Source organism: Salvia splendens, chromosome 8, assembly GCF_004379255.2.
Source record: "Salvia splendens isolate huo1 chromosome 8, SspV2, whole genome shotgun sequence".
Taxonomy (NCBI): domain Eukaryota; kingdom Viridiplantae; phylum Streptophyta; class Magnoliopsida; order Lamiales; family Lamiaceae; genus Salvia; species Salvia splendens.
In genome coordinates this window covers 5,357,700-5,602,075 of record NC_056039.1, presented here as the reverse complement: position 1 = coordinate 5,602,075, position 244,376 = coordinate 5,357,700, and the positions used below count along the sequence as shown (strand labels likewise).

The 244,376-nt window shown below is 37.2% G+C and overlaps 24 protein-coding genes, 2 long non-coding RNA genes, 3 other non-coding genes and 2 pseudogenes across 39 annotated transcripts in view; 13 read left to right on the top strand and 18 right to left on the bottom strand.

Moving 5' to 3' along the window:
* The first annotated feature begins 16,127 nt into the window (after positions 1 to 16,127).
* On the top strand, positions 16,128 to 16,808 carry LOC121743148 (stress-response A/B barrel domain-containing protein At5g22580-like). Its single transcript, XM_042136365.1, has 2 exons — positions 16,128 to 16,338; positions 16,419 to 16,808. Exons 1-2 carry the CDS (start codon positions 16,220 to 16,222, stop codon positions 16,615 to 16,617), a joined length of 318 nt encoding a protein of 105 aa, XP_041992299.1. The 5' UTR covers positions 16,128 to 16,219; the 3' UTR covers positions 16,618 to 16,808.
* Positions 16,809 to 24,439: 7,631 nt separating this feature from the next.
* LOC121745643 lies at positions 24,440 to 25,198 on the bottom strand. The gene has a single exon (XM_042139627.1). The coding sequence runs from the start codon at positions 25,196 to 25,198 to the stop codon at positions 24,440 to 24,442; it is 759 nt and encodes a 252-aa protein (XP_041995561.1).
* An 8,742-nt stretch (positions 25,199 to 33,940) lies between these two features.
* Positions 33,941 to 42,792, top strand: LOC121744015 (arogenate dehydratase 3-like). Its single transcript, XM_042137449.1, has 3 exons — positions 33,941 to 34,771; positions 34,889 to 34,962; positions 42,441 to 42,792. Exons 1-3 carry the CDS (start codon positions 33,941 to 33,943, stop codon positions 42,790 to 42,792), a joined length of 1,257 nt encoding a protein of 418 aa, XP_041993383.1.
* Positions 42,793 to 51,816: 9,024 nt separating this feature from the next.
* Positions 51,817 to 53,153, top strand: LOC121743573. 2 transcript variants are annotated; one of them, XR_006038302.1, is made up of 2 exons: positions 51,817 to 52,405; positions 52,474 to 53,153. It is a non-coding gene; the product is annotated as an uncharacterized LOC121743573 (long non-coding RNA). The 2 variants fall into 2 exon arrangements; XR_006038301.1 differs by having other exon boundaries at positions 52,471 to 53,153.
* Positions 51,985 to 52,179, top strand: LOC121746260. Its single transcript, XR_006038963.1, has one exon. It is a non-coding gene; the product is annotated as a U2 spliceosomal RNA (small nuclear RNA).
* On the bottom strand, positions 53,006 to 53,077 carry TRNAR-CCG. The gene has a single exon. It is a non-coding gene; the product is annotated as a tRNA-Arg (tRNA).
* An 8,284-nt stretch (positions 53,154 to 61,437) lies between the features above and the next one.
* On the top strand, positions 61,438 to 62,847 carry LOC121745615 (uncharacterized protein At4g22758-like). Its single transcript, XM_042139589.1, has 2 exons — positions 61,438 to 62,199; positions 62,394 to 62,847. Exons 1-2 carry the CDS (start codon positions 61,806 to 61,808, stop codon positions 62,564 to 62,566), a joined length of 567 nt encoding a protein of 188 aa, XP_041995523.1. The 5' UTR covers positions 61,438 to 61,805; the 3' UTR covers positions 62,567 to 62,847.
* A 3,559-nt stretch (positions 62,848 to 66,406) lies between these two features.
* LOC121745297 (splicing factor U2af small subunit B-like) lies at positions 66,407 to 69,539 on the bottom strand. 3 transcript variants are annotated; one of them, XM_042139144.1, is made up of 6 exons: positions 69,136 to 69,539; positions 68,469 to 68,555; positions 68,303 to 68,384; positions 68,029 to 68,155; positions 67,514 to 67,951; positions 66,407 to 67,394 (listed from the first exon to the last, which is right to left on the bottom strand). In XM_042139144.1, exons 1-5 carry the CDS (start codon positions 69,370 to 69,372, stop codon positions 67,546 to 67,548), a joined length of 939 nt encoding a protein of 312 aa, XP_041995078.1. In that variant the 5' UTR covers positions 69,373 to 69,539; the 3' UTR covers positions 66,407 to 67,394; positions 67,514 to 67,545. The 3 variants fall into 3 exon arrangements, with proteins under 3 accessions (XP_041995078.1, XP_041995077.1, XP_041995076.1); XM_042139143.1 differs by having other exon boundaries at positions 66,407 to 66,693; XM_042139142.1 differs by having other exon boundaries at positions 66,407 to 67,951.
* Positions 69,540 to 74,267: 4,728 nt separating this feature from the next.
* Positions 74,268 to 78,322, bottom strand: LOC121743540 (glucomannan 4-beta-mannosyltransferase 2-like). The gene is made up of 7 exons (XM_042136868.1): positions 77,809 to 78,322; positions 77,635 to 77,733; positions 76,823 to 77,075; positions 75,618 to 75,728; positions 75,400 to 75,536; positions 75,203 to 75,316; positions 74,268 to 75,124 (listed from the first exon to the last, which is right to left on the bottom strand). The coding sequence occupies exons 1-7, from the start codon at positions 78,124 to 78,126 to the stop codon at positions 74,561 to 74,563; spliced, it is 1,596 nt and encodes a 531-aa protein (XP_041992802.1). The 5' UTR covers positions 78,127 to 78,322; the 3' UTR covers positions 74,268 to 74,560.
* A 4,054-nt stretch (positions 78,323 to 82,376) lies between these two features.
* On the bottom strand, positions 82,377 to 85,051 carry LOC121742915 (glucomannan 4-beta-mannosyltransferase 2-like). Of its 2 annotated transcripts, none has more exons than XM_042136046.1 (9): positions 84,438 to 85,051; positions 84,259 to 84,357; positions 83,876 to 84,128; positions 83,672 to 83,782; positions 83,457 to 83,593; positions 83,269 to 83,382; positions 82,987 to 83,189; positions 82,704 to 82,916; positions 82,377 to 82,617 (listed from the first exon to the last, which is right to left on the bottom strand). In XM_042136046.1, the coding sequence occupies exons 1-9, from the start codon at positions 84,753 to 84,755 to the stop codon at positions 82,458 to 82,460; spliced, it is 1,608 nt and encodes a 535-aa protein (XP_041991980.1). In that variant the 5' UTR covers positions 84,756 to 85,051; the 3' UTR covers positions 82,377 to 82,457. The 2 variants fall into 2 exon arrangements, 1 of the variants encoding a protein (XP_041991980.1); XR_006038163.1 differs by having other exon boundaries at positions 82,478 to 82,617; positions 82,704 to 82,902.
* A 918-nt stretch (positions 85,052 to 85,969) lies between these two features.
* Positions 85,970 to 88,888, bottom strand: LOC121744078. Its single transcript, XR_006038471.1, has 8 exons — positions 88,042 to 88,888; positions 87,906 to 87,967; positions 87,690 to 87,818; positions 87,448 to 87,501; positions 87,229 to 87,379; positions 86,993 to 87,144; positions 86,691 to 86,789; positions 85,970 to 86,554 (listed from the first exon to the last, which is right to left on the bottom strand). It is a non-coding gene; the product is annotated as an uncharacterized LOC121744078 (long non-coding RNA).
* A 665-nt stretch (positions 88,889 to 89,553) lies between these two features.
* On the top strand, positions 89,554 to 97,478 carry LOC121743071 (DDT domain-containing protein PTM-like). Of its 2 annotated transcripts, XM_042136255.1 has the most exons (11): positions 89,555 to 89,722; positions 89,999 to 90,852; positions 91,268 to 91,948; positions 92,121 to 92,422; positions 92,528 to 93,318; positions 93,490 to 93,772; positions 93,919 to 94,043; positions 94,150 to 94,598; positions 94,685 to 94,713; positions 95,536 to 96,048; positions 96,161 to 97,478. In XM_042136255.1, exons 2-11 carry the CDS (start codon positions 90,035 to 90,037, stop codon positions 97,102 to 97,104), a joined length of 4,935 nt encoding a protein of 1,644 aa, XP_041992189.1. In that variant the 5' UTR covers positions 89,555 to 89,722; positions 89,999 to 90,034; the 3' UTR covers positions 97,105 to 97,478. The 2 variants fall into 2 exon arrangements, with proteins under 2 accessions (XP_041992188.1, XP_041992189.1); XM_042136254.1 differs by having other exon boundaries at positions 89,554 to 89,722; positions 92,121 to 93,318.
* Positions 97,479 to 99,286: 1,808 nt separating this feature from the next.
* LOC121744801 (BTB/POZ domain-containing protein At3g44820-like) lies at positions 99,287 to 112,133 on the bottom strand. 5 transcript variants are annotated; one of them, XM_042138452.1, is made up of 6 exons: positions 110,757 to 112,132; positions 110,399 to 110,550; positions 101,952 to 102,021; positions 101,564 to 101,748; positions 100,455 to 101,467; positions 99,287 to 100,307 (listed from the first exon to the last, which is right to left on the bottom strand). In XM_042138452.1, exons 5-6 carry the CDS (start codon positions 101,454 to 101,456, stop codon positions 99,735 to 99,737), a joined length of 1,575 nt encoding a protein of 524 aa, XP_041994386.1. In that variant the 5' UTR covers positions 101,457 to 101,467; positions 101,564 to 101,748; positions 101,952 to 102,021; positions 110,399 to 110,550; positions 110,757 to 112,132; the 3' UTR covers positions 99,287 to 99,734. The 5 variants fall into 5 exon arrangements, with proteins under 5 accessions (XP_041994386.1, XP_041994388.1, XP_041994385.1 ...); XM_042138454.1 differs by having other exon boundaries at positions 101,564 to 101,663; XM_042138451.1 differs by lacking the exon at positions 110,399 to 110,550 and having other exon boundaries at positions 101,564 to 101,663; positions 110,757 to 112,133.
* Positions 111,940 to 112,135, bottom strand: LOC121746292. The gene has a single exon (XR_006038992.1). It is a non-coding gene; the product is annotated as a U2 spliceosomal RNA (small nuclear RNA).
* Positions 112,136 to 113,109: 974 nt separating this feature from the next.
* Positions 113,110 to 113,981, top strand: LOC121744802 (protein PYRICULARIA ORYZAE RESISTANCE 21-like). The gene is made up of 3 exons (XM_042138455.1): positions 113,110 to 113,271; positions 113,382 to 113,463; positions 113,562 to 113,981. The coding sequence occupies exons 1-3, from the start codon at positions 113,257 to 113,259 to the stop codon at positions 113,690 to 113,692; spliced, it is 228 nt and encodes a 75-aa protein (XP_041994389.1). The 5' UTR covers positions 113,110 to 113,256; the 3' UTR covers positions 113,693 to 113,981.
* A 929-nt stretch (positions 113,982 to 114,910) lies between these two features.
* Positions 114,911 to 122,177, bottom strand: LOC121744392 (annotated as a pseudogene).
* A 1,997-nt stretch (positions 122,178 to 124,174) lies between these two features.
* LOC121744531 (GDSL esterase/lipase At5g22810) lies at positions 124,175 to 125,884 on the top strand. Its single transcript, XM_042138098.1, has 5 exons — positions 124,175 to 124,551; positions 124,632 to 124,762; positions 124,848 to 125,081; positions 125,163 to 125,418; positions 125,529 to 125,884. Exons 1-5 carry the CDS (start codon positions 124,314 to 124,316, stop codon positions 125,720 to 125,722), a joined length of 1,053 nt encoding a protein of 350 aa, XP_041994032.1. The 5' UTR covers positions 124,175 to 124,313; the 3' UTR covers positions 125,723 to 125,884.
* Positions 125,885 to 125,902: 18 nt separating this feature from the next.
* Positions 125,903 to 130,046, bottom strand: LOC121745642 (annotated as a pseudogene).
* Positions 130,047 to 130,107: 61 nt separating this feature from the next.
* On the top strand, positions 130,108 to 135,866 carry LOC121744530 (magnesium transporter MRS2-11, chloroplastic-like). The gene is made up of 13 exons (XM_042138097.1): positions 130,108 to 130,867; positions 131,151 to 131,223; positions 131,379 to 131,449; positions 131,831 to 131,916; positions 132,014 to 132,104; positions 132,901 to 132,969; positions 133,409 to 133,489; positions 133,578 to 133,740; positions 133,858 to 133,903; positions 134,404 to 134,484; positions 134,582 to 134,664; positions 135,195 to 135,238; positions 135,345 to 135,866. The coding sequence occupies exons 1-13, from the start codon at positions 130,469 to 130,471 to the stop codon at positions 135,438 to 135,440; spliced, it is 1,383 nt and encodes a 460-aa protein (XP_041994031.1). The 5' UTR covers positions 130,108 to 130,468; the 3' UTR covers positions 135,441 to 135,866.
* A 171-nt stretch (positions 135,867 to 136,037) lies between these two features.
* Positions 136,038 to 139,779, bottom strand: LOC121744529 (SRSF protein kinase 1-like). Its single transcript, XM_042138096.1, has 4 exons — positions 139,372 to 139,779; positions 137,807 to 138,775; positions 137,134 to 137,181; positions 136,038 to 136,983 (listed from the first exon to the last, which is right to left on the bottom strand). Exons 1-4 carry the CDS (start codon positions 139,585 to 139,587, stop codon positions 136,582 to 136,584), a joined length of 1,635 nt encoding a protein of 544 aa, XP_041994030.1. The 5' UTR covers positions 139,588 to 139,779; the 3' UTR covers positions 136,038 to 136,581.
* A 3,759-nt stretch (positions 139,780 to 143,538) lies between these two features.
* LOC121743899 (agmatine coumaroyltransferase-2-like) lies at positions 143,539 to 144,843 on the bottom strand. The gene has a single exon (XM_042137284.1). The coding sequence runs from the start codon at positions 144,841 to 144,843 to the stop codon at positions 143,539 to 143,541; it is 1,305 nt and encodes a 434-aa protein (XP_041993218.1).
* A 2,044-nt stretch (positions 144,844 to 146,887) lies between these two features.
* LOC121743898 (aspartic proteinase 36-like) lies at positions 146,888 to 151,630 on the bottom strand. The gene is made up of 10 exons (XM_042137282.1): positions 151,168 to 151,630; positions 150,750 to 150,879; positions 150,404 to 150,651; positions 150,087 to 150,314; positions 148,608 to 148,770; positions 148,431 to 148,504; positions 148,243 to 148,339; positions 148,038 to 148,104; positions 147,464 to 147,535; positions 146,888 to 147,250 (listed from the first exon to the last, which is right to left on the bottom strand). Exons 1-10 carry the CDS (start codon positions 151,395 to 151,397, stop codon positions 147,072 to 147,074), a joined length of 1,488 nt encoding a protein of 495 aa, XP_041993216.1. The 5' UTR covers positions 151,398 to 151,630; the 3' UTR covers positions 146,888 to 147,071.
* A 10,707-nt stretch (positions 151,631 to 162,337) lies between these two features.
* On the bottom strand, positions 162,338 to 171,109 carry LOC121744826 (vacuolar protein sorting-associated protein 41 homolog). The gene is made up of 19 exons (XM_042138485.1): positions 170,624 to 171,109; positions 169,565 to 169,834; positions 169,284 to 169,463; positions 168,923 to 169,180; positions 168,067 to 168,199; positions 167,837 to 167,927; positions 166,635 to 166,737; positions 166,056 to 166,156; positions 165,881 to 165,974; positions 165,626 to 165,781; positions 165,487 to 165,549; positions 165,262 to 165,327; positions 164,768 to 164,968; positions 163,855 to 163,932; positions 163,670 to 163,789; positions 163,512 to 163,592; positions 163,336 to 163,421; positions 163,075 to 163,156; positions 162,338 to 162,998 (listed from the first exon to the last, which is right to left on the bottom strand). The coding sequence occupies exons 1-19, from the start codon at positions 170,858 to 170,860 to the stop codon at positions 162,564 to 162,566; spliced, it is 2,835 nt and encodes a 944-aa protein (XP_041994419.1). The 5' UTR covers positions 170,861 to 171,109; the 3' UTR covers positions 162,338 to 162,563.
* Positions 171,110 to 178,486: 7,377 nt separating this feature from the next.
* Positions 178,487 to 179,672, top strand: LOC121743131 (histone H2B). Its single transcript, XM_042136325.1, has one exon. It carries the CDS (start codon positions 178,882 to 178,884, stop codon positions 179,527 to 179,529), a length of 648 nt encoding a protein of 215 aa, XP_041992259.1. The 5' UTR covers positions 178,487 to 178,881; the 3' UTR covers positions 179,530 to 179,672.
* Positions 179,673 to 181,314: 1,642 nt separating this feature from the next.
* Positions 181,315 to 185,570, bottom strand: LOC121743792. 2 transcript variants are annotated; one of them, XM_042137162.1, is made up of 9 exons: positions 185,433 to 185,570; positions 184,460 to 185,102; positions 184,169 to 184,351; positions 183,680 to 183,798; positions 182,733 to 183,533; positions 182,369 to 182,645; positions 181,937 to 182,102; positions 181,751 to 181,856; positions 181,315 to 181,672 (listed from the first exon to the last, which is right to left on the bottom strand). In XM_042137162.1, exons 2-9 carry the CDS (start codon positions 184,961 to 184,963, stop codon positions 181,555 to 181,557), a joined length of 2,274 nt encoding a protein of 757 aa, XP_041993096.1. In that variant the 5' UTR covers positions 184,964 to 185,102; positions 185,433 to 185,570; the 3' UTR covers positions 181,315 to 181,554. The 2 variants fall into 2 exon arrangements, with proteins under 2 accessions (XP_041993096.1, XP_041993095.1); XM_042137161.1 differs by having other exon boundaries at positions 184,169 to 185,102.
* A 17,241-nt stretch (positions 185,571 to 202,811) lies between these two features.
* On the top strand, positions 202,812 to 211,092 carry LOC121745062. The gene is made up of 19 exons (XM_042138826.1): positions 202,812 to 203,018; positions 204,971 to 205,948; positions 206,029 to 206,115; positions 206,187 to 206,388; positions 206,519 to 206,627; positions 206,706 to 206,828; positions 206,976 to 207,057; positions 207,223 to 207,282; positions 207,384 to 207,436; positions 207,769 to 207,935; positions 208,268 to 208,481; positions 208,918 to 208,975; positions 209,084 to 209,140; positions 209,232 to 209,477; positions 209,997 to 210,064; positions 210,159 to 210,215; positions 210,299 to 210,392; positions 210,486 to 210,626; positions 210,731 to 211,092. The coding sequence occupies exons 2-19, from the start codon at positions 204,974 to 204,976 to the stop codon at positions 210,824 to 210,826; spliced, it is 2,889 nt and encodes a 962-aa protein (XP_041994760.1). The 5' UTR covers positions 202,812 to 203,018; positions 204,971 to 204,973; the 3' UTR covers positions 210,827 to 211,092.
* Positions 211,093 to 214,651: 3,559 nt separating this feature from the next.
* On the top strand, positions 214,652 to 216,094 carry LOC121743428 (cyclin-dependent kinases regulatory subunit 1-like). Its single transcript, XM_042136739.1, has 4 exons — positions 214,652 to 214,739; positions 214,861 to 214,958; positions 215,034 to 215,094; positions 215,734 to 216,094. Exons 2-4 carry the CDS (start codon positions 214,906 to 214,908, stop codon positions 215,854 to 215,856), a joined length of 237 nt encoding a protein of 78 aa, XP_041992673.1. The 5' UTR covers positions 214,652 to 214,739; positions 214,861 to 214,905; the 3' UTR covers positions 215,857 to 216,094.
* Positions 216,095 to 218,547: 2,453 nt separating this feature from the next.
* LOC121744122 (protein SENSITIVE TO PROTON RHIZOTOXICITY 2-like) lies at positions 218,548 to 220,067 on the bottom strand. The gene is made up of 2 exons (XM_042137562.1): positions 219,610 to 220,067; positions 218,548 to 219,289 (listed from the first exon to the last, which is right to left on the bottom strand). The coding sequence occupies exons 1-2, from the start codon at positions 219,990 to 219,992 to the stop codon at positions 218,701 to 218,703; spliced, it is 972 nt and encodes a 323-aa protein (XP_041993496.1). The 5' UTR covers positions 219,993 to 220,067; the 3' UTR covers positions 218,548 to 218,700.
* Positions 220,068 to 226,178: 6,111 nt separating this feature from the next.
* Positions 226,179 to 227,347, bottom strand: LOC121743550 (zinc finger protein ZAT5-like). Its single transcript, XM_042136876.1, has one exon. The coding sequence runs from the start codon at positions 227,121 to 227,123 to the stop codon at positions 226,335 to 226,337; it is 789 nt and encodes a 262-aa protein (XP_041992810.1). The 5' UTR covers positions 227,124 to 227,347; the 3' UTR covers positions 226,179 to 226,334.
* A 6,515-nt stretch (positions 227,348 to 233,862) lies between these two features.
* On the top strand, positions 233,863 to 242,461 carry LOC121746080 (DNA ligase 1-like). The gene is made up of 18 exons (XM_042140003.1): positions 233,863 to 234,751; positions 235,388 to 235,504; positions 236,114 to 236,215; positions 236,287 to 236,400; positions 236,781 to 237,011; positions 237,099 to 237,193; positions 238,378 to 238,465; positions 238,998 to 239,129; positions 239,607 to 239,719; positions 239,911 to 240,012; positions 240,096 to 240,157; positions 240,249 to 240,320; positions 240,448 to 240,521; positions 240,615 to 240,671; positions 240,772 to 240,849; positions 241,375 to 241,452; positions 241,565 to 241,712; positions 242,157 to 242,461. The coding sequence occupies exons 1-17, from the start codon at positions 234,092 to 234,094 to the stop codon at positions 241,631 to 241,633; spliced, it is 2,244 nt and encodes a 747-aa protein (XP_041995937.1). The 5' UTR covers positions 233,863 to 234,091; the 3' UTR covers positions 241,634 to 241,712; positions 242,157 to 242,461.
* A 1,473-nt stretch (positions 242,462 to 243,934) lies between these two features.
* The window catches only part of LOC121743463, a 1,017-nt gene continuing 575 nt past the window's right edge, over positions 243,935 to 244,376 (bottom strand). Inside the window, exon 2 of the mRNA XM_042136769.1 lies at positions 243,935 to 244,376. This exon is cut by the window's right edge and continues 339 nt beyond it. Within this exon, the coding sequence (XP_041992703.1) occupies positions 244,170 to 244,376 (207 nt within the window). The 3' untranslated portion in view covers positions 243,935 to 244,169.

The following is a 244,376-nucleotide window of genomic DNA, read 5'->3' as shown; positions in this document are numbered from 1 at the left end:
AGATTATTTAGTGCAACAAGCACGTGAATAGTGTAAGTGTTTTTTCAAGTGCACTAACCTACCCTTAGAAATGTCTGAATTTCACGCAAAAGCCTCAACAAATAGAATTCCGATACTATATATCATTGAAATTGGCATTGCTAATAAAAGACTACCACTTGGAATTAAATAAGAGTATAAGATAGATTTTCATTTACTTAATTGAAGTGTCTCCTCAGCAACAAACATAATGTCATCATGTGCATATGTGGGAACTGAATTTACACATTAGTTTAATTTGAAGTAGAGAAGAGAAGTAGAAGTAGTCTGTCCAGAGAGTGAAGTCGAAGTCGATATGAGGATTGTCATGAGTCCAATTGTTGAGAGCTGGGGGAGTGAGAAGCATCCCTTGTGCCATGCTATCCACCAGCAGCGGCATGTTATACAACGCCTCCTCATCCACAAACTCCACCTCCAACGAAGCCGGCCTCCAGGGGCTTTGCTTCGCGCCTCTTTTCTTCTCTCCTTTCATCTTACAAGGCGGCTCGCTTGATGGAGTTGGAGTTTTTGAATCCATAAATTAAAGATGATTAGATGTGTGTCTATGGAGCTTTTGTAGTATTGTTTTCAATTTCTTGTGGTGTATTTATAGTAATAAATCTTAGTATGATGGAAGTCTCCATTTTGTTGTGATACGGCGTTGACCATATAGAGTCGCGTGTTTGTGGAAACATTTCGAGGTCTGTGGCTCGCAAATTTTGGGCGGAACCGCAATAATATGGACTGTTAACAACTAACATCCTTTTATCCTTATAAAAAATGGTCATATATTCTGGAATTATACTAATTCCTAATAAAAAATCATACTACAAACTATTATATACTCCATCTATCACATTATATATGAAATATTTATTTTTCAGTATGAGATTTTAATGTAGTACTTACTCAATTATTTTGTAAGTTAATGAAAAGATAATAAAATAAGAGAGAATGAATAAATAAGGAAGACGTTGTTTTTTTATGAAACATTTTATTTTTAAGTGGACAATCTAAAAAAATCATTTTTAATAGGACAAAAATGGTATAAAAGTAACTGAGAATAAATTTGTGACTGGGGATTCAATTTCCATTCCATTACCCTATACCAATTATGCAATTACCAACCACCATTAACGATTTAGTTTCTCTTAATGAGATTATAGATTGATATGACAAAGAAGGTGACACTTCTCTTGTTAGATTGCGATTAATCAAGTATTCAAATAAATAATTTGGAATGGATGAGAAAGGTATGAACGTTTATGCAGTGCAAAAATCATAGTTGTGATATACTCCCTCCGTCCCCGATTAAGAGTCACTCTTTTCCATTTCGGTCCGTCCCCGATTAAGAGTCACTCTTCCTACTTACTATATTTGGACATAAAAAATACCCTAAAAGTCAAAGAGGTACCACATTCCACTGTCTAACTCCATTTATTACACCACACATTCAAACACTTCCTTAAAACTTGTGTCCGGTCTGACTCCTAATTGGGGACGAAAGGAGTAAAATTTTACTGCACAAATTTTTAGGTGATTTAGATTTCTAATATAATTTTCACATAGCAATTTAGATAAAAGAAGAAGAATTAATGTATGAAGATGGTAGAGACTTAAGCACCTATACCCACCACGGGAAATCACATTAAAACTTAAAATGTAAGAGCATCCACAATGGGGCGATCTATCCTCCGCCACATCAGCATTTTATCCTCCACCCCATCCACCTGCAGTGGGACGCCCTATAGTCCTATAGTTTTAACTCCTGTTTTGTAGTATTTGTTTTTTATTTTTTATGTTTGCAAATATATCAATTAGAAAAAATAAATATAAAAACACCACAAATTAAAGCCAAGTCCTATTGTCAGAGTTTGTTTTTTATTTTTTATATTTTATGTTTGCAAATATGGAAAATCGTCGGATTCATTATTGAATTGAGAGAGAAATTGAGATGGGGAAGAGAGTGGAGTGAAAGAAGTGAAATGAAGTAAAAGAATTGGTGATATATATATAAGAAAATATAAAAAAAAACAAAAAAAGGAAATTGTGTTGCATCGCCCGGACCCCCGCAATGGGGCGGAGGATAGTCCGGAGGAAGCAAAAATTACATGATCGTCCGCGGACGATGCATAGGGCACGGAGGAAGGAGGGCGCATCGTCCGCCCACCTACAGTGGCGGACGATAGGGCGGAGGATGCATCGGGCAGGCTATCCTCCGCCCCACTGTGGATGCTCTAACGTCTAAACTCAATTAACTAACAATAGATAATTCATACTAACTCTTTAGTAAGTATACTACTAGTATACACGTGTGTGTGCAGTGGCAGATCTAGGGGCAAGAGGGGGCGGTCGCCCCCTCCGGGCGACTATTTTCCCCTTATTAGTGTTGAGAATTGAGAAAAGATTGATTGTATTATTTCTGCCGTTTTGTAGATACATTCTTTACCTCTATTTATATGGCTATAGAGATGGGTAAATTAAATGTGCTTAGGAACTATACATTTTGAGACCCCATCTAATAAATATTCTCTCCTTGAAACTCTATACTTCTTCTTCTAATATTCTTGAAACTCTTCAAAGTTCCCTTTCCAATAATTGGGACGTAAAATTAACATGTCCGCCCCCTCCGTTTGCCTTCGGCGTTGCCCCGAACAATGAAAAAAATAGTCATGTCTGCACTAAATCAAGTTAATATTATATATTCTGCCCTCTCCATTTTCGGATTCTGGATCCGCCACTGCGTGTGTGTGGGCGTGTTATTATATATACTATCAAAAGAGTGAATATTAACCTCTAATTAGTCGAGCACTTAATAACTACTCATATGGTAATGTTATGTGTGGCCAGTGTTATAACTTTGAAGAGTCAATATAAGTAGGGACGCCTTCGACGTTCTAGTTTCCTAGGATGTCTTACTATACACGTGTATATATCCTTAGGTTATAGGATATAAAGGTTTGTCATCTCAATAAGACTGTATTTGTCTAATTACGAAAAGTAGTACGTATATCAATGTAATCATTTCTCAATTCTTTCAAGAAACAATTAAATTTCATATATACATTTTACAATATAGTTCTATACCTATGACTTTTAAATTAATTCAGTGTAAAATATAATCTTATGTTCAATCAATATCTTAAACCGGTAAAATACTTGAAATTAAATTTATGAGTTTGCAAATTATTATTAAAATGTTCAATCTAGCTATATTTCAGAGTGAATCTTCTAATTAGAGGTGAGATATATATACTAATCTTAAGTTTGAAAAACATTCTTGTCCACTGCTCTTATATTTTTAAATAAATAAATGGTTTTCAGCCGTGACATCGTAAATTGATAACATCCCAATCAAACATTCTTGTTTTGCTATTGACCAGAATAATCCGGTTTTTATAACGAAAAGGACAATTATACATGATCATTATTTTACAATAAGTTAGGATTCTTAAAAGAGTTAAGAACAATGGTTTTGACTCACAACGCCGCAAATTTAAATCAAACACTTAAATGACAAGGCTTTGACTCAGGGCAAAAAATCTGTGTTGGACTTGGTGCTTACTTTGACAATAAATTTGTCTTTATTTAAAATGGGCGGTAACGATTTATAGGCCCAATATACTTTTACCGGCCCAATCTGTTAAAGAAAATTTATAATGTACAATGGTCTTGTGGTTTGAAAATGATAATTCTATTCAGTCTTTTTGTTATTTACTATAGACGTTGGTAGGGATGTCAATCAGGCCAACCCGTTCGGGTTCGGGCCATTCGGGTACGGGCTATTCGGGTTATGATTTTTTCGGGTTATAAAAGTTCGACCCTAACCCTTCGGGTTTCGGGCTAACCCATCGGGTTATTAGGGCCAATACATATTTTTAATTCTTTTAATATTTTCAAAAAAATAACATGTATTTTAAATTTTCTTTAATTATATACATATTTTAAATTAATCATTCTACAGTGAAATACGTATTTTTAATTTTCTTTAATATTTTTAAAAAAGATTAAGTTATTTAAATTTAAATAACTTATTCATTACATAATTATTTACAAAATATCTATCAATAGTATGTTTATGTATTTAAAACATAAATTAACACTTTGTTTCAAAATTCAAACATAAATCAATTAAATAAAATTTTCATAACGTGAGAGGTGCATCGTAGATGTAACAAAAATATTTTGAATTGTTAAAGAGTGAATTATCAAGATGCTAGCTAATTGGAGTAACTCTAAATTTTCTTGAATTATGATTGGTCAAATTTAATTTATTCCAGCTGTAAATAAGTCAAATAATAATTTATCTTTGTTTTAAGAATCATCAAAGTACGCATAATTCAATGACGAAGCGGCGTCAAAACACTTTGCACTATTATATTGGAAATATACTAAAAGAAAGCTTTTATATACGAGTATTTATGAATCCATGAACCACATAGTGATTTTTTTCGTGATCTTATATAGCCGGTTGACGTATTTGGATTTTGCATGGTTTTAGAGGGTTGTCTTGGATGATTTTGATTATATTTCTATATTTTGGTATGTTTACATGTTTGTTGAGAAATGATAGAAAATGGATTAGAAAATGTACACAAAATATGTGGATGTGCAGCAGACTTGTTTGAGTCAATGTTTCTCGCGATTTTGAAGTCTGATAAACCTCTAATACATATCATTCTCTTCGTCTTCGAAAGAGCTTCGTGTGGATATATTGCACGCCTCAATCGGAGCTTTGTAGAGAAAGTTCTGACAGTTACAAAAACTGCTCGTTGTGCAGAAGTCTTCAACCTGACGGGCCGACCCGTAACCCGAACGGGTCAGCCCCCTAACCCGACAACCCGAACGGGTCAGCCCGAATGGCCCGATTTTAAATTCGGGCAGCAAAATAACAACCCTAACCCTGTATTTTTATCGGGTTATTCGGGCCGGCCCGCGGGTTCGGGTTACATTGACATCTGTAGACGTTGGTATATAAATTTACTCTTTTATTATACTCCCTCCGTCCCGTGCTACTCGCACGTTTGCTTTTCGGCTCGTCACAAAGTCCTTACACTATTTATAATTTAAGTTAGAATTAATGCATTTAATTAATATGTTAGTTTAAGTTAAGAGCTCTTTTATTAAGTGATGTCTCATTACACCTAAAATTCTTTTTTAATCACACAAAAAAATCAATCCCAAATTTACGGCCTAAAATGAAAAGTGCGAGTAGCATGGGACGGAGGGAGTATAACTTAATAGTCCGTAATTAAAAGTGATTGTTTCATGGTCAAATTAAACTTAAAGTTACGCAACTCAAATTAAACTTAAATACATCTTCTAGCTGCATTTGACTACAAAAAATTAATCATCTTACATTCGAACTTTTCCGAGCTCCACATTCCAAGTCGTTGCTTATGTAGATCTTTCGAAATTCAAAAGATGGTAATTATTTTGATCCCTATTAAAAAAATATGAATTAAAAGAAATTACAATGAGAATTGGAATTAAAACATCCATACATACTTTTCAATGAAATAGACGTAAAGTAATGTGCCCATCCATAATCGAGAAAGAAGGAAAAAGAAAAAGAAAAAGTGAATAAAATCAATAGCGACAGCCAACGGAATCATACTATATTCATTAATTCATTTATTTTTCTTTTTGCAATTAAAATGACGTTGATATGTTCTAACTAATTTCATGTTACAAACCATCTAACTATCATCTAATTAATTTACGATTCATTCTGATTAATTAATTTTAAACGGGTAAGTAACTTAATTAGTTCATACTAGCTCCATAATTAATAAATTATTACAATAAAGATTGGTTGGGTATATATATGAATAATTGAAAGCTGAAACAATGTCTCTATAGTTGTTCGTGCAATAGATTCCATACATCATTTTGCGTTTGTCTGAGAACTGACTATAGTCTTTATAGAGATGGTATGATAGTCTTCAACTTTATGGAAATCTTGCATTATTATTCCTCTTTTGCAGAGTCCTTTTGGACACACCCTGATTTTATTAGGAATTCCACGTTCTTGTGCACAAGCCATCTCCCTTTCTTGTCGGCTATTTCTTCTTGCCACACTTTTCTACTTATTTCATCATAAAATTGGGAGATTACACTTGCCATCCAAGAGATCGTATAAAGATGTACATATACTTACTTTATTGCCTGAACCGGGAGATATCCATGATCTCGACTCTAGAGTATACGAGGTAAGAATTCGGGTGCACATCGGGTTCGAATAAAAGGACAAAGGTCCAATCCTACACATGGTCGGATCGTCAAAAACAGCTCACGACATTTTCCTACATAGGAAGACCTCGATCGAATTATAATTTATAAACATGAACTTATAATTTTGCGAGATCTAGTTAAGCTCGATAGCTACATTGTTGTATTCCCTAAATTAACATCTTTGCAAGCAATTGAAGAAACAAGAAGAAATAATTAATATCTCCCTTAAGATCGACCATATGCTTATCGCTAGGCTATATATAACCTTCATATTAAATTGACAATAAGCATGAATACTTTACTACGAATCAAAAAAATGATGTTATTGTAGAATTTATTACAAGAATTAGGTCAAAGTTCCTAAATTGTTTAGGAATTAGGCGTTGTCACACGCGCTCTCCATCTCCAAATGTGTGTTTTATTTACATTAATATTGTCACCTAAGTAGCGCCATATTTTAGAATTTTATATATACAAAATACCTGCATTCATATGTAAATTCTTCAGTAATTTGTAATTTTTCATGTAACCAGTTGATGATTGTAGAATTAAAATCCTATATTTATGAGTCGAAATAATGTTTTCGCGACATCGCCTTTTGTAATAGCAACAGGCAGTGGAGCGAGCAGACAAGTGATGTCGTATCATCGATTTCGTTCACGTATACAATTAATCACATCACATTTGCTGGAAATGGGACATATACGTGATATGACTTGCACATTGCAATAGTCTTTCTATCCATTTTTATACAGATATTTTATTTCAAAGTATGCTCTACTTTTATTGCTAGTAAAATTATGCGCCACACAAAAAATTATGTTGAAAGTGCATTATTAGAGTGTAACAGGTATATATATACCATTCAAGAAATAAACAATCACTAGATTCACTAGTAAAATTGGGAAAAAATTCCGAGAAAAGTTTATCATATTCTTTTAGAAAAAAATAGTGGAGTATAAGATATGAATTATACATTCTCATAGCTAGGGGCGGACGCAGAAAATTTTTCTTGTAAGGGCTTCGTTGCACACATATTTTATATAGTCAATATATATAATTTTCTCTACTTGAGTGTCATTTTTCTCTAATCGTACTTCAACTACATTTTTTCTTTATTTTTTTGTCACTTTACTATTTTTAAAAAGTAGGAATGTATTTTACGAACGGAAAATACAATCAGCAAAATTATAGATGTACATAAATATTTTATAGTACATTAAACTAGTATAACATATATCTAACCTAAAGAATGAAACAAATAATCAGCATGCTTCTAATTTGGAGGTTTTTAACTTGAAGAAGAATGAGTTTAATTTAAAGTAGTCATGTAATTATCTTTAATTTATAGTAATAAAAAAAGGGTTAGTTTTCAAAAAGATACTCATCTCTATAAAAAATTTGAAAACCCTAAACACTTATAGTCTATATTCTACACTTATATAGCCTTAAAGAGTGCCAGTAGCCTACTATGTATAGTAAATAGGACTAGTAATATTATATTACTAATATTCAATACTCTTCTTCTTAGTTTCAAGTTTCCAACATACAATTGCCATTATTGTTTCTTTAAGCATTTTCAGATACTCAAACTCAGCCTTTTTCTTTTATTTATACTCGACGATTTAGTCTTTAGTGGGTTATTTTAGTAAGGGCTATAGATGGCTTCTGGAAATTTCAAAAATTGTACCAGTGGAAAAAAACGAAAAATAACATTTGGGTAAGGGCTTAAGCCCCACCCTTTGCCTTAGTGTGTCCGCCCCTGCTCATAGCACTCTCAGTAGTCAGTAAGTATGCTAGGAAATTTGGTCCGCACCTAAGACTCGAGGTCAGTATAAACTAATACTGGATTATAGTTATTGTAAATTATACATACACATTCTATTATACTACTAGTTTTTACTAAAATATTCTTAATAATTATTAAAATTGTTGGTTTCTGGATTACAAGAGATAACAAAACCGGGCGTAATACAACCCAAAAGAAAAGAAAAGGAGGAACTGAACTTAAAAATTACAACGTAGAATCGAAACTACTAAACCAGTATGATTAGCCGAGTCGAGGAGGCCTCTTCCCGCAAGACGAGATACGCCCCGGTAGTGCTCTTCGGTTTGGCGTGTCGTCCCCAAAGGTAAAACGGCTACGTCTCTATTGATGCAGCACCGCAATCAGTAGAGCTCCGGCGAACGGGATGGAGGAGAGAGCAGAGCTTCGACAGAAGGACAATGCAGAGAGAGGGAGAGAGCTTATGCAGAGAATGCTTGTATGTGTGTCCTAATGCAGTGGTATGGCTAGCCTATTTATAGGCCAAGCCACCATGCAGGGTCAACCGAGCCATGAAGGCTCATCATGGCAGATTCGTAACCGACGTCGGTTACGAGCGTGTGCCTTTCGCATGTGGAGCGTGTGGATTTCTCACGTGGCAGCCGTGACTGTGCCTCGCTTGACGACGTGTCAAGCCACTTGGATTGCTGACTCGGCGGTGGTCCAAAAAGAATAGTTTGGGCCAAGCCCCAAGCCCAAAGACCACCCAAAGACCAATTGCCAAGACCAATTACCAAGATCCAAGTCCAAGTCCAAGATCGAGATCGAGATCGGGATCGGGATCGGGCCCGGGCCCGAGGCCCGTGAGCGCGAGCGCGAGCACGAGCACGGGCTCGGGCTCGGGCAGGCGGGCGGCGGCGGCGGCGCGCGCGTGTGGGCTCTTTCACCCATCTTGGTCCACTATAATTATTAAGTAACATAAAGTCACTTAATTTATACACATTAAAAGATGTGTTAATCCTCCAATGTGGGATAATTAACACTAGTTAATTATTCCCTAAGCTCCAACTCCAAGCTTTAATTAAAAGCTAATTATGCCCAACTTTAATCCACTATTTCTCACTCACCGGAAATCGGATTTGAGAAAGTGAATATACTACATTTATCTACGTAAAATGTAGATCGACGCCATGTCATTTAATTTCACAAAATTAAATGTCTCGTCACATTTATTATTTGGTCAAAATCCATTGACCGGGCATATTTAATACCATGATTTCTACAATCCCCCACATGAGTGGAAATAGCCGAATGCATATGCATGCAGACACAAGCTCAACCCTCGAGAGGTATATAAGCATAAGGATAGGTAGTTGTTGACTTTGAACCCTCCATAGTCGACACCATCGGATACACAGGCGGCTTAGTAGCGCGATGCTTTGAACTAATCCCCCACGGCGTGCACCGAGACAATGGTGTTAACGCTTAAACACCTCAACCTCATCCGTTCTCACGTTTTGTGTCCATTGCGGTCTTGGACACCACTTTGGATTCATAAGTGCATTTTTTATGAAGCGACCACACTTCGCACTTACATAGGTGATTCTTAGTCAAGTACCTTGCCATACTTGGTCTCTTTGAGAATTCCATCTCTTTGAGATCTTTAAGAACCATTAAAAGTCATAGACTTAGCCTTTACCACTAGGCAAGTTCTCCAACACTCTATTGCTCTTAGGGAATAGATATAGTTTGAGTGTTTTCCATGAACTCTCATAGCTTAGTTGTCCCTTTGAACCAAGTTCTTGGGATCTCCAGTCATCATGGTTGGGTTACCACTGTGATAGTTCTTTAGTTTGTGGATTTCAAACTCATTCCATCTAGCAACTTATTCATTTGATCACGGTTTAACCCTTTGGTTAGCGGATCCGCTAAATTATCTATTGACTTCACATAGTCAATTGTAATCACCCCTGTTGTGATCAAATGTCTCACGGTGTTATGTCGTCGACGTATATGTCGAGACTTACCGTTATAGAAGCCATTGTTTGCCCTTCCAATAGCTGCTTGGCTATCGCAGTGGATCAGCACTGGTGGCACTGGCTTAGACCAACATGGAATGTCTTCAAGGAAGTTCTTAAGCCACTCGGCTTCCTCACCAGCCTTATCCAAGGCAATGAACTCCGATTCCATTGTTGATCGGGCTATACATGTCTGTTTTGTGGATTTCCACGATACATCACCACCCCCAATAGTAAAGTTGTATCCACTTGTCGAAAGTGAGTCTCTATTATCAGATATCCAATTGGCATCACAGTACCCTTCAAGTACCGGGGGTATCTCGAGAAGCGTAGCCCATAATTTTGAGTATGTTTTAAATATCTCAAAACCCTTACAAGAGCTCTCCAATGCTCTTTGCTTGGATTGCTCGTGTAACGACTCAACTTGTTCACGGCACAAGCGATGTCAGGTCGAGTGCAATTAGTCAAGTACATAATGCACCCGATGACCCGTGCATACTCTTCTTGAGCAACGGGCTCGCCTTTGTTCTTGCTCAAGTGAACGTCGAGTTCAATTGGAGTCTTAACCGGCGCGCCATCATAGGCTTTGAATTTATTCAATATCTTCTCAACATAATGTGATTGTGTTAAGATGATTCCATCATTCGTTCTTAGAATCTTCATTCCAAGAATTACATCGGCTAGACCCATGTCTTTCATGTCAAAGTTTCTCTTTAACATGGCCTTTATATCGTTAATTACTTGAGTGTTGCTACCCAAGATTAACATATCATCAACGTAGAGACACACTATAACATGACCGTTATTAGTGCTCTTGATGTAGACACATTTGTCGCACTCGTTGATTTTAAACCCATTTGATAACATCACATTATCAAACTTCAAGTGCCATTGCAATGGCGCTTGTTTCAATCCATATAGGGACTTTACGAGCTTGCATACCTTTTTCTCTTGTCCAGGTACTACAAACCCTTCGGGTTGTTCCATATAGATTTCATCTTCTAGTTCACCATTTAGAAACGCGGTCTTTACATCCATTTGATGAATCTCAAGATTGTGCAATGCAGCAATAGCGAGAAGCACTCGTATAGATGTAATCCTTGATACAGGTGAATAGGTATCGAAGAAGTCATGTCCTTCCTTTTGTTTAAAACCCTTTACTACTAATCGGGCTTTATACTTATCAACTGTTCCATCGGCCTTAAACTTTCTTTTAAGAACCCATTTGCATCCTAAAGGTTTAGCACCTTCGGGCAAATCAACCAACACCCATGTGTGGTTTAGCAAAATTGAATCAATTTCGCTTTGAACAGCTTCTCTCCAATGCAGCCCGTCTGGGCCAGCAAAGGCTACTTTTATCGATGTTGGTTCTTCATCCAACATGAAAGCAATGTAGTCAGGACCAAAAGTTTTTGGTGTTCTGACTCTATTACCACGTCTTAGTACTATATCTTTTGGATCGGGCCTTGCACGCTTGCGCGATTCAGGTTCCGCATCTGCTGATTTAGAACTAGTGGCTTCTTCTTCCACTTGTTTAGAACTAGTGGCTTCTTCAATTCTTGTCTCAGAATTGGTTGAGACTTTTTTCCTTGTCTTTGCAAGGAAATGTATTTTCGAGAAATACAGCATTCCTCGACTCAATTGTTGTTCCTACTGTGATAGTCGATATTTCAGACTTGTGAACAACAAATCGATATGCACTACTGTTAAGTGCATATCCAATGAAGATGCAATCAACCGTCTTAGGTCCGATTGTAACTTCTTTGGGCGGATGAACCATCACCTTTGCCAAACACCCCCACACTTTGAGGTATTTGTAGGATGGCTTCCTTCCCTTCCACAACTCATAAAGAGTGACATCTTTTCCTTTGAGAGGGATCTTATTCAAGATATAGTTGGCTGTCAAAACAGCTTCCCCCCACATGTTATGTGGTAATCCTGAAGTTAGAAGCAGTGCATTCATCATCTCTTTTAGAGTTCGATTTTTGCGTTCTGCAACACCATTAGATTGTGGTGAATATGGAGCAGTTGTTTGATGAATTATACCACTTGCGTTGCATAACTCCTCAAACGGGGCTACATATTCGCCTCCTCTATAGCTTCGAATCATTTTGATTTTACAACCAAGTTGATTCTCAACTTCGTTCTTATAATTTTTGAACGCTTCTATTGCTTCATCTTTACTTCTTAAAAGATAAATGTAGCAATACCTTGTGCAATCATCTATGAAAGTGATAAAGTACTTTTTACCACCTCTTGTTTGCACCATCTTTAAATCACATACGTCCGTGTGAATTAATTCAAGGGGTTTTGTGCTCCGTTCAACCGAGTGAAACGGCAACTTAGTCATTTTTGCTTCAAGACAAATTTCACATTTATCTTGGATATCCAATTCATTAGCCTTTAGTAAATCCAAATTTACTAATCTTTTAATGGCTTTTGAATTTACATGTCTCAATCTACAATGCCACAAATTTGAAGACTCGGTCAAATAAGAGGAAGTAGATGCTTTATTATTATTCGCCAATGGCTTTGCAACACTGCGAGTTGCTACACTAAGCTTGAAAAGCCCATCGGTTACATAACCTTTTCCGAGGGATTTTCCAAACTTATACAAGACAAACCTATCGGACTCAAATACAAGTTTAAACCCCTTATTAACTAGTATTGATCCTGACACTAGGTTCTTGCGGATGTCCGGGACATGCAGCACATCCTTCAAGGTGATAGTTAGGCCAGACGTCATCATGAGAATCACGTTGCCAACGCCGAGGACTTCGGACGATGCTTGATTCCCCATGTTGATTTTCCTCCCTTCAACAGCAGTGTAGGAGGCAAACTTGCTCCTGTCGGAGCAAACATGAGCAGTAGCGCCGGTGTCGATGTACCAGCCTCCCTTGTTATCAACAAGGTTAACCTCTTCAGTGACCACTGCAATGAGGTCGTTCTCATCCCAGTCCTTGAACTCCTTCTCAACGACGTGGGCTGCCGGCTTCTTCTTCTTGCTGCGGCAGTCTTTAGCAAAGTGGTCTGGTTTGCCACACTTGTAGCAGTCGCCTTCAAACTTCTTTGAAGGCTGCTTTCCCTTCCCTTTGTCATTTGGACGGTTTGGGCGAGGGCGTTTGTTGGAGGGTCCGCCCCGCTCCAACAGATTGGCTTTGGCCTCATTTGGGGTGAAGCCCTTAGCCTTTTGATCACTTTTGCGCACGTCGGCCTCGATGCGCAACTTCATGATCAAGTCTTCAAGGGTCATCTGCTTTCGCTTGTGCTTGAGATAACTCTTGAAGTCCTTCCAACTTGGAGGGAGCTTGTCAATGATCGTGCACCTTAGGAATTTGTCGGGCAAGGTCATCCCTTCAGCCACTAATGAGTGGATGATCATTTGGAGCTCTTGGACTTGCTCCATGACGGGTCGAGAGTCGACCATTTTGTAGTCCATAAACTTGGATGCTACAACTTGTTCCGTCCCTGCAGCATTATCTATGCTATACTTCTTTTCTAGGTTTTCCCACATTTGTTTAGATGTGGTTACATTGGAGTATACATTATAGAGGCTATCATCTAATGCACTTAAAATAAAATTTTTACATAGATAATCCCCTTTTCTCCAAGCTTCATAGTCCGCCATGACTTCGAGCCTAGTCTCTTGGTCGCTTGGCGCGGGCGGCTCGTTCTCCGTGAGGAAGTTGGCGACGCCCAATGTTGTCAAGTAGAACAACATCTTTTGGTACCACCGCTTGAAGTCAGATCCTCCAAACTTTGGTGGCTTCTCGGCGGGTGGCATCATTCTTGGTGCCATAGGTGCCGCACTTGGTCCATTGAAGGAACCAATTCCGTTGCCCCCGAAGGAGCCAACAACTTGGTTGGGCATAGAGCCCCCCATGTTCGTGTTGGGCATAGTGCCCCCCACATTCGTGTTGGGCATAGTGCCCCCCACATTCGTGTTGATCCCGGAAGATCCAACACCAGTATTGAGCCCAAAGGCACCAACACTCGATCCATTAAAGGATCCGAAGGAACCACTAAAAGTGGAACCAACCGAACCACCAAAGGTGGAACCAGTGGACGCCCCGAAGGGGTTGTCCCAAACCCAAGGGACGGTGGATGAGGCAGCTGGGAAGCCGGGGGTTGGCATCATCGAGGGAATCGATGAGGTGTTGACCGGTCCAGTGGTCGCCATGGTGGAGAGAATGGCGGCGGTGGTGGTGGTGGCAGCAGCGTTGTTGGATTCAGTCGACATCTCTAGCAAAGGTGTATTAAGTTTCGAAATTTTAAGTTCAGTTTAGAGGTCAAAAACCCTTCAAAAGCAAGTTATCTCGTCTTGCGATTGTTGGTTTCTGGATTACAAGAGATAACAAAACCGGGCGTAATACAACCCAAAAGAAAAGAAAAGGAGGAACTGAACTTAAAAATTACAACGTAGAATCGAAACTACTAAACCAGTATGATTAGCCGAGTCGAGGAGGCCTCTTCCCGCAAGACGAGATACGCCCCGGTAGTCCTCTTCGGTTTGGCGTGTCGTCCCCAAAGGTAAAACGGCTACGTCTCTATTAATGCAGCACCGCAATCAGTAGAGCTCCGGCGAACGGGATGGAGGAGAGAGCAGAGATTCGACAGAAGGACAATGCAGAGAGAGGGAGAGAGCTTATGCAGAGAATGCTTGTATGTGTGTCCTAATGCAGTGGTATGGCTAGCCTATTTATAGGCCAAGCCACCAGGCAGGGTCAACCGAGCCATGAAGGCTCATCATGGCAGATTCGTAACCGACGTCGGTTACGAGCGTGTGGCATGCGTGTGCCTTTCGCATGTGGAGCGTGTGGATTTCTCACGTGGTAGCCGTGACTGTGCCTCGCTTGACGACGTGTCAAGCCATTTGGATTGCTGACTCGGCGATGGTCCAAAAAGAATAGTTTGGCCAAGCCCCAAGCCCAAAGACCACCCAAAGACCAAGATCGGGATCGGGATCGGGATCGGGCCCGCGACCGCGACCGCGAGCACGTGCACGGGCGGGCGGCGGCGGCGCGCGCGTGTGGGCTCTTTCACCCATCTTGGTCCACTATAATTATTAAGTAACATAAAGTCACTTAATTTATACACATTAAAAGATGTGTTAATCCTCCAATGTGGGATAATTAACACTAGTTAATTATTCCCTAAGCTCCAACTCCAAGCTTTAATTAAAAGCTAATTATGCCCAACTTTAATCCACTATTTCTCACTCACCGGAAATCGGATTTGAGAAAGTGAATATACTACATTTATCTACGTAAAATGTAGATCGACGCTATGTCATTTAATTTCACAAAATTAAATGTCTCGTCACATTTATTATTTGGTCAAAATCCATTGACCGGGCATATTTAATACCATGATTTCTAAAAAAATACTAGTAGTATTATAGATCAAAATCTATATTGCATCCATATAAACTTTTCTGATAGTAAAAGATACTATAGGATTTCGTGTATGATAAAATGATACAGGAGAGTATTATAACCTATTGAGATATGGAACACAATACTGTTCTAATAACTAGAATCCAATGTGTACAATTCCGAGTTATATGTCTGTTTTTTTTTCTCTACTTGTACAAGGAATTAGAATTCCATTGATGACAGCTAAGGCACTACACTACCACAGTAGCCATTCAGTAAACAACTTGTTACATAAACAGTGAAGAGGAGGAGACCACTTTTATTTTTATTTATTTGGATTCTTGCTCCCCCCACACTAATTTTGATATATGATATGATATTTAACGCATATGACATGCATTAGTAGTAGTAAATACAAAATATATGATTCAAAAAATATAACAAAAGATCTTACTTCCGATTATAAATGTTCTTGCACAACCATTTTTGGAGGTGTGACCTTATATACTCAAAATTTGATTTTTACTAACAAAAAAAAATACATGTAGAGGAATATAGATAATGAAGATCTAGCTGGAATAACTCAGAGGACCCAATTAAATTGAAAATCCAAAGTGGAAAAATTGGGTGAGAAAATGTGAAAACACAGAGAGGCTAGTGGGAATTGGCCCCACCCCACTAGAACAGACCACCCTTTAAAAATCTTACATTGTCCAAGTTTTAAATGTGTGGCACTCTTGACTGTCCAATTCACACTCAAATTGTGTGCATCTATAGTAAGGGTGTGGTGAGTTTATTTTGGGTCAGCAATGGCTGAATTCAATCATCTGGTGCTGGTGAAGTTCAAAGACGACGTCGTTGTGGACGACGTTTTGCAAGGATTGGAGAAGCTCGTCTCCGAAATGGATACTGTCAAGTCCTTTGTCTGGTTAGTAGTGGAGTAGTAGTTAGTTAACCATTTCCATATGATCAATGTAATAAAATTGTTTATGATATTGATTTGGGCAGGGGACAAGATAAGGAGAGCCCTGATGTTCTGAGGCAAGGATTTACGCACTCGTTCTTGATGACATTCGGAAGCAAGGAGGATTTCGCTGCGTTTGCTGCTCATCCGAATCACCTCGAGTTTTCGACCACATTCTCTGCTGTGATTGACAAGGCTATTCTCCTTGACTTCCCAGCTAAAACTGTCAAACCTGCTGCTTGATATTCACCTAATTACTATATGTCTAGTGTGTGTGTGTGTTTGTGTTTGAGGTTTACTTGCTTGGATGATTGGATTCTGTTCTGTAGCCTAATAATGGAGTTGCTTTTGTTTAACTTCTACTACTCTTGATGTATCAGAATATACATGTTCTGGATCAGTTTAATTAATGAGTTATGGGATCTTAAATTTTAGATTTCTTTTTTGCCTCAACATATATACTTTTTTATTACTTGAGCACTGCCAAATCTGGACTGCATTCTGCTTTCATACTTTTAGTTCAACTTTTCTGATTACAAAAAAGAGGAAATCCCTTTTCTTGATGTCAAAGAAGCAAGAATATCACAAAAGAAAGTGCTAATAGATTCTCTGTGAACCTCTGATATATTCAACTTTTCATCTCACAATATATATATATATATATAAATGAAAATGTTGTTCAAGAAAGTGAGCATCAAAATTCAACAACCTTTCATCAAGCCAAATCATCCTCTGCAAATCCGAGAAGCTCTATTGGTGGACTCATTCATAATTCATCTTCTCCTACTCTGTCTCTCGTCTCCTCTCCTCCCCCCGAATTCAAACTCCTTGATTCGATTCTCTTCAACTGCTCTAATTGGAGCTCAGACGCGCCACATTAGTTATGTATGCATCAGAAATGCAGTCTGTTATCTATGTGTTCTTGCACTACTTGAAGCTCATATGGTGTTTATCTGGTTTTCTTTAAGCTTGTGGGCGTTTTGGATTGCCTTTTTATTAAATGTAATTGAATTAGTTCAACTGAAATTCCTACTTGGTCAGTTTTGTTTCTTGCTTTCATGATTCCATTCCTGTTTTTGGTTATATATTTAGTAATTTAGATCCTTAATCTTGCAATCGAGTTTGTTTGTTGGATTAGGAAGCTGTTTGTTGGATTAGGAAGCTACTTCGTTTAGTCAAACATGATACTTAATATTTTGCATGTGTAACACTATAGATTATACAGTCTTCTATATACTAGTGTACTAGTAGTATTTTGCAAGGGCAAAGGGGTCATATATGTGCAGTATATTTCACATTATGTTGATGTACCTGTCATGTTCAATATATTATCCACATTTTGGTAATATAGTTGTCACGTGAAATATAATTATGAGATTATGGTGATACCATACCACGTGTGGTCTGATATATGCAATGGGCTCTAATGGATTCGAATTTTCTGGTTCAGTGGATAAGTGGTTTTGGACTCATTTCGCTTTCATCAGTGCTGAGTGATCAAATACGAGTATTCTTTAACATAACCCACATTTCACAATATGTTACACAAATGTGAAGAAAGGTTTTCAGTTTTGTGGGATTTGGACATAGCAATCGCAAAATCCAGTTTCTTCATGTAAACTACATCGACCATCATCATGTGAAGAAGCAATATTAAAAAATTTACTACAAAATAAGCCATTTGTCCACCCTTTCTTCTCCAAACTAAACTCTTTTTGCACCGGTTGCTTCTGCAACGTCTCCACCTCATCTCCTGATTCGACGTCGTTTTCCACCAATTTATTTTCGTGATTTTGCTTCAAAACAAGATGAAGAAATAAGACAAATTTTGTGAGTATTGTGCCATAAAGGAAGTAGTAACACATGGACAACAAAACCATGGCTGGGTTAGTTTATTTTCTTTTTCTTCTTTCAGTAATGCCCATTCTCATTTTAAAGCGTCTATTAATATATTTGAGACGATTCAAGATATTACCAACATAAAAATTCATTGAATCCATTTTCCTACTTAATTTTGTCAACAAGGAAAATCTCATTCAAGTTGACCGGAACGATGGATTAACAAACATGAAAAGAAGAATACTATGATAAGTTTTGCAATCTACCACTATTTATGAATGAAATATGACTGCATTATATTCAAAGTTACAATATTACAAGAAAAAAGTACATTTCATATGTATTTGGGTAAATATAATTAGATTAGATAAATTACGTGTTTCATTCATATTTGGGGAGAAAATCATAAATACGATAAGTTTACAGTTTTTTATTGTCTAAATGGTCGATTTTGTCCCATCATTTAGAGTGTTTACCAAAAAATATCTCACTGTTTTAGGTAATTACCATTTAATATTCATTGTAATTTTTGGGAATAAAATGTCATGCAAAGGAATTTATGCAATAAGAGTATTGACGTGACTACCACAATTACATGTAGATTACCCAATTTACACATTGTTATTCAAAATTTTCACATCGATTACTCAGTTCAGTGTAATTCTGGTTGTTATGTTGGTACTCCAATTGTCAAAAATTTTTTGAATGACATTTTATTCCAAAAAATAAAACAATGCATAGTGAATGGTTATAATTATCTAAATGATTAGACATTGAATAAAGGTCTCAAATGATATGATGCATTGGTCTAATATGATACATCCATTCATGTTATTACTGGTAAAAGGCATCCAATTAATCCCAATTTTTATTCGGATAGGACTTCAAATTATTATGCGTCCGTTTCCTACAATGGCGCATGAATTTTAGATTAGGAGTAAAACCTTCGCATCATTTACATATATACATGTTGTTTTTAACGATTAATAGTAGTATATTATTTTGGTATTTTAACTCTGATTTTTTCCGCTTTAATGATAAGTAGAGGGATCAATATTGTTGTTAGCCTTAATGATGCAAACCTGTCATGAATTTGAAAATTTATAAAAAGTTGATTGTAAAACAATGAAAGCCACTATTTGTCTCATTGTTTGGAATCATAACTCAAAAGGAATAAAACTGAATTACAGAAATTATAAAATACCAAAAGAATATAAAATGACGATTTTGGCCTTAAACAATGTAACTGACCAAAATCCATCGTACGCCATGACAAATTTTGAGTCATCCGGATAAAGTTGACCTTTTTTACGTTTTCGGCGTCTTCAGCGTTGACTGATGGAACAACATAACTCAACTCATTTCGAGCTATTTCGTTACAATTGACGCCTGTGGGTGTTGCGATTGTTGCCTTCCAGAACCCGTTCGCTCGCCTCTTGTTAGATTTGCAGTTTTTGTTTATGGAAACATAATACTCCAATGAATAGGTAGGCTTTTATCAATAAAGAGGTAGGAACAAAGTGCAGCTCAGAAGATGCACAAATTTGTGGGTTTTATATCTGTTGATGCACACTGAGAACCACCAGTTGCATAGCCCGAAATAAGGGGCTTTTCTGTTCAAATTCTGATAACGTGGTCCAAAAATTGAGGCACAAACTGCCATTTTAATGGGGTCTCTCTTTCTCATCTAATCAAATTCAATTCTCACTTCCCCACCATATATATCTTCTGCTTTCCTCAATGTAATTCTTGTGACACCTTTTCTGCTGTCTTTCTTTATTGGATGTTGATTTCTTGTTGGTTTCTAGGGCTGATAATTCGGTCATCGGTTAGTCGGTTAACCGATGACCGAACCGAACACCTCGGTTCTCGGTTAACCGAGAACCGCCCCATCTCGGTTATCGGTTAATTTCGGTTCCCATCTTCAAGTGTTGATCGGTTATCGGTTAGAACCGATAACCGATCGGTGTGACCGAATTTAGGACCGAAAAACCGATTAAATACCAAAAACGCAATATAGCGCAAGTGGTGGCTAGGCTGGGAATTTTTCGTATGAAATGTCCAGGGATCGATCCCCATGAACTGCAAAAACTTTTTTTTTTAAATTCGGTTCCGGTTCGGTTAATTGGAACCGAACCGACCCTATTCGGTTAGGAACCGAACCGAACCGAGGCCAATTCGGTTTCGGTTCCGGTGCTGCAATTTCGGTTTCTTTTGATTTCGGTTAACCGGGTATTCGGTTCGGTTAGAACCGAACCGACCGAATACCCTGCGCAATTGGTTTCTCAGCGTTCAAATGAGTAGGTTAGTGTTTCTTTGTTGTTAGTTGTTACATATAAAGGTGAAATTTTGCAGGCTAATCAAGTGCTACTACTAACATTGATATGTCTATTGCTATAAAAAAAAAAAGATTAGTAGCACTACTACTATATTAAAGGGGTGATTGGCTCATTGCATATAGTAGCACTTCTTTTACTCATTTTCTAGTTTAGAGTTCTGATACGAACCTCTATTATTATTATTTAGTTTAGATATTATAGGGATTTAGCATATCTTTTTCTATATCTTTGTTTTCTTGTTCATTAAGTCAGTAGCATTATAAATAGGATAGACTGTTATCTTTTTTATTCATTCAATCAATTAATGAAATATTTTCTCTCCCAAATATAACGTGTGTTTTCCAATTCTAATTTTGGATTCCCTCCGCCGATCCTAATTGGACGCCGGAGTATTCTATCAATCGCCGAGTTATCTGCCCGACGGGAGCGACTCCCGCGCACAGAAACTCTGCAATCGTCCGCCGAGCCTATTGGCCGCCGGAAATTTATCTCCACCGCCGAGCGAAACTCGCCGCCGGTGCTTGTTAAGGGAAACGCCCTTAACAACTGGTGCTTTCATTGAGAGCTGACCCTCCCACCATCTCGAACCGAAGCTACACCGCTGCCCGACGGAAACCATTCCGCGCACAGCAACTGCTTTGGTTGTCGAGTCCCGCCTGTCCGCCGGACAACTCTACTTCTGCAACGCCCGACGGGAAGGATTCCCGCGTGCCGCATTGAAGTCTGACGATATCATCCACCACAGCCACGCCTCAATCCATCAACATGTCATACGCATACACCGACCCCCACCATTTGTCACGCAACTACACCGAAGTTGGGCGCCGTGCAAAATACCACCGGGATACGCAACCGCCTCACCAAATGGAGTCGGTCCAGATCCGCCACCCTACCTGTTGGGATCCTCCCGGTAACCGATCACTCAAGGATTTCGATCCCTATGACCCTCCACCGACGCGACAACCCTCTTGTTGGGAACCACCGCCTCACCGGACATCGCAGGGGTACTCGGATTATGATCAACCACCGCCGCGTCCACTTAGTTGCTGGGATCCGCCCAGACATCGAACCAATCGCCGTTGTCCACTACTGCCCGTGCGTCGTTCTACCTGCGAGGAACAACCATCCTGTTTGGAACCGGACAAGTCACATCCCTATCAGCCTGATAGAAGCCCGTACGTGAGCCGCCAGCCTCGGCGCCACCATCTGCCATCATACCAGCCACCACCCAATCAACCTACCGACCCCCTGGATTGGCAACAGCCGAACCAACCCCGCCGCAGCTACCACCCGTCTGGAGATCCACAGCAGTTCAACCAATCTCCGAGTCACCACACAACGATGCTGCCTGCAGCTGCCCGGACCCGATCCGGCTCTGTGAACCTGCCTCAAAAGTCCAGACAGTTTAGGGATTCGAGGCAACAGCGTGGTCTCCCCAATAATCCCGAACTCATGGTTCGATCACTCACACCTGTCCAACAAGCGGCCTTAGACGATTACAACGAGAAATTACGGATTTATAGAATGGAGCAAGCCGCTCTTCTCGCCTACGTGAATGCATTGTTTGAGGAGAATATTGATGACAATAATCTAGTTGAGGATGTTCCCAACAATGCCGCTAACAATGGGGGCGCTAATCTTGATGTTCCAAACGACGAGGCCATGGAAGAGATCGTCAAGACCGACAATACGCCGCTGCAAGTGCTTGTCGGGGCATATGATGAGAAGATTGGTGAAGAAGAGGAGCTTGGTGATTTCGAGGACTCCACATTAGAGACAGCAGCAAATAAGACCGGGGATCGTGTTGCTGTCAGTTCGGATATAGGATCTGTATCAAACGTTGCCATTAGATTGCCTAGTGAGAAACGAGTAAGGAAAAAGAAGGAAGAGGAATCGTTAGACAAAGATGAGGGGGACGATTCTACTGACGAAGGGAAGAATGTCGTCGACTCATCCAATGTTGTTCGAGGGCCATCCAAAAATGATGTTTGGAATTCTTGGGGTGAAAATGAAGGTGCGATGTTGAGAAAACTTTCCAAAGATTCACTGGCTGTTGATGAAAGGAAATTTACATTTGATTCGGTGTTTGATGACAAGAGTGGTGATCTTCTTGATCCAACACAATGGGAGTTCGAGATAAAGGGTGGGGTACGAAATGGATCTGTATTGGCTCGAATACAGCGATCGTGCATATTTACATTTGATCCCGGAGGAGATAAATCGCCGAAGCTTCTGCTTTCAACTCTCCTTTTTGCTTCGGGGTTCCCACCTTGAGGACAAGGTGGATTTTAACCGTGGGGGAGTTGATACGAACCTCTATTATTATTATTTAGTTTAGATATTATAGGGATTTAGCATATCTTTTTCTATATCTTTGTTTTCTTGTTCATTAAGTCAGTAGCATTATAAATAGGATAGACTGTTATCTTTTTTATTCATTCAATCAATTAATGAAATATTTTCTCTCCCAAATATAACGTGTGTTTTCCAATTCTAATTTTGGATTCCCTCCGCCGATCCTAATTGGACGCCGGAGTATTCTATCAATCGCCGAGTTATCTGCCCGACGGGAGCGACTCCCGCGCACAGAAACTCTGCAATCGTCCGCCGAGCCTATTGGCCGCCGGAAATTTATCTCCACCGCCGAGCGAAACTCACCGCCGGTGCTTGTTAAGGGAAACGCCCTTAACAAGTTCATTTTTTAAACCGAGGATAACATCACCTTTCTAATTTGCGATTTTTATAATTTCGGTTTATTTTCGATATAAAAAAATTTGGGCCGAATGTCGTTGCGATTTTTATAATTTCAGTAGCCACGCCAACTTTGATTTCATCAAATTTCGGCAGACTAATCAAATCACTGTGTTTTATACATGAAATTTTAAAAGGCATGCTGTAAACAAGAAATTAGTAAAAGTTGTATAATTGCGTGCAATTAATTAACCTGTAAAACGTCGCCTGAAAAAGAAATAATTAATACACTTAATAAAATATGGTTAAAGTACACCCCCATTTTTACTATATTTGCTCCTAAAACAATTCAAGAAATTGTGAATTAATTGAAAACGAGGTTTTCTAATATTGAACAGACCACTATATCACTCCATTGTCCTTCACGATAAAAATCATGTCATTTTCTGAATATTCTCTAATTATTTACTTTTTCGTGCTTAAGGCAATCTTTATAGAGATATATAGAAAAGCAGAAAATATCTTCATAACAATCGTTCAATAACCAAATGAGTAGTTTGGTGCCTTTTGTTTTCTACTACAAGGATTCTTGTACAATCCACATGGGTGCCAAATTGAGAACAATTTCAACCATCAATTATGAGTGAGTTTATGTATCGTATTGGACTATCAATAGCATTTAAGAGAGATTGAAATTTGAATTCCAAACTTTTGACCAAATTACAAGTATAGGCACTCATACTCTGCAAAATTTATAATTGATTGAGAACTTTTGAAGCCTTTAGATTGTCGTTCTTACTGTCAATTTCGCTGTTAAAACGTTTGGCGGCCGTGTAGTCAAGTTAGGAATTAGTGCGGTAAATTTTTAGATTGTCAATTTAGTCGTCAAGATGTTTGTTGCTTGTGTAGTCGAGAGTTAGGAATTAGTTTTTAGCTTTTCAAGTTGGAATACATCCTAGTTCCAAAATATTAGTGGTATCCAACGGAACACACGAACAACCAACACATTGAAAACTCTAATATACCATCCAAACTTATATGCAAATTATATAGCAAGAAAGTGATTCCGACGTACCAATAATGAATGGCTGAATACGTCATAATTAAAAATTAAAAGTACCAAAAGATACAAAATTCAAATTGGTGAATCAATTGAATTAATTAGAAAAAGAGGAAGCAGCAAAATGAGAGATGAATTAATTCTTGCAAGCACAAATCATGAAAGAGAAATCAAGGTGACGATGATGAGGAGGAGAGTTGTTGTGGTCGTGCATCCAGAATGTGGTGCTATCCAATCCGGTGGTCCTCGTTTTGAACATGAAGACCGCGCATCCCGAATCCGGATTGTCATTGTAGAACCAGTCATGAACATCCCACAGCAAATCCACCAGCATTCCCTCCACAAATATCGTCTGATTCCCCCTGAAATTCCACTGCACCTTCCTCACCTTCATCACCGTCTTCTTATCCACGCACACCCACACACTCGGATTCTGCTTCCCCCCTTCACTCTCTGCTCCGCCGCCTCCGCCACAGCGGATCCAGATATCGTGCGCGCCTCCTCCCTCGCTGAATCTCGCCTTTGTCGAGTACACCGCGCTCCCGGAGAAATGCTCCTGCCGCGACACCAGCGAGAATTTATTTTTATTAAATAAATTCGCGCTGGTGCCGAATTGGCGAGGCGACGCCTTGTCGCCGAGGAGTAGGCCGAGGGCGGAGTCGACGACGACGGCGAGGTAGAAGCCGTCGAGGGGCTCCGGGCCGGGGTGGTAGCGGGCGGTGGAGAGGTCCCACAAGAGGTCGATTTTGGAGGAGCGGAGATGCACAGATTTGGAGCCTTTGGATTTGCGGAATAGGCGGGAATTGGTGGTGATTTGGAAAGTGGAGGAGGGGTCGTCGTCGAAGGAGATGGTGAGGGCGTGGGAGGAGGCGGTGCGGCTCCACGTCAGCGTCATCGTGATCTGCTTGAGGATGCTTCGGTATAGACACGTGACGCTGTTTTGGATGGAAGGGGCGGAAATGATGCAGGGGTTTGTGATTTTGTAGCTTGAGCACGATGTGTCCGAGACCTGCACTGCGTGATCGCTCAGACATGATGCTAAGTCTCTCATTTTGTTGTGTATAGTCTATAGAGAGAGAGAGAGAGGAAGGAAGGAAGGAAGGAAGGAGGAGAAGGGGAAAGACAACTTAATCCAGTTCCCGGGATTGTGTAGTGTCTTAAAACAAATGTGTTCTCTTGATAATTTAATTAAATTAGTGTGTGCAACTAATTATATTGGAAAGAATGGATATTTGCGACAGAGACTATCTTAATGTCTTGACAGTTCATTTGAGATCTGTCGCATTTGTAAATATCAAAATCAGTTTAAAATTAATACTTGTAATGACTATAATGATTTTGATTTATTTTATATACGGTGATGTTGTTTAATTTAATGTATGATCAATGGTTGACTAGAATGTAGTATTTCGTTTAGTCCCCATTAACTATTGTATTTTTTATCGATTCAAATTTTAAAAAGTTATTTAACTAGAAAGTGAGTGAAAAAAATAGCCAAATGTGAATATGTTTTTATATAAAGGTAATTAGTTCATGGAATGTGATCTCTGTTTACTAAAAATAATAAAAGTAAAATGTTTAATAGAAATCGAACAAAAGTAGCAAAAATTGAGATAATTAATGGGGTTAGGAGGGAGAAAGTATTGGTTAAGGTCTTCGGTCAAAAGTTGTGTTAACAAAAATATTATTAGTAACTTAGAAATCATAGGAAATTAGTGTAGGAATTGGTCATTAGTCAATTGTGGGGAAGAAGAGTGAAAGCGTCCAGAATGGTGGTAATACAGACTACAGTAATAACATATGGATATGTATAAAGGTGAGTGCCCACAAAAGTAAAGATAAAAACTGATGTTTATTCGAAGTGGGAATATTTACTATGAACGAGAACGACTGACATTTTGTGTACCAAGATGAAGAATGATGGACCCACTGTTTATTTGCTGCCAATTACTCCCTCCGTTCCACTCAATCGTTTTTATTTTGGCTCATCTTACAATAATTATCGCACTTCATTTTTAACATAAATGATAAATAGGTCACGCATTTCATTAACTCACATGACTTACATTTTATTATAAAATTAATATAAAAAAGTGGGTAACATATTTCACTAACCTTTCCAATCAACTTTTTTTTTATTTTTTAAAAATCCATGCTCTTACAATTATTGTGAGAATGAGAGAGTATAATACTAGTATTTATTAATTGAAAATAAAATAAATATACCATTTTGCATAGTGGAGGACTTGATTGTCAGAGTTTTGAGTCGTGCCAGCACTTCTATATGGTGTTATATAGGTTATGAAATTGGCATCTAGAATCCATTATTTTTTTTTATATCTTTAATTGTCCACAATCTAACCAAAGAAGTATTTAATCTACTTATAACTTAGGCAGTTAGGCCCAAGAAAATATCATTCTGTTCTGCGCATTCTAGAATCGAACTAACAGTGAATTGTTTAGTTATTTGACCAAACAAAACTTAAAAAGGGGCCTAACTGAACCAATATTTGGTACTAGTATAATTCAATTAATCTTGCAAATATGTTAATGGGTTATCGTTATGCATCAATTCATGGGAAAGCGTTATTAATGTGGAAGCTGAAATTGCATTTTTTTCAATTTATATGGTTTGCATTAATATAGGACTCGAACTCGGCACATCTTACAATAATGTCTAAACTCATTGCCGCTAAGACAATTGCGGTAGACTCAATGTGTTAGTTCGAGAGGAAGTACGTCGCTAGTTGAACTGAATGATGAATTGTTGGTAGGGATGATAAGACAAGATGGGGTGTGATAGTGAGTGTTTTTGGGGCCCCACAAATTAATGCCGGAGCCACCAACTTCTAATGAATACAGCCTCTATGATTGAAATCATACGAATAATGTGAAATCAGCAATTGCTTCTTTATTGGATGGATCTATACCATTATAAATCAATTCCAAAGCATATATATACTTCAATTTTATCCTTTTAAATTTAATAATTAAAAACCTCATAATAAGAGTTGGATCTGTTGCACACTTATTCTGTATATCATGACTTAGTTCATTAATTGCCGCTTTTTGCATTTTATAAGGAGAAGTAACATCAATAATCCATGGCATGATACTTGGAGAAAATAAAAAAAAGGGTAGTGTAGTGATTTAGAGAAATAATGTCTCCATGCCATATTACCCTTATATTTTTTTGCCCTAATGATATTTCTTATTTTGACCAATATTCCCTAATATTAATTTTATACGCTTCTTTGGAAAGAGATGTCAAATTAAGGCTATTCCATGATTTTAGTTGTTTGCTTTGTGATTTAAGTCTTTATATTTAGTGTTTGTTTGTGGATTATACAATATTAAGTCAATTAATAGTTATTCCATAATTTCGTATCATTTCTATTTTTTCTTTATAAATTTATTTGTATGCTCCAAAAATTCGTACATGCTTTCACCTTAAGTTCTAAAATTTTAAAAATATAATAAAATAAAATTTTAAAGAGTAAATAATTAAAATAAAAATTTATACTATTAAAATTATAATCATAAATTCAATTATTATTAATATATCTTATATCAAATTTTAATTTGCTGTATGTTAATAGTGAATTGAGCTAAGAACTCTAATATTTAAATAAAAAGAAAAAACATTATTTTTGAATTAAGAATAGTGAATTAAGAATTCTAATAGTTAATTTGTGGTATGTTAATAGTGAATTAAGAATATGTGATTATTTTTTTTATCAAGGTTCGACCGTAACTTTCTAAACATTATGAATTTAAAGAAATAAAAATTTTGAAACATAAAGAACGAAAAAAAATCATGGAATTTTTAAAATCAAAATTTGTAAACTCAGTTAGTTTGACATGATACGATAATGACCTAAAAGACTAAAATGATATTACAAGATAATGACCTGAAAATGATATTACACGATAATGACATAATCATGTTCTAATATGATTAAAACTTTATCGCTATTTAAATTTAAATAATAAAAATAAAATATACTCATATTGCAAATAATAAATATAGAAGTAGAGTTCTTTTTTGCAACTTTCTTCCAAATAACTTATAAAATATTATTTCAACTTTCTACGTAATATTTTAAATATTAAGAATTTAAACAAATTAGTACTTTGAAAAGCAAAGATAAAATCAAAATTATGAAATACTTAAAATTAAAATAATAAACTCAATTAATATTAATATATCATACACTGTATCAAATTTTAATTTGTTGCATGTTATAGCAAACTAAGCTAATAACTCTAACATTTTAGAATGAAAAAGAAAATATCTTATCTATATAGTTTTAAAATATTATATTGATGAGTGAAAATATGTGTTTAGTTTTTTATTGGGATTCAACTTAACGTTATAGTATACAATTTAAAAATTTGAAGAAATTAATATTTTTAAAGTAAGTAATTAAAATCAAAAGCCTAAACATGATTAGTATTAATATATCTTATAGTATCAAATTATAATTTATTGCATGTTATTGTCAAGTAAGCTAAGAACACTAATATTTAGTTTATAAGGAAGCAAAGGAAATATTAAATAAATAATTTAAGAATATGCAAATATTTTTTTTATCGAGGTTGGTATGTAACATTACAAAAAAAATGAATTTACAGAAATTAATATTTAGAAAAGTAAAAAATTAAAGCTATGAAATCTTAAAATTAAAATCATAAACTTAGATAGTATTAGTATATATTACATATCAAATTTAATTTATTGCATGTTACAGTGAATTGAGCTAAAGACTCTAATATTATAGAAAAAAAAATATTAACTATTGTGACATCTCTGTCCCGATACATGAATTATTTGCGTATTTTATTGGCATTATAGATATATGTTAAATTGCTATTATAAAAGGTAAAAATTAGTATTATGATGAACTCAATATAATAGAATATTATTTTAATTATTGAAAGGTTTTGATAATAAGTATAATATTAAGCAGTTCATCGAAGCGTGTGCATGTGTAATAATGCGTATGTGCATGGAATTATTTTGTGCATGAAAAGTATATTTACAATAGTAGGATCCTAAATTAAGATTATAAAAATAAAAGTAAGTATAGTCTGAGTATAATATTGTTGCATGCACGTGTTCACTATTTCATAGTGTCACCAATCTCATGCGACAAGTGTCGATTAGACAAACTAAGTAGCATGCATTTGTGCTACATATTTAAATAATTTTATAATATATAGTGTGCAATAGTTTTAACTCTAAAAGTATAATCACCTCAAATTTATATATATACGTAGAGTCTGTGGACAATGAAAAAGGGAGGGGGTTATGAAGGGAAAAAAAGTGAAGGAAATAAACGAAAAATAGTTTCGACCCCTCCGGCTATACCAGGAGTTGTAGATCGAAAAAAGAAATTTGTGTGTTTGATTATATGTTGTCATCAGGTGTATCGAAAAAGGAAATTTGTGTGTTTGATTATATGTTTTCATTATGTGTGTATAAATTACCTTTTTAATATTACATGTGTTATGCGATTCTTTTTCTATATGTACGATTGAAGTGATTTATAGGAGTATATAGTGGATTATATGGTGTGAACTTAGTTGGTGAGGTGTTATTTGATATCGATGGTAGAATATGATAGAGATAATGTTATTGATGCAATTGATATGTTTTACATAGCATTGGAATTATTTGAATCATTGTATTAAAGAGGATCTGTGACAGTCTTGCTCTGAATCTGAAATCACAGTGGACATATTGAGACATTCGGGTCAATCATATTGGAACCTACGGGTCAAAACACAGTGGGACCTACGGGTCAAATCACAGTGGGACCTACGGGTCAATCATATTGGCATATTGAAAATCCCGAGCAGATACCAGGCTTGATTTGTCACAGAATAATAAATTTTGAATAGAGTGGCATATGCATATGGATTTGGAAATGTTTATGAGGGCATATGCATATGGATTTGGAAATGTTTATGATATTTATTGCTTATGGTTTATTAAGTTATTATGATATAGGTGTTTTATGTTTTTAATATGTTGATTAATTGTTCCAAATTTGGGAAATTATAATCAAATGAAAATACCCCAGAGGTTGAGAGGTTGAGGTGTGACAGTTTAGATAAGGTGTGACAGTTTAGATAGGGTGTGACATTTAGTGGTATCAGAGCAGGGATAAGATCTCATTGGGATAGTCTATCTTGCGTCTTGAATTAAGATATACTATTGTTACGTTAAGGGTAAATAATTAGTGATAAATGATAGCATAAGTTGTGAGTGAATTTCAAAATATTGTGAATACTAGTATATATATATATATATATATTGTAGAATTATTGATAAGAATTTTGATAATGTCTAAACCAGAAATAATTGAAGTTTATAGATTGAAGTTCAAATTTAACCTCAAATTTATTTTAACACTTTGTGTTTATGCAAGAAGGATTTAGTGTATAGACTTATTACATCGGTGACAAGAAACTGATGTATCCTCTTGCATTTAGATATTAACACGAGCCAGCCAGACGACAACTTTAATATTAAGATATTACTTAGTATATTTTAATTCGTTTACAATTTATATTATCATTATATTTGTTTGGTGGAAATCAAACATTTTGTAGACAAATCAAATCTCAGGGCATGCCGGCCGTTAAGATGGTGGTATGAGCGTATGACGCGAAACAAAAGTTTATTAATTTTATGTGATAACCCACAATTATTTATAATAGTTTAGTAAATAAATAGTGCAAATTATTCCCTAAAACCTAATACTCAGGACTCTTTCCAATTTTTTCCGTACACTTTAAAAAAAATAGTCACATGTATCATTAATGATTACTAATTGTTTTGATTTCCCAACCCGACCCGATTCTGTTTTTTCCAACGAAATTTAACATACTCCGCCCGCTATTACTGAAAAGTGTATTAAGTTGGTAATCAAGCATATATGCATTGATTTTCTTTCAAGTTTCAACTAAAATATATACTCCGATTATAACTTACTCCAAATTAATTGTTAAATAAATGAAACATGATCATCTGCATCTGCATCTGCGAGGCCCAAGATGCTCTTGGTGTTCTGTTTTGTTTGACCCCATCAAACAAAAACTAGTACTTTAATTTGGTCTTCTGCCAGCTGCCTTCATTTGTTAATTAATCCAATATAAAAATGTTCGACTTAGATTATGTACTATGTATTCATCTCTTTACTCATAAGAATTCAATTATTGGTTGCTTCGTATTTTTGTCTACGCTTCTATTTTGTCCTATTTTCCCTGCTACTTTGGCTGTATCACTTCTGTCGATTGAAATCTTTTTGCACCAGACTCCTAATTTGGAGCATTAAACAGAAAGATTATAACACAGATGACTCAAATTATATATTTTTAAGGCTCTATTTGATGGGATATGCTTAATTGCTAACTTGTCAATTTTATATTTAAAATTTTAAAAAGACTATAAGTATATCAATTAAATTTGTGTAGACATTTTTTAATAAGTAGAGTTGACAAGTTAACAAATTTAGAAAATAAAGGTAGTTAGCAATTTAATAAGAATTACGATAACTATATTTTGATTGGATAAATAATTTTATCCTAGCTTAACTTATTGTTTGGTTTGCCAAAAAAAATAATTTAGATAGCTCGTGTTAAGCCCAGCCCGTAATGGCCCGTATTGAATTTTTAAGTTTCTAAAAATTACTACTCCAACATGGATTATTGATTTATTAAATTGGGCATTATTCCACGCTTATAGTTTAATTAAAAATTAGTTTTGCTCGACGATGAAGAATTTTGATCCACCAAGAGTTGGGCCACAAAATTAAATCACAGTTTGGCCCAACCTTTCATTTAGGCCCATTTTGTTATGTTCTCCCAGTGCTAAAACAACTGTATTGATAAAGGCATTTTTTATGTTGTTTTCGTCCCTAATCCATAATCATATTCTATATTTCAAATTACTTAGAAAAATCAATCATCTATTATTGTGGTTAATTTCTCTCTAATAAAACAAGACATCGTAGCGCGCAGTTGGCCGTGCAGAACTGTGGTAACCCTAATCTCGTTTAAGCTACCAATCATATGTCCATAGAGAAGGGAAAGTCCTCACACCAACCATGCACCCAAGTATTAAGCCGTCACAAGAGTCAATTTCCTTGTCAAAATTTTACTAGTTACTAGTTAGTATTGGAGCCTTATAACACCATTTTATTATAAATATCTGAATTTACTGCGTATATAAATATAACAAAGAGAAGCCTCAATATCCATCTCAAGCCCCGTGTATAATTTTTAAAGGTATACTAATAAATAATTTGAATGTATGTGGAAGGACCTAACGAGGATGATAAATTTTGATTCATGTATATAAGTAAGATCTAAAATGAGTATAATAATTATTCATTACATAGCCATTATTTTTTATTGCTGTTGTACAAAAGTAAAAACGAAATAGAGAGGTGATATTGAAATTTAGAGAGAGAGTGTGAGAGCATCCACAAAGGTGGCGTCCGTTGCCACGGCCGTCAGCGCCGCTGGCACGGACGCTACCCGCCGCCGTGCCAGCGAACAGCTGACGTGGCGCGCTGGGATTCGTCAACGGCATAGCCATTGTGTTTAATTTTTTTAATTAAAAAATCGATTTTTAATTAAAAAAACTGATAAAAAATAAAAAAAAATCACTTCCTAAAAAAAATATATTCGTTTATAACCGTTTTTTTTCCACTTTTTAATTTTTTTTTCATTTTTTTACCCCAAAAATACACACTTTCATCTATAAATACCCCCAATTTCACTAACAAAAATTCACATCAAACTACACAATTCTCATCTTCATTCCTCATATCCATTTTCATCTTCAATCTCTCATATCCATTTTTAGGATTTTAATTATGTCTTTTTTATTTTATTTGTAAATCCAGAAACATGATCGGGCGTTATTCCGATTCGTCTCCATTTTCGTGAAACTATTCCCCATGTATTGTAAGTGATCCGAACCTGCCCGGAGCGCGATACGAAAGCAAGAAAATAAGTATAATATCGGAAAGGTCAACCCTTGATCCTGCTGACTCCGGGTGAGTGAGACTAGCACCTGTCTCAGAATCCGCTCTCGCTCGCCGCTACTAACGGGGTCTCGGTTGATTTCCCTTCCTTTCTTTCTATCCATAGGTCGGCTTCGTGCAGATAGATCTTTGCCGGGGGCGACTGTTTACCAAAAACACAGGTCTCCGCAAAGTCGTAAGATATAGGATTTTAATTATGTCTTTTTTATTTTATTTGTAATTTGTAATATTTATTGTGGGTTTTTAATGAATTTTAGTATTATGGAAATGTTTTTGTGTAATTGAATTTTAAATTAATTGTGCTCGTCCTTGCGGAAGAGCACAGCTGTGGGTGTTGTGCTCTTGCCAGAGAGCAGACAGAAAAAGTGGGGTCGGGCCCACAACCGTGCCGCTGGCAAGAGCACGGTTGTGGATGCTCTGAAAGGAGGTAGGTGCCTACTTGAACCACGCACTACATCTTCAGCCACACTATATATAATCTTCTCGATCATCGTTTCTTATTATTCCCACGGCTTCCACGTTCCCTTCTTAACATTTCGTCCCTCCACTTCTTCCAAATTGCACTTTCACCCCAAACCATGCAATCCCTCGCCCCTTTCTCATCTCTAGATCTCAAATCCATTACCCGGTTGACCCGCCCCGGGGTCAACCCCGCCCGATCCCTCATTCAATGCTCCTCCGTCAGCCACGACGCATCCAATCCCACCGCGGCTCAGCTCCCCACCGCCCATTCCAGCCGCCGCTACGAGTGGCAGAGCGCCTGCGCCATCCTCGCCAGCAAGGTCGTTTCCCAGCAGCAGGACACCGAGAAACCCAACGCCGTCGCCGCCGTCAACGGCCACCCCTCCCTCCACCTCGTCCCCCTCAATTACTCGGCGCTGCCGAAGCCGCTCACCATTGCCGACCTCTCCCCCGCGCCGATGCACGGCTCGCAGCTCCGCGTCGCCTACCAAGGCGTCCCCGGCGCGTACAGCGAGGCCGCCGCTGGGAAGGCCTACCCGAAGTGCGAGGCCATCCCCTGCGACCAGTTCGAGGTGGCCTTCCAAGCGGTGGAGCTGTGGGTAGCCGACCGCGCCGTGCTCCCCGTGGAGAACTCGCTGGGCGGCTCGATCCACCGCAACTACGACCTCCTCCTCCGCCACCGCCTCCACATCGTCGGGGAGGTCCAGCTCCCAGTCCACCACTGCCTCCTGGCCCTCCCCGGCGTGCGGAGGGAGCACCTGCGACGCGTCATCAGCCACCCGCAGGCGCTCTCCCAGTGCGAGCACACGCTGACGCGGATGGGCCTTAGCGTGGCTCGCGAGGCCGTCGACGACACGGCCGGCGCGGCCGAGTACATCGCCGCGAACGCGCTGCCCGACACGGCGGCGATCGCATCGGCACGGGCGGCGGAGCTGTATGGGCTTAAGGTGGGTGTCATCCTAAAACCAATTATTGGCATGGCCCATTATATTTATATACTGTTTTCAGTTGTTTCTTGGATTTTAAATGGTTTACTTATTTTTGTTTCACTTGCCAAACAATAGGTGGTGGCGGACGGGATCCAGAACGACTCGAGCAACGTGACGCGGTTCGTGATGCTGGCGAGGGAGCCGATCATCCCGCGTGATGGAGTACGTACTAAACAAGCCCAACAGCAGTAAAGCCCATCAGCCTAAAGCCCAAGAAAGAGTATCAGTTCGGCATGACTAAAGAGTATCAGAGTTCAGTTCGGCACGACCAAAGAGTTCGGCCCCAGCCTACAGCTCGGTAAAAGCCAACCAATCAAACTCTGCTCTCAGGTCGGCATCAAGCTCTACTCTCAGATCGGCAAAAGCTGCTCGGCAATAATTCAGCAGTTCGGTCTCAGTATTCGACCGAACTAGGAGATAGTGGACTCATGCAGGATTTCCACCTCCACTACACCCACGATCTATTTAGTGGTGTCAAGCAGTCTTTAACTCATGCAGGATAGTGGACCCATGCAAGATCGCCACGATCTCCACGACATCCACTGCCTAGTAAATAGTGCTGCATGCCACGATCTTGGTTCAATGTATAAATAGAACCTAGATCAGATAGATAAGGTTAAGTTCTAAGAAGCTCTCTAGAGATAAAAGATCAAATAGCAAGTCTGTATTGTAAGCTGTAAGAAAACAGATCAAGCAATACAACTCTGCCCTCTTTTCTTCCCGTGGACGTAGATTTACCTCAGTAAATCGAACCACGTAAAATCTCTGTGTCGTGATCTGCATTTTCCTGCATTCATCACCATCAAAAATTCGCGGAACCATCACTGGCGCCGTCTGTGGGAAACAGAGAACCAAATTTGTGATAAAGCGAATTTTTGACCCTTTTTCCACCCCAAAAAAAAATGCATACCAGATCACATACTACCCGTAATACCGTTCGTGATAACCGTGAGGAAGCTAGTCCAGCTCGCAGGTCTGAAAAACGGCCTCGGGAGACATCTACCTCCGGTTCTCACGAAGAAGGAACAAGCCACTCCAGGAGAGATCGCACCGAGTCTTCCCAGCAGCCCGATTTAAATGAAGCTGTCAAGCTGTTCTTGGCCGAGAAGCAGGAGGAGTTCTTAACCTTCCTGCAGAAGAGCCAACAGCCGGAGAAGACAACGGCGGATTCTCCCTCCTCATCCAGACATGAAAGTCACTACCGCAGTAGTGACGTGTCTTCCAGGAGAAAGAATCCTCAACCCCGACATGTTCCTGTTCCTCCTCGGTACCGGAACCACAGGAGAACTCCATCTCCTCCGTACCGAAGAAATATCGGGTTCGCCATGTACGGAGCATTAAAGACTCCGTTCTCGGACGATATCACCCGAACTCCTTTGCCGCGGAACTACCGGACACCGTCAATGACTTATGACGGGCTAGTGGATCCTCATGACTTCTTGGGACGCTATCAATATAATATGGCGAACCAGGGTCTCAATGAGGTCCATATGTGCAAGCTGTTCCCCGAGCTGCTCATCGGGAACGCCAGAAGGTGGTTCGACAGCCTTCCTCAAGGCAGCATTAGATCATACCGAGATCTAATGGATGCTTTCCACGGGAGGTTCTTTCAGAAAGCGGAAGCCCGGATCACTTCGGCTCAGCTGCTTTCTATACGTCAAGGTCGCGACGAAAAGATCAGCGACTTCATGACGAGATTCCACAAGGAATGCCTACAAGTAGATGATCTCAACGATCTACTTGTCATTTCGGCATTCCAAAATGGAATCCTGCCCGGAGCTCTCTACAGAAAGCTCGTGGAGTGCGGTCCGCAAACAGCTCAAGAAATGTGGGACATTGCGGACCAGTTTTCCCGTGCGGATGAGGCAGACCGTCGAAAACGGTCTTTAGACAGCTCATCCCGAGAAGAGAAAAAGAAGCCCGATCAAAGCGGCCAGGTGCTTCCTCGCCGAACTCCTTTTGAAAGAATTCAAAGGGCACCGGTACAAGGCAGATTGGGACCACGTCTCAATCCTGAGAAGCCGCCCGCTCAGTTCGTACCCTTAAACAAGTCAAGAGCGGAAATTTTCGAACTACATTCCGATATGTTCGAAAAACCAAGGCGGATGACGAAATCGGCCGCGCGCCGACCTCAGGATCAATATTGCTCCTTCCATCAAGCCCACGGTCACGATACCGAGGAGTGCCGAAATTTGGCTGCAGGTATTGATGTTCTTGTGAAAACAGGAACGTTAAAAGAATACCAAAGCAAGCAGCCGAAAAAGAACAAAAGGCAGAGAGGTGCGAACTGCAATCCTCAGGATCCGAAAAGGCATGAGGATCCCGAAGACGACAACGAGCCGCAATATGATGGAGTAATCCAGACTATTGATGCTCTCCCTGCCGGGAAGACTAAGTCGTCCCTAAAAGCAGAACGCAGAGGTTCCAATCAAGAGGAGCCAACACATAAAAGGCTGAAGAAAGACGAAGTGATTACATTTTCAGATGCCGATCCCGTCCCAGCCATCTCTCCTCACCAAGACGCTATTGTCATTCAAGCCGGAGTGGCAAACAAACTGATCCACAGAGTATTTGTGGATACAGGAGCGTCAGTCAGCATTCTTTTTAAAGAATGTTTCGATAAAATGGAAGTGGATCCAGCTCGGCTCAGTCCGGCTCCACTTCCTCTGAAAAGTTTCGCCCAGGAGGACACCCGCCCTGAAGGTATTATCAGCCTTCCGATCACGGTGGGAAAAGCGCCTACAAGCTCCAATACGATGATCGAGTTCTTTGTGGTGAAAGCTCGGTCCCCGTACAACATCATCCTGGGGAGAGACTGGCTCAACACAGTTCGGGCCGTTTGCTCTACTTATCACCTCACCATCAAGATCCCCACTAAAGGTGGGATAGCGGTCATCCGAGGTGATCAAAAGAGAGCAAAAGAATGTCTGCAGATTGCGCTTAAAAGTGCCGAGCAATCAGTTCGGCACCATCAAGCATAGCAATCACAGCAACCGGAGTCAGAGGCAAGCGAGATGACCGAAGTCACTTCAGAGCCGAACTCAATGACCGTTCAGTTATACGAAGATGATCCATCCAGAACGGTCAAGATCGGTTTCGCAGGAACGCCTCTACTCCGGGAAAAGACCATTCAGCTCCTCAAGGAGTACAAAGATGTCTTTGCATGGTCTCCGTTGGACATGACCGGAGTGCCCCCCGAGGTAATCACTCATCGGTTAAATATTGATCCTTCAATCCGGCCAGTAAAACAGAAGCAAAGACTCTTTGCGGCAGAAAGAAGCCAAGTCATCCATGACGAAGTCCGCCAATTACTAAAAGCGGATGTACTATTCGAGGTGAAATATCCTTCTTGGGTGGCCAATCCTGTGATGATCAAGAAAAAAGAAGGAGGATGGCGGATGTGCATAGATTTTACCGATCTAAACAAGCACTGTCCTAAAGATTGCTATCCCCTTCCGAATATAGATAAAAAAGTAGAAGCTTTGATCGGCTTCGAAATTTTCTGTTTTCTTGATTTATACAAAGGATATCACCAAGTGTTGATGGATGAGAGTGACGCTCCGAAAACAGCTTTCATTACCGATTTCGGCATTTTCGCTTATAAAAAGATGCCATTCGGTTTAAAGAATGCCGGAGCCACTTATCAAAGGATGGTAGACAAGCTTTTTCGGCACCTAATCGGAAAACAGGTTGAAGTGTATGTCGACGACATAGTTGTCAAAAGCAAAAGCACTTCGGAGTACGAAGACAACCTCAAATCCACTCTCGACGTGCTCCGAAAAGCCAACCTCAAACTCAACCCCCAAAAATGTACCTTTTTGGTAGATTCGGGAAAATTTCTGGGTTGTTGGGTTTCAAAGGACGGACTCAAGGCAAATCCCTCAAAAGTTCAAGTTATTCAGAACATGGCGATGCCGAAGTCCATACACGATGTGCAAAGACTAACTGGATGTCTAGCCGCATTGAATAGATTCCTTTCCCAAGCAGCCGAAAAGCAACTACCGTTCTTCAAAGTGTTAAAAAAGGCACCAAAGTTTGAGTGGGGAGCCGAGCAGAAAAAGGCTTTTGACGAGCTCAAAAGTTATTTAGCCGAGCTTCCAATTCTCTCTGCTCCAACAGATGCCGAAGTGATCTTCTTATACTTAGCGGCATCCGATCAAACCATTAGCGCGGTGCTTGTACGAGAAGAAGGCCTAAAGCAGTTTCCCATCTACTTTACAAGCCGAGCATTAAGGGGTCCAGAAACAAGGTATCAACCTCTGGAAAAAATTGCTCTGGCGTTAGTAAATGCAGCAAGGAGACTGCGGCCATACTTCTATGCTCACAAGGTATGCGTCTTAACCGATCTGCCTCTTCGGCAAGTTTTGACCAAGCCAGAAGCATCAGGCAGAATCGCCAAATGGGCCATAGAGCTGGGAGAACACTCAATCGAGTACCTACCTCGAAAAGCCATCAAGGGACAAGCCTTGGCAGATTTTCTTGCAGAGGCCAAATTCGATCAAGCAATTCCTGTTATTGCCGAACAGAAGAATTCTGCCAATGCCGAACTAGCACAGCCCTTGGAATCCGAAGTAGAGCCGCCGGACTGCTGGAGCGGATTCGTAGATGGAGCTTCAAACAAGATGGGGAGTGGAGCTGGTATTTTACTCGTCGCTCCCGACGGACACGAGGTAACCTACTCACTTCGGTTCCTATTCCCCACTACTAATAATGAAGCCGAGTACGAAGCCCTCCTGGCCGGATTCCAGTTAGCGCAAAGTCTGCTCGTCAAATCTCTCAAAGTCCATTGTGATTCACAAGTCATAGTAAATCACATGTTGGGTACAAGTGAAGCTCGTGACGAGAGAATGAAGAAGTATTTGGACAAAGCGCAAAGCATCAGCCGAAGTTTCTCCTATTTTCGGATAATCCGCATTCCCAGAGCGGAAAATAGCCGAGCAGATACCTTAAGTAAGTTGGCCTCAGATCCAAGCTCAAAGGCGGAAGAATTAATGCATCGAAGCATTGATGAAGCCGAGGTACATTCAGTATCCAGCTCGCCAAACTGGATGACGCCGATCTTGCAGTATCTGGATCAAGGACAATTGCCCGAGGATAAGAGAGAAGCTCGGAAGATCACGTGCCGAGCACTTCGGTACGAACTTCATGAAGGAGTCCTCTTTAGAAAGTCTTACCTCCAGCCGTTATTGCGGTGCGTAGGACCAGAAGAGACGGACTACATCCTCAGAGAAGTTCATGAAGGATCGTGCGGTAGCCACATCGGAGCCAGAGCTTTAGCTAAAAAAGTTCTGAGATGGGGATATTATTGGCCAACCATGGTACAAGAGGCAGTGCAGCTCGTCAAGACATGCCCGAAGTGCCAAATCCATGCAAATATCCCAAGGATGCCGCAGACCGATCTATCCACTATGCAAAGCCCTTGGCCTTTTATGCAATGGGGTATAGACATAGTAGGACCACTACCACAAGCTCTTCGGCAAATAAAATTCCTAATCGTTGCCGTGGACTACTTTACGAAGTGGGTGGAAGCTGAACCATTAGCTACGATAACGAGCTCGAAGGCATTGGATTTCGTCTGGAAGAACATAGTGTGCCGATTTGGCATACCCCACATCCTCATCTCGGATAACGGGACTCAGTTCACCGACAAGACGTTCAAGAATTGGTGCCAAGAGCTGAATATTCAACAGCGGTTCACTTCGGTCTCTCATCCACAAGCAAACGGACAAACGGAGGTAACAAATCGTATCCTGGTGAAAGGGTTAAAAGCTCGGTTAGAACAAGCCAAAGGACAATGGGTAGAAAATCTCCCTCAAGTCCTATGGTCCTACCGAACTACACCCACAACCTCCAGCGGTGAAACTCCGTACAGTCTTGTGTACGGCACTGAAGCCGTGATTCCGGTGGAGATCGGCATACCCAGTCCCCGAACTCTAAACTTCTCAGCAGAAATGAATGACGACGGACTGAGGGCCGAGCTAGATCTTGCCGAAGAAAGAAGAGAATTGGCATGCATAAAAGCAGCCAAGTACAAGGAGCAAGTAGCCCGGTATTATAACCAAAGGGTGAAGAAGCTGCAATTTCAAGTGGGAGATCTCGTCTTGAGAAACAACGAAGTAAGCCGAGCAGAAAAGCTGGGCAAGCTCGAACCCACATGGGAAGGTCCGTATCGGGTGTCAGAAGTCCTCGGCAAAGGGTCTTACAAATTGGCTCACATGTCAGGAGAACAGGTACCCCGAACATGGCACATTTCCAACCTCAAGAAGTTCCATTTGTAAGAGACAGTCCGGTCAGTCAGTCTTGAGTCCTGTTCGGTCAATGTGCTTTCTTTGGTTTGCTTGGTCTTTGTTTGTCTCTGTGCGTTTTTGTCTCTATGTGCTTTTTGTTTGTCTCTGTGCGTTTTGTCTGTGTGTTTTGTCTGTCTCTGTGCGTGTCGTCTCTTACAAATGTTACTGAGGTATCTTGTTCTTCGAAGGCTGATCCCCTTCTTAGAACATATACAAGCCAACGATTGTGAGTCAAAGCTTCTAAAGAGGATACAAGACCACAATTCAGCTTAAACAAGCAGTTCGTCTGAAACGAACTGCAATAAGCCAACGATTGTGAAGTCCAAGCTTCTAAAGAGGATACAAGACCACAATTCGGCTTAAAAATCAAGCACTTCGTCTGAAACGAACTGCAACAAAAGTCCGATTCACGCGATAAAACTTGCCTGAATTAGGACAAGGGAAAGTCCGATCCACGCGATAAAACTCGCCGAATTAGGACAAGGGAAAGTCCGATCCCCAAATTAGGACAACGGAAAGTCCGATCCGAGCGATAAAACTCGCCAAATTAGGACACAAACCAAGTCCGGTCAAAGAAGAGTTCACTTCATCAGACCGAGGACAAACATCAACTTACCCCGTACCTTTATCCAGAATGCCGAAGTGATTCACTTCGCTTTTCGGGGGGGGTAGTGATGGAGTACGTACTAAACAAGCCCAACAGCAGTAAAGCCCATCAGCCTAAAGCCCAAGAAAGAGTATCAGTTCGGCATGACTAAAGAGTATCAGAGTTCAGTTCGGCACGACCAAAGAGTTCGGCCCCAGCCTACAGCTCGGTAAAAGCCAACCAATCAAACTCTGCTCTCAGGTCGGCATCAAGCTCTACTCTCAGATCGGCAAAAGCTGCTCGGCAATAATTCAGCAGTTCGGTCTCAGTATTCGACCGAACTAGGAGATAGTGGACTCATGCAGGATTTCCACCTCCACTACACCCACGATCTATTTAGTGGTGTCAAGCAGTCTTTAACTCATGCAGGATAGTGGACCCATGCAAGATCGCCACGATCTCCACGACATCCACTGCCTAGTAAATAGTGCTGCATGCCACGATCTTGGTTCAATGTATAAATAGAACCTAGATCAGATAGATAAGGTTAAGTTCTAAGAAGCTCTCTAGAGATAAAAGATCAAATAGCAAGTCTGTATTGTAAGCTGTAAGAAAACAGATCAAGCAATACAACTCTGCCCTCTTTTCTTCCCGTGGACGTAGATTTACCTCAGTAAATCGAACCACGTAAAATCTCTGTGTCGTGATCTGCATTTTCCTGCATTCATCACCATCAAAAATTCGCGGAACCATCACCGCGCACGGACAGGCCGTTCAAGACGAGCATCGTGTTCGCGCACGAGAAGCAGGGCACGAGCGTGCTCTTCAAGGTGCTGTCGGCGTTCGCCTTCCGGGACATCAGCCTCACGAAGATCGAGTCACGGCCGCACCGCAGCTGCCCCATACGCATCGTCGGGGACGCGGACACCGGCGCCACGGCGAAACACTTCGAGTACCTATACTACATAGACTTCGAGGCATCTATGGCGGAGGCGCGTGCGCAGAACGCGCTCTCCGAGGTGCAGGAGTTCACCTCTTTCTTGAGGGTGCTCGGCAGCTACCCCATGGATATGACGCCATGGGCGCCTTCCTCTCCTCAGGATTGATTCATCCCAACATTAATTTTTCCCCTTTTTTTGTTTCTTTTTCATGCCTAGGTTAATTGCCATTTTGATCTCTTTTTATAAATCGGATTGTAGATTAGTTGTATTGTGTTACTATTTGATACCATAAATATTGGATCTTGGTAGTTTAAACATCAATCAGGTTAACAATTATCAAAATCACTGGCTCCCCCACTAGGCAGTTAGTGGGATATTTTCTTGATATTCCATTTTAGTAATAAAAATGTTTTTTTTTGTTTTAGATGAGTATTATGCTAGTTTGATGTGAAATATATGTATAGCGTATGGTGCTCTGTCTAAGGTTTTAGCTAACTTAGCTTGAATATATTGGAAATGGGCGTAACATCATAAATTGTGACAATCACAATCATAGAAGGGTCCAACTGCATTACTTAATCAGTATTTTACACATGCTTATGCAGGTATAGCTATAGCACGATGCCACGATTCAATTCATTATGTATTCCATAAAATGGATATGATATCATTTTCTTATCTACTGTTCTAAAAAAATTTATACATGTTTATTAGTAAAGCACCTGCATTTTGCTCACATTAAAAGTTTAGTCAACTGTTAAATGGCCATTTGGAAATAAAAAAGATTTAATAATAAAAATACGACCTTATAAATAATACTAATAATAGTTTATAATGTAATTTTATTAGTTGTCACGTGGTGAATCATGGAGCTGGCGTTAATAATTTGTATTATTAGTGAAGTAAATGTCTCAACTTTAATATTGTTTATGTTGTGGACGGAGAAAAGAGTTTCATTTATGAATATTGTTGTATAAAGTGATTGTAAATAAATTATACTCCATCCATCCACGAAAAATATGACACATTGTGAATGACACGAGTTTTAATGTGAAATTAGTAAAGTAAGAGAGAAGTAGTGTTAGTGGAATGTGAGGTCTATATTATTAGTAAGATAGAAGGGGAAAAAGTAAGAGAGAAGAGAAAAAAAAGTAAGAGAGAAGTAGTGTTAGTGGAAAGTGTGGTCCATATTATTAGTAAGAGAGAATGAAAAAAATAAATGAAAAGGTGTTGAAAACTTTCATTTTTTAAATATACTCTATTTTTTTTGGATAATAAAAAATGACAAATATACTCTGGACATGGAGTATTAATAAAAGTATTATCATAACAATTTATAGTACTATTAGGACAGCATGAAAAAAAAGTAAGAATAAAGAATGTAGCATGAACCATCTATGGTACGACAAAAAAAAAGTAAATGTCTCAACTTTAATATTTGTATTATCATAACAATTTATAGTACTATTTGGATAGCATGAAAAATGTCTCAACTTCTCCTTTTACCATTTCACTTCTTAGTCTTAAAACATACGAAAAATCTAGGGCTGGCAATTTTTGATCCGACACGATAATCCGACACGAATCCGCACGAAATTAACCCAACACGAACACGCACGTTTAGGATTTGGGTCCTTATAGGGTCGACCCAATAAGAACCCGGAAATTTTGGGTTGGGTTGGATTTGGGTCGGGTTGGGTTATCCGTTAAGAAAAAAAATTATTTTGATTATTTTGATTAATAAAAATAATATATTAAATCTTAATTTTTAATTATTTTTATTAATTAAAAAAATATTATAATTTTAATTTTATTAGTAAAAATATGATTAATACGGTTATCAATTATTTTTTATGATAAAAAAATATTACTGCATACTTAAATTTTATTAAAAAATAATTATTTTAATTATTTTAACTTTATTAGTTAGATTTATTATTTGGATTTAAAAATTATTTAAATTAATTATTTTAATTTTGTAATATCTTATTTTATCGTGTAATGTCAAATTTTAATTATATAATATCATATGTCGGTCGTTATCGTATAACGTATATATTGTGTAGTAACTTACTATTAGGGATGTCAATCGGGCCGGCCTATCGTATAGCATATATATTGTGTAGTAACTTATTATTTACTATCATTAAAAGATGACCAATATTTTTTGGATGACACGAAATCCGCACGAATCCGACACGACCTATATTTTTTTGGATGACACGAAATCCGCACGAATTCGACACGAATCTGTTTGGGTTGAACTCGATAAGAACACGATGATTTGGGTTGGGTTGGGTTGGGACCCGATAAGGTTGGGTCGATATTGGGTTGACCCGATAGCGACCCAATCCGCTCGATTTGCCAGCCCTAGAAAAATCAGATTAAAGAATAAACAGTTACACAACAAAGAGTGTACGCACAAAAAACAAAACTTAAAAGGTACTACGTGTGTGGTGGAATACCTGTACGGGCTCAGTTTTTGGCCCTTATTCAAGAATTTGCCAGCAGGAGCAGCACAATTGATTTTGGAATGACAGAATTGCAAGAACATCAAGGATCTATTCCATCAATTGCCCAGGTTAGGATTTCAACAATTTTTGCATGGAAAAAAAACAAAATTTAAAAGGTACTCTATCCGTCCCACTAAAGATGATCCACTTTTCTTTTTGGTTTGTCCCAACTAAGATGACTCATTACTATATATAGAAACACTTTTATCTCTATTTTATTCTCTTTTACTTTCTTCTCTCCACTCCACACACAAAATAAAATTGCATAAATTCTCGTGTTGCCCAAGGAAAGAGTATCTTCTTTGGGACGGAGGGAGTACCACGTGCAGTGGCGGATCCAGGACCCGAAAATGGCGGGGCGGAACTTATATTTAAATATTAAATATTTAATTTAATATTATTTTTAATAATAAAATAAATAAATAAATATTATATTAATATTTAAGTAGCACTAGCTTCATTAATAAAATATAAACATGCTTCAGCTTGCAAATATGTATTATTCATTTTAAAATAAAAAATTATATAAATATAAACATGCAGCTTGCAAATATGTATTATTCATTTTAAAATATAAAATTATTGTAAATATATGTACAGTTAAAATCACTGTAAATATTATATACAAAAGTGATATAAGTAGAGCACTAAATATTTACATTTCAAAAATATTTAAAATGTTTATTTTGTTACATAGAGAATAATTAAGATGCATGGATCAAATTATAAGTACTTTAGGATAAAAAAGACTTTAACACAAGATTAAAAATGATTTTAACTAAAGAATAAATATAACAAAATAATATATGCAACTTAGTAGTATTTAAAGGTATTATTTTGATAACAAGAAGAAATATGAATTGATAAAATAAAAAATGAAAATAAATATGTTTTTGTTGAGGATTGAACCCTGGACATCTTAGTTAAAAATTCAACTACCAAACCATTGAACTACTACATTTTATAGGACATTTATTGAAAACAAAAATATTTCTAAACTCTACGGGGGCAGAATATGCTATTTTCGGCTTGATTCAATGAAAAATTTAGGCTCTCCGGACGGTCGGGTAGGGGAGACCGCCCCCTCCTCCCCCCGGTTCCGCCACTGACCACGTGAGTGGTGGAATATCTATTTCACGGTTGCACTAGGATCCAACTTAGTTCGAAGTCCATTTTTTGTTATAAAATATATTTATGATTTACTTATGCTAATTCAGAATATCTGAGTGATTTGGTAAAAAAACATTGTAGTAGACTCGATTATTGGTGAAGTTTATGTGGTTTGAGTTTATTGGTAGGTAGAAATTGAAATGGGCTGCTGTGACAGAGTGTTAATCACGTTAAATAATGCACACTTGTGTTTTATTTGACTACACACTTGTATTTTGACTAGGAAATTCAATAAAAACATCTCTCACTAGTCAGTCACTTGTGCATCAAAAGTTCAAATATTAAATAATATATTTAAAAACACAATGTAATATCTTTAATAGTAGTATAATATATAAATGATCTTAATCGGTATATTTTAATGTTGATTACAACTTGAGGGTAATGGAGGAAATAAGTAAACGGTAACGACCGTTTCGTTGATTAAGTTGCCTTTTTTATTTTTAAATTTGTGAAACAATTCATTTCATGCCTCACCACATGGCTTATTATTTATTCAATCTATTTGCTCCTTTGTTAGATTGTGTCATTAAAGTTTAGCCACCAATTACAAGGGTGGGCAACAGACATGCCCACGGTTCGTAAACTGGCGGTTCCGAACGAAACCGTAATCGGAACCGAACTGTGAAGCTATTTCACAGTTCCGGTTTCCGTTCGAAAACCGGCAGTTCCGGTTCCGGTTCCGGTTCCGGTTCCGAACCACTGGTTTCCCGACGGTTTTTTACTATTTTTCACGGTTTCGAACCGCCGGTTTCCGGACGTTTTTTTACGGTTTTTCACGGTTCCGAACCGCCGGTTTCAGGCGGTTTTTCGCGGTCCCGGCTAAATTTCACGGTTTTCCGACGGTTTTTCACGGTTCTAATTTGGAACCGTCCAGAACCGGCGGTTCCGGCACGATTTCTGTTCGTAAAATTTGGAACCGAACCGGCCCGCGGTTCAAAATATGGCGGTTCCGGTTAAAAAAGAAAGTCACGGTTCCGATTCGGAATCGGAACCGGCGGTTACGGTTCGCGGTTAACCGCTGGAACCGAAAACCTTGGGCATCTCTAGGCAACATGTTATAAGGTGAAATTAATATTAATTTATCAAAATGATGATCCTACTATATGTCCTACCCCAATGACATATGATTATATGTGAGCAAAGTTATTCTAGACAACATTATAAATTGGATTAAAATCAAGAAAATTTTAATGCAAGTTGGAAATGATCTCATCTTAAAGATATTAATAATAATGATTAAAAATATACATTACAAGTAAAGACTGTGACAAATTAGATGATAGAAATAGTCAAAAATATAATAGTCCATATAAATGATAATATATTATATATAAAAGATAATATGGTTGTAATAGACTAAGTTTATACTATTAACTATCCAAAATGACAAAAAAAAGGTATATTCATTTAAGAATGTCGGAAGCATATTCCATGTTAGTATTTTCGAAAATGGCTAGGAAACTTTGGTTCCACCGCTACACTCACCGTCATAGCAATACCCTACAACTTCCAAAATTTACTATTAGATCCTTTCAAACTCAAAGAAGACTTAGAGCATCCTTAACCTCATCCCCACCATTTCAGGCCCCAAGTCACCTCCACATCATCATTTCCTTAAATTTGAATCTCAGACTACAACTGCTCTAATCCTGCATGCCTCATCTCAGGCCACACCTATTAAATTGTATTATTCACAATTTACAATTTATTTTACGCGTAAAATAAAAAACGATGAAAATTTAAAACACGGAAAAGTGTTCTTCATTTAGAAATTGAAAATTACAACATAGAAATTTAAAAATCCAAAAAATATTAAAACATAACGTCAATGCTGGAAAAACGTTGGTTCGTGTCCAAATCTCTTCAATTAGATCGGCTTGGAGGCGAGTGTGTAGTTCGTCTTGGCGCATCGCAGCTGAACGGGCCATGACATTGCGGATGTCGGGAGGAAGCCCTGCATGGGTGGGGCGGTGACAATGTAGGTACTCCCGGTGCTGGAGAGCGGATCGTCGCTCCACAAAGTGACATTTTCTTCCTCGTCCTCAACGATCATGTTATGCATTATGATACATGCATACATGATGTCGGCGATTAGTGGACGCTGCCAACCACGAGCCGCTCCCTTCACAATAGCCCACCGTGCTTGGAGGACTCCGAATGCACGTTCCACATCTTTTTGAGCCGCCTCTTGCCTTTCGGCAAACAATGCCCTCCGATCCGTTGTCGGACATGTGATAGTCTTTACGAACACGAGCCATCGAGGGTAGATCCCGTCTGCCAGATAGTACCCCATACTATACCGACGATGGATGGCCGTGAACTCTACGTTCGGCGCTCGCTCGGCACACAAGTCGTTGAACAATGGAGACTCGTTCAACACATTGAGGTCGTTTTTCGACCCCGCGACACCAAAGTAGACATGACAGATCCATAATCGTTGGTCGGCAATGGCCTCCAACACAATCGTGGGATGTGTGCCCTTGTGCCCGCTTGTGTATTGTCCTCTCCAAGCCGTTGGACAATTCTTCCACTGCCAGTGCATACAGTCGATGCTACCAAGCATCCCCGGGAAGTCGTGGGTCCGCTCATGCATGTTCACCAACTTCCTAACGTCGTCGGTCGTTACCTTTCTCAAGTATGTATCCTTAAATGCTTCGATGACTGCCCGACAGAATTTAGCTAGGCAATCCCGTCCAGTATGCTCGCTTACATGGAGATACTCATCGAACATATCTGTTATAGTTCCGTAAGCGAGTTGACGTATGGCAGATGTGCATTTCTGCAAAGTCGATATACTTGCCGACCCACAACATCAGTGGTTTGGCAGAAATACGAGTCACAAGCTACAACTGCATTGACAATGCGCAAGAACAAAGGCCTCCGCATCCGGAACCGGCGACGGAATATCTGATCACTCCATCGCGGATCTCTAGAGAAATAATCTGTGAAAAGCCGCAAACCAGCTTGTTCACGGTCTCGGTGAATATACATCCGAGTACGTGGTACCCGGACTTGTTGTTCGTTCCAAGCTTGAATATCAGCTTGGTAGCGCCACTTCGTTGTTGATTTCTTCCTAGATTGCCAGTATCGCCGCCTCTAACATTCGGGCCATTTGAACGCCGATTGGTCTTTGACGAGGAGGCATTTTTTCAAATTTTAGGGAGAGAAATGAAGTTGAATAGATATGAAAATGGATGGAATGATATTTTATAGATAAATTTTCGGTTTTATAAATAAAATTGAAATTGCGACCCGGGCCGCCGGACACTAATTAACGTTGGGCCGTACCCCGTCGCGGCACGTCCCAATGTTCATAACCCTGAGCCGGGCCGGACCCCGGGCGCGTCCCTAGGCCGCGACTGCGTCCCCGGGACCGGCCAAGGCCGGAAAATCCTCCCCTCCATGGCTGCGTGACGAGGGCCGGGACCCAACTGAGGCCCGGCCCCATGCGTTAATGATGCTCTTAGGTGCAAGTTATATTCAAAGTTTAACGTACACGTGCTTTGATTATGATGATATTAAATACATTTTCGGAGGCACCTTGGTCGTCGATTGGGTATGGACGGTAGCCACTCGGAACGGCCGAATCTTGGGTTTGAGGAGGGGCCGAATATTCAGTTTCCGGACTAGGAAACGGTTGTGAACCGAACCATTCGGGGTTCCAACCGTGGGAGCCCGTAGGGTTATCGCCTTGGCCGGACATAGTGATGTTGTAGGGTATGAGAGAATGAATATGAAAATGGATATGAGAGATTGAAGATGAGAATGGAGATGAGAGAATGATGATGAGAATTGTGTAGTTTGATGTGAATTTTTGGGAGTGAAATTGAGGGTATTTATAGATGAAAGTGTGTATTTTTGGGGTAAAAAAAATAAAAAAAAATTAAAAAGTAGGAAAAAACGGTTATAAACGGATATAATTTTTTTGGGAAGTGAATTTTTTTTTATTTTTATCGGTTTTTTTAATTAAAAACCGATTTTTTTTAAAAAAATATTTAAACCCAACGGCTATGCCGTTGACGAATGAGAGCGCGCCACGTCAGCTGCTCGCTGGCACGGCGGCGGGTGGCGTCCGTGCCAGCGGCGCGGAAGGCGGTGGCGAGCAGCGCCACCGTTGCGGATGCTCTAAGAGTATATATTTTTTATTTTGAAAACTTTTTTATCATTAATAAGATGAGACTCATTCTTTATTAACAATATTTTAAATACTTTTTCTTTCTATTTCCCTCTTATTTTACCAATTGTACATAAAATCTCTGTCCAATCAAAAGTACAAACTTTTATGGATCGAAGGAATTATGATTTTGCAACTAATCAAAATTCCGCCGACATGACTTGATCACAACGAAACAGAATTATATAATTTCAATTGTTGTATTTTCTTCCATCTCGTATTATTTTCGTTTCTCATTTTCTCCATTCCGTCACATTCTTTCTTAATATAGATTGTAACTCGACAAATGAAAATGATTTGAATTTATTAATACGACAGCACATTGCCTAAAATATGATGTTGTTTAATTGACATTTAATAGTGCTCACGTAAATAAATCATCACGTCGAAATCTTGTTGATTGTAAAATTAGAACAAGTCAATAGATTGGTTACAAATTTAAATCAAAATAATTGTTCAGTAATTTACAAACAGATTTTAATATTGAAATGTAAAATTAAAATTTAGCCTAAGCTTAGAAATTTATAGATAAATTACCATTTTTAGAGTATGCTAGATACATGTAGACCAAACTCACGAGCAATTATGATTGGGCTTTTTTGTGGGCCTACTCTCTACGCATTGAGCAGCCCAACAAAATAGGTAAAGAAGTTGGTATGAAATTCTGAAGCGTGATTGAATAATAGGAGTACTCCACTAATATAAAACCAATTTTTAATATTATAAAAGATCCTTCAGAATATAATGCATTACATATAACAAATAGCATACATGCAAAACCAATTTTTAGATATGGTTGAATGTTGATGTTGAGGATTAGTAATAATAAATTGAATTGATATAGGTATGCAATTTGGGGATAAAATTTATTTCAATTCTTTGCAGTTTTTGGCGATCCTAGTGAATTGTCATAGATGCATGCACAAACAAATACTGAATCGACATGAAGAAGAAGAAGAATTTAAGAAGGAGAAGAAGAATATCAAATTTAACAATTGGAAAGGAGAAGAATGAAGAATACGATTTTAACACTAATTCTGTAAGAAGGGATGTTTTTGTAAATAACTTTTAGCCCTAATTCTGAAAGTGGGGTGGCGTCGTTCAATATGCCAGGCGTTTATTTCACGCAGGCACTTTTTTCGGCTTCCACACAATTTTGCCCAAATCGTCAAAATTATGGAATTTACTTGTTTTTTGTTACACTCGATCTCTAACTTCTATAGTGCCAAAAATGAATATTTGTGTTAGAAATATCATACAGCCCATTTCCCTATAGTGTTTATGTTGTGGTTATATAGATGTTGAATACTCCATATGTGATGGAAATTGATGGCATTTATATAATTGTATGTGGTGTGCAAGCAAAGCTTGAGTTGAATTTTATGGTGAGTTCAGGTTATTGGAATTTTATATCAGTGAGTTATACCACATCGAATGCATACTGGAGGAAGTGCATATGACATAGTATAAAAGCATGGGCCATTCAATGGAAAGCTCATACCTTTCTCGGCCTTTTGGCTATGATCAAGTGTAGTATCTGTTCTTATCAGTTTAATATCTGATATGTGGACCATTGGTTCACACGATATTAAATTTATTTTTTGAGGGGAAGACTAGACAAAGTAGCTTGCTGCTTGGGTCTTCATGCGTCGCCTTTGTGTTGCACTATTGCATTGGCTAGGCGTACCCTACCAGTTATAGTTTAAATATATTTCAGCTGGAGGTGGAACTCTAAAGGGGTGTTAGTGGCGAAGATGTGGAGCCGGTTTAGCGGCAGTATTGACGGCTAGTGTTTGGTTAGAGTTGGGGAAATGATTCTAGTTTGGTTTCGAACCATGAACTCTAGTTTTTCATTAAACTCAATACTCGTTTTCCTTGTTTCTCAATTCACCTGCAAGAAAAATGGCTTCAACGAAAGGTACCTCCTTGATTTCCCCAGCTATTTTGTAATGATACTATCAGTCAACACTAATCATTGTGCAGCAGCAGGAGAAGTGGATCAATGAATCTATGCAGGTGTTTTAATAGCTCGATTAATAAGGATATCAATTTATTGAACAAGTTGATGGGGGAGGAGAATGTGGAAATGGAGAGGAAGAGAGTGAATGTTTCATGCGTTTGTAGTTTTCACCATACAGTGTTTATTTTTGTAGTTTTATGTCTAGTAGATATTCTCAACGAATAATGTTCCATTTTCAATTGTCACGTGCATCAAATCTAGTTGTTTACAAGTGCCGTCCAATTCTTGAATGGAGGTTTCTATTTATTCTTCTCTCATTGTAGTTTTGTTGGAGAACTTCAAATGATTGTATAAATTGATAATATAATTTACCAAAAATGCAACTTTTTGTTACTTTACTCTTACCTGCTAACCACATACACACCAGGATAAGTACTTCCTAGATTTTATTAGAGAGATAGATATATATATATATATATAAAACTTTTAATCAGTCTCCCTAAATTTAGAAATCTTGAAGATAGAAGTTAAAAAAGAAATTAAAATCCAGAAAAATGACGATCACAGTGGGAACGAACCCACGACCTTTAGATTCGGAGTCTAACGCGATATCCACTCCGCTATGTGATCTTTTTTGCTCAAATAAAACGGCGAAATGCACAAAACAAGGAACAGCAACGGCGATTTCTGTCATTTTCCAGATGATGAACAGAGGAAAGAGACGACGATCAACAAAATCTCCCAGATAAAAAAGACAAAACAAATAAAGGGAAAAACACGAAAGAAGAATAAAAACAAGAAAAATAGAATCGACGTCAAAATCAAACGCAAAAAAAAAGTATAAATCAAATAGAAAAAAATCACCTTCTTTTACTACAGGCAAGATCGGATGGGAAAATGGTCGGTGCAAAAAAAAAGGGATTCTTGGACATCGAATAAGTTATTTTGGTTGCCTAGCGAGATCGAGAAAGGCAGATAGGAAGAGTTAATTCGCGACAGAGTTAGGGTTTCGTCACGGCCGTTAGCAATTCATTTCCCCCATCCCAATTTCCATAATTCCAATTTAACCCTTGTGATTATTAATAATGGCATAATGTAGGGTATTGATAGAAAGCCCATGTCCAGCAACCTTTAGTTTGGGCCGACTATTTACCAATTAATTTGGGTCGGCGCCGAACTTTAGTCTGTCCGAACCAAAATTTTATAAGTATGATGCCACTATTTTAACTTATTCTTGCAAAATTGCACATTATAAAAATGTGAATTATTGAATGCATTCAAACCTAAGAATCCTAAGATTGCAAGTGAACTAATGGGCCTTATTTCTATCCACTAATATCTGAGTAATTTTCTTAGATCTTACAAAACACCTCATCTTTTTTTTTTTCTCAGTTTCATATAGTTGGTTTTATAGGATGCATCTTTATTACATTTATAAAGTTTGTATTATAAGTGTGGGGATCTTGAAAATATAGATCAAATGACAATCGAAAAGATTTTGGTGGCCACATATCTGTGTCGCTCATTTGTGCACCTATGGTCTGAAAACCGTCACTAAATTAATTGTTTCTACAACTTGTAGAGCACATGATTTCTTCTAATTATTAAAATTACTGTTTTTGGATCATTGTGCATCTTCCTGGAAACTTCCTCAACACAAATTTGCAGTAGCATTGAATTGAATGATAGGGAACATTCATGCCATCACAATTCATATGCTTAATTTTAAAATTAATATGAGTATTACAATACTGGTGCAGTGGTGCTAGAAAATCATGTAATTTTCAAAAATATTGGTAGTAACTTTTTCCACTAACTTTGAAGTTGGTATAGAATATCATGAATTTGTATTAAGGTGTCAATAATCCACTGATAACTGATCACGGCTAAATTTAAATGATGTGGTAGATTAGCTGACATTTAATTGATGATATGGATGCTAACATAACATTTAACTCCAACCATATACACCATTTTAAAGTATGTCTCACAAAATTTTTACGGTAGCTACAGTACGCACTTATATTTGGTGTTGTTAGTAGAAAAACCTAAAAATGAATTTGGATTTGCAGTATGATTACCGAAGTTTTCTACAACAAAAATGAGATATATATACAAGTATATGGTTGGAGCGGCCTTAGTTGCATCCCCCATCCGAGTATATCTACAACAAAATGGACCTTTTGGAGAAGGCAAAGAACAACCGTCTCCGACGTGATCGTGAACGTGCAATGTTGGAGGTGATGCGTTGCTAACATCGATCTCTCAAAGGCTTTGGCATGCGGCATCAACATTGTTTTGAACTCAAATGATCTTCGCTCGATAGTTACATAGCTTTTTTATAGGTTCCAATTCTCTCTTTACATGATTTCCCTTAATTTGTCTTTGATTTTTGCCCTCATTCATGCATTTGATTGAGATATTTCTTTCAATAGTTTTTTCTTAGGTATCCTTTAATAGAAATTTGATTAGAAGACAAGAAAATATTAGTAGCTACAATTAGGCAGAAAAATATTAGCAGAATTGTTGGAGTGCACGTCTCCTCCACACGAACCATTGCTCAAATCAGCAAAATACAAATAATATTGAGTTCAAATCAATAAGAAAATTTAAGATTGGCCAATTTTATATTCAATTATTATAAATAATTGATTTAGTTAGACATGGCGGCTACGGAATTAATACTAACTCATCACATTTTAGTTTTCCACGGAAACTTAACTATAAAGCCATAGGCATCATACCATATATTATTATGCACTGATTAAGTGACAATATAAATCATTATAAGCCCATCAATAAGGATATGCAATCAAATTAAGCAACTATTACATTAGTATCTACTCCAATTCCATATACCCATCCAAGATTCCAAGATATTAACTGATCGATTATAAGTCCACCGTCCACGTACATTGAATATTTAAGGACATATATATAGAAATAATTGGTGTTCATGACAAGAAATTACGTCTCCCTTTTAATTAATAGAGAGGAACAGCTTTTGTGGAATTCGGAAATTTAAGACATTAAAAGAAACTAGTATCAAACCGACTCGATTTAATTTCATCACAATGAATTCACATTTTGAATCAATTACTTGAAATCATATACAATTACATTATTTAAGAATTAAAAATCGCAAATATGTAAAACAATTTAAATGTACAATCCAAAAACACAAATAAAGCAACTTTAGGATTCGACAATCGCATACACATATTTAAAATGTCGAAAAAGATCCATGCTATATGTACAAATTTATGTACATTTATCACTACACATTGATTAAAACCCAAATTACTAAATTAATAAAATTAAAATTATAAAACTCCAACCCCGTTCTCTAACCTCACGTTTTTTTCTTCCTTGTTTTATTTAAATCTAATTTTGTGTATATACTAAAATGTGACTTGAAAGGCTCCTTTAAGATAATGTAGTATTGTGTCAATGTTGTGTATAAAACATTCTAGAATCAATTTTGCAAGGCTCCTTTTAAGATAATGTAGTATTGTGTCAATCTCGTCTATAAAACATTCTATAATCAATTTTCAAACTTTAAATGAATCCATGAATATGATTTTATAATTCAATTGTGACCATTTTTTAAGAATCGTTTTTGTTTCCCTATAATCTATCCCTATTATTATTTATTAATCCATGCATATTATTTTATAATTCAATTGTGATCATTTTTTAAGAATCGTTTTTTTGTTTCGACAAACACGATTTAATTATAGTTTGTGACCAAATTTTAAAGAATGCGTATTTTGTTTGTAAATAAAAATAAGAAGAATTTATTCAAAACCCTTTTACTTCCCCACTAAATGATAATAATCCTATAAAACTTTTCACTTCTCCAAATTTATAACATCAAATATCGATGGTAACATATATACATTTACTCAATTTATTAAAATTAGATTGTCCAGCTTTCTTTCTAGTCTTCTTATTTTGCAATATTTATTACATTCAATGAGAGCTGTGAAATTGTCGTTGCGATATACAGATTCATATAAAAAAGAGTTTAAATTAAATTACCATTTTTACTTTACAAATGCAATCTTGTAAATATCCTCAAAACTCCCCTTTTACTCAATTTTTTCATAAAAACGGTTGTTTTTAGTTTAAGTTTTAATATGGCCCGCATAGTAAAAACAAATGAAGGAAGTTATGATTCAACTAACATATAAATAAGTGGAAAATAATATTGTGCATTATTTTTATAAAATGGAAAAATTACTCTAATCGTGAGACTAAAAAATAAAGCAAATTTACATCACACAAAACAAAAAAAAACCTAAAGAATGTATAATTACCACTTCTCCTAATGAGATTTAAGATATTGTTTATCAAAAGCTTTAATTTAAGATTGCACTGGTGAGACACTTCCTAGTCGAGCTTTATTTCATTGCAATATAATAGTGACCCTATACACTAAAAACTCAAACCTTGAAACCTAAATCCTAAATCCTTAACTTTAAAATATACTCATCATGACCAACAAATGAGCCAAACATCAATAAAATTCTCCCTCCATCCCAATTCGATTTTACTTTGTTGATCACTTATTCTATTTTTTTTTGGGGGGGGGGATAATTTAATGTGAGATGGGATATGGTGAAATGTAGTGGAAGGCAGTTAACGGTATAGGAAGAGTCTATAGATCCCACCGATTCAGAGGCCAGAAAAACAGCTGATTACTATTTACGACAATTTAGCCAACAAAAAACAGTTTTATTCAAATAATAATATCTAATTTAAAATGACATTTCCATAAATACCCACAAAACTAAACCCTAAACTTAAAATAATTTTGACTTCCCTTCACTCGTGACGTGATTTTATTGCAATTATATGACATTTATGATAATTTCACTCAAAACTCCCACTCTATTTATGTATATAATATCAAATTATTATCCGTAAAAACATAAAATAAAAAATTATTTATTAAAATTAACACATAAATATTGATCAAAATATTTTGAAATACAAAATATGTAATCACATTACACGAATAATTAGGCATATGCAAGTTCAAAAGTGATACACCATCAACAAAAAAATGAAAAAAAACGTAAATAAAATTCCGTATGAAAATTACTACAAAACATTAATTTATAAGTTTTGGAGGATATTCCACTTCTTTGAGTCCCTCCATACGACGACGACGAATGCGATGTAGACGCTGAGCAGGATGACTCATCGCCTCTCTCTCCCATTCAGCGGCGGCGTGCTGAAGCCTCTCCACCCGTAGTCTCCGCTGGCATCATGAATGTCACAATCAGATTGAAATTTATAGATGATTTTGTAGCTTTTGGTATTCTCAAATTACTTTTAGTGTTCCAAATCCTAATATCCACTATTATAAATTAAATGCCTCGTAATTATTTGGATCTTTCAAATAGGATTGATTGATTAAAAAAAGATTAGTAACCGTCTAACCGATAAAACACCACTTCATAAAAAACAAAAATCAAGACTGATACATAATTACAATTTCATTAACAAAAGTCAAGTTTAATGAAATTATAATTTAAAATGGCAGTTTTATAAATAACTCCAAAACTCCCCAATTAAGAAATCTTTAAAATAATAAGCAATTCAAATAAGAATAAAAAATCACTTATGACAAATTATTGATGAATGAAAAATTAAAATAAAAATGTAACATGATTTTAATTAGAGAATTATTGATTGATTGGCAATTAATGAGATCAATGAATCTCAAATTGCCAAATTCATTTTTTATTTATGAGATTGATGAGATTAATGGTCATTTAGAAAAATGAGACCAATTAACGGTTAAATTGTTAATTGATTGACAATTACTGAGATTAATGGGTATAAATTGGCAATTCATTCTTAATTTATGGGATTGGTAAATTAATGAGCCATTTAATAGTCTAAACTATTCAATAAACTAATTAAACCAACAAAATGTACACCAAGAATTTAAAATTCATAAAGTTAAAAACAATTTGCCGTAATAGTCCGCCTCATTTTATATCTCTCCCAAACCTCCACCTCTATTTTTATCTCTCTCCCAACTCCTGATTCCGTCTATCACTTTGTTCTGCAGTGATCACACCGCCGTTGAAGAGCTCCTCCGACAGCAAATGTAAAATCGAGATCATCATCTCCAGCATTCACAACTAATTTAGGCGTACCCGACTTTTCCTCCCATTTAAATGGCACCACCGCATGTGTTGGTCAGAGGAATTTTGATTGAAAGAATTATTTTGTGAAGAGTATTTATAGATATTTTACTTTGTGGAGTACATACCAAGAGTCTTTTTGAGTAATGACTAATCTTGTAGATTACATGTAGAGCCAGGTCTTGAGGAGGGAGTAGCTTTTTAATCCCAAATAAAATTGTAGTAGTATTAATAATTCTGTTGGAATTTTATTAAAAGTTTTAATTAGAATTTAGTTAAGAGTAAAGGTCAAAATTGATCTTGAACATATCGTCATTTTACAATTTTGGTCATAGATATTATGTTTTGAATTTTTGCATCCCAAACATTTTTATGAGGCGGACGGCATCGTCGGAGAAACCTGCCGCGAGGTGGTGGTCGGAGGGGGCGAGGCGGCGGCAGCTTAAATATTATTTAGGGTATTAGTTTATTTTGTTTTAATATATTACTTTTTATTTTAGAATAATAAAAAATATAATTAAAATGCTTAATTGGGTCAAAATTGCAGTTAAAGACGTTGACCGTTACAATTTAACGAAACTGTTAGTTTTAGACCGATTGTGATCCGAATTGAAATGTTTGGTATGCAAAAATTCGAAACATAATATCTAGGACTAAAATCTCGTAAAATGTCAATTTTGATTTTTACTCTTAAGTTAAAATGGATTGCAGAATATATATGCATTATTAAACACAACTCCAACTTCACTCCACTATTCCACGTGTCTTGTCTTTAATAAATTAATTATAATAGCATATGTCGGATACAGCAGAATATGCATTTTGTGTCGTTTTGTAGCCCAATTCTAACTGGGAAATATTCATCTTAGGCCATCATTATTTGCCTGACCAATTTTGATGTTCATAATTTATTTTTTGTAGCAAACGTTTTTCACTCTTATCTTATTTTATGTCCGCACAAGTTTAGTTGTTGTCTAGTTGTCTCGAACGTAATGGTTGTGGACCATTGTGTCCCACCTGCGAATCTCAACTTGCCCGACAACATTGAATGCCTAACTTCCTCAAATTTAAGGGAGAGCTAATTATTGATACCCACTATTTCATAAATACAAAAATTTTAGAATAGTCAATTTGTAACGCTACACATGGTTTATCCAGGCTTTATATCTAGCTACAACAAAGAGCTAATACAATTTTAAAATGGGAGAATGAAATTACATACTCCGCATTTGTAGTATTTAAGAACAATTTGTGCGGACAAAGTTATATTTTATATTTATAAATTAAATATAAAAAAATTCAACATAAATTATAATCAATAAGTAATACTACCATAGGAGTATTTAAGTTGGCGAAATAATAGTAAAAATTAATTAAAATTAAACAATTTCTGGCATCTGGATTTGCTTTCAGCTAATTTGCGACATTTCAGCACCACCGATTAATATTTTGGACACACTACATGTGCACTGATTATTAATAGCACATTAAACCTTTTCAAAAAAAAGAAAAGGAAAAGGGGCAAATGCTCAAAATTCCTTTCCTGCGTTGACTGGATAGTAGTATCCAAATAGTAATAGTAATATTTCTAGCCGCCATTGACGCTTGTGATTTTGCATTTTACTATGATTCATATTTCAAAATTATTATATTTTGAATACTCCTATATTGGATGTATCCAAGACCAAAGTCCACAAAAGGTCAGCTTTGATCAAATTATTTATAAAAAGTTTGAGCGTTTAATCTTGTAATAAACCCAATCGCTTCGGCGCTTTAATTTTGAGTAAAAATACTACTACTATTCAAGCAATTAGTAAAAGTTAATTTGGACTAATATTTTGAAACTATTTTTAATATTAGTCTATAAATTAATGTTTTATGGAGTATATCGTAGTGTTGTTTAGTTTCATGATTAATTAATTTCCTGTTAATTAACAGATACTCTCTCCGTCCCGCATTACTCGCACTTATTTCCTTTTTGGGCGTCCCAAGTTACTTGCACTCTTTCCATTTTTAGTAAAAAATTTTATCTACAGCCGTCATTTTTGACTTTCCTATACACTCATTCCTTAATCTCCGAGCCGAAAAGGAAATGAGCGAGTAGCCCGGGACGGAGGGAGTACTATTTAGGTAGAATAAAACATCATACATGGGTCCCACTTGTGGCTCTCTCGCCACGTGTCAATGGCGGCCGAGAATAGCCCACCTAAAAGTTTGTGGCAATATTTATAAATCAACCCACAATCAAACGATTATTATTGGTCACATTCATCTCCTCCTACATTTCCAATTTCTCTAATTATGGATATAGGCCATGTTCAATCAATTTCAAAATTATTCTTTCATATAATTGCAAGAAAATGTTTAATGCAGCTACTACTCCTATTTTTTTTTATCAAGGGTGCAATTCTTTTTTTATGACGTGTTTTACGTAATATTATTTGAATTCTTAATATTTCCAACTATCAATACCAAAAAATCACTCTCTATAGTCTGAGTATATCATGCTTCGACATACTATCAATTAATTTATTTTTATTCAAATATAACTAATACTAGTACTTGTTGTAGCGGTCATTAGAAACAATCGATCTATCCTAGTTTGTAGCCCAAAATTTCTTGTTAAATATGCTAGTCATAAGGCCATCTAGTGGCTTATAGATGAGTTAGATCTTCAATTAATTTTCCTTTTGTCGCATATATGGAACTAAGCTCTCACTCTTATAGTCTACATAGACACTTCTCCACTTGCCATAATACCCTTACCAATAATATTATCATCTTTTCATAAAAAATAAAAATAAAAACTCAACGAATTTATGTGGTGTTTGTTTAATCTAAGAATCTAAGACTATCACTCAACAATACCGATTATACATTAATATAAAAAAAACGTGGGATCTGAATAACTTAGTAATAGTGATGACATAATCCTATAAACTATTATCATTATTGATCAATTCAAGAATACGACAGATGTTGGAACAGTCTTCACATCCCAATAATGCAACGAAATATCCATTGAGCTTCACATTCCTTGATCCCCTATTTAAAATCCCCTCGATTATCCCCGTTTCTTTAATACTCCCCTCACCTATAACTCTATATTTTTCCCCTCCGCCGTGGAATTCTGGTTAGCCGCCATAGGTAATCAAGCCGCCGCAAAATACTACTAAACGCTTAAATATAGTATTATAATGCCGTCGCCGAAGAGTCACCGGAAGGGAGGCCATGAGAAGAACAAGAAGGGGCGCTTGTCGGAGAAGGCGTCGTCATTTCACGGGAGGGACGCCGGAGGTATGGCCGACATGCTTCCGAGGCCGAGGACGGTGCCGGACTTGCTGGCCGGCAGAAGAGGCGGCGGGAGTCCGGCTGCTCCGCCGCCGCCGGCGAAGCTGACGAAGTTGCTGGTGAACGTGACGATACAGAGGAGCCCTGGCCCGGTCCACGTCTTGGTGGCGCCGGTGGCCACCGTGCAGGACCTGATCACGGCGGCGCTCCGCCAGTATGTCAGTGAGGCGCGGCGGCCGGTGCTTCCGTCCACCGCCTGCTCCGCCTTCGATCTCCATTACTCTCAGTTCAGTTTAGAAAGTAAGGCCCCATTACTGATCTCCATTACTCTCAGTTCAGTTTAGAAAGTAATGCCCCATTACTGAAATTATATATTGCTTACACAATTTTTTAATTAGCCGATGTGGGATGGTTTGAACCACAATAGAGCTTGTGCTTCTCATCCAATTTTCTTTCACAGATAATTAATTTGTTTGGATGAAAATGATAAACAGGTTTGGATAGGGAGGTGAAGATAGTGGAGTTGGGTTCAAGAAACTTCTTTCTCTGTCCGAGGCAGATTGCGGCGGAAAGCGGCGGCGGCGCATCAAGCTGCTCAAAGGAAGCTGAGGAAAGCAACACAAGGAAAGGGTTGCCGTGGCTTAAATTCATGGATTTTTTACTGTAATTCAAGGCTGCTTGATTACAGCCACGATTACTTTTGCGGCTAATTTTTTTAAAATGTGGAGAGTATTTGGTTTGCAAAAGGTGTAAATATTGTGAAATCATAGAATATGCGTTTTTAGGTATCTATAGAGTTTAGTTTTAGCAATGTAAGATTCAAGGATGGCTCTTTCTGTTTTACAGATTATGTTTTAGTTGTCCAAAAAAGCAGAAAGTGTATCTGTTGTAGTAGTAGTAATATGTTCAAGTTTGATTTTAAATTATTTTACATCATGTCTTGTGGTATGTCTTTGGATTTTGGATTGGATTCAGAAGAAACGAATTAGTAGTCATCCAAGATTGAAGTTTGCTTTTTTATCAAAATAATGAATTATGTAAACACCAAATTTTGGGAGTATAGTACTACAGTATGTGTTTACAAGCAATTAAATTTATTTACTACATCAAGAGATGAATTTTTAAATTATTAAATTATTCAGTAATAATATATTCCAAATTTAAAATAAAAATTACTAATACACCTTAAAATATTTAAAATTAGACTAAGTCCTGAGGAATAGTATAAAATTTGAGATTGTTTACCAATTCGTGTGTTGATAACATAAAATATAGTACTACCATGTTCCATGTATCTACATTGATTCCATCATCATCTAAAATTCACTGTGGAATGAATGCACTATTTGTTCTACCATCACAGTTCCTAACAGAATCCATACCATCAATCACACATTCACACGTAAGAATGTATCTATATTTTTTATTCACATATAAAAATGCATAATTGAGTTTTAATTATAAATTATTAACATGTATATACCGATGATGATGGAGACTTTATACCTGCAACTTTTAATTCGAGAAACTTGTTTTACATATCACGAAGGGGCACATTTTTTTATGGGAAATGACCCAATAATTTGGTCCAGAGACTAGTCTAGAATTTTCATGTTCACGCATCACAGAACTATTATTGGTGTAATTCAGAAGGTCAGATATGTGGGCACCAATTTAATTAGTTTTTTGTTGAATAATTTTTTTAGTACTAGTATCATTTAATTGGAAGAAGTCAATGATATGATAAATATAAAATTTGTAAAATGCAGTGAACCTCGCTCGAAACAAGCACATAGAGACTTAGGGCCTGTTCAAGTTGGCCGACATGAAATATGCTCAATTATATCTGATCCGGTTTTGATACTGTGCAATCACGTTTTTAAGCCTTGACTTCAATGTGTTCAAGATGCTTGGGTGCTTCCGGAAATAGGGGTTCTAAATTTGGGCAATCAATTTTTTTTAGTTCCCAATATATGCATTACCTACTCTGCCCTTTCCATTTGACTTTGCCCGCCACCCAAATTACTTTGGCGGCAAGCTCTACACTTGCAAGCCTTATTTGGTGAAAGTAAGGAGACGAGCTTCGTCAGACCCAGGAAGCCAAACAGCAAGATGCAGGCTGGTCACCCGCACGGGCAAGGTATGTACGATGCTCTCCAATGTTTTGCCCCACAACGCGTGGTGTTCATACATAATTTTCCGATTCAATTGGTTGACGGTGTGGGTAAATTGACGCAGAGGAGTTATATTTGTTGGAGTTCTGTACTAACATTGCCGATTTGTAACTGTGGTTACGTTATTGTGTGAATTGATAATTACATATGTGCTTCTACTTAAGGTACGTCTCTCTTATCTGGTACACCGAATGTATGTATCCCCAACTCCGGAAAACGTCCATGGGGTGGTAGCCCTAGCAGCAGGGCCGATTGCGACGGTATGTAAACCCATCTGCTTCAGTTAACGACATATAGTTTTGACGGTGCGTTTATGCTTCAACTTTACGCACAGGAAGAATCCACTGGCCGATTAGTATAAGCAAATTGCCATGAAAATCAACAAGCGAATACCTGGGGTTAATAGGGGAATTGTCGGAGCTGGAAAACTTCACCACGCCACCTCCAAAGCACCGACGATATATGAGACCGTGTAGTGAAGATCTAGGGTTGCATATGATTTTTGTACACGGGGGGAGAAGGGCATCACGCCTGTGTTTGTTTGAAACATTTCATGGGCAAAGGAGTCAATTACACTCATAACTTGATCCGAATTTCGAGACCGGAAATGATTTACCATCTCCTGCTTCTGAAATGGTTTCAAAAGATAACAGCACTGAACAATGTCGGCCCGATAAATAGCACCGGGCTTTAGTAGGCTTCAACAAGAACCTTGAACACCCCCAAAGTCCATTAATTAGCCCAATATCTGGGCATTTCAGGGAACATGAACAGGCCCTTACAGTACTCATAGTTTAAGATTTCAATATAAAATTTGTTTTCGCTCTCCATTACTCTATAAACAATTCATTATTTACTAATATATCTGCAACATTTATGTCAAAGAATTCTCTCTTATACGTCATTCCGTTTATAGGCTATATGTTTCCGAGAGGATCTCCTACTCCTACTCCTACTCCTACTCCACCTCCACCTCCACCTACTCACAACAAAAAAAATAATATTATAATTATGACCAATTTTAATAAGTGATGGTGGTTTATTTTATTTTATTATGAGTGTGGAGTATGAGATCCGTTCCGGTATGTTTCTTCTAGTCGACTTACTCGTTTTTTGTCAGTCGACTAAAATAACAAATCATATCATGGTTAAATATTCTCTCTATTTTCTTTTATTTATTCTCGTTTAGCACCCCTATTTACAAAAAAACAATATGCAATTATCTACACATTATCATAAAATGTAACAAAGTGAGATTTAATAACAAGAGGGAACATCTTTTTAGGTCCACGAACTTTGCCAAAGTATCATTTTAGGTTCGTGAACTTTGAAAATATCATTTTAGGTCTGTCAACTACAAGTTAATATCATTTGCGGTATTTTAAACTTTTTCTGGACGAAAATGCTCTTAAGGCCTTCAAAGGGCAATTTGGAATATTCTTTCGCCACTCATCTTGTGTCAAAGACCTAGAGTCCAACAATTTCTTTTACTACTATTTAATTTAATTACCATCCAAATTGAATTTAAATATAATTACAATTTGACGTAAAAAATATGTCAATTTTTCAATTATTAGATGACCAATTATTTAAGGATAGTGTATCGAGACTTGATACTTTATTTTATTTTTTCAATCTAAACTGCAGTTTAAGAACTTACTGTAGGTGATTTGTGAATTATATTTAGTTTATTTGTTTTGAAATTAGATAGCTATTTATTTGGATTGTCATTCAGAGTATTATTTATATGAATTTCAGTATGGAGAACAATTAACATCCAAATTGAATTTAAATATAAAAATTTGTCGTTAAAAATTGTTGGACTCTAGGTCTCTTATGCAAGATGAGTGGCGAAAGAATTGTCCAAATTGACCTTTGAATGTCTTAAGGGCATTTTCATCCGGAAAAAAGTTTAAAATACCTCAAATGATATTAACTTGTAGTTGACGGACCTAAAATGATATTTTCAAAGTTCACGGACCTAAAATGATACTTTGGCAAAGTTCGTAAACCTAAAAAGATGTTCCCTCTAATAACAAAACACACCAAAGTGAGCACTTTTTTACCACTGTACTTTCTTGAGTATTATTTTCATATAACAATCAGATTAAAAATTGTAATTCAAAAATGAGAATATTTTATCAATCAAACAATGTACTACTATCTTCTACATAGCCGACTACGTGATTAGTAAACATGGTGGTCAATAATACCCATTTTACATGTGAAAAATAAGTTTCAGCCATTTCATGAAAGGAATGGAAATTTGCAGTGAAACAATGATTAGTCAATCAAACCTTTAAAAAATGACTGAAACAGGAATGATCAATCACTAGAGCATAATAATCAGGTTGTAAATTCCTTGTACTGTCATAGAAAAACATTCATAGGCTGTCAGTTATAATTCTGGGAAGCATTACATAAATGTGAAAAGAAAGAGGAAGTTTAGATTTAAAATTAAAACATTGGTCCTCTACCAAAATGGATCAAACCAGCAGCATCCCTATAAAGAGGAAAAATGAAGCTTAATAATTGTTGAATCTACAACTCGACCTCCACGGGCTTCTCGATCCAACATCACCCTGCAATCACAACTCTTCCCTCACTGCAACCAAAATACCTGTACAATTTGCATGGTAACCTATAATTAAAATCTGTGCTCAATATCTTTCTAAGCAGGGTACCTGGACCTGCAAAACTAGTAAATCAGTGTGAGATCTGCAACTACATATACTTTAGAAATAAATTGGAACAATATGCGAAAACTCACTAGCCTTGTTGTTTTGTGGCTACAGGATACCTGACTGCACACACAAACACAATGTTTTTTTTACAGGGAACAACCAAGACGGACAAAGGCCAAATTAGCAAGGTAGCTAGTAGGAAGTCATGAGAGGCAACTTTAAAAAATCAAGAACCTTCCAATTGAAAATATCAACAAGCACACTAACCACTAAACTATGTCTATGTCTATGCAAATTGCAAAGCATTTTATCCAAAAAAACAAAGGTAATGAAAAGTAGAGCATAATTTTTTTGGAGAAATACAAGACATCGATGTTGTGTGCACACGACACCTTGAGAATAGCTAGGGGATTATAACATCAATTTAGGAAAATTATCAGACCTAGCACAGAACAATAGGTTTAGGGCTGAAGACTACATATACGGGGAAATCAAACTCAAGCAATACTTCAGCTAAAAAACAGAAAAAGCAAAGAAAAGCATGATGGACATAATGAAGAAAATGGTACTAAGAAACATAACGTGAGCAAAATATTTATCATGTTGCATATGACAGAATTGAAAACCTGCACACCACCTGCAAAGTGGAAAATGTGCAGTAAGCTACTCCATATTTTAAGACAGGTCATTCATAATGATAACTATTGCCAGTGAACAAATCCAGAATACCGAGGTGGAAAGGGAGTGAGAACAAACCGGTGCTAATATCGTCAATACCCATATCTGTCCTACTGTGTCGGTTCATTGTGTCCTCCGTTGTCTATATTGCCAGAGTGGTCATTTTTAGCCCTACGATCCTCATCACCAGCATTTGCCTTGTTGCCAGAACGTTCTGTTTCTTCCTTCTCCCTATTCCACTGTGCAATTTTAGCACGTCTCTCTTCACTACCTTCCCTAACAGGACTACGATTCCTCCTGCCACCTGGACTTCGGCTTCTACCCCTTCTACTTCTTGGACTTGTGCTCTTGCGCCTCCTGCTTCGACTTTCATGGCGATCGTGGTCATCATACCTTCTGCTGTGACTCCGACTCTCATGTGAGCGGTCATCATAGCTACGGTGCCGATAGGGACTCCTGCTCCTACTACGGCTGTGTCTACTCCTACGCCTCCCAAATAATTGGTGCCTCAACTCCCTAGTGAGAAGTTGTATTAGTTACAATAATGCTCAAACCTGCATAAAAGTTTGCATTAATACAAACACTAAAATCACCTGTTGATCCTTTTCAGATGCATGAAGTTACAGTAGCCACCACGGTTACATGCGTCCTCCTCATACTGCCTACAGGTGGCTTCACGAAAATCAGTCACTGGGGAGAAATCAACAATGATGGGGCGTCCTGCAGAATCACAAAATAACTCAGAAGAATGTTCTACATGTGAAATATAATAGAGGAATTTACTTCACTTGAAAAGAATCCAGCAAATATGAAAGAAAGCTATACCTAAAAGGGCTGGTGTACATAAAATAAGTTAACACTTATTACCTGCATAGAACCGCCCAGTCAGGTTTTGAAGAGCATTAGCAGCATGCTCTTCCTCCCTAAATTGGACATAAACATTGCCAACCTGCAACAAAAACAAATCTAATGTCATATTTGAAAAGCCAGCTCCAAAAGTTACAAAATCCAGTGATGTGTTGGAAAAGCATACCATATGATCAGCTAAATTGTCACAAACATTCAAGCTTTCAATCTCTCCATATTTGTTTAACTCCTCAAATAAATCTTCATAAAAGTCCTGCAACACCAAATTAAAAGGAAATATGGAATACACTTATGGTCAGCAAAACAAAGACATTTATCCATCTCTTTCTTTTTAATCTAAGTACACAACTACCCATAGGATAAATTTATTGATTTATCATATCAACATTCTATTCATTAGAACATCTATTCACAAAATCAATTAACCCCAGTATTGAGAGTATGCAGCCTTAGTACCTTACATATAAGTCATAAGGAAACAAAGTAAGTAATAAATAAGTATCTAACAAGGACACTAAAACCACATAAATAATCAAAAGGTCCAATTATCATGTGTACACTCACAAACATTGAAAAGACAAATATCATCCAGTAATGGCTAAAGATACAATTTCAAGGAAACTAGCAACAAAATCCAAATATTAGTGAATCACTGATTATCATCGCCAATTCAATACGATAAGTACACAATCGCCCAAAAATAAATAATACTCCAGTAAATCAAAGACTATACATTTACAAATTCACAAGCACGCACACAAAAAAAAAGTTAAAGAAAACAAACAGCGTTAAATTTAACAATGAGGGAGAGATAGAAGGGGGTAAAAGGCAACCTCGAAGTGTTCCTGCATTTTTTTGGGGTCGATCGGCTGGCCCTGAGCGTCGACGCCAGGAGTAATCATGTCGGGGCGCTGGTACATGTTGGAAAGAAGGATGGTGGGGCTGATGCTCGGCTTGGTGTGGAGGCGGGAGCAGCGGTCGCCGTGCCTGCACGCGCCGATCTTGAAGTAGAATGGGCAGTTAACTCTGTCCTTCTCTGTACCGAAAATTGACGCCAAGTGCTCCGCCATCGCAAAATTTCAAGCAGAACGAGGAGCCTTATTCAATTGCTTATTGGATTCAGAGATCCTTGCGATTAGGGTTTCAAAATGGGGAATTGAGCTGATTACAGAGTGAAATTTTATATGATGACGAGGAGAGGAGAGGAGAGGAGAGGAGAGAGAACACCGTTAGAGCACACGCCACTTGTTTATCTTTTAATTTTAACAAAAAATAGTTGTATTATGACGTTATTTTTGTGTTGGGCCGAAACATTTATCACTTTTTAATTTGTAGCTATTATTTGCTTTAATTCTAGGGGCCCAAATTTGTTTATTTTATACTCCTACTTAAGGCAGCGGAACTGATGTATGTAGAGATTATAGATGATAAACATAGATGGAGTTTGTTTCCTAGATAAAATCATAAAATAGTACAGCTATCAAGATACAATTTAGAATTGTGAGATTATTTGAATTATAGGGGGTTAACTATGATTAAATAATCCATGATTATCCATCTAGGATTAAGTTGTGGTATTGAATCTCATAAACTAAACACACTATATTTAATCCCGGGATACAATCTTGCAAATCGAACACCCCATTACAGTCTTATTTACTGGTAGTATAACCGTTTCGTGGTTAAAAATGTTACAAATTCCAATAAACTGTTAACTTTTTATTAATGTGATCTTATAATAAATTCAGTAAAATGATCTCTAGGTCCTTGTATTTTTTTATTTCACTCTAGATTCCTAAATCCTATACAATGCTTTCGTTTGAAAGAAAGAACGCTTTGATTCATCAAATGCAATGACATATTGGAGCATCCGCATCGGTGTCTCGATGTGGGCTCGGTCTCGTCCCGGCGAGACGAGACCGCATCGAGACAGTGATGTGGATGCTCCGTCTCGTCGCGTAGCCCGGGGGAAGGGGGTGGCGGGCTGTCTCACCACGCGGCGAGTTCTGGCGCGCGGCGTGACGCCACTCGCCAGCACGCAAGTGGGTATCGTCATGCTGACGCAATAAATATTTTTTTTTAAAACAAAAATCGATTTTCCAAAAAAAAGAAATTAAAAATTAAAAAATTTAACGGTAATATTACCGTTTGAAACGGTAAATATGGTCGACATCATGTATACGTGCATAATCTTGCACAACATGATTGTCGCCGACGAATGACCTGAGGCGGGAAATTGGTTCGACCCTAAAACCCCGGGAAGCTCTTCCCAAGTAGTCCGCCTCGCAGTGGAGTGCATCCTTCTTTGCAAGAGCGGCTGTGTGTTAGGGCTAGGACACGTGATTCTATGGCCCACGCCCAACTCCAGGAGGATCTAATGGAGCACATTTGGGAAAAATTTGGCAACCGTTAGACGATCACCGCATCAATTTACATGATTATGCGGGTTTCAATCAATTGTAATATTAGGATTTCAATTATGTATTTTTTGTACTTTCGGATGTGGTAATTTTCGTGATTTTTAATGATTTTATGAATTATTAGTATTAATTTAATATTTCAATGAGATATTAATTGAATTTGTTGGAAATAAAAATAAAAAATGAAATTGAATGAATAGTTAAGGGATGAGATGGTTAAGAGGTGGATGGATGCAGGTGTGTTGTCTCTTAGTTAAGAGATGGGGTAAAAAGTGCAGTGAGGCCCATGAATAGTTAAGGGATGAGACAATTAAGAGACGGTATTGAGACATGGATGTGGATGACCTTAGTAAAAAATATTACTCCATCCGTTCTTTTGTAGATGCGTTTTTTTTTCAGCACAGAAACTAAGAAATTGTGTTAAAAGTGAGTTAAGTGAAGTAAGATTAAAGTAAGAAAGGAAAAAAGTGGAGAGACAGAGAGAATAAAGTAATAGACTATAAAATAAGAAAAAAAATATATTGTTTTTTTCAATAAAAAAAAGAAAGAAAAAAAATATATTGTTTTTTCAATAAAAAAAAGAAAGAAACGACTGATCCAAAAAAATCACGACGGAGCTACATAGAGATGGAAAGAGTATAAACTTAGTTGCTGTGATATTCATATATTTAGTTTGTGGCTAGAAGCCATTTTGCAATAGTCCTATGAATTTTCATTTCATTTCATTTATAGAAAATTTAAATAACACACAAAATTGGGAAAAAGCTTCATTTCATTTATAGAAATTAATACATTACAATACGAATTAAAAAAATACGCAAACTCAGCAACGGCGGTTACGGGCCCACACTTCTTCAATCATATCGTTCATGAGCTGAACATGGTCTTGTTGGTTGCGCATTGAGAACTGGCTAGCTAGAATCTCATTGAAGCCCGGCGGTAATCCTCTAGTGGGGGGCTCGGTCGCCGTGCTGGACGAGCTAGATGCACCGTCATCATCGTTCCAGTCGGTGATGCTCCCACCCTCATGCTCGACTATCATGTTGTGCATGATTATGCACGCGTACATGACATCGGCGATGACTTTCTTGAACCAGAGACGAGCCGGCCCTTTCACAATTGCCCACCGTGCTTGGAGCACACCAAATGCCCGCTCGACATCCTTCCGCGCCGACTCCTGCTTTAGGGAAAATAAAGTCTTCTTCTCACCAATTGGGCATCTGATCGTCTTAAGAAAAACAGGCCACCGTGGGTATATGCCATCGGCCAAGTAGTACCCTATGTGGTGTTGGCGCATGTTGGCAGTGAACTCGATGGCCGGGCCGTTGCCATTGCATTGCTCGGTGAAGAGGGTGGATGAGTTGAGGACGCTAATGTCGTTGTTCGACCCGGCTACGCCGAAGTAAGCATGCCAGATCCAGAGCCGATGGTCAGCGACGGCTTCGAGGATCATTATCGGGTGGCTGCCCTTGTATCTACTTGTAAATTGGCCTCTCCACGCCGTCGGACAATTCTTCCACTGCCAGTGCATACAGTCGATGCTCCCTAGCATCCCAGGAAAGCCGTGCGCCGTCTCGTTCATCTTCATCAGGCCCTGGCAATCAACGGCAGTCGGCTTGCGCAAATATGTGTCGTCGTAGGCCTCCACAACTCCCCTACAAAATCTCTTCAGGCACTCCCGGCCTGTTGTCTCCCCGACGTGGAGGTACTCGTCGAAAATGTCCGCCGTGGTGCCGTAGGCCAACTGACGGAGTGCAGACGTACACTTTTGCAACGGTGAAAGGTCGGGTCTGCCGATGCCGTCTTCCCGATACGTGAAGTATTCATCACGTGATGACAACGTCCGGACAATGCTGAGAAAAAGGTAACGCTGCATTCTAAACCTACGGCGAAAAAAGTCTCTCCCCACCGTAGTTGATCGGCAAAATAGTCTGCAATCAGAAGCTCGTGAGCTGCAGCGCGGTCGCGTCGGACAGAATTCCGACGTCGAATAGGCCTGTGGATCTGCTCCGCCGCCGCCGCTGCCGCATCGCGCTGCATTTGGGCTAAGCATTCCGCTATGGCCTCTTCAACGGCTGCATCTAAGGCTTCCGAGGTGGACGAGGTCGAACTACCCGACTCCGAGGAGCTAGAACTAGTGGCGTCATCGTCGTTGTTCATTTTGATATTTGAGAGAGGTAGAAATGTGAGAGATGAGCGAAATGAGAGAGGTGAGATGTTCGTACGAATAAGTGAATGAGAAACGAGGTTTAAATAGCCATAAAAAACGTGTGCCATCGTCCGCCGATCCCTCAATGGGTCGCCCGATGGCGCGGACGATGGCCTATCGTCCGCGCCATCGTCCGCCGATCCCACAATGGCGCGGACGATGGCGCAGACGATAGGCCATCGTCCGCGCCATAGGGCGCGCCCTATGGATCGGCCGCGGACGAAGGGGACGGACGATGGCGGGCACCCACAATGGGGGCATCGTCCGCGCCCGAGGACGATGGACGCCATAGGGCGTGCCATCGGGCGCCCCATTGCGGGTGCCCTAATAGGAGTAATTGAAGTGGGACTAAGAATTTGAAAGAAAATTGTAGAGAATATTTGATGGGGGCAAATGCCAGATGATGCATTAAATGAGGACCCTCAACTTAATTAGAAACGTGGTAGGAATTAATATTTAATGGAACATTAGCTTCTTTATTTTATTTTTGTATTTTATAATTATAAAATTTAAATTTAAATACCATGCTACTGTGAATTCCAAAGCTGATCTTTGGTGACTTTGCTCAGAACTCTGATCATTTTACTGGCTAGCAAACACACACATTCGGTACTTTCCTCGTGTGTCATGGTGCCACTTAATTAGCTATTGTTTTCAATAGTAGAATAAAAATAGTAAAATTGAAGGACATACTATATGTTATCTCAATTATACAGCACAGTTGAGGGAGACTCTCATCAACTATTATTTGATAGGAGGGACCTTTTTGTCACACCTTTAAGGTTGATGTTGCTCTACCCTATCGAAAATATGAATCACATTATTTATAAACATACCTACGTGAAAAACAACAGTGTTTATTTTTTCCAAATAAGCTGATGCAATAAACATAATTTTGTTTTCCAAATCTGACATGGGTACCGAGGAAGCATCAATTTATTGGGTTATCTTTTCATAATTAGCTATTCATTTGATTAAATTTTTAAATATGAGCTTATATACCACCAAACTTGTGGTCATATACATAATCAAAACTCAAAATAATAAAAGATTATATTTCTACTAAAAATCCAAAATGCCGACAGAAGAGTAGGCCATCTGTTTACTTCATACACATGGATTGCTCAATTAATACAATTTGGGTACTTTCTTCTCCTCATGAGTTAGCTATACTACTTGTCCTTATTATTGTCCATATAACCATACCATCTATTATAAAATTCAAAGATAAAATAATTTTTTTATTTCATCATATATATTCATTTTCTAATGGAGACGGGTGTGCAAATTCTACCATTTTAATACATAATCAATTGTAAAATATTAGAACAGACTATTGAAGATGGCCAAACAAAATTTATAAGTATATACATCTCTTGTCTTAGCAATACAAAGCAAGAACGGACTATGACTCAGTTCATAAACTGCAATGAAAATCAGACCATTATAACTCTAACAACAAGAGAATTTAAAAAAAAAAGGAAAGTCTAATCAAGACTTGGATATATTTCCGTATAACTAAATGAATGTAGTTTTCCTTTTCCACAACTGCAAATCAAATAAACCAAACAGAGCAATCTTGTGTACATTTCACCCTTCTTTGTGTGGACTACAAATGCAGTAATTTAGCTAAGAAGTCGGGACGATGGTGCCAACGTAACCCAATCCGACAATGGTGAAGGTGAAGACTTGAAGAAACAGGTATATGAAGTAGTTGTTCTTCCCATAGGCAAAATCATAGCATCCACACACGAACAAAAACACCGCGAATCCCAGCTCGTGCACCTGTATCCTGTCTCCCAGCAGCTTCCTCAGAGACTTTTTATTCGAACCACTCTTGTTGCCTTTGATGGTGAGCTTATCCCCGAGCTTCTCAGTCACCACCCACTCGTTCACTCTCTTTGCCTCCAGCAGCCCGATAAATGCTGCTTTGGTGCGGTGGAAGGACATCACGTTCTCAAACAGCACCCAATAGAAGAGCAGATGGAACGACCTTGGCGTTCCAACTGAGTTGAGGGCAGTGATGATGCAAGGAAGGTAAATGGCTCCCCATTTCGGGACATATACTTCAGGCACCAAAATGGAGAGAGGCAGAACCACGCAGTAGAAGAAGAAGGTGAAGAAGTGAGCGATGATCTTCCTCACGAAGAAGAAGCTGTAGATCACGTAGAATTTCTTGTACAACGTTACTTTCTGCAATCCAAAAGTATATTCACAAATTAATTTCACATTGCATATGACAATTAGCAAAGTGATTAATAAGAAATGAACCTTGTTTGTTGCTATTCCCATCATCATTTTCCTAAAGAGATTAGCCGGTCCACACGACCATCTGTGCTGCTGGAAACGGAAGGCTTTGAAAGTACTCGGGAGTTCGCTATACACCTACAAAAACCAAAAACACGCATCAGCTTCGTGTAACACAAATCTTCGAAAAACTGCATTGGACATGATGATTGGAATTAGACCTGGAGATCACCAAGGTAAAGAAATTTCCAGCCTTTGAGACCAGCACGAACAGCAAGATCCATGTCTTCAACCGTTGTTCTGTCGTTCCACCCACCGGCCTCGTTGATTGCTGCAATCCTCCATATTCCACCAGTTCCTATAACATAGTGTTTAATTTTTTTAGCACAAAAGATTAATGTTAAGTGAAATAACAAAAAAAAACATGGGTTGTTCTTACCGTTGAAGCCAAAAAAGGCATGAGTGGCAGAACCTACTTCTTGCTCAACTGTGAAATGATAATCTAATGACATTTCTTGCATTCTTGTCAGCAAGCACTCATTTGAATTCACTGCAAGTAAAATATCCATGATCATTTTATTTATCTTTTATTTCTACAGAAAAATTAGTATATCAAGATCTTCACGTGTATATTCACAATACACGTCGCTATATAGATTAATGTGAAATAATGATAGACAAAACAAATTGTCCAAAGACACCAAAACAACAAAGAAGCATTTGATTAGGACCATCAACCATGTGAGCAGCAAAAAGAGTTGTCACTTTTTCTGACACTCGTGATAACAACATGTTTATGAGTTTAAAATCGATTGCCACGTCCCACAGTCAGAAGCTGGAATTACCACCTGGATTTTTTGTTGACATTTTTTTATACCTAAATTTATAGTAATTGTGATCGTCGGTGGGAAGTTGAGACTGTTGTGCTAGATAATTAGTTGGTTATTATACTACACAGCACATGGATAAAATGACATTCTACCCTTATGAGCAAAGATTTTACTATGTTGATCAAATTTCGGTATTGTTTGTCAGCATACACAGAAAAAGACAAACTTGCCCCGCATATCTAGCACTTCCATGCCGTTACATCCGTGACTTGAGGAACAGAAAGATCAGGACAGCTTCGTCATTTGGTTATTTGATTGCCGAAAGATGATGCGTTGATTAAATCTTGCATTATCTTTCATAACTATTAAAACTTACTCAAATTAATAATTAATAAAATATAAAAGGTGAACTTAATACGGTGGTGGTTTAGTTTTGCTAACTACCCATGTCAAAAAAAGACGATCACCTAAAAGGAGGAAAATAATTGTAATAATCAAGATTTAATGGGTCCTAACTCCTAACACTAGACTAGTAGCATATATTAGTAAAATAAATAATAATTGCAAAACAGTCCCAATCCCTACGTGTCGCCCCGCAAAGCATGCAACAAATCACTCAATTGAGTAAAGAGAAAAAGTGCAAACAAACTGCGTATTTACGTTTACACCCCCACCTCCAAAATTAGCAATACTATAGACTAAATATGAGGACCACCAACACTTTCATATGGAGCGAATATATGAATAAGATTATTAGTATAATATTATGCGACCTAAATTTAGTACAATTTCAAAAAAAAACATTGAGACTTACCGAATCTCCACCGGGCTTGTACAAGTGCAATGTCCGGATTGTGAATGAGAAAAGGGACCGCCCTTCGGAGAAATTCGGGTTCGGGCCGGAAATCAGCGTCGAAAATGACGACGTAGTCGCATTCTTTAACGTAGACGTGTTTCAGTCCTTCCTTAAGCGCTCCGGCCTTGTACCCTCCTCTTGTCTCCCTAATTTGGTATCGAATGTTAACCCCTTTGCTTGCCCACCTTAAGCATTCCCTCTCAATCATGTCCTAACCATCCATATAAATCATTAGTACTCCATCAAATACTAAAAGCCTATCATAATAATGTAATTACAAATAAATGACCCTAATTGCAAAATTAAGTGAATTGAATAATGGTGTCGGTTTTGAATTTTGATTACTAAATGTAGGAAAATTAGATTAATGCATTGGGAATGAAACAACAGCCCAATGATGAAACGACGAGAAATGCCACAAAAAATCATGTGATTACTAAATATGAAGTGAATTTCATCACTTTCATTCTTGGGAATTCCTCATTTTATGGCTTTGACCAAAACAAATATTCCCCCGTCCCACATAATTTGACCCAGTTTTCCATTTCGGGAAGTCCTACATAATTTGACCCATTTCACTTTTACCATTTTTGGTAGTGGACCCCACATTCCACTAACTCATTCTTACTCACATTTAATTATAAAACTAATATATAAAAGTAGGACTCACATTCCACTAACTTTTTCAACTCACTTTTCATTACATTTCTTAAAACCCGTGCCCGGTTAAAGTGTTCCAAATTATGTGGGACGGAGGGAGTAAGTACTACCTTGATTGTAAAGTCGGTGGAGTCGTCGAGAACTTGAATGACAAGCCTATCAGCAGGCCACGACAGATTACAAGCTGCGCCAATTGATATCTTGTAAACCTGCGATTAAATACATTTCATCATATACCAGATAAAAATAGGTAATTCAATTTTGATAGTAAAAAACAAACAAACCTCTTTCTCGTTAAACATGGGGATCTGAACAAGAACCATAGGGAAAGCAGCATTCCCATCTTCCAAATCATCATCTCTCATCGCCTCCCATTTGTATCTCTTCTCAGGCTTCTTCCAAAACAGCTTCACCAAAACGATGACAACGCCCATGTAGAGGCGCTCCATGAACACCATGATTGACATGGCCAGGCATATATACACGCAAATCGTCAGCAAAGGCACAATCAACGGCGCCTTGATGAACTCCCACAGCATCGAAATTTCGCCTCCAATGTCGGGAGAATAGAACGATTCTGATGTGAAGCTATTTGCGGCCATTTTTTAAACAGGGGAATGCTCTGTTTTTTTACAGATCTGCTCCGTTTTAAGAGATCTTGGAGGAGAGAGTGGAATTCAGAGAGCAATGTTTCTAGTTTGTTGTGTGGCCTGAGAATGAATAGGAGAGAGAGAAGGATTGCTGCATTGCAAGGAGAGTGTAGAGAGAGAGAGAGAAGGGGGAGAGGGTGGAGCAAGTTATGGGGGATTTGGTGTTGTGATTGAGGAAAAATGAACATTATTTTATAGTGAAGATGTGGTCTCGTTCACTTGGACTTCGGCTGCTGATAAGTGTGGCCTATTTTTAGTATTCATAATTAGAAAATGACTACCATAATTACACAACAAAATATATTGGGATTGGTGGAATTTGAACTTAATCTGAATCTAATATTGTACAATTACTTTACATTATTGGGCACTTCTATATGTGAGTTACTAAAAAGTAGGGTGAGTAAGGGAGTACTATATGAGTAATAAAAGTATTTTACAAAAGAAATATAAGTGCTACTATGTTAGTATTAAATGAGATAGTCTTAAAATATATATGTATCGTGAATAATGGAAAGAATGGAGTATTATTCCTTTTCTTTATGCAAAATAGTCAAATTGCTATTCATCTTTTATGGGATATTGGTCTTAATAATATAAATTTTTGTATGAATTCTTGTATGTTTCATTAACTTTGAACATGGTATTTAGAATCACAAACTTTAATATTGATATTATTGTTTTATGGTAGATCATTCTGTAAACACAACGGATTCACAAGATATATTTAAGCACATATTTAATATTAAATTTAAATTTAGGGCGTCGAAATTACGTTATTTCATGTATTTTTAGACTAAAGAACGTAGATTTCACGGACAGTCACGTTAGATCAAAATGTGCCGATTCTTTTTATTTAGGTCAAGTTAAAATAATTGTACACTTTGAAAATTTAGAATTTTTAAAACCGATATATCTTCTTTTATTTACTCCAACCTATAAGAATTAATGACAGTTTAGAATAAATTTGACTATTTAGTTTATTTTGTAATAAATCTAATAGAAAAGCATATAGAAATTGAAATTATAAAGCAAATAGAAAAGGATTTTTGACATCACACTATCCACGAGATATTTTAGTTCAAAACGCGATGGTTTTGTTTCCCTTTTCATATTGTTTACATTCTCCTTCTTTCTTATTTTAATTTTTTGCCCTTTTATTCTAGAGGAATATTCGAATAAAATGGATATAAATAGACAGTAAAAATTGTTTGGTTGACCCACCAACCTTCTGGAAAAGGAAAATTACTAAAACTGTCCCCAATAATTTTTGTGATAACAAAGGGCCAACCTGCAAGACCAAACGTCCGGTGATCGGAAAATTATTCCGGCGACGGAGTTTCCCCTAATAGATATTATGCCAATGTAGTATGTTCCCATGATTGTAGAGCGATGATTGTAATTATATAGTACCACATAAGTTAAAAAGTTAGTAGAGTGCTCTTTTAGTATAGTATAAGAATTATTTTATTTTATTATATTTTTTATGAAATGATTGTTAAATTAGGATATATCTTAGTGGGATAGTGATAAAATGCAAACTCATATAGTCATATATTGTACGTACAAACTCTAAACTTTTCAACACAGTGTAAAATTTCAAGATTTTTATGTCAACACAATGTCAACACGATGTCAACCGTTGACATTGTGTTGATATTTTCTGTTGCTATTATTTTATAATCTGTTGACATTTTTAACGGTCCAAATCATAGTTTGGAATTTGTACAATATTTAGACTTTGTATTTAATTACAATCTTATATCTTAGAGTGTTAGTACCTATTAAAGGCCGAGATGAGACCCATGCATGTGTAGGATATATTGAATCAAAAATTTAAAATATGGTGTTACTTAGTAGTAGTCCTACTTATTTTGAAGTGAAATGATGATTCAATATTGTATAGTATTAGAATAGTTAAACGATTTAGTAACTGTATTAAATTATATAATCGTTATCATTCACTTATAAAAAGTTTATGGTAAGTAAGATAAAATCCAATACACAACCATAAATGTGAAATCTGTAGAATAAAAAGCTTGAAATCGTCAAGATTCATGTGATGAGGTACACTTGCACTCAATAAAGCTCTATTTTTAGGAGAAAACAAGCAAGTCTCCAAGCCTAATTTCCAAAACAGTTAGTATTTCTAATATTCTAACAATGGTAAGCGAATATTATTGTTATTCGTTTCTCATTTCTCTTAACAAAATTACTTGTTTTTTTAGATTAACAAATTACTATCAGTCTATTAGAGCATCTTCAAGGGAAATGATAAATGAAAAGCTAAAGAGATATAACTATCATATTTACCTTTTTCATAAAATTTCATGCTCTAATAGAAAATGTATTTGAGGAGGTACTATATCTTCTTTCATTTTGAGAATGTGTCTTTACCTCTTCTTGTATAGAGGTAAAAAATTAATTATTTTGGGTTGTCTTTCTAATTTACCTTCTTTTTTTAAGTCTATTAGTATAATTACCATTTCCCTTTAGAAATAATCTTATCATATCACCTCTAAATTAACAATATTTGTTTATTGTAATGTGTAAAATCATTTGATAAAACGTACTAGTAAATTAGAATGGATGATTTTTACGGATTGATTTATTAACTTTATTCAATTTGATTTTATAGAAATTTATTTATCTGAATTTAGTACGTTCAAATTTGAAAAGGCAATCTTGATATATAATAAATGATGCCATTAACACAATCCCTATTTTCTAGTGTAAACGTTTCGGCAAAGTGCAAACATCCAATTATTTTACTATATTTATTTTGAAAATTTGAAGTTTTGAGGCGATGAATGTGGTACGTGACTTTTACTTCCGTGATTGAGTTGCGATTCTTCAACATCCGCCGTTATAACCTTACTGACATAAAAATTAAATTAGAAATAATTGGGTTTGGATTTTTATAATGAGAATTGGATTTTTGAAAACCCAGAAAGATGAGTAATTATTTTTGAAGTTAGGGTTGATATGGAGAATTACTATAGTTAAATATATTATTCACATCATGCTATAATAAATTCTTCCTTAAATATCGCCGAAATATATATAATACAAGAAATGAATTTTCATATAGTTTGATTGTGTGGAGTATGAACCTAGAATTTCCCAATTTAATTGGTTGATCTCCTAAACTCTATTTTAAATCAATAGCGAGCTTTTCCCCTTTATTTTCTTCCAATATTCTTATTTGGGAAATGATCTTTTGAGTTTTGATCTATGTCATTATTTTTTCATAATGATATTTTATTTTTTTGATTAATATATGTATCCTCATATTATTTTATGTAGAGACAAATTAAATAATGCAAATAAATTGCAAAAATAAAAAAATTTACTCAATATGTTAACCAAAAATACATACTGCTAGTATTTTTCAAACATAATTATATGATAATCATGCACTAAATTTATAGTTGACATGGACTAAATTTATATAATCATGATCCATATTTATAAATATTAACATGGGCTCATTTAAATTTCAAATTGAATTATATGGCAGTCATAAATACTACTCCCTCTGTCCCCTAAAATTTTGTCATAGTTTTCTATTTCCGTCTGTCCCACAAAATTTATCACATTTCACATTTTACCATTTTTTATATTGGATCTCACATTCCACTAACTTATTCTTACTCACGTTTTATTATAAAACTAATATTTTAAATGTATGACTCACATCCTACCAACATTTTCAACTCACTTTCCATTACATTTGTTAAAATCCGTGCTCGATCAAACTGTGACAAAATTTGGGGGCGAATGGAGTAATAGTATATTTAACTTTTATATATTGCTTTGAATTTCTTTTAATAAGATGACAAATCATTGCTCTTTTGTTAATAAATACTACTACTCCTTGCACTTTTTCTTTTTTAGTCCGTCTTATAAGAATATGCACTCTTTTCTTTTTAGTCCGTCATACGAGAATATGCACTTTGTAATTTTAGAACTCTTTTCTTTCTAATGAGATGATACTCATTCTCTACTAATAATACTTTATTTACTTTTTCTCTCTACCTCTTTCTTACTTTACCAATTTTGCATTAAAATCTGTGCCAAATCCAAAGTGCATTTTCTTGTGACAGAGTGAGTATAATCTTGTGAGACAGAGGAAATACAATTTTTAAAAGCTCGTAAGATCCCTCGTATCTTTATAAGCTCATGAGAATGGAGTACTTTTTTTCCCCTAGTCCTAGAAAAATTGAATTCAGATTGAATAGATCAACAAATGGTTCACAGCTGTAGTATTAAAGAATGTGATGCTAACTCGGAATTATTTTGCCAAGGAACCCAAATCCCACAACTGTAAACATGAAGGCTTGAATGAATAGGTATATGAAGTAGTAATCATTTCTAAATAGGAATCCATATATTCCACTCAAGAAAAGAAACATCCCAAATCCCACCTCGCTCAACAAAATTCTGCAAAAAAAAATAGCTGTCTCACTATTCAAACTGCATCATCACATCACATCATATATTAACAGATAACATAAGGAAAAAGTTACCTGCTTCTGATAAGCTGATAGAGTGATCTCTTAGGTGCATTAGCACTTTCTTCACTCTGAATCTTCTTCCTCATTGCACTGTCTCCGAGTTTCTGAGTGACGAGCCACTCATTAGCGCTCTTCGCTCCCAGCAAGCCCGTGAATATGGCTTTGGTGAGGTGGAACGACATCACACACTCGAAAAGCACCCAAACCACAACTAGATGGAGTGACCTGACATATTACCATTTCAACATTTGCAAATACTCTCTAATCTATAAATAATAGAAGTATTAAGGAACACCTTGGAGTCGACAAGGCTACGTTGATGGCAGTGATGATGCACGGCACAAAAACTGCGCCCCCTTTTGGAACATCGACCCCGGATACCAGAATCGTCAACGGAAGCACTATGCAGTAGGAAAAGAATATGCATGTAAGCCCAATTATCTTTCTGACCACAAAGAAGTTGTATATCATATATATCTTCTTCCACACTGAGATTTTCTGCCAACATCAAATCAACTTCTTCATCACACAAATCAAAACAAATTCAATACAGTACTACATTTCTGTCAAAACAAACCTTGCTCCTAGCAATATCCATCGCTGTTTTCCTAAACAAGTTATTCGGGCCACAGAACCAACGATACTGCTGTGAACGAAACGCTTTGAGAGTAGAGGGAAGCTCACTCTTCACCTATTCAAACCACAAAATGTCATTCTACATTAGAGTGTGGGTTAAAACTATAAAATATGTCACTCCATACATACCTCAAGATTTCCTACATATAGAAGTTTCCAGCCTTGCAGGGCAGCTCGAATAGCAAGATCCATGTCTTCTGCAGTGGTTCTGTCATCCCACCCACCAGCCTCTTTCATTGCTGCCACTCTCCATATTCCACCACTTCCTGACCAAATTCTCACATCTCATCACAGTATTCCAATTTTACAGCAAAGTATAGATATTTTTATAGACTTAATGCTACCATTGAATCCGAAGAATTCATGGACAGATGATCCGACTTCTTGCTCAGCTATGAAGTGATAGTCCAGAGACATCTCTTGCAGTCTAGTCAGTAAGCATTCATCTGAATTCACTGTATCCAAAAGTTTCATAGTATATCACAAAATGGTAGTGTCATTATAAAGTTGGTGCAGAAATTGCTGATTGATTAGTGAGGCAATCTTACCAAACCTCCACCGGGCTTGAACGAGAGCAAGATCAGGGTTGTGAAGGAGAAAAGGGACGGCACGTTGGAGAAAGTCAGGGTCGGGCTGAAAATCAGAGTCGAAAATGGCAACGTGCTGATATTCTTTAACATACCCATACTCCAAGCCTTCTTTGAGTGCCCCAGCTTTGAAGCCTTCCCTTGTGTTTCTACTTTGATATCTAATGTTAATGCCCTCACTTGCCCACCTCACACATTCCTTCTCCGCCATTTCCTACAATTTTAACTGATAACTTGAAATAACTATATAACTTGGCACCTTGTCAATTGAAGAAGAGCTTATACTGTTTTGAAACAGAACAAAAGTAGAAAATACAACACAAACTCAGTGAAATCTTGGCTACCTTGACGAGAGTGTCGGTAGAGCCATCAATGACTTGAATAAGCAGCCTATCAGCAGGCCATGTCAGTTTACATGCTGCTCCAATCGAAAGCTTGAAAACCTACAAATCCACCACAGCAATATCATAAAGGATCGACAAACCTTTAGTCTCTCTATCTCTCTACAAATAATGAAACTGACCTCTTTTTCATTGAAGATGGGAATTTGAACAAGAACCATAGGAAAAGCAGCATTTCCAGATTCTGGGTCGGCCCGAATGGGCTCCCATTTGTACCTCTTTTCGGGCTTCTTCTTGCATAGCTTGACGTATGCAACAACAAACCCAATGTAAAGCCACTCCACGAACAGCATCGTCGACATTATCAGGCAAATAAAAAGACCCAATCTCACGACCCGAGCCAAGAATGTAGCTTTGACTGTGCCCCACAACCGCCCCATGCTCTCCGCCGTCGTCGATCCCACCAACCATTCCATCACAAAATCCGTCATCTCTGCCATTGTAAGATACAGAAACAGGGGATGCTCTGTTTTCCCTTGGTTTCTAAGTTGAGAGAGTACAGTTGTTTGTTTCTGTGGTGAGTTCACAATCAATCGGCATGGGATAATTGTTTGAGTTCCATTATTGCATTCTCAAGAAGCTGGGGACACTTACAGGTAGCCAAAATGAAAAGGAATAATAGTGTATGGTTATGGATAATTTATTGAAGAAGATCAACGAGAAAGCATTTACTACAATCGATGTAGGGTTGTTAACTTGTAGCGACAAAATATATTTGGCGTTTTCAGATCATGTGGGAGAGATGGATCATGGAAGAAGCATCAGAGCTACGAATATTCGTTAATCTAAACTTCTTTATAACAACAGCACCAGATTGTGGTCCTCTCTTTTTTAATATCTAGGTTCCTTTAATTTTAAATTTAGATATTGTAATTGAGACTAAACAGTCTAAACACGACCATCAACTTTTTTTTTACCAAATTTAGAAATAGGCCAAGATTGGCACAACAATTGCAGTGGTGGTGAATGGAAATAATTTAACAATGCCAACGTGACAGAAGCAGTTAACAAGTGGGCCATGTTATAGGATATGGCAGTATTTCCAATAATTAAACAAGTACTCCTACTAGCAAAAATATTTTTTAACTGTTAGGACCCAACGAATCTTTATCTTTGCCAAATAAATGGTAAATTTTGTCACATTATTTGAAGCGATTATTCAATTGTGTTCCATTGTTTAACTACACCCTCTGTCCCAACTAAGTTCAGTTACTTTTTTTTCACTCATTTTAAAAAAATCGTAATAAATAGTTAAAGTGGGTATATGGTAAAATATATACCCACTTTAACTATTTATTACGATTTTTTCAAAATGACAAGGGCGTGTAAGGTGTAATATGTTGATTAAGTTGATTTTTTTCATCGCTTTGCGGTTTTTACTCAATTTAATCCCGGCATTTCTTGATTTTTTTCATATATAAGGACAAGTATCATGCAACAATAATGTCAGAGTCCATAAAGATTATTAAATAAATCTTAGTAACATCCTAAAATTTTGACAGTCTTCATTAGTCTTATGTAATTGGGCTTACCATTTTATATTTTTCATAAGAAAGAATGTTGCAAGAAAATAACAGATATCAAAAACATGTTTTCACTTTTAGTGATGTTTCTTGCATAGAACAAAAATATGAAGATTTATACAATCCACAAACTCAACTAAGCACACGCTGGTGCACATATTCATACAACTCATTAACTTACAAGGAGTACTCTACCATCTCCGTTCAAGACAAATAATATGTGGGGGAAATTACTCCACCATATAACACTATTAAAAACGAATGTTATAACAACATATTTTTACGTCTCCTGCTCCATCGGATAATGGAAAGTCACCTGTTCTGTGCTGATGAATCTTCACTATGGGAGCTCCTTGTTGAAAGCAGTGATTGTTCATCAGAAAGCATTCGCCATTTTTGTAATAACTCCTCCTAAACCTAACTCTACATGCTTCAACTTCCCATTAACTTCCAATGAATCCCCAATATCGTTTAAGGGAACTTGATATCGCTTGGAGTAATATTCCTCAACGAACCAGAATTCAGTCGGGAAATCTGCAGGAGAGGCTCCTTGGTATTTTGATACTGTTAGATGCACCAGTCAAAAGCCTCATCTAAGTTAAGAGAATTTTTAGTTCCTCTATTTGTGCAGTTCGCACTTCTTGGTCAGTTAGAGCACCAGATATCATTATCTGCTTCCTAGCCTGTACTGCTTCAATTCTCTCCTCAACGGTATCCTGCCACATGATGATCGTTATATTAGCATAACTTGGCCGGCAACAAAAACCAGCTTCAAGACTTTCAGATATCATGATTATGTCTGAAACGCATACTTAGAGATCCCCATCAATAACAAATTGCGCAGTAAAATACCTTCACAATAAACCTTTTGATTACAACTTTATTAGTTTGTCCAATGCGATGAATCCGCATGACTGCTTGTTCTTCAACTGCTGGATTCCACCATGGATCCTATATAAAGTTAAATATAGGCAAGCAAATATATAATATCCTTATCTCAATAATAACTAAGTAGATTCCTCACCTAGCTTTAAATGCAAATAAACACAATATTGCAACAGATCTTACAGCTTATACCATAAATAAAACCAACTGGAAATTAAAATCCAACTACGTAACTGGTAGTATACTGAACACATTGCAACTAAACATACCTGTCAGCAAGCTGATAAGCATCCCAACATGGGTGCATGGTTGTTGTAGCCTCATCCACACAGTGCCCCATCCCAAGGTGGATCATCCAACTGAGAGCTTGCTTCTGGTAAGGGCGAACTTCACATAGTAGGGTACTGGGAGGCTCCATTTCCTAAAATATAGTATTAAACTAAATTATGCAAAGCTTAAGGAGAGCACGATAAAGAAATTACAAAGATAATTCACAATGCCTTACCTCTAACTCAGATCTGTCAGTCACACCTACAATATTGTCAAGGTCATTCTCAGAAACTGATTCTTCATTTTCACCATTATTTTCATATCCAGAAAGAAGCACTCTTGAACTTATTTATATGTGAAAAACTTAGAGGCAAAAAAGAGCTGTCCTGTTCAATTGAAACTAACACTATAAATACTTACTTCGTCATATATAAGTATCCAGTAGAGTTAGTACCTCAGAGTTCAAAGGCCTCTTCCTTGTATACAGATCTCCAGGAGTAAATTCTGCCTAAAACAAAGATACTGCTAAGATTCCAGCAGGAGCAGACAAATACACATTCGTAGGAAAAATACAAAGTCACAAACCACTTGTTCGGTCCTTCCTAGGGAAAACTTCATAGATTTCATTAGATTATTCAAATTTATAAACAAAAAAGTAAATAAAACTGTCATTCATACGAGGGTGAGAAAGTTCACCTTCTTGAAAGGAATAAGCCCCAACAATTTAAACAGAGTCGGAAGGGGGTGAAGAATTGACTCCTCAGCAAAATTACTGGCTGCCTTGAGTGACATCTGTTGGCACTTTTGGAACATCCGAACATGGAACTGTTTGCATAAATGCTAGGCCACAATTAAAGAAAGTTGAGTAATTACTTCTCAGTGTAATTGAATAGCAGTGAGCAATAAGCTTACAGTTTCGATAGTTCATAGAAATTGTGATTTGGATTCAAATTCCTTTTACAACACCAGCGTACCTAATGGATAAAACAACAGATTCCATGATTCCCAGCAAAGGAGGAGAAGACTTGCAACACCCCTTAACACATACCTTCTTATCTCTTACAAGGGGTAAAAGATATCGGCCCCGTTCATTTGGAATACGACCAATCTGCACCATTTAATCAATATATTGTGTCGAGCAACAAGCAAAATGGCTGCGTATCAATGTTATCATCAAGATAGCTATTGAACCTTCCATTTATTAATGCTAGATAGACATAAGATATTTCCAAATTTTAGCAAATCTACTGTCAAGCATATCTTAGTCACCAGATAAAGATGAAGCTTTACAATACCTCTCCATAGGCGCTGATAGAAAACCTATTAATCTCAGAGCACGTAGCCACCTGGCTGAGTTGCCCACCACCAATCTTCCCAGGTGAGGATGTTATCCATTTTTTCTAAGTAGGGAAAGTAAAATTCACCTCATTGCCAGGCTTCAAGGTTCTCCCTTTACAAGTGGACAGCCCATTAACCTCACCGCTTCCAACAAACCACCACTCACTCCCCGTTTCTTCTGAATTTCCACTATCAGTACAACCATTCCCGGAAAACTGATTACTCCAAGCTCTTTAAATTCAGTTCGATCTCGTAGCAGAATCAGGATCCTATAGCCGACTAACTCTGCTTTACGGTAGACTCGTCAACAATCGGAGGCTCCGCATTAAGCCTGCTATTGGAGGGATCGGGCTTATTGGGAAATTCAGGCTTCCTAAAGCTCCTTGGCGTGTCGAAGATGATATTGATCGAGGCAGTTGGGTCATTTTTGCGAAGTGGAGAGCTCAAATTATGTCATGTTGGAAAATTTGCCGCAGACGATCGACCACAATGGAGATGATTTCTTCGGTGGCCTTGTTTCCCATTACTACCGCCAGCAATTGAACAGAAAATGAAGATATTAAACATGTAATTGGATCTCAGGTGGTTGTGCAAGTGATTAGAAGTAGGGATTGAACCGCGCAAAGAAAGATCTGTGGTTTAAATTCAAGAAATTTATAAACCCTAGAATATCATTGCATTGGCGCGAAACATAACGGAAACATGTTCCCGCCAGAATATTCTTAAGTAACCGCCCCAGTTGATAATTCCATCCATGAGTCAACTCGTTAACTCGCTATATAGTAAACTTTTTGTTGTTATTTCCAAAGTATAATCTTGCATTGAGTAACATTTATTAAAGAAAAAATTGAACCGTTTTGTCCACTCACAAATTTGCACCAAATTTTTTGTCAATTATAATATTTTTTTATATTAATACTTGATGCACTAATTTTATTTAATTAGGTGGAGAAAGAGTTAAAACTTTTAAGGACACGGCTAACTAACGAGAAATAACAATTATTTTTATTTAAACTGAATAACTCAAATATTTATATGATAAATCTGATGACCCCACCGATCCACATTAGATTTTGATTAAGCATATCATAAGCGTAATAATAATATTATTATCCTATCTTTAAATCAACTTATGAGAAATTCCTACTTTTTAAATCATTATTATTAGATGAAAAAATGCATAGGAAGAAAACAATTGTAGGCCAATATTGACCCGGAGTGCAGCCCGAGTTAATGTCACACGCGACTCACAAAGAGGAGTGTGGCGGCGAACTCTTGGTTTAGGGCTTTACTCTCTCTCTCTCGGAATATCTGTTGAGGCTATTTTACCATTGCAATCCCCCACGATTTCATCACGCCGCAAACTTCATCACTTGTATCTCTGAGAAAAGGTAATTACAATATAATTCATTGTTTATGGCGGATGACGGAAACCTGTGTCAACTCCTCGGCCATAGTTTATACTTATTGAATGCTTATTTAGTGCATTGCTTCTTTTTTTCTAGAGGAAAACCTAAAACAGTTAAAACAAAGGTGCAGTAGTTTTTTTGCTTGAACTGCCAATGCGATCAGATGTATTGAGATTTACTGTCGTTTCGGATTTGAAAAGATGTGTTCAGGAGAATGCCTGGCATATAGATTTCATTGATGAGCTTTTTCTATTTTAGGTTTTGATCCAGGGGTTGAGTTACCATTAGTGTATAATGGAGACGGTGGTGGTTGAGCCGGAGAGTCACCGAGGGAGAAAACGGAAGGTAAATAACGTGCAAACTGCGGCGCAAGGCATCGGTAGCAGAAAGAAGGTGATGCATACTAGGTCATTCGAATTGGTTGGAAGATATGTGCTGAATGAGTTCAAGGGGAGTGGGGTTCTTCTAGGAAGGATTATGGATTATGATTCAGGTTTGTACAGGATAAACTACGAGGGTGATCTTTGTGAGGATTTGAACAGCAGAAAAGTCAAATCACTTCTGGTGGAAGAAGGCGATTTAACTGATGAATGGCCTAAGAGAAAGGAAATGCTGAACCAACTTTTGTCAAGTAAAGATGTGAACTCGAACACAGCAACTGCTACCTATGCACGAGAGCTGGAAAAAGCAAATCCCATTGATTCATCATCATTGAGTGGAATGACCAATTCTTGTAGTGCTGATGACGGGATTGTCAATGTTCAGAGTGATGAGGTTGGTGCTGATTCTTCGAGTGGTTCATGTGGGGGTGCTCTAGGGGAGGAGACTAAACGGCCACTTTTTCTACCACCAGATCTGCCTCCTTCGTCTGGTCATATTGGCGTTCCGGAAGAGTGCGTCTCATGTCTTCTTTCTGTCTATAGTTTCTTGCGTTCATTCAGTGTGCGGCTGTTTCTGTACCCTTTTGCATTGGATGATTTTGTGGGGGCACTCAATTGCTCTGTTGCAAACACTTTGTTGGACTCAGTTCATGTTGCTCTTATGTGTTTCCTAAAGCGCCAACTTGAGAAGATCCACGCAGATGGTTCTGGGTTTGCATCAAAAGTTCTAAGGTACTTATTGAACATTTGCTATTTAGCTCTATTCCTGAGAGCTCGAAATTTTGATTTTTAATTCTAGTTAAGTTCAAACTCTATTTTTGGAAGAATTTATACTCTTTTGACATTTGTACTGAATTAATCATGCTGCCTAGTGGTTTTCTTCGGCTGGTTTATTATTTTTGGAGTATTTTTCTTATTATGTGACTAACAATTCAGCTTCTTTTATCTTGAATTAGTTATGCATTATTGACACCACCTGTTAGGCTGGTTACACCTTCTATGTTGATGTTCATGCGATTATTGTTTCACTTTATTAAACTGAAGATGGTCATGTCTATGTATTCTCTGTGCAAGCCCCTTCACGTTGTTGCTGCAACATTCAATTCACTTTGTGATCAATCTAGTTTTGTTGTTGTTGTACATTTAGGTCCCTGGATTGGAGCTTGCTTGATACATTAACTTGGCCAATTTACTTGGTCAATTATCTGATTGCAATGGGCCATAAAAATGGAGATGACTGGAAAGAGTTATATGCACATTGCCTGGAGAGAGATTATTATACTTTATCTGCCGGTAAGAAGTTGATCACTTTGCAGATTTTATGCGATGATGTTCTGGATACTGAAGAGCTCAGAGCGGAAATGGACATGCGTGAGGTATCAGAAATTGGAAAGGAAATAGATACAAGCACAGTGTTGGGCGCATGTGAACCTGCAAGAATTCTTTCTGGAGACTCCAAAACTTCCAACTGCATGGACATAGAAGCTGCACAAAGAGTTGAAAACCATCAGACAAAAAAATCTCATGACAATCTCCATACAGAGTCTCTAGTTGGTGGAGCAGTTGAGGACGGTAATGGTGATGAATGCCGCCTTTGTGGTATGGATGGAGTATTAGTTTGTTGCGATGGGTGCCCAATGGCTTACCATTCAAGATGCTTAGGATTGAACAAGATGCCTGTTTCCAATGTATCATGGTACTGTCCTGAGTGTAAAGTCAGTGAAAAGGACCCCAAAATTCTGAGGAGGACAACATTGAGGGGAGGGGAAGTTTTTGGTGTTGATCCAACCGGACTAGTCTTTGTCGCTTCTTGTGACCATTTACTTGTGTATGCATCTAATTTCATGCTGTGTTATTGCTTACATTTCAAGCTCTCTATTATTTCCTTTTGCAGTAGATATCCATTTGAGTTCTCTATTATTACCTTTATTTGTGTTCTCTCTTTTTTCTGTTTAATAGTATTAATATTACTTAAATTTTCCTTTCTGTAAAATTTTCAGAATGAAGACCTCAGTTGATTCTGGAACTAGTCCAAGATACTATATTAGACACCATATTCCTGGAGTCCTTAATGTTCTTAATGCGAATCCAGATTTTGCTACTGCCTATTCAGAAATATGCCAAGGGATAATGCAATATTGGGATTTATCTGCAGATACCATACCATCATCCAACAGGAAATCTGGAATTGGTTTAGAATTACAGAATGAGGGAAGTGGCCCATGCATTGCACAATTAGTTGATATGCTGGACAAAGTCCCTGAAACGACTGAGGTTCAAAATCATGCAACTTGTGTCACTGGTAATTCTGCTGAAATGGCTGGTTCTTGTCTTAGAAACTGTGTTCAACAACCTGTTTCAAGTGAGAGTTCTTTTGATAATGTGACTAAATCCGGCTGTCATGCAGGTCCTGTAAGACAACAGTGTGAAATCTTGAAAACAATGGTGGACGAACCTGCTTCGTCTAGTAGTTTAATTGGTAGGCCTGCCAGTCCTCATGAATCAAGCCAACAAAGCAACTCTAATACGACAGAGGCTGTTTCCACAAGAAGTAGCAATATTAGTGCTCTAAGTGATGCTCCCTCAGAAGCCAACCGATCGCTTGTTAGCCAGAAACTTGATAATAAAATAGGATCTACTTGTGGTAGTCCAGCCCGTTGGTGCTTATACAAGGGCTCTTCCTTCAAAAAAACTGGTTACATAAATCACTATTTGCATGGAGATTTCTCTGCATCTGCAGCTGCTAACTTGGCCATTCTTTCACATGAAGAAAGTCAAGTTTCAGAGTCTCAACAAGCTGTTAGCATCAGCTATGCAGATCAGGTAAAGGCTTTCTCTATAGCAGCTATGGGATTTTCCTGGCCCAATGTGGACAACAAACTTGCAGAAGTCCCTCGGGAAAGATGTAGCTGGTGCTTTTCTTGTAAGGCTTCTGTAACAAGCAAGAGAGAGTGCTTGCTGAATGCAGCTGCTTCAAATGCCACCAGAGGGGTGATGAAGGTACTTGCTGGCGTTCGGCCTGTAAAGAATGGTCGGGACGAGAGACTTGCTGGCATCGCAGCATATATTATGTTTATGGAGGAGAGCTTAAGTGGACTACTTGTCGGTCCCTTCCTTAATGACACTTTCAGGAAACAATGGCGCAGACAACTTGAACAGGCCGCCAATTGTTCCGAAATGAAGATCCTTTTGCTTGAAGTAAGCATTTATCCATTTTGTATATGTCTGTGTACCGTACCTTAGGATATTTTAAATTTCATTGCACACCCTTCCTGCACTATTTGATTGCCATTTTTTTTATTTTCCATGTTTTTTTGTTTGTTTCAAACCTTTATGCTTCTAGTTGAATAATCATGTATATCATCACAGCTTGAGGAGAATATGCGCTCCATTGCCTTTTCTGGAGATTGGATGAAACTTGTCGATTGTTTTTCTACTCAATCCTCCACTTCTGAGATTGCAACTGGATCAACTCAGAAATGTAGGCCAGGCAGGCGGGGCAAGAAACGACCTGATATGGTTGAAGCTGTAGCGGACGGTTTCATGAATAAACCAACTAAGTTCACCTGGTGGCGAGGAGGTATAATGTCGAAGCTTATGTTCCAAAGAGGGGTTCTTCCAAGCTCATTTATCAAAAAGCCAGCCCGTCAAGGTAACATTTGTAGGCCACCTCTACATAGTTAATGAAGAGTCTAATGCTTATAGTCCTCTTTGTTTGATGAATGCTGGGATGTTTTTTCTCTATCCGATAATATTTCAGATCCAAAATAGGTCACTAATATATTACAAGTAAAGCAGGTGGTAAAAAGAAGATACCCGGTGTACGATATGTTGAAGGAAATGAAATCCCCAGAATTAGCAGGCAGCTCTTCTGGCGTTCCGCAGTAGAAATAAGTAGGAGTGTGGCACATCTTGCACTTCAGGTACCGTTAGATTCTTATAGTGGAATTTGTATGCTTGTCGTACTTTGGTACTTTATGATAATGTTTTCTCTCAGTAGTTAACTACTTTGTGATACACTTGTCTCAGGTGAGATACTTTAATCTATATGTGAGATGGGGTGATCTTGGTCGTCCAGAGCAAATGCCTGGTGATGGAAAAGGCTCAGAGGCAGAATCATCCGCTTTTAGAAATGCTGTTATCCATGCTAAGAAGATAGTGGGACATGAAGTTAGGTACTGTGTTGGATTTGGTTGTAGGAAACACCTGCCGGTGCGTGTTATGAAAAATATAGTGCAAACAGAGAAAATCCTGGAAAGTGGGAAGGAAAGATACTGGTTCTCTGAGACCTTCATCCCCTTGTATTTAATTAGAGAATATGAACGAAAAGCAGAGAAAGCCAAGTCTGTGAATGTGCTGTCCAAACTGCAGAAAAGACAGTTGAAGGTTTCCCGTGAAAATATATTCTCTGCTCTCTTATTGGAGATGGGTAACACAGGGAAGAATTGTTGTTCGTGTCATCAAGATGTCTCCTATAGGTACTTTGATTTTTTCATGTTTTCTCGTCTTATATCTTTTCTCTGTCCTTATGTTAACTAGTCTGGTTTCGATGTTTGACATTCAGGAGTGCTGTGAAGTGCCATGCATGTCAAGGTATTTTTCAATAACTGATGTTCTCTTTTATAAATTTCCTTCTTTGTGGGTTGTTATTTATGATGATACAACATATAACTTTTACTACCTGAAGAAACGAATATTGGTGCACTTAAAGGTTGAAAAAAGAGAGATGATTACCAATTTACCACAAAGCAAAGCTATTTTACTACCTATCTGTTAAATCTGACGTACTAATAACAAATTGCTCCATAGCGATTCAGATTCGGAATGAAGTTCTTTATTAGTTGATAGTTTCTTCCTCTTTCTTCATTATCTACACTTAAAACACATATCCCAATGTGTAAATATTTCTTTATAATAATAATAATAATTATTATTATTATTTACTCTCTCCGTATTAAAAAAATAGAAGCATTTGAAACAACACCGGTTTTAATGCACAATTGGTAAAGTGAGTGAGAAAATTGGTAAAGTAAGAGAGATGAAAAGAAAAATGAGTAAAGTAAGATAGAGGAAAAGAAAAAGTAGTGAAAGTAGAGTTAGTGGATTGTGGGTCCATGTCCTAAAATAGAAAGATTCTAACGTTAATATTTTTAAGGAACGGCCTAAAATGGAAATAGTTGCTATTTTTGAAAAACTGAGGGAGTATTATTATTACTATTACTTTTACAGTTGTGAATGAGAACTCTTCTGATACACAAATTATGTGAGCTTCAATGATACTGATACAAATGGTATCATAATCATATAATTAGATCATTTTCTCTATGCCCTCCAGAAGTTTCTTGTTACAAAAATGTGGTCTTATTGTTTGTGGTCACTCATGAAAACCTCAATTACCCCTCCTTCGTTTGCCAGGATTATGTCATCAGCAATGTGCCACCACTCGGACAGTAAATAAAAGTGAGGATACTGACTTTGTAGTTATCTGCAAGCAATGCTGTGAAACTCAGGCGGCTACTCCAGCTGATAGTAGCTGTGGATCTGCCACAAGTCCTTTGCTCCCTCAAGTACCAGACGTCTCTAAGCCAGCTATTCCTAAGGATGTAAACTCAGTCTGCGATAAAGAATCATTGATAAATAATCCTACAGTTACAACGACAAATGCTATTCCTAAGGTTGTAAACTCAGTATCCCATAAAGGATCATTGATAAATCGTCCTGCAGTAACAAAGACAAAGACAAATGCAAGATCAAATTGGGGTCTCATATGGAGGAAGAAGTTTTCTGAAGATACTGGCTTCGACTTCAGATCAAGAAACATTCTTCTGAGTGGTAACACAGATAGGGAACTGATGAAACCTGTTTGCCGTCTTTGTGATCAGCCATATGCTGGTGATGCAATGTATATTTGCTGTGAATCATGCAAAAGTAAGAGAATATTTAAAATCTTCATTTCAGATCAGTGTTATCAGTCCTTTTTGAAATTTTCTTTTATTGCTCCTAAATTATTATTAATGTTTTGGCGTTGTGCCCATGGCAGATTGGTTACACGCTGATGCTTTAGAGCTTGACGAGTCAAAGATTTTTTCTGTTGTGGGATATAAGTGCTGCAAATGCCGAAGGATCAAATCTCCTGTGTGTCCTTACTCAAATCTACCAAAAAAGACTGTATTGAAGGGGAAAATAGAGAACCAACAAGGTTCCAAGCTGAAGATTCCTGCAATGGCCTTTAACCGTGATATGATCCTAGCGCATCTTGAAGATGTTCCAACAGCTTCCAAATTACTCCAAAAGCCAAAAGCCATCATTGCACCAGCACTAGCAACAAATAATCCTCTTCTCGCTTCTCTTGATAAAGTCAAGCAATGCACTGAGGGGGAGTCAGAACTGAATAGTGGATGGAAAAATGCAAATGCATCTGATCCTGAGCCTAGAAAGTTGTCAGTCAGGAGACATGATAATCGAGAAATGGATGTCCAATGTCAGGAAGGTGCCTGCCCGTTTGAAGCATCTTTGCCTTTAGAAGAAAATGGTGTTAATTCCACACTGGAGATGCTCATAAGGAGAAGTACAAGACAAGAGACCAAATTAGCAACCAAATCTTTCAGGGATGAAGAAGTAACAAAATCTACAGAGGCAAATCCTTTAACCCCAGTGCAGGATTCGTTATCCCTGCAGCAGTTTGCTTCTCAAGATTTCTTTGATCTTGAAACCAATGTTGGTGGCCATGTGAATAGCAAGGAGCCCTCTACAGTTCCCAAAAATGGAATAACTGAAGCATTCCATGACCAGGAAAAGCTATTTGCGTCTGCAGAAACATCTAAACAGATGGTGCCTTGTAAGCTGTGTTCAAGAAACGAACCACATATAGATCTTTCTTGCGAGATTTGTGGTATAAATATTCATAAAACTTGCTCACCCTGGTATGAATCATCCTCCGATGAGGATGACTGGAGGTGTGGCAGTTGTCGTGACTGGAGCTAGCAGCAGTTTGGATGATGAAACCGTATTCTTGATCAATGTTGCCAATTTATTGGGAGAAAATGACAATGGAGACTGCACTACGCCACTGATTTTTCTTCAAAATTGATGGATAAAGCAGGGTTTTTAACCTTTTACAGGTAACTAATGCAATTGTACATTGTAGTTGCCCATTTTTGTCATCAAATATACACATACAACCATCTCTTGATTTAGATTGATAATTGAGAAGGCCTCGTCGGCTGCATTTTTGCGTCTTCTTTATTGTTTTCACTATACTTGTAATCTAACATTTGGAATGTTATATTCAGTACTATGCAAATCTTGAAAATTTTTCTTTAACTCTTGTATTTCAAGTTTGTGCTATTTTCAGTTTATTATGATGCAATGAATAGCTATCACACTCAGTTGTAGACTTATGGTGTTCAAATCATACAGAAATTTCCGCTGACTCCGTTTGGTACATATAATTGAAATTGTACTGGAATTCAAATTCACTGAAATTGAATTGGAAGGAATTGAATTCTAATTCAATTTCAAATCCTATGTTTGGTAAAATGAAGTAATTGATATGGAATTGAATTTGAAGAATTTGTGCACACACACTATACACAAAATACACACTCACACACACTTTACACAAAATACACATACTATACACTAGGGCTGGCAAATCGTGCGGATTGGGTCGTTATCGGGTCAACCTGATAATGACCCAACCCAATAAGGTCTAACCTGAACCCGACCTGTTAAGGAAACTGTAAATCCGAACACGAACCCGACCTGCTACCTTCAAATCCGAACACGACCCGCACCCGACACGAACCCGTTATCGACACGATATAATATGGGTTGACACGACACAATAACAACCCAAACCTGATATTACACGATTAAAACCTAATATTACACGATTAAACCTTAATTTTTAACCTAATTTACACAATTAAAATTCATTTTATACTATTTAAACCTAATTTATAAGAAATTAAAAAATTAAAGTAATATATATTTTTTAAAATAATAATAAAAATAATAATATTATTTCTTAATGGGTTACCCGTATCCGACCCGCATCCGACCCGAACCCAACCCGAAATTATCAGGTTCTTAATGGGTCAACCCGATAAGGACACGGATCCAATAAGACTTGACCTCAACCCAATAATTTCGTGCGGATTCGTGTCAGATTATCGTGTCGTGTCGAAAATTGTCAGCCCTACTATACACAGACACATAGGACACTCACTTCACACTCTACCCACGCTATACACCAAACGAGCACGATACATACATTACAAACACAATATACGCACAATACACACACTGCACACACCATACACACTATATGCACTATACACACACAGTATACACACACACTGCACACACTACACACATTATACACAAATTACACACACTGCACACAATATACACACGCTATACACAAAATACACATTGTGCACACACTATAAAAAAATACACTCCACACATTGCACACACTACATATGACATACACAAAATAAACACTACGTACACTATACACAAAACACACAAACTACACACACTACACACAAACTACACACACTACACAAATTTGACACAATACACATATTGCACACACTATTCACAAACTGAAATTTCAAATTTGGTTCAGTTTAAACATTTTGAAAATTAAACTTTTCGATGAGGTTCAATTCGGATCGAAAAAAAATCTAAAAACTGAAATTTTTTTTCCAAAAATCTGGTACTTGAAATGTGTGTAGTGTGTGTGAAGTGCGTGTAGTGTGTGTGAAATGTGTGTAGTGTGTGAAATGCGTGAAATTTGTGTAGTGCGTGTAGTGGGTGAAATTCGTGAAATTTGTGTAGTGTGCGAAGTGTATATAGTGTGTGAAATTTGTTTAGTGTGTAGTGTGTGAAATGCATGAAATTTGTGTAGTGTGTGTGAAATGTACGTAGTGTGTGAAATGTGTGCGGTGTGTGTAATTTAATAAATATTTGGAATTCCACTACTTTTGATATGAAATTCAAATTGTGCCAAATCCAAGAATTTTTATGATACCATACCAAACACTGGATTTGGAATTGAAGACCCCAATTCCAATTCCATACCCCCAGTTCTGAGTACCAAACAAAGCCTAATTATATTCAACAAAATTAAGGTTCTACCAATAATACCAGAAGCAAAAAAACGAACCAAGATTCTTGAAAAATCTATGCTTTCAAACTGTACATTCAAGATTCAACCTGTAAGCGTATCAATATCACATACATAAGATTCAAACTATACATTCTTGTGAATGCTGTGAAAACCAAACCGGAGAAAAAACTCTAGTAGGTAGTTTTATACTCGATATCATCGACTGTATTATTGCATAAAAAACTGAGGCAAAACTCATCTGCTAGAAATTTTTCCCCAGCCCAGTTCACCATCTAAAGCTATGCCTTGCTATGTTTAGAAGCTTTTGTACCTTCTCCAAGATATGGACAAACACCGCCTTATCTATGTTGGCTTGACGCACTGCAAGAGAAAGAACCCAAGCTTACCACCTTGAGATTGACAAGCCCCTACTCCCAAGGTTGCGCGCTCGGGGCAAGAACAGCAGTCGAATCAAGAGATACGGACTTCTAAATACTCAAAACTGGGAGAAACTCTTTCTGTGTCTAGGGTTCTTGATGGACGGTCGTGCCTGCTCGACTGATGCTCTTGGAGTTGGTGTCCCACTCTCAATGACATCTTGTTGGGCATCTAAAGCCTGAGGAAGTAGTTTGCCTCCATTCCCTCTAGGAACAAGGCGTGGAGAGCTAAGGTAACTGTTTGACTTGGTTGCCTTTTTCATCTCTTCCTTAATTTTACTGAACTCTTCTTCCAGTTCACCAACTCTAGACCTCATCCGCTCCATATCTACTTTCAGCACCTGGTTCTCACGAACGACTGTTACCCATCCATCTCGATGGGCCCTTTGCCCAGCAGCTTCGTTAGGAATGGCCAGAGAAGCTGTGGGGGCACTTTCAGCATCGAGAACATTTAGGCAGCCAGCTAAGGCCGTCCGCAGCTGCATCTGCTCGAAGAACAAGACTTGAAGTACGATTCTGAGTGGAAGCCTCTCGTTTTGAGATGCGTGTGCGCAAGCATCGATCGAGAGTTTCTGAAAATCAATAATGTTGCAGAGCTGCTCCCGCTCTTTATCTGAAAGCCAGGGATGTGCCTGCAGAATTTCACGAACATTTTTTCAAGAAAAGAGAACTTACTGGAAAGGGGCATAATTCCTTACTGCAGAAACAAGAACAGACGAGATTTCTAACCTAAATGAACACAAAGAAACATATAACTATGCCAAGGAGGTCATTCAAACCTTAATGTATATATCCAGTGCTCGGTATAGCCCATCATGCAAAGATCTCGAAGATTCTGGCAATGCTTCTGCCAGTGCACGTAATTTTCCAGGTTTCAAGTTTACATCAGAAGCAACCTCCGCTACATAATTATCCACCAATTTAGCAACTCTCTTGAAACGCCCTGATGATGGAGATGTGTCAAGGTCGGCTGATAATGGAGATATAGAAGCTATACTCGGCTCAGAAGATACAAAATGACGAATCATCCTTTCAACACAATCTGTGTTGTATAAAGTATCAGAATCGGAATAATTAGGTATAAGTAGACCATCTAGGGTTGCCAAATCCAGCTGTATGCCTATTCTCCTTTCCAGAGAATCCTGGCATGTATTGTTAACCCCCAAGATCAACGCAACACGTAAAAGCCCCAGCAGAAAACGGCAAAAAGATTTTCCCTTCTTCTCTGGCAGTAATTTGATAACACTTCGCAAAAGAGCATCTTGATTGACATTAGCAGGCGTCATGCTGAAACTAGCAACTGTCCTCGAAAGACCACTCTGTCCTCCTTGCCATCGTCCCAATCCTGGAAGATACTTTTTACAATAGTACATTATGGAGCGTGCTAAATTCTCTGGACTTATTCCTTTGGCTTCCATTGTCTGAATCAGCCTCTCAAACAACTCGACACAGAGATACGATACGTCCTCAAACCACCAGTTGGATTCATTACTCTGGATCTTTGCACCGGTATTTATCCCATTCCACAGAATGCTCCCTCCAGGACTCTGTAGGCTACCATACATCATCATAGGCCATCCGAATAGTGAGGGGTCCGTACAGATCATTACAGACAATGCATTGATACATCTACTTATAATTTGAAGTTTGTCTGCTCTCAGAATAACTAGTTCACAGCTTTGGAGCGCCAAAATGCAATCCTTCCAGTCTTTTAGGATATGCTTATGGAAATAACTTTCTGATTTGGACAGTAAATTGTCTTCACCATAATCATCGGTCATCGAAAGATAATCTGCAGCACAGTACAAAATTACTATGTTCTTGGGTGTGAAATCTACCCTTCCACTATAGCAGAATTTGACTACAATGGAAAACGTTTCGGCACCACCTGGAAACTCTTCGAGAGGTACTGTTGATGTCTTGTCAGTAGAACTTTCACAATCTTCAAAGATGGTTGCTATCTTCCCACATCTTGAAATAAGAGGGAACTGGAGCGTATACACTTCTATTAGAGTCCAGATATAATTGGCACAGAAGAGAATTGTGAATCGAAGTCTAGGCTGCCAAAAGATGCTACGCAAATGATAATGGTTAAGTAAATCAATCCACAAAATATGACTCGAGAGATATACACACATGTTTCCTGATATTCTTAGTACAAGAAACTAGTATATAAACAGATTGGAAAAGAAAAACTAGTTTTTATTGCTCATCTAATGCCAACCTATAAGCTAGATACTTGTCAATGGCTCTCCAAAATAAATAAATAAAGATACCTTGTGAAGATGGAACTTTACTTCATCCACCACTACTGTTATATCACTTTGCAAACTTGAACTGTAGTACCTGACAAAAAAAATTCTTTGTGAAAACATTTCATATCAATCGCATGTTCTTAGTGAATAAAAATGATACAAGCTAATACAAGACATTTTTGATACAGATGAAAATGGCAGGCTAAGAACAATATATTTTGTTATGCTTGCCACAGCCTTCAGCGTTTCACAAAAGTTATGATACACAGGATAAAGTAGTCAATTTATGAAAGAAACTGAAGTATGATATAATGGTATAGAGAGGAAGATCTGATTTGACGATTACCTCATTCAATACTACACAATGTACATTTTCGCCATAAAACTCACTCAAATTGCCTATCGACTAGCCTACCCCCTCCATATCACATGTGATGGAGTACGTACTAAACAAGCCCAACAGCAGTAAAGCCCATCAGCCTAAAGCCCAAGAAAGAGTATCAGTCCGGCATGACTAAAGAAGTTCAGTTCGGCACAACCAAAGAGTTCGGCCCCAGCCTACAGCTCGGTAAAAGCCAACCAATCAAACTCTGCTCTCAGGTAGGCATCAAGCTCTACAAAGCTGCTCGGCAATAGTTCAGCAGTTCGGTCTCAGCATCGGCAAAAGCTGCTCGGCAATACCGAACTGGGAGCCACGACCTCCACTACACGATCTATCTAGTGGTGGACCCATGCAGGCTCTCATGACCTCCACGACATCCACGACATAATTACTGATGATGTAAGCCACTGCCTAGTTAGTGGCCATGCAGGATCTCATGACCTCCATGACCTCCACGACTTAGGGTGGTGATGCAAGCCACGATCTCAGTTCAATATATAAATAGAACTTAGATCTGATAGACCAGATTGAGACTAACTCTAGAGATAAAAGATCAGATAGCAAGTCTGTGTTGTAAGCTGTAATCCCAGATCAAGCAATACAATCTTGCCCTCCCTTCTTCCCGTGGACGTAGATTTACTTCAGTAAATCGAACCACGTAAATTCTTTGTGTCGTAGTCTTTATCTTCTACCAGCATTTACAAACATCAGAAATTCGCGGATTCATCACTGGCGCCGTCTGTGGGAAACAGAGAACCAAATTTGTGATAAAGCGAATTTTTGACCCTTTTTCCACCCCAAAAAAAAAAATGCATACCAGATCACATAACACCCGTGCCTCCGTCCGTGATAACCATGAGGAAGCTAATCCAGCAGCCCATAGGCCTGGAAAGCAGCCTCGTGAGAAATCTGTCTCCAGTTCTCACGAAGAAGGAACAAGCCACTCCAGGAGAGATCGCACCGAGTCTTCCCAGCAGCCCGATTTAAATGAAGCTGTCAAGCTGTTCTTGGCCGAGAAGCAGGAGGAGTTCTTAACCTTCCTGCAGAAGAGCCAACAGCCGGAGAAGACAACGGCGGATTCTCCCTCCTCATCCAGACATGAAAGTCACTACCGCAGTAGTGACGTGTCTTCCAGGAGAAAGAATCCTCAACCCCGACATGTTCCTGTTCCTCCTCGGTACCGGAACCACAGGAGAACTCCATCTCCTCCGTACCGAAGAGATGTCGGGTTCGCCATGTACGGAGCATTGAAGACTCCGTTCTCGGACGATATCACCCGAACTCCTTTGCCGCGGAACTACCGGACACCGTCAATGACTTATGACGGGCTAGTGGATCCTCATGACTTCTTGGGATGCTATCAATATAATATGGCGAACCAGGGTCTCAATGAGGTCCATATGTGCAAGCTGTTCCCCGAGCTGCTCATCGGGAACGCCAGAAGGTGGTTCGACAGCCTTCCTCAAGGCAGCATTAGATCCTACCGAGATCTAATGGATGCTTTCCATAGGAGGTTCTTTCAGAAAGCGGAAGCCCGAATTACTTCGGCTCAGCTGCTTTCTATACGTCAAGGTCGCGACGAAAAGATCAGCGACTTCCTGACGAGATTCCATAAGGAATGCCTACAAGTAGATAATCTCAATGATCTACTTGTCATTTCGGCATTCCAAAATGGAATCCTGCCCGGAGCTCTCTACAGAAAGCTCGTGGAGTGCGGTCCGCAAACAGCTCAAGAAATGTGGGACATTGCGGACCAGTTTTCCCGTGCGGATGAGGCAGACCGTCGAAAACGGTCTTTAGACAGCTCATCCCGAGAAGAGAAAAAGAAGCCCGATCAAAGCGGCCAGGTGCTTCCTCGCCGAACTCCTTTTGAAAGAATTCAAAGGGCACCGGTACAAGGCAGATTGGGGCCACGTCTCAATCCTGAGAAGCCGCCCGCTCAGTTCGTACCATTAAACAAGTCAAGAACGGAAATTTTCGAACTACATTCCGATATGTTCGAAAAACCAAAGCGGATGACGAAATCAGCCGCGCGGCGACCTCAGGATCAATATTGCTCCTTCCATCAAGCCCACGGTCACGATACCGAGGAGTGCCGAAATTTGGCTGCAGGTATTGATGTTCTTGTGAAAACAGGAACGTTAAAAAAATACCAAAGCAAGCAGCCGAAAAAGAACAAAAAGCAGAGAGGTGCGAACTGCAATCCTCAGGATCCGAAAAGGCATGAAGATCCCGAAGACGACGACGAGCCGCAATATGATGGAGTAATCCAGACTATTGATGCTCTCCCTGCCGGGAAGACTAAGTCGTCCCTAAAAGCAGAACGCAGAGGTTCCAATCAAGAGGAGCCGACACATAAAAGACTGAAGAAAGACGAAGTGATTACATTTTCAGATGCCGATCCCGTCCCAGCCATCTCTCCTCACCAAGACGCTATTGTCATTCAAGCCGGAGTGGCAAACAAACTGATCCACAGAGTATTTGTGGATACAGGAGCGTCAGTCAGCGTTCTTTTTAAAGAATGTTTCGATAAAATGGAAGTGGATCCAGCTCGGCTCAGTCCGGCTCCACTTCCTCTGAAAAGTTTCGCCCAGGAGGACACCCGCCCTGAAGGTATTATCAGCCTTCCGATCACGGTGGGAAGAGCGCCTACAAGCTCCAATACGATGATCGAGTTCTTTGTGGTGAAAGCTCGGTCCCCGTACAACATCATCCTGGGGAGAGACTGGCTCAACACAGTTCGGGCCGTTTGCTCTACTTATCACCTCACCATCAAGATCCCCACTAAAGGTGGGATAGCGGTCATCCGAGGTGATCAAAAGAGAGCAAAAGAATGTCTGCAGATTGCGCTTAAAAGTGCCGAGCAATCAGTTCGGCACCATCAAGCATAGCAATCACAGCAACCGGAGTCAGAGGCAAGCGAGATGACCGAAGTCACTTCAGAGCCGAACTCAATGACCGTTCAGTTATACGAAGATGATCCATCCAGAACGGTCAAGATCGGCTTCACAGGAACGCCTCTACTCCGGGAAAAGACCATTCAGCTCCTCAAGGAGTACAAAGATGTCTTTGCATGGTCTTCGTTGGACATGACCGGAGTGCCCCCCGAGGTAATCACTCATCGGTTAAATATTGATCCTTCAATCCGGCCAGTAAAACAGAAGCAAAGACTCTTTGCGGCAGAAAGAAGCCAAGTCATCCATGACGAAGTCCGCCAATTACTAAAAGCGGATGTACTATTCGAGGTGAAATATCCTTCTTGGGTGGCCAATCCTGTGATGATCAAGAAAAAAGGAGGAGGATGGCGGATGTGCATAGATTTTACCGATCTAAACAAGCACTGTCCTAAAGATTGCTATCCCCTTCCGAATATAGATAAAAAAGTAGAAGCTTTGATCGGCTTCGAAATTTTCTGTTTTCTTGATTTATACAAAGGATATCACCAAGTGTTGATGGATGAGAGTGACGCTCCGAAAACAGCTTTCATTACCGATTTCGGCATTTTCGCTTATAAAAAGATGCCATTCGGTTTAAAGAATGCCGGAGCCACTTATCAAAGGATGGTAGACAAGCTTTTTCGGCACCTAATCGGAAAACAGGTTGAAGTGTATGTCGACGACATAGTTGTCAAAAGCAAAAGCACTTCGGAGTACGAATACAACCTCAAATCCACTCTCGACGTGCTCCGAAAAGCCAACCTCAAACTCAACCCCCAAAAATGTACCTTTTTGGTAGATTCGGGAAAATTTCTGGGTTGTTGGGTTTCAAAGGACGGACTCAAGACAAATCCCTCAAAAGTTCAGGTTATTCAGAACATGGCGATGCCGAAGTCCATACACGATGTGCAAAGACTAACTGGATGTCTAGCCGCATTGAATAGATTCCTTTCCCAAGCAGCCGAAAAGCAACTGCCGTTCTTCAAAGTGTTAAAAAAGGCACCAAAGTTTGAGTGGGGAGCCGAGCAGAAAAAGGCTTTTGACGAGCTCAAAAGTTATTTAGCCGAGCTTCCAATTCTCTCTGCTCCAACAGATGCCGAAGTGATTTTCTTATACTTAGCGGCATCCGATCAAACCATTAGCGCGGTGCTTGTACGAGAAGAAGGCCTAAAGCAGTTTCCCATCTACTTTACAAGCCGAGCATTAAGAGGTCCAGAAACAAGGTATCAACCTCTGGAAAAAATTGCTCTGGCGTTAGTAAATGCAGCAAGGAGACTGCGGCCATACTTCTATGCTCACAAGGTATGCGTCTTAACCGATCTGCCTCTTCGGCAAGTTTTGACCAAGCCAGAAGCATCAGGCAGAATCGCCAAATGGGCCATAGAGCTGGGAGAACACTCAATCGAGTACCTACCTCGGAAAGCCATCAAGGGACAAGCCTTGGCAGATTTTCTTGCAGAGGCCAAGTTCGATCAAGCAATTCCTGTTATTGCCGAACAGAAGAATTCTGCCAATGCCGAACTAGCACAGCCCTTGGAATCCGAAGTAGAGCCGCCGGACTGCTGGAGCGGATTCGTAGATGGAGCTTCGAATAAAACGGGAAGTGGAGCTGGTATTCTGCTTATCGCTCCCGATGGACACGAGGTAACCTATTCACTTCGGTTCTCATTCCCAACCACTAATAACGAAGCCGAATACGAAGCCCTCCTTGCCGGACTCCAGTTAGCGCAAAGTCTGCTCGTCAAATCTCTCAAAGTCCATTGTGATTCACAAGTCATAGTAAATCACATGTTGGGTACAAGTGAAGCTCGTGACGAGAGAATGAAGAAGTATTTGGACAAAGCGCAAAGCATCAGCCGAAGTTTCTCCTATTTTCGGATAATCCGCATTCCCAGAGCGGAAAATAGCCGAGCAGATACCTTAAGTAAGTTGGCCTCAGATCCGAGCTCAAAGGCGGAAGAATTAATGCATCGAAGCATTGATGAAGCCGAGATACATTCAGTATCCAGCTCGCCGAACTGGATGACGCCGATCTTGCAGTATCTGGATCAAGGACAATTACCCGAGGATAAGAGAGAAGCTCGGAAGATCACGTGCCGAGCACTTCGGTACGAACTTCATGAAGGAGTCCTCTTTAGAAAGTCTTACCTCCAGCCGTTATTGCGGTGCGTAGGACCAGAAGAGACGGACTACATCCTCAGAGAAGTTCATGAAGGATCGTGCGGTAGCCACATCGGAGCCAGAGCTTTAGCTAAAAAAGTTCTGAGATGGGGATATTATTGGCCAACCATGGTACAAGAGGCAGTGCAGCTCGTCAAGACATGCCCGAAGTGCCAAATCCATGCAAATATCCCAAGGATGCCGCAGACCGATCTATCCACTATGCAAAGCCCTTGGCCTTTTATGCAATGGGGTATAGACATAGTAGGACCACTACCACAAGCTCCTCGGCAAATAAAATTCCTAATCGTTGCCGTGGACTACTTTACGAAGTGGGTGGAAGCTGAACCATTAGCTACGATAACGAGCTCGAAGGCATTGGATTTCGTCTGGAAGAACATAGTGTGCCGATTTGGCATACCCCACATCCTCATCTCGGATAACGGGACTCAGTTCACCGACAAGACGTTCAAAAATTGGTGCCAAGAGCTGAATATTCAACAGCGGTTCACTTCGATCTCTCATCCACAAGCAAACGGACAAACGGAGGTAACAAATCGTATCCTGGTGAAAGGGTTAAAAGCTCGGTTAGAACAAGCCAAAGGACAATGGGTAGAAAATCTCCCTCAAGTCCTATGGTCCTACCGAACTACACCCACAACCTCCAACGGTGAAACTCCGTACAGTCTTGTGTACGGCACTGAAGCCGTGATTCCGGTGGAGATCGGCATACCCAGTCCCCGAACTCTAAATTTCTCAGCAGAAATGAATGACGACGGACTGAGAGCCGAGCTAGATCTTGCCGAAGAAAGAAGAGAATTGGCATGCATAAAAGCAGCCAAGTACAAGGAGCAAGTAGCCCGGTATTATAACCAAAGGGTGAAAAAGCTGCAATTTCAAGTGGGAGATCTCGTCTTGAGAAACAACGAAGTAAGCCGAGCAGAAAAGCTAGGCAAACTCGAACCCACATGGGAAGGTCCGTATCGGGTGTCAGACGTCCTCGGCAAAGGGTCTTACAAATTGGCTCACATGTCAGGAGAACAGGTACCCCGAACATGGCACATTTCCAACCTCAAGAAGTTCCATTTGTAAGAGACAGTCCGGTCAGTCAGTCAGTCTTGAGTCCTGTTCGGTCAATGTGCTTTCTTTGGTTTGCTTGGTCTTTGTTTGTCTCTGTGTGTTTTATCTGTGCGTTTTGTCTGTCTATGTGCGTGTCGTCTCTTACAAATGTTACTGAGGTATCTTGTTCTTCGAAGGCTGATCCCCTTCTTAGAACATATACAAGCCAACGATTGTGAAGTCAAAGCTTCTAAAGAGGATACAAGACCACAATTCAGCTTAAACAAGCAGTTCGTCTGAAACGAACTGCAATAAGCCAACGATTGTGAAGTCCAAGCTTCTAAAGAGGATACAAGACCACAATTCAGCTTAAGAATCAAGCACTTCGTCTGAAACGAGCTGCAACAAAAGTCCGATTCACGCGATAAAACTTGCCTGAATTAGGACAAGGGAAAGTCCGATCCACGCGATAAAACTCGCCGAATTAGGACAAGGGAAAGTCCGATCCCCAAATTAGGACAACGGAAAGTCCGATCCGAGCGATAAAACTCGCCAAATTAGGACACAAGACGAGTCCGGTCAAAGATGTTTATTTCATCAGACCAAAGACGAGTCCGGTCAAAGAAGAGTTCACTTCATAAGACCGAGGACAAACATCAACTTACCCCGTACCTTTATCCAGAATGCCGAAGTAATTCACTTCGCTTTCCGGGGGGGGTAGTGATGGAGTACGTACTAAACAAGCCCAACAGCAGTAAAGCCCATCAGCCTAAAGCCCAAGAAAGAGTATCAGTCCGGCATGACTAAAGAAGTTCAGTTCGGCACAACTAAAGAGTTCGGCCCCAGCCTACAGCTCGGTAAAAGCCAACCAATCAAACTCTGCTCTCAGGTCGGCATCAAGCTCTACAAAGCTGCTCGGCAATAGTTCAGCAGTTCGGTCTCAGCATCGGCAAAAGCTGCTCGGCAATACCGAACTGGGAGCCACGACCTCCACTACACGATCTATCTAGTGGTGGACCCATGCAGGCTCTCATGACCTCCACGACATCCACGACATAATTACTGATGATGTAAGCCACTGCCTAGTTAGTGGCCATGCAGGATCTCATGACCTCCATGACCTCCACGACTTAGGGTGGTGATGCAAGCCACGATCTCAGTTCAATATATAAATAGAACTTAGATCTGATAGACCAGATTGGGACTAACTCTAGAGATAAAAGATCAGATAGCAAGTCTGTGTTGTAAGCTGTAATCCCAGATCAAGCAATACAATCTTGCCCTCCCTTCTTCCCGTGGACGTAGATTTACTTCCGTAAATCGAACCACGTAAATTCTTTGTGTCGTAGTCTTTATCTTCTACCAGCATTTACAAACATCAGAAATTCGCGGATTCATCAACATGCTAGACGAATCATTATTCAGCATACCTTTCTGCCACTAGGATCATAATATCATCCAAATGGCAGCAAGAAAGGGCAGCATTTTCATATAATTATACACAATCCAATAGACTGAAAGAAAAGTATAAGCTGAGTAATAGCATATACACGCTCCTAGTGAAGAATGTTCATGATTATGCTCAACCAGAATAAACTGAAAACCGTAAGAGTTCACAAAGGGTGAAACTGATGTAATGCCTACAATCTCTTAGTTAGACAATTTATGATTTCGCCGCTTTCAGAAATAATAGGTTAACCACAAGAACATTGCCAAAATGCCAATGAATCCGTTGTAACTAGTCCACTTAGCTTTATTGCCTAAAATCTCAACAAAGTTAACAATTACCACAAAAGATGATACTTCCTTAGAGACACAGAAACACTGACTGCATGATGCTTAATTCAAATGCAATGAACTCGACTTATGCATTCCGCTAGTTCAAACTCGATTATATCTATTACAGTGCAATTTGTTCTCGAGCTTGTTACCTCTATCATTCATCCAACCATACTTCTGTTTCCTTTTTGCTTGTTTAGAGCATAATTATCGCTAACCGTACTTTCGAAACTAACCGTACTTTCGAAACTCTGATTTTGTTAATATTTGGTAATTATAACATACCCCAGAAAAAAAATGTCACCTGCATATGATGAAGTATAGTGGAGTAGTAAATAACAAGACTTCAAGGTTATCTCACACATTAGTAGTATATCTTTAAATTGCTCGAGTAATTACAGAAAGAGTCTGCCTGGGAGGTTTGGAGCTCTCAGTGATCAAGAATGAACACATGGGGGGGGGGGGGGGAGAGAGAGAGAGAGAGAGAGAGAGAGAGAGAGAGAGAGTTACCAGTGATCTCCTTCACGATGGAATCCAGAAGTTTTCCCAGGAGGAGCCATCAGTCGGTAAAAGGCTTTTCTTGAAGAAAACACCTCCCTTTTCTTCAATAAAGGCCTCAATTCAATTCAAATTCATTCTCCCCCTCTAAACAATAGAGCCAGAGGGCTCCCATGATGTCAATTTTGAGTTCACCGCAGAAACATCAGAGACCCTGATATTATCATTATTCTCACAGCTCAGCAATCCATTAATTTAAGCATCCATCAATAAACAATAAACCCCACCAAATGTAACCAAAATAAAACCCACCAAAAGCAGGCCACCAACCATCACAACTCACAGCCACAGATGGATTAATCCCAAGTTTTTAACAGAGCGAAAAAAGAAAAACTGAAAAATAAAAGACCAAGATTTACTCGGTCAAATTAGAGTCATTATTTGATTAGCGAAAACAAACAGCAATTATGGAAAGCCCAACCTACTGTTCCTAAATATGCGGCCACTGTATGGGACACATACTTTAACTCTATTATAAGACAGGATCCAAGACAAGAAACCGGCTTGAATAGAATATGAGAGAACCAAAGAGGAAAAAGGTATCGACTTATCTCAATATTCGTATATACTCGGCTAATATTTTCTATTATTTCCTTTTCAGCACAAGATGTGTTTAATGACAATGTTTTTATTTAAAAAAATGTGTTAGCAACGTGAATAAAGGCGCTAAGATAGTAAAAAAACATGGGCAATCATATTGACTGACAGCAGTGGGAGAATTGTGGTGTGTAGCATGTGCAAGTGAAGTGGTCATTTGGTCGAACAGGTAGCGTGCAAGGGACGAAACACAATGGTTCAAGATCCCAGGTGATTGTTCTAGTGCGCATGCCTCCACAATTAAGAGACACGTTACTTGGATAATATTCCAATCCAATTGTAGAATCTCCCCTGTCAAAATAACAACCTCTTTACATTCAATTCAAACTCTTCGGTTTATACTAGCTTGATCATTGAGCTAGCTAACCATTTATCATAATTTTGTGATATATTATAAGAGTAGTAGTAGTATAACTCATTGGGCGGGCCCATTTGTTCTTAATGGAACTGAATCCACTTGTACACACGAAGAAAAATAACACATAGTAAAACATAAAGCCCATTAAATTATTTAAAAGTATTCTTTAAACTATAATTGGTGGGGTGCGCCAGGCCTGTGCAGTAGTGCAACGCATAGGCGACGCTTGAAAGCCCAGATAGCAAGCTACCCTGACGAGCTTTCCCCCTCAAAAAATAAATTTAATATCGTGTGAACCAATGGTCCACATATCAGATATTAAACTGATAAGAACAGATACTACACTTGATCTTAGCCAAAAGGCCGAGAAAGGTATGAGCTTACCATTGAATGGCCCATGCTTTTATACTATGTAATATGCACTTCCTCCTTGATGCATTCGATGTGGGATAACCCACTGATATAAAATTCCAATAACCTCAAACACTACATCTTATCTAAAGCTTCTTCAAAACTTCACTGAAATATACTACTCCGTAATTACAATAAATTATAGTACAACAATTCTAACAAAACCCATCTATGAAATCTGGCATCAAATTTAGCTTTGTGAGACATGATCAATTGCAGCAGCTCGTCGCGGTTGGTCTTGGAGAGCAAAGAGACCATGGTTACGGCCTGAAGATGCAATCCGAGACTATTATGTTACGCGATTCACGATTGCAACCACGTCTATTGTCTTCTCCGTCATACCTCTTTCCAAGTACTCAGAACTAACTTCAGGAAAAGAAAGAGTTCTCTCATTATTTTCTAGTCACATCATTACTAATTTTTAATCCAAGTTTGTATCACAAATGAAAGTTATGTTATCGCTGAAAACAGTTGAGGATGTTTTAATCGCAAACTTTTAAAAGGTGGTGTTAAAATTGCGATCATATTTACAATCATGTATAAATTTGGATTAACATTATGTAATTTTCCAACAATTAATGGTGCAGTTGATGAATCTAGCTGGTTGCGGCCTAAAAATACAACAATTTTAATTTTTAACAATTAAACAACATTGTCTTCATGTCTTGTGTGATTCACTGATTTCGAATTCTCCAATATTCGTTACTATCTTCAAGCAATTTAAAACTCAAATTCAATACAGGAATACATAGACTAAAAGAATGTAAGTAGGTCATTCCAATTTATATTCTAGTCGTTGCAAAAATTAATAATGGTTGTTGCATAAATTAATTCATGGTCACCCACTCACGAATGAGTTAAACTACTTAGTACATACTAAGAAACAATATTGAAAGGTGAGTCCTAATCAACGCCAGCACATACAAACACATACTCATTGATAAAAACAAGAGTCTCTCTCTGCATATTTCATGAACTACTAATTAGGAGTCCAATTTTCAATTCTAAGAGATTCATAAATTCTAAAAGCCTTATCTATCTATCTATTTCTCTTTCTATTAATCAGGAGGATCAGCAGCAGGATTCATGGCAACTGAGAATGTATGCTCCAACTTCTTAATTCCCTTTTCAACTCAAGCATGATTAATTATATATGCTTCTGCTCTGATGATGAATAACATTATGGTTACTGATTTGGTGAATGTTTGCAGCTAACAATAATGACATTGAATGTTGATCTCCAGTGCCCACGCTGCTACAACAAGCTCAGGAAAATTCTTTGCAATATTCCCCGTAAGTCTCTCTCATCACAAGCACCATGATCAACTCAAGTTTGCTTGCACACCAATTTTTCATCACATATATTCAAATATTCATTTTTGGCATTATAGAAGTTAGAGATCGAGTGTATGATATGAACAAAAATCAAGTGATGATCACGGTGGATGGCTGCAACCCTGAGAAAATTCGCGACAAATTATGTAGCAAGGGTCGCAACGTTATAAAAAGCATAATTATATAGTACTCCTTCCTAAAAGAGGAAGCGTATTGATGTTCTAGCTAGTCCTTCCCAGAATGCATTGCATCTTAGTTACAAAATTTCATAGACTTTGTATAATTGAATATTGGTATGTATCTGGCAATAGTATTCTACCTTTGCCATTGATTTAAAATGAACATGCAACTTAGTGGCCATGATGCCAAACTCATCAAGCAGCTGAATTTCTGTCATGTGATAGTTTAATTAAAGTGGCCATGTTCCTTTATAAAACCAAGCAGCTGTTGCCTTTCTCATTCTGGAAAAGCAGAAATTTGTAATTTGAAGTGAGTTACAGAAACTGGAGGTGGATGTCAAAATTTAACAATGTAATTGTCCTTCTAAAATTTATTGTACTCAACATTTACCCTTGAGAATTATTCTCAACAAAATTGAGAAGCGGGAAAATCATTTCGTGGTTGTTACACCAGTGATTGCACACATTTTCTTCACAATTATTGATTTTTCGTTTTCTTTTACCCGAACTCTTGAAATACTATCATTGTGCGGATGTTGTAGTGAAAAAAGGCCAATTTGTAATTGAGAGAAAGGAAGGAAATATTGGCCACAGTTGTCGAAAACAATTAAGTATGTTTTCGAATTACCCTAACTTCAATATATATTAATTGCCCCAAGTTCAATATGTATAATGCAAAAAAATTATACTAGGAGTAATATTTAAGTATTTTTCGAATTTGCAAGCAGTTGTAGTTTAACGAAGTATGTTGCACAGTTTAACGGCCTAAGTGCAACGTATGCAATGCTTATAAAATGTGTAGTTTCCGAATTATATGTATATGTAATACAATTGTCAATCGCACATTTTACCCTTCAATGCTCTATTTGTGTGTAAATAATACTCCTTCCGTCCCACAATAATTGTCACTCTTATTATGGGCACGAGTTTTAAGAATTATAAACAAAAGTTAGTTGGAAAAGATAGTCGAATGTGAGATCATTCTTTTATATTAGTTTTATAATAAAATGTGAGTAGAGTGAATTAGTGGAATGTGAGATCTACCTACTATTTATGGTAAAAATGAAATATGACAATTATTATGGGACGGACAAAAATGTAAAAAAGTGACCATTATTGGGGAATGAAGGAAGTAAACACACATTAATTAAATCTCCACTATCCATTTTTTTATTTGATGAACTACTCAACTACGGAGTATAACAGAAAAAAATGGTAGTCTCAGATTCGCCTAAAAATAACGCTTCAGCTTTCAATAAAAAAAAGAATTGGAAGTCCGATATGTGCATGTCATTCAAAATCTTTAACTGTGTTCACTTTCTAATGCTCAAGCATGATCGGAAGAGAAAATTTGGTTGGAGGGCAAAGAGACCAGCTGTTCGTGTAATAGACCCTGCGATATCTAATCGTGCATATCAAAAGTCGGTTAAACACTGCATAGATATGTCAAGAAAGGTAAATAAAAAGCTTACTTTATATCCCCTTTTTGTTCACTCTTCTTAAAATATCAATGCAATCTTTAATCGATTTTTCTATATGCACCATCAGAAATCACAGCTGGTCTCCTTTGAGCAACTTTTTTCCTCTTTTGATCCTGCTTGAGAATATTAATGAGAGCCTTTACAGTGAACACAGTTGAGATTTATGGTGTATACAACTCAGATGAAACCATACAATGATCAATCGAAAACAAGATACAAACAGGCAGCACATCTCAGTTTCATACTTCTTAACTCGTTGCCGGTTTTGAGGTGGCCTTCTTTACAGCTTCTGCGTACGTCCGGTGTTGGTAAGTAAGAGTCGACTCGAGCAAGTCCCACAGTGATGTCTTTGGGTTCCAACCTGAGAAACACAGATACAAATTTAGGAGAAGAGCATCTCTAACATGAACCAGTTCTGGTAAAACAACAGTACTCTACCAAGTTGTCTGTTGATTATGGTCATGTCAGGAATTCTCTTGTCACTGTCATCGTATCCTTCACCATAGAATTCTTTCGAGCTTATATCAATCGTAGGTGCATTCAGTGGAGGTTCTCCACTAACCTTTGAGTAAACCTGTGTGCGCATTAAACAGGAGAGAGAGATTTCAAGAAAATTATCCAAAGTCACCTGAAAGAAAAGACAAGTGCATGAAAGGAAAGGCTTGACGGTAAAAAACGAGTTTGAACTTACCTGAGTCATCATCTCAGCAAGCTGCCTGACCGTAACTTCATTGTTAGGGTTGCCAACGTTAAATATCTGACCATTAGCCCTGGATGGATTTTCCTGAGAAATTCACTTGATTTAACAACACTCGCACAGAAAATGTAATACACATCATTCAGAAGGCATAACTAAGACATACAATCATCAAATGGACAGCTTCGATGGCATCTTTGATGTAAACAAAAGTTCTCTGAGATTCACCTCCATCCACAAGCTTCAGTGGTTCACGCCTTAAAAGATTCTGGGCAGACAAAAAACCAGCAAAATGAAAAATGACACAAGTTCATACCAGTATATAATAGGAAGAATGTTCATGACAAAAAAAACCAGTATTACATTGCTAAAGCAGGCAAGAACTCTTGGAACACCTTCACTTGGACCATCGATTCCAGGTATAAAGTCCATCCTGGGCCCAATCCAGTTGAAAGGCCTCACAATTGTAAATTCAAGACCATTTTCCGCACCCTCAGCTGTAGAACAAGAATATAAGAATACAATTAACACGAAACTTCAAATTTACTAATGTCCCACAAAAATATAGACACAGCTCACCATATATCAGTCTCTCAACCAACTGCTTTGCACATGCATATGACCATCTCTGTTTCTCAATGGGGCCAAAGATGCAAGGGGAGGAATCTTCCGATAGAACATAGTAAGCAGGATCTTGATGCAAGTAGATGGTGAATGTTCAGAAAATCCATCCAAGCAAAACAGAACAGCCCCATTGGTTATAACTTGGTAAAGCACAAGAAAAAAGTGAACAGAAATAATTGGACGTAATAGTAAACAATCAAATGAGAAGAGCTTACATTTAGCATCTGGCTAAACTTATCTAGAAGAGCAACAGTGGATGTTTTATCTATTAACTTTATAATGTTTCTACTTTGATCACAATTACTTGGGCATACAACATTAAAATGATCCCACGTTAAAATTAGCATTACACAGATTTTCAATAAACCTTTTCCATGAGTTGACTAACACGACAGATGGTAGATGTTAGGACAACATTTCCGGGTTTTTTCTATTTTTGTACTAGAATAGAGTTAGCATTCCTCGTTTGTTCTAGACTTTTTTTTTGTTTCGGGTTTGGGAGAGACGCATGAGCCTCATGCGTCTCCTTTTAATGGGGAGACGCATGAGGGTCATGCGTCTCTCTTTTTTTTTCGTTTTTTTTTAACGACGCATGAGGGACATGCGTATTAGGGAGAGACGCATCTCCCTCATGCGTCTTAGCCCATATATATTTAATGGGCTTTCGAATTTATGAAACCATTCTTGGTTGTTTCTCTTTTATAGAAACATCCTTGAATGTTTTATGTTTCACTTTCGATGTGGGACAAAATCATTCTTGGTTGTCTATCTTTTATAGAGACATCCTTGAATGTTTATGTTCCACTTTCGATGTGGGACAAAATAATTCTTGGTTTCTCTCTTTTATAGAGACATCCTTGAATGCTTATGTTCCACTTTCGATGTGGGACAAAATAATTCTTGGTTGTCTCTCTTTTATAGAGACATCCTTGAATGTTTTATGTTTCACTTTCGATGTGGGACAAATTACACTATTTCATAATTGACATGGTCCACGCTTACAGCATTTAGTCCTAATGTATGAGGACATACTTCAAACATCCAAAATAATATAGTCAAGACAACAATCTGAAGGTATTCCCATATTGTATAGATGAAGCAACTATTGATATGACAACAATCTGAATCAACTATTAAAGTATGCAGCTGTATTTTCATTTTCAATATGGAGACTCATTTGGGAGAGGTAGTTGAAATGCTCCCACGAAAAAATACCCACACACACAATTTGCATTATAGAACAACTTGACTCCAGATTTGAAGGTGGAATATCAAGCAAGCCATTGTTGAATTATCTGCAATACACCAAAAACATTAGTGTGAAAACACAATATTTTTATGCAAAGGCATATAAGATATCACTTACAGACCCCAATGGAGATGTAAAGAAGACGGAGCCAGAATGAGAGAAGGCCATGCTTCAGGGATGCAAGAGGTTACTGCAATGGCCTGTGATTATAATCAAATTGCTTCAATTTCCTCAGTTAACTGAGTTGATTCAAGAATAAAGTGTTACTAATTTACAATCATATGGGGTGGTACTATATAGGCCATGTTTAAGTCAGTCTAATCCCTGAAGTCATTTAATCTTCAAACTAATGTTTTAATCTTGAAAACAGCAGTTGCCGACAAGTCTCAAATTGTCCTTATTGACAATTGAGTATAGAGCAAAGAAAAATATATTTTCCAGAAATATTTTGTAACGAAAAGACAAAAATATATTGAGAGCAGAGCACTATACAATCTATACTGCACGGAAAGCCAAAGTGAGAATAGTTCCACAGCTCTACAAAAGCAGAAAGACAGTGAAAGACAGTGAAATTTGTCCCACATCGAAAGTGGAACATAAACATTCAAGGATGTCTCTATAAAAGAGAGACAACCAAGAATTATTTTGTCCCACATCGAAAGTGGAACATAAACATTCAAGGATGTCTCTATAAAAGAGAGACAACCAAGAATTATTTTGTCCCACATCGAAAGTGGAACATAAACATTCAAGGATGTCTCTATAAAAGATAGACAACCAAGAATGATTTTGTCCCACATCGAAAGTGAAACATAAAACATTCAAGGATGTTTCTATAAAAGAGAAACAACCAAGAATGGTTTCATAAATTCGAAAGCCCATTAAATATATATGGGCTAAGACGCATGAGGGAGATGCGTCTCTCCCTAAGACGCATGTCCCTCATGCGTCGTTAAAAAAAAACGAAAAAAAAAGAGAGACGCATGACCCTCATGTGTCTCTATGAAAGACGCATAATCGTCATGCGTCTCATTAAAAGGAGACGCATGAGGCTCATGCGTCTCTCCCAAACCCGGAACAAAAAAAAAGTTTAGAACAAACGAGGAATGCTAACTCTATTCTAGTACAAAAATAGAAAAAACCCCAACATTTCCCATCACCTACAACTGACTCAAAGTTGCAAAAACAAAGCTCAGATTTCCAGGAAAATGTTTTACTCCTCATAATAATTTAAATATTTTCATGATGGTAAAACAAAGAATCGCATTTTAGTGGCGATGTTAAATATTCAAATTGCACAAAGTCATACTTAAAATATGAGACACGAGATTTCTTGATCTAAACTGGTGGAGAAAAGGCACTTCAGTATTCGGAGGATATGAAAGAAAACTCTCACCTGTCGCAATGGGCTATCATTGGGTAAAAAGCAACCAATTGTTTTCCCATAAACTTCACAAGTGGAGAAATGAATGAGGCGTTTTCTATTTTCCGAGCAGTATTTAATCTAAACCAGAACAAACACAGGCCAATTATTTTATGTATCAGGCGATGGGAAGGGCGGATTATGCAGGGGATGTCCTAGTGATGTGGCAATGGGGTGGGATGTCCGAGTGGGACATCCGCCCACCGGAGATGCTCTTACCACGGGAGAGCATCAATGAAGTTGCTGTAGATTGTATCAAGCGGGCGCGTATTATAGTCTGCTGGAGTGCATATAGCAGCGAGATTTATGATCTGTCACATCAGAATATATAGAATCGGTTTAGGGTTAATAATTAGAATTAAAGCATGGATTATACGTATTTAAACAAACATAGACAAATACGAGGATTGAAGAGAATCGTAATTTTCGAATACTCTCCGGCCTCCGCGAAGCTGAAAAATGAAAATGAAAATGAAAATGAAAATGAAAATGAAAATGAAAATGAAAATGAAAATGAAAATAAAAATAAAAATAAAAATAAAATAAAAATAAAAATAAAAATGTATGTATCATAGAGATCTTAGTAGTACACCGCTCTAGATTTACTAAGAGCATGCGCAGCGGTGGCGTCCGTCGCCACCGCCGTCCGCGCCCCTGGCACGGACGCCATCCGCTGCTGCTACGCTCGCGCCGCTGGTACGGCGCTGCTCGATGTATCGAGCACGTCCGTGCCAGCGGAAGCACACGTGGCGCGCTCCCATTCGTCAACGGCTTGACCGTTGCATTTAAACATTTTTTTATTTTTATTTTAAAAAAATCGGTTTTTTATTAAAAAAACCGATAAAAAATAAAAAAAAAATTTCACTTCCCCAAAAAAATATATCCGTTTATAACCGTTTTTTACACCTTTTTAATTTTTTTTTCATTTTTTTTTACCCAAAAAATACACACTTTCATCTATAAATACCCCAAATTTCACCCCAAAAATTCACATCAAACTACACAACTCCTATCATCATTCTCCAATATCCATTCTCATCTCCATTCTCTCATATCCATTTTCATCTTCATTCTCTCATACCCTACAACATCACTATGTCCGGCAAGACGATAACCATTCGGGCTCCCACGGTTGGAACCCCGAATGGTTCGGTTCACAACCGTTTCCTAGTCCGGAAACGGAATATTAGGTCCCTCCTCAAACCCAAGATTCGGCCGTTCCGGGTGGCTACCGTCCATACCCAATCGACGACCAAGGTGCCTCCGAAGGGCGCTACGGGTGGACACCGGAGCCTAGGCCTCGCGCCCCTTCCCAAATGCCGATTCCTCCATCTCGCGCCGGTGTCCGCACACTGTACTCACCGGCGGAGATGGAAAGATTGTTCAAGGCGTACTTGGAAATCTCCGAAGATGCGGTGGTTGGAACGAACCAATCCGGCGATCACTTTTGGTGGCGCGTCTCTAGCCGGTACAATGCAAACCGGCCGCCCGGAACGATCGAGCGCAACGAGAGTATGGAGCGCAACTGCATCGGCCGAGCCAACGAAGAAATTGGCAAGTTCAACGGCTATTTCATCCAGGAGTCCCGGAATGCCGGGAGCGGCCGAAGCGAGGTCGACATCATCACCGCCGCGCTGAGCACCTACCAATCCATGAACGGTAAGTCGTTCAAATATCTTAACGTTTGGCAGGAGACGCGGACGCACCCGAAGTATAAGGGAGGCATAACATCCTCCTCTAGCGGCTCCTCCAAACGATCAAGGTCGAGGTCGGTAGCCCTATCCGACTCCGGCTTGGAAGAAGTGGCTAGCCAACTCGCCGGAGCTAACTTGGGTAGCCCCGACGCCGGACCGAGCGGTTCCCAACGCCGCCCCCAAGGAAGGAAGAAGGCGGCCGCCAACCGTCGTCGCGGCTCGACTCCCGAAGCCACTCCCGAGCCGCTCCCGCTCCCTATGTGCCACCTCCACCCCCGAACAACTCGCTGTGGATGCTCTTAAAGCCAACTCAATATGGCCGATAGGTCATCTATGACCCCCACGCAACTTGAAACACACGAGACCATGATAAAAGGTCTCCAAAAACAATTGGGGTTGATCCCGCCGGATGCGTAGTCTTATTAGGAGTTTAATTATGTAATTTTTAATTTTTAGAATTTTAATTATGTAATTTTTAATTTTAAGGAGTTTAATTATGTAATTTTTAATTTTTAGGATTTTAATTATGTATTTTTTAATTTTATTTGTAATTTGTAATATTTATTATGGTTTTTAAATGGATTTTAATATTATGGAAATGTTATTGTTTAATTGAATTTTATATTAATTGTGCTCGTCCTTGCGGAAGAGCACAGTTGTGGGTGTTGTGCTCTTGCCAGAGAGCAGGCATGAGTAGTACCGTTCGGGCCCACAACCGTGCCGCTGGCAAGAGCACGGTTATGGATGCTCTAAGTAGCAGCATATAATTTCACTTCAATTACTTGCTATCATCAGATATCTTCCTACATTGAAATTAAAACGGGAGAATTCCAGTGCAATGTCAGGATCTTAAGCAAAACCTACTTGAGCAAAGATCTACTAAAGCACAAGCTAAAACCAAACCTCACCAACAGTTAAAAATAAAGAGAAACAAACGACGAGAAATTACAAGATCCGCCATCCGAATGAGGCTTTCGAGGCGAGAATCGTTCTTAATGTTGAGGCGGTGGAACTGAATGCGATCCGCCCAGGGCAGCGACGACGGCTCGAGGAGGTGCTTGATCTTGTCGTTATAGACATCGACCGCCAGAACCTTGTGCTGCGTCTCGGCCATGAGCTTCTCGCAGAGGTGCGAGCCGATGAAGCCGCCGGCGCCGATCATGCATATGGTGAGCGGCTTGATCGGATTCCCGTCGAGATCTACTCTAGCGCTCGCCATTGCTTGCACCGACAGTTTGTTCGGCGGTGATTGCAGAAAATGCGCGTGAGAATGTTGGGGATTTACGGTTTATGGATTTGAGAGAATTTCGTTGCTGCATATACTAACATTATACATTAATGTATTCATCTTGTATGCTCTACTTCAGGAAGTGGGACCTACTAAACTTAACTTCTAGGTTGGTCGATTCTTTAGTCGAATTTCTTCCGATTAATATGTTAGGCTTCAACTTATAACGGCTAATGGCTAATGATAATTTTTACTACTAATACAAAATTAATCTTCGTACAATTTAATGCCACAAAATAATTTCAAACTAATTTCAATTTTAAATAATTAAACACTACTATTACTATTGTCGGACAGAGTTCCCTGATGTGATGGGTGATGATGAGATTTAAAATATGATGAAATTGTCATTATGTGTCTTGCATATGTAGTACACTGATATTGATCATAATTTGAATTTGTCTAATAGTACATCCTAATTATTCGCACTAAATGAACTCTATACTTGTTATATAAGAGCATCCGTAAGAGCATCCGAAATAGTTAGCGGACAAGCAATAGCTCAGTCATAGCCTAGCCACAAACTCCTCTGCCACATCATCAGCACTAAAAAACTCTTATTAAGCAGCTGGACAAGCAATAGTCCAGCCATAGCCTAGCCACATCATCAGCACTAAAAACAAATAATTAACAATCACACAAAATACGGAATTAAATTTACGACACATATACGGAGAAATGCAATAATTTTATTTAAATTAAAAAAAAAGTAAATTATAAAAAAATTATATAATTAAAAAAAACCTTTTTTCCACACACGAATTACGGAATTACAAAATTAAAAATTACAATCACGCAAATACAGAATTAAATTTACGACACAGATACGAGAAAATGTAATAATTTTATTTAAATTTTTAAAAAGTAAATTATAAAAATAAAATAATAAAAAAAACTAAATCGGCTAGCCTATTCCGGGCCTACAATGGCGGCTAGCGAATCGACTAGAGCTCGCCGATCGGCTAGCCGTTTTGCCGCTCGCCGCCTACAATAGTTCGGCTAGCGACCGGCCAGCGCCGGAATCGGCTAGCCGGTCCGCTAGCCTATTATTGGAGATGCTCTAAATGAACCATACTAAGAAACAATTAGAGTGATTATAGAAGAAAATTAATCTTTTTTTAATATTTGGGTTTGTCAAAATCGATATTGGATCGAACTAGCCATGCAAATTCAAATTAGACCAGAGATGGGCTTTACATATCAATTTACTTTGAAAGTTATGTCAAGAAAATAATTTTATATGAATTTTATATATGTTCATTTTCAAGTTACAATTCAGGATGGACCATCGAAACAACCTTACCCGTACTTTTTTTTCATGTAATAATTAAACCGCAGACCAAACCAAACCATCTATCAAAAAAAAAATTATATATGCTCCATAAGTAGTTATAAAATCTAACCCTATCTTGACTTGTCATATCTATCACCCAAAGTAAATAGGTGCGTAACAAACGTCAAACTAACCCTATCAAGCCACCCCCTTGATTGTGGTTTGCAAATAGGATGGATCCTAAATATACGTTCATCGAGTGCAATATCCATCCATCATTACAAACGACGAACAGTTAATTTTTTATGAACAATCTGGAGTATACAAAGAGGTGCAAAGATAGATAGAAAAGAAGATGATGTTTTAGTCTTGTGATCTCTCCAAGAAGGGTGTTTCTAAGCTCTCTCTATATGTAATATGTGGGTGCCTACCATCTCATTAAAGAATCAAGAAACTCCCACACACCACCTAACAGCCCTTACTTATTTAATGAGTAATCAAATGAAGCTTGCCCTGTATAACTAATCACTCCAATTTCTTCAACCTTCCCCTAAGAAATAGTAAAAATTTGTAGTACTACAAGTATTTGTTTTATTCAAGCTGGCAGCTTGAAATGGCTAGGTTATCTTACCCAAGTAGAAATAGTGGTAAAGCATGTCCAGCTCATTGCACAGCACAGCAAGACACGCCACTTAACTTAGTTACCTTCCCTCCTTAAATTAATAATCACCTTTTGACTAACAATGCCATCTTCATTCACAAGCCTTTTAATTTTATTTTGCTCAGTTAAGATATGCATGGATTTTGAAGTGGCACAAGATCTTAGATGTAGCCATCTCAACCAATTAGGCCTCTTTAAATACCACCCAGAAATTCCTTATCAAACATCTGCAAGGAAACATGAGTGTCAAAAACATCTCAAGTTTTACTATCATCTACTTTTTCCTCGTTACCGTTGCAAATGCACAGCCTTTGGTTCCTGCACTCCTCATATTTGGGGACTCAGTTGTTGATGTAGGCAACAACAACAATCTTGAAACCATTGTCAAAGCCAATTTCCCGCCTTACGGAAGAGACTTCATCAAACACAAACCAACCGGTAGATTCTGCAACGGAAAGCTTGCTTCGGACTACACTGGTAAACAATTCCCATAACCACCTAAATCAATTACTTCTGTCACCAGACTAAAACAGCTGCTTTTCCTACTAACAATGCAGCTGAGAACCTCGGGTTTACCTCGTATCCTATGGCCTACCTCAGCAAGCAAGCCAATGGGAAGCATCTCCTGATTGGGGCTAACTTTGCCTCCGGCTCATCAGGCTACTACGACACCACTGCAAAAATCTATGTAAGCATAGCGAATAATTTGCATTGTTATTGATGTAAAATAAAAAAACAATCTGACTTCGTCGAGTTTTTGATCTCCTACATAGGAAACGATCCCATTGAGCAAACAGGTGGAGCTATACAAAGAATACCAGAATAAGCTTGCAACACTCGTGGGACAATCCAATGCTACATCCATCATAAACGGATCGATACATTTCCTTAGCAGTGGAAGCAGTGATTTTGTTCAGAACTACTACATTAATCCTCTTTTATACGAAAAGTACACTCCACTTCAATTCATAGACATTCTCTTGCAGTCTTACACCAAATTTGTGCAGGTTTTCTATTTCTGATGCTTGAAACACACAGATCTAGTCATACACATGGAGATAATAAATAAACTGTGCTTATGAATTTAGGAGTTGTACGATTTGGGAGCAAGAAAGATTGGAGTGACAACATTGCCACCACTTGGATGTGTGCCTGCAGTTATCACCATATTTGGCGAGGACAGTAACGAATGTGTCGAAAAGTTCAATAAAGTGGCAGTTTCATTCAACAAAAAGCTAAACTCCACTTCCCAGAAACTGCAGACCAAGCTATCTGGTCTTAATCTTGTAGTTTTGGATATCTACCAGCCTCTTCATGACCTAGTCACGCGCCCTACTGATTACGGTGAGCACTCGTAGGGGCTAGTCGCGTTTATAATACTGAAACACGAGATCTAATTCTATTCTTTGAACATGTGGAGAAAAGAAAATTAGTGTTTTATAATATATTTTCAGGTTTCTTTGAAGCAAGAAAGGCATGTTGTGGGACAGGATTGGTTGAGACATCTATTCTGTGCAATGCAGAGTCAGTTGGGACATGTAGGAATGCAAGTGAATATGTTTTCTGGGATGGCTTTCACCCCACTGATGCTGCTAACAAGATTTTGTCTGATGATTTGCTGACTGCTGGCCTCTCTCTCATCTCCTAATTTGAGATATATTTTTTCTATTTCAAGACTGTTTTTCTAAGTTGGCAGCTTCAATCCGGTCTGTTGTATTGGTTGTAAGTATTGTGTGATGTTCATGTATAAATAATACTACTGGGAGTGTAATCTGTTTTAATCTACATGTATTTGGTGTTTGATGCGGTATTTCTTCTTAACCACAAGTAAGAGTAATGTGTTTTTTTAGAGAACTAGTAATGTATCATAGTAACTTGTATTCATTTGCATATAATTGGATAAAATCCTTGTTCGTGCAGCTACCAGTTTATGCATAATAAAATTGTACCATTATGCATTCCACATGATACTGGTCTTCAAATATGTGTACTGTGAAGTAACCTCCACGCTTTATTGATGTGTGAGAAAATGTGAACATCCCGTAGCAGCAATGGTGGCCAACAAGCCATTGTAGCGAAGAAATGCATGAGGTGTTGGTTCACGACCTCGAAACTCCAGGAAGACCTGATATATTTATGTATTAGGACTTAGAAGAGATGAATGGTCCAATTATGTGGAGGCAGCATACATAAGTAGAGAGTTTCCCAGTAAAAACTAATGAAACCGTTTGTTCAAATACCTCATTAGGGGCCTTCCCACCTCCAAGGGCAAGAATGGTTTCACGAAATTTACGGCCCATTTCTCTAAGAGACTGTCACAACACACATTATGGAGCTTATCAGACATGGTGTCCTTATGTATTCATGCAGCATATGATAAATACCTTTCAGAACTCAAAGACAGAAGATTGCCAGAAATTAAGCACCTGGCATATTTAGCTACTACTATATATGTAAGGAATACTTCACCTGATCATTGTCCAACCCAGCCTCCTCAAATGCGGAGAAAGCATCTGCGGACAATACCTCTGCCCACTGGACACAAAAACATTTGATTGGGAGAGAGTGAGAGATGTTTCAATTTGATTTTATTATTTAAGTGCCAAGCACTTATCCTGTAATTGTTAATAGGGCCGGATTATTGCCAAAATACCACTTCAAACATCCACAAATGAATCCAATTACCTGATAACTGTAATATCCTGCTGTGTATTTATCTGGAAATTGAACGTTCAATGAGAACAAATTTCTGTAAAAAACAATAAGATGTTGAGGCCGTATCAGACACAAGCAAAAACAAGCATACTAACCTGCAAGGATATGACTGAAACTACAAAGAAATCTGTCTTCTGGCAGCAATGGAATAGGATGAGTCCTCTTACCAATTTCTTGATCCACGTCATATATAGATTCAAGTCCACCTGGAACATAGGTTGAGTGTAGTTCCAAATCCACAGAAGCATAACGCAGCTGCAGATCGCATACCATGTCAAGTTATTGATTAAAATGCAAAGGTGCAACAACACAAACACGCTCTTTACCTGACGAAGCAGTAGGGTACCTGCCCTAAATGCCCTTGCCCGAAGAATTCTTAAGCATGTATTTTCTGGTAGAGGTTCTCCACTTTCATAATGCTTGGCGATGCCCAATATGATTTCCCTGCAAAACCAATGTTGTTACTGCCTTCATGAATTAGTAAGGCTAACAACTCACTGGAAAAAGCATTAGCCATTTGAATCTATGAACTACCAAGACGAACTGATAAAAAAAGCATTATCTTTGTATTTAACTTTGCATTGATAGGTCATAGATATAGACGAACTAATTAGAAGTGTCCATGATGGAACGTCTGCTGCTCATAGATAAGGAAAGAAAGGGAGAAGTGTTTCACCTCTGGTAACACCAGTTCTCCATGAATAGAGAAGGGATCTCCAAAGCATCCCATTCTATCCCTTGATTGCCGGACACTAAGCCTTCATCTTGTTTGGTCAGCAAATGCTGAAGTGCATGGCCAAACTCATGGAATACTGCCACAACCTAAATGACTGGGTGGTTAATCAACATGTCAAGAGAAAATGTGACCATCTAAATGGAATCTAAACTACAAGAGGCCTAGCAGTCATTGTACCTCGCGTATGGTCAGGAGACTTGGTTTATCCTTTGTTGGTGGAGTGAGATTGCAAACAATATTTGTGATTGGTAACCGGGGATGGGTATTGTCACTTGAACACACACTACTCCTACCAACAACCAAATTAGCCCGTGCACCGCCACGTTTCTCTGAGGGACGAGAGTATGGATCAAAGTAAAAGTACGCAATGGGAGCATTTGAAGAATCTTTAATTTGGTAGAAGCTGGCATCTTTATTCCAGACCTATCAAATTGTAATGCATAAAATGCTCTGCCGCCATAAGTAAAAAGCAAGTTTCAAGAGTTTTAAGAAGTTTTACTGGAGCTGTTCCATCAGCCGGTTCAATGTCTACCCAAAATAGCTTCTTTGTAAGGTTGAATAGTCCTTCCATTACCTTTGGCAATGGGAAATAAAGGCGCAGCTCTTCCTGCACAAGTTGAGAGATTTAAGGAAATAGAATAAACATCTAACCACTTGATCTATTACCATTTAGAAACATTGTACGTGAAACTTATCCCACCTCGGAAGTTAAGTAGGTTTTAATTCTTAAGGTAAATTTGACAGAAATGTGTAGGAGAAGGCAACCTCATCGAAGTCATATCTTGATTCTCGAAGTCTTTCACTCCAGAAGTTAATATCCCATTAATTCAAATCATTTGCCTCTTGAGCACCCTTCTCTCTAGCATAATCTCGTAGCTCTTCCAAGTCTAAAGACTTGTATCAAACCAATCAGAAAAAGCGCTCGTTGCAAAACATGACAAGCTGAGCTGAATCTACTCACCACGAATGGCAGAACCCCAAGAAGCCTCATGAAGCTTGTATATAAGATCCTTTGCTTTATCAACAGTGGCCATTTTCATCTCTGAACTCACCTAATATTTGAATTATGTTTCAGTTTTTTCTCGAGAAAATATTAACAAAATTGCTCAAGTAAGCATTCTAGCTACATCAGTACCTCAGCACAGTTCTTGAACCCAAGAAGTTTTGCTTTCTCCAATCTGAGTTCTAGAACACGTTCAATAATAGGCGTGTTATTCAGAGGTCCATCCGATCCACGAGTCACGTATGCGCGGAAAATTTCCTCTCTCAAGGATCTGTTGCAAGCATGTTGCAGCACAGATCGATAAATTGGGCCATCCAACGTGATTATCCAAGGACCATCTTCAGTTGTGGCATTCTCATATCCCTAACATATAAAGAAGCACATGTATGAAATGCTATCAAATTAAGAGCAGAATCTGCTAAAACTTGAAAGTTTTCTGATACCTTCTCAATGGCTGTCTTTGCAGTTATACTAAGGGTGGTCAAAGGCAAGCCTTCTAATTCATTTTTATCTGTAATAACTTTCTCAAAACTTTTTGTTGCATCTAGAATGTTTTCTTCAAACTGTTGAGCAAGTTTTTCCAGCTCCTGAAGGTCACAGTGCAATGAGTTAGATGAGTATAACCTCAATTAACAGAAATTTGTGTAGCATTTTCTCTGATAAACATAACCAAATAAACGGATGAAATCCTATTTTCTCTTTATTAGCACCTGCTCTATTTCATTGAAACGTTCTTTACTGGTATCTTCAAGAGAAACTCCATACAAAACTGCTTCTTTCAACTTCACTGCATAAAATAGAGGTAATAATGAATGAAGGTAGGTCAAATGAAAAACAGCACTAGCTAGGTTCAAATGAAAACCAGCACTAGCTAGGTTCATGACTCATCATTCAAAGAACGCCCCAAACAAGCTCACAGTCGACTACTCGTTTGCGTGCATCACTCAGATTTTCCCAATCTGGAGAGTCTCTGATGGCCTTGAAGGCCTTGTACATGAGCTTGCTCTGTCTTAGTTTCAGCTGGAACCCAACCTTCTTTGGCTGCAAAAGATATGAACATAAGGAAAAAAGAAGGAAAAAATCACCAAAATAAACCAAGAATCACATACTTGAAGTAGTTGAATTGCAGCCCTGAGCTGAGGGCAATCCTTGACAGAGTTGAGATGATTCACAAGGCCCCAAACAACTGACAACCTATCTATAATCTTCTCGAGAGGCACAACCAGTCCTGGCCATGTCGGCTCCACTGTTTTCTCCAATTCATCCAAATCCTTCTCCTAACATTTTAGATCAACGTACAATCCAAAAAATGTGAATCGTGTACTGGGTAACATATGAGAGTTGACCAAAATATGAGAGGAAATTGCAACTCACGAGTTCGATCAGCAAGGTTTCAATTGCGGGGCAGATGTGATTTGGCTCTATCACATCGTACGGCGGGAAAATGAAGTCTTGCAGCAACGGATTCTCAACTGCTGCCATCGAAGATAGTTTGATTAAGCAAAATTTGAAGGTGAGTCAGTGAAATTGAGGATAGATATATGATTTCTCTATATTGATCAACCTGGATTCCAAAATAGTACTCCCACTACTATAGTTTAAGTTGATTAAATTTGAAAGAGGCGCCGGCTTTGACTCTTGTTTCATCGTTCAGTTGGATATTGGATATACTGTGTTTTTATCGTTATTGACAAGTGGAAACCTTTTTTGCCACAGCCACAACAAAACCATTTCCAACCACCAGTTACAGTATCTCTCTCTCTCTCTCTCTCTCTCTCTCTCTCTCTCACTAAAACATCTCTCCACCAATATACACACAGCTACAGACTTCTCGTGAATCTAGAGTTTGATTGGATTTTTGCGAGGATATATAGCTATAGCTATATACACGGATGTAGCGTCACAGTCTCAATTTTCCTTGTATTCACCTCTCTACAACAATGGCGTCTCCGACTCCGCTCTCGTCGCCGCATTCTCCAAATCCCTTGCAATTGCCGCTACACTCCCCTCACTTCCGCCTTATCTTGGCTGGAATTTCGCTATCGCAGTCGAAGCAAAAAATTTCGCGCCAATTATTGTTGTGGCAGCATCACCACCAGCAGCCGCGGAGGATCTGGGATCCCCTGCTCCACGTCGGAGCTAAGGAAGTTGCGATAAAGTGTTTCGCGGAATCGGCGGAGGAAATTGAAAGTTCAGGTGAATCTGTGTTGGATAAGGATGGGGAAGATGGGGTCTCTGACGAGGAGGTCGGTATAGTTCAGGATTTCCCCAACGGTGCTGCTGTTTCGCAGAGGACCTCGGATTCTCTTTCCCTTGGGATTCGAGAGCCAGTGTATGAGGTCAAATAATAGAGCCGCTTTGTCTTCTGATTTTCTGGTTGTTGATTTTGATATGGTAAATAGTGAATATTGGAAGATAAGACTTCGACATGGGAAGATGAAAAAAATTGATTGAAGCGTGAATTCCTAAAAATAGATAATGAAGAAAAACGAAGGAAGTTTTGTGCAGCTTGTCTTCAAATTTGCTGTCGAATACTAAGTAGTAGTGGAAAACCAAACCTGAATTTGATTCAATGGAAGGACTTGTTTTTTTGCTCTATGCTCACTCATTCACCCTCAACAGGTTGTGGAAGTAAAGTCTAATGGGATCGTATCCAAACGGAAAATTAGTAGGAGACACTTGTTAAAATCAAGTGGTGAGTACAAGTGTTTTTCATGGCAACCTGGATTTCTCAATAAACTATAAGAGACATGTTTATTCAATATTTAGTAATCAGTAGTAGTAAAATTTCCACTTGTAGTCTCTTTTCTGATGAACTCTGTTTCTCTTCTGTGGAAATATCTTTTTCAGGTCTCCGACCTCGAGATGTTAGGAGCGTTGATCCATCGCTGTGGTTAACCAATACAATGCCTGTAATATTGGTAAGAAACTACTACCTGCCATTGTTCACATTGTGTAATTAATCATATTACCTTGTAATCAGATTTGCATTCAACTTATTTTGTGTGCAGTGTTCTTGCCTAGGCAAGAGCGCTTAAATGGAAACCATTATTTGGCATTAGATTTTGGAGGATGGAATATGTTATCAAACCAGTCTGTCTGAACTTGAATTTACATATTTTGCATTGTTTATTTCTGCCCGTCTCACTGATATAAAGGATTGTTTATTTCTGTTTGTTAGTATCAATGAAAGAGATTACTAGTAGTATTTGGTTTTTGTTTTCTGTACTTTTCAACCTTTTTTTAAATTCTCTAACCAATTGGTTCATAGTGATTGTAAACCTTATTTCTAACTCAATCAGGTGCGGGAATATGCAATTTTGCTGAACTTGGGATCTTTACGAGCAATTGCAATGCAAGAATGTGTTTACATATTCAATTATAACCGGTATTCCCCTCCCCCCTACTATGAACTATTCTTGTCAATTCTGTAAAAGTTTGCACACAATCTCAGCTAAGCAATATGTTATTGTTGGAACTTACAGGAGAGCAGGAAAAGCATTTATTGATGCGTTGTTACCCCGCCTAAACCCGAAAAACATGAATGGAGGGCCCTCAATGCCATTTGTGCTTGAGGTAGATTTCCTCATGAATTACCTTTCTGAATCAGAGCACTTTGCTCTTTGCAAATAAAAATTCTCCACGAGTACTTGGTCCTGTGGATTACAGAGCCATTCTAATTCCCATTGCCTGTCCTATAAATATTAACCCACCATTTGATTTGTCATTTACACTAGTTAGGCCAGTTCCTACCGAGCTCAATCTGAATCTGCACATAGACTTATTGCCTTCTACAAAAAAAACTTCTGGATACTTATCCCATGATAAAGAAAAGTTAAAAGGATGAGTGGTAATTTCTTTTATGACCGATGCTAGTTATATTCTTTGACTGGTTTAACCAAGCGTTGCTCATTGCCTGTCTTTTCTAACAAAGCTTTCTAAAAGGATGAGTGCACATGTTTTTCACATGATGTTTTCCAACTTGATTGAATATTTACGTGCAATGGTTCAGAGGTTAGAGTTGATTCAATACAATCAACTGTAGATACTACCACAGTCCCAGGTCTCCTTGAAGCGTCATCTGTGTAAGGGGGTTATTGGCTTTTTTTTATGCATGGTAGGAAATTGTTCACCTGACAATAGTCTTCTCTCTTGGAGGGGCTTTAATTGAATCATGGCACTGAAGCAACTTTTGACAACTTGAAATCTTGCTTGAACGTAAAAAGCCATAAAGATTCTTTAGCACATCTATAGGCACCAAGTCCTACATGCAGCCTGGTCTGGGTCATCCTTTCATTACATAACAATGTGCTTTAATGGTAGTTTATATTTTTGAATATCCTGACAGGTTTTCATTGTGATATTCTTTCAGGTAGTTGAGGCGGCACTACATTCTCGAATACAACGCCTCGAACAGAGATTAATGGATTTAGAACCACGTGTAAGTAAGAAAAATAGTAACTGAATATTTTCGGATTATTTCTTCTCTGTCATGCTTTTAGTGTCAAAATATGTATGAAATCTTGAATAGTTTCACTGCAAAGAACATCCAAAAATTTACAAGATGCCTGATTCCTGTTACCGACTTCCTGGATAACGAATACCTAAACCTTTATCAATGTCTTGGTGCTTGAAACCCCTTTCTCATCGTACTAGTTTTGTGAATTGTACTACAGCTGCTCTGATTCATAGTTGAATTACAGAAGGAGCCAGAAAGCACTGCTTTCTACTGCCAGCTCCAACATAAATATTTACCGGAATTGTTTAACGAAAGAAAAATGTACTTATCTTGCTCTTATATGGGAATATTCCAAGCTCACTTTTATATACAGCTACGATGTGATTGTCTGTAATTTCCTTTACTATTACTCTTCTTGCAGGTCCAAAATTTGCTTGAGGTTCTTCCTAATCGATTGACTGCCAACATATTGGAGGAACTTCGAATTAGCAAACAAACACTAGTATAATTTATTCTGGCTATCTTGGTATTGCCTAAAATGTACTGATCAACTCATAACTAACTACTCACACACTTTTTGGTGACTAAAGGTAGAATTGGGCTCAAAGGCTGGGGCTTTGAAGCAAATGTTACTTGATATCCTTGAGGATACCCATGAAATACGGAGAATATGTATTATGGGAAGAAACTGCACTCTATCAAAAACTGATGATATGGAATGCTCTGTTCCCTTGGAGAAAGAGATAGCTGAGGGTAAGTTTTGTACAGTTAGAGACATGCAAAGATGAATTAAATCTATAATTACAGTTTACAGACGTCACTTCAGTTTGTACAAACTGCTGTCTGAGTATTGGTTCTTGTGTTTCTCAGAAGAGGAAGAAGAGATTGAAATGCTTTTGGAAAATTATCTCCAAAGGTAATTCCGTGACACCCTATAATGAAAGTGTAGGGGACTTCTCATAATGGAAGGGTAAATAGATAAAGGAGGAGACAATGCAAATACCAAAGTATAGATCGCTCTACTGGCACTTCTTTGAAGCTTCTTAATCTGTTTTCTTAGTGCTACACCTTATGTTTAAAAATTGGTATATAACCCAGGGGTCGGGGGTATCTTTGAGAAAGTTTGTTCAAGAATGTCCTTTTATTGTGCTCAGGATAGGCTGTACTCCCTTGTTGTTGTCATAGCTAAAGCTTTTAGGGGAAAAAAGACACTGTTTTCTTTGGCCAAGTACTTCCCTTTCTCCTGACCGCATTTATTCTGCTGAGAAACCTTAGACATGATATGCTAAGTTTCTGTGATTCTGTGATTCTGTGATTTGTTAATTAATGAGTGGGTCTCTGTAGAAGTTGAGGTTACAGTTGGTGGTTCTGTTATACTTTGGTAGTTAGCAGACTGATTATTTCATGCAATGGCAGATGCGAATCTTGTCATGGTCAAGCAGAGAGGCTTCTTGATTCAGCAAAGGAAATGGAGGATTCAATTGCCGTTAACCTGAGGTTTGTTATTTGCTATTGCTTCTTTTTCTTTGTTGTTTATCTATGCCAACACCAAAGATTCCTGTAATTGTATTTGTTAATCATTTTATGAAATCAGCTCTCGGAGACTTGAAGTTAGCAGAGTGGAACTGCTCCTTCAGGTTGGGGCATTATGCGTCGGAGTTGGTGCCCTAGTTGCAGGTATGCTGGTAACGAGTTATTTTAGTCATGCATCATCTTGGCCTGTTTTTTATTTATTTTTATTTTTATTTTTACGGGTAAATGAATATAAATTTAAAGACTACGTCACGGAGGACTCAAACCCGAGACATTTAGCCTCAGGCATTAACCTCTCTACCGCTTGGCCACTGGGCATTTAATAAATAAATTGATGGAACTGGTTTTCTCCTAGTTTGCAGAATGATGTCAAACACTGGATGCCTATGATCAATTCGAATTGCTCCTTGAAATCCTCATTAAGTTTTGTTACATAAGCACATGATATATAAATGTTGGTATAGTCCATGAACAAGTGCGCAATCTGCATTCAGTTTCAGAGCTGTTTAGAAGGTGAAAACTGACCAAGTAGCCTAAAACAAACAAAATCTCAGTTCAAGATACATTTGTTGGTTGCTACTCCACATTTTTTGTTATTGTCATAACATGTGATAATTCTGCATGTTACAGCATTCACTTAAAATTTCATGTTAACATCATGGTAAACTTGACAGGTATATTTGGCATGAACTTGAGATCTTATCTCGAGGAACGTGTGGTATGATCAACTTGTTCTCCCTTGTTTAACAGTACTATCATCCTCTCTCGGGCACATACCCGCTCGTTAATCATATAATTTTATCTGGTGTATACTTGTTTTGCAGTTTGCCTTTTGGCTGACAACAGCAGGGATTTTAGTGGGTGCTCTGCTGGGATTCTTTCTCATGTATGCATACCTCAGGCAAAAGAAGATTTTGTGAACATTAGAGAAGCCCACGTCTTCAACTTCTAACACAGTCAGCTCCAAACACAATTTTGGTTGATATGATTGGAGACACATACAAGGTTATATGATGGTGTTGGTATTTATACTGTCAAAGAACCCCTACAATCCTCAGATGCTTAAGCAATGCGATGTTGCATCCTCCGAGGGTAACTCGACTAGAGGCATGTGAAGCATGAGATAAATGAACAAGAGGATTCAGACTAATTCATTGTTGTGGGTGGTGGTGGTGTATGACCACCTAGTTGAAGGCAAGGTCGCAGGCTTGGTCTATTGTCTTTTCATGTTCGAGGGCCGATATTTACATCGTAGCTAAATAATATTCATAACGATTGTGCACATTATGTTTGTATGAAGCTTAAGATGAGTGATGATGCTGGAAAAAGATAAGCTCATTCGTATATTTTGGCGACTTAAGGAACCTGTAGGCTGTAGGTGTGTTGTTGCTATATTTTGTTGCGGGGTCAAGCAGCTTACAAATCACATAAAAGAGATTCATCATAACAGGCTGGCTTTGACAACAAACTTAACAAAAGTTTCATTTGTATAGAGCTCACTATTTGTACAATTTAAGTTGAAAAATCACCTCTGAAAATGAGAGCTCAATTGCTTATAATGAATAATAAGATACAATGACAGTCAGGTTACAACTCTTCTCAGATGGCTTGAGGTACTATTATTTTCTCTAGCTACAATACCGCCACATCCTCCGTCATGCATGGACAAACCTAGCATACAAGCGCACATGCGCGCACACACACCACCGTACACAGTTTTAGACTCAGGAACAGGCAGACACCAACGATGGTTAGCCAAAGAGTAAAAGTGCACCAGTAAAATGTACAGATAAGACCAGCCGTATGCCAGACCTAGTTATGAAAGTAATTAAATAATCATACCAAGGACAACCAGCAATAACACATGCTCCTGGCCGGTGTATCAATTATTGAACTGTGTTAAAATTGCTTTCCCGATATTTTTCTCACTTGAACTCAACAATTGGTGCACACCATCCACATAATTAGAGAGGCCATGGGATTACAGCTGTCCAAGCAAGCTTCATACAAGATCAACGTGTAAGTGACTGAATACGATACCAGATCATGATCAATGGTTCTTTATGGGTGTGATAAAGATATAGAATCTTTGGTACGCCTTGATGCTCCATCAATAGCAATATTTCCCACTCTAACCTCCATCGCCTCCCTCTCATCCTTGTCCCTCTTCTTATCAGAACTACTATTTTCTAGTTCCTTGGGTTGAGAGGTCGAAGGGGCTAATTGGCGAGGGCCTCCACTTATCCATGGATGATTAAGACATTGAGCGGCTGTCAGCCTTTTCTCAGGCACAAAATCTAGTATCTGAATAAGGAAATCAGCCATCTCACTAGCATCTTGTTCACGGAACTCATATTTCTCCGAAAGTACCTTCACGAGAGGCCAAACTCTCAATCTTCTAATATGTCTCAAGTCTCCAAATCTATTAAAGAAGTCTCGAGAGTAACGTCCGCCTAAAGCAACCTATTTTTAAAGTCATGTAGAAAAACATGAATTTGAAGTAAATACACGGCCAATATTCAAAAAATTGACTGAATATATAGATTTAACAGTTTTTAGTTTCGGGCCAGTGGTCGGTGGGATAAGCAACTCAACAGCCAGAATTCTCCTCACCTTGCGTGGCAACATTCCAAGAAGCTCCATCATCAGGGCCAAATGGTCCTACAAATAGGAAACAATATATAATCTATCTATTTCACCAATAACAACACATGTAATTAAGATCATGAAAATCGATGGTCATGAAATGATTTCTGAGATTCAGTGGATAAACAGAAGACAAAGGTCAGGACAAAAAGAAGAAAAGTAAGCACCATCTTATTACAGCAGGAGATATTTCATTAAGGCACCAACTTACATATACACAGAAGCTACATTCCTGCAACTTCACGAATAGTATACTTTCATAGATCGCATGACACGACTCAAACAAAACTAGTTCAGATAGCAACGAGCCAAATATAACCTGTAAAATAAGCACCTTAAAGGATCTACACCAGTCATACTCGAATCGAGAACAACCATATAGAAACCAAGGAGTTGAAAGCAACTTTACAGCAGAGTTTGTCCAATTGAAAGCAAACCATGCTAACTAGTAATGAACAAATGAAATAGTATCACAAATCAATCTGAACCAATGCAGAAAGTTTCAGAGAAGTTAACAGAGTTCCATAACTAATCATGGTATGAAACATAATAGGATCAAGGAGACACCAGTCAGAAACCTAAAAGCAACGGGACATGCTATTGCTGAAAAAAGGGAAATAAAAATAATATGAAAGCATACCTCATCACGATCAAAGTTTTCACCACTATGTGGGTCAAAAAGGACATCGCCGGTGGCCAGCTCAAAGCAAATGCAAGCAAATGACCACATATCAGCTGATGTTGAGTACTTAGATCCCAAAATAACCTCCGGGCATCTGTACTGCCTTGTCTGAATATCACTGGTGAATTGTTTGTGTGTCCAACATGCACTTCCAAAATCAACCAATTTGCACTTTAGATCAACCTCAGCCAAGAGCTTCTTCCTTGCAGACTGGGTACCCCTCTTGTTATCCTTAGTCCCAATATACCCATCACTACTTTCATCATTGTTTGCTGATCCAAGAATTGAAGCATCAAATTTTCCCTCTCCATTGGATTTGTCACCTTCGTGAGAATCTTGATTTCCACTTGCCTCATTATCTGGCTCAGCTTCCTCAGAAGCTTCATAGCCAGCACATCTCCTCGCTGCTGGATTAGTCTTTCTCCTGATTTGCGTTTTCTGGTTTTTAGGTAGGTCACTGCATGTCCCTTTAACATCTTTTGAAGCCTGAGATTCAAATGCAATCTTTCCCTTACTGGTAGGGAGGATGAGAGGTGCCTCTGATTTAGTAGGATCTTTAGACGGGTCTATCCGGGACCAAAGCAATATGTTCTCTGGTTTCAGATCTGTGTGTATGATTGATAATTTACGATGCAGATAATCCAGTCCCACTAAAATGTGGAAACAAATTTCTTTAACCTTGTGAAGGGGAAGACCTCGGTAGGCTGAATACTTAATTAGGGTTAGAAGATTGTCTCCCAAGTATTCAAAGACCATACACACATGCTGACCATTTGGACCTGAATGCTTAAAGTGATCCAAAAGTTTCACAGCACATTTTTTATCCTCTGGATCTCCCTCAGCAATCTCTTTTAGAATAGTGATCTCATCCATTGCTGCTTCAGTGTAGTGTTGTGCACTCTTTTGAACCTTCAGAGCTACATATATCTATCACCAGATCCATGAGTAAAAATTATAAACTTGCAAAGGAGCTTAGCTAGTTACGAATGATAAAAATATAATAGAGGTATGAGCTAGAAAATTTTCAATGCGATTCTTCACATGTTAAACTAAATAACTTTCCCAATAATGTCACTGAATTAATGCAGTGTAACCAATAAATCAAGATATAATCAAACATCCACCTAACTCATCCTTTAACACATCAAAATGCTTGTTTTTTTAAAATTAAAATTTATTCAAAAGAAAGATCGGGTAAATGAAACAGTAAGTTACACCTTCAATAACAGAATGACAAAAGGCATATGGCAAACAATTTTTCCCTTTCTTTTCTGGATATGAAAACCAAAATTAAAGAAAAATTAACTCCATACACCTCAGACAAAAAAGTTATTTACGCATTAGGTAGCTGATAGCATAATAATTAATACTAAAACATCAAAAAATGTACTACTAAACTTTTTTTATAAGAACAAAAAAGTAAGAAATCAAAGTAGCATATTGCAGACTTAAATTAAAGCACAAAATCGGATTTACAATTGAAAGTTAACTAGAAAAAGTAGATGAAAATGGAGAAAATTTACAGATTTCTGAATGTCCCAAGCTAGCCAAACGGTGGAGAAATGGCCCCAGCCAAGCTTGCTCTGAACGACATATCTTCCATGCTTAAATGTGTCACCGATCCGCACGGCGTGATATCCGCCGCGCCTGTAGTCCTCCGTTCCCTCATCCTCCGACGTGTAGTCGCTCGTCTCGCTCCGATCACCGCCGTCCCTCTCGCGCGCCGCCTCTTCCGCCATCCGCGAATCAAAATCAATAGAAAGCTGCAGATTTCAACGCGATTAGCCAGAAATGGCAGCTCTGACTTATGTCGGCGAGTAAGGTACAGAGAGAGAAACGGGACTGGTTAGGGTTTATATTGAAATTGGAGTGAGGAAGAGGGATGAGAATCGTTCGTATATTTTCTTTTACGCAATCCTACTAGTATTAAATCACTCATTCGTCTCTGTGTAGTTTATGATTTCTTTAACAGTATTTTCTAACTGTATAATTATCTTTAATCATATTAATACGAGTAGTAATTTTCACAAAACACTCATTAATAATTTGCACCTTCCTTTCGCCCAAAGTCATGTAATAGTAATAGTAATAGTAATCATTTTTAGTAGTCATCAGACTATCTCACTTAATTATACAAGTTGGATTAGTCAACTCGGATCATCGAATTATTCGTGTTTAACTTTTATCTAATTATAATTTTTCACGCAGAACTTAAATTTAAATCATCTCTAATCATACACCATGCTTATCTAGTCTTCTAATTTATTTGAGTTTAATTAATTAGATTCATATTGACATGACATGTCAATCTTTAACTTTAGATCGTGTCAGCAATTTATTTCGATAAACGAATGTTCATTCTCCAAAACAAGATTCAATCCAAATAAAAATAAACCATACGATCTCACAACACTATTTGATCTAGAAACTAAGTAAAATTGTGATATATGTAAACAAATTTTTCATAATATATGAATATAAGATGAGTGTAGTTAATAAAATATACTACTGCCTTTAATATCTTGTATGAGTAAAATCAAACTAGTACGTATGATGTTTGATTAATCCATTAGTGGTGTTCTGTTTCCTTAAATAAAATAATATAAAGATATAATTTGAGTTTAGATTGTCAAGTTATTTTAGTTAGAATAAATTGATTATAATTAATTATCACATAATTATCTATTTAAAATTTAAATTGTGAAATTTAATATGATGAACTAAATATATTGTATATTTAATTCTAAAACAATCTTACAAACTGAAAAATCCCTATAAAAATATGATCTTTGAACCAACATTTTGGAAGATTTTATTGAAGGATAAATTTCGGTTCTGAAATTCAAAAGGGAAAAGTTTTTGTCCCAAATAGTCTCGTTCAATTTAATCTCTACCAAAATTTATCCATTTTTATTTTTAAAATGATTTTCATTACATTATACTTATTAACACTAATTCAACTATATTTCATTAATTTTGTACTCTTAAAAATCATGACATTCAAAGAAAGTCTTTTGTTGTTGTTAGACTAATAGCACTGATAGAATCATTAAGTAATACTATCATGTGTTGATTTATAGATATATCTAGCGATGAGACGGTTAATTCAAGAATTTAAGTTTGTTCAACCGAGGGAATATTTTTTAGAAGTAAATAAGTAGTTGGTGGGTGGTTGCATGAGTAGTAGGCTCGTGGGATGGGTTTACTAAAAAAAATGATATGTTTAGCCTTAGGGCATTCGCAACGGCTTCTCGTTGCGGTCCCGGTCTCGTCCCGGCAAGACGAGATCGTAGCGAGACGCCGCTGCGGATGCCCCGTCTCGTCGCGTAGCTCGTGAGGGAGGGGCGGGACGCGGGCTGTCTCGCCACGAGCGTCGGTCACGTGGCGAGCAGCGGTTGGTGCGTGACGCCCACTCGCCGGCTGAGCGAGTGGGCGTCAATTTAGACTATTTTTAATTAAATGTTTTTTAAAATCTGAATATAAAAAAAATCGACCGTTATTTTATTTTATTTTATTCCCACATTCATCTATAAATAACACTACACACAATTCCCCACCATTTTTTAGTATTTTAATTTCTAGTATTTTAAATTATGTCTTTTTATTTTTTTAGGATTTTAAGTATGTGTTTTTTTATTTTTTTATGATTTTAAATTGTATTTTTTTTATTTAATGAAGTGTGTTTTTATAAATTGAATTTATTGGAAATAAAAATAAAAAATGAAATTGAATGAATAGTTAATGGATGAGATGGTTAAGAGATAGAGGGATGCATATGTTGTCTCTTAGTTAAGAGATGTGGCAAAAGTGCAGTGGAGCCCGTAAATAGTGAAGGGGTGAAACGGTAAGACACGGGTGTGGATGACCTCGACAACTGGATTAAGTCGTGGACCGAGTTCAATTATTCTCTTGCGCATGCGACTTTCAGGAATACTATTAAATATTTGGAGTTATTCAACTTTTCTTTAAATGCACTTAGTTACTCTCATTTTCTGTGACTTCGCAGTATCAGACATCATACTATATCATTTAATAAGGTTAATAATTTTATACACGATTTTCCAAATATCGCACTAATGTCTCCATATTTCAATTTATTAGTATAAAATAATAAATTCTAATAACTTGTGAGATTGTAGTACTATAATGTTTCAATAGTATGTTAATTCATCTAATTTTAGTTAGCCTTTTTGGTTTATCTAAGCATAACGGCCCCAAAAGCTATGCTAAGTAGCTTTTCCCAATTGGCCTTCAACCGTTCTCAGCCTACCATCTTAAATGCTAAAAAAGGCAGTTGAATTGAAAGAAGTGAAGAAAAACTCCATAAACAAAGGCAGTAGCAGAGTCAGCAGACCACAATAATTTTAAATGCTAAAAAAAATAAAAATTAAGAAGCAAACTATCTCATTTCCCTTTTATTGAATATGTTTGAATTGTAAATTTTTTATTTGAAATTAATGATTTTCAAAATACATGTAATCTTTTGTACAAAAGAAAATAATTTGTTAATTGAAATTTATATAAAATGAACTATTGTACGAAATTTTCAACAATCTTTTTCTTTAACGATAATTAAGCTTCATTTACTTTCAATGTATGATTTCGATTTTTGTAATATAGGTTGATATCAACTATTGGTTCACTATTCAATATCGTACTGATAACAAATCACTCATTATGAGAGGATTAATATAGTTTGAAGGAGATATTTAAGAGGATAATACAGTATGAGAGTATATGGAAAGGATTTAGAAGATTTTGTGATTTGGGTGAACTCTTCCTATGCATAATCGTGAGATACCATAAATTAATCGTCGATACTATATCAAGTTGCTGGAAACAATTCAGAGAATGGTCAATTTGCAGTTTTTTTTTTGAGTGAGTAGAAAGATATTGCAATCATATTTAAATTTAATAACTATATATATTTAAAAGATTGAGACGTAGCTAGTATCAAACCTAAAGAGAAACAATACATATTGATTGAACTACAAAAAAGAAGTATCAAATGAATGTTATTTACATTTTTATGATAGCTTGTAAAATAATAGCTCAAGAGGACGTTTATTATATTTGAAGTACTTTTTCACTGGTTTCAGAGTATTTTGCCTTTTTTCAAAAAATTTTGTCTTAGGACAGTTGGTCAACAAAGCTTTCACACAGCATTGACACAATGACATCTTTATCTAGAAGACAACAAAGTTTCCGAATTGCAATATACTTATATACTATTAACATTTGTACAATTTTAATGCAGGTATATAACGGTAAAATACAATAGAAAATAAGATACTCCAGCAAAGGATCTAACCATATACTGTATATTTTAATAAGTAATGATAGGTACTCCATTAATTAGTTAGCCAAATAACTTGTGAGCATGTTTGAGTATATTCTTCTTATTCTTTATTTAGAACAGTTGGTCAGTTGGTCAACAAAGCTTTCACACCTTGATCATGCATGCACCTGATCTTACTTCCCAACGTGGACACAACCTTCAAATAGTAGCTAGAAAATATATCCCTTTTTAATAAATCACAGAGTATTTTTCTTAAGTAACATAAACAAAGTTACAAGTAGAAGGTATCAAGATATAGTGTACATTACAAGTGGTATATTAGTATATATTCTCCAAAATCATAATAATCGATGCGAAATATAAAATCCATTGTGAATGTGCAATATTATTTCTATTCTAGGGTATAACAAATTTCTTTAAAATTTTTGTAATTTTCTTGAAATAGAGGAACGAAAACGTCGATACTTCCGTTGCCGGCGAAGGAGGGGAGAAGGAAAATGATCCCCTCTATGGGCGAGAAGGAGGGCAAGAAAATGTATGGAGTTCCACTTCCCAAATCAAGATCATAAAATGGGAACCTTAGCCAGCTATTAACTTCCAAATTAGGCCACAATACCATTTCTTCTATGTCTGCATTCGGAACAAGATCTTCGACCTTTGCCTCGTGATTGGCAAAGTCGATGAACGATTTGAAGTAATCGTCATTCACATTCGTGACCGCATCATGCAAAATCTTGGCTGCGAACGGGAGAGGCGCGTCTAAGAGGTCGTCTACTTTGGCCTCTGCAAATGCCCACAACACCAAATTCCCAAAATATTCATTTGGAACCCTAGGGTTTAGTCGCGCCCGACCGTCCACTGAGATCCTCAGTTGGGTGGTCTCGGATCCGTTCAAGCCACGCGCCTTTGTTACTACTCTCCATAGATGAGCCAAGAGGCTCTCGAAAGTGCTAAAAGGCTTCTTCGATCCATTCATCGAAGAAGCCCTAGCTTTGACCTTAGAGAGAAATTCCGAGGTGAAATGAACTTTGTGTGCCACAATATCCTCCACATTATGATCTATCAAAGGGTATACCTTTTTGAAGTTTGTAGAGAGATATTCCACCCCTCTATGCTGAAAGTCAACTTTAGGGGGACTTCGAGGGGGGAATATTGTACGATCATTAAATGGCAATGGTGTAATTTCAAGTCCCCTTGAAGCCAGTCCCCATGCAACCAAAAAGTTGCTTGTGGCATGACCATCCGCCACGAGGTGGTGGGCGGTGAAGCCCACCACCATCGAGCCACACGAGAATCTAGTGAGCTGAACTTGAACGAGCTCGACCACGCCCTCCAAACTAGGGTGCATGCTTAGCAAAGACGCGGAAGGGCAGAAAGTAACGGATTGATCTAGATCGCGATCAACCGATGCCTCCACAAACCTAACACCGTCGTCGTTCAAGAGAATGATAGGATCGCCATTGCTATCTTTGCCGAGCCTCCCGGCCCACCCACGATACGCGGCCAACGCCTTCCTTAGGCCTTGCTCAATCGTTGCATTGGGCGGGGTTGGAGGGCGATACGCGTAAACAACAGCCACGTGTTGATCGTAAGTCACCTTATCAAAAACAGATAGAGGGATGTAATCTGTAGTTGGAGGAGGGTTGCCTACATACAAAGGCTTAATAAGCTTTGAACTTCCTATTTTGATTTTCATGGTTGCCTTGGGAATTTATTATTAGGCAATGATTTTATAATTTGGTTTGAGCTTTGTGGATGATGTATTAGGGGGTTTATATACTAGAGATATATGCACTTTGCATTCTTTAATCATGAAACTCTATGTTGTAAATAAAATACCAATAATCAATGCTACTAATTTGTTATGATTTTAGGCATAGAAGATTGGAGGTCTGACCCTCTTGAAAATTATCCTAATTTAGACAGCCAACGATTTGCAAAAGTCATCCCATGTCTTTGTTCTTTGTGTGCATCTGTTTCATTTAGTTTGGTAGAAACTTAGGGATTTTTATATTATTAATGTTTTGACCTGTGAGCAAATAATGGAAATATTTTATTACGTGAGTGAAGGCCAGAATTGAGGTCTATTGAAACGAGACATTTAGATAAGGTGGAAGAAGATGATGATAAGTGATTAAATATAGTGTAGGAATCTTGATAAGATTTTTTATTATTATTACACCAGCTTATTTACTACTATGTTATAATTGGGTATATACGGATCAACAAAATTTGAATTATAGTGTCAAATAGTAATAATAAAAAAGATTAAGCAAAAAAAAAACTCACCTTTCAAGTAATTTCATGCAATCGGGCAATGTATAACAAGAGAATGCATCTAAGACTATAATCCCACTGTATTAATCATAATTATTTTAATATAACAATAATAACAATATGTAGATGACCAACTTATCTTTTTGTAGATGAGTCACTTAATAAAATAAAATAGAAGAAAATGAGTTGTTATAACTTATTAATATTATGTTGCTTAATTCATTGTGAAATTAAATTTTCAACATTAAAAGGTATGCATGTCATAACCATAGACCACTAGAAAATTGAAATTTGCTCTTGCAATATACTACTAGTATAACAGAATATAGAAGTTGTAGTTAGATTGATTTAGGTCTTGGAAGTGTTTGAGGTGTCTTCATTTGATAAAGATATATGTATATACTGTACTATATAGTATGATTGGTACTGCATTTTAATTAGTAGTTCGAACAACTATCCAATTGGAAAAACTAACAATATTTCGAAGCCTATTAGGTATATATTAGTATTACATTTCAAACAGTATTCCCAATCAATGTGGTTACTTTACTAATTAAAATAGATATATTGCTACAATTGGGAAAGTTTCTATATTATCTTTCCTCTTGGACCATTTACCTCACTAGGAGTAACAATTAAGTAAATGTATATATTTAGTCAATAGATTCAACTCTTTTTGACAAAGAGGGCAACCCACAATTAGTCATACAATTAAATTCTTAGTGTTCTTCGTAATATTCACAATAAGAATTTATATAAGTAGTCAAATTATTCCTCGAGTTACTTTATTTCGGTGAGTAATATATAGTAGTACTCTCTTTTAGGAATCAATCCTTTAAATGAAGGATTAAAAATATATGCTTTGACAAAATATCAAGAGTCAAGACTACATATAAAATTGGGTGGAAATAAGAAACTAAAAATAACATGGAAATGTTCGATGAATATGTTGCATAGCACCGGCACATAATATATAAACAAATAAATAAACACCGACGATTTTCAGTGAAGAGTATTGTGTTTCCTACAAAATAAAATAATATTTGACTTCATATGGGTGAGTTAGTGGGATGCCATGAATGGACAATTCAGATAATTGGGCCTTAAATTATGAATGGAAGGGTTTAATTTAGATGCTAGTATCTAGGAAATAATTAACACAATATGGATTATTATATTCTATTTTCAAATTATATATGTAGAGCAGGCAGTGTTATGTTCCCTTTCCTTTTGATTCGTTTATTCAACATTATTGAAAAGAGCTTTTCAAAAAAAAAAAATCTCAAAAGTAACTGCACTCAATTTTATTGTAATTTTTCCTGAATCTCATGCATTCTATTGTTACCTGATACTACTATTTGTTGCATACGATTAAAGAGAATGAAAAAACATCATAAGCATTAGATTAGCCAATAAAGTGATTGATTAGTGAAGCATCAAAATTATACATTACAGAAATAACACTGTATAAAAGAGATGTATCGAATTCATGAATGAATTTTGTCCTGTACAACAATGTTAAAGAGTATTTTCTGTACTAATAAAGTAAGAAACTGCCAAGTATAACCTAGCTTCTACCAATGCCTATAATATAGTAATCCGATATGACATAAGAAATATATGTATTCAAAAATATGTAGTGGTACATCATAAAAATGATGGTAACAGAACACCAAAGAATATACTGTGCAATAAGAGGCCTATAGCCATGTTTAACAACAGACTGCAAGGCTTGTAATGTGGTGAGTTATTGTTGTCAAACTGTCCCATGTTGACAAACTCGGTCGGGCCTGTATTGCTTGTGGAGACGTTCACATACGATGAGCCTACACACACATGGATTCGTATGAGTTGAAGGAGTTACAAGGTAGATTTGCGAAATTATCCCTTTGTTAACTCCCCAAAGTTGAGATAACAACGGCATGTGTCGAGTTAATACAGGATTGGGTAGAAATTGTGTAAACAAGAACATGATGAAAAAGGCAGTATGGAGAATACAGAAATAGAGTGTTATATTTGAGGGTGGCAACCAAACTTACAGTCGTAGTTTGCCCATCCGATTCTTTGGCCAGCCAAATCGTACACAACAATTTTATCTTTCAAGACAAGGTCTGCACAAGTGATCCAAAAAGTTTCTTTCAGTTTAAAGAGTCTATGTATTCAAACAGTCTTGACAACATTAGAAATGGGAAAAAAGGAACAAAGCTTTGCAACTGAAGTATGGTCGTTTTTTGGAATTCATTACCTAGACCTTTTTAACGCTATAGTTTGCTAACTAAACTTGTTTGTACTTGAAACCTGAACTTCTGATTATGTCCAAAATTTGTATCCATCATTGAACAATAAGGTTATTTTCATTTAGTTCTTAACTGATGTAGTCTTTGTGTGATGGATGAGTTAAAAGGGTTAGTCTAGAGGCCACCTATCACATTAAGTTGGCTAATTAAATCCATTGTACTTTATGTGAGAAAGCAATTAACCCTCAGACTAAGGGGCTATTATCAGAAAACAGCAGTTCCCCTCAAGTCGTATTACCTCAAAAAGGATAGTAATTTATTTTCATAGAGTTGTGAGAACAATGAGCTTAATGTTGAAAGCAGTAAAGTTTCATACCTCCTAGAATTGTTATTCCTTTATTCTGAATTTTCTGGAAGCCAATGCACCATACAGCAGCACCACCCTACATTAGAATTTCGAAAATAATCGATAATAAGTAAACCATGCCTTTTGACAGAATGTTCATTTTTTGCAAACTGATGCATAAAGTATAAACTGAACTAACTAGTTGCTTCTAGAAGTTCGCTTAGCTTAGACTTACAATCGAGTTTTGCTGCAGAAGGTAATCCTCAGGTCTCAGAATCATTGAAGCACCATTAGCAAAGTTTAAACTAACTTGAGGGAAAACTTCCGAGACACTAGAGAGAAATAATTGGGTAAATTGAGACGTGTTATGATGAAATATATGGAACATACTAGAATAAGTGGAGTGCACCAGAGGATAAAGACCTAGAGGTGGCTAGATAGCACTGGTTCCCCTTGGAAGAAACAGGGCGTACGCTTGATGAAACAGTTTGCATAATCTGTAGGCGATTTGCATATTTTGAGTAACAATAGTAGACTAAAAGATGGATACCCGCTGAGCATTTATTGAAAGCAAATGAAATGTTATCTTCAGGTACTTACGGCACTGACAAAAGGATCATAAGCCTCTTCAGCAAGGTATGCCAACGTTGTTCCTGAATCAATTATTGTCCCTCCATTGTTTGATGTTGAAAATACTGATGCATCAATGGCTAGTGTCTGTCCATTCACAGAGATGCTTTGTAGATTTACGTTGTAATGTGGCCTGAAAAAATTTAAGCAGAAAGAATCAATCAAACAAGTATGAGGTTTAATGAGAAAGCACAACTCGGTGATTGGATTATCCAGTACAGATAAAACCAAATAATAACACGTATATGGATAACCGAACGAAGAAACACCCTTAATATGTCACTATAAAAATATAAATACATTGGACTATCATCACAATCCATGTATGGCACTTCAAAGCACAAGAAAATGCCTACAACAAAACAATTTAAAGCACAGACTTCAACCTTTAACACTATATTGTCATAATAATGGCAAGTAAAATTCCACACACAAGAGGAACTTCCCGGGCAAGTGAAAAAAAGAACCAACCTACACACTGTATTGGCTTCCTTCATAGAACTCCAATACTCTCTCTGTCCCAAAAGAGTATGCACTTTCTAATTTTGGAAACTCTTCCCTATAATGAGGTAAGGCATTCTCCACTAGCAATACTTTAATCACTTTTTCTTTCTACCTCTCTCTTACTTTACTAATCGTGCATCAAAATCCGTGCGCAACCAAAAATACATACTCTTGTGAGACGGAGGGAGTATGTAATATTTTCCTGCAAATAGTCAAAATAGATGAAACTAGCAACATCCTAACTCTGTTGACCCCAATTATGTCTCTCCTAATTGACAGATTTTATGAATTACTCATGGTTAAGGTGGAAGTTCGTCAGATCAAATGTTTGTGGTATACTATAAAGTTTAACCCTCTTGCTAATCAAAACACGGTTACAGAAACAACTATAGTATAGATAATGCTAATTATCTTTAGAGCTCTTACCCTGCAGTCTAGCAACATATATAGGTTTAGGAAAAGGTATAATAGATACTGCAAAACTTGAACCAGAAAATATCAGTTCCAAACACATCATGACATTGACAGAGTAACCACTAGACCACATTTAACAGATAAAGCAATTACTCCCACATAAAACATATCTCATTTTTTCTCCTTGTCAATTTTGGCTTGTGTCATGGAACCTTGATAAACTCTTACCAAATAAATTTAGCTTATATTTGCTGTAGAAAGACAACATGGTTATAATTTTGAGATGTTGAATATAAAAGTAGAGAGCGAGGGTTCCAAAATTAGAAGAAAAAAAAAACTCTGTTCATTTTAAACTTGGTTAAACTTGAGTATCATGTCCATTCATTTTAAGGTGGCACATTAATCTGCAATGCATGATCTACAAAGGATATCATGTCCATCCATTCATATTGGAGATTGAACAGTTCAGAAAAAGACAGGATGAGAAAGAGCATACACGCTTGGAAGTTGTTAAGAAGAAGGGATACGTACTGTGATGGTACAAGCGGCGTGTAAACTAAATTTGGTTCCACAATCTGGCCAAGCACCAAAATACCACCACCACCGTTTCCCCCATTGAGGCAGTGAGAAAACGCATTGGGTGTAATACCCTGTGAAGAAAGTTGTGAAATCACAGACAAGCCCTGCTGTCCAAAACCAAATATACCATCAACTGCCCTATCTGGCTTGGTAAGATCTCCCGTCTGGGACGTGCTACAGCTGTGGCGTAACCAGACAAAGCGCAAATCCACATCAATCAAACAAGAAAACAACAAAAGTCCAGGTATAAAACATTAATAAGAACTCACCCAAAAACAACAGATGCTGAAGTGTTAGCAGTCACTGAGTTCCCAACTACAGCATCGAGATACATGTAGTCTGATAGATAATATCCGGAGGTGCCACTACCATCGCCATATTGGAAGGTGTATCCACATTGATTCTTACTTGAACAGAGTGAGTCGCCGGACTGCTCCCCTACTGCACACCTTCGGTCTGAGCATGAAATGAGACTTGCAGTCGATGAGCTTGATGGATCGAAAAACTCAAGCTGTATCTGTTAAAATTCAAAAGAATCTGATCACAGTCACATCCTCAGAACTATCTAATCTCAAGACAGCGCAAATAAGAATCCAAACACACACACAACCCTACCTGGAGTCCGCTGGAAGTGGGGCAACCGTTGCAGGGAGTGCAACCGACCCAGAGGACATCACTTCCTGTATCTATCTGTACATAAAATTCTCTTGGAGGATTTCCCAATTTAACTCTTGTAAAATACAGCCTACAAAACAAGAAATCAAACATCGAGAATTGTTATAACTTATAAGGAATTACAAAATCAAAGTACCCTTGAATCTGTCGCAGTCAATAACTTCGTCTGACTTTAATTGCATTTACCAACAAATCAAGCTGCCTAGAAATCAAAGATTAAACAGTTCACACAATCAATTTTAGTAAACATCACAATTGTAACCCAAATCAGCCATCTCCGACGACGGAATTGCTAAAAAAACAATCTTCAAATCTGCTCAAATTGAAAAACAGCAATTTAGAGAATATAAATATATACCCTACAAGATAAGGATCAAAGGTGCCTTCAACCGGAAAATCAACGACGCTGGAGGCGGCGGGGCGTTGCTGCAGGATTCTGCCGTGCCTGGCGCGGTCGATTTCTCTGAGTCGACTCAGCTCGACCCCCTCGTGATTCGCCCTCTCTAGAGTCAACGTCACGCCACCAACTAGCGCAACCGACAGCGCGAGAAACGCCGCCACCGCAGCCGGAATATTCATCGGTAGCATTTTCGGTAAACTAAAAAGCTTAGTGAAGTGCTTCTCGCCTTCACTTCCAATCTACGCGGCTGTTGTATGATGGAAGATTGGTTTCACGACATATATCCGTGGGTGTATATCACGATATTTATGTGAGAGAGAGAGAGATTGCGCGAGATACAACAGCCGATAACTGAAATTTGATTTTCAAATTTTGGATTACGTTAGGATTTAAACGTCGGCAAGCCCGGTGCACCACACTCAAAAATATGATTGCTTGTACATTATGCATAAGGCATTGCACTTTCTCTGTAATATCAGTATTTTAATTAAATATTCAACTATTTGAAATTCTTTCCCGCAAAGACTATTTATATTATTAATAAATTACCATTTCTTATTTGAATATTATCGACTAAGATATCGTAGCTTATTATTTTTATTTTTATATGTAGCTTTTTTTTTAAATGTAAATTAGTGCTGTACTGATTCGGATTAAATAAAAAAATTGAGAAAAAGGAATGATTGAATAACATGAAAGCACCTTCGGTCAAACAAAGCAGGCAAACAACTTCGGTCTAATTGTTTCGACCCAATTTCCAATTGAATAAGTTCGCTTTTTTTAAATAAATTGAAAAGGTGTCCTTATTCACATTCGATTTTCAGGTAGTGAAAAAATACACAATTTTTGTACACAAATTCATATACTATTTCATTGATACTCCACATTGCACTCATCATTTTTAACATAAATATTCTTTTAACAAAGGGTCACATCCAAAGCGTAATTGTCATTCTTGTTGAAGGTGATAGTGTGTCCATGAAGGAATGTAACAAAAATATTTGGCCTGAATTTTTTTAGTAGGATAAAAAATTCTGAACGATATAAAAGTTTATAAACTGGCATGATATCAGAGACTTCCATCTCTAATAAAATTTCTTACTTAATAATATAGGAGTATTTGTCTACTTCTATTTATTGAACCTGCAACAATCAAACCTATTTTATGTATTGTAGAGCGAACTTACTCCGTTGTTCATGCTTCTGTGAATATTATTTTTATGAGGGGCATTTGTAAATTGTTGTCAGACCATAATTTTATTTTACTGGGATCTTAGATTTTCCTTCGTGATATAAGTATTCCTTAAAAAAGCAAAATTCGTGAAGTAGGACAATAAAACTAAGACTAAAGGCCTTTTTGGTCCTAAACATATGACGATTTTATAATTTTGGTCCAAAACATTGTGTTTTAAATTATTTGGTCCCTCACAAATAAAAACGGGTCACATTTGATTCGAATTGGACGGAACTGTTTAAATTTAACAGTCAACAAATCTTAATTGAATTTTGACCGGATTAAGAGTTAATATTAAAATTTTTATTCTTTTTCAAAAAAATTTGAATTTTATTCGAAATTATTATTAATATAAGGAACTGCTTGTCATTTATAAACCCTAGTATAATTTTACATTCTTTTTCTCTCATTCATCTTCTTCCTCGGTTTGTTTTGAAGAGAAACCCTAGTTCTTGTAAGAACCTCAAGCAACCCAAACTCACCAACCATGGACCGTTCGAACTACAACAGAGAGACCGATGAGAGTGGCGGTGGACGTGACCTCCGATTCCGGTAGGAATTCTGCCATTGCAAGAATCGGGCTTCACTCCGAATCGTCAACACCCATGGAAAACCAACAAGGGGGAAGCTATACTTTGTTTGTGAGAGAAAAGATTGTCGTTTTTTCAAGTGGTGTGAGCCAATCGACGAATACGACGCCATGACTTCTTCAATGCCGCTGCCGGTGACCGAATGTGAGAGTTTTAGTTTGATTTTGTCATCAATCAAGGAGAATAATAGGGCAATTGAGAAATTACGTAGGGTTGAATCGCCGCCACGAACTACGGTGGAATCCTGGTTGAATCGCCGGCGAAATCTAGGGTGTTTTCCAAGTTTGCAAAGTGAGAGAGATTGGCGAGATGGACGACGATTGAAGAAAGAGGCGTCGATTGAATGTAGGAATTATTGTTTTGATTTTTTATTTTGATTTTATGTTTTAATTTTATGTTATGGACGACGATTTTATGTTTAAATTTTGATTTTTGATTTTGAATTTATGGTTTAATTTTATTAAAACATAATAATTATTGTTTTTATTTTTGTTAAATTATTTTATGTTTTAATTTATTTTTGTAATAATATTATTAACTTAAAATCTTTAATTTTTTACTTTTGGGTTAATTAGATATTAACCATTAATAAAACATAATTATTAACTCTTAATCTGGTCAAAATCCAATTAAGATTCGTTGACCGATAAATTTTAACAGTGCCGTCCAATTCGGACTAAATGTGATCCGTTTTTTTTGTGAGGAACCAAATAATTCAAAAGATAATATTCTGGACCAAAATCATAAAGCCGTCATATATTTAGGACCAAAAATGGCCTTTAGTTTAAAACTAATCTTTCGTGCGCGTATCTTTTTCCGTGCTACTAAATGCCAAAATTTACTCATAATTAAATAGGACAAAACAAAAAATGGTTAGCGTGATAAAGGGCGGCCAACTTCCGGCAACTGGGTGGCAGCCGCTTTCCGGTGAGTGGTGAGACGACGGGTGAAGGAAAAGGCAACGGAAAAGATTGTCCGGATATAAGTAACGATGTTGAACTGTTGATTGGCCGAAATATCAGATTGATTTAGGTGAAGTTGATTGAAATTGTGACATAGATTAGGGTTTAAATTAACTTTTTCAGGGAGATTTGCCTGATTAAAGTTTATGAAATTCCAATATACTACTTGTGAAGTTTTCATGGTCCATATGATCTCAAAACAATCTCAGGAAATAGATCATTTACATAAACGTTAACTCTATATTACTCTTTTACTCAATTTTGTTCTAAAAAGTATTAATAGAAATATCCAATTAAAGATATAATAACGTCATATCCAACCAAATTCTACTTAATTACTCACTTGTCACACAATTAAATAAATGAGCTTCATATGTCAAAAAAGTTTTGAGATATTTTATCATGGATATATCCAAAATATTAAAATAAGACTTTTAACCGCGAACGTATCACAGTATTTTAATTACGGAGTATTAAATTATCACAACCTCAATAAAATCCCATACCCTGTGTCAAATGGGCTTGTAATGCATATATATCCACTTTCTCCTTTATATAGCATGCAAAATATATACAGTTGCAACTCTGTGTGTGTGTGTGTGTGTGAATACTTATTAAATGAACTTTTCTCAAAGCTAGAATCTTGAACATAATTTCAGTTAATTTGGTGGCTGTCCCATAAACAAAAGCATTCAAATAAATTGTGCTAATGACCTTTTTCTCGCATCCATTTTGAGATACTAAAGCAAAACTTTTGATACCACTCTCTATAGAGATTCAATCCATTATTTCAACTTTATTTCTTGCTATCTGACTCTGCACTTTTCCTACCTCAATTATTTCAACTTCCTCATTTCAATGCCTTTTCCTTTACTATAACTTAATTTTGTTTTATTCATGTGTTGATAGCACTACAATTATTTATATTACAATTATCTGATGGGAATATTAATCATAAAATTATTAGTGAGATGCGAATCTTCAACTGCAACTCAAAATTTATTTTATTTCTTTAAATAACAACCGTTTGAATTATTTTGAAGATTTAAACTATACTACCGGAAAATTAAAATTAATCTAATTAAATTTCTTAATACGAGATATATCTACTGAATTAGCCACCATTGTCCATTGTACTTAAGATTATGGCTGGCAATTTTCGACACGACACGATAGTCTGACACGAATTCGCACGAAATTATTGGGTTGGGGTCAAGTCTTATTGGATCTGTGTCCTTATCGGGTTGACCCATTAAGAACCCGATAATTTCGGGTTGGGTTCGGGTTGGATGCGGGTCGGATACGGGTAACCCATTAAGAAATAATATATATATTTTTATTATTATTTAAAAAATATATATATTACTTTGATTTTTTAATTTCTTATAAATTAGGTTTAAATAGTATAAAACGAATTTTAATTGTGTATATTAGGTTAAATATTAAGGTTTAATCGTGTAATATTAGGTTTTAATCGTGTAATATCAGGTTCGGATTGTTATCGTGTCGTGTCAACCCATATTATATCGTGTCGATATTGGGTTCGTGTTGGGTGCGGGTCGTGTTCGGATTTGAAGGTAGCAGGCCGGGTTCGTGTTCGGATTTACAGTTTCCTTAACAGGTCGGGTTCAGGTTAGGCCTTATTGGGTTGGGTCATTATCAGGTTGACCCGATAACGACCCAATCCGCATGATTTGCCAGCCCTACTTAAGATGTAATTATGCTTGATTTCCTTGTTAAACGAGAGAAGAGAAAAAAGTACTCATATTATATACTCCAATTTTCATTTGATGAAGTGATAAGAGATTACATTTAAAATGGAGTATAAAATTAGATAGACATAAATAAAAAAATTTAGATAAATTAAAAAAAAGACTATTGATGTGATGATACATAGGACCTCAGATTAAGTAGATAGATGACTAGACTCACTAACCGTATAATGTAACCCTAGATTAAGGAGATGATTCAAATCACTAATCGTATTATGTAATGATACTAACAATCAATCGAGTCATCGACAACAAAGCAGACCTTAATTTTGAAAAAATATTTCTCTACCAAAGTAGGTGGCCAGTGCTCATCTCCCCTACTAAATCTGTTTAAATGAAGGTGGATAATTCACTGAAGCAAAGAGAATAAACCTATCTAAGGTCGTTTCTACACTAGTAGTAATTCACATAAGTCCTCAAACTAGTAATTAATTAATAACTGCAAATAATATAATATCAAAATTCTTATTTTTGTAGTTAGGGTTACAAAACGTAACTGTAGGTGCACAATAGTAGATATGTGATTAAATTAATTAATTAGATTTTAGTTGCATATTTTGAATTCTTGACATGATGTTTGAATGGGTTCTCATCTAGAGATAAAAATAGATACTACTAATATTTATAATAATGTGATATCATAGAGGCAAAAGTTCTAAACAATAATTGAGAAAGACCTCAAGGAGGAGTTGATTACATAGACTTCTAGTTAGTACTATTTCATTTCAAAGTTTCAACCAATTTCATTTATGTCCTTTGACCATACCTCTGCTTACTTTGACTATATTGATACGAGTACCAGTGTACCACCTATTAAATTTGTTAAGTTCTACTCGAATATAATCTGTCTTATATCTCTATAATCTCGAAATCTTTCTCCTTCGGTTGAATTTCAGTTTATTCATGCCCCCCAATCTAGAAATAGGAATCACTCCATATTTGTGCATTTGCACCAACACTCATTTCCTACTTTTTGCCCATAGCCTTAATGTAACGACCCGTTAAATCGTTACCTACACGAAAGAATAAACCACGTATCAAATACACTTTCGACAACAAATCGAGACGAAAAGTTGGATAAGAATCGCGTCACATCAGGCACGTTTTCTAATTGGATAAGAATCGCGTCACATCAGGCACGTTTTTCAACGCCGCATTAATTACGCGTCACATCGAAACGAAAAGACGTGAATTTTTGTCTTTTATGAAAATATTTTCTATAAATACAACCTCCTTTCATTTCATTTCATTTCATTTCTTTCGAAATCGAGAATCCGAGAGAGAGAAGAGAGAGGAGGAGCCGATGGCGGCGGATCCGCGACGGCGGATTCGTGGCAGCGGTGAAGGGAGAGGGACGAATCGTGTCAACGTTTGTTTCTATCGTTCGTTTTTCTTGATTCAAGAAGGTATATTGTTCACTTTCTATCATCCTACCCGTTTTGACCATGTTCTTGAGTCCTACATGCATGTAGAGGGTGTAGGTTTGATAGATCGCAAGTTTAACGGGAGGGAAAGTGTGTTTCGTAAGAACTTGTTTGATTTTGCGCTGTTGATTGAAATCATGTGTGTTGGATTGAAATATTTGGTGAATAATATGAGTTTATGTGCAAATATGTGTATGAGGAACGTGTAAGCATGATTATGTGTTTTCGAGCATGAAAAATCAGTGTTTGTGTTGTGGAAATTTTAAAAACCCTATTTTCGAACTTGAACCAGAAATCTGTGATACATGACCAGTGACTTATGATCTGTATTTGACCCATCAAACGGTCGAATTCAAGGTGATTTCTGTGTCTCGTATAAATTTCAGCCCTTTTTGTCGAAAAATGAATTTTTGAAAAATGTTTGAAGTCGACTGCGCAATTCTGCCAGTAACGTGTGTTCTCGACCAGAATGTTTCGAAATCTGTTTGACTGACCAAATGACCTCCGTTTGATGTGATTCTTGAACTAGATGAAAATTTGAAGTGTCTTCTAAGTCTTGTGAAAATTTCAGCCTTATTGGACATTGTATGAATTTACGGTGAATTTTTCAAATGAACTGCGAAGTGCTGCTAGAATTTTATGTTCCGATCAGAGAGTTGCATAAATGTTTTTACTGACCAAATGATATGATTTCGGTGTGAAATTTTAACTGGGTGAACTTGAATGTGTCTAATGTGTTGTGACCAAATTTTAGCGTCATACGAGGAAGGATGAATATTTGGTGAATTTTTGAAGTTGACTGTGCAATTCTGCCAGAAAATGTTTTCTCGACCAGTAGGTTACGTTTCCGAATTAACCGACCAAAAGGGGGTATTTTGATATGAAATTTAAACTGGAAGTTATTTGATGAGTCTACTGCATGTTGGTAAAGTTTTAGCCCCAACGGAAGTCGGGTGAATTTTTAATGATTTTTACAAAATGGTTGCGCAGTTCTGCCAAATTTTTTATCTTTACAAGATGACTATATTGTTATGTTATAAGTGATATACATGATTTATATATGGGTAAGAGAATGATAAAAGGAACGATAGGACATGCATGATAATATAAGTTTACGAAAGGCTGATCTGTTTTGTCGTTGGCAAGGGTGATTGAGTATACGTGAGCTCGAGGAACAAGGGTTGCCTTAAATGGATATTGAATGGTTTAAGCAGACGAGGTGGGCTTTCTTTTACTAAACTCTTTTACGCTTTCAAAAGTATGATTATGGTGTAATAAGGGTGGTTTAAAGTGTTATGTCATGCCATGTTTGTTTTGATGATGAGATTGTGCCTGATGCCTAGTTTGTGAGTGCGCTCCATTAGGCTATAGGGCTATGTTAAACGAATTCGGGTCTGAGTAGGGCCGCAAACCCTATCAGGCTAGTGTACACAGGTGGGATCGTGAGCCGTCCTTGCTAGTCGGCCGGTCTCGTGGGCGAATAGTGTGGCCACACTTTCGTCGCACAATGGAAAGAGAATGTGATTGAATGATTGATGAGAAAATGGGGAGATTGATTGTCTGGCCAGACTTTGAAATATTTTTGTGTTCTCGTGATATTTCTTAACTTCATAAAACTCGAGATCACTGGTATGGATGACATAACTGTTTTTATTAAAAATGTTTTCGGCATGAGCCCTTTGAGTACAACAAGTACTCAGCCCTGCATGTGTTTTCCCTATGTGCAGGTTGAGCGGGATGTTGAGTCGGCATAGGGAATTTGGATGCGTTGTGTCTTCATACATAGGCGTCATCCTTGACTCTCTTTGAAACCTTATTTCCGCTGCTATATATATATTTTTGAACTAAAATATTATACTTTTAAGCTAATTGAGTCTTTCTTATGAACTGAAATCATTAAATGCTATTCTATATGTTTGTCCCTTGGTCACGATCGCCTCGTTTGTAACACCCCTAGCAAGTGCGGTCGTGACACTTAATTTATGTCACATTAATTTATATCAAAATAAAATATGAACTGATATGTAACAATAACACTGCTTTTAGATGGTTGTGCATCTATAATTAAGTACTCCCTCCGTCCCAAAAAAATATATGCATTTGCGATGGTACGAGAATTAAGAAAAAATTGAGAGAGAAGGAGAATGGTACGATAAAGTAAGAGAGAGGAGGTGAATGATAGTTAAAATAGTGTTAGTAGATAGTGAAGCCTAGATTATTAAATTGATATAACTTTCTAAAAATGGAATGCACATATTTTTGTGGCACGGACGAAAATGGAAATTGCACATATTATTATGGGAGAGGATACCATTTACAATATCAATATTTCCTTTAAATGGATTAATAAAAGTTGGAAGTTTAGATAATAATCTATACTTACTGCATTCTTTTACTGTACTACTCCCTTCGTTACATAGTAATAGAGTCATTTTGCCATTTTGATATGTTCCATAGTAATAGAGTCATTTTCTTTTTTTAGTAAAAGTCAACACATATTTTCACACTTACTTTACTCTCTCTTACTTTTTTTCTCTCTTCATCTCTCTACCTTTTTCATTTTCCACTTTATTCTCCATTTACTTAACCCACCTAACACAATTTTTCTTAATCTCCGTGTCAAAAAGAAACGCCTTCATTACTATGGAACGAATGGAGTAATATTCTAATATAGATGTACTACTACTATTTATGTTTTTTTTCCCTCTTCTCTCTTTTTGTGTGGGGCATGAAATTTGTGAATTCTCATCTGCAAAACCGATGAATCCAATTCGATATGGAAGGAAAAGCATATAAAAGTGAATGAATTGAATCTTTTTTTGATTGAATCTTGTTATCATGTTTGCGTGGCCTCGCCACATCAAAATGCTATTAACTTTATATTTTTTTACTTTTTGTCTCATCTCAAAAGGTTATGCCCTTCCACTGCTGTAATATCTCCTCAGGGCACCCGCAACGCGTTTCGCGGGTGTCCCTTTTCTCGTCCCTCCGAGACGAGACGGGCGCGGGACTCGTTGCAGAGTCCCGTCTCGTCCCCAGCCCGCTGAGAATTCCCTCCGAGACGGCGCGCGAGCTGTCTCGCCACGCGCTTGCGAGACGTGGCGTGCTCCGGCGCCATGCGTGACGCCCACTCGCCGACCCGCGAGTGGGCTTCGTCACGCTGATGCAATAAATCATTTTTTTTAAATTCGAATTTAATAAAAAAATTACAAATTAAAAATTAAAAACGGTCATTTTCCTTTTTTATTTTTTTTTTATTTTTTTTCTCTATAAATACTCCTATTTCATCCTCATTACACACAAACACACATCTATTCTTCTCAAATTACATCCATTTCCTCTCCAATTTTCATCTCAAATCATCTCTTTATTCTTCTACCAAAGCTAATACATTCATGGATCCATTTGAGCAAATGCGTCGAATGTACTGCAGCAATCCGTCAGCTTGCGACTGGACAAACGGCGGATTTGTTCGACGAATACCTCCACATTGGAGAAAGCACTGGGAGAATGTGCTTGATGCAATTCTACAAAGGCGTTCGTGCAGCCTTCACCGACGAATTTCTCCGGAAGCCAAGCACGGCAGATTGTCAGTTTCTGCTCCACCTTCACGAAGAAGTGCACGGATTCCCCGGGATGTTTGGCAGCGTCGATTGCATGCATTGGCAATGGAAGAATTGCCCTGTGGCATAGAGGGGGTCATATACGAGCGGCCACAAAGGCACCCACCCCACCGTTACACTCGAGGTCGTTGCCGACTATCGGCTATGGATTTGGTATGCGTACTTCAGGGTCCCCGGATCGAACAACGACGTCAGCGTGCTCAACCAATCCGACCTCTTCGCCGAAGTTTTGGATGGTAAAGCGCAGACCATCAACTTCATCGCTAACAACCGGCGGTATAAAATGGGGTACTATCTTGCCTACGGCATCTACCCGAAGTGGCCAACCTTCGTGAAGACGTTCAACAGGTCGGTAAACGAAAAACAGGCTCTTTTTGCGCAGAAGCAGGAGGCTGCTCGCAAGGATGTGGAGAGGGCGTTCGGGGTTCTCCAAGCGCGCTTCAACATTATCAAAGCCTCGGCTCGTACGTGGTTCATGGAGAGTATGATCGACATCATGTATACGTGCATAATCTTGCACAACATGATTGTCGCCGACGAAGGACCTGAGGCGGGAAATTGGTTCGACCTTGAAACCCCCGGAAGCTCTACCTCAAGTAGTCCGCCTCACAGTGAGTGCATCCGTCTTTGCAAGATCGGTTGTCTATTCGGGCAAGGACACGTGATTCTACCGCCCACGCCCAACTCCAAGATGATCTAATGGAGCACATTTGGGCAAAATTTGGCGGAAGAAATTAAATTATGTATTTTTCATTTTTTAGGATTTTTAATTATGTTTTTTTAATTTTTTAAGAATTTTAAGTTGTAATTTTATTTTATTTAATGAAATGTGTTTTTATTAATTTAATTTGTTGGAAATAAAAATAAAAAATGAAATTGAATGAATAGTAAGTTAAGAGATGGTTAAGAGACGGATAAGAGATGGAGGGTTGCAGGTTCTGTCTCTTAACTTAGTTAAGAGATGGAGTGAAAAGTACAATGGGGTCCATAAATAGTTAAAGGATGAGACGGTTAAGAGACGGATAAGAGACAGCATTGCGGATGGCCTAAGTCACTCATTTCTATGCATTGCTATTTCAAAATATTTCGAATTAGAGATTTTGGATAGTTCTATTTCTCTCAAAATTCCAGTATTAGGATGGACTGAATTTAGCAAAAATATAAGGGATTGTTATTTGAAGAAAATATCTTCCTACTTTGACTATATTAATGAGTATTACATCAATATAATCTACATTTATTCTATTTCCAAAAATTCAATTGTTTCGCTAAAATCAAAATGCTCAAAACACAATGGTGATACCCAAAATTTCAGCAAAAAAGGGCAAAATCAGCAATAAAAATGTAGCACACGCATTACAGCCAAAAACACAAATGCAGCAAGAAACAAGCCTAAAAGGCGCCCCTCTTTCCTCGGCCAATCAGATCACAGCATGCAAGTGGACTTCTTTATTGCCATTTATTTATTTATTCAAATAATTCAAATATTAGAATTTAAAAAAATTACTTCCACCACTTCAATCTATCATCCAAGAACTTTACTTTACAAATATAAAAAATATTGGGGAATACAACTTTCTCACCCGGAAAAATTTCAACTGGAACTACACTCGTCATAAACCTATGCCGCTGAATGCGGATTCAATCTTGAAAAAGAGAAGTCAAGTATTAAAATGTTAATGACACACAAAGGCACAATTCCTCGCATATACAAGGATGAAAACAATTAGGGTCAGGCTCATAAGATGCTCAACCAGCAGCAGTTGTACACAAGATGCAACGCATCCGAGCATCATCGACACTGCCATCATCGTCATCATTGTCATCACCGTTGTCACTATAATACTGGAGGTTGTTCCAGTGAGGGGGGGTTGCTGGCTTCGTTTGTCTGCTTATCGAAACGATGGAATCCGAGAGACACGTCTCGTGGTATGCATGGCAACAAAAGAAAGCATATATCGCCACATCCTGTATGGAGAATGGATCGAAGCAAATGCAACACCTTGCGCCACACCTGCTTTTAGACTTGACCTCTGTGGTTCTGACGCTGACAGATCTCTTGGCTGGCTGAGAGGCACTGTTTTTATTGTTGCTTTTGCTGTGGGACTCGTCTTCTTTGTTGCCCAAGTATATAGCCCGCCTTGCTTCCTTGTAGCACTTGATCAGCAAGTTAACGCAATCTGCCTGCACATGTATGACAGTTAATATATCAATCATGTTACCTGAGTCGACCCTTTGAAATGCGACTGGATATTATTACCTTCAGAATATCGTTACATCCATGTCTGAGAGAGGTTTCAGTCCTGTAATCAGTGATGATTTTCACCAGACGGTCTCGCAGCCTGAAACAAAATGCATTTCACTTCAGTGCTTTAGTAATTTAATTAGAGTAGAAGCGAGTACCGGTGGTTAAGCACTTTGACTACACACGTGCATTTCAACTAACGGAACAGATAAATATGCGTTTATCCATGGATAGACCCGAGCCAATTTGAATAAAGAAAATTTGGGACCAACTTACCGAGGTATCTCCAAGCCATTGGGCACCCTGTTTACAATATACAGGGGATCAAGATTGCCAACAGTATGCTCCAATAATACCCCAACCTGCCAAAGACGAGACCAAGCAAAGAACTTATAGCTTTTCTTGGAGCAAACTCGCGTTTCATTGATCAGCAAGCTAAGTTTACAACTTACCATCTCAGGTTTGTTCATACACTGCTTAATCAGCTCTTCCCAGAGGTCATCATCGTGTTGATTACTTACAAATTCTATGGCCTGCAAAAAAGTATCGGATGCTCAATCTCAAAACTGCTTCAGAACTCTTTCAAACATACGAGTATCAAGGTGCGCACCTCTTCTATATCACCCAATTTATTAATGATTACTGTCAATGCTTGTTTTGCATTTCCCATTCTTCCAAGGATGAAAACTTGCTCTTTCAAAAGTCCTCTTTTAACACAAATTTCATGAGCCTGAAATGAAATTTTCATATTGGTCAGAAAAAGATAAAACGGTTGAAGAGAAAGTATGAGTATACCTTTTCCAATGTATAATGCTGACTACTCCGTAGAAAGGGAAGCAGCATTTTTGGGTCATAATCAGCATACAGTTCAACCTGTTGACAAGCATCAGAAATGGAACCAAGTTTTAACAAACAAATCTACTAACGAAAAGTCACATTATGTGTCATCACTTGTCAGGCAAGCAAGAAATAAAGCAGAGCACAAGCCCTTTAAATATGCAAGTAAGCATAGAGAAACAGATCTAAAAGGACCCAAATTTCCTTCCCGATATACTTTACATCATTCATGATGAATGGATTCACATTATCAATGGCAAACATTTTACCTCATGGCCAAACAGAAAAATTAACCGGAGAAGAACCAGATTCAGAACACCAGTAAAAACTGAAAACCAATCAGTTCAATCAACCAAAAAGAAGAAGTTGGATAACACATAACAACAAGACAAACTTTGCTGCGTACTTGTTTAAAACCACAGTACAACTCATAAATATCAGGGGGGCCAGAAGTCCATTCAGGGTAGTCTCAGATCCTTCAACACTCAACAGAAATACTACCAGGAGAGTAATAATTAATAATGGCAGAGGAACTAGGGGCTAAAATGAAATCCCTAGTCAAGTATCAGTAATAGACCCTTTCTTATTTGGTATCTCATTTTTTATCAAACAGCAGGGAGCCTACAATATCATCTTTCACATTCCACGTGGTTTTAAGTATTAACAAAGTTTCTCGCTTCATTGGGAGTCTGGCGTGGACCTTGGAGGAATGAACCTGGCCAGGCTGGCCTTCAAATTCACTCTCATTCCTTATGAGGAAAAGTTGATTAGTGTCAGTGACAGATTACTGATTAGCAACTATGCTTTCTAAGTGAGCACGAACAATAATATATATAAACACACCCATCAGGTAGTTCCATTTCCCATATACCTGCATGTCATGGAAATCCCTCCCAGCATGAGGATTTGACTCAAACAATGAATGCAAGTAGAGATGTAAAAACTGTCGGTAATCACACTTGGTCTTTGCAGCCACAATTTGTGAAACTACATCAGATGGGCTTACGATGTCCCTGTGATGGATAAACAGTGAGATTGCACGTTTACAGTCTATCATCATCAGCTGGGCAACCTGCAAAACCAGGTAAGATCGATCAAAAAATGTGACAACTGACAACTAAAACCATTTAGATCAGTTGTGGTTTGGTTTATGTATGCAGTGCAAGCATTCACATACAGTATACAATGGCATCCGTCTATATTCAAAGTATTGAATGTAAACAAAAAACTTTTCATAACTTTAGGGTTCTATCTTTATTCATAAGAAAATGAACAAGTTCAAAGATGATTCAATTTTCATTCTGAGCTTGGCATTTCTGGCTAATGCAGCTAACATGAAACATAATCACACCGTGGTACAATTACCTTTTCACGAATGCCATCATGCAAATTGTGCTTTTCAATGAAGTCGAACAAATCCGGCTTCATAAGCTGAACCAGAAATCAAAAGAATTGTAAGGAAGTGCTATGGACAATAAACCAGAAATTATAGCAAAACCATTCTTTTAACTGCCAATTACATTCACTCCAATCCACTAAGGTCTATGAAATAAACTGGTTATACATTAAATATAAGGGCAAACCAATTACATCGGCATACAAGCTGAACGCCTTCTCATATTGTCCATCAATCACATACAACTCAGCCAGAGCCTGAGATGAACAACACTGCATAAGATGTAAATACACCAATGTCTGCAGTAATTAAAAAAATACCCCAGATAAAAACCTCTCTGAGAGCATCAGTTGATGATGAAGTATTTAGCTGTGGTTCTATAGCTGAGATAACAGGCGAAGCCGAATATATATTATGTGGCCAGGTTCTGATAATAGACAGGAGATCTTTGTGGAATGAAGGATTCGTCGCCAAAGCAACAAGAGCAACCTAGAGTAAAACATATGTTTCAAGCCGCAACTAACTGTTTGACATAACCAATTACACAGATTTGAGATCGAATGTAAGAACAATAAAAGAGTTACACACCTCGTAAGCAGTGTCGCGTAACCTTGGATTTTCTGTTGGTATGTATGGAACCAATACAGGAAGCTGACGGAGGTGAGCGAAATGGAAAACCCACCTACATCAAGCAATCATCCCATTTTAAACTGAGCCATTGCAAGGTATATTCATGCAAATGTATGTAAATATTTTATAGTACCTTTCCCATGCAGCTGATCCTCGCAGTAGTTTGGGACAGTGAGAAGCCGCTTCAGCATACTTATGTTCCACAATGAGACTGTCAAGATATTTTAATTTTACCTGTTTGAATCAAACAAATTATGGAGTAATATACATCTGGAACTAGTTTTTTCAAAGGAATGAACAAAGCTCTAATATAGCCAACTCAAAAAACTATCAAGGTTTTACAAATCAGCATACATAGCACCCTCAAATTTTCATTGCAGAGGATGCAGTTCTGATATACATAGAAAATTTGATGGTATAGCTGATGAACAAACATAATTTTTGCTGCACACCAAGTTCTTATAAATATTTCGTTATTAAATTACTGATGCATAAATCTTATACACAAGTCAAACAGTAAAGAGATGAAAAGGGAAAGGCAAGATTCAATGCAAATATAGGATAGAACAAGAAATTGCCAAAGTAGCAAAACATCGTTTACTGAACATGGAGGAAGCAAGGAATCTCCAATCACACGAATTGAATGTAGGAATTATACAAACATATGAATCTTGACATTTTAAATCCAGGGAAACAGGAATAATCATACTACCTCCTCATGAAGCTCACTTCGACCCTGACCAGCTTCAACTGCAGCCAAGGCTTTCTCGTGACACCCATGCTGGAGTAGCCAAGATATATGGTCTTCAGTATCCCTAGCATCCCAAATTTGAGTAAGCTTATCTAAACGGAACCATTGTATGTGAAGAATAGTATGGAGTTTATAACATATTCCCTCCGTCCCACCATAAGTGAGGCGCTTCTTTTTTGCTTCTCTACATTATTATCTCTCTCCACTCTAACTATTTATTATCATTTTCCCAAAATGAGTGCAAAAAAAGAAGCGCATCACTTATGGTGGGACAGAGGGAGTATAATGTTGTCCATGTTTCTTTAGAGGTAGACTTAGGAAAGAATTATAGCTACAACGGGGGGAAAAAGTTATAAGAAAATACTCCCTCCGTCCATGAATAAATGTCCCATAGTTGATCAGCTCGGGTTTTAAGAAATTGTTTGACTTTATGAAGGAAAGTGGATAGATAAGTTAGTGGAATGTAGGGTCCACTTACCAAAAAATAGTAAAAGTAAAATGGGACATTTATTGGCGGATGGACGAAAAAGGAAAAATGAGATATTTAATGGTGAACGGAGGGAGTATCTTTTTGAAGAAGGGAAAAGAAAGAGAAGTGGAAAGTAAAGGAGAATCGGTCAGGAACATACATCCCTCAACAACATGCAACCACAAAAAAAAAGTATCCTAAGGGAGATAATGTCAGAAAGTAACCTCCCTTTACTGGGCATCTCCTCCCTACCAGATATAAGGTTCTAAGAGCTCAACATCCTTAGAGTCCCATGCAACTACCCAGGAATATAAATGCAGATTCAACAAGAACAAGCACCGGCGAACTATTTTTGAAACGAATGAGTAAAGTGAGAATATAACACTAAGCATCAAATGTTTCTTACTTGCTTACAGACTTAGGCTTTTAGGAGCTGGTAAGGCTAAGCTAGCAGGAGAAATACCATGCTACTAAACCTGACAGTTGAATAACACATTCATTTATATTGCTCACTTTAACTTCAAATCACATCCTTCGCTTGATTATTCTAGTTCATGTTAACTGAAATTCAGCACATATCCATATTTAAAAGAGAGTAAAAAAGAAGCAAAAAGGGTTCCCTTCGAAACTTAATCTTATACTCGCATGAAAAACCAGAACCGACGGTAATATCCAATTCAAGTCAGATGCAGACCTAGGCTTAGCAATAACTACATCCTTGGGGGAAACAATATAGTACAAGGGTTCACTTCCAGCAGCCCATTGACCACCTGAATAACTGCTACCTGCATCAAGTGCATATGTTGTCAGCTCCAACATCACATATCTCGTTCATCACTATTATGACTACAGCTGGTAAGGAAATAGAAAAAAATAAAAAATTTCTCTACGGAAGTTGCAACAGCATGTAACAAATAGCTTTACCTGAGAAAGGAGAATGTGCAAGAGAATAATCTTTGGCCTTGTAATGCTCAAAGCCATGTATTGGCAGTGCATCAGTTGACAGTTCATCATTGTTCCGAGTGACAACTCGTACTTCAGGTCTCTGAGCATTTCCCTGTTATCAATACAGATATATATGCAACAAATCAGTAATTTACTTCACAAGGCAATGACTAGGAAGCATTCACAATGGGATTTATCTACAGAGAATGAAGACGGCCTTTATATAAAAAACTATGCAGTAAATCTCCCAAAGATCAGTTAACTACAATCAATTCCAAAATGGCAATGTTAGGAGAGAAACTCATAAAAATAAAGCTCTATCTGAAACATTGCATTTTGTTCCCAAAGAAAGGAGGCAGTAAAGTGCAATCAGATATGATAAGAAAGTAAAGCGTTTGAACTATTTATGAATCGACTCGAACACCAGAAGAAGAAATTATGCACCAGAAGGATTTCACGTAGGGAATTAATGTACTCTATAATATTTACAAAGCCATACTTTGAGAGAACTTCCAAGCACAACTGAAGTCCTACACAGTTAAATTATCAATATAATTTTATATTTGCAACTGCGTGGAACTAAAGATACCAGAAAAGATATGAATCATCATTTCTACTAAAACAAGATGGAATCAAAATAGAACAAGGAGAAAGAAAAGATCATCTACCCTCTCCTGCGAATGGAACACCCACCAAAAGATGAGTATAAATCATCTTCCCAGAAGAAGTTACCCTCTAAATTAATGCATAACCCATATTACTAAAGGGCATAAAAGATGATAAAAGAGAAAAGTAAATCGACCAGGAAACTAAATTGGGATACTTGAGGCAATACCTGACGTGAAGGAGTAGCACTGCTGAAGTCCTTCTCCCCATCTTCTTCCACAGGGACATATGCTAGAATAACCAAAGAATCACCAAAGGGTGCAATCCCAGAAATGAAATAGCTGGTTTGAAAAGACGCCACAATATCCACCTTGTTCAAGCTAGATATTTGTAAATTCTTGCAAGTGTCATTAGCTATATTCTGATTGTTTCTTATTGATACTATTTTAATAGATGTTCCCCATCCAATGACTAGCAAATTGTCATCCTGAATGAAGTGCAAAGTATGTGTAAGTACTTGGCTATAATTTTTGTTTCTTCAAACCATATCCGCCAATTTTGGGCTATCTCCATAACCAGTATTCACTTACCTGCCAAGCTAAATGGGGAAGCAGCAGCTCAGGACGTGGGCTTCCTCTTGGTCTTTCTATGAAAGTTAAACGTTGATCATTAGCAGCATCATAAACTTTTACACCAGCATCATTAGCCCAGGCGATGAGACTATTTCTCCACTTTACTGAATGAATTGGGCCTTCACCAGAGTGCAGGACCTAGGACAAAGAAAAAATTTCAAGAAAGATTAATGTTTTAAACATTTTCCAGGGTTATTCATGACAGCATGCGAATTAACAAATCAGGAAGCAAAATAAACCTGGTCTCGATAACCTATCCATTTCTTCACGTTATAATATAAATGGCCAGCTAAACCTCCAGTAACAAATCTTCTGGATGCTTTTCTCACGTAATCCGGGTCTAAAGCAATTGCCTTCATAGGACGATGATACTCAAATTTCAATCTTTCCTCAGTAAAAAGACTATTTATTACAACAGAACCATCATCGGAGCAGCTTCCAATATATTCACCTTCGATATCGAAGCACAGATCGTTAACTGCAGCAGTATGAGCAATGAATTCTTTAACCTGGACACGAAGAAATAGTTAGGAAAGCAGCAAACAACTCATGGTTTGAGAAATATAAGGATAAATGACGGGGGGGAATTAAACAAATCCATATCCACCTGAAAGAGGAATACTAACTTACTCATGACAACACAGTTGACATATATACAAAATGGTAAAGACTGAAGATACAACTGTTCATTCTAATTCATGTGCATAGTTTCACTCGATTAATTGCAGCGAGAAACAAGCTGGATATTACATGCAACTCTGGAGGCATTTTTGCACTACACTTGCTAACTAAAACGATAAATAATCCATTCTATTGATAATCTATTTAACTATCAGAGAATCTTAATCTTATAACAAAAAGCAAATTTATTAGCATTCCATTGAGAGTCCTGAGCTACATTACCCAACCATTTCAAAACCAGGGCATTTAAAGCATGAAGTGGGACATTTATATCAACACAAAACAAGGAGTCTAGCTAATACAGATTAACTAATTGAAAGTTTGCGCATCAAAATCTTGTGTCTCAAAAAATTGCTAAATACTACCAGGTTCTACAATAGCTATCAAAGATGTGGCTATAGCTTCTTTACAATCCATCTTTATCTACTCAAAAACTTCATAAACTACTTCAATTGACTCTTTGATCATCACAACAAAAAGAGGACACGTCAACACCAAGATCTCAATTTCAATAAAGAGCCCCCAATTTCAAGGCAAAAAGAAGAAAAGCTTATAAAAGCAATGAAATTACAGAATTCAATCGAAAAACAGGATCATAAATTCGAGCAGAGACTCACTTGATTCCCGAGGAAATCGAGAATGTGGACGGAGCCGGAGTGAGTGCCGAGAGCGATCATGCGCTCGGAAACGGCGATGCACGAGGCGGCGTCGCTCTGTAGGAGAGTGGGGACGCTGCCGCCCATACGCTGGTACTTGAGGCGCGGCTCCTCCTCCTCCTCCTCGTCGGAGTTGTCTTCTTCAGATTCCTCTTCTCGCTCGTCATCGCCCTCGATTCCGTTTTCCTTCGCCCACATTCTTGGAAATTTTAAGCTTATTACTATGAGAATTGAATGATTGATTGATTGAAGAAGTGTGAAGAAGATGTTGGTCTGAATTAATTTACTTTTCCAGAATTTATTTTCAAATAGAAAATTGAAGGTATCTAAATTCAGATTATGTTTGGGTCAAAAATGAATTCAAATTAAAAAGCATCAATATATTACGTATATGATCTCATAATAGAAATAGACCATACATCAAATTATAACAACAATCGAAGATCGAACCATATTTTCTTAGATATAATAACAATATTAGCAAAATAAATATACCAACGCATAATAGGTGGCTGTCGAATTAATAACCACACGTAAACATATGTTTGGCCACATATAAAAAAAAAGTTCCAACTCGAACACTAGTTAATAAATAAATACTATGATTATACAGAATAATAAGTAAGAAATCCAAAATTATTTGTTAAATAAAATCCAGTGGAAAGTGGAAACAAAGCATATATGGTGAGAGGTCCACCGCAGGCCGCAGCCAAAGAATGATTGGTATTTATGGCTTAGGGACAAAAGGTGATTCGCTCACCCCAGGCGCCCCCATAACCCGGCCCGACATCGCTATGGAGGGGTTCAAACACGGTACCTCAGCGGCCCATTAGGTGGGAGGAACTTACACTGGTAACCAGCACACAAGGAGCCACCACAGTGGTGAAACTCCCACACTGCGGCTGCCAGCATTCGATCCTGTCTGCTTAGGGACAATCTACCACCCAGGAACCAACTGAGTTAAGCCCGTGCGGGCATGATTGGTATTTATGGCTGTTTAGTAGTGTTGGAGATATAGCTATAAAACACTAACCGGACGTAATACAACCCGAGAGAAGATCGAAGAAAGAAAAAACTGAAACGAAAATTACAGTTGAAATTCGAAACTGTAAAGATGAACTTAGCCGAGTCGAGGAAGGCCTCTTTCCGCAAGACGAGATACGTCTCGGTAGTGTTTTCGGTTTTGGCGCGTCGTCCCCAAAGATAAAACGGCTACGCCTCGTTCATTGCAACACCGCAATTGGAACGAGCTCCGGCGAACTGGAAGAGAAAGAGGGCAGAGCTTCGAAAAGACTATGCAGAGAGGAAGTTGGATATTCAGTGTGTGAAATGCAGTGGAATGGCTAGCCTTTCGCGTGTGGTCTAAAAAGATTACTACGGGTACAAGCTTGTGGCAGGAGTGTGCCTTTCGCGTGTGGATTTCTCACGTGGCAGCTTTGACTGTGTCACGTTTGACGATGTGTCAAGCCACTTGGATTGCTGACTCAACGGTGGTCTAAAAAAATTACTACGAGTCCAAGCCCAAGCCCAAAGACCAAGATCCAAGTCCAAGATCGAGACGAAGCCCGAGGCCCGCAAGCACGGGCGGGCGGCGGTGCGCGCGTGCGCGCATGTGGGCTCTTTCACCCATCTTGGTCCACTATAATTATTAAGTAACATAAAGTCACTTAATTTAAGCACATTAAAAGATGTGTCACTTCTCCTATGTGGGATAATTAACCCTAGTTAATTATTCACTAAGCTCAAACTACAAGCTTTAATTAAAAGCTAATTATGTCCAACTTTAATCCACTATTTCTCACTCACCGGAAATCGGATTTGAGAAATTGAATATACTACATTTATCTACGTAAAATGTAGATCGACGCTATATCATTTAATTTCACAAAATTAGATGTCTCGTCACATTTATTATTTGGTCAAAATCCATTGACCGGACATATTTTTATTCCATGATTCTACAAGTAGTACAACCAAAACATGCGGCATAACTCACAAAATAGCAAAACATTAGATTGAAATACGATGATGAGATGAAGAAAAATACTAGAACTTGTGCAGAATCTGTCTACAATAGTTATGCTACTTACCATGGTTTCTGAACACTGATGCTGATTGCAGTAGTGGAATATAGAATAATAAAGAAACAAAATTAAATAAATCATAAACGGTTTAAAATTTTCAATTTTTGAAAAAAGGAAGTAATTTAGAATTTGTGTTTAGCTGACTTTTTTACTGCAAGGTGGTTATGCTATATATAAACGATTGGCTTTTGCCTCTGAGTCTTCACTTCCATTTTAGAGTTAATATTATTACAATGGCTCCCATATTAATTAGTAGAATTTTAATTACTTGTTACTCACTTAGTAAATACTCTCCATCCATTAAGAATTAAGAATAAATCGCTATGTGGATTATATGGTTGGAGTTAATGTTTACAGCAAAATATTTAGAGTCGTGGATGAGTTATCCATAGACCATAGCAGCAGAAGTATATAGTGGTAGTGTTTATGACAAAATTCTATATGTATCACAAGTGGGCCTGGGCCCGATCGGTTGATTCATATGGGCCACTTGAGGCCCAATTCATATAACACACAGGATCCCAAAGCATTCAAAGTTAATTGGCGTTCTCGAATATTATGTTATGTGGTGTTACATTAGAAAAGGGCAGATCAAAACAATATTATTAGTATTATTTTATTCAATCATTTTATATGGTCGTATACGACGCGTTAAAAATGAATTTGATAGAGTACTATGACATAATTCAATTGATTCAAATCATTAGTGTACTTAACTCTTTAAAACAATAATACCTTGAAACTCCATCAACAATAAATTTATGTACAATATTATTTTGATTGATGGATAGTCATGTATACGAGCATATATTCATCGGTTAGTGATCGGATTAATATTAAAGTCTATGGTGTATCTTGCCCATTTCTATTATTCCACAAAAATATAAAAAAAAAGTTTACTCAAGAAAATAATCGTGCAAAGGTAACGTAGTTTTAAAACTCTTCTTTGTGTGAGATCCTATTCCAAACTGGTACACATAAAATATAAACCCATATTAATAGCTAGAGACTAGAGTTATGTTTTTGATAGATGTGGTTGTGAATTGACCAGTGAATCAAAGTTATGTGATGTAATCCCTCCACTAATTTAATTGATACTCCTACTTAGTATTGAATGATTAAAACAAATAATTTGATAATTAAAGATGGATATCGATTTCCCTTAATTTATTTCGTATGGCATCTTCCTTGCTTCTAATTTATGTCGTGTGATTACAATTTGTTTGATTTGAAAATTAACTAACCGATATTTTGACTAAAGAAGTCAATTCCACAAGTTTTTTAGAAATTTTTAACAAGTACTATCAAAAGTTATATTACTCAACTAATAGGGAATGTTAGAATGAAAAAAAAAACAAGACGACGATTTAACTCCTTTAAAAGATTGAGATTATTATGATTGGTTTGTAGTAATTAATTTACATTCTGTGCAATGCAAAGCACAATACACATGAACACACAATTATAAGAAATTTAACAATATTCTCTCCCTCTGAAGTCCGTTTATTTCATATACTCCTATTAACATTATCGTTGTATTAAAATTATAAATAATGTGTAATACACACACCAAGTTGGGGTAATGCTTCGAATATACTTGTGAATGAATGCAATTGATCGCGAGATGGTGTGGGGATGGAAAATATAGAATAATTTATTTAGTGATAAGGAATTCCGTGCCTAACAAATTATACATACATTCTCACGTCTCTACATAAAATATGCTCCAAATTGAAGAGGATCCTATGCAAGTTTATGTATATGGATGGACAATCAAGAGAGAGTGACGTGACCAAATCTAGAGAGAGAAGATAGTGCCACACTTCCCGTCATATTCGGAAGATGCATCCTCTCATTTTTAGATTTCAATTTCTATAACAACTCCAATTCATTTATTTGTCCTATTATATATATGTAGTAAAAATAAGTTACGAGGATTTATTGAGTTGATAAATATTTCATTTTTTCAGTCACATATGTACGAAGAGGGGTTCATAACAAAAACAAATCCAACAACTAATTGACCATAACAACTCAAGATTAAGTATTCGTAATAATTTGACAGGATCATCGCAACTAGATTCCAATTATATGCCAAAATATGCTTAAGTAACGCACTAGATAAATATAAATTGTATTTGGATTTTTAATAGTCATTTTTGATCAAATTCTGGTCAGTTCCATTAATTTTGAAATTAGAAAATTAAATCACCAAATTTTAATTTTTCTCAATTATCACATCAATGCACAAAATGTCGTCTTTTAACGATATTCAAAACAACGTGTTTCATTAAAATATGTATTTTTCTTTTATATTCCTTTATTTTTCTCATTTTTTTGATAAAAAAAGGCTCAAACTAGATGGTGAGCAAGAGTTAACAACAAATCCCCAAAAAAACAAGCCTACCAAGACCAACGAAAAACTAAGCATCAGCGAAAACCAAAAGTAAAAACAATCAAAGACCAAAGCTCACACCACAAGCAAAAGCCACCAAGCAAGCAAGGCCAAAAAAGCATCACAACAAACCGAGGGCAGACGAACCTCATTAGTGGTATTTGATTGCAACCTTAGCCTTATGCTTGATGTCAGTCCATCTTCTAACCCGACTCAAATCCTCACAAATTTGCTCCGGTAAAAATGGAAACTCTGGACATCATCCTTTAGCACACGAACCTAGCCTCCACAGTAAGAGTTTCTTCTCAGTTTCCCAACTTGGGACACTCTTCTCGAAAACAATTTTGTTCCTAAGCCACCAAATGGACCATGCCGTCACATAAAAGAGGGAGCACCACAACTTTTTCTCATTCTCTTCTTATTTTATTAAAATAATATCATTTTATTATTATAAAAAGATGTCGATTTGTGCATGATATAATTGAATAAAATTGAAACTTCATGATTTAATATTCCAATTTCAAAGTTTATAGGACGGACCAAAATTTGACCACATAGGATAATTTCCATTGTATTTATTATTTTGATTCTTTATATATTCGATTTTCTTTTCAAATGATTAACTCAATAATTATTACCATCCGTGATTTTCTTAAATCCAAATAATTTCCATTGTATTTATTATTTTGATTCTTTATATATTCGATTTTCTTTTCAAATGATTAACTCAATAATTATTACCATCCGTGATTTTCTTAAATCCAAATATCAAATTCTGAATACTAGTATATTTTGATTTGGACAGCTGTTCGTGATTTATTAGTATATTATGATTTGCCTATTACTATAACTCTAGGCGATACAATGATTTAAGTAGGATAATAACACAATAAAATTAAAAAGTCATAAATTACAACACACCTCACTAATAAAAAAGCGGTGACACATAAACTCCTCACAGCGCGGTGACTCTAATAAATGTCGAATACATATATTGCATGAGAGGAAATAGATACATACAAATGTGTTGGTATTTATCGTCTCCCTATTTTTCCGTAAGATAAAAATTACTACTCCTATATTACTGTACTTCTCAAGCTCTGCCATCATCCTTATTCTTCCCCAAAAAAGCAACAAAACATCTCGTCAAAATCCTCTGAAAAATTCCCAGCCATGTCCCAACAACATTCTACTTCTAGTACTACAAATCCAGCACATGAAAATCCCGAGGAGGGCTACGAAACTCCGACGTCGGAGGAGCACAAGATTCCGCCGGTGTGTTTGAGGCGCCCTCCTCCGGCGCCAAAGAAGTGGAAGAGAAGTTACTTGTATAGAAGAATTAGCATTGGGAAAGTGGTGCTAAGTGGTAAAATTGTACCGGACAAGGAAATTAATGCATTCTTCTCTCAATTTCAATCTCCGCCACCGCCACCGCCACCACGGGTTTCTGAGCCTGAGCCTGAACCAGTATCCGAGCCGGAGCCAGACCACAGTTCAGGTTCCAAGAAGATACGTTCTGATAATTGATTATTTTTTTAGAAGAGATCTAGAGGTATATATGCATATTATTAGTAGTTATCTATTTATTTTATTTTATTTTGTGATTAGTTATAGAAACGGGTACATATTTTTCGTTTTCTTTTCATTTCATCAAGTGTGAATGTTTAGGAACTGAATTATATATGAGGGCGACATTAATTAGGTGTGATTAGTTACACTCCAATTACTTGCTACATCCTCTATGTATGAAGAAATTTGTGTAATTAGCATATTTTTCATTTAAATATTGTTAGTAATTTCTTTATTTTTCGTTGCCGTATGTGCTGATTCTAGGAACCGTTTAGGTCATGGTTGAATACGAGTTTTGGAAGGGATAAGGCATTGTTTAACTTCAAACTCGGGAAATTTCCAAAATTACCACCGATTTTTGAAAGGGAAAACTTTAATAATCTAAAAAGGCACTTTAATTAAGATTGCAGTACTCTTCTATTTTTTACTATTAATTTTAGAGGGGGTGGATATGGTTATACAGTAATTAAGATTGTCCGAGTTTTCATCTTATTCGGAGGAGAGAGGAGAGAGGAGAGAGAATAAGTGATCATAAACAACGCCTACGCAAGAAAGGAAGAAAAATGAAGGTAAGGTTTGAAAAAACAGAAGCACATGCAGGAACGGAATTGGTTGTTAGTTGGTGTAGTATTATTACCTTCCACGCGTTACATCGGATTCCTATTGTGTTACATCCAAAACCATTCTGTTTCTGGCTATATAAGAAATACTAATATTTTTAAGTAAACTGATTGGATTGGAACCACACCTGTATGTGAAAGCATCGTCTTAATTCATGTACACTGTTTGAAGTAACTGTAGTTTTATCAATTTGGTTAAACTTTAAAGTTAGATTAGATTAACTCCTGCAATATACTCTAATTTGAGATTTCTAAGGTTGCCTTGATTCTACATTCAGTTAGTTAACTTAGTTGTTTGATAGGGTTTTTTTAAAAGAACTCTTTACTTGTTTGATAGGGTTTTTTTTTAAGAACTATTTATATTTCACTTGATTGCTAAGCTTATTTCATAAGCATATACACAAATACAATTATACATGACACGATGAATATGCATATACTATAACTTTAAAAAATTATTTTCATGATATTTATCTTTCAACAATTGTCGGCGATATTAATAATTAATTAAGAAGCTAGTTCTTTCATGTTTTAACTATACGAAAATACTAGCACACACGTGTAAATAAGTTTTCTTGAAAAAAGTTTTCTAAGGTTTGGTCGTGTGGGTCAATTGTGATATATAGCCGTACGTTTTGAAAACTATAGCAAAAAATAATTAAATATGTACGATATGATGTGCTTGTACTCTATTTATCTATAAAATATAATTACAGTTTTCTATTTAAGTTCATTTCAAATTTATTGCTCCCTTCCTATTAGAAAGTCCTGCACAAATTTAAGAAAAGAAATTAATAAAAAAATATAAAATTTATTTTTATATTTTAATTTTATACTTAAATAGCTAGTAAGTATAAGATTGATAGAAAGAACATATTAGTATAATTTAAGAATAAATGAATCAGAACTTTTAATGGGAGACGGACTAAAATTGATTAACTACTAAATGGGAACAAAAGAAGTATTTGTCTTAGTTCAAGTGGTTGATTTTTTTTCGATACATGTTTGGGAAAACCAATAGGAATAATAAATAATTAAAGTAGAGAAATAGTAAAGTAAGAGAGAGAATGTGTGTAGAGAAAAATAAAAAAGAAATCAATCCCGACGGACGTATAAATTTAAATTTATTTAATTGCAATATTTTTTTTATAAATTAAATTGTCAAGATAAATTGGAAAAATATAAATGAATACAAAATGAAGATAAACATACTTAAAATGAAAAATTGTCAAGATTATGAAGTGAAGGGATGCGTTTAAGTTTGAAAAATGGCGTTAAGCCGTTAACCTATAGCTTCAATCTAGACACTTCATTTTGTCTTGAGGATGATTTGAATAATGTAGTAGTAATATGCAGTCGAGTAAAACATAGACTTTTGGGTTTGTGAGTGTTAAGAGAAAAAGGTAATTAGTCATCACTGCACATTTTTACCACGTAGCAGTCATATATTGACCGTCCGACACGTGTTATCCACGTGCCTGCGTTGTAGAACCGTCACCACCACCAAATTAAAAGCCAAAAACTTCATTAATTTACAGCAGAAACGACAAAATGGCACCGAAAAGGCGGCCGGGGAGGGCGGTGGTGACAACCAAGAAAGTGGTGGAGGAAACCGTGGAATTGGTAGTCACGGGAAGGGAATCATCAGAAGGCGATGAGAGGAGAGTAAAATTGGTCTCCTCTTCCAAAACAGCCAACGAGAATGTGGAGGTCGTCACGTCCGCCACCGCTCCTCCGTCGCCTCAAGACGAGGACGAAACGCAGCCATACGAGCCGAAAAAGGCTCCCACTCCCCCAGAAACACCGCAGGCGGAGAGGACAGTAAGGCCTAAAAGGAAGGCGGAAGAAGGAACGAAGAAAGTGGAGAAGAAGAAGAAGAAGAAGAAGAAGAAGAGAGGCGGCGGGGGTGGAGGAGAAGGGTACAAGACGTACCTATTCAAGGTGATGAAGCAGGTGCACCCGGAGTTGGGGATATCGGGGAAGGCGATGGTGATTCTCAACAACTTGATGGTGGACATGTTCGAGAGGCTGGCGGAGGAGGCGGCGAGGCTGCAGAAGTACACGGGGAGGCGGACGATGTCGTCGAGGGAGATTCAGGGGGCTGTGAAGCTGGTGCTGCCGGGGGAGTTGGGGAAGCATGCCATTGCTGAGAGCACCAAGGCTGTCACTAACTACATTTCTTATGTCACTGCTCATTAGCTCATTTCATTTTAATTATGTACTGTAGGTCTGTTATCTTTGTTTAGTTAGTTAACACGATGTTTGAGCTTCAGGCTTTTAGGGCATTAACTTGGTAGCTACAGCTAGTTCTTCTCTATATGTAGTGTTTATTTCCTTGTGTATCTTGCTCGTGTACATTTTGCCTTTCCTAAGTGCGTCTTGCAAAAATCTCTAACCATCACAACATAAATTAGACACCAAACTTGATCCTAATTATCCCATCAAGATAATCAACAAATGAACTACAAACTTTAAAAGGTTTTTTAGGATTACCAAAAAAAATTTAATTGTCAGTTTTTTTAAAATATATAACTGTTAATTATAAATATATGTATTTTATCACAAATTAAAAATTTAATATGGGCAATAAAAATAGGGTAAATTGTTTCTAAAATCATGAACTTCACAATAGTTTGGTTTTTCCTGTGAACATTAAAAGTTGTTTGAGCTTTACCTTCATGTGTCGATTTCCCGAGTCGGGCATTCCGGCTAAGCAGTGTGATGATGTGTGCATTGATGCTAACATAGAAGATGATGAGTGATGATGTGTGCATTGATGCTGACATAGAAGATGATTTGGATGCTGAGTGTGTTTATTCTCATTCTACTCCCACTTTATTTACCCTAACCATAATTTAAGGGAAAAAAAAAGATCTTCTCCTTGCTCACTCCAGCGCCACCGGCTGCCGCCGCTCCACCTGCTCCACCCCTTCTTCTCTTTCTTTCCTTCCCTCCTTTCTCCCTCTTTCCCCCTCCTCTATCTCTCCCACTCTCGGCCTCTTCGCGCCGCTGCCGCCGCTGCCGCCGCTGTGGGAGCGGCGGCTCCGTCGCACTCCGTCCCTCTTCCTCTTGTTGGCTCCGCCCCCATCATCACCATCCACCGCCGACCGCTCCTCCCTCTCTTCCAGAGACCACCGCCGACCGCCCCTCCCTTACCTCTCACTCCAAATATTCAAAGGCAAGATCCCAAAGTCTGAAAAGGATGTGAAATCGTGGTTGTTCGGATGATGATGTTCTCCCCAGCGGCGCTGGAGGAGTTTTAGGTGATGTTCTACCCAACGCCACCGCCTGCAGCCGCTCCGAGGCACCACCTGCTCCGGCGCACCACCAGTTGTGATAGTCAACGAATTTTTATTTTTTTAACAAACACAAAACAACGTCATTTTGTGTTCCGACTGCCACATAGGATAAGTTTATGCCGGAAAACTATCGGGTCAGGTCGTTTGGGAAATTTGCACAACCCGGTAAAGTTCATGATTAGAAGCAATTTACCCATAAAAATATGGGTAATTGAAATGAAATGGCAAATGATATAATACACAATTGGTAAAGTGAGAGAAATGAGAGGAAGATTAGTTAAATCTATTAAGATTTATTACTAGTATTCAATGAGTTAAAAATTACTTATATGGATAATGAGTTGGTGATAATTTTTTATAAATTGAAATGCTTGTGGATGAAATGAGAAGTGCATATATTTTTATGGGACAAAAGGAGTACTAGTTCTGTCTAAAAATTATACTCCTAGTTTTGTCATTTTGAACCGCCATCAAAATTGGATTTATTCTAAAAATAAAAAGTTTTAAACCTCTACTTGTCATTTTGGAGAGCCATCAAAATTGGATTTATTCCAAAAATAAAAGGTTTTAAACAGCACACTTCTACCTTATATTTAATCAAGATCTATAGTAATTTATAACGTTTCCACCTTTTGTTAAAATGAGTATAATTGGAGAATAAACCAATGTTAAATGAGTATCAATATCATCATCGATAAATAATGATTAAACTGCTTTCATATAATAATTTACAAATGTATATGCATAGGAGGAAATGTATTTGGAGCCTCAACTGAAGGAAGCTGGAACAACCAGCTGCACCGCCTCATGGATGACCCGACCCAACCTGACCCGACCTTGTAATTCTTCAAAATCACCTAATGCGGGAAGGATTTGCGCAATTCAAATCCTTAGCAGTCTATACATGCATATTGAGTCCTTTTCGTTACCGGGCAAAGTAGGCGCGGACAGCCTCTACTGCCGGGGCACAACACATAGGACACTTTCCCTGAGACTGGACCAGATGTTCTGCACAATTTGTACAGGTGCACATGTGCCCACATCTGCATAACAACACAATCATCATATTTGACATCATCAAGATTAGAATACCTAATGTGAGGCAGGTTAATCTTGCATACCTGTAGAGCAAGGAATCAATTTTACTGTGCTGACATAGGCAGCAAATTCCTCTCTTGACATGATCCCACTGAGATTCATCACGAACCTGGTTGTCCTTGGCTACATCTGCATCACATTATCATTAAAAGGTTAAGTGGGCATAGACAGGAGGGAAAGAAAATAACCTGATATTGCGATAAACTAACCTCCTGAAGAGATTGGCCTATTTAAAGCTGCAGAGACCTCTTGATGCAACGACCGCTGCAACTCTAATTGCATATCCATGCAAGCTTCCAGCATACCTTGCATATTGTTCAACCCATGCTGAAGCCTAGCCATGTCCATTCTTAACTCGTTGATGACCTCCCATTCCTGACAATCATGTACAGAAAGATATGTCAGTGGCAGGAGTAAAAGTATATGATTCAACAAACAGGAAGGACCATTGTTGGAAAGGAAGATTTTATAGCATTTCAGAAGCAAATCCAACGAAGTCTGGATAAAGGTTGAAATTCTTATTAAACATACACAATGCCATCAAGAAATACCTATGCATGAGCAAACAAGAACTGAATTGAAATGTGTGTATGCAATAACAGAAGGGAAATGAATTATGAACACTAGTGCTTTTAGCTTACTGTTCCAAACTGCTGATTTAAGTAATGGCGTGCCGAATCTGTAGCCTCCAAATCATCATTCCAAAGTTGTTGTGACGCCTCAAAAAGTGTTGAAGACTGCATAAATGGGTTTCTCTCCGCACTTTCAGATGGAGCCAGAGATTGCTCATGATCTAGCTGTTCAGGGTCTTCCTCAGATTGAGAAAAGGATGCATTCTCCAGCCTTTCTACATGAGACTGTAACACCTGATTCAGGCTCTCACGGAAACTGCTACGGAGAAGACTAGATACACGTCTCCTGAAGCAAAAACGACAAGTTGTTAGCCCAAATGCCTTCATTAAATTTGGGATATCATTTTGAATAGAAAGTGATTAGATAGTGTACCAGCTGAAAAGCTCCCGTAGTTCCATACTATTAGCATTATCATCATCAGGGAAATAAGTTGTGTCAACTCCTCTAACAGATTCTCCTGCCTCACTATAAGGCGTGTTTAGCCTACTATCAATAGCCACCTGAAAATCATGGCTCGGCCAGTCATTAGATTCTTGCATCTGATCTTGCTCTTCAACATTGTCACCAGATGGTCCAGGAAATGATTGATCAGAGTCTCTTTCAGTAAATGCAACATGATTTACATTTTGCCCAATACTTTGTGATTCTTCATCCGAAACATCATATGATTCAAATCTCTCATTTGTGTTTCCTTCAAATCCAGTGGTACTATCATCTACTACAGGAACAGAAGTTTCAACATGTATGGAATCATAAGAGGACCCACTGCAATTCAAGTCTGCAGATTCTAACACAGACTCATTACTACATGTTATGTTTATATCTTCATCTTCAATATGACTACATGCTCCATGCTGTCTTGCTTCAGTTGCAAAAACCGACTCCTTTACACTACTAGCCCTTTTAGCACAGACTGACACATCATCTTGACTTCTTTCATTAGCCAAAACAGGTCCATCCGCTTCATCAATTTGTACTTCAAGTTGATGCATATTCCTGTTCCCATCTACGGTGGTACCTTCCAAGTCTGCAGCAATCTGATTTCCAGTAACTACCCCTTCAATGCAAGTAGACACAGCTTCACCCTTATTTCCATCGCTAGAACACAAAACAGACCCAGTATTATTTACTACAGCAGAACCAGTATTGTCCAACCTGGAGAGGAATCCTTCCCTGTATAAATTTCAGTTAGCATACACCCCAGACCTGATTTTAAAAACTAGATAACAAAAGTTCTGTGACTTGTTCCAAGCCAAAATAGTGCAGCAGATGTCTTCTTAATTTGGATCTCAGTATCTTGAACGAATAGTTAAAAATACCTAAGGTCGGAAACTGTTTGTCTTTGTCTAAGAAAACCCAGTTCGGTGGCAGCCACTGAAGATGGCCTTTCATCCATCACCAATCCTCCATTTCTTAGGAACCTACCTTTGAGATGTGCCTGCAAAGTGGTTCAAGAAATTAGTCATAGCACATCAGATTCTAAAAATAGTCCATTCCTAATCGGATATGGAAAAATATTCTATGTCCAAAAGAACAACCTCAGCGGTCTAGCATATAGGCTAAATCATCTATCTTGCTCTTTGTAATGAATCAATTTTGTTTCTAGAGGTTTCAGTTGAATGTGGCATGCAAGGTAAAGAATTCAAGTAAAGCTCGAAGAGCCAAATGACTGTACTTACAACATTAATAATCCATTGCAACACACGAGGATGCAGGGTATCTCAAAAGGCCAGATAAATAGTTGGCAAAGCTTTCACTCAGCAGGAAAATACCTACTGCTTAAAACATAATACATCAAATATTATCACCTGAATGCGATTACAGTGAGCAAAATCAGACACAGGTTTCCGCTCTAACAGGCTTAGAAGTTCTTTTTTTCTTTCGCTTTGAGCCTTCAAGAGAAGGTCATGAAGAGTCTGTCTCCCACATAACCTGCGAAGGGGCCTTCGTGCACCAATCTCTGGATGATTAACTACCAATCCACTACCCACCTGCACAGTTTGAGACCCAATTTCAGCCGCTCCCTCTCCAGATGATGCACAGTCACAGACACTTATCTGCTGAGTAGTATTTTCTGCCAGTTCCCAGAGAATTTTTACCCTTTCAGATTCTATTTCACTGACGCATCGCTGTGCATGGTTTTTACGATTGGATCCATAAGATGGATCACCCCTATGACAACTATTCATCCACCCTCGAAAAACTTGCCTCACCCTTTCCCTTTCAACTTCTCCCAACTCACTAGATTGCTCTGATATTACACTGTTATCATCATCATGCTCGGTGTCTGAACCACTAAAGGCTTGGCTTTCAGACTCAAAAGAAACTGGAGAAAAAGCATCACCATTCTCACTCCCATCTCCAACAGACGTGCATATGCTTCTGCACTCCGTATCAGAACCATTGCTCTGTTTCCTTGACCTGTACGATTCACTCAATACGTGTTCACCTTCAATCTCCCGCCACATCTGCAAGAGAGTGGATGCCCTTGTGCTACGCCTACAACGGTCATCATCCCACCTGCCCGAGTCTCTTTTCTGCGCCTCAACAAGGAAGGACCGAGGAGCAAAATCCGGAACATTGCGTAAACCAGCAACGGCCATTTCAAAACCTGGTGTGGTATCTCCTACCTCCTCAAATGAACCACGTAGCTATTCTGAACCACTTCTAATAATCACAGCCAATAATCATCCTCAGCTATTCCACCAGCAATTACACAATCAAACAATGTCGGCAGAAGATCTGCGAAATGACAACATATCATTATTAACATTCAAATACAAATTTCAAACCTAAACTAAAATTCACAAAATCGTAAAGAATCAACATATTGAATAAGAAAAAACTAAAAGGTCGGTAACTTGCAGATCCATCTTCTATTCTTCTCCTCACCAACTCAATCCCGAACCCCCAACAATATCAATTGCTAAATTCTTAAACAAACATAATTCCAAAATCCTCACCAACAAATTGAGAAATGCCAAAATTGTTCACTGCATAAACAAACTAATAACTATACAGTTCTCAACAAAATACGGTCAAGGATTCAGATACAAACAAACTAATACTCACCCCAGTTATTGGCAGCAAATGTAATAGTATGTGGCACGAGACAAAGAATATAAGTTGAAATGAGAGATGGGGAATTTATGCGATTAAATAGCAACGGCGAAAAATTAGGGGGATGGGATGGGACATGGCCGCGGCGCCATTTATTAATTAACATACTATACTACTAGTGTAGAATTAAGTCATTAACATTCTTTCGTTTTCAAATTTTTGCCGTAACTCTAACGTCTCCTTTCTCCTTTGTGCTAAATTACGGAATTACCCCTTCGTTGGCCTTGGGTTAACTAACGGTAAACACCAGTCAATACTTCTAAATTGAATTCTAGTTTTGGCATTAAATTTATAGGCATTACTGTTAGATAGCGATTTATATTCCATATCCCAGCCAAATATAATTAAATTACCAAAAATTGGGGTTGGGACACGGTTTGTAGGTTGTGGTTTCTTCTTGTCATTTTGTATATCATTGAAAATAGTATGTAACCTCGGATTTTTGTTTGTTTGAATTTGTGTCGGAATTTTATTCGGTGTTTTGTATTATCATATAATAATACGATGCTTTTTGGTTTGTGTTTTGAGTTATAGATAAAATCATGGCTGTAGATATCATCATCTAAAACAAATAAAAAATCACTACACATTATATTAGTAGTATCCAAAATCTCTATTTCTATGGGATGGATGGATGGCTGGACACTACACATTTATGGGATGGGGTGGATGGAATACAATATAAGCTTGAGGAAGTTAAGGCTTTTATAAAGAAAAAAGTTTGAACATGGAAATTGTTATTAGATTCATTTCTTTTAGAAGATATTTATACTTTGGGATAATGGGGCCATTTGATGGAAACGATAAAGCGAGTCCTTGACTCCTTGATATCGGGAGAAATATATTTCATCTGCAATAAAATTTATTTTGACTATGCCCATTGCCCAAACTACATTCAAATCTCAGTTCACAACTTCTACTTAATGTAATTATATGATGGGGGAATTTCTTCCTAATCCATTAATGATATTAATAAATAAGAACAAAATAGTGCACACTAGGTTATGGCACAAATTTAATAAATATTAAGTAGAATGCATTGTGAATAGAGAATGGGATTCCATTTTAGTGTATTAATTATCAGTAAAAAATGATGAGTACCAGTATAATAAAATTAAAAATAAGTGAAGAAAGTGTACATAAATGATAAGAAGTTGTATTAAAAAGCGTGCATTATTTTGTTAGGATAATAATAGTAATAATAATAATATAATTATTATAATATAAAGAGTTGTGTGTACTCTTGAGTCTTGATTCTAGTTCAAGATAAATATTTGTGAACATTGACAAAGATTTAAAAAAAATTATGATCATCTTGAGAATCTATACGTTGAGGAAATGTAGTAATTATGGTGCGAACGTTAATCCGGTAATGATTAAAGTCGGACATATACACGTTAATGCAAAAAACAATGTAATGTTTTGGGGGGGAATCATATAAAATGTCAAAGCCATTGGTGGGTATAAATAAGGTGGTAATGCAAATGTCTGAGTTTCCCCAACACAACCCTTTATTTTATTTGATAACTAATCGACGTGCAGGCATCCCATAACCAAATTGTTCTTCTGCCTTTGAACATTGAACTTCCCTATGATTATCATAACACAGTCTATAATAGTATTTTTATTTGGATAATCACATGATTAGATTATTTGGATAATCACATGATATGAAATACAAGGAATGATGATTTGAGCCGCATTATTTTGTTTATTATGCCGTCACTTGTTGTCTCATCATTATGCCTTTCTTTAACAAGATAACATTTTTAATTATAATTATTATAACCCTATTTTTTAAAAGCACGCATGTTTAAGTTCATAAATTAATTAGGTATAATTCTAATTCGAATTTCAAATATGCACTGTTAAAGCATTATAAATTCGAATAATTAGTTTGAAATAATGGTCCCTTATTTATCGCAACTAATCGGAATCATAGTGTATTTCAAATAACCCTTAGCCTTAATTATATTTATTGGTAGCAATTTACTACCCAAATGAATGATCTTTTGTAATTTGATCACGAGATGTTAAGATTATTAATATTTGTTAAATTGCAATGAATTGTTTACTGTATATGTTTACATTTGTTTGGTAATGTTATCATATTCTTTATTTCGTGGATTGTGAGTAGTTGATTTTGGTGGGTAGTGGGCTTCAATCTTTATCGCATTTATGTGTTTGTTGTAACGAGGACAGGTGCATAACTTGGTGAGGTAAAATATGAATGCATTAGGTATCGACTTATCTACCCATTCCAAATCTCTATCAGATTCGTGAATCAATTATCTATTACTCCTTTCCCAGTTCCCACACGTTGCAACCATAATTAATTAGGGTATCCATGCACCATACAAACCTACTACATTTTTACGAAATTCTCCTTTTCTGAATGATCATTTTGTTATTTATTGATGTAATTGTCACCTCCAGCATCCAGTATTTGTGAGTTTTATTTTACTTCAAATGCTAAGATACTGTAAAATTACGATCATAAAAATTATGTCTACATTGTGTAGGTCAGTTGGCTCCGGAGGGATAGATTTGCCCCAACAATTATAAAAATTCAGAATAACGGTTACATTTATGCAGCATATTATCAATTGCGTCTGTATGTTGTCGTCAATTTTTATATCCTTATTTATCTTAAATTTACATAGTATTTTACAGTTTACACTTTACACTTTACACTATAAATCATGATAACATTATTATAAGGAGGCAAAGTCTGAATCTTGATCTCGCGCCTCGTCTGAAGCAAACTTAGGTTAAATTATTTCAATATCAATTTTGTGTCGCAGACATTGGTTAAATATTTAAAGGTCAATGTTTATTTTGAATCATGAATTTGGTCAATTTGGGGCGGAGGGAGTATTGTACCGAATCTAATGAACAAATTTGATTTTAAAGTGACTCTCTCACTAATGGTCCTGAAATTAATTTGATGTTATGGCCTTGAATTGATTTCAACCTATGTATGAACATAAAATGATTTTTGTAAAATTCCTTAAGGGCCTAATATTTTTAATCAACCGACGATATGGTTCATCTTTCTAAGGATCGGCCCATCGAAATCAATTAAACGAGGTTTAGCTAATGGGCCATATAAACTATTGGTAGGAAAAAACATAGGTTTAACATAAATTACATACTCAGTCCACCAAAAATAGAGCATATTTATCATTTTTTTATTATCCACAAAAAATAGAGCATTTTAGAAAACAAAGTTTTCAATAACTTCTCCCTTACTTTTTTTCTCTCTCTCTTACTAATAATATGAATCCCACATTCCACTAACATTACTTCTCTCTTATTTTTTCCTCTCTTTCTTACTAATAATATGGACCTTACATTCCACTAACACTACTTCTCTCTTACTTTTTTTTTCTCTTCTCTCTTACTTTACCAATTTTACATTAAAACTCGTGTCATTCACAATGTGTCATATTTTTCGTAGACGGAGGGAGTATTATTTATTTCTAAATATTTAGCAAACACGTCATTGCTCGCAAAGTAAATATATATATTTTTCTAGGGGTATGTTATATTGCTAACTACAATTAAATGATAGACACTAGATCCTCAAATCAAGGGCTATGATCATTCAATTTCGGGTATCAATATAGTGAACAAAAAATATCAATTAGAGTATTTATGTCAATTAACAACAAATTAGTTATAACAAACTTTTAAAAAATATTTCACAATTTTAAATGCATATAACAATCTCAATTTAAATTATTTTTTCAAACAACATATATCAAACTAAAGATAATTGATAAGGATTCTAACGAGATCTCATTTGCATATATTTCGATGTCAAAATTTAAAAAAAAATCTTGAATTTTCGTATTTTTCATGAAAGAGTTATGTCAATATAGCTATAATAATATGTCAACATAATAGATATAAAATGTCAATTCAAAATTATGTTGATATATTCAAGACATCACGTTGATATGTTTAATACACTATATTGACATTTTTACTAAAACCCTAAATTTGATAGATATTTTTATTTTTTAAATTTAAATAATAAAACGAATTTATACATGACAAATTATAGGCCACTACATCTCTAAAGATCCTATGATCTCTAATTAGTTGTAGTTAGTAATTTATGGGGAGTCAGCAATGGATCACGTCCTTGTTTTGTTAAATATTAAATTCCACATTAGTGGGTACTTTTGTGTATGCGACATTCAAATATTTTTAAAAATAATTAAATACAAATGTCAATCCATGATGACTGATATTTGCCAAATTCAAACCAAAATTCAACACGGCAAGCACAAACTATGCTAACCAATTCAGAGTATTTAGCAGTGGGGAGCCCTAAGGGACGCCCTAAAGCCCGCCTTATACATTGCCACGTCAGCATTTTATCCTCCTACTCTTCCCACCTGCAATGGGGCGCCCTACAAGCCGTCCTAAAGGATGCCCTATAGGTTTCACTATTGTTTTGTTAATTAATTTAAATGTTTTCAAATATGTCAATGCAAAATAATTAAAAATACCACGATTAATTAAAAACGACAAATCTTACATTGATTAAAAAAAGTTTTACACGAGTTAAAAATGAAAAAAAAGTTGACTACTTTACAAAAGTCCCAACTTGCGGCGCAGCTAATCGATCATCCCTTGGAGGTATTCGGCTTTGGCCGGGTCCTGACATTGCATGAGGGCGTTGTGCGTGTCCAACAACGTCCTCGGTTGGCGGCCACTGCCAACTCCGCGTAGGCAAGTGCCGCCGGGGTCGGGGTCGGGGTCGGGGTCGGCGATGAGGGCGGCCGCGGCTTGCGAGGAGGATGTCGCATTCGCCTTCCCCTTGTTCTTCGCAGCCTTGACGCCAATGGGACGTCGGGAAGACACCAGTGTGCCGGAACTCTCCTCATCCTCGTACATCGTCCGGTTGAGGTCCACCGGATATGCGCCGCTTTCGCTGCTTGTGTAAGCACCGACTTCGGTGGTCCTCGTCCTCTTTGGCGCAGCCGATGGCAGAATCCCGCTCTGGAACTTCTGCTTGTCATTCAAGAGCGCCCAGATGTTGAAATGCTTGAAGTCGCCGTACATTGACTGGTACGACAACAGCGCTCTATCGCGCACATCGCTCAAGCTCTCGCCGCTTCCATGCTCCCTCGAGCACTTCTCGCACTTCGCCGAGAACAGGTTGACTTGCTTCTTCACCTGATCCCAGTGCTTGCGGAGCTACTCCCTATGGCGCTTGTACGCGTTCGGCGGCTTAGCCTCATTGTAGCGCTCGACGATGCGCTCCAAGTACGCAACCTGCTTTTGGTTGTTCGCGAATACCGGGTCCTCCGAAATATCCACTCAACACCTCGCCAAGACGAGGTTTTCTTCCGGTTGGTAGTTCGTCCTCCCGAGGGCGTACTCTTCATTCGTTTCCGGAGGTGGCACCTTGTACGCCCGGTGCCGGTTCCGCTTCTTTCTGGCAGGGGCGGCGCGCGGCGGGAAGGGGCGGCGAGGCGAGTTGGAGACGGCTCCATGTCAGACAGACCGTACGAATCCGTACTGAATTCGGGATCGTACTGCGTGTTGGAGTCGAACGGCCGATATTCGGAATCCATTTTATAGTGTAATTTGAGTGTGGAAAAGTGAATGGAAAGGTTACAAATTAAGGTGGGGTAGGAGGTATTTATATAAATAAATTTTTCGGAATTAAAAAAACGCGTTGCATCGTCCGCGTCGTCCATAGTAGGTGGACGATGGCGCGGATGATGCCCTATCGTCCGCGTATCGTCCGCGGACGATCTATATGCATCGTCTGCGCACCCACAGTGGGCGGACGATGACGCGCCCGAGGCATCGGGCGGCCTATCGTCCTCCCCATCGCGGAGGCTCTCAAAAGTTTATGAGCACATGTGCTGGCTAGTGTACGTGTAAACTCAGTTGCACTTACGCGACCGAAAGTCCAAAGATTTTGTGATCACATATACCACGTATGTGTGCAAAAGTTTAGTAAATACACATAATTGTGAAGACCACAGTGTTAGGCGCTAATGGCATTGAGCAAGCACTTTTTATGTTTAGCCGGACACTTTGATGCTGACTCAGTTATTTATATTTTTTGTGTGGGACAATTATTATAGTTTGCAAAAAAAAAGAAAAAAAAGGAAGGCTTAAAACTACCTCATCTAGATATTAAATTTTAAGATTTAGATAAATTACAATTCAACTTAGAATACGGAATAAATAATATTCCAATATTAATGCGATGCACATGCATGTCGTAGAGGCCGGACAAATTAAAAGATGATTTTGCAAAATGCTTTAGTGCTTCAGGGCATCCGCACAAGTAATATTCTAATAGTAGTTTAAGGAACGGTTAAAGAACGGTATAACAACAGCGTTGTGCATGGCCTCACAATTATATTCATGTCAAGTCACATGTTATGTCGTAAATCACATGACACATGAACTTAATTTTTATGGCTAAATTCAACTAATCTCAGCTATTAAGATAAATTCTAGATATTTAGACTATTATAAATAGAACATTCTAAAATGGATGTATCTTATATTAGGCAGCCGAGACGTAATATTTCTCATGTAATATCACCCAACATTTTTTTCATTTTACACAGTTACACTACAACAAAGATTAAAATAGAGGCATAAATTTTGAATAAGTATGGCAATTATAATTGTCACTAAAGGGAAATTATGTTGCTATTATATGTATATCAAATGTGACATGACCTAATAAATTCTTGGACAGATGTAATTTGTAAATGATTGATAAAGCATAAGAGAAATTGTATTGCTATTAGTATATCAAATGTGACACGATCTAATTAATTCTTGGTGAGGTGTAGTAATATATGTAAATGATTGATAAAGCATATTCTTCTATCTATGTCGGATCGAACAAATGGAAATGTTAGGCTAAGTGCTACCGGAATTCACAAAATAATTAATTAATCTCCAACACCAACTTTTTTAGTGGTTTTCCACAAATCAAGTGTGTTCCAACTAAAATGGGGTCTTTTTCTCTTAACATAACATAGTAAAATCTATCCTTCCAAATCACTTTAGTTCTTTGTTTAATCAAACCATTAATCATTTCTTTCAAAGAATATCCGATTTTATAATACGCCAATATTTTGGGGTAGATAAATATACAAGAAAATCTTATTATATACTATATACACGTGCAGGTGCACAGAGAAATGTGAATCCCATCACTGCTATTGGTGCTCCTATGACAAACCAATCACGAACTAACATGCTAAATTATCTAAACATATAAATAGTAAGCTTTTATCATTTAAAAATAGAAAAAAGTGAATTGATCATCAATTGTGGTCGCCGCATATCCCTTGGAATTATCCCATCCTTTACAATATCATGGGAGAGAAATCGCATATTCTTGCTGTCACAATCCCTTTTCACTACATCTCTCTCTCCCAAACACACACACACACACACACACATATATGACCAACTTGGATGCTATAGTTGTTGGGGTCGTGTTGCCGCCGATCTCACACGCACACGATCGAAAAATAGAACACACAAAGGTATAACGTGGTTCGGTGATGAATCACCTACGTCCACGGAGAAGATGACCGGAATTTTATTGATGGAACTCTCAATACAAGAACTTCACACTCACAATCTATCACTCTAAGCAAACGCTAGCTAGTGCAAGAATTCTCTTCAATTGTGTGCGTAATCTGTGTTCTGCGTCTCTCTCTCTCTGATTACAATCGAGCTGTAAGTATATATGGGAGTCAAGAAGAAAAACAAACTAACTAATTTGTTTCTAGAAACAGTTACAACCGCTAAACACCAACGGCTAGTTTCAGCTCGGCAGCTCAAACCGAGCTCCCTGCTAGTTCCAGTTCGGCAGCTCAAAACCGAGCTCAAGACCGCACTCCCTTCTCGGCGCTCAAACCGAGCTCAAGACCGCACTCCCTTCTCGGCTCAAAACCGAACTCCCTTCTCGGCTAGTTCTAGCTCAAAGCCGAGCTTCCTTCTTGATCCCTGCCCCGAGCTTCAACGGCTCTGTCACTTGACTGAATCAGTGAACTGCAAGGACACACCTTCACAAATCTCCACCTTGTCCTTGCAAGTCTCCATCAACATCTAAATTCCCTTCTCAAAACCTGTTTCATACCTCAGCACTCCACAACCTCAACCAACTTCAAACAATGCTTGAACTTTGAAGCCGGTAGAGATTTTGTCAACATATCTGATGCATTTTCTTCAGTAGGAACCTTTACCACATCAATCCTTCCATCCTGAATTTCATCTCTAATGAAGTTCCTCCTCACATCAATGTGCTTGGACCTCTCATGGAACATTTGATGTTTTGCTAAACATATAGCCGAGTTGCTGTCACAGTTAATCTTCACTGCTCCCAGTTTCATTCCTAAATCTTCCAAGATTCCTTGCAACCATTTCCCTTCCTTTGCAGCCTCAGTCAGAGAAATATACTCAGCTTCGGTTGTGGACAGTGCAACCACAGACTGCAAATTTGATTTCCAGCTAATTGCTGTGCCATATAGTGTGAAGATGTAACCACTCTGAGACTTTCTGTTGTCTAAGTTAGCCGCATAATCCGAGTCACAGAATCCTTCTAGGACTTCCCTCTCCTCAGACCAAACTCCACCACCAAACTTCAAGCCAACCATGACAGACCCTTTCAGGTATTTCAGAATCCACTTTAGTGCTGCCCAGTGATCCCTACCTGGATCAGCCATATATCTGCTTGCAACGCTTATGGCATGAGCTACATCCGGCCTTGTACATATCATCAAGTACATCACACTTCCCACTATATTTGCATAGGGTATCTTGCTCATCTCTTCTCTATCTTCAGCTGTCTTTGGCATCTGTTCTTTACTGAGTTTGAAGCAGCTAGCCAATGGAGTGGATACTGACTTTTCACTCTTTACCTGGTATTTTTCTACCACCTTTCTGATATAATCAGCCTGAACCAATTTCAGTTCTTTCTTTTTTCTGTTCCTGACAATATCCATACCCAAGATTCTCTTGGCTTCCCCAAGATCTTTCATATCAAATCTCTGCTTCAACTCATCCTTCACAGACAGCAGCTCACTCTTGCTTGATCCTGCCAGCAGAATATCATCCACATACAGCAGTAGATAGGCCAGTATTAGATTTCCACTTCTCTTGACATACACGCAGCTATCAAAACTGGATCTCTCAAATGCCATCAATTCCATCTGCTCATGAAACTTCTTGTTCCACTGCCGGCTGCTTTGCTTGAGCCCATATAGGCTTTTCTTTAACAGGCAAACTTTCTTTTCTTCTCCCGGCTTCTCAAAACCCTTAGGCTGCATCATATAGATCGTTTCCTCTAGATCTCCATGCAAAAATGCTGTCTTCACATCAAGTTGATGCAGCTCCCAGTTGAAATGAGCAGTCATGGCCAATAAGATCCGAATAGAAGTGTGCTTCACCACTGGAGAGAACACCTCTGTGTAGTCAATACCCTCTACTTGTGTGAATCCTCTAGCAACCAGCCTTGCCTTAAACCGTATACTTTCAACTTCCCCCACCTCTACTTTCTTCTTAAACACCCATTTGCAACTGATCAGCTTCTGAGTCCCTGGATCAGTCACCAAAATCCAAGTCCCATTTCTCAGCAAGGACTCTATTTCTTCTTCCATGGCCTTGATCCATTTCTGACTTTCCTTGCAACTCATGGCTTCTTCATAGGTTGAGGGTTCTGAAAACATGAGTACTTCTGCTACACATAGAGCAAAGAAGCTCATGTCATAATCTGAGAATCTGCTAGGTAGGCCTGCATTTCTTCTTGGATTTCTTCTGGCCCCTTGAGCTGCAGCAGCTTGCTGCACTGGTGACTCCTGCTCACCTGTGTTCTGAGTATGTTGAGAACTAGTTGCTCCACCTTCTTCTTGATTTTCTGTGATCACAACATCCTCATCAGTGTCTGTTCCAGCAGATTCTCCACCAAACTCAAGGTTTTGCATATCAGAGCTACTGCCACCACCAGAGGGCTTCCCATCATCTTTAAATGGCATCTCCTCTTCATTGAATGTCACATCTCTGCTCACAATGATATTTCTGCCTTCTCTATCCAAATTCCACAATCTGTATCCTTTCACCCCATCTTGGTATCCCAACAGCACACATTTCTTTGCCCTTGGCTCCAATTTACTCTGTTTAATGTGTGCATAAGCAGCACACCCAAACACCTTCAAGGCTGAGTAGTCACCTAGGCTTCCATACCATCTTTGATCTGGGGTCTCATTGGATATGGCAGATGATGGACACTTATTGATCAGATTAGCTGCAGTAGAGACAGCCTCTGCCCAGAATCTCTTTGGCATTCCAGAGTAGAATAGCATGCACCTCACCCTTTCTAGCAATGTCCTATTCATTCTTTCTGCCAGCCCGTTCTGTTGAGGATTTCTTGGCACGGTCCTATGCCTTCTTATCCCTTTCACTTTACAGAAACTATCAAACTCCGCAGACAGAAACTCCATGCCATTATCAGTCCTTAGATATTTAAGCACTGAGCCCTTTTCATTCTCATATCTAGCATGCCATTCTCTAAATTTTTCAAAAGCTTGGGACTTCTCTCTTAGAATGTAAATCCACACTTTTCTTGAGTAATCATCTATGATGGAGATGAAATACTTGCCTCCACCTATGGATTCAGTTTGGGATGGCCCCCACAAGTCACTGTGGGCATACACAAATGGGGCTGATGAAGTGTGTTTCCCACCAGAAAATGGCAGCTTCTTTGCCTTTCCTAGAATGCAAGGTTCACATTTCTTTAGGCTGTCTGATGCACTTAACTTCATCACTCCTCGTTTAGCCAGCTCTCTTATGTCTTTCTCACCCACATGTCCAAGCCTGGCATGCCATAGATACAGGTCTTCTGTCTGGGCAAGATTCACAGCATCAACCACGGTTTCACCCAGCAAATAGTATAGGCTGTTCTTTCTCTGAGCCTCCATCACAATTCTGGTGCCTTTTGTTACTGTGAGGATCCCATCACCAGAGTTGAATCCGCACCCTTTTGACTCTAGCATTCCAAGAGATATTAAATTTCTCTTGATTTGAGGAATGAATCTGACTTCTGTGAGAGTCTTCATACTCCCATCCTTCATCCTCAATCTGATGTTCCCAATGCCCTTGACATTGCACACTTGATCATTTCCTAGCATCACTGATCCTTCCCAAGCTGATAATTCTTGGAACCAAGATTTGTGTGAGCAAATGTGGAAGGAGCAACCTGAATCCATGATCCAGCATTCCTCAATCTTGGCCCCTGAGTGGATATTCAAAGCTTCATTATCTTCAACATCCTGAGCCAGATCAGCAGTCTCTATGTTCCCAGCCTTTTCTCGCTCTTGTTTCTTCTTCCAAGCAAAGCAATGCTTCTTTAAATGGCCCGGTTTCTTACAGTAGTGACAGCTTCTTTTCTCCTTCCATACTCCACCTTCTTCCTTCTTCTGGAACTTCTTCTTGGAACCCTTTTTATTCTGATTATTTTTCACATGCAGACTCTCAGCTACTGGATCAGTTTGTTTGTTATCAGCCTTCTGAGATTCCTTCATCTTTAATGCAGAATGAATCTCTTCATAGGTGACCTTGGTTTCTCTTCCAAGAAGCACTGCATCCTTGAAGTGCTCATAACTTTTAGGCAGGGAATTGAGCAACATCAATGCCTTATCTTCATCTTTAATGACCTCATCGATATTCTCAAGATCATCTATGCATTTCCCAAACTCCTCAAGCTGTTCAGAAATGCTCTTTCCATCTGAAAACTTGAAAGCAAGAAGCCTTTGCTTCAAATGTAACCGGTTCGCCAGAGACTTGGTCATATACAATGACTCAAGTTTCCCCCATACTCCTGCAGCCGTCTCCTCCTTGGAAACTTCCCTTAGCACCCTGTCCGTGAGGTTCAAGATCAGGGTGCTATAAGCCTTATACTGCATATCTTGAAGCCTTTGCTTCTCCTTGTCATCAGTATCAGGTTTGCCTTCTTTAGCGTCACCTTCATTCTTCAAGATATCCCATAGGCCTTGCTGCATCAAGATGGCCTTCATCTTCAGTCTCCACAGCCCAAAATCGTTTCTCCCGGTGAACTTTTCCACCTCGAACTTGGCTGTAGACATTTCTCAAAACGAGCGGTGGGCAATCGCCAAGATCAGCTTATACAACGGAACCTCTAGACACGAACTCACCCAGAAACCAATCAATCGGCAAATCGTGGAAGTCTTCCCACAGACGGCGCCACTTGTTGGGGTCGTGTTGCCGCCGATCTCACACGCACACGATCGAAAAATAGAACACACAAAGGTATAACGTGGTTCGGTGATGAATCACCTACGTCCACGGAGAAGATGACCGGAATTTTATTGATGGAACTCTCAATACAAGAACTTCACACTCACAATCTATCACTCTAAGCAAACGCTAGCTAGTGCAAGAATTCTCTTCAATTGTGTGCGTAATCTGTGTTCTGCGTCTCTCTCTCTCTGATTACAATCGAGCTGTAAGTATATATGGGAGTCAAGAAGAAAAACAAACTAACTAATTTGTTTCTAGAAACAGTTACAACCGCTAAACACCAACGGCTAGTTTCAGCTCGGCAGCTCAAACCGAGCTCCCTGCTAGTTCCAGTTCGGCAGCTCAAAACCGAGCTCAAGACCGCACTCCCTTCTCGGCGCTCAAACCGAGCTCAAGACCGCACTCCCTTCTCGGCTCAAAACCGAACTCCCTTCTCGGCTAGTTCTAGCTCAAAGCCGAGCTTCCTTCTTGATCCCTGCCCCGAGCTTCAACGGCTCTGTCACTTGACTGAATCAGTGAACTGCAAGGACACACCTTCACAATAGTTGAGAACTCCTTGTGAAAATACTATGTATGTAGCATTAATGGCTAGTTAGCACTGAGCTCCACCATGTCTCCAATGGAGCTGCGATGTCGCGGTGGAGGAGGTAGTATTGCTTCTGCTTACGACGATATTTGTTATGTTTGAAATTCTCGGACAGGGCAACTTCAATCCTTTGGCATCATTTTCGTTTTCGTAGACAAGTAGTGTGTGTGATTTTTTTTTCGGTTTGAGGAAGGATGGAACTCGTCAACTATGGGGAAATAAGATTGATGGTATTTTCATAGATATATATAGTGTATTCCCTTGTTGATTAATGTTTGTTAGCGTTATTTATCTCAAAGTTTTTCTTTTTCTCGTTACATAAGAGATAGTGTTTTCTCCTCATCATCGATAGGAGGACTGTACCTCTATCGCTAGTAATTAGTGATTTGTGACCAAATATTAATTGGTTTTGGCTTGAAATAATGGGATCGAATTAATGAATATTTTAATATCCTTATTTTTTACAATTTCATTATTATTAATAAAATTCTGGATATAGACAGTTTCAAAATCTACCAATAGTAATAATCTAATAAAATAACTGGTATAAACAATTCAATACTGTATTTTTTTTTCCAAAAAACAATTAATTAATACAATAATCTAACAAAAGAACAATATTGTTTAGGAAATATGCACATCCATATAAAATGATTAATATTTATATAATATAAGTATATATATTAATTATTCATTAAATTCGATGGAAAAATATACCAAACTGACAAAAAATGATTTCATTTCAAAATAATCGAATTTAATATTTTTATATGATTCTAGGCTATTTGTTTTTTTGAAAAAACAATAATTGTTAAACAGAACGGGCCGCCCAGTAGTGGGCTAATGTGCCCTACGCAAAATTGGGCTCAAAAGTCCTGATTAAAGTACACTATTGTCTCGCCCATTGTATTTGCTCCAAAAATCTACCATAAAATTATTATGCATGAAAAATAGAAAATAAAAAAATAATTTATTAAATTATTAATGTTAATGACTAAAAAAGTTTTTTAAAGTAAATGTAAAGTGTCAAAGTTGGACTTTAGTCTAAAATAAATTATCGTGGCCAAAATATAGAAGATAGAAATACTTACAGATTATTATTGAATGAAGGCGATATGCTACACAACCTACAATTCAGTTCACGGCTAAAAAGAGAAGATAACTATGAAATTGATAGTGGATAAAATGTAACTATCTTCAATATATATAAAAAATGAATGAATAAAATTTAGAAAATAATTTTTAAAAACTGTCATGAAAAGTCTTCATATAATAAATATCCAAAGTACTTTCAGTTACAAAAAAAATTAATTTGATTCCCCAACTATACACAAAATAAATTAAAAGATGATTTACAAAATTGGCCTCAATAGAAAACCAAATGTCCTTAAATTTTTTTTGAGACAACTGCATTTATGACATGGTGGTTTTATTTTGAAATTTGCTTGGTATATAAACCAAAAAAAACAAATTCACTTATATCGAATATAGCGTTACAACTCAATGTGTGAGTAAAAGGAGAAGTTAATGACAATATTGACAGCGAAGAGAGCGTTGCAACTCACCTGCCAAAAACGCGTCATATTTAAAAACTTGAAGACCTTATTTTATTCGTGATTGCATATAAAGCAATTATACAAGACTTCACATCATTTCTCGTCCTCCCTTCACATTATTTCCCGTCCTCCCCGACTTTCAAAAATCCGAGAAGAGCTTGCCCTAACCATTAAAACCAAAGAAAAATCTTCAAAAAAGAAGGAAAAGGCCTCACCCCCAATCTGAAGCAGTTGTTGCTAGCTTGCGCTACACTTAAGAAGTTGAATTATTTGATACAAAATCGATATCACCAATTCGATTTCTATAAGGTAACTTCCTTTCATTTCATATTCGTGTTCTTATTTTTTTATAGTATTTTGTATCTATGCATTCGCAATCGTAATTTTTGTAACTAAGTTTGATTTTTTTTGTTGCTAAAAATAGGTATACAAGTTATTTTTTTATGAATTAAAGAATTTTTCCTATAAAAATTCCAATGGATGTTTTTATTTTATATGTATGTATATAGGGTAGTGATAGAAATAATATATGTATACATTATTTTTTCATTTTGAATTTGTAAGATGAACTTTTTCAAAGAAATTCTCCTATCAATTTATTTTACTATGAAACAAAAATGTTGACCCTTTTTAGGATTATGAAGGTTTGGTGTTGAAAAGTATGGTTGAGCAGTTAATTTGGTTTCTATCTTGAAATCCTAACCTTTTTTTACATACAAAGTAATACTTTTTTTTATTTATACCGTGTTTTATTATCTGTTTATAAAATTTATAAGATTATTTGTAATTTTTTCTTTGCTAAAAACACAATGTGCGTGTGATTTTTCAAAATCGTAGCCAAATATTTTGTCACAAAATATAGAAAAGTTATAAGCTCTAATTTCGTATAGTTGGATGTGGGAGGTGGTTTCAACAAATTGACATGCATAGATGTTATTTTCATAAATCCCAACTCTAATATTTTTATGTGGGCAAAACACATTTTTATGTACAGTACTAATTAATTATTAAGTTTATTTCGATCAATTCATATATTTTTCTAAGTATGTTTACTAATAGTTACCGTTAACCAAGACTTTTGTTGATATAAAAATTACTAGTATATTTTTTTTCTACAAATTATATTTGATGTAGATTGCATTCAAAATAAAAACATATTATTATTATTAATCTATCTATAAGAGTGAACTACACAAATAATACATGATCTTTCACTTTTGCATATAAATGGTACATGATCTTTATTTTATATAATTTTTCGTACCTATTAATCACATTTTTGGTACCTGATGCAATTTTCACCCCAAAATGCTCTATATACAAATACATTTTTCCATTTATGTAATTAAAGATATTTTGGGTATACACAAAATTAGTACCAAAAGTGATATTATAGTATCTTCTCTCATTCTCTTCGCTCTTTATACTATTATTATTAATCGATATTAATATTATTATTGTGATGCTATAAATTAATAATTTTTTTAAATATCATTCAAATACACTTAATTAAAATTATATTCATAATTATATTTAATTATTATTATAATAATATTATTGTTACAATACTAAAAACTAAGTATTAATTAATAAATAATTATAGTCTAATAATTTAAATATTTAATAATATGACATTATATAATAATAACTATTATTGGTATTATTATTATTATTATTATTATTATTATTTTATATTAAATTAATAACTAATCAATATAGTCTTAATAACAATTTAAAATTGTGAATTGTGTTCTTAATGATATAAACAATTGAATATTTTTAGTTAGGTGTTTCAACCCTAAAATGAGTATAATATAATTTAATATAATAATATTCAATTGATTTAATTAGTTTAAATAATTAATTTAATTAGGTATTTTGTGTTTATTTTATATTGTGAATGCAATTAGATGTATGTATAAAATACTAAAAAGAAAGAAGACAAAGAAGATAAAAGAAAAAAGAGGAAACATAAATTAAGGAGAAAAAAAGAAAGAAGAAAGGAAGATAAAATGCTAAATAGAAAGAAGAAAATGAAGAAAAAAGAAAAAAGAAATGAAGAAAAAAGAAATTACATGTTTGTTAGTGCTATTTAATTGAAATTTCCAAAAGTATTATCCATAACAAAAAAATCACATGTTTGGTACCTAAGGTTATTTTTGTTACTGGGTATCAAAAACGATATAAAATAAAGATCATGTACCATTTATGTGCGAAAGTGAAATATCATGTACCATTTATGTAGTTAATGTAAATAGCCTTTTTGTAGATCTATACTGTTGGGGATTGAAAATGAAATATTAGGAAGCGACTTTTTTCGTTTCATAAATTAAAAATGTTTTTATTTTCTGCACACAACATTTGAAATGTTGTTGAAGTCATGAAAATAATGAGAGAAATCAGAAATTGCTAATTATTTAAATTATACTGTATTTATGTTGCAGAAAAGTGATGGATGATTTCAATTGGACGTCAAGTGATGATTCCCAAGTAAGAATAATGTGATTCCTATGTGTAATTTTGAAATTAATCATTAATTGTTACAGTTAGGGGTGGGTAGGACAATGGTCCTATGCAAGTGTTGCGAAATTTTAAAATATGTCATTTATTAAAACAAAAATAGAAACAATATAAAATAAAACAGTGTTGTAGTACTAGAATTCATAGTCCTTTGTTTTGTTAAATATATAAAACCTATCCTAATACTAGATTTCATAAGAAATGGATAATTAGAGGGCCGATTGTTTGCAGGGTAAATGGGCCATCCTATTTGGGTCGTGGGTATGGATCGGGTTAGTCCGCATGCATTAATTCCTAATATTTATTTGGTAAGATTTTATTAAATTCAAATCTAATAAACAATAAAAAAAATTTAACGGAGATTGAGAAACCAGAATGCAAAACGTTGCAGAAAGGCAGAAACCCTTCCCTCCTTCGGCCTTCGGCCCTTCCCCGTTCACATCCCCACTGCGGTGCCGCCACTTTCGCTGGCCCCTTCCCCGTCTTCACTCCGAAAGTCCTCCCCATACCTCTGTATTCCCCCCTCACTAATTATTTCAAGTAATTATTAATTTTCAGGTATGTCTGTATGTTTCAATCTCGATCCGAATACAAATTGTTTTGGAAGAGAAAATATCAATGAATTGAACGCCTCAAATCAAATAAATCAACATAAAGGTTTAGTTAATTCAAAAATGTTGAATTGCAAATAAAGACTTTCTAAGACAAGTTAGAAACAGGGGTGTCTACAGTAATCTGTTATAATATTTTCTGTGCATCTTCTTGTTTTGTCAATTGAGTTGTAAATATAGCTTAGTACTTGTTGGCTATTGACTAAATACTTTACACAGACAAGAATGTCCGAAGTATATTATGTAGATAGTCTACTCATCTTAATGTGGACATTGTTCTGTAAGCCTAAGAGCCTTTCATTTGTTCATCGGTGCAAGTTTGTAGTATGTTTTGGACATGGCCTGTGACTTTACTTAACAGGTTAATTCATTCGAATCTGCGTATTTTTTGATTTGGTATCATTCGTCCAAACTCGCTAAATACTTGAACCAATATTATAGCACAATAATATACTAAGTAAAACGGGAAATTATTAGGACATGCGGTAGGTGCTGCCGTCTTCACCCACCTCCCAACCTGGGTAAAGCTAGGTTAAGTTGAGATTGTAGAGTAGTTACCTGTTGAAATGGCAGGCTGGCTCGCCCCTAGCTAGATAGTTCGTTATGGTGGCTGTCAGTCTGTCAGCTGTCCAGCCCCTCTAGCTCTATTTGACACCCCTAATAAATGCTGCAAAGTATGAAAATTGCTAGTTAAGTCAACCATGATATGCGGGGTTCTACTTTGTTTCTTCCTCTCTTACAATGTATATTCACGAATATCTGCTAGGATAATTAGGTAGTTGGTGTTACTTATATCATGTGAAACAGAGCCCGTTGACCTTAAGGTCCAATTGTTCAGCATGCATGAACTGGTAATTATATGGGAATGTAGGCTACTCTGTCATATGAGAGAGCTCGGCTTAAATTTCTGTTATCTCATTTTAAATTTCATGCATACACATCACCTGGTTTTTGCATTCTAAGATATCCTAATATTTTTATTTCTGTTGTTTAATAGTTGGGTTTTTTTATTTGTTGCTGTTATTCTGCTTGTCTATCTTCATGCTTTTTTTCTTCTTTCTGGTTTATGAGAATATCTATCATATTCATAGCCGAAAATAGGTAAAATCTTAGGTATGATATTCATCTTCATTGAATATGAGTTCTTAAATGAAACCTAACACATTAAGAACCTTTGGATGGACCTGAAATATAATGGCAGAAGGCCTTATAGTCACTGTACTATAGTTGGACTAAGTACTGGACTAATCCTTTGATTGTACCGAGTATTACATATTTAAATGGAGATGATTGATTGTCATTAGAATATTAGAAATTGTTTCACTGGTAAGTACTGGACTAATCTCCTGATTGTATTACTTATTTTGATGGAGATGATTAATTGTCATTAGAATATTGGAAATTGTATCACTAATATACTGTGTTATGTTGAGATAACATGGTAAGGTAGTTCTCTTCTCAAATGCTTTTGGCATATAGTGTATGCTTAGAATAGATTCAGTTTGAGGACTACACATTTTATTTTTGCCAACCCTGGGCCAGAACTCTTAAGTCAGATGAAGTTACTTGAAGCCATTTTATTGCCAATCCTGTAACTGAAGAGTGAGATGTATCAACAAGTACAATTATTATTTTTTTGTGTGACCATGTAGTCTTGTGTCTGTATCTGTTGTTTTTTTTGGTCCGTTACATATTGTAAACATACACATCTATGTGTGCATCATTTCTTTTCATTATGAAGTTTACTAAATCAATATACGAATCTGAAAGTTAAGAATTGAGAAAGTCTTCTGCTGTTCTCACATTATTTATGCATATGATTTTTTCAGTCGTAGCTTATTTGTAGGAGTACCCTCAATTGATATTACTCTCTGTTACTTTTGTCTTTCAACGTTGAAGGATATGGATGCCAGCGACATAGTGGTATCATCCATTCGTGCTGGGATGAAGAGGGAGTTTGCCTTCATGATGAAGGCTCAGTCTGAAATGGGGGGGCTTCCAGCAGGCAGGAGAGTAACCAGGTCCCAGAGAGGTGGTAGTTCCAGTAGAGGCTATGTGGTAAGTGATAGTAAGATGAACAAGAAAATGAAGGGGTCTGCTTCTAAGAAATCAAAAGTGACTGAAGAAGAAAAGCCAGAAACAGAGGATGTCGTAAAGTTGGAGCCAAGTAATGTTTTGGATGGTGATAATGGGGTGGTGAGGGCTGTGGTTGACATTGTATCTGATATGGGTGACTGTTCAAGAAACTTAGAGGCTGACTTAGTTAATGTAATGGGATATGAAGCACAAGAAAAATTAGCCGCAAGAAATTCAGAAGTTGATTCAGTTGTTGTAGTGGGCAGTGAAGCCGAAAAGAAAGTGGGCTCAAGAAATATAGAGGCTGACTCAGTTACCGTAGTGGGAGATGATGCAGAAGAAAAAGTGGGCACAGGAAATACAGAGGTAGACTTAGTTGCGGTAGTGTGCGATGAAGAAGAGAAAGTGGGCACTGATTCTAGGGAAGACATTATTCAGCCTTTGTGCACAGATTTACCTGTGGATCAGGTTGGAGGTATCGATAGAGTTTCTAATCGTGAAGATGATAGAATACTTAGCAGTGCCTCTGATTTGGGATGTGAGAGTACTGCAGAGTGCACAGGCATGATTTTGGAAAAGCCACTAAGGAGGTTTACGCGCTCGGCTTTGAAGCTGCAGGATGGGGCGATAGAGTTAGGATCAGAGGCAGGAGCTGTGGAGAGTATGACTGCAAGTCCTTCAAAGCTTGAAATGAAAATGTCAAAAAAGATTGGATTGAATAGAGCTCCCATGAAGTTAAAGCACCTTCTTCGGACAGGATTGCTTGAGGGTCTTCAAGTTCGCTATGTAAATGGGTCAAAGGTAATCACGTTTGACAATTAGAATGTTCCATTTTAGCTTTTTCTATATGGTTGATGTCATCTTTTCTTTGACATTTTCAGGGGAGGAGGCGACCAGAAACTGAACTTCAGGGTGTTATTAAAGGAACTGGGATATTATGTTCATGTTATGAATGCGAGGGGAAAAAGGTAAATTTGTAGATCATTGACTTGTGATGATTTGCATGATTCTTTCCACTAACTGCTAGTTGTTGGTTTAGGTTGTTACTCCTAATCAATTTGAACTGCATGCACGTAGTAGCAATAAGCGGCCACCGGAGTATATATATTTGGAGAATGGAAAAAGTTTGAGAGATGTGCTTAATGCATGCAAGGCCAATCCTTCAGATCCACTGGAATGTGTTATTCGGAACGCAATTGGTCGTTCAAATTATATACCTGCTATCTGTCTCAATTGCAGAGGTGAGGTCCATATTTGTTATTTTGATATGTCCTACCTTGCTCATGTGCTTGAATAGGTTATTATGTATTTCTTTTTCTTCTATTTCACACTTCCTCTTTTAATTTTCCTATGCATTTTTTATGCTTTCAGCTTTGATTCCTGAAACTGGTGCTGGTCGAGCAATGCTTCTTTGTGACTCCTGTGTTGTTCTGAAGGAGTCTGGCTCCAGTCAAACACATAACGGTGATGTCACCGTCAGGTAGATCCATAGTGTAGCTAGTAACTTTATCCTGTTGTCCGTGCTTATTGATATGATATTTTATGATGATAATTTTAGGTCTCCTTTGGCTGGTTCACCAGCTCCTGCATCTTCTACTCGCTTGCCTGAAGTTGTAGACAGTGTTCCAATTTCTCCAAATAGTCAACCTCAAGTGAAGAGTCAGGGAAAGCTGACACGGAAGTAAGTACCATTTGATTCTGTGCTACTACTGTAGTGCTGTGCTGTGCAATTTCTTTGGATTCGCAATTGCTCTCATCTTCAAATTATGCATGTCTTTTGGGTAACCTGTCTTTTAATAGTGCTGATTCTAGTGTTTACACTTTGCAGGGATCTGAGAATGCATAAATCTGTTCTAGCAGAAGATCTGCTTCCTGATGGTACTGCCTTGTCATATGTTATGCATGGACAGGTGAATTGGTACTACCATTAACATTCCTTCATAGGTCTTTTTTATTTATTTATTGTTTCCAGATTGCTGACAGGTACTAGGTAGTTCTGTGTTTCTGGAAATGACCTGTTGATTTTCTTGTTGAAATGATAATTAAATTTATATTCAATTATTACTCTGGAGCAGATAAGGCTTGAGGGTTACAAGAAAGATGGTTTAATCTTCTGCTTCTGTTGCAAAAAAGTGGTTTGTTACTTTTCATCTTTTTATTTGAAAGTTGCAACACATTTTTTTGTTACCTATAAGTCACTTACTTGTAATGTTGCTGCCTCACTCTTTATGAACAGGTGAGTCCCTCGCAGTTTGAGGCTCATGCTGGTTTTGCTTCGCGTCGAAAGCCGTGAGTATTATTTTTCCTCTTGTTTCATACTTTTATGGGGTTACATTCTTACTAACGCACCTTATCTTCTGTATTGTTCAACACTTCCCGATCTTAAGGCTTAAGCTGTTGTCTGAGTCATTTAATAGTATATCCGAATTTTCTTAAGCTGTTGTGTGAGTCATTTATACTCCTATATCAGAATTTTTGAATCCTAGTCGTCTTAGCTGAGACAACAAAAAGATAAGTTGGGTGCCTAGGGGACAAGTAAAATGCTACAAAAGAACAAGAAAAATGTTAAACTTTTGGTTCTTTTTTGTTGACTTAGGGCTGCTTGGCTGCTTGGTGTGCAGGTACATGAGTATATACACTTCCAATGGGGTTTCTCTGCATCAGCTATCCCTTGAACTATCCAGAAGTCGTAAATCATCTGCGGAAGAAAGTGATGATCTTTGTTCAATTTGTGAGGATGGAGGAAATTTGTTATGCTGTGAAAATTGTCCACGAGCATTCCACTATGGTGAGGATATTTCAACACTGTAGCAATTGTATCTGATCGTGTAAATGTAATGAAACTGCAGTTCTTTGAAGTTTAATCTGTTATTATATGTTGATTTCTCCTACTACAAGGAAAACTAAAATATGCTAGTCACTATATGCTGTGTTTATTTTAGTTCAGCTTTCCTTCTCAATCTCACTTCCACCTGGTTTTTGGATGATTGTTTTTCTGCTGATGTTCATACTCAAAGATATTCATAACTTTCTGCTTGCTACTAAACCTGCAATCCTTCAATGTTCAATTCCTTCATCACACTTCTTAAAGCTTTCTTGGTCTCTTGGTTATTTCTGCAGAATGCGTTGGTCTCCCGAATATTCCCCAAGGAATATGGTACTGCAAGTACTGCCAGAATATGTATGAAAAGGAAAAATTTGCAGAGAACAACGCAAATGCAATCGCAGCTGGTAGAGTCCCTGGTGTAGATCCACTAGAGGACATCACCAGGAGGTGTATTCGCATTGTTGCAAATTTTGAAAAATATATTGGGGGTGGATGTGTCATTTGCAGGTTGTTTATATTTGGCATTTGTTTTTCTTCTTTCCCTTTTCTTTATCCTGTACTGCTTATATTTGGAATCTACGTCAAACCAATTAGTGTTTTCTTAATGAGATAATTGTGCCTGAAATTCCCCTAAAGGTAAAAATGCTTTTATAAAGCTGAAAATACATATGTATCTCAGTATACATTGCTGAGGTGGGACCCATTCTCCACTAACAATAATCTTAAAACTCTTTAATTCTATCTCTCTCTTACTTTACCAATTGTGGATTAAAACCCGTGCCGGACCAAATGTTCATACTCTTTGGGGACGGAGGGAGTAGAATTTTAATCTGTTTTTCACTTAATCCTAACTACTATTATGATATCCATTCTATCCCAAAGACCTCTCTGTTGTGGTTTCATTCTCTCCTTTATCTGTTTTTCATTCATGTGGTTATTGCAGAGTTGATGAGTTCAGCAGGTCGGGATTTAATGACCACACAGTTATGATATGTGATCAGGTAGTGCTCTCTGCTCTCATGTATTGAGAACGGTTTAGAAGTCATGTCAAAATGCCTTGCTGTGTTTGATATTGGGTGTATCTTGAACTATTCTTATGGTTTTTGTAGTGTGAGAGAGAATATCATGTCAAATGTCTAAGGGAGCAAGAGATTGATGATTTGAAGGTTTGCACCTATTTAACTTTGTTACTGTTCCAGAAATCCTAAATGCAATAAGGGGCTTACTTAGGACTAAGGCTTTTTACCAAAACTGCAGGCACTTCCAGAAACTGAATGGTTCTGCAGCAAAGGCTGTAGCAGTATTCATTATATCCTTCAGAAGATGATTGGTGATGGTGACCAAACCCTTCCAGAAGCTGTTTTGAACGTCTTGGAGAAGAAAGTTGATGGGCAAGGTTCAGAGGAGAATCCTAAGCTTGATGTGAGATGGAGGTTGCTCAGAGGAAAAGTCTCTTCTGAGGACACCAGGGTTTGGCTTTCTGGCGCTGTCACTATTTTTCACGTGAGTTACCTGAGTCATTTGCTATTGCATCCGTCTTTGTATGGTTTATAGTGTTATTGGCCTCCTTATTCTATCTTTCATTCCCCGTTAATATGGCCTTCCTCTTTATAATTTGGTGACTTGATTTGGTAGAATTATTGACACAACATGTGGTAGAGTTTCTTCCCTACACATAGTTGCCACTTCATTAACGTTACAATTAATGATCCTGGAAATCAGTTTCTACCCAAGTTTGACATGCATGCATTCAGTATTTTATTCTATTTTCTTGCCGTCACCGTCCACATGATAATTTATGCTTTTATTACTGTAATTATTTGTATATCTGTTCCATGAACACCACTAAAAATATTCTTGGGCCGTAAATGAATGTTGGGGGATCTGCATAACAGCATTTTTTTGACAAGCATGTTAAAAAATTGCTTCATTCAGTTTGTAATGTTGCTTTCTTCTGGTGGCATTGTTCTGAGCCTAAGTATATTATTTGAGAGTTGATTATCATGACCATAATTTATTCAGGACCGATTTGATCCTATAGCTGATGCCAGCACCAGCCGTCTTGACCTTATTCCAACAATGGTTTATGGGTAAATGAGTCTCTCAATAGTTCTCATGTGACTTATCTATGTTAATACTTTTGATTGGTTGGACATACCATTAATTATTGCTAATTATATGCAGGAGGAAGTTCAAAGACCAGGAATTTTATGGCATGTATTGCGCCATATTAACAGTTGGGTAAGAATTATTATGACTTTCTCATGCTCCCTTTTTTCCTTAGTTATTTTTTTCCCTTTTGAAATGATCCATCATTGCTACAGCTCTGCAGTAGTATCCGCCGCCATAGTGCGAGTTTTTGGGGAGGAAGTAGCAGAACTACCTCTAGTTGCTACAAGGAGTGATTGCCAAGGAAAGGTGGGTCATTTGATAGATTCGAACAGGATAATCTTATTCTTATCATCCTTTTGCCGTCTCCATCGGAAATTGATTAATAATTTCCATCTCCAGGGATACTTTCAGGCGCTCTTCGCCTGTATTGAGGATCTTTTATTGTCGCTCAACATCAAGGTTCTGGTGCTTCCTGCAGCAGATGAAGCAGAATCACTGTGGAAAAATAGATTTGGGTTTGAAAAACTTGATCCGGAAAAGGTCTGTTAATTACTATCTTGATCTTGTACACCATGTCACATGTTCAAGGCTAACATTCAAGAAAGACTTATTTCTAAATCCGTGGTCTCATATCTCCATTGCAGCTAGATGAATACAAGAAGAGTTACCCGCTGATGATCTTCGATGGAACTTCGGTTCTGCACAAGTTGATGTCGAAGAATCAACTTCTTTTGGAGTGATTGTTTGAAGAGATTGTTTTTGCCCAGTATAGGGCATTACAATTATTTTTGGATGGTTTTGTTCATCTTATAGAAGGTGAAAATGATAGAGAGGTATACATATACCTAGCTAGGCTGCAGCTCAATTGTGAGTGGTCAGGGTAGTAAAAGTCATTTCTTTTCTTTTCTATCGAATGCTCGAGTACCAACTTCTTTTGTAATTTCCATCTATTTTTGTCCAACTACAAGTCATTTTTTTCTAATTACCATGTCTTTTATTTCTTCAAGCAGCATTTGATGAGTTTTTTAGAGCATCACTTGACTTCTGAGACTTTACATAAAAATATTACTAATATATTCGGAATCTCTTTTATAGTAGTATTTTTAAATTACCTTATTTTTTTGCAAATTTGTTGAAGCTGTTGATGAATTAATTTCATCAGAAATATTTAAATGGTAATTTTTTTAATGTAAATGGCATGTTGCTGAATGTTTTTTTTTTATATAAAATTATGTTTATTTGATTAAGAATACATTGCAATTACCCCAGATATTTGATTCAATGTAAATGTTGAGGTGCAGAATTTAATATAACGGTATTATGTTGAGTTTAATTGGGAAAATACATTTCAATTACTCCATATATTTAATTCTACATGCATTAATAAAAGCTATTTCCTCCTCTTTGTCAGAACTAGACATTCACACGGTTCAAAAATCATCGGTTCCGGTTTGGAACCGGCGGTCCACGGTTTGGAACCGGCGGTCCACGGTTCAACATTTTCATGAACTTGAACCGGCCCGCCAAGGGTTCCAACGGTTCCGGTTCCGGTTCTAGTTCAAAAAACCAGTGGTTCATGGAGCGGTTCAAAACAGCCAGTTTTTGGCCGAAACTGTCGGTTCCGGGCCGGTTCGGCGGTTCAGTTTTTTGTTTTCTTCTCGTTTTAGTGTTTATTTCAAGGAGACTACAAGTCACAAGTCACAACTTATAAGTTACAATTTACACTTAATGTTGGAGTTGAGTCTTTGGGTTGAAAGAGAGTGTATTGGATGATTTTAACTCCTATATAAGGGAGAAAATTACAAATAAACTCCTATACTATAGATATGAGGAAATTACAACTGATCTCAAGAGGGCTCGAACTCGGCACCTCGTGCAATAATGTCTAAGCTCCTTGACGCTAGGACAAAGGCTCTGGACATTTTCTTTTATAACTACATGTTATTGGATGTGTTGTTCTTTCTTTCAATGTGGCATAAAACTCCTTATTTATAACTACATGATACATCTCCATCATCTTTGTTTATATTAGTTTATATTTTGACGATCTTCTATTATTATAACTTAACGACAAATATAATTACATAAAGTATTATTCTTTAATTATTTATCATTATTGATTTGTTTGTGTATAAGTTTATGTGTATGTTAACTAATAAATACCATTGTACACATTAAGAGAATAATTATTAGAGTAAAGGCCAAAATTGGTCCTGAACATATGCCCATTTTATCATTTTGGTCTTAAACTTTATCTTTTGAATTTTTTGGTCCTGGACATTTCAAATCGGACCACAATTGGTCCTCCGTCAACAATTCCGTTAATATTTAACGGTCAACGATTTTAATCACAATTTTGACCAACTTAAACAATTTTTAATTATTTAATCATCAAAATTATTTTTTAAATAAAATCATAAATTATTTATTAGAAATAATTAAATAATTTTAAAATAATTAAATTATTTATTCCAACTTAAACAATTTTTAAATAACAAAATTATTTATGATTTTATTTAAAAAAATAATTTTGATGATTAAATAATTAAAAATTATTTAAGTTGGTCAAAATTGTGTTTATCATAAAAAAATCATAAATTATTGATTACAACTTAAACAATTTTTAAATAATTAATTTATTTATGATTTTATTTAAAAATAATAATTTTGATGATTAAATACTTAAAATTTGTTTAAGTTGGTCAAAATTGTGTTTATCATAAAAAAATCATAAATTATTTATTACAACTTAAACAATTTTTAAATAATCAAATTATTTATGATTTTATTTAAAAAATATTTTTGATGATTAAATAATTAAAAATTGTTTAAGTTGGTCAAAATTGTGATTAAAATCGTTGACCGTTAAATATTAACGGAATTGTTAACGGAGGACCAATTGTGATCCGATTTGAAATGTCTAGGACCAAAAAATTCAAAATATAATGTTTAGGACAAAAATGATAAAATGAGCATATGTTCAGGACCAATTTTGGCCTTTACTCTAATTATTATATAAATTGTATTAATCTAGCGATAACTATAATATGAATAATTATTTATCTATATACAACTCATATTACTCAATAATTGTTGATTCTTATCTATCAAGAATATATTCACAAATAATAGTTTTATTTATATAAATTATACTACATCTATTAGAATAACAACTATTATACAAAATCATACTATTAGTCTACTACTAATATGTAAATATATAAACTATTATTATACCACTAAACAAATCATTCTTTAGTTATCTATTTTTATCATTATTATACCAATTATATTAATTGTTATTTTTTTCACATTTTAATCAATATTCTCAGAAAAATTAGCAACATACTTACATTTAAATCCAATTATTTGAACACGTCCACCTTCTATAAATATACAAATTATTAGCAACATGCAACATTAAAATTTAATTAAATTATTCTAGTTGATGCTATTATTATCTATAAATTTGTCTTAGAAAAAGAATCATAACAAAAATAAAGATAAAGTTAGTGAATAATAAAATGTAGTAAAAAAATAAAGAAAAGTAGAAAACAAATGAAAGTTTTATATCCCACACTGGAAAAAGATGAATGGATGATCTAAACATGTAGTTATAAAAGAAAATTTTCAACTTATTTTGTCTCAGATTGAAAGTGAAACAAAAAATATCCAAGGATGTCTCTATTATAGAGAAACAACCAAGTATAGTTTCTTAGAATTCTTAAAATTGAGCACATTTAAATCCAATTATTATTATTATTTGAACAAATCCACATTCTATAAATTTACAAATGGTGAGCAACATGCAACATTCAAATTTAATTGAACTATTCTATTTGATTATATTATTATCTATAAATTTGTCTTAGAAAATGAATCATAACAAAAATAAAGATAAAGTTAGTGAATAATAAAATGTAGTAAAAAATAAAGAAAAGTAGAAAATAAAAGAAAGTTTTGTATTCCACATTGGAAAAAAGATGAATGAATGATCTAAACATGTAGTTATAAGAGATAATGCTTCAACATATTTTGTCCCACATTGAAAGTGAAACACAAAATATTCAAGGATGTCTCTATAAAAAAGAAACAACAAAGAATGGTTCTTAGAATCATAGGCCCAACAAATAAATATGAGCTATTATGAAATTATTGTATCTATTTATATGTGAAAATTGATTTTTATTTATAAAAATTGATTTTTATAAATAATAAATATATTTTTTTAAATGTTATTTGACCGGTAGTTCGAATCGGTGAACCGGTGGTTTTGAACCGCCGGTTCCGGTTTATGAAATTCTCGAACTTGAACCGGGCCGCATGAACCGCCGAACCGTCTGCCAGTTCGGAACCGCCGCGTCGGTTCCGGTTCCGGTTTGTGAACTGACGGTCCGGTTCGATTTGTGCATGCTTAGCCATAACGTACTAATAAAGGCTTCCTTTTATTATTGATACAATTTCAATAAATAAATTAAACAAAATCATTGCATTTGTTGTGAAAGCGGGAATCTTTTGAGATTTGAAATTCAAATTAAAGTCCGTTATGTTAAATAAATTCATTTCCTCGTGTTTAAAAGGTCTATAACTCTGTTCCCGTTTCATCCAAAGATCAACACGATTCTTCTCTCAGTCGCCCTTCATTTACTCAATGTTTGTTCCTCTCTCTTTCTCTCTCCTTCTCTATCACACTAGTAAACAGTCATCTGCCAATAATGTTTGACGTATCCTTTTGTGAAATTGCTAATTTGTTTCGGATACTTATTAATCGCAGATCACAGTTGCGGTTATTTCGAGTTTTTATCGGAGGTAAACAAGCATGGGTCAGATTCAGTACTCCGACAAGTATAACGATGATATCTATGAATACAGGTAGATTTAGCTTATTTTTGTTTTGGATCTTCATTCCTTAAAAATTTTATTCTGTATATTTTGTATATTATTCAGGCATGTCGTTCTTCCAACGGAGGTTGCCAAATTGCTCCCCAAAAATCGCCTACTCACGGAAGTAAGTGTTATGTGTGTTTTTGTGTGCGACGGTGGGTTATTTGGATTATTCGGAAGCAGAGATAAGAATTTAGGGTTCTGGATTTTAGGATTATTCGGAAGTAGGGATGATATCTAGGGTTCAGTGCTCAGAAACATACCATTAGTTTTTCGATTGGCTTAATTATATTTTATTCTAGATTGCAATTAATTTCTTCTGAAGATTCTGTCATGGTTTTAATTTAATTTATATGTTCTGTTGGAGAAGGTTTTGAAATTATTGTTGCTATTTCTTGTCATTCAACTACTTAGGAATTGTGCAATACTCCCTCCGTCCCCAAAGAATATGTACTTTGGGGTCGGCACAAGTTTTAATGTAAAATTGGTGAAGTAAGAGAGGTAGAGAAAAAAAAGTAAATAAAGTATTGTTAGTGGAGAATGGGTCACACCTCATTAGAGCGAAAAAACTTTCCAAAATTAGAAAGTACATCTTCTTTGTGGCACAGACTAAAAATGAAATAGTGCATATTCTGGAAATACCATGTTGGTGTTTTTGAATGCTGTTTACCTATATCCTATGCAATATACAATATTTACTTTTATGTTGTGGATTAATGGTTTGGTGATGTACATATCTAATGGTGTTGTTTTTGGGGGTTAGAATGAGTGGCGCGCCATTGGAGTTCAGCAGAGCCGAGGGTGGGTTCACTATGCTATTCATCGCCCAGAGCCACACATAATGCTATTCAGGAGGGCACTCAACTACCAGCAGCAGCAGAATTAGGCTCTCCCTATGTGCTTGCCAGTTCAACTTCTCACTTGATCTTTAGATTGCTAAAATGATTGATTTCCTATGCAAGTATTATACCATCTATTATGGAGTAATTGGTTCAGAAACTCTTGTTTCTCTAAGTGAATTGCGAGTGTCTAGTGTTCCACATATGTAAGAATTTCATGCTGAAGTTGTTTTTCAACAACTTGGATGTCATTACTCATCATAATTCATGGTCTTCTTTTTGCTATATGGCTCGTGTTTATTCTGCTGGTTCTTATCTTGGCCATATTCCAATAGAGGTGCAATTGCTGCATTTCAAGGATTTGTATAAATGGAAACTTCACTATACCTTGAAAATATTAGGATGTTACTTTGACATGCAGCTACTTTTAAAATACAGTAACTCTTAGCATCTCATATTCTTGGATGTATGAGTGTCCATAGGCCATCATACATGCCTGTCGTCTTCCTCCATTGCTGCTTGCCTTCATCGAATAAGAAACTTGAAGCAATATTATCAATGCATGCTCTAGGATTATACTTACTACTTAGAAGTAATGTTTAGATTACAAATTCCTTCAACATTATATTAATTTGAGTAAATACTGTTCACTTAGGTCTTAGAAGTAATGTTTAGATTACAAATTCCTTCTGCATTATATTAATTTGAGTAAATACTGTATACTTAGGTCTCGCTCAATGTGCAAGATCATATCTCATGTTTAAATATGTAATATACTTGGTTCATGAAATTGAATTTCACAACTTATATCTATATGGATAATCATATGATAATAAGTTATAGCAACTGAAAGGCACAGTAGAATAGTTATATAATCATTCCATTAAACTGATTTTTGTAAACCATACTCCAACGAAAAGGAAATTGGGTATGCTCACCTCACACTATTGCTGTCAGTCTGTCATCATCTCTCAATTGCTACATCTTTCTCGCTGTTATTCTTAATTTGAATTTATTATTCGGTAGGTGCTTTAAAAAAAGAAGATTTGAAAGAAATAATAGGGGTGGTGGATATCCATCCCAAAACAGAGAAGTGTACATTATACTTATAATAAAACGAGAAATTTGAGACGTCATGAATCTGGATACACTTTCAACATGCTTATAATTTCAACTTTAGTACACCTAGTCACCTACCTTCATGCAAAATTCTATATATATATATATATATATATATATATATATATATGGTGCAAACATGAGAACATATTAAGCAAATAAATTTTGACATTTTTTATTAGAGCATCCGCAGCGGTGGGATTTGTCCGTCCGTCCGTCCGTGCCAGCGGCAAGGACATCCCTGTCCGCTGCTGCGCTCTTACCGCTGGCACGGCGTTGCTCTTAGCTAAAAGCACGTCCGTGCCAGCGAGCAGGGCGACGTGACGCGTTTCTATTGGCAGTTGACATTTTTTTTCATTTTTTAAAAATCGAAATTAATACAAAAAATTTAAATATATATATATTTTCGGAGAGAGGTAGAGAGAAAAGATAATTAAAGTATTGTTAGTGGAGAATGAGTCCCACCTCATTAGAGAGAAATGGCCTTTCAAAATTAGAAAGTGCATATTCTTGTGGGACGGACTAAAAATGAAAGAGTGTATAGTAATGGAAGCATTTCTTTTCGACACGAAGATTAAGAAAAATTGTGTTATGTGAGTTAAGTAAACGGAGAATAAAGTGGAAAATGGAAAAGGTAGAGAGATGAAGAGAGAAAAAAGCAAAAGAGAGTAAAGTAGGTGTGAAAAATTTTGTTGACTTTTGCTAAAAAGGGAAATGACTCTATTACTATAGAACGTACAAAAATGACAAAATGACTCTATTACTATGGAACAGAGGCAGTAATAATGTTGACATTTGAAATGTTTCTTCGAACTCAGCCTCAACATAAAATGTATGGCTGTGAGACGACTACGCACATCGTGACAACCTATATATGAAGAGGCTACTAATCGATCACTAAATCAAAAATTTCATCAATTTCATCAGTAAGGCCATCCACAACGCTGTTCCTATACCGTTCCTTAAACTACTATTTGCGGGCTCCACTGTACTTTTTTACTCCATTCCATAACTAAGGAACGGAACCTGCAACCCTCCGTTCCTTAACCGTTCCTTAAATTACTATTCATTCAATTTCATTTTTTTTATTTTCAACTCAATTCAATTAAAAAAACACACTTTAATAAAAATAAAAATAAAAAATAAAAAACTGTAATATTACCGTAAAAAAAATTTTATTAAATCGATTTTTTTTAAAAAAATAATTATTGCGTCAGCACGTGACGTCGCCCACTCGCGGGCCGGCGAGTGGGCGTCACGACGCGGGGAGAGCCACGTCACCGAAGCGCGTGGCGGCACGGACCGTGCCGTCGGCACCCGGCACGGCTTGGGAACGGCTCCTCGACGAGCACCGCAACGCGTTCCGCTGAGAATTCGTTCCGGCGGAACGGCGCGCGGAACGCCGGCTGCCCGCGTTGCGGGTGCTCTAAGTACCCAGAGTCCCATACCACCGGTACTGTATCGGATATGTCTGATTATAGGCTACACATCATTTGAATGCCGATTACTATAAACTTTCCTTTTGTTCTAGTGTTACAGAAAAGAAATCAAACTACATCATCACCTCTAATCACTAGATACAGACGATGATAATAACATTAGTACAAAAAAACTCATGCTATCATACAAAAGAAAAGAAATCCACTCTTATTTTGTGAATGTTATGTTCAAGCTACTATGTAACATGAACAAGTAAGTATATAACGTAACACAGACATCATGCAATGCAAGCAACATAGACTTGTTTTACATGACTTACTGCATTCAGCAGGTTAAGTGAGGGCGGTGGCGGGAGTGTGGCCGAGAAACAAGGAAACATGGCCGATGAGCTTATCCTTTCGCGAGAAGGTGGTGCCGCAGGAGCAAAGCCACTTGAGGTCGCCACAGTGCTTCTCATGCGTCCTCAAATCGGAGAGCACCGAGAAATACTTAGCGTTGCATCTCTTGCAGACGTACATCTTGGGGCAATGACTCCTCTTGTAGTGATTCTTAACGCATATCATCGACTTCAGCGGCTGGAACCTCGCGTGCCTCTTGTTCCACCTGCACCCTTCCTGCGGGCACGAGTACTTCCTCGTCCCCATCCCCGTCTCCTCCCCCTTATTCTTCGCCGGGTTGCTCAGCGCCGCGCTCGACTTGTACTCGTCCCCGTGCGCGCGCATGTGCATCCGCAGGTTGGCGTCGCGTTTGAACCCTTTGCCGCACACCTTGCAGTAGTGCGTGTACTTCGCCACCAAATCCGCCGCCTCCACCTCGATCAGCTCATAACTCCTCTCCCCCTCCGCCGCCTCTCCTTCCGTTTTCACCGGCAATTCAATGGTGGTGTAATCGCCATTTCTGCCCATAGCGACATCGCCATACCTGTTGGAAAAATAAATGATAAACAATTATACAATATCCAACATTGGTGTAAAATTACTATATAACTCTCATGAGTTGGTTTTTGAAAAATTGAAACTACTGTATAAGTCTTGTAGGCCATTTCTCCTATCACCAATTGATTTTAATATGTAATCATATTGATTTCTAGTACTCACTCCAATCTTCATTATAAGTCCCGTTTTTGACTGGCAGCACGAGTTTTAAAAAATTGTTTGATGTTATAAATGAAAGTTAGTGGAATGTGGGGGAAACAGTAAAAGTGAAATGAGACTTCTAATAGGAACCAGAGAGAGTACTACCAACTATCGTCACCGTGTGGATTGACGAAGAGTGTTTCCGTTGCGGTGGTAGTCTTGTGGTCCACCTCGAAGGCGGTTGCCGGAGAAGGTGCGGACATCTGCTGGCAGGCGAACATCATGGAAGAGGCGGTGACGATGATTTCTTGGATTAAGGTGCCCATTGTTGATGCAACGATTGGGGTTGACTCGGGGTGGTGGGTGAAGATGGAGGATAGGGATTGCATCTCATGGACTTTGTCTTTGAGAAGGGAGAGATCGTAGAGAAAGGAGGTTTGATTTGTAGATGGAGATGATAAAGAATTGGGGTTCATTCCTTGTTGAGAAGCTCCATATATTGGTGGGACATTTTGAGGGCCATTAGGGTAACAAGGATCGGTCATCATGCAATAACAAAAGAGATAAAGAGTAAGCCTTCTTGATTTTTGCTTGGATTCTACCTTTTTTTTGGCTAGATATGATTCAAATCTCTTCCCCCTATTGAAACCTTAAATTTCTGTCAGAGAGTGGTATTTAAGGAAAGAAGATATATAAGTCAGTTATTGTTCAAGTTGACATTATGAAATTATAACTAAAAAGAAAGGAGTAATCTAGTGATGTTGAGTTCTATCATGCGCCTGCGACTTATTGAATGACTTCTTCTTTGCAAGGTTTTGTACAAATGAACTGAAAAACTATCGATTCATGGTTCAACCGATCGAATCGATCTGGTCAATGATCAAGTCCAGATATTATATCATACTATTAAATAATTATGACAAGTTTGGTAAAATAGATAACTCATCTAGGGATGGAATTTGTTCATGCCAAAAAATGTAATGAATGATAAACATTACTAGAACACAAGTCTGAAATTATATTAGTACTATTAAATGTGAATAAATCTACAAGTTTATAATATAAGTTCCAATATAAAATAATAAATAGTAAGATTATCAAAATATTTTAAACATAACAACAAATTAAAGTTCTAAATCAAAGTATGATATCAAAAAAGGGTTATTTGTGTGATGAGGATTTGCAAGTAAGAGAAAAACATTGAACTTCAAAAGTGAATTGGAGTAAGAAAATAAATAATTTATAAAAATAACATAAAAATATTACCACAACTGGCCGGTTCTCTATCGAACTAACAAAGATTTAGTATGTCAGTGATTTTTATATCCAAATCAGACCGAACAACGCATTGATTCGCGATCGAAATGGTAAAATCTGTTGGTCTGGTCCGGTCCGGTTTTAAAACTTATGTGCTTTTAATCACAAACAAACGGGTTGATATTGTCATATTTGCACTTGGTGTAGGAACACAAGGGTGTAGGGGATCGTAGCTCTATGAAGCTAAGTCAACTTTCGAGCTTAAGTTCTTCACCACTTGAGACCTCCCTTAAGTAAAACCTAACAAATTCTTATATCATAAAAGGATAGGTTTTAATAACACCAATAATTAACTAGCTATAGTTTTCTACTTTATTCTTTGGCTTAATTTAATGTTTTCAACCTCACTTTTTTTGGTCTTTGTTTGTGGATGGCGTCAACCATCACGCACGAGAAAGAGTTGAACTGTGGTGGCTATATTGACATAAATCACTTTAATCTTTTTCATGCTTCCATTAATGCTCACCATCACTATAACGGATGTTTGAATCTATGTTGACGATTTTGTTTCTTCCAAGATTTACGGCCTTTTGGTTATAGTATATAAATATTGTGTTGATTGAAATATATTACTCATCCTAGGTGAAAGTTTGGGCGAGACACATGCTATAAATATGCATATTTATATATTTTATGACAATAAACTCACAAGTCGCAACAACTATATATCATGTGTGGTTTCAGTCCTATAGTTCACTAGTACAGTCATGGGACGAACTTCTATAGCCAATTAATCACAACAATTCATTTATGTTGAGCAGAGCACAATTTTTTTTTCCTTAGGAAAACTACTAGCTCGCACTCTTTGTCTCATTTAACCTGTCTACTCTCTAAATTAATTATTTAATAAAATTATATGAAAATTTTAATATAATAAAAATTTTGTAATTAATAAATTGTAATCAACTCTTATAGTAATAATTTTTTTTATCTAAAAGAAAATAATGATAAATTTTTAAAAATAATTATATATCTTCATTTGATGCAGCAAACTCTTCATAATGAGTACAAAATTTAATTAAAGCAAACAACATTCAAGTTAAAGAAAAAAAAACTATTAGAATGTGTAAAAATGAAAATAGAGATACAAAAAATGGTTGAGTGAAGTAACGAGGTGTTAGTTTTCGTTTAAAATTTAATTGAAGATATACTGTAAATTATTTCGATGTCCTGTCCACAATTTTGGGGTATACAAACGCGATAATGACAAGAGGAATAGGCTCTCACTTGATTTTGAAGAGATAAATTAGCCCATTAGTTAGTTGGGCTATATATTGTTTGGCCCAATCTAGTTTCGATTAATTAGTGACTTTTTAAAATCTTTTTGTCAATATTACAACCGAGATATTGCCATCAATGTGTGTCCCATGAATAATTTGGATTATATGTTCCTAATTTTGCATAGTTTTATTTACAATATTTCTAATTTCAAACTTTATAGCGTCCCAGTTTTAGTGAAGACAGATTAATCATGAATATTGGCAGGCAGGATCATGAAATTTGGGAATTGTTTCAAAATAGACATTGTATATAAAAGTATCTAGCCACTCTAATATAACACAGTTTCCTTCCCAAAAGAGTTACAATTACAAATATACTACTCCCTCCGTCCCTAAAAATTTGTCCCCTTTCATTTTTCTATACTCGTTTTGGAAAAATGATAATAAATAGTTAAAGTGAAGAGAGTGTAAAATAAGAGAAAGAATAATGTACAGAAGACTCTCATCTAATTTATTCTCTTTCTTACTTTACCGTCTCTCCATTTTAGCTATTTATTATCATTTTTCTAAAACGAGTACAGAAAATGAAATGTAACAAATTTTCAGGGACGGATGAGTATTTGATACATCCAATTAAAGATATATATTAAAGTGACACAATCATTTCACCATTAATCATGACATTCTAAAATACACAGACTGACAATATCACAAAATAATATAGGGAGTGATTTTTATGTTCAGACGGAGAATTACAAATGTTTATATTCTACCTAATTTTATGGAGTAGTTGATAGAGGTATATGTTTTTTTTATCAATGTATCAGAATATTTTTGGAAGGAATATATTACAAATTATTGGATAGGTGGACTTTGTTAGGTGCTTGCGTGCACAATATTAATAATGTTCATAATTTTTATAGTATTAAATCGCTTATTAACAAATTTTACTCTGATCTTCGGCCGTATCTTTCGGAGATTATCACTCTTACTTGTTCCCACTTCCTCACTTTCTCATTCAATTATTTTGATTAATAATTTTATTTTATTTTTAAAAATAAATAAATCAAAAAGATATTCTTAGTTGGACATGAACCATCAAGGGGTAGATGTTGGAAAATATATTTCTCCATTTTCTATCGTATTCGAACATTAAATTCCACAGGATCATTACTTTAGGTAACATTTATGTCATTATGTGTTAGTATATATTGATTAGTTTGGCCAATTTGTTTTCAATCTTCATACACACTATTCTTATGTGAAAAAAGAGACTTTCATTTCATTTAGTTTAGCAAAAAGCCGGAATAGGTCCGGTTTAATAAGTAGAACATTCACTTTTCATTTAGGTACCAGATTTATTTTCGGGTCGAATCAAATTCGATTATATTTTATATTCCTCCTCTCAATTGTATTCATATGTAAAACTACTCAAATTTAAATATTCATCTACTTATGGTTGAATTTCGGAGTAAACATTTAAATTTAGTATAAAAAACTAATACAACATCACATTCTTTCTTCTAGGGGTTACATTTCTTTCTGAATTCGAGCATATTATTCTCCCATTTTGCAGGGTCCAATAGCATGTGTTATGTGGGCCAACATTATTTATAACAGCCTATATATTACACACATATTATGTACAACTATACAATACACCTATAAAATGAGACAGATGGCAAGTCTTTAGAATATTATACAACTAAAAAAACTGTAATACTATAAGTACCTTTTTATGATTTAAGTTTATTTTTTAGAAGTATAATAAGTTCACTTTAATAGCGAATTATTAACTAAAAAGTGGCAGGGCTTTGTAGCGTCCCTATCATCAATATTTCCAAAGTAGATACTGCCACAATTTAATTTAATCTCTCCCACATACACACGCACATGCATTTATAATATACTCCATATAGGAGTATAATACAATGGTATATCATAGCTATAGATCTAACAATCATAATTCATAAAGTAATACTAGTATTTTAAACCAAAAGTATAGCTATATAGAAAATATTATCATAATTATTTAATTAGTTTAATGTACTCGTTTTTACCATCGCCCCTCTAAGGCTCTAAACATTAACTTCAAAATAGTAGGAGTGTCATTGTTGACATTGATATTCTGAATTTCTTGATAACATGGATAGTTACTAACTCACTATACTCATTTAGTTAGCTCATACACACACACACACAGCTGACAAATGTCTACAGCTCATTTGGTTTGATCATATATCCTCACCTTAAAATGTTAAAATAAAGATTAATTAGCTTAAATACAATCCACTAATTTTGTCTAACAGCAGCATTTGTGACACCTGTTACACAAGTAGGCATGCATAGCATAAGCTAACTTTCCATCTCTCTCTCTAGTACAATTAGATTCATTTTTTCGAAAGTAAAAATTCAGCACACCTAATTTATAATGCTTTGACAAAAATACAACATCAAAACTAAGGCCATAATTAAGTTCATCATTATATATTTATGTACATCAAGCATATGCAATAAAATGGAAAGCATAAATTGAAATACAATCAACGAAAAATCTCCAAATCTCACCATCCGTAGAAAGAAGTGGAGTGATAACTTTGATTAAAAGAAATATTAAGATTACAATTAAGAGGGGAGAGTAGATGATTAATAGACAGGGCAGCGCCCACTAGCATGTGGGGATGAATTTCTTAAGTAGGCACATGGCTTAGGAAATAATCACATAACAAACACAACCAACAACTGAATGGGTTAATTACTCCCTTAAGTTTAACCCTACTCTGCCCGCATATATGTTATTAATATTGGATAGTTAGGTGATGTTCGGTTTCTAGATAAAATAATGTCAGGATATAATTTAAGATTGAGTTGTGAGATTATTTTAGTTATAGGGGGTTAGCTATGACTAATTATCCCATGATTATCCATCTATGATTGAGTTGTGTGACTCTTCATCTCATGAACCAAGCAGTCAAGCACACTGCATATTTAATCCGGGATACAATCTTGCAAACCGAATACCTCATAAGTGTATTATATTTAAGTGAAAATTAGGACTAGTTAATTTGATTAAATCCATGATAAGATGGTTGAACCATAATACTATGGATTGATCGTGAGGCCATGCTCAATCTAATTGGTTGTACCTTAACCTTTTTATTAAAAAAATACTGCAAGTATTTTTTTTTCTCTCAATCCAATGAGAATTTGTATTTTCTTTAAATTTCTAAACTTAGATCGTATTTCCCAAAACATAACACGTTTGCAGAACAACAAAATTCACATCATTTTGTTTAATTCGCGATATAACAATGTCAACATAATTGTTATTGATGATAGGTAACTAACATACTTATATCGGCATATTTTAGAAAAAAGATGAAGTTATTCTTTGTTTTGATTCTACTATCAATATATAATATGTGTTGATTTAAAACGACATGTCTTCTTGGGACTTGTCATATTATAAGTCAATAGCTATATCTACTACTCCATATTTCATATTTGACGTCTCATTTAATTTGCCTTAATAAATAATACGATTAGTTAGTTACAATCACCGGATTAGTGGATAATAGTTTTAGACTTTTAGTTAGTTAAATTACATAAAGGCTTAATAGTTCGTTAAAGGTAATTAATTAGGCGCGTTTGAGAAATTAGTGATATGGAAACGCAAGTGAGATGCTGAAAGCTAGGCTATCTAACCTAAATATGTAAATATTTTAAGATGAATAAGTGATGGGTTGGTTTGCTATCTTTCCTATCCCTTTATTCCTCGTCATATAATGGAAAGTCGAAATATACACTCAAAGAAAACCTCTTATTTTAATCTTTTTAATTATTTTTTATTTGTAATAGATATTGCAAACACAACCTATTCCATCACTTTGCTTGTGGTGCTCCTCATGCCTTGCTCGAGTCGCCCTCCCTCTCATAAATACTAATCCATCAATTAGTGAAATTGGTAGTTATATACACTCTTATTGAAAATAGTAATAAACGAAATTCCATTAAAGAAAATAAAGTACCTTGAAAGTAGCATTTTGTTACTTCCATTCCAATTAAAATAACAAAACAAAAAAGAAAACATGAGAAGATGCCACATCACTCACTTTTCGTGAATGAAAGGCAACCGTGAATAGTAACCACTTACTCACTCAAAGAATTCAACTTAAACTTCATCACTCAAAGAATAAATTATGAAAATCAACCAAAATGTGTATTCAATGAATTAATAACCGAAACAATAATGAATAATGGGACTCATAAATTTATAATATAGTAAAAAAAATATTGTGGGCAAGAAAAATAATTATTCACATGATCAAATGTCAACCCCAATTTCCCTCCTATTTAGTAGTGGCAATCCACCAGCGCGGCGGCGGAGAACACTACATCAGGCGGCGGCGGCTGTAGTTTCTCATCCTCCGGCGGCGCCGGTAGGTTGAGATCCAATACCAACATATTCCTCGCCTTCTCTTCATGCGACGTCGTTTGGTCACCGGGAATCCTTCCGATAGCACTAGGCGGCGCGGCCGACCTATGCCGCCGCATGTGGCCACCGAGGGCCTGCCCGGATCCGAATTCGGAGCCGCAAATCGAGCACTCGTGCATTTTGGACTTGTTGGGATCATTTTGTGTGGCTGGTGGTGGAGAAACAGTAGTTAATTTCCTCAACTCCTTTCCACCTTCCAATTCTTGATTTTCCGGCGACGGTGGAGACTTCTTCTGATCAGCTTCGGCGGCGGTTTTGGGCTTCTTGTGGCTGGCCCGGTGGCCGCCCAGCGCTTGGAACGACGGGAAGGTTCTGTTGCAAGTCTTGCACTCGTAGACGTAGATGCCTACTTTTCCGGCGGCGGTGGTGGCCATCTCGGCGAATTTCCGGCTGCTGAATTTAGTCTTGATTTCTTCGGGTTGCGGAGGGGAATTTCCACGCGCGAGGAGGATCAAGCAGTTGGCCATGTCCTCGTCCTCTTCCGTGCTCGTCGATATCCCGCTTGAGGTGGCGGGAGATGAGGCCAATGAATTGTATAACTCGGCGGCGCCGCCGTTGGAGGAGGTGGAGGAAGACGGCCGTGGCCGCTTCGTGCGCTTCCCTTTCACGATCATATTCTGATCGTGAAATTCCTCCAATTTCATCATCCCTAAACAATAAATAAATTGATTTGAGAGTGAAGAAGAAATTGAAGAAAAGAACACACACTATAATTGAGTGGAATTAAGTGTGAGAGAAAGTGAGAATGAAATAGTGAGGCTTATAATTAACACCAATATATGTTTATATATATTGGGTGGCGTTAAAAGCCAACCCTCGTGAATACTCAACACTTCAGCTTAAGCCAACCAATCTTTCTTGCTTCGGTTTCCAACTATAAAACTTTGTGTGAATTTCTCTGTCTTTCTTTTTCCCTACTTTCTTAACCAACTACTACTATTTGATTTTTCACCTTTTTTTTATCCAATTCAATGCATATCAACTATAATATTTATGTTGTGTGTAAAAAATGGTAATATAGATCAAAATCGAGAGGTATTTAATATGCTAATTTATTGTTTAGTCTAAGTCAGAGGCTTAATTTAATGTACGTTAAAATAAAATACTTCAATATGATGGGAAAGTTCATGGTGTGGAACAATGTAACATGATCCCCCAAATTTTATTAATGCTGGTAGATAAATATTTATTTTATAATACTGGTTTTCTGTTATGGGAATATATTATAATACGGTAGCTAGCTTCTAATTAATTATATAAATATATTAGGACAGGAAAATAAGGGAGTTATTAACACACGCAAATGATTTATATACAAAATGATGTTTAGTACACAATAACAAATAAAATAATTATTTATAAGTGTATTTAATGATACTAACTACGATCTCACTTGTCGTCACAACACAATTTGCCAGCGAAAGTGAGAAATAAGCAGAGGCATTAAAGCAAGGGGGATTGCACGTTAAAGGCATGCTCCACCTCATTCACTCCATCTCTTCTTAAACTTAAAGAAAAGTATACTTTAGAGTTAGAGAAGAGAGCATACAAACAAGATTCCACTGGCTTTCAAGCAAACCCCATCAACCCTTTTCGACAACATTATATTCCTTTTTTTCAATATACTTGCTCTCCACTCACTCTTTATCCACTCCTTCTTATAATAGTGAAATATATCCAATATACCACAAAATTAATATACACAGTGACACAACCATAATTTTATTATATTCACCGTTATATTCGTGAAAATGTATGGTGCATGATAGAAATGATCAGATCTAGGGTAATTTTCATAATTTTATTTAGCTTTTAGAAGAAAGTATTAATTAATTGGAGTTAAAAATTAAATATATCTATAATTGGGCCATATATATATACCCAAGGGTTGCATTTGCAAGAAAAGGACTTGTGTAGGGACACTAAATGCCAGTGGAAAGGATTGTGAAGAGTGTGTGTGCCATAAGAGTAACTATCTATGGACAATTTGTGACATGTGACTATTAATTCACAGCTTCAAATTTCTTTTTGTAATGATATACTACTAAGTGAACCCTATAACAAAATAAAATAATTAATCTCAGTGTTGAAGAATATTTGATTTTATCAACTGGCCTTGCAATCCACACTTCCAAGATTACTTATGAGTGAAATGACTGTTTTAGGCTTCCTTTTGTTGGACAATCATCAATTATGAGTGAACTCTTGTGAAATCAACAACAAATTAATACTGCCTGTTGCCAGGTACTTGTCTTCGTTAGTTTCCAATAAATAAACAAACATTTGTTGTATTTTATCCGATACATCTAATATTTTCAACAAATTAAATAAAAGATGGCACTGGATCAAGTTGTCATTTTTCTCGAATTTTTAAAAATTTGACAAAATGTTTCCCAAGGTGGAGTTCAATGACACTGGATTATTTCAATCATTTGCAAGTAGATGTATCTTTTGTTGACTTAAACGGATTGATCGTGCGTGGTTGATGTCAACTCACACAACTTCATACTATATTTTTGAAGAAAAAAAATCTGATTCTCAATGTATATATTTTTTTTCAAAAAATGAAGGAAGTGAGGAGTGTAAAGATAAGCAAACGGATGAAAAGAAAGATGTTAATAATTTGATCATTATAATTTATATAAGGGCCAATCAACTTAGGTGTTTCTTTCACGTATGTATAGCTTAATAATTAAGTAACAAATTTGCATTCTTTAAAAATTCGAGAAGAGGTTAATTTCATAAATAAAATAGGTCAATTATACTAAGTCTTACTTTAATACGCAAATTATTGTTGAGTGTGTTAGCTATACTTTGTGATCAACCATTTTACAAGTGTTTGCTAATAAAATTAGAAGTCAACTCAACAAAAGATTTTAAGAAGAGAATAATATTGTGTATAATTAATTACGACTTGGTGATATAATGTATTCGAGTAAATAAAATAAACCAAGAAATTAACTAAAATTCTTTGTCTACGGGATGTTCAATTATTCTATCAAGAAAATATGTGATATTTCGAAAATATATTGGAGTATTGATGAGTATTAAGAAAAAATTAGATACAACATTTTAAATGTAAAGAGTTAGTGGAATCAACAAATATAGCGGCGGAGAAAGAGTAGAGAGGGACCCCATTTTATTCTTGGCGTAACAAATTCAAGTGAAGTTTAGTTGGCAGTGTCAGGCAAGTAAGGAACTAAACACCTGTGCCAAACATATTAATTTACTAAATATAAACCCTTTTAATGTAAATACGAGTACATTATAATCATTTTAAAGAAACAATTTAGAGGATTGATGCACTAATACAGAATCTGATGCACCAGATAATCCTTAAAAAAAATCAGTCAAAGAAAGTTAAATGTTGTGTTGATTTTTGTTAATGAGGTGATGTGCAAGGCACTCATGTGCTCCAACCTAATTAAAATTGTGTGTCACCGTTAAATCACCTCTTTTTGCTTTTTTAGTTGCACTAAGACATGATACAATTTTAATTAATTGCATTCACTTCTCTCTAATCATCTCTGAAGACACTTCTTTTGGATTAATAGAGCACTAATAGTAATAATTTTACAGATCCAACTTGATATAGCACATACTGTGTGTGTGTGACACACATAATGTATGTACAGTGGATCTAGTGATGGATGTGTAGAGAGAGAGACCCACTTGTGAAGTGGAAGTTGTAACCAAATGCACACAAAAGAAGGCCCAAAATAGGTGGATAAGTTGGCCATTTAAACTCCCTACTTTCTTTGATGTTGACTTTATGCCAACTCTACTACTTACAACCACACCTCACTCACCCCTCTCATCACTGACCAATTCTTAAAAACTACCTCTACTTACACCACCATGTTCCTCAACTAGTATTTTCCTAAATTTGACATATAATCAATTCATTCATCTCATCATATGATTATATTCCCCCTAAAGAGATTGACATTGACTAAAAAATGTAAATATTCATTCTCATAAGTAATAAATAATAATCCTACCTAATTCTTACTCAAGATGAGAAAGCGATTGCTTACAAAATGCAGGCAGTGACAGATTTTAGGTGAGTTGATTTTACTTGCTTTTACCAAGACTCATAGCAAGAAACCTCAGATTTGACAATAAATCACCAACCAAACTCAACATGCATTATAGTAAAAGATAATATGAAATTGAAAATGACTTTTGGACTTCACATAATCCACTGGCAATTTTCAAACTGATTTACAATTTCTTGCTATTTCTTCACATCAACTAAAAATGACTCACATTAATAAATTGCACATTATGGTCCCCAGTAAGTTCAGCCCTCATACCTGAATTAAGCGAACCACGTGCACGCGTTGTGCACCAAGGTTATTGTTTCGGGATGAGACGAATGGCACAGTTTCACATGTATATAATGCCTAACTGTCGTCATGGCAATTTTTAACAGCTTGGGCAGCAGTATGGAGCAATGGGAATTAGAAATGCATCTCTTTCGACTCATGCTATATTTGGAAACTAGAAAACAAGGGCTCCACATCATGCTCCCAAATGGAGTAACTATGTTTTCCACCACAAAACTCAACTAGATTTAGGTTTTCGGTTGTTTCCAGCTTTAGTTGGGCAATGAAAAGCAGCCAATCCATTCTGTTTGGAAAGCTTTTAGCCACCACCAAGTTGCTTCCCAACATTTTCCAAGAAAAATAAACCTATCCACTATTCATATAATAACCATCTTAAGCGTGCTGTCAATATAGTACGCACAGAATTTCACCTCACATTACCAGCCTTGGATTCATCCATTTTTAAAATATTTCATTTGTAGGATTGAATTCTTTACTAGCCTTTTATAGTAGTATTCAATTATAGTCTATATACTATATCTATTGGATGATTTTAGAATTACATGAAAAAAATGTTATTTATTAAACAATTACGTATATTCAATTTTATTGCAATTATTTTTGAGAAAATTAGATTAAAAATAAGAATATAAGTAATTTTAAAATATAAAATTAATAAATATGCATGTTATCTGGGTTGGACTGGATCTAAGGTTTGAAGAGACCCTATCAAAACTCGATTCGACATTTAATCAATAAATCTAACCCATAATTGCTTCATTTCATAAGTGGGCTGGGTCTGAGACTGGGTTGGCCCATTTCACAATTCGGAAGCTTAGACAACAAATTAGTATTTTTTGTCACCACGTAATAATTTACTCACACACAGCCATTTTACTAAAATACCCTTCCCCTCAAAAACTATAAACTTTAAAAATTATGAATCCCGCCACATTCTCCAACATATTTCCCCCTTTTAACAGCCAAAGGTACATACAGAATTTCAAGTATCCACAAGCATGCTTCCTCATGAAATACTACCATCTAAACTTAGACTTTTAGCTCAAAATAAACAGTATACAGAAATTCTTTGAATAAAACAAAATGCAGCATCCTAGGCTATGTATCTCGTCTGATATCAACCTTTCAGTTAAGCTATGTTGATTGTCTAATGTTCTAATGCTACAGTACAATATCAAGATTGTGTTATTTCTTCTTGTCTAGGAACAGGCAAATTCTTGAGTATCTTGACCCTCTCAAGGTTAGGCAATAACTACATTGTCATTTGTTAATCTACGAATTTATGCCTGAAAAATTTAAATAGTGCAAAAATAGTACTAATGAACTCATCCTAGTATAAATATCAATATATCATGTTCAGTGGCATGTCTGGTACTCCTACGGCCTAACTTAACTCTTACCAGCAAAAACGACACTAAAGTCGAAGATTCAGCATAATTCAATCGAAAATATTTCCACGAAAACAAAATTGCTTATGCATGAGATGAAGAGTCACCTCAAAAGGCTTCAACCATGGCTCCATCGATGTGAACAATTCATTCAGAAAATAGTGTGATAAGTCTTCCATCTCTTAAGTCACATACATGTCCATTATGAGCTACCCTCACTGTCAGAACATACTCTTGACTGAATTATAACCCGAGCTCCTGAAGTAAGCCCGTTGGAGAAAATGGAAAAGAATGCTTCAACCAACATGAAGAGGAAGAGAATCATGTTATATTAAAAGAGTCTTGCAATTGGCATTTAACTTTCTTCAATTTGGATCACATTCTCGTTCAGATTTCTGGAAGAATCTAATTTGTTAGATAAATGGCATCCATTTCAGCAGGGGTAGACCCTGCTGGTGTCCTACAAGTTTCAGTCTCTCCTATCATAAAGTTTCTTCTTCCCTTCAACAAACCTCCTAAAGTTGAACTTCCATCACTTCTTTCCCCATCAAATGAACATAAATCCGTATCTTCCGTCCTCAAACTACCTTTCTGCATCCACTGTAAGTCTTTCCGACATCCGATTTTTATCCCTGCTTCTCTTTAGAAAACCAGAAAAAAATGTGCCAGTAATATGAGATTATACAGCATTGCATTGCTTTTAGCTCAACGTATATAAATATGTTAAAACTAACTGTTTAGACGTGAACAATTTAGTAACCATATTTAACAAACACCTTTCTGAAGCTATTGAATTAGAAAGTTCTTCATAAGTTTCAGAGACCTCTCGATCGCAACATTTCAGTAAGAAGATTCTTTTTCTGTTTTTCCAACTAGAATGCATAAAAGAAGATTCCATATCATAAGACTGACTGAAAATGTCCACGGGTCTCATACTTGATACTATATCAAAACAAATCCTTCCCTAATTTACTGTATTTCAATAGATGTCTATTGATCCCATAGGAAAGTTATATGCCCATTTAGTAGAGTTAAATTGGGAAAGTGCACATTATATAGTGAATAGTTGTTATATTCTCCTTTTTAATGGTGAACAATTATGCAGCTGAGCTTGCTTTGAGAGGAAAGTTCAACTATTTTACATAATGTGCAGCTGAACTCTCTTTATAAGAGAAGTTCAACTATTTTGCAAATTTTGTAAAGTATCAGATAAAATGTGTATCTGTATAATTGATATCTCATACTACTATCTTAGTGGAAATTTTATCAGCATATACATACATACATACATACATACATACATACATACATACATACATACATACATACGGTGGGAGAAACAATTGATGTTTGTATTGGGAGCAGGAGCAGATATATAATTGATGTTTGCAGTAGGCTAAGGTGAAAATAATAAAGTGGGAGCACATTTAAATTGGGTTAAAAGGATAGTTTGGTCAATTTGTAATTATTGTAAGATAAATAATAAAAAAATAAGAGAATAAATATAAAAAATAAATTATTCCGAAAAGTTCGCGTGTCTCAAAAAAATATTCTGAAAGTCAGCAAATTTAGTCCCTAGTTACTCTTACGTTATTTTACTATATTTCTTTAATCGCAGGTGAAATTTAGATGACGATGTCGTTTTGAGTTTTAGCCTTTGCTGCGCCCCGCCAGTCTTATAGCTTGCTCTGAAGCCTTCATAATCCACTGCGCAAATTTCCCGCGCAGTTGATGCTCTCGTTCTGCTCATGCCGCCACACCTCACTCCTCGTCTCTCTCTCTCTTAACGTCACCAGAAAACTCACCTCCTGATCCCCTGTCTCTATCTCCTCTAAGCATTTCTTGAATTCCACCACACTAAACCCTAGTGCACGAACAATGTCCGGCTCTTCCCTCTCAGCTTTTGATGTTCTCATGGCCAATGCTTCCAAGAAGAAAAATCAACCGTCCAAGGCAAAAGAATCATCACCACGGAAACGTAAAAGCCAATCTAAACCCCAATCCCAAACCCCTGATTTACTTCCACAAAAGGAAGACACACCAGCACCCACTGAAAATCAAGATATTGTGCAGAATTCGAGCTCATGTGAAATCGGTGGGTTGAAAGATTCAGGTTCAAATCAAATTCAGACTAGTAATAATGCGGATAAAGGCTCGGTGGCGGCGAAGAAGCCGAAGTTGTCAATTACGCCAGAGGAGAGTATATCGGAGTTGAAGAAAAAGGCTGTAGAATTCAAAGCGAAGAAAGCGGTGTATTGGGGTGAAGGAAAACGGGTGCCTTTCATGTTTTTAGCAAAGACGTTGGAGGCTGTCTCTAAGGAGTCAGGCAGGATTGTTATCACAGGCATCGTGTGTAATATGCTGAGGACAGTGACGGAGACAGCGCCGGATGATCTCTTGGCAGTTATGTACCTTTTGGTGAATAGGATCGCGCCTGCTCATGAGGGTTTGGAGCTTGGTATTGGGGAATCTTCGATTATCAAGGCACTTGCTGAGGCTTGTGGGGCTAAAGAAGCACATATTAAGAAGCAATACGAGGTGATTGCGCGATTTACAATTGAAGTTGACTATGCGCCATGCCTTTAATTTTGCTTGGTTTTGAGCTTTTCTAAATTATTTGAACTCGAGTATTAGATGGAGTAATTTGGGCCTATTTTTGAGCTTTTCGAAATCAAGTATGATGGAATAACATGGATTAGCTTCCCTGAATCTAAGTTTAGTATGCTCCGAAGATAAACCTCTGTGTATATGTGCGCACCTACATGATTTCATATCTATGCATTCTTCTATCCTTGTTCCTTGTAATGCACCATCTTATGATTCCATCATTTTAGTCAGCATTTAAGATGAACAACTGCTGCTGTCCCGACCATATGAATCATCTGTTTCACAATGAGAAATCGTTCATTATGTGAATAAAGATTATGTAAAATGGTTTCTTCCTGGTAGTTCTACTGGTAGAACCTAGATGACACTAATATGGGCATATTTTTTTTTCTTGTTGGGACATGTCTTCTTTGGAGAAATGGTTATGTGGCTGTGTTTTCTTATTAAGTCCTTGTTTCTATTTCATTCTATCTTGATTTTTACTAGTGATGAGCTTCTTTTCAGTATCTGTCACACTCTTTGCTGCTTTGTTATTGTTCTGTTGATTTGAATATTTCTTCACTGCAGGAACTTGGTGATCTAGGCCTTGTAGCAAAAGCCATCCGTACGTCGCAGCCTTTGTTGCGTAAACCAGAACCGTTAACTGTTGTTAAAGTCTTTGACACATTCAGGCTGATTGCCAAGGTATTATTCTTTCTTTGAAATGTTTTCGGTAATATGACTATTATCTTTATATTTATTTTCCTTGTTGAAGTTTTTGTTGCATGCTCTGTTTGCATAATTAGGTTCTTCGATTCAGATGTTGCATCTTTCTTTAATTGGTTTCAAAATTTAGAAATTAAATGCATTTTAGTAAGCAAGTAGGTGGCTCCAAATATTTCTCTCTTTTCCAGCGAAGGTTCTGATGCATTTTGGTTAGAAATAACTGTGTATAGCTTTACGTGTAACAGATTGGACGTTCAACTTAGTTTAATCACTTAATGGCTTCAGAGTCCAGACTGGACCTCCTATTTGTTAACACTGTTGACTTCTTAATCACAGTTAATGCAATAGACCCTGTATCCTTTTCTAGTGCTCTTACCTTCCATTGACCATGGAGTGATAAGACATGCCAACTTAAGAGCTTGTCTGATATTATCAAGAATGATGCTTCTTATAGTATATTCAATATTTCTATTACCGATGCATGTTTTTTCATTAACTCATCAGAATATTCACTTTTGAACCCTAATTTTAAAGTTAGATGAATCAAGTGATCAATGTATTTCTCGTCTAACTTGCTAGCTGCCATAGGAATCTGGGAAAGATAGCCAAGAGAAGAAAAAGAATCATATAAAGGCATTACTAGTTGCAACAACTGATTGCGAACCTCAATTTTTGATTCGTTTGCTCCAGGTAAATTAAAATAATCTATTTGGTATTACATTTGATTCATGCAACAAATCACAAACTTGGCTTTTATGCAGACAAAATTACGTATTGGTTTGGCAGAACAAACTCTGTTGGCTGCATTAGGGCATGCTGCTGCATATTCAGAGAAGCATTCAGTTTCTGCGAAAGCTGATCATTCGCTCGAAGAAGTAAGTTGTTACGTACTAGAATATCTCCAGAACAATCTACCCTGATGTGCAGAAGAGTCTAAGTACATGTACTAGTTGACTGGCCACATGTTCTGTTACTTATCTTCTTATGATGCTAAAATGGTCTTCTGATTATTAGAAAAGAGTGTTCCCTTTTTTTATTTATTTATGTGAGTATGTGAATAAATTAATTGAGCAATGGATTATAATGTCATGTAGATTAAAGATAGACATCAAGAGCTAGTGGCTTGAAGTCTTGGAAGTTACTTTGGATTGCAGATTTAAGTTGTTGAATTGAATGATTTTCTACATACTTATTCTTTCGGCCTATCATACGACATTTTTAGATAAATTTATTTATTTTCTCTTCTGTCTACCAGGCTGCAAAAATCATCAAACAAGTTTATTCTGTAATTCCAGTTTACGATAAAATCGTTCCAGCTCTTCTTTGCGGTGGTGTGTGGGATCTTCACAAGACATGTAGCTTTTCGCCCGGTATTCCTGTCGGACCCATGTTAGCTAAACCTACAAAAGGAGTATCTGAAATTGTGGAAAAGTTTCAAGGTATGGAATACACCTGCGAATACAAGTATGATGGAGAACGTGCTCAGGTGACAATACTTAAATTAATATGCCAAAATTCTGGAATTATGAAATCTTGAATTTGTTTTTACTATAACTGTTAACTTTCCTTGTAGATACACTATATGGAGAATGGCTCAGTAGAGATATACAGTAGAAATGCAGAGAGGAATACTGGAAAGTATCCAGATGTTGTTGCTGCTATCACTAGGTAATCTTTACTTTAATGAATAGCTATAGATTATTTTCATGTGTTAGGACTTGAGTTATGACACCTACTTGACAAGTTTACCATGATAACCCGATCTTATAAAAGTACCATTCCGGAGTAGCTAAGCCAGAAAGCTTTTGGGAACAGGCTACCACAAGCTGTTTGAAATGGCTTGTCAGCCGTAGAAAGTAGTAGTAGTAGTAGTAGTAGTAATACTTTTCTAGAAGGAAAATGATTTTCGTTGCAGACTTCTTTCTAATTGTTACTGTTAAAATCTCTAAATCCACATCGGCTTGGTGATGAACCTATCTCCTCTATATAAGTGTGGATAACCCTCCCCCCTTATGAGGCCTTTTAAGGGGGTGGGTGGCCCATTTCTAATCGATACTAATACATCAGGCCTGATTTTGTTTAACTGAAACTAATAAGAGTAGTATATATCTGATAAACATGTTCTTTCTCCAAGTGAATATCAACAAAGTTGTGCCCTTTGCACTTGTTTTAGTACTTTTAGCTGAACGCTTGATTACAAAATAAATAGGAGAAGATTGAAGAAACTTGGATCTATCTAAGAATACAATTAGTTACTTTAAAACTGCCAGAAGTCTCCCCCAATAAAATTTAATGATTTTTCAGTATCCTTTGTGGCATCCTAGAATATTGTGGAGATGGAAAATTTTTGTGGTGGGATTCAGGAATATACCAAGAGTGGGTATTTTTGAATTTTTTAAGAAAAAGTAATTAGTTGTATCGGTGACATGTTTTTATCCTATTGGTATTAGTGGCACATATTTTTATTTGTTTATTAACTAGTACAACTTACATGTATCTTTTTCCATTTAAAAAAATACAAGCATCTTTTCAATGGCATTGAGTACAAAAGGAAAATAGGAGGCAGCCTAGTTGAAAATGAAAAATAACACTATGCCTTATACTTTTATCATAGAACTGACACTTTATCCTATCTGATTCAGTGAGTGCTTTTCCATCTACTAACTAAAAATGCTCTTATGCATTGATAATTAATCATAAAAGAGCTCTATTCCATTTGTATGGCGGCATTATCATTTTTTTGTCTCTTCCACTCTGGCCATTCTCATGAAACTTTTTCCTTGCTGTTCACACTGAGTCATTACATTCATTTATTTGTGTACTGCTTACTAACATTTACCTTCTAACTGCAGATTAAAAAAGCCTTCTGTAAAATCATTTGTTCTTGACTGCGAACTTGTTGCATACGATCGTGAGAAACAGAAAATCCTACCTTTCCAGGTACAATTTTTTTTATTATTATTTATACATAACTGGGACCAATTTTTGATAATTCATTTTAGTAGGGATTGTAGGTGCTATATCTAAATCATGCTAATATGAATGTTAGCCATTATTGTGCTGTTTCCCAGATGGAAATGGTTAAGTGCCTTATTGAAAATTTAGAGGGGTTTTTAAACTGGGTGTTTGTTCCAATGCATTGGTAGATACCCTAATTTTTTTGTGGATATTCCTATCATTTTCCTTCTATCTGAACTCTGCTTTCATAGCGTTGCTTGTTGGTTCTAAATACCTCTTCATAATGGTTATTATTTTCGTATTATTAATACTTAATAGAGTTGTTCTCTCCACTACTATCTGAAGATCCTTCTGTTTTCTGGTATATCTCTTCATTTTTTAAAAATGATGTATTGAGTATACTGTTTTTAGTTTTTGTTTTGTGCATTTTTACTTTTTGATGGAAGATATTGCAGTCTTATTCATTACACATAACTGTTGTAGATGTGCTGCTTACCAAATTTGTTTTTGTCAGATACTCAGTACTCGTGCTCGGAAAAATGTTGTCATGAATGAAATCAAAGTCAATGTTTGCATATATGCTTTCGACATTCTCTATCTTGATGGCCAACTACTCCTGCAGGAGCAACTGGATGTTCGTAGAGAGGTGTGATGCCTCGTTTTCTTTCCCTTCACCTGGTGATAATACTTATGTTTCCAATCATTCTTATTTTGAACTGTTCATAAGCAACTGGACAAGTTCTGAGGCATACTGGAACTTTTAGTTGTTTTCATGCCTCTATTTTTTCGGTTAAATTAAAGAGGATAAACTTTTACCTGATGTTGGCCCTGACTTTGAGAGTTTGTCTGTGTTACGAAGATTGTTACAATAAGTATGAGCTTCCTATAGGATTCATCATGTCATCGAATAACATCCAGAAACAATCTTCTTTCTTTAACAGTGATCTTCAGTATAATGTTTGGCACTTACTTACTGATGTAATCTTTTTTGTGATAAATGCTTCTGCTGAACACCATCAACTTCAGTATTTGTTTTCTGCATGCTTGGACACTTGTTCTGTGATTCAATATATTTTTCTTGCCTTATATAATGTTTGTTGACTTCCTAATGGCATTTTTGCAGCACCTTTACAAATCATTTCAAGAGGAACCTGGTTTTTTCCAGTTTGCTACTGCTATAACATCAGATGATCTTGAGGAAATACAAAAGTTTCTAGATGATGCTGTTAATTCAAGGTTAGTCTTACTAATTTGGACGCATGGACTGTGAGTAATGCCAATTGTGGGATGCGGTTGAATTTTTGCTGCCGCCTGGAAACTGAAAAGAAGCGTGCTTAGAATCCGTGGACATATTTTTATCAATGCTATGAATTAGTACAAATAATTTTTCTTCTTTACCTTTTTGTTGCGTCATTTTTACTTTCCAGCTCTGAGGGATTGATCATCAAAACATTGAAAAAAGCTGCAACATATGAACCTTCAAAAAGGTCACTTAACTGGCTAAAGTTGAAGAAAGACTACATGGACACGTAAGCCCTTAATCTCGTTAGCTTGTTGAAACTGTAATGTATAAGCTCATTGCATGGTATAATTGGCATTATCTGCTCTGCAGTATTGGTGATTCATTAGATTTGGTCCCCATTGCTGCATTCCATGGCAGGGGGAAACGTACTGGTAAGTTGTTTATGAGCTTTGTTTGATTGGACACCAATAATCATTTAGTTACTGACATATTACTGCATTGTAATGTTGTTGGTGCTTCTAGGTGTCTACGGTGCCTTTCTCCTTGCTTGTTATGATAATGACAAAGAAGAATTCCAAAGCATATGTAAAATTGGTACGCTTTACTTGATGCCATCCTGACATTCTTCTATGTTCCTAACAAAATACATAATTTTTGTTGCTTGATGGCTTGAAGTTGTATTTGATGTCTAATTGATATACAAACCTTTGTTTCTGGTTAGGAACTGGATTTTCTGAAGCTATGCTTGAAGAACGTTCTTCTAGTCTTCGCTCAAAAGTTATTGAGAAGCCAAAGGTTGGAGTTTTATTTAAATTAACTTTGAAGCCGTGTGCTTTATTTTAACGGGATTTGAGGCTTCACAAGGTTCTGACATCCGCAAATGTCCAGTCATATTACAGGTATGGAGATACACTTAGTCCGGATGTGTGGTTTGAACCTAGTGAGGTACCTATAAACATCTCTCAATGGTTGGTTTGCTAGAGATAGTACATGATTTATAAAGTCTCAAATATAGGATGTTTGACATTTATATCACTCTTTTTAGGTTTGGGAGGTCAAAGCAGCTGATCTTACCATTAGCCCCGTTCACCGAGCTGCTGTTGGCACCGTAGATCCCGACAAGGTACCTCCTTTTCTCTTCCAAAATAAAACCATAATTATTATCATCTAATATGATATTGTTGTGTTTATAAATGTTGGAACTCTAAGCTTAGACTGAACTAAGAGTCCAAAACAGGCATGGGCACAATTATAGATGCACTTCCAGTAAACAAAAGAAATTTTTGTTGAACTAGAGAGCTCCTTCAGTAAACAATTAAGATTAAATGTCTTACCAATGTATGCGACTCTTCCATAGTGAAGAAAGTGGGACAGTGAGTTGATTAATTGTTACTCTTGTATTTGTCAATTGAATCATATTTATTGCTACAGTACGGTGATTATTGGAGACGGACTTTGTTCACCAGTTTTTTGTTCGCTATTTATTGTTGTGCATGTTTGTAAACTCCTCTGCTTGCTAAAAAGCGCTGTATGTTTCTGCCCACAAATTCCAATTCATTTTCATCCACATACGTGAAAGCTGGATTTCTTTGTTATTACCTTCAATTACGGAGCATCCGCTCATCTTGTCTATTCTATCTTGACCTAGGGAATTTCTCTGAGGTTTCCACGTTTACTTCGTGTGCGAGAAGATAAGAATCCAGAACAGGCCTCCTCATCTGATATGGTAACTACTCACTGGCATATTGCGGTTTTCGCTCAATCATCATTTATTTTTTGTGCTTGTGAGTTTACTGTTCTAAACAGTTGATTGGAGCCATTTATTTTGCTACATCTAGGTTGCTGATATGTATAACGCACAGAAGAACACCCAGAAAGACAACCAAGATGAAAATGATGATGCTTGAAATGTGGAAGAGTGGCTTTCATTAATTCTGGAAGTGTTATCTCTTGTAAGAAATGGATTTTCATTGCTGAGAAAAGTAGGTTGGTTCTTTTTTGCAGAATAATTCATTTTAAAGTGGTTTTAATCTCATTAGCTCCCAAAGAATTATATGGAAACCTAGGATGCACTTTAATTAAACTCCAGTTTGCATTTAGTTTGCAAAGATGTGATATTTCTGGATGTAAAGTCAAGCAGTGATAATAACAAGCTGGAACATGCATTATAGTCATCTATTCCATCCTTTTCTTCTTCTGCTTAGGCGTGTTTTCATACTATATGTCAAACTTCTCCAGCATTTGAAGCTTGTGAATTTTAATGTTCCTAAAATTAACTGATACAGGGTAGAAACAACATTAAAAATTACATGATGAGATTCATTTTTGCAGCAAGGGTAAATTTGCAAGCTCTTGACCTAAACCATTGACCTATATCATTGTTTTCATATTTTATGGTTATGCATTGACTTAATTTGCTTAATCTGACAGATATAAGCGTTGAAGGTGGAGCGGATAATATAGGAAATAGTTCGTGCTCAAGATTCAGGAGTTCGGCATTAGATTGGTAAGACTTCCAATTGTAATGTTTTCCTTTAATCCCCTATGGCAATTTTATACTGTGTGAATGAGGAAACAGTTTTATGATGAACTGCTGGGGCCTGAGAGCTAGCAAATTTCCATGTTACTAGAATTAGAAGTATTAGTTTGGTAGCCTTACAAAAGAAAATATTATATCAATGACACATGGAATGCACTTGCAAGTTTTAATGGAAAAATGTATGGCATATTGTTAATGTTTGGGTTGGCATCTAGACATTTTAGGGTGAAGCATGTGGGTGAGCAAATGGGGTTTAGAGATTTTGTTGAAAATGAAATGGGATTAACTTGTGTTTGGGAGCAAGCAACGTGATTCGTGCATTGAGTTTCTTTGTTGATTTTTGTTTTTTAATGATTTCTTTTGCCGTGTGGACCATTCGATGATATTTTCTGTGTTTTCGACCTTTGGTCTGCGTTATTCAAACCGTCTCTCACGCCCAATTCTTCTCTCATTCTTTCTTGTTGGTATACATATTGATATTGATTTATTATAAATCAAATCACTCCCACAAAGATAGTGCCAGCTTTTTAATGCTATATCAAGAAATTAATCAACGCGTATTATCATGAAAAATTACACCACATTACAGTATGTACCAATGAATGGAAGAATGTCAAAATTATATTTCCATTTTTTATTAAGACATTTATTTTTCTATTTTAAAGATTTAGTTAGAGTTGCTATATGCATTGACAGCATTTGTGATCATGACACCCAAACAAAAAAAATGATTATGTGATCGATTGATCATGTATATTCACAGGCATGTATACATGGATGGGCAGTTGGACAAACTTTTCCATTAGAATCATAACCAATAAATTCCAAGTAATTGATTAGCCATGATTAACTTTGATGTAAATTATTAGTATTTCACCACCCTACATAAAAAGGAAAAAAACTTGAGTGCGAAGTAATCATATTTGAAGCATATATACAATTTTATCCATGATTGATCTGGGTCTAATTATTAGTGTTCTGATTGTTCATGGAAACCAGATTCAAATGAGCATGTATAACTGCATCAAATCAGAGTTTCTCAATGATATCAGAAGACCATTTTCTTGTGAAACCGTTGCAACATTCCATCTTTTAATGCATCATAAAATCGTAACATATGGAAGTACATAAGCATTAAGTTGAATATGGTACAAACGTGGAAAGTAAGGTGAGTCGCCATCCAAAACCTCAATTCGATGAAGTTAAAGATTTTGTAAGTTGGGCTGCGGCTTATACTAATAACAATGATATTTTTAGTTTAAAGTAATGGAAGATCAATTATTTAATTAGCAAAGTTAAAAAAATATATATGGAGATGGGTGAATTAGTAGATCCCAATTGTGATTTGTGGGAACCCACCTAACCCGACAAGCTGACCCTTTCACACCACACCTTCTGGTTGGTGCACTCCCTAACCCCCCTCCCTCACCCGTGTTGTGTGAAGATGGTCGTCAAATCTTTAGTTTTCGCTTTAAGCCTTTAATTGACAAGTCAATAATAGTCTGTGCTCCAAAAAAATAAAAAATTGTGTTCCATTCATGTTTTTTAAAGTTTTAGTTTATCGGAAAGATAATGTTTCCATGATGTATGAATTCCTAATTAAGTTGATATAAGAAAATTTAGTTTGATGCAGTGTAGCTAGTGTTGATAAACATAAAAAAGGCAGAGATGAGAATGCATGTCACAAATCCGTTGAGGGTTTTGGAGAAAAGGAGTAAGACACGGAAAACGACTGTCTAACCATTCACCCATCTCAACTCTCAACCAAACTACTGTACAAAATTTCACTCATTTCCACCTGCATTTCCCACCTTCCTAATCTTGAATCTTCAATCATACTAATAATAATTCAAGAAAATTTTAGAAATCGGCAAATTTCCTTTTTGTGGCAATAATTAGGGTTGTCATTGGAGCATAATTCTTTCATACTTGAGGGCGTTGTCATGCGACATCTCCATCTCCATCTCCATCTCAATCTCCATCTCCGAGGCGCCTCTTTTCCGGTTGATGGCGGAGAGGGGCGGCGGCGGGATCTGGTAGGAGTCGAGCGGCGGCGGAGGGTGGCGCCACTGGGGCAGAGGGCCGGCGAGGAGGAGCGTCTGCAGCAGAGG

Bases quoted from the DNA above. Each gene is read 5' to 3' on its own strand.
- LOC121743540 (XM_042136868.1), bottom strand. From the start codon at position 78,126: ATGGCCGCAAATAGCTTCACATCAGAATCGTTCTATTCTCCCGACATT. The intron at 77,076-77,634 runs GTAGTACTTACT...ATGGATGGTTAG, and splicing joins CCACCGACTTTACAATCAAG to GACATGATTGAGAGGGAATG. The intron at 75,125-75,202 runs GTTCATTTCTTA...TTTGGATTGCAG, and splicing joins TGGGAATAGCAACAAACAAG to AAAGTAACGTTGTACAAGAA.
- LOC121744529 (XM_042138096.1), bottom strand. From the start codon at position 139,587: ATGGCGGAAGAGGCGGCGCGCGAGAGGGACGGCGGTGATCGGAGCGAG. The intron at 138,776-139,371 runs GTAAATTTTCTC...ATCTGGTGATAG, and splicing joins CTTGGGACATTCAGAAATCT to ATATATGTAGCTCTGAAGGT. The intron at 136,984-137,133 runs GTGAGGAGAATT...CTTTAAAAATAG, and splicing joins TTGGAATGTTGCCACGCAAG to GTTGCTTTAGGCGGACGTTA.
- LOC121744801 (XM_042138450.1), bottom strand. From the start codon at position 110,806: ATGGCTCCTCCTGGGAAAACTTCTGGATTCCATCGTGAAGGAGATCAC. The intron at 102,022-110,756 runs GTAACTCTCTCT...TTTTTTTGTCAG, and splicing joins CATCGTGAAGGAGATCACTG to GTACTACAGTTCAAGTTTGC. The intron at 100,308-100,454 runs GTTTGAATGACC...GAAATTCTGCAG, and splicing joins CACTGGATATATACATTAAG to GCACATCCCTGGCTTTCAGA.
- LOC121742915 (XM_042136046.1), bottom strand. From the start codon at position 84,755: ATGGCAGAGATGACGGATTTTGTGATGGAATGGTTGGTGGGATCGACG. The intron at 83,783-83,875 runs GTAAGATTGCCT...TTTTGGATACAG, and splicing joins TCAAGCCCGGTGGAGGTTTG to TGAATTCAGATGAATGCTTA. The intron at 83,190-83,268 runs GTTTGTTTTGAC...TGATGTTGGCAG, and splicing joins TGGATATTGCTAGGAGCAAG to AAAATCTCAGTGTGGAAGAA.
- LOC121744826 (XM_042138485.1), bottom strand. From the start codon at position 170,860: ATGTGGGCGAAGGAAAACGGAATCGAGGGCGATGACGAGCGAGAAGAG. The intron at 166,738-167,836 runs GTCTGCATCTGA...TTGGGATGCTAG, and splicing joins GTAGTTATTGCTAAGCCTAG to GGATACTGAAGACCATATAT. The intron at 163,593-163,669 runs GTGCGCACCTTG...ACTTTTTTGCAG, and splicing joins AATTGGGTGATATAGAAGAG to GCCATAGAATTTGTAAGTAA.
- LOC121744530 (XM_042138097.1), top strand. From the start codon at position 130,469: ATGGCGTCTCCGACTCCGCTCTCGTCGCCGCATTCTCCAAATCCCTTG. The intron at 131,917-132,013 runs GTATTCCCCTCC...TGGAACTTACAG, and splicing joins TACATATTCAATTATAACCG to GAGAGCAGGAAAAGCATTTA. The intron at 133,490-133,577 runs GTATAATTTATT...TGGTGACTAAAG, and splicing joins GAATTAGCAAACAAACACTA to GTAGAATTGGGCTCAAAGGC.
- LOC121743792 (XM_042137161.1), bottom strand. From the start codon at position 184,963: ATGGCCGTTGCTGGTTTACGCAATGTTCCGGATTTTGCTCCTCGGTCC. The intron at 183,799-184,168 runs GTGATAATATTT...ACCACTTTGCAG, and splicing joins CTCACTGTAATCGCATTCAG to GCACATCTCAAAGGTAGGTT. The intron at 182,646-182,732 runs GTACACTATCTA...TTTTTGCTTCAG, and splicing joins CTACGGGAGCTTTTCAGCTG to GAGACGTGTATCTAGTCTTC.
- LOC121743898 (XM_042137282.1), bottom strand. From the start codon at position 151,397: ATGCTACCGATGAATATTCCGGCTGCGGTGGCGGCGTTTCTCGCGCTG. The intron at 150,880-151,167 runs GTATATATTTAT...CTTGTTTTGTAG, and splicing joins TTTGATCCTTATCTTGTAGG to GCTGTATTTTACAAGAGTTA. The intron at 150,315-150,403 runs GTGAGTTCTTAT...GTTACGCCACAG, and splicing joins TCAGCATCTGTTGTTTTTGG to CTGTAGCACGTCCCAGACGG.
- LOC121746080 (XM_042140003.1), top strand. From the start codon at position 234,092: ATGTCCGGCTCTTCCCTCTCAGCTTTTGATGTTCTCATGGCCAATGCT. The intron at 237,012-237,098 runs GTGACAATACTT...CTTTCCTTGTAG, and splicing joins ATGATGGAGAACGTGCTCAG to ATACACTATATGGAGAATGG. The intron at 238,466-238,997 runs GTACAATTTTTT...TGTTTTTGTCAG, and splicing joins AGAAAATCCTACCTTTCCAG to ATACTCAGTACTCGTGCTCG.
- LOC121743131 (XM_042136325.1), top strand. From the start codon at position 178,882: ATGGCACCGAAAAGGCGGCCGGGGAGGGCGGTGGTGACAACCAAGAAA.
- LOC121745062 (XM_042138826.1), top strand. From the start codon at position 204,974: ATGGATGCCAGCGACATAGTGGTATCATCCATTCGTGCTGGGATGAAG. The intron at 207,437-207,768 runs GTGAGTATTATT...CTTGGTGTGCAG, and splicing joins TTTGCTTCGCGTCGAAAGCC to GTACATGAGTATATACACTT. The intron at 208,976-209,083 runs GTAGTGCTCTCT...TGGTTTTTGTAG, and splicing joins CAGTTATGATATGTGATCAG to TGTGAGAGAGAATATCATGT.
- LOC121744015 (XM_042137449.1), top strand. From the start codon at position 33,941: ATGCAATCCCTCGCCCCTTTCTCATCTCTAGATCTCAAATCCATTACC. The intron at 34,772-34,888 runs GTGGGTGTCATC...GCCAAACAATAG, and splicing joins CGGAGCTGTATGGGCTTAAG to GTGGTGGCGGACGGGATCCA. The intron at 34,963-42,440 runs CCCGCGTGATGG...CGCGGAACCATC, and splicing joins CTGGCGAGGGAGCCGATCAT to ACCGCGCACGGACAGGCCGT.
- LOC121743428 (XM_042136739.1), top strand. From the start codon at position 214,906: ATGGGTCAGATTCAGTACTCCGACAAGTATAACGATGATATCTATGAA. The intron at 214,959-215,033 runs GTAGATTTAGCT...TATATTATTCAG, and splicing joins GATGATATCTATGAATACAG to GCATGTCGTTCTTCCAACGG. The intron at 215,095-215,733 runs GTAAGTGTTATG...TTTGGGGGTTAG, and splicing joins AAAATCGCCTACTCACGGAA to AATGAGTGGCGCGCCATTGG.
- LOC121743899 (XM_042137284.1), bottom strand. From the start codon at position 144,843: ATGAAAATCAAAATAGGAAGTTCAAAGCTTATTAAGCCTTTGTATGTA.
- LOC121745297 (XM_042139142.1), bottom strand. From the start codon at position 69,372: ATGGCGGAGCACTTGGCGTCAATTTTCGGTACAGAGAAGGACAGAGTT. The intron at 68,385-68,468 runs GTATGCTTTTCC...TTTTTGTTGCAG, and splicing joins ACAATTTAGCTGATCATATG to GTTGGCAATGTTTATGTCCA. The intron at 67,952-68,028 runs GTGATTTTAGTG...ACTTCTCACTAG, and splicing joins CATCTGAAAAGGATCAACAG to GGAGTTGAGGCACCAATTAT.
- LOC121744802 (XM_042138455.1), top strand. The intron at 113,464-113,561 runs GTAAGTCTCTCT...TTGGCATTATAG, and splicing joins AATTCTTTGCAATATTCCCC to AAGTTAGAGATCGAGTGTAT.
- LOC121743071 (XM_042136254.1), top strand. From the start codon at position 90,035: ATGGAGACGGTGGTGGTTGAGCCGGAGAGTCACCGAGGGAGAAAACGG. The intron at 93,773-93,918 runs GTAACATTTGTA...CAAGTAAAGCAG, and splicing joins CAAAAAGCCAGCCCGTCAAG to GTGGTAAAAAGAAGATACCC. The intron at 94,599-94,684 runs GTACTTTGATTT...TTTGACATTCAG, and splicing joins CATCAAGATGTCTCCTATAG to GAGTGCTGTGAAGTGCCATG.
- LOC121743550 (XM_042136876.1), bottom strand. From the start codon at position 227,123: ATGATGAAATTGGAGGAATTTCACGATCAGAATATGATCGTGAAAGGG.
- LOC121745643 (XM_042139627.1), bottom strand. From the start codon at position 25,198: ATGACGCTGACGTGGAGCCGCACCGCCTCCTCCCACGCCCTCACCATC.
- LOC121745615 (XM_042139589.1), top strand. From the start codon at position 61,806: ATGCCGTCGCCGAAGAGTCACCGGAAGGGAGGCCATGAGAAGAACAAG. The intron at 62,200-62,393 runs GTAAGGCCCCAT...AATGATAAACAG, and splicing joins CTCTCAGTTCAGTTTAGAAA to GTTTGGATAGGGAGGTGAAG.
- LOC121744122 (XM_042137562.1), bottom strand. From the start codon at position 219,992: ATGATGACCGATCCTTGTTACCCTAATGGCCCTCAAAATGTCCCACCA. The intron at 219,290-219,609 runs GTAGTACTCTCT...TTTTTCCAACAG, and splicing joins CCACACGGTGACGATAGTTG to GTATGGCGATGTCGCTATGG.
- LOC121743148 (XM_042136365.1), top strand. From the start codon at position 16,220: ATGGCTGAATTCAATCATCTGGTGCTGGTGAAGTTCAAAGACGACGTC. The intron at 16,339-16,418 runs GTTAGTAGTGGA...TGATTTGGGCAG, and splicing joins ACTGTCAAGTCCTTTGTCTG to GGGACAAGATAAGGAGAGCC.
- LOC121744531 (XM_042138098.1), top strand. From the start codon at position 124,314: ATGAGTGTCAAAAACATCTCAAGTTTTACTATCATCTACTTTTTCCTC. The intron at 124,763-124,847 runs GTAAGCATAGCG...TCTCCTACATAG, and splicing joins ACACCACTGCAAAAATCTAT to GAAACGATCCCATTGAGCAA. The intron at 125,082-125,162 runs GTTTTCTATTTC...TTATGAATTTAG, and splicing joins CTTACACCAAATTTGTGCAG to GAGTTGTACGATTTGGGAGC.